Source organism: Pezoporus wallicus, unplaced genomic scaffold, assembly GCF_028554395.1.
Source record: "Pezoporus wallicus isolate ANWC-B61680 ecotype Strahan unplaced genomic scaffold, APGP_CSIRO_Pwel_v1 contig_6484, whole genome shotgun sequence".
Taxonomy (NCBI): Eukaryota; Metazoa; Chordata; class Aves; order Psittaciformes; family Psittacidae; genus Pezoporus; species Pezoporus wallicus.
Genome location: NW_026638903.1, coordinates 2,330,842 through 2,592,123, shown reverse-complemented (window position 1 = coordinate 2,592,123; position 261,282 = coordinate 2,330,842). Strand labels below are relative to the sequence as shown.

Sequence of the window (261,282 nt, the reverse complement as noted above, 5' to 3'; positions counted from 1 at the left end):
CTAAGGCGAACATTACTTGGCTGTACGTACCTTTCCAAAAATGCCTTCAACCCTCTTCTCTCTACTAAAAGATCTCGAGAACCATGTCTTTTGTTTGAACGTTAGATGCTCTGGTAGTGGTGGCATTGGTAGTTTTCAGGTGGGACAAAAAATGAGCTCCCTGCTATGCTGTTTTCCATAAGAGTAGAGGCTGTTGCAGCCTTATTCTAAACATGTGGTTACTCATCCATACAATACCTCTGCTACTTCTTATTAGATGCTAGTTGCGTTCTCCCTTACTCAGAATTTCTGGAGCATTCTTCATTTGCAAAAGCAATCCTCCCTACTTTCTGTCCTGCACTGCTGATAAATAAGTAGATGTTGTTGTTACTGTTATTGTGTTGGTGAAAAATTTGTCCTGCATGCAGAGCAGAGATTATGCTGGAAATGGCCAGTGTCAGGTATACTAATTGATGGAATGGTGAAGTTTGTCCCAGTTGCTTAAATGTCATTATTCATATGTATTAAACTATAGTGTAATGGTGGAGTATTAATCTGGAGAGAGGAAATCCATGTGCAGTTGGTGAGACAGCATCCGAAGCTGGCCTTGTGTTCCTCCTAAAATTTTTAAGTACACTTCAGCTTTTGAAACTAAACCGCTCTGCTGGAGGACTGCCCGGTCTTGCTTTGGCTTGCTTCTTTCTCTGGATCCTGCCACATAAGAGATGTTAGGCACTTTGTGTTTTAGAAACATGGAAAATGTGGCTCATGTAAGCTTATGTGAATAGATTGCTGTACTCCTCAGGCTGATGCTGTCTTTTGCATTCTGTTTTTCATTTGTTTTCCCCTTGTCTAAACCTCACCCCTGTTTGTTTGCGAAGAGGACTCTTTTGCAGAGGTGGTAGGATTTGCTTAGAGTAGAAAGGGAAAGAGACTTGCCATGTAGATGTACCTTTCTGGAGCTTTGCAGCAGGATCTTGTTTCTCTTCTTTCAGATGTTCTCTTTTTCTGTACTTTTGACTGATGTCTGTTAACGCTTAATCACCAGTCAGCAATGCTTGAGCTATCTCATGGTTTGTTGAGGTCCACTGACTGTCACCATGCAACCCACAGCAGCCTTGGTTTTGTATCATCAGCGTGAGAAGAAAGCTGTCTAATGGAAGTACTTCTTAGTGGAGCTTTTGAACAGCCAGCCACAACTCTTATCCCATTCTAGGTAAAGATATGCTCATGAGGTAATAGGTGTGCAGAAAGTTAGTTATTTAGTAAAATACCATATATATTTATATAACCTTCCCTATTTATATATCCCCCTCCCTTTATATGTATTTATGTATCCCTTCAAAATTAGGCACTGTCAGTGATTATCTGTAGTGCAGATACTGAAGTGGACCATTTTAACATGAGGCCCTTGGGCATATGGCAATTTTCACTCCATAGTACAAGGCATGGGTTCCTGACATCCCTACGGCTTACCTGCATAAGTGTGGTTATGCTAAGGTAATGTATGACTTCACTTCTTCACTTCTCCTCTTCTTTCTTTGGGTGTGACTTGCTGCTAGAGATATGGGATATCATCTTGGCATCAGACTGGTTCCAGGGAAAGATCATTGGCATAACAGCTACAGCTTTTGAGACAGGTCATTTTTTTGTTTGGCCTTTACATACTTCAATCATTTTTTGTCTGTAGGGCAGTGGCAAACTTCTCAAGAGTGGTGAAGTGCGCAGCTCCTATGCCATCCTGTGTCCCTACTTGATCTGATGAACTGCATACTTTGTCAAGTCCTGTTTGTAATTTCTCTCTTGATTCAGCCTATTTTCCATCAGAGGGAAGAGAAGGTGAACCAGTTAATGAGCATAGCTCTTGGAGGTAAAAAATATTCAAAAAAATTAGGGCCTTGACATGGTAATTTTATATGCATGTGGATGTTTTGTCAGCCCATGGTCATCCCATAGAGATAGCATTTGCCTGAATGAAAGTTCACTGGTTAGGTAAAGCCAGAGTATGCACACAGTGTATGAAGTGCTTTTGGTTTCTTATGACATGAAATGGCCTTAAAATAAATCCTGGCCCCACAGAAATCAAGACCAAAGCTTCCAGTGACATCTGTGAAGCCAAAGTATTACAAAACTTGATCTTCTAGAAATGGCTAAGTTTAGATGGGCCAGATTTTTTTAAGCTGGTAATAGGCTACTATACAGAAGGATCTGTTTTCCTTCACTTAGCTTGCTGGGAAAATACATTTTCCTTTAGAAATGGTCTTCCCATGGTGACTAGGCCAAGCAGGGATTGTAACCACACACTTGAAAAGGGAGTCTACAGCTCTATGGGGTGAGGCCATAAGGCTCTTCTTCGGGCAGTGTGGGGTCTCATGGAAAAATCCTGAAGCATCCACCTCAAAAAGACTAGGGAAAAACCCAATTTCAGACCTTGGATTCAACTACCCTGCTATTATTTTTCCACAGTTCATATTTCAAGACTGAACTGGGATCCAAATAGAGGAAAATGGTCATTCTTTCCTCATAGAAGAGCTGAAATTGCAGGCTGGCATTTCCCTGACCTCTGAGTTGTCCCCACTACTGTGTTTTGTGGTATCAGCCTGTCTCACCGGCAGCATTAGGTCAAAAGAGACCCAGACACCTCCCTGTCAATGACAAAGGAGTTGCTTTCTTCCCTGACACAATTCCTGCCTGCAGCCAAACTCTGAGATAAAGTTCGCCTAGGAGGATTGCTCAGACGTGTGGGTCATGGGGAGGCCAAAGCATGTAAACTTGGACTGAGTCAGCCTCATGACCTCTATGAGACTGATATTTGAAGATGAAGAGAAGGAAAGACAGGCCATGAGTGTGAGTGTCAATAACACTTGTGTGTGTACACATGTGAGTGAATCTGTGGGTATGAAGCTGAAAGCAGAACTGCTGCTGTGATTGGCAGGCAACAGGAGTAGCTGGACTGGCCCTGAAGGTAGGAGGAAAGGGTAAAGGCAACTTCAGACCTGAAAAGTGCCGTCACATGGATTGGGCTGGGTTGAGCCATGCCATTCCATTGACTTCTGTGCCATGCAGCCACAGCGACTGCAGCCATATTTAAAGCAAGGTTTTCCTCATCCTTCAGGAGCAGAGGGGGACAGAAAAGAACCACATACATTAGCTAGATTCAGAGTTGTGCTATAGCTCTTTTTCCATCAGGGGCATCTCAAATTAGTTTGTCACTGCATTATGACCAGTTCAATACCCACTGCACAGGGCTTGCACGGGATTTGCTTGTGAGTGAGCGGAAATGATTCACTCTGTGGCAGCCAGAGCAGCACCAACAGAATTAGAGGAAAATTTGTGCATAAGAGGAGATGGAACAAAAAACTGGCAGCCTAAATCCAAATAAGTTTATTTCTTAGGAATTACATTAGTAGTGGTTAACAGGATCAAGATGAGTCATATCAACAAAGGGCAGTAATGGGACAGTTTCTGCTACAGATTTCACTGTAGCTGTTGCACAGATCGAGAGATCTTCAGCATTAATTCCTGGGAACAATAACATGGAGGCCTGCCTCTTGATTATAGCAGTATGAAGCAGGTGTGAATCTGTTAAACAATGCAGCTGTCCTGACACTGTGAAATGGAGGATGAAGACTCATAAATCCATCCACCAGGAAAGGAACAGCCCTAAAGACTTCAAAGGTACACTGAAATGACTGGCACTAGAGGCAGTAAGAGTGCATTTTCTTCCTACAGCACTATTCAGCCAACCTTGACCTTTAGGGAGAATTACTGCCCCATATCTGCTTTGACTCCTGTCTGCTCTGCGCCATCAGCCAGCAGGGGGGCTGGTGTGAAGCGCCTGGGATCAGGGTATCTAACAAGGCACCCTCTTTTTCTTCCAGCACGGGCCAAAGGGTACCTGTGGCAGTGTGAATAGCTCTGTAGGGGCAGTCAGCAGCAGGGACTGGTGAAGTCCTTTCTTTGGTAGCCCCAAGGATGGGCAAGGACTCACAAGGATTTGCACTGTTTAGTCTCATCTTTTGTTCCTGTTTCTCTCAGTGCTGTATAACCAGCTGCTGAAGCTGAAGTTATTTCTAACTTCTTGGGCAACATTTTACTTCCACTTTCTAGCTGGTCTCATCAGTACTTTCTTTTCCCATCCTTGCACATGGCAAGACTGGCTCAACAGTACAGACCAGAGCAGAGCTACATGTCCACGGAGCAGCCAGGAGCAATCCCAGAGCAGCAAGCACAGCTGATTTTGCCTACATGTACAACATGTTATGCCCACTTCAAGGAGAGGATTTGGGATGGTTGTAGGATCTTTATGAGATAGATGGCAAAGATGGTATCTTCTCCTCCCTCAAATGTACACAATCCCGGGTTTAGCTTTGCCTAATTTCCTGGGAAACCCAGAGAGTAGTGGAAACCCATTGGCACTGTGATATTGCGTCCCTCCACAACACTGATATGCCCTCATTGACCTAGGTCTCCACTGACTCTGGCCTTCTATCAACAGCTTCAGGGTGACTTGGCTGTAAAGTGTCCCCTTTTATTCTTCTGCCTGTAAGAAGAGTTGGTGATGGGGCTTGAGGACGAACAAAGAAAAGAAATTCCTACTTGGTCTCCATTTTCGATCTCCATTTCCAATATCCATTTCCTCCTGTTACCAGATTAGGAGATATCTATATTTCAGTTATGGTTTTTCGGTTTTGATGAAGAATGTCTGCTAGTATTTTCTGGTTGACTGCATTCATTTTAGAGAGTAGTCTTATAATTTCGTCATTCATTGTGGCCTTCTGTTCCCTCTAGTGGCGGCTGGGCTGGCTCTCTGAAAGCCATAGCTTAATAGAGAGTTTGTTTTAGGTCTGAGCCTACTTTCAAGACTTAATTTATCCTCAGTCTGCATTGTTCACCACAGATATTCACTGAGAGGGCCAGAGGACATTTAATCCAGGCTCTGAAGATTGGGAATAGTACTTCTGCAGGCCTGGACTTCAGATGAGCTGGTGTGCCAAGCACCAGTCAACCAGCAGGTGTCCCAGAAGGCCACTGGTTTCTCATCAGTAGGCAGAAGATCTCTTGTACCTGGACTTGAATCTTCTGAAGGGCAGTGTGGATGCTTTGCCACACGCAGGGTATAGCCAGACTAAAAGCACAACGTACAGAAGGAAAACGTGTGGGTCATGAGACGGGGTGTGCTTGAGCCACGATCTTCACCTCACCACGTGGATATGGTCCTTTCAGGAGCTGAGGAGCCTGCTGTTGCCTTGTTGATTGGAGCTGGCTCTATTAGAACAACCAGGATAGCCTAATCCAGTATAGTCTGAAGGATTAAGAAAGAATCCCTGCAGCACAGCACTAGAAGGGGTGATTTCAGGGATGATGTGAGGAAGATACTGTATTTTGTGTCATGTTTAGCCAACACAGGAATAGTGGATTGAGACAGACAGCTGCTTATCATTCCCCCACGCTGCAAAGAAAATATTATCTTTCTCATATTCCAGAAGCCCTTCATCTTTGAAAGGGACAAGAAGCTCAGTGAGTACCACCAGTTCTCTATTAGTAGTACTGTCAATGGACGGTAGTTTCTCTAGCCCTTGCAATGGAAATGAAACCTCTGCCTAAAAGACAAGCAGTAATAATGTATTAGTCCCTGACAAAAGCACAGGAGTATGTGCTAGCACCATCTAGCCAGCATCCCCATCACTGCATTACCAGCTATCTCTTCCTTTTTTTTTAACATCTTCCAGCATGAACCAAGTACTTATCCTCTATTTTCAGTTACAACTCTTTTTTACTGTCTTGTATCCTTTGTTCTCTGGCACTATTGCCCATCTTCCCCCAGTTCCCAGTGTTTTTCAAGGAGAGGCTGCAAACTTGCAGGCAAAGCCATCAACCCAGTTCCAGTACTTGGGAATGAGGGGGATGAGAGATGTTCTGGGTGATATCCCAAGCCTCAGACCCTCCCTGAAGGGTGAAGCCAGAGTATTCCTGTACTCTGCTTACAGTAAATGCCTGACACATTGTGAAAATGGCTCCAGGGCATGCACTGAAGCAGCCCCTGGAGGATCTCTAGCTTGACATGAGGCACAGTCCATCAGTCCTAAAAGCAGGGAGTTGTCAAGTCACCTTTGCTACCTGCAGTCTCCAGGTGGGATTAGCCCCCGAGGCATGGGTCAGCTGGACCAAGCTGCCAAGATGTCTCATTTCAAGACCATGTGTCCAAAACAGCAGGGGAAGGGCCAGAGGAGCAGCAAGTAGTCAACTGAGGCAAGTAATCACCATAGACTAGTCAGTGCTGTGGAGCCAGCTGTCCTTGCACCCCATGTGAGCCCTACCCCATTTCATGCCATGGAGGCTGTCCTGGCAGCCCACTCTGTCGTGAAGCTTCCATGAGCTCATCTTCTGACCTCCTTTTTTTGGGGTGTGCTCTGCCTGCGTGGTGGCATGGGGGTAGTACAATAGCATGTAAGTGAGGGCGGGATCTCCCTGCAAGCTCTTGGTTCTCATCCCCAGCATGTGAAGGTCACTGGCTCCTGGGTAAATTTCCATCGGATGCAGCACTCTCCCATTGCGACTCAGCATTTCTGACACCCGACTGCAGCTTCTCTTTCTCATTTGATCCTTTTCTTGGTAAGGGGAACTAACAGCCGTTACTAGAGTGATTTGGCCACTCTCCAACAGTGTGTATATTACTCACACATTTCCCTGCTAGCAAAAGGCTTTTCTTTTTTCACTGTCTGGTTGCAGCCTCTTCCTATCTTCATCATGAGATAGCTCAGAAGGTCAATGCTAAAAGAAATCTCAGAGGCTTTTTTTACAACCCAGAGTAAGGGAGGGCCAGGGGGATAGGAAGGGTGAGAGGGAAGGGAGGGTATGCCCAACTGAATTGTTTCTTCACTAGGATTGTCTCTGATACATCTGAAAATATGATCCTGGAAAATGAGATATATATAGAAACTGTGCTTCCCCAGTTGGGTAAATCTCAAGGTCATCTGATGATCACTGCAAAAGGAATGGCTGAATACTGCTGCTGTTGTCCTGGCATCATGAGACTGTAAGACTTTCAATTCAGCACTGAAATCTGCATACAAAATGGGATCTTACTCCCTCTCCTTAACAACCATCTCTCCTGAAACTGCATTAAGGAGATACACAGCCCAGCAGCGAGGCTGCTCAAAATGACTGCATGTTTTTTTTTCTTTGTGAGAACATTAAGCTGTTAACTCTAATTTCCCCGGAGGCACAGGTCTGCAATTCATTTCACATACAGGGCATTTCAGGAGTTTGCCTAAACAAGCTAAGGACCAAGTGCTGGCCTGAAGCCAGTTCTTTCATTTTTGAGCCCTTTTGATCCCTTGAGGAAATTCTGAGTGGAGGTGCTGGATGCCAGAGTCACCACAGAGAAAAGAGGAGCAGAGGACTCATGCTTTCATTACGTCAGTTATATTCCTGCACAGAGACAAGTCCTAACCTCATCATCAGGTCAACACAATCCTTCCATTGCCCTCACAACCTCTAAAGTACTAGCTGTCAAAGAAATCTGTGGTAATGGGAAAAGGTGAAAGCGAGGTCATGACTGCAGCTATTTCACTCTGTCCCAAACAACTGTCCAGGTCTAAAGAGTGAGGAGTCTGCACTGCAGAGTGTGGAGTCAAGGAGCCACTGTCCTGAGGCAGCTTCCCACTTCCGAAAATTTAAACCACTCTCCCCTTCCAAAACATTAAAGGCAAAACAGTTGTAACCTCTAGACAACCTTCCTGAATTGCCTTTCCTGAGCACAGAGCAGCATCTCCCCTAATACGATCTGTTTCTGACATACCTTTTCTACAGTGGGGGTGCTTGCAAGAGCCTTTAGGTTTCGTGTGCAGGGTTAATAGAGAAATTATTCGTACCTTCAAACATCTATTCTGCTGTGAAGCAAAATACCGGATTGCAATAACAGTATTGTAGCCAACTCGATGAAAAGCAAAGCAGTAATAAAAGCCAAAAGCAAGTTAGCCTGTGCCACAGTAGTCCATGGTGAATGTGCAAATAATCATGTGGCAACTGCAAGGAGGAGTGTGCAAAGCATACAGCAAAGGTGAGTGCTCACAAGAGTGTACCACTTGAAGGGTATGTTTTTTCTGTTGCATGACCTTGGGTCATATTAAGCTAATGCAAGCAAATACAAGTGTGCCAAGCTGTACTGGAGCATGTCTTTTGAAGAGGTATGCTCATTCAGGTGAGGCTGTAGAACTGCTGCAATCACCTCCCAGGTCCTCAGCCCTGCAGTATGCTGGGGAAATGTTTTCTTCTGAGTAACAGAAAGCTGGTCTGCTTGCCTCCAAAGGATTACTAGAAGTGTTGCCTGCCCATCAGACTGCATTGCAGGTGGATGTAAACCTAGTATATGCCGTCTTAGTGAGGGGTCATTTCTGATGTAGAAGTAGTGAGTATGTAGTAGCTGACCAAGAAAATGCAGCCCAAGGGGAGTTATGGAAAATCACTGGAAGGCTAGTAATTTTGAACACAACAGCTAACAACCTGATCCTGAGCCAAGATGAATGGCTCATTAAACTCAGGCAATAGGTTTTAGTGGGTCAAGGGGAAATGGATAAGAGAAAATGCTGTGGAAAAGCTTAATTTAATGCTGCAGGTGAAGGTGAACACTGAGTGTGAACATACGGTGCTGCACAAAAAGGTGTACAAATACAAAAGGGAGATACAAGGCAAGACAAGATACAAGTCTAAAGCATTTGCCCTCCAAATTCCCAGATTGAATCTGAGCAGAAAAACTTTTATAAAGGTTTAAAGGTGGATCCTATGGCAAAAGCAGTGGTTTCTTGCCTCTCTGAAGAGTACAGGCTGTAGGGGGTACGAATTCTTAGCCTAGGATAGTCTTTCTTGCTAGGGCTTGTGTGAAATTGAATCCTGTAGAGGTTAGAGGATTCACACAATGAAGGCTGCAGCTAATGCGCGTCATACTCAAGGATAAGAAAGATGATTTTTCATGGGCCAGATTACTTTAGAGACATTGGCACTATTCTATCAAGGTGAATCCCATTATCCAGCCAGGAGTACACATAACAAATATGAGAACATAACTGGGCTATGAAATGTAGAGGCAGCTTACTTGCATGGAAGGAGGTGGTTAAATGAATCAATGGGTGAGAAGCCTGTAAATACACTGTTTGTCTTGTTAAACTTTAAAAATTTAGGGCAGAGATTGTAGGGTTGGCTTTTACTTAGTGAGGCCCAGCTCAAAACGGCAAATGGCTCATGAAGCACTCAAAGTAGTGGTCCTTGTAGGAGCTCTACACTATTGTTTGATAGGCGTTTTAACTTTTCATTTCAATGCTCTCAAAAGGGAAATATGTTGCCCTGATGTGCCAGCTGCCTTGGTGATTAATGCACTGCTGAGGCCCTTGGTGTTTTTAGGTGACTTCACAGAGGTGTCTGGTAAACAAGAAAGACAAAGCTGTAGCTCAGACATTGTGGAAGCCTTTATCTGCTTTTTTTCCCCTCTTACTCATTAACACTTCTTGTTGAAGACAGACTGTAGTGAAATCATTATTATGCTTATGCCCCAACCCATGTAATTGAGGCATGGCCAAAATTCTCTTCTTAGGTCTTGTCCTTTGGGTGTAGCACCAACTCCATATTCAGTCTTTCCTGCTGGATAGAGGAGCAAGAATAAGTCTGTGTGTTTTTAACACTGGGGCAACCATCCCCAACAGTGCTAAAATGCTAAAGGGGCCCCATGGAGACTGTACAGGTTAGGGCCGTGCCAGGTAAGAGGGTCATAATCTGTTCATTCACTTCTTCTAACTCTGTTTTGTGCATTTTAAATTCTACAAAGTCACAAGAGGCTCCTTCTGCTATGTACGTTTTTTAAAGACTTCCAAGCAGAATGACCTCTGTTCCCTTGGTGAGAGGACACCCTTCTGCCTACAATGAAATGAAGCAAATAATAGCATCTGCTAGTCGAGGGGGCATCTTCCAGCAGTGGAAGCTTAAAGATTTTGCCTGGTATTTTTCCTCTTCCTAAAGTGCATGTTAATGATTTTGACCTTTCTAGTAATATGATTCCAAAACCAGTGTTGCAGCAGCTGAGCCCTGAGCTGTCACTATGAAGAGAAAATTGCTATCACTCTGAGATCAAAGCAAAGGGCTGCTTGTTCAAGCCTGTGTGGAGATCCCCTCACATTTGGAAATCCTCCTCTCTCCTCTCTCCGTGTCCTCAGCTCTGGGCCTGTTGTCAAGAAGTTCCAGTCTGGTTGGCCAATGTAAGGATAAATCTGCTGCCAATTCTTAGCATCAGTGTAGTACAAAATGCTCTAGGAGAGCCAAACTGATTGAATATTTTGGGGCGATACCCAAGGAATCTTTGTGCACAGATACCTGGCATAGAGGGGGGTGTTTGTATGAAACCATTTGTCTGTGATGTGCAATAGTTGAAAGGACATTTAGGCTATTTGTTGATAGACCAGAAAGGAGTCCCTGCTTCCCTTAAGCAGAAGTTGACTGTGTGAAAAGTCTCTTTCCAGATCCGTGTTCCTTTTGCTTCTCCTGCAGTGTGAATAATCCCTAACATCTTCATGACTCAGTGGATTTGCGATGGAAATCACGGCAGTATTTTCAGAGTCACAGTCTAATACCTGAGCCCCGACAGGATTCTTGCCCCCACATCCCTGGCATTTTGCATAGTTACATAATGCCTCTTACTCACAGCACCAAAATCGGGAGTGTGTCCGTGTAGTGAGGAACTAGTAAAATTTGGAGTAAAAGCCAAACCTCCTTCTTGTTTACTCTTAAAAACCTTTTCATTCATTTGGAGTTTGCAATATGTTTTTCAGATGTCATTTGCAGATAACTTGCTCTAGTGGTGAGAGCAGTAAAGTCACAGCTTTGTTTTTAACTTCTTGGGTTTGCATTGCAAAATTCAACTCATTGTGTAGACAGCAATTAGTTGCTTTGTGAGGCGAACATGATCATCTGCCTTCAGTTTGGTTGTTCATCTTTTCTGGTCCCCTTCCTCCTGTTTGCTAAATGCTGATTAAGAACAGCTATTGGAAGAGCAGGTGTGGAAAAAAAGAAGTAATCTCATCCATAAAAACCCTTAAGCCCTGGCTGTGTTTCTTGTACCAGCTGAATAGAAAGCTGCTGTGCTCAGAAAGCTGATGATAAAAATCATCTGGGAGGCTCAGTGCAGAGCAGCATCTGTTCTCAGTGCAGTTTCTGCTTGCTCCTTTACAGAAAGTGTCCTTTCTGCTGCACGTGACAGAGGTGGTCCCCCCAGATTAGATGCAGCGTTCACAGCCACATGCAGAGGCCACATAGGCTCATCATGGGGCAGATACACTGGCATACGGTTATGAGGACTAGTCAGGTATTTGAGTGTAATATTCAGAGAGGGCATTTTACCTGGCTAACTGAAAGGTAGGGGTAAACCACTTTGCAGAGAGTTCGGAGATATGAATGCAAATAGGATTTGAAAGTGGTAGGCGTGTATGTTTTCCATGTCTGCACCATCTGCCTTCTCTGGGCCACAATCACCTTTTCTGAGAGGTTGTATCAGCCACTGATGCTGTGTAATAATCATAGTAGCACTGACTGCACTTGTCATGTATTCATACAAGTGTGGTCTCCCATAGTGAAAGCTGCCTCCTTAAGGCTGCAGACTTGAAAGCAGACCCACCTGCAGACTGCCATGCTGGCAGCTGTAGAGGAGGCAGAGAAGCAAGGGCCAGAAAAACAGTCGTGCATTGCAAAGCCACTATCAAGCTCAGTTTCACAGGTGAAGAAACTGAGACAGATGGAAGACAAGTGAATTGCTCAAAGTGGTATGAGTAATATCACTGGCAGTGCTCAGTCTTGAAGCTAAGCCTGGCTTAGGCAAGGTCCTGTGCAACATGCAATAAACTGGGCTGCAACATCCCTGGGCTCTGTGCTCTTTCCCCAGAGAGTCTCACTGCATACGGCAGTGCTGTCTTAGCTCTGATCCAACAGTTCCCCTCGGGGATCTTCCCCTTTCTTTCTCCTGAGGGTGTCTATGGTGAGAAAGTAGCTGATTCGTCACACAATAGGTGCTTTTTATTAAATTAAAATAATCCCTTCTGGGTTTTGGTCCTGTTCAGCTCAGTCTTCCGTTTTTGGGCAGATGATGTATTTGGGTGACTGAATAATTTATAGTTACCACCTGGCAGGAGCAGAAACGCTGACATTTAAAGAGTCAGTAAGGATGAAACAAAGGCTTTGTTGTTTGCTGATGCTCCAAGAATAGGCAGCACTGAGAGCAAGCACACCTTTTATTTCCTCTCTGCTCCTTTGTCCTTTGGTAGGCATTCCAAATCCACTCCAGTTTGCAATTTCCACTTCTTTCTTCCCTTTTTCACTCCCTCCAGTCTGCTGCCTCACTGGACCATGAAGCTCAGGTGCTCCATGCCCTAGTTGCCTGAAGGTTTCAGCTGACCATGGGCCAAAGTTGAAATTATCACCTCTTGAAGTCAGATGTATTGCAGTGTGATGAACTGGGACTCTCTCCAAACTCTTCTCACTGGGAGCCTGGTGTGGACCAATCTGCCTCATTCCTAGACCTCCAAGTTACTCTTTTCTGCCCAACTTTTCTGCCTATTCTTTATATTTGCCTATGTCTAAGCATCTGCTAAGTGCATGTCTCTGACTAAAGAGTGTTCTCAACCATGAGCCCTAGTTCGGACTTTGACCTTCCTCCTAATCCTTCAGGCTGGCCAGGCTCCAAGCTTGAAGAAACTGATCAGGCAAGCAGTCCAATCTGCGGGGAAAGTGAGGGCTATAAAGGAAAAACACAATGGAAATAATCCCAAATGATGGTTTTGGCAGTAGTTTAATTACCCATGATGTGAAGTGTACCCATCCTGGGCCACATCTAATCTGCAGGTTCTTGTCTTTCAGGAAAAATGGTGGGGTGGAGAAGAGCCAAACAGATCAGCTTGCACTGGGGATAGGACTTTATGGCTCATATGGCTCTTTCGTGGCTCGCATGGCTATGTCAGGCTAACCCATGACTCATTGACTTTTCTGGTTATTCAGACTTTGCCTAGCTGTCCACCATCCTAGGAACCAGATAGTTTCCTGAAAACTAATTGTCCCTGCCAATGCTGGTATTTCAACCCAGTATCTTTGGCAATCCTAGGACACTTCTCTTACTCTTTAGTATGCTTGGATCTGGACTAGAGAAACTTCCTATTGCTCTTCGAACAGCTCAGTCTTCTTTACACTGATTAGCTGTTAGGATAAAGTATTTGAATAATCTAGGTGATGTGCTTTGCTTTCAAAAAAAGACAGCGAAAAGCACAAATATACACACAGAAACTACAAAATTATCAAAACCAAAGAGGTTTCTGAAGTTCTTTCTTCAGATTGATAATCTAGTGTAATCAGTATATTGCTCACATCTCCGGAAAAGATATTTGCAAGGAACAGGGAGTTGCAAGGAAAGAATAAATGGCTCCATTCCATAGTAACACTAGTCAGTCAGGCATGTGTTGTGTGTCACTCGGTGGAGGAGTGCCTGCTTCACTGTGCAGCATCTCTGCTGTCACTGACAGTAGTTTCAGTCCTGTATTCCTCACTTGTCTTCCCATTGTGACTCTCCTCTGCATCTTGCATCCTTTAGTAATAGGCTGCTCCTGCTTCTGGGTTAGAGATCAGCTCCCAGAGTACATCCATTTTCTTGACTGTGCCATGCTTTTTGTGTCTTTATGCCTTTTGCAGTCTCCCATGCTGACCATTTTAACACTTCTAATCTCCTTTATTTCTTCCCTCCCCTCTTTCCCCTGCTCTTTTTAGCATTATAATAGTATTTGGCACTTCTTTGAAAAACATTTTAAAGCCATAATAAGAGTTTCTTCAGGTTTTTATAGCTTTAGCTATCTCACCATGCCAGAAGGAAAAGTGAAGTTAAGCACACTTTGCGATCATCCCAGAAAATGTTCATGTCAAAATCAGAAGCATGCCAAAAGTCAAGTTGTCAAGCATGTCAGTTCATGTCAAAACCAGGGTATCTTAGTCTCAGTGCATGGGTCTGGCTCTCTTGCAGGGCATGGACACCACACTCTGCTCCAAGCCACTCACGAGGTGGTAGTTCCTGCCATCACTGATCAGCCAGTGGAATGGGCTGTGCCAGACCCCCGCAATCTGCTCCAGTGCAAAGTCAGCTGGGAAGTCAGGCTGGTGAGCTTTGTACAGTCAGATGAGAGTTGTTTGTACGATCCCATCACCAGCTCAGTTTTGGGGGTAACAGGCAGCTGGCTCTGCAGGAATATTCTCAATCTTTTCCAGATGCTTGAAACATGTGCCTGCAATCCACGGACTAGGCAAGAGGAATGAAAGTGATAAATTGAGCTAGTATTCGCTCCTTCTAGCCTATATCATACTATCATTATCTGATGCTTTGCTTTCAGAGCATGAGCAGGCCTTGTGTCAGCCTCTACTAGGAATGAGTTTGGCTATGTATAAATACAAATGTGCTTTAGTTTGTTGTGGGGAGTGTAACAGAAGGGAATAAACCTCCCATTTATGGAGGGTAATCTATGTGTCTGCTGTATATTGTTCCTCCTTGGACAGAGCTGTAGAAAGGCTGACAGCACACTGAAGGCTTTTAAATATAATAGAAAGCCAACCTAAACTTCCCTCATCTGGTCTGGATAATTTGACTGATTTCACCATTTCTGCCGAACAATGGAAAATTGCCTGAATATTTAAACATGCATTGTTCTTAGGGAAACAAAATGTTCAGCTAGTTTGGTTGCCTTAGCAACATCCACTTCTAAAAATACAAAAGAGACAATCTACAAAATAAGTGAACGTGTAGAACAGACAAGGAGAGAAAATGCTTCTTTCTCCCTGACCCAGAGCAACTGGGTTATGAGCATGAAATTCTTTCATTTAAATCTCAGTGTAGGATTTAGGGTGCATCTTCACACACTTGTTGCGCAAGTTTAATTTTTAACAGTTTAGAACATGACTAATATCAAACCCATGCAAGCTCCTGTGACATCTTTTATACTGGCTCCAAACCAATTATGTTGATGGTATGTTTAGAGTGATGTAAACCCAGAAAGCACAGATTGCACCAGAAGTAAGCAGCAGGTCACAGCAATGGTTGCTGTGTGTTGGAGGGACAAGGGGACTAAAACTGTAAGGACTAATTAGGAATAATCAAAGGCCAACCTGAGATAGACCTTGTGAAGGCAAGAAACAGCAAACGATTCCTTTGTGACGTGATGTGGAAAAGGACTTGTGCCTGTTTGGGGAAAGTAATGAGTGGATCAAGGACAGCATGAATTATACAAGTAACACTTCAGTTTTCAGTAATCCTGACAATGGGGAAACACAGGGCAAGCACTGTGCGTATAGAAAAGGAAATGACTGCGTTTGAGATAAAACAAGAACATAGGCATCTTGATCAGCTCCAGTCACAGGGACCAGAATATCTCAGAATATTGAGATAGCTGGCATATGAAAGGGCAAATCTTCCAGGGCAGATTTTTAATTAACCGATCAAGTTGGTGGTGGCACTGTCTGACTGCAGAATAACAGATGCAGTACTTCTGTCATCTCTAAGAAAAGGAGAAGGGTGTAATCTAAAGAAATGCAGACCCATTCTTTTGACTGCCACAGTGCATGCGTCTTTAGAGCCTATCTGCAGGAGGGAATAATAAAAACATGGAGACAAATGAACAAGAAGGTACAACGCAATGTTAGGTTGTCTAAGGCAGAGGTTGCAGAGTGACTTGATATTTCTCTTTGATAAAACAACTGTTTTGGTTAGGGGAAATGATATAGATCTTATCTGTCCAAACTACAATAAAGTACTTGACACAGTGCCATATGTGAAATTAACAGCTGAAAAAGAAGTTATGAAAAAGTTAGAAGGCAGGTAAAGAGCTGGCTGATGGGGAGACAAAAGTAGGTTATATGAAAAGGAAAGATATCAGGTTGAAAGAATGGCTTTGCTAATGCGTTAGCTCTGATGTGAAGAAATGTATCAGCATCTGTAACAATGCTGTAGTGGCTCAACAGCTGGAAATGCCAGAGAAAGACAAAAGCTTGCACTTAGTAAATTACACTGTCATCACACGGCGATTGTGAGCCCCAACGTGTGGCAAGTGTGAAAAGGCAAATTACACCCTACAATGTATTCAGAGAGAGAAGGAGGAATGATTAGTGGTATGCAGGACTCAGGAGAAATCTCATCTGAAAAATGTAGTGCAATTCTTGTTGCCTGCTTACTAGAAATATGTATTCCACTGGGAACAGGTGAAGAGAAGAGTGAGCAGATGATACCAGGAGCAGGGAGACTCTTAGCCTATGTGGAGAGACTAAGAGTGACTGGCTTTTACAGGCAGCAAAGAGAAGGATGACAGAGGCTGTATTTCCTGTCTACAAACATACCAAAGTGTAAAAATCAGAAGAGGAAGTTATTAAAGCTGGAGGACAATTGCATCCCAAGAACAAGCGGGTATAAACTTACCATAAAGGAATTTAAATGGAATTAAAAATTAAATGAAAGCTTCTAGCCATCAGAGCAATTAGGTCTGGGGACAGTTTACCATGGGAGAGGCAAGGAAGGGAGGCTAGCATGCTGTAAGAGGATTTCACTCAAATGAAAGATGTTTTGTGCTGTGGTTTCTTGTGATAGCACTCAGTGACAGAGAGGCTTCTAGGGCTACATTTGCCAAATCACAAATCAGTTTTTCAGCATCCATATCCAAGAGGTCTCCACTTTACATAAAATGAAGTCTAATGCTTTCAACCACACCAGTACAACTCAGGGTGCAAAACAGTGATTCACTGGAAAGCGCTTGGTAGGGAGAGAATGACTGCAGGGAAAGGAAAATACTATTTCAGCAGAAAGCCCTTGTCCTTCCCCAGTACTGAGGGACAAAAGATCCACATTTGCAAATTTGGGGTTATAGTCCTGTGATGCTTATGCCAAGAGATGAGCCAAAAAACCTTCCTAAAAGTATAGTAGGTGCATACACTGTGTATAGACCCATCATAGAGACAGGCAGAAAAAGCCCTGACTTTCTTCCAGTCTGTTTCTGTTTGCTTTCCCCCATGAACTGTTGTGGAAGCTGTTCAGATGTGAAAGCCTCCTGTTTTCTGCATGTTGTTCAGCTTGTTTTTTAACACTTACAAGGTGGTTGCCATGCTATATTTATGTTTCTCATGACATTTTCTTAAAGTTTCTCTCACAGAAACTTCTTACAGAAGAGGAATTGATGTTCAGGCCACTGGGATGACTTGCCTAAAGTAACTTGGGAAGTCCGTAGTAGAACAGACGGTCTACCAAATCCCTGCTCCCTGCCTAACCATAAAGACAGTGTCTCTGCTACACTTTCTTCCTTTTTGCTTTACATTTTAGTCTGCTTCTGTCTTTCATGTCCACTCTCTTCTTGCCAGCTAAACCTCATGGTTTGGATACCCACCTACAAGCTTCTGGCCTTGATTTCTCACGGTTCTCTGTTTGCTCCATCTACTGTTCTAGTGGTTGTAGATCACCACAGCAACAGCACAGGGCGGTTATGATGAACATCAAATAAATAAGTTGTGACTCCAGCTGAGGCAATATGAATGCACAATTGGGAAATATGCATGTACAAATGTGCTGGCAGCCCAGAAAGCCAACAGTATCCTGGGCTGCATCCAAAGGAGCATGACCAGCAGGTTGAGGGAGGTGATTCTCCCTTTATCTCTGCTCTCATGAACCTGCAGTCCCATGTTCAGCTCTGGCCCCAGTACAAGAGGGATGTGGACCTGTTGGAGCAAGTCCAGAGGAGGGACAGGAAGATGATCAAAGGGCTAGAGCACCTTTCCTACGAAGACAGGCTGAGAGAGTTGGGGTTGTTCAGCCTGGAGAAGAGAAGGATCTGGGGAGACCTTAGAGCAGCTTCCAGTGCCTAAAGGAGGGGTACAAGAAATCTGGAGAGGGACTTTTTACAAGGGCATGTAGTGATGGAACAAGGGGGAATGGCTTTGAACTGACAGAGTGGAGATTTAGATTAGGCATTAGGAAGAAATTCTTTACTGTGAGGGTGGTGAGACAGTGGAACAAGTGGCCCAGAGAAGCTGTGGTTGCCCCATCCCTGAAAGAGTTCAAGGCCAGATTGGATGGGGCTTTGAGCAACCCAGTCTAGTGGAAGGTGAACCTCGTCTAGTGGAAGGTGTTCCTGCCCGTGGCACAGGAGTTGAAACTAGATGATCTTTAAGATCCCTTCCAACCCAATCCGTTTTATGATTGCATGATTCTGATTCTATGAAGAAGAGAGCCCTGGACAGCTTTTTGTTTTATACAGTGGATAGAAGCTAATATGATAGATTTGCCAGATCTTGCTCATCAAGGGTAAACTTCATGCAGTTAATTCCACCTTGTGATCCTCTCAATAGGCAGCTTTCGCTCAGTGTTTTCTCTGCAGCATCTCAGCCTCTGTCTCCTCTGTGCTCTCTTTCCTATGTCAGGCACAGCTGGTGAATGTAATTTGTGGACCATCTGGGGGGACAGGGGTGCCACAGAGCTGGACACAAACCTCCTGTGTTGTCACATGAGTCAGTGGGACACATGGAACTCCCATCAGTATAATGCATGGAAGAGAAAAAAGAGTTGGCAGAGAAGAAAGCAAAGGCAGTGGACAGTGCAGTTGCTATGCAAGACTGTTGAAGTGATCTGAAATGACTATTGTGGGGTGATCTAGAATCATAGAATAGTTACGGTTTGAAAGGACCTTAAGATCATCAAGTTCCAGCCCCCCTGCAATGGACAGGGACACCTCACACTAAACCATCTCACCCAAGGCTCTGTCCAACCTGGACTCGAACACTGCCAGGGATGGAGCATTCACAATTTCCTTGCGCAACCTATTCCAGTGCCTCATCACCCTTACAGTAAAGAATTTCTTTCTTATGTCTAACTTAAACTTCCCCTGTTTAAGTATTAACCCATTACCACTTGTCCTGTCACTGCAGTTCCTAATGAAGAGTCCCTCCCCAGCATCCCTATAGGCCCACTTCAGATACTGGAAGGCTGCTATAAGGTCTCCATGCAGCCTTCTCTTCTCCAGGCTGAACAGACATAACTTTCTCAGCCTGTCTTCATATGGGAGGTGCTCCAGTCCCCTGATCATCCTTGTGGGCCTTCTCTGGACTTGTTCCAACACTTCCATGTCCTTTTTATATTGAGAACACCAGAACTGCACACAATACTCCAGGTGAGGTCTCACAAGAGCAGAGTAGAGGGGCAGGATCACCTCCTTCGACCTGCTGGTCATGCTCCTTTTGATGCAGTCCAGGATACAGTTGGCTTTCTGGGCTGCAAGCGCACACTGAAGCTGGCTCATGTTCATTTTCTCATCAACCAGCACCCCCAAGTCCTTCTCCGCAGGGCTGCTCTGAATCTCTTCTCTGCCCAACCTGTAGCTGTGCCTGGGATTGCTCCGACCCAGCTGTAGGACCTTGCACTTGGCATGGTTAAACTTGATGAGGTTGGCATCAGCCCACCTCACAAGCATGTCAAGGTCCCTCTGGATGGCATTCCTTCCCTCCAGTGTATCAACCGAACCACACAGCTTGGTGTCATCGGCAAACTTGCTGAGGGCGCACTCAATCCCACTGTCCCTGTCAGCGACAAAGACGTTGAACAAGACCGGTCCCAACACCGATCCCTGAAGGACCCCACTCATTACTGGTCTCCAGCTGGACATTGAGCCATTGACCACAACTCTTCATGTGCAGCCGTCCAGCCAGTTCTTTATCCACAGAGTGGTCCATCCATCAAATTGATGTCTCTCCAATTTAGAGACAAGGATGTTGTGTGAGACAGTGTCGAACGCTTTGCATAAATCCAAATAGATGACATCAACTGCTCTACCCCTGTCCATCAGTTCTGTAGCCCCATCATAGAAGGCCACCAAATTGGTCAGGCAGGATTTCCCCTTAGTGAAGCCATGCTGGCTGTCACCAAGCACCTTGTTGTTTTTTATGTGCCTTAGTGTGCCTTCCACGAGAATCTGCTCCAAGATCCTGCTAGGCACAGGGGTGAGACTGACTGGTCTGTAATTCCCTAGGTCATCCATTTTCCCCTTTTTGAAAGGGGGTTGTATTACCCTTTTTCCAGTCATCAAAGGAATAATGCAAGGAAACTCAGATGTGTGTATCCTTCAATAGGCAGAGTGAGCTGCAGCTCATCTCTAGATGTTTTTTAGATTGGAAAAAACACCTAATTATATATCATTCACACTGTACTGTATTTATTCTGTCTGCGGGAACAAAATTTATGTGCAGTGTTGAACAGGTTTTTCAATGCCACTGCAGTCCTTCGGGTGAACAGGCTTGTATGAGCCTGGTGTTTTGAGTAGGGAGATTTTCAGAACTTGTATGTGTTTAAGTTATGATGAGAATGGAGATCTTTCTCATCATACATGTGCCTTTCTAAGCAGAGAATCTCAAAAGTAATTGTGGTGAACATGATATCTGACTATACAGCCAGTTACAGATTCTTGCCTTTCACAATCTTCCTGTTACTGTCCCATTTATATGGATGTAATTTTTGATGCAATTGCAGCAATTGTTTACAAGAAAAATTACTTATGAGTATATGTGATTTGTGTCATAAGTGTCAAGAAATTTTTAATCTTATTGAACCAGATTTTCAGATGAATCAAGTTAACATTTATCTCAGAGAAAATTGTGCAGGCAAGGTGACATAAGCTAATATTTCACCCAGCTAACCCTCACCCTGCAGAAAGTTTAAAATGGATCCAAAGAGAATGTTATTAAAATGAACTTAGGGTTTGTGCTACCTGTGCTGCCCATACATGTCCCTTGGAGACTGCTGTAGGGGCCTGAGATTTAAGTGTGTTCTGCCCTATCTGCTCCTAAATAGCAAGAGGAGCAGGAGACAAAGCTGGGAGTTTCACATGAGTGCTTATGAAATTATCGTCCAAAGACTGTAGGCACTTGATAAGACATTAAAGGTTTTCTATAAAATACTGTAAAAATACATACTGAAAGAAAATACACACCTACATTCCCACTTGCAAGCAACAACAGGAAGGAGAGGGAGAAAGAAAATGCTGTTTAATTTACATAAACAGAAGGAGAAAAAATAAATGCATATACAAAATTTTAGTCTAAATTTTAGTTGACTATAAAGGAAAAGCAGTGATCTGTGTCATTTTGTTTTTTATGTTTCATAAAGACTGGTTTGCTAAACACTGCTACACTGTGCCTTAGCACAATCCTTTTGAGCTTTCTGCCTGCTTTGTACCACAGACTCTCTGACAAATCTGGGGCCGCACATCTGGCCCACTCTCTTCCTTTTCTCTCCATCCCCTCTCCAAGCTAAGGAGCTCATAAACTGTGAAGGACTCAGATCTTGGTATCTCCACTACCAAGCCTCAATATTATCCCCTGGAGAGTTATCACTTTCTTTATTTGCAAGAAAATTAGAGGGGATCCCACTTCATGCATCAGCTGCTCCTTTGCAAACCTTCGTGCAAAGCTTTTAGCTTTGTTCAGGAGCATTCTTCTTTCTCTCCATTAGCCAAAAGGCTAGTGTGGGCTTACCCCTTCTATCTGAGGCATCACATCTTGATAACTACAAGAGATACTAACCCTGTGGTCCAGTGGTTAAAAGCGGTGATCCCATGATCATAGAATCATCATAGAATCAACTAGGTTGGAAAATACCTTTAAGATCATCAAGTCTAACCGTTACCCCAGGACAGCCAAGACCACCACTAAACTGTACCACTCATGTGATCCTCTCTTCTCTGCATGCATATTCCTGTTTGACCTCTTTCATCAGACTGCCTACCTGTCACATCCTCTTCTCCACTGGTGATTTCCAGTTGCCAGTTTCCTGCTACCCTTTCTGTGGCCTCTGGTTAAAGTAGCTGTGAGAGTTCATTGGCTCTGGGGACTGTCATCGCAGGCTTTGATGAGTATGTGGTGATGTGGCTATGCATTACATTACCATACGGGAACACAGCATAAAAAAGAGGAAGGGAACAAGTGGTAAACTAAACTCCAGCAAAGGTTGCATCTGCTGAAAGACGCAGTGGAGGGCAGCTGCAACATCAGTATGTGTTTGTCTGTACAGCTCCTCTGTCATGCTCTCCTATGCTGCTTTCCACCAGGTGGGAGAATCTACAAGGATAAAAGCTAATCTCAGTGGGGAGACCCCATGATTTTGCTCTGTCAATTACAAAACCTACCCAGCTCATCTGTCACAAACTTTGTTGCTTGTAGCTTTGATCGCAATTACTGATCTGTTCCTAAAACTGGGGGCAGATATTAGTAAGACAGTAGTAATGCCATTACTCCTCTTCCCCTGAAGGAAGGAAAAATGGTTATGAAGTTGGAGATCCAACTGGCCAAGGCCAGAAGATGAGTGAGGCTCCCTCTTGAGCAGCTCTGTGGCTGCTTTTGCTCTCCCACTGCTGACCACACTATTTCTTATACAGGCCAGGCTGCTGTTGGCACACTGCTGGCTCATATTCATTCAGCTGTAGACCAACACCCCCAGACCCTGCTTTTCTGATGAGCAGCTTTCCAGCCACTCTTCCCCAAGTCAATAGTTCCTGCTATTGCTTCTGCTGCACAGCCTCTGCCTGGGACCCAGTAAAAGTGTAAAGCAAAACTTCCATTTCAGTAGAAGTTTGGATCATAAAACTTGGTCTTGGTCTTGTGCCTGTCCTCATGCATAAAAAATCTTTGTTTCAAGATATTTAAGAAACAGCTCACAAGACCACAAGGAGGAACAGGGGAAGCTGTGCTTGTTCACCTTTTCTGTCTGAACCCAAGAACTCCCCAGAGTTTCAGAGGTTTTGGAGATAGAGAATATAGCATAACTAGAAGTTTGTACTTTATAGCTAGCAGAATTTTTCCTCATAAACAGGTCTAGATGGCATTGGGGTACATGCAAGTACTGTACATCCACCATGATGAAACTATGAAGAAAAACACTTCCTGCAGGCTTACAAGCACAGCAGATCTTCACAGCCAAAACCAGACTCCAGTGAAGCCTTTTTCTGTCTTGGACTTCAGTAGAGCTGGGATTTTGTCCCCACATCTATTTTCATCAGCACAACTTTTTTATAATCCTCCATGCTGCTCCTTAGCCAGCATGAATCCCAAGCCATCTATCTCACCAGTGCCTTTTTCCCATTTAAATCCCTGGCCACCTTCTGCAAAGAATCTCTCAATATGAGTGATTATTTTAAATATCTGTAAGGCCTTCCATAATCTGTCTGGCTGTGTTATACCAGCTGAAACCAGGTCACTGTGGTTGTTGAAATTCTTCTCCCAAATTGGGTCCCATTTATTTCCTTACCCCTCCATTCCCTGTGTAGTGAGATTCCAGGATTCTGAGGGGAACCCATCTGGGGGCACTAAAACCAGAAGGATTATGCCTGCCAGAAAGCTCTGACTCACATCTGCCTCTCACAAGTGAGTGCCCTCTATCCCTTGATGCCCCAGCTAATACCCCCACTACTGTGCATGCCCATGGAGGTATCCCACAGAATCATCCCACCCAATTGTTTGCATTCTTCCCAGGATATCTGGCTGGATCACAGCACTGCAGTGGGCACAAGAAAAGCTGCCCTGAAGGTTGCCTTTAAAGCCGTGAACTGATGATGTTGTCAGCACATAGTGTTCATTCCCAAGTCATGAAGTTTATTCTGGGACCACTTGTGAGCTTCAAAGGTCCATCCCCTTGCCAGGAAAATTTCTGTGCTGTTGAGCTCTCCTTCAGATTCTCTCCACATGCCACAAAGGAAATGTTCAGAAACCTAATCTGAGGGGGATCGAGCTGTGAATTCTCCTTGTCTCTGTCGACTTCATGAGGCATGAAATCTGAGGGTGCTGTAGGAATCAAGAGCTTTTCTAATGCACACCAGCTGTGTCACGTGCTTCCAGCCAAGAGACAAGCTCTCATGTGTCCCAATTACTTCAGACTCTGGTATTGCTGGTACCCTGCTCACTTAGAAGGATCTTATTGTCTGTAGATAGGACTGCTGCTAGGTAAGCAAATAGAAATGACATGTTCTTCCCTTGGGGTAAGAGTAAGAGATGAAGGATGGTCTTGTGACTGAGGCACTGAGCTGTGACTCAGAAAAGTAAAGATTTCTGTTCTCATCTCTATTGCTCAATTCTTGAGTGACCTTGACAAGTCACAGATACTGTTTCAGTTCCCGTCTTTGATCCGGGGAAGATAATGCTTGCTTTTTCTTTTGTGTAACCTGTGTCAGTTCTCAAATTTTTGTGCCACAGACTGTCCTCAATAGTATGTTTGTGTGTCATCTCGCACATTTAGCCCTTCTGGGTGAGCCTTTAGGTCCTATTATGATATCACTAAATAGGAGCAAGAGTGAAGCCTAGGACATATGTGGGAATGCACTGATCCTGACAACTTCTTGCTGGTCCTATTCTCTTGGTGCATTTTGACTCAGCAAAGGCTGTCACAGTCTCTTGAGCATGAACCCTTTGGTCTGAGCTACAAATAACTACCGCAGCCTCAAATGGATAAACACCAGATGCTAAACATTCACTGTCAGATGCTGCATTGTAAGTGAAAGCAGATAGTTAACCTACTTTGGATGCCTCATCCAGGATGTAAAGATGTTCTCTCAGTTCTGCTGACACAGACTTGAGGAGATAAGCTAAATCAAGCTACATAACCCTCATGACAGAGGACTTACGAGCCATCATTTAGAAGGCCACAGAAATGCCAAATGCCTGAAAGTGTTTGGAAAGGAGGTGATACAGCAAAGCAATGGCTGCTTTGGAAATTGTATGTAAAACACCTATAATTGTAAAGGGTGATGTGTAAAAACTGGAAGCCATTTTCACGAGACAGAAAGCACACAGAAATCAGGTGGCAAACAAAGGAAGAATATGTGCCCATGTGGAAGAGACATCTCCTCAGTTGAACATACCTCTAGGTAGGCTCTTTTCTTGGGCCATATGATCCCAAGTTAAATCAACTATTGAGGATTACTTGATGTCACCAGAAATCAACAGGAGGGTAAAGCCCTGTTATAAATGGTCACTAAACCCCCGTAGTTTAAGGACATGATCCTGTAAGCTCTTGCTACAGAATCCAAATTTCTGTCAACTCTTCTACATCCTAAGCAGAGCAAGAGCTCTAGGTCAGGGTGAATTGTGAGGGGAAAACTGAAGGGAGGACAAAAGAGAAGAAAATTGATGGAAAAGGGAATATGGATGAGGAGGTTTGAGAGAACGGTGAAGGAATGAAATGGGGGAGTTAGTGAGTGTCTGGGAAAGGAAAAGGTTAAAGAAAATTGAAGGGAGGTGAAAGGACAGAATATTTTTAATGGGCATGTGGTGATGCATTTTTTGAACCAGGTGTACCCTGAAGCACAGTCTGAATGATGTGTCTGTGGCCCTTCTGGTAGGCCTTGGAGAGGAATTTCTTTTACTTTCCCCTTACCTTTTGATCTGGATGAGCAGAAGGCTATTACTAAGGCTCAGACCTCTTCTTTAGGATCCCTGAGTATCAGAACAAGCTAAACCCAAACTGTTTTCCCAAACATGCTTATAAAGAGTGACATTTATTCAATGCCTGGAATTCCTTAAGCCCCTGTCTCTGATTTAAATAATCCCTACAAAGCCATATGATTTCAGGTGTATCTTGCTGACAGCAAAGGGAGGTTTAGGGAATGAGACAGTTTTACAGAGATATCCTAGGCCCTGAAGGACAAGATCTTCTTTCATCAGGAAATAGCTTTACAGGCTTTTCCTGTTATTCTTAAAGGCCAGGTTGAGACACAGTACTGGCTCACATCTAGTAGGAAGCTATCTTTGTTTCAGCCTTTTCCCCACACCAGCGGGCCACAGATTTCTCAAGAGCTTGCTACAACAGTTGCCACCAGCTTTCCTTATTTTATTGAATGTTTCTCAGCAGTCAGAGGTTTTGTGTTAGAGTTGTGGGTTTAAACCAGGGTTAGCTCTCTTTATTTAGAGTATGTTTTCCTGATGGTTGCTGAGAAGAGCTTTGAAATGTGAAAATTATAGATATTTAAAAACCAGAAAAAAAAAATTCAAGAATTCCTGATTCTTTTAGTAGAAACTAATAAAAACTATTTTGAAAACAATAGTTTTTACATTAATGTCATCTTTACTAGTTGCCTCATTTGTGCTTTTTAACAGAGTTTTTCAGAGGTTCTGAAAAGGGAATATTAGAAAGTAGCCATTGTAATAAATTTTCTGCAGGATTTTAAGATAGCTGAGGCAAGAAATGTGTGATATAAACTGTCAGGTTATTTTCTTCTCAAAAGTTGTTCCCTATGAAAGAGAGTGGCCAGAACAAGCCTGAAACGTCATAGAAGTAACTCAGTAATGGAAGTGATGCTGAGGGCTTCTTAGCATTAGGCAAGCCACATAGATAAGAACTGAATTATAAAGGTGTCAGAATGGATCACAGTGGGATTGCACATGTGTTCTGCCATTTCCATCAAGCCACTTCCTGCATTTAAACAAGCCTTAAAACATTGTGCTGTGCTGTGACAGTGTGTCGGAAATGGTGCTGCCCAGCCCTGGAAGTCACCTTTGCCTCTGATTCCTGCAGAATCCCCTGGTAACATACAACAACATTGCACGACACAGCCAGGCATTTTCCTTGACCTTCCATACAAGCAGCAGTGTCCAGCCCTGATTCCTTAACTTAATCTTTGACTTTAGTAGCAAAACCAATCAGACCCTAAAATTACTTCCTTGACTCAATTAGCAGCTTCTGTTTATTGTTGCTTTTACAACATAATTTGTTAATAACCTTTAAAAGCCTTCTCTATCAAAGCACCCCACTGGCTAGTAGAGGCTACACCATAGATAGATAATGGAAACGGAATTGCAGAACAACAATCTGGTGTGTGGCTTTGTCCACCATGCCTAATATATCCAGTTTTCAAATCTAGACAGCATATAGGACCTCTTATGGTCTCACCCCACAGAGTGAGTCCCACCAAGCCCCAGGAGTGGCCAGCTAGTGGATCCTCACTTGCCTGCAACCTGTCAGCAACTCTGGGCCAGTTCTGCTGTTGATGCTATAGTGCTTGGCTGTGAGCCCTATAGTAAAGTTCTGCTGGCCAGGGAGGTTGCTCAATAATGAAGGTATGGAGCGGGGGTATTGTGGCACCAGGGCACTCAGTCCAGCAAAGTCTTTCTTATTTTGCTAACAGAATCAGGAAAGGTTAGCTGCCCCTGACGCAAGGGAGTGTTGACTGCTGTGTTACTATTTTCTCTGTATGTAGGTTCCCAAAGGCTCCTCTTCTACTTCCATCTGGTTCTTGATAAAAACACACCAGCCTCTGAATGCAAAGCTGATGAAATCTAGTCCTTTTTCTTTCCCTGTATCATGAAGTGTATGGTAATATAAGCAGTAGAAGGGACTGTCCAGAGCAGCAGGGGTGCAAAAATAATCTGTCCTGTGTGTTTGTTTTCCCTGTGACCCTCTCCGGTTCCACAATGTAGTCAAGACAGCAGTCTTTTTTCACTGCTTGTGTAGAGGTCACTGTAGGTGGTCAGGCACCACATCAAATGCTCCACATCTAACAAGAGTCCAAAGCCTGTAGCTCCTATGCAGTCTGCAAAACTAGAAATTAAACCCACTGGGCAGCAAAAATATAGGTGCTTAGCTAGAACACTAGGTGCACTAGCAAGGAAGAACTGAAAGATTATTGAAATTAAGAGTATTGATCTTCAAAGTCATGTTCATATATCAAAACTATATATATATATATATATATATGCCTGGTGAAATTGTGTGTCCTACAGCACACCGTTACGTGTTCACTTGTGTGCAGGCATACACATAAACACAGCTATTGTGAAGTGGCATGCAGCTGTGCGAAAAAACAGTCTTGCACTGGGGAATTTAATAGCAAATATTGCCTATTAACGTAAGTGTTTAATTACTGTTTGTGGAATTGCGAAATAAAGAAATAAAATAAACGAGTGCTGTGGCCAGTCATGGTGGGAGAAAGTACTAAGATTTTGACTGAGGTACACCATTTCCAATAGTGACCCTCTAGAAAAGGCATCTTTAAAGAGTCGAGTTTTCTTTAAGGTTTCTCATCCAAGTACTGACAGGTGTAACTAAACAAGAATAAACAAGCAAGACCACAGAAAAGTGGAATAAAAAGAGTGGAATAAAAAAAACTTCAAGTCAGTGAGGGGATAATGAAAGAAAACATACTGAGCTCTTTATTTCTAAAAAATTAGTCAGAGAAACCAGCCTCCAGGCAGCAAACACCTCCTAAGCTGAAGATCTCTAGAAAGAAAAAACATGATGCAAAAGTGGTTTGTAACTAATTAAACTGGATTTTATTTTTTTTTCTTTTAGTGTAAGGTTCTCTCATTGCTCCCAGGAAAGCGGAGAGGCTGCTGTCTGCGGTAGCTTGAAGCTGCTGGTGTGACTCAGGTAATTAAGGCGGCCCATATGGATTTCAGACCACCCACCCACCCACCCCAACCTTTAGTCAAGTCAAAACAAAGCATTACATTTTTGAAGAGTTGCAGCTATGGGAAAATATGGGCCTCTAGAAAGGTTGTTATTAGACACTGCCAGGATTGTTTTATGATGAGCATTTCTGTTAATTTGGCAATATAAATAAAACACCAGAGTTGTTTATTATGGTACGTAATGTGAGGTGGAAGCTCTTTGGCAGGTATTCCCCTGAGGACTTGCCTCTCAGACACAGGACATGCAGGAGGCAGGGCATGGTGGCATCTTCTCAGGGTAGTCACTTTTCACACATTTATGTCAGTGAGTCAGATTCTTCTCTCTATGATGTAGTAAACCAGGAATAATTCCATAGAAATCACTGGCATAGAGCCAGCCTGAAGTCATCACTGCATGTGAGGTCAAAACCAGATTCTCCCTATAGAGTAGCAAGGAACATCCTGTTCCCAGACAGCTGAGTTTCTACAGGTGAGCAATAAAACCTGTGGCTTAGGACTGCTGCTCCTGTGCATTACAGATGGTCCAGTGTGAAATTTTCCAACTCGAGTGATCTAAAAGCCTAATTTCCATTTACATGCAAAACCAGGCTCCTAAGCATTTTGTACCTTCCCTACAGTCAGGAACTCTGCAGCTGTTAGATTTCTTGGTATGCAAGCAATGCTTTATCATACCACCAAAGATGGTACTTGTCTCCCCAGATGCGGCTTGTTGGCTGAAGTCAAAGTACCCAGTGGAGGGTCAACCCAGTGCTCTCCTCAGAGCTTGATACAGTGCCCTATGGGACATTGCAGACCATTTCTGAAGGCAGTTGTGACACTCAATAAACTGTGGGACTGTTGTATCAAATTCCCATAGCTCCATCTTTCCAACTGTTCTACTGTTTTAGCCTCTAAATGTCCCTGTAAATCTCCACCGTTTCTCGTGTCCCTCCTCAGGATGATAATGTTCTTGTTTCTGGTGTACAAATGGATCATGCAGCCTGAGGAGACCAGACATGGTTTTCAGGAAAACACCATTGCCCAGTGGTTGCCTCTCAAGAGGAGGAGGGTGAGGAAAAGGCCTGTGAGGTGTTGTGTCATTATATCAGGCAGCACCTATGTTTTTCTGTCTCTGAAGTCCTGAGGTCCTAGTGCATCTTTGTCCTTACACTTCTGCTGGGGCAGGTCATCCTTTTAACTTCTGCCCTTATGGCATTCTTCTTTCCATAGCCAGAAATTTTTGGATAGTATGAGCTCTAAGTTATAGTCTACATTATATTGCTGGGTTGTTTGGTTCTTTTTTTTCAGGTCCTAATCTGGCAAAACTAGGTGGGGAGGTTGTGCATTTCAAGGACATACTGATAAGAGAGACTTCTACCAGTAGTCAAAAGGCGAAGTAATTTTTTGATTCCTAAATCTTTTCTGTAACCTTATGTGGAGATACATGGAGGTGTTTTCCTGTGTTTGAAATTGCTCAGCTTCAAGTTATCCTTGTGGACCTAGCAGTCAGATTGTAGCAATAAAGCATGGAAGATTGCTAAGGTGAGTCCCAGCAGAGAAGTGAAGGAATGTGGCGGTAGCTGTTGCTATGGCTGCTGTGGAGAGAGGTGGCTGTGGCTCACGCATCTCCCCCATGGCTAACGAAGAGCTGGTGGGAGCAGATGCTTCCAAGCTCATCCCAGCTCATTTACTGCCCACCTGCTTTCATCATTTGTCTCAGCTCCTCCTCGAGGCTGTGGAAAGGATTACTCAGCAGACAGAGGTAGCAGAAGTGCCATTGCTAGGGCCAGGGTTAAAGGATGGGAGCATATGGGAGCAGTTCTGAGCCACTGGGACTGAATTCACAGACTGTTCCAAAATGACTGATAGAACTGCAAATTACTGTAATTCTCTCTCTGCTGAGAGGAGATTTTAGCATCCTCTGCAGGCAGTCAGGTCTTTGAAACCTCAAGTGCTCAGCTTCTCACAGCAAAGAAAACACAAGTCCATAAGAGGGTCATGGGAGGACACAGGTTTGGCTCTTTTTCACTAAGAAAAGTTATTAGGAGTGAAGCTTTTTATTTCTGTCATCTAACTTGCACATGAGACACTCAGAGATGGATATTAAGACATAGATAATGACTCAGGAACATCAGGCAGAGCAGAGCAAGCTCTTGAGTGCAAGAGCAGAGCGAGAGAGAGAATAATAGCTGCAGAAAGTACGTTTCAAGGTCAGCTTTGTGGAAGAGAAACAAAAAGCTGTAGACTTTGAAGGCCAGTTGCTTCTGGGTGTCAGTTCTGCCTGCTCTTATGAAGTGGGACTGCAGGGAAGGATCCTGCGTATTGTGATAATACTTCAGGACAGCAAGTTTTGGGAAGCCTTCCAACACTGTGACAAGCCAAATCTCAAGAACTGCGATAGATGAATCTCCAAGTGTTGGAAATTAAGAAGTTTGTCTACACAGAGGAATTGCAGTGGCTGTAAATATCCTGATGGAGTTAAAGCTCTGTGATCTCTCCTCTACTGTGAATGAACATGATATTTGCATAGAGGTGTATGATGCAAACGCAACCATTTCTGTATGCAGGGAAACAAAAAAAAAAAAGGAAAAAGAAAAAAGAAAAAAAAATCCAAACTGCCAACTGAAATAGTTATGGCTGTAGAAAAAAATGTCTTGGAACTACTTAAGCAGAGTATGTGGATCCTGGTTTCTGTTACAGCTGCCAGATCTAAGGGGCTGGAGGAAAATGGCCTGAAAGAAGGATTGTTTCCTATTTTTTCCAGCCCCTCAGCAGCCATGGATGTGGAATGTGTTTTGGCAACTAGATATGTAGTAGCTTTGGTAATTCACATGGGAGTGGGTTTCAGGTTGAAAGTTACACGCATAAACTTAGCAATTTTTGTTCAAGTTCCCTAGCTTGTCATGCAAACATGACATGGCTCTGGATTTTCTCAGAATTTCTGGACTGAAACGTTTGTTTGTGGGGATAGATAGGTGACTTTCTAGAAATATATACCTTTCTGTATGCACGTATCTGGACTTGGGCTTGCGCTCCATTGCAGTGGAGTATCAGCTGATAATGGAGTTTCAGCAGATTCCTACTTTAGCCTGAATTTATTTCATTTGCTTCATCCCAAATATAATTCAGAAAACTTTATTCTAGGCATCAGTGACAGCATGGGACTTCCTCATGCCATCATCTAAGAGAGCAGGGGAGGATATCTCCTACAAATAGAAATCACAGAGTTAGCTACCCTGGAAAAGAATAGTGTGCCCCAGGGACTGAGCAGAGGAGAGGTTAAAAATCAAACGAGTGACCAGCTGAATACTGTTTTATAATGGGGTAGTGGTCTCGAATTAGGTAAGTTAGCTGGCACAGCCTCTGGTATTCTGAGGGGGAAGCTTTGACTGGCTGGCTGCCTGTTTTCTTGTCTGGTTAACAGATGAACAAAGAGTTTCAGTGTTGCTTCACCATGACGTTTCTTCACCTTTCATATAGCCTACAATTATATGAACTCACTAAGTATTCACTAATTCTAATCTCCCTTAAACCAATATTACTTTAGTGATACGCAACCAGTTTACTGTAATGCTACTAAATTTATCCAATTCTCTCCTCTAGCCTGTGTAACTTAAAAGGATGCTATGTATTCTTCTGAGTGCAGAAAGTGATATTTGTGCATTATTCTAGCTTTATATTGAATAACAAAGATCTGTGTAGCTCAGTAACCTCCATTCAGGGAAAGGAATATAGTTTAACTCTCCCACAGAGAATTGCTGTGTTTGCAGCATCTATGCCTCAGTTTCTACCCTGTAATGAGACTAGTCCTGCTGCTGTCAAGGGCTTACAGCTTTCTGAATGACAATAAAGCTATAATTGTTAAGGTTAAGAGCGGCACTCTTGCTTGCACTAATAAAATTGAAGTCCATAAAATAAGCAAGTTGTCCTCTGAAATATTTATGTATTCATCCCTATAAAAGCACCTATCCTCTCTACAAAACTACAGTGAAGAAAAATACACTTAGTACAGCTTAGAATAGCTAACAATGGCTTCCTACTCAATTAATATAAATTTCAGTTTACTTTCCTCTTTAGTTCTCTTTACTGCATATTCCTTCTTTAGAGAGCAAGTCAGCCCTCCTGGAGCATTGAATACAAAACCTCATGATGTGCCATACATAAAACCAGAATCCATTGCAGAAAATGAGTTCCAGTGTCTAAGATCTTGCATTGAAATTGCATATCCAGCGGCCTCTTCTTATTCAATGTTATTTTGATGTTTGATGAATTTAAGAGAGTAGAACAGCAGATGTACATAGATCTAAATCTTAATGCATTTCTTGGGCTACTCTGTGTCACAGTGAATGCTTAATAACTGAATTATGGATGAAAAAGGAAGGAAGAGGCAATAATTTCAGCATTAGTCCAGGATTCAAAACCTGCATTTAGTTTTTAGCTGTTCTGCAGACTTGGTCTCCCCATTCCCTGTCTGTAAAATGCTTTTAAAAGCTGTAGCCTTTCTGTTTGGGAAATCTTAGGAAAGCGGATGCATCCACTTGCATTAGAAAATGTCTAGTACCATACATCTGTGTAAGACAGTAGTGTAAGCATAATGTAAGCAAGGTATTGAACACTGTATTGAACAAACCACTTTTTCCATATACCCTATTAAAAGCCATGGATCTTAGCAATGTTGTAGTGTGGTTGTCCCCTTCCATTGATCCCCAGCATTTTAGCAATTTCTGTAGCCTTCTGTAATCCTTTCAGGTTCCTTCCCAAGCCAGAAGGTGACCCAGGTGTGCCTTCTGTGCCTTGCACACAGATACACAGCATCAGGCTGTAGTCAGAAAGTGTTGTGCAGACCAGTGAGGGGCAGGAAGCTCCCCCCGATATCTCTGATCACTGGTCTGCTGTAGGAAACCCAAAGTGTAGGAGTTATGGATATGTGTCTCACTTTGAGCTTTTAGGAACTTGATGAAATTGCTGAAACCCTCATCTCAAGAAACTTTTATTTAAAATGTAGTTGGAACTGGTGATGCAGTATATTCAGCTACTTGGTTGCTGCTTTGCAGTTGTTTGTTTCTGCCATCATGTACTAATGTAGTTGAAAAGCTAACTACTGAAGTCTTTGAATGCCTTCTGATTTATTTTGTCCTCTGTTTATATCCGGTATATATTTTCATAAGTTGGGCTGTCATTACAATAAAAGTAAGATTTCTGTCCTTTTTCTAGAGACTAAATGTGTAAGAAAATAAAGCCACAAAATATTTATAGTATCACTTGCAGTGTATCTGAGTATACCTAGTGTCTAAAAATACATATTTTAATGAGCGACCTCTTGGGGGTGAGCTGAGAGCTCCATTTTTAGTTACAAGATATTGGAGGAGGTGGAACTCCATGACAGTTTCAGGGCAATAATGTAGCATGAATTTCAGTAACATAGTTCCTAGCCCAGCAGAGGAATGAGGAAGGTTTGTGACTATGCTGTTCAACATGGCAGCATACTTGAACTGTAATTACAATGTGACTGAGACATCTTTAAACTCTCAATGTTCTATATTAAAAATCACAGTGATGGCTAAGAGATTAAAACATGGGGGAGTAAGAGCTGTTGGAGCCTACTGTTATGGGAAAGTAATTATGTACTAAATGCAGATACATTTGATAGAAGGTATTGGTCAATATGATACTACTTGCTCAGAACTGGTCTTTTAGAGAATAATTATAAGTTAATTAACCTATAATCAGTGCTAGAAGTAATTTTTTTCAAATGGTTACATTGGAGAATTCTCCTTTGAGTTCTGCTTTTGTGTTCACATTGGCACAAATGTGAGTGTACTCCTAAAGAGAAAGGCAAAATAACAGTACTGTGTTAAATTATTTGCCAGATGTATAGTCTGTCACATCCTGCTGTCTGACTAGCCCTGTTGGACAGGGTTAATATTGCTGTGGAAAACTGAATTTAAGATTGTCTGATTTCAGATCTCAGTCTTAATCTTTACAAATATTATATTAGGTAAGTGGGAGGAGGGAGGGGGAGCATTTATCTTGCACAATGCTACAAAAGAGTAATTGTAATAGAAAAGCAGTTGTGTCTTATTATATTTAATTTTATTTTTCTGGGACAGTAATTTTAATAACAGTAAATAGTAGAATGTTTCCTTGCTTGTCTCTAGACACATGTATATGTTATTTTGGGGTAGCTAGGGACAGAGTGCATTTGCTACCTGGAGTACCAGCCTGTGTGCATGCTCTGACCCTACAGTAAGCTTCAGCCAGCTTGCTCCCTTTTCACTAAGGGTTGCTGCTGCATAAGAGCATGTAAGTGAGAAAACAGATAATATTAATTTATTCCTGTGCTTGTGCAATAATAGCACTGCACTGACATCAGAAGAGACCTGATCCTGAGAGTAAAGAAGATCAGACTGGGATCCACAGGCTGGAATTTTCAACAGGGCATGGAGAAGTGGGGACTGTAGTCACTAGCTCATGAAACTCCCTTATACCCTTGTGAAAGTACCATGTGCTGTGCTTATCTCTGCATTCCTATTCATTAGCTTTGGGTAGTTTAATAACAGTTGAGTTATTGCTCCATACCATGATCAGTATGATATGCTGTTCATGTGCTATCAGTGTGGGACATCTGGGCCATTTAGGGACACACATAGCTATCGTCAGTAGGTTAGGTTAGATGGAGGTCTTTAGCTAACTCTGCTGAAGCCAGTGCGAGTCTTTCCCATGACTCTGATTTGAAGCTAGATAGAGCCATATTTTGACATGAATTTTATGCATACTTCTTAGAAAGTGTCCCTGCAGGACAGCATTGAAGTGCAACATTGGAGGAGGACTTAGGAGAACCTTGTACAGCTGTGGTCAGTGTTACACTTCAGATTGTTCTCTCAGACATACTAGCTAGCCTGTTCCAACTCCTTTTACAGTTGGGCCCCTCTCTTTTTATCTAAAGGAGGTGGTATTTTTTGTGGTTTATCCTTTCAGGTGCTCTTCCTCCTCAGCAGTTGTCCCATACCCTGAATTGCTACACAACTGCTGCGTTTGTTACACCGTTAGTGACATGACTACATTTGTACGGACAAAAAGCCCAGTAGGTCTGAAATGCTCTCTCTTTTGCAATGGCAAGAGCAGCAGGCAGCAGCAGCAGTTATTTACTAAGAATACCTCTGGAACAGAGAGGAAGACCAAGTATGTCTGTATGTATCCCTTTGTACAGCGACACTTCACCCAAAGGAACTGAGGAAATAAGCCAATTAAGCTTGAAAAATGGCAGTGTTAGTTGAAGAGCCTTCTGTCTGAGTCTGCAAAGGTTCAATCAGGCCTCTGAGTTTGGAAGAGATTAATTTTAAGAAACAGCTTCTTAAAGGATTCATTCCCCTTATTTGTCTGTTGTCAGTCAGAGTTTGCTACCCCAGTGGTAAACATGCACCTCCACATGGGAGTGCCTGTCCCTGTGCTCCCAGCTCTTTTCAACCAGCGAGAACTAACACTGAGGAGTCAGCACATCTTTATCACTGGGAAGTTACACTATCTGTGTGCAGATGTTGCTGCTGTTAACATGAAAATCTGGCTATGTAGTGCTGAGAGCAGGAAATGTTTATAACACTGGGATTCTTTTCCTGGGTCTGCTGTTGAAGCTTCATCATGTGACAGAGTTGGTGAAGGCATCAGAAAAGATATACCAGCAGGACAGGTACAAATAGTACTGTCAAAAGAATTAGTTACTTAGGTGATCAGAAGGAGCTACTCAGACACATTAATTGTGGGTTAGAAAGTGCCCTTGAAGGTAATGATGTCTTCTAACTAGTCATGGAATAGGTGCGGTAGTGGTACAGAGCTTGAACGTATTTCTACCAGTATGTTCAAGCTCCAACCATAATTGGGCTCTGTGTCATGGTATCTGGCCTTGATACAGATTGTAGCAATGTAGCTTTATATGGGTAACTCTCTAACAGGAACCAGATGAGGAGATTAATTTGTTCTGCCCAGACTTCTATTAAATTGTTGAAACTAAAGTAAGTTTTGGCCACTGTATCTCAGATTTTAGTCATGTAAAAATATGGCAGGTCCATTTGTATATATTAGAAGAGCTGGGAAGAGGGATGGGTACGAGATGGTAGTGTATGCAGATAATTGGTTTTAGATAAATCTTCAAAGAGTGAGAAGCTTCACAGGGATACAGTACGTGGATGGGCTGCAGGCTGACCAATTTGTGCAAACATGCATGCGTATTAGTAACAACTGGACAGCTAAAAAGGCTGTGACTACTAATACATCTCATGTGATATTAGTGACTACTAATATTAGTGACTACTAATACATCTCATGTGAGTTAAATGCAGCCGCAGGCTCAAGGTGCTTACTACTGCTGTGTATGGTGCTTCATCACCAGCATGCTTTTGAAATAAGTTCTGTCTAGTATGAATTACAGGACAAGTTTATACCATTTCTTGTATTTTGTCCAAAGATTGGTCTCTCACAGAGAAAGTGCCATGGGCTGAATGATCTCATGTGAACTGATCTGCTACAAAAGACTTTAAAAGATAAAGGGCTGTATAGTCCATTACCATTCTTCTGAATCTTTCATATTATTAAATTCTTCTCATTATAATGCCTCTTTTCAACAGGAAGCTATCAAATGAGTCCCAAGAATGGAGTCATTCTGACCCAGCTCATTCAGATTTACCTATCTCAAGATAAAAAGCATAGCCAGAATACACCAGCTGTACAGAAGAAGATGAATAGTTCAGATGTCTATTTGGAAACACTGTAAGTAGATCTTTTCTCTCCAGTGCTGTAATTTTATCTTGCTGTATCTAATTGCTGGTAGTTGCTGAATCTAATGATGCACTTGCTCTGTTTTCTATCTTAACAATGTCTCTAAACCCCAAAGCAATAAGAAAAATCAAGATTATTTAAAATTGTCCTTAGTGATTCCACTGTTGCACAGAAGGATATTTTTCTTGGAGTTTCATGGATTTCAGTACTTCAAAACTGTCTTGTCTTCTTTTATGGAAAAGACGTTCTAAATCCTCCTGCAAGATGAGAAGCTTCATGAAGTGGTTCAGCAGTCAGCCACCAACATGTGAGACAAAGACTGAACTAGCCAAGTATTCTCTTAAGCACATAACCCTCAGAAGCCATTTCTGACACTTCTGAAAAGTATAATTATGATGTGATGCTTCTGCTTTGATAGTTTACTGATTTACCTGTGGTTTGCATGAGAATTTATGTCTGCAGCACCTGAAAGGACAACTCTTTGCTCTGCACTGTTAAAGCTGATCAATGGCATCATATTCATTGCCAGTGTGCCACCTGGAATACAACTTGGGAGTCTCCTAGCCAGCCATAGACCTCTGATACTTGAGCAAGAGCCATCTCACCATTCAGCTGCAGGTGTCTGTTCCATTTGTAGCTATCCCCATCTTTTAAATTATTCAGTGAGTTTGATCCCTGCACTAGAGGGCAGTCAGAGTCAGCTGCACCAGCTGGTAGATATGTCATACCAGCCCCAGGAAAAGTGGGAAAATCTGTAAGAAAAAGGGGCTGCCAAGTCCCAGAACTTGCCTTTTAATCCTTCAGCCCCTTAGTATTAGCCCTTTGCCAGCACCAGGAATGAGCAGCACGGGCACTGCCATTTCTTATCATGAATGAGCAAGTGAAGTGCTATGGCTGCTGGATCCCTCTCCATAAGGCATTTACGCAAGCTGATCGCTCTTCCTTGGCTATTCGTAATTCCAGTTTTGCATGTATTAGGTATTTTATGGTTCCACCTCATAAACTTTTAATGTAGATAAATCAAAAGCAATATAATTGAATAGGAATGAAATGCTGAAAACAAATTTCTGAATTACATGATTCCAGTGGGACAAGACTTGTACAGCTGTCACTGATTTCAGTAGATATTTAAGTGCCTGGGTTTGTCTGGAAAATCAAGTGTGAAATGTTTACATAGTCCCTTATACCACTATAGAAGCCATTTCTGTCTCCTTCAAAGCTTTGTGCTATTCACAAGTCCAATTGACTTTCCCTACGTCACCCTCATGAAGGGCGACATTCACTTGTCTGGAAGGTCCTGCAACATTTCAAATCCTGTTTGAATTGTAAGTAAGACACTAGGAGTACCCATTCCCTTGTCTGCTTTCTCAGAGTGGCTGAATATACCTGGCTTCAGGCTGTAGTTTGGTATGGACCACTGGGCTGTGGCATGTGGTATGCCAAGGGCAAGGAGATTGGTAGATCCTTTTAGAAAGAGTGTAGGATCCCATGAGAGGGTTCACTCAAGATTTGGAAAGCAAAGCCATCATGTGATTGGGGAAGAGAATGTGAAGTACAAAGCAGAAGAGAAAATGGAGTTTGATGGCAATAGGTTTAGAGCACTGGGGAGTTGATTAATTTAGGAAGAAAGAGTTTTTCTCCCTTATAGTCAGCACTGCACCAACCATGGCATTCTGAATTTGCCTCTTGAGAAGCAGACATTGCCTGATGCTTCAGACAAAATACTAGACTTGGTGGTTGCTAATGTGACCTGGCCTAGCAGATCCTGCTGTGTATTGAAGGGAGAACCCTGGCAATCATCTGCTTGGAAATTCGTGCCCTCATGTTCATCCAGATTTATAGCACCATGAGCATGAGGAAAGCCTGTTGAAACAGGAGCCTCACATAAATACCGTACTGTTGAGTGAATGGAAGCTTTTTGTAAAGAGCCCTTTACTTTGTAGAGCAGCCTCAAATAGATTTTGGGTAAGACCTGTTCTTTTTCCGTTAAAAAGCTGACTAAAGGCAGAGAAACAGACATCTCACTTTACAGCTCTGGTTGAGGGCCCATGCCACTAAACCATCGTGGTGAATCCTCCTCCTCTCATTGCACCTGACATGCACTGTTCAGGGCTGTCCATAGTCCATTAGCTGCCAAGCCTGATTTTCTACCATCTGCACTAGACAACCTTTCCTTTTGGCTGGCTGCTGCTGTTCATGGCTCTGTCAGATTGAATGGCAAACACAGATACAAGCATTAGCAAAAGCAAAGCCTCATGTGGAGTTAACAGTGTGCATCTGGAACCGGTCCAAATTGAGTAAGTCTTCCTTCTTCCTTCACATGCTTAAGCAGGAACCAGGAAGTATCTTCAGGGGATTTTTTTTTTTTCTTAATTCCTGCTTATTCTTTTCATAAAGGGCTGGCAATTTGTAAACATCCCCAGAGCATAAGGAGCGCTCTAAGCTTTTGCATTCTCATGTTTCATGTCTGTTTACACTGTGAATAGGCTAAATAAATGAAGGGCAATAGTAGCATCTCTTTGCTTTATTTTCTGGCTGGTATCAGTCTGGAACAGCTGAACCCAGGAAGGGATTCCCACTGTTGTCTAAGGGATCTGCATAAGTATGTCCAGGGCCAGTCCTACATTTCCTTTTGTTTTGCATGCCCTGAACTCCCACCAGTTTCACTGGGTGCTGACACTTTTTGACAATGGCAGCCTCAGATCCCCCAGCAGGGATCTCCTGTGTTGAAACTAAGGGAGACTTACGTCTCATTTCCCTGTGTTGTGTGTAATACTTTTGCTGCAGCATAAGGACAAAGGGAGCACAAGGTCTTTCCATTCTGATTTCACAGTATTGTGCTATACCTTTGTGCTCTCTTCATTTCTGTATGGGAATGCATGTGATGCAGTACAGGGAGGAAGAGCATTGCTAAAGCCTTGGGGAGTGCTTGTCCTGATGGTTAAGACTTACTAGATCTTGGGCATGAACAAATTAATCCAAAGGAAATCAACCAAATCCTTCTTTAAAACATGAAGGCCTTTTTCTTCTCTTCTTTTCTTCCTTTCTTTCTTCATTTCTTCCTAATTTTCTTTACTTTTGCCTTTCCCCTTTCCCTTTCCCTTCCTCTTCTCCTTTCCTTTCTCTTTCTTTACTCTTCTTTCCTATGAGCACCAAAATTTCTTTTAACCTTCTCTTCCAAATTTTCAGACAACTCTGGCCTCAAATAAGAGCTGATGTATCAAAACCCCATGAGAGAGGTCTATTCTTACTGTATTTCAGGCCTATTTTTGCTAAGAAGAGAGGTGGATGTCCTCTGAATCTCAGAATGGTATCTAGAGTTTTGGATGCTTCCCCTGACCACTGTGGCATTTGTCCGGAACACATACTCTGTTATTTTTAAAGTCCTTGTCTTCTTACAGGGGAAAAAGAGGTCACTACAGAGGTGAACTGCTGTCAGTTTGGAGAGTGGAGGTGTGGGAAATGCCGCGCTGTCTTTCTCTTTTGTGGGGAAAAAAGCAGGAGAGCTTATTATAAAACAAGCACTTGAAAGGCAGTAAGAATAAAGGACAAAAGGACAGAACGTGTTTGCACTGCAGGTCAGCTAGGTGCCAAGTTTTCCCCCATCCAAGGAACATTAACTGTTTCAAGCATTTTTCTTCACAGTGATGTTACTAGACAAGGTACTTGATTTATGAATAAGAAACTGAAAGAGGGAGCAATAAAGGGAACATGTGCTCCACAACACAAAGGTGGGGCTATTCCCAAAGGGAAAACGTTGGCTCATTGTGATGGACCTAGGCCACTTTTAGATGAGCCAGCAGGGTACTTGGTAGTATGACTCCATCAGCCTGATGCTTACTCTGGCACTGACAGTAAGTCCCCAGGTAGCTATGCCTTTTTGTAGCTTTGTTGACCAGTTCATAACTAGCTTGTTCATGTCTGTTCAGGCTGAGGCTGAAGATGTGACTTGCGTTGTGAAAGAAATGGCAGACCAGAGACTGAACAATGCTACCAGATGCTCCACAACTTCTCCGTTTCCTGTGTATCCTCTTTGACAGAGCTCTCAGTCTGTGACCTTGCACCAAAGGTAACATCATTTTAGACTGATTTCTGGGAACACAGCTGCATTGGCCTCTGTCACTGAAAGTGAAACATATCTTTAAAAACAAAAAAAAACCACAAGCAACAAAAGAATCCTACAGTCCTCTAAAACCCTGAATGGTTCTGAATCAAGTCTTCCCCATAAACCTTCTTAAAGGCTTTGCAGGTTAGATCCTGCCTCCTCAATACTTTTTACCATAGGTTTTGGTGGGCCTTATATAGTACGGCTAATTTGGAAGGCAAATACTCTAGTGGTGATGCCCAAGGAGGGAAGTGTATTATATTGCCTTCATGGTGCAGAATAAATGCAGACAAGGGCAGAATGGATGGGGGAGCAAGAAGCACTACTATGTTTCACTGAAGCGAGAAGAGTTGCGGGAGAACCATTTCCATGGCAGCAGATCTGTTGAGTTAGTAGTATTTTTGTAGAACAGTTTATCAAACTAGAATTGCAATTCCCAAAAAAACCCACCCCTTAATAATAATCCCAGGGTTTAAAGTAAGATGTATTTCACCTTGCCTGAAAATGCCTAAGGGAAACCATGTGTCACTTGTACATAATAGTACATAAAATGAGAAAACTTTGCAGAAATTTCTCTCCTCTTGTTTTACAAGTTGATTCAGGCCTGTAAACAGATGCAGTCTTCACTGCATTAGCAGTTTATTCCATTTTTAATCAGCCACATGATGCTACCCAAATATCATTTAACCTACAATCGCCTTTTGTCCAGAGCCCAAATATTTGTATTGCTAGTAAGAGCTCATTAAGGTGGCACTCAGCTATTTTTTATTTTGTCCCCTGAATGCTGCCTAGTAGTTAAAATATATTCAGAGATTTGAAAGGCTGCAGTCAGAGTCCTCTCCGTAGTTATAAAATGGCTATTCTGGGAACTAACTATCCAGTTAGTACAATTACTTATTTCCAGTAACAGCAGGTCCAACCTGGTTCAAAGGTAAGACACCTGGTGATGAGTAATATCATGGTTCCTCTCTGAGGACAACTATGATCACTGTGAAACAAGTACAGTAAAAATCCGTGAAGGTCTGTACTGTACATGGTGTTCCTAGAAATGCTGCTTTTCTTAAATTCTTATCTTTTAGCAGAAATTTAGTAGTTTTTTTTCTTTGCTAATAGATGGTGGCAATGCATAGGGCAAAGCCAGGTGACACTGAATTCTAAAATTACTGACTTAGCAGAGCGGAGGGAAAGCCAGGAAGAACATGTGCCGTGTGTGGTAATCTGGAATTGCACCCATACAAGAATATTCTGGTATCATGGACATTTCAGATCTGAAATATGTGCACAGCCTTTAGATGAAAGGATCCTTAAATGTTTTATTATGCTGATCTATCTAATAATATTGTGCAAACTCCAAGGTACCAGTGTTTGGTAAACATTCACTTACCCAGCTCTGATATGGAACAATTGCAGGAATCAATGTAATTACTGCCTAACAGCATGCAACAAATAAAGCTCAGATTTGTGGTAAGAGGAAAGGAAGCTCTTATTCATGTAACAGGACAAAGTCTTGTAGCTAGTGCCCCTGCCATTTTTTATGTGTGCATACATCTTTCCAAAAGCGCAGAAGAGACTTAATATGCCAGGGTATGTCTTGAGTCTTGCTTGCTTGTTGGGATTGTGCTGGGGTTCTCATGGAGAGGGTGCACAAACACTGACCCAGTGCAGGCAGACCAGAAACAGCTGAGACGTCCTTGAAGGTACACCAAGCTGATGAGTTGGGGAGTGAACTGGGGAAACAGACCTTTAATGGTAGCTGGGTGGTAGCTGGGGAAGGGGCAAAGGGGAGGGTGAAGGAGTCCAGGTGTTTGCAAGATGATTCCTCTTCACTCCAGTTCTGTGTGGTGTTGCACAGGTGGTTCTGCAGGCAGCAGAGGGGAATTCAGCACTTCTATCAGGTTTCTATGAGTTTCAGCTACAGATGTACACTCAAGTTAACTGCTGGGAAGAGACATCAGCAGTATCAAATGCAGCTGGTCCACAAATGTTAGGGCCAGGCTAATCACTATTCACTATCAACACACAAGGTGTTGTAGCAAACAGCTTTACGCTTGTCACAGCAGGTGATTGCAGGAGACTAGGAAGGACAGCAGGCTCACTAAAGGACAGGGCAGCTTGATCTTAAGAAGACAGAGAAATGGCAGGAAACTGGTAGAGGAAAAAAAGGAAACACCCATCCTTGAAATGTCACTGACTCCTCATTCATAAGGCTTAATGTTACTGTCCCGCTTTTATGGCATTCGAATTGTGGAAAGTTCCAATTATGTTCTCCTGTGGTTGGCCAGAATACTACAAATCAGCCTTCTTTTTTCTCTGCCAGTAGGACAGAGAAGAATCACAATTTTTCCTATGGAAAGAAAGGAGTTAAGCTCTTAGAACTAGGGTGATCTTTTTTCTAGGTGTGGTTGGGTTTGGTTTGCTTGCTGTTTCCTCCATACCAAGCTTTCCCAGGTCTGTATTATTTTAGTGAGAACATGTTACTATTTTAATCTCTCATCAGCAAAAACCACTGACCTAATACATCTTCTGAGATAAAATGCATTATTTGAGACAGAAAAATTTGTGTGAATTTAAAAAAATTAGTTGCACACTCACCAGTGAAAGAGAGCCCTTAAGGATCAGGTCTCAGGTTCTGAATGTGGAAATGAGTGCTGATTCAGGTAATCCAGTTTTTGACAAGCTAGTCAGAACCCCATAATGTCACATTGAGGCCCAAGATATATTTAACACAGCTGTTTGCTAAGATCATGCATGTGCCCACCCACTGGTTTGCAGAACTATCCTAAATACAAGGTCAAAACTTGACTGTAGTTTAGCTAAGATTCTGAAAAGAAAGAAATCCATAATGCTTTTCTTCTTGATTTCAGTATATTATGTGTTAATGTAAAACTTTTCCATTGCTGTAGAGAGCACAAAGTGAACTTGGCTAGAAGCATGTGGTGAAGATAAAGACTCTGAATTGTTTTGACCCTACAAATTAAAAATCCCAAGCACACAAATCAACTCTATTAGCAGAAAAATAAATCAGGTCCTTAACGTTCTCACAGCTATATCTGAATCACAGCATTTTAATAACACCACTAAGAATGCTATTGCAAATTATCTAATTACACAAGGAAGAAATTCCCCAACCTAGGCTTTCTACCAAATCTCTCACCATTGCTGGAGGATTGCTCTGAAAAAGGGTGGCTTTACGATGGCAGAACCCTTGTGAAAGTCTGAAGGAGTCTGCTTTCCCTGTGAGCTGCAGGAAACAGTTGGTGGAAAACTAAGTCTGATGGTAAGCGCTGTCAGGCAAATGGCCAATTCCAAGAAGGAATACAGACACCTAAACTCTCACTGATTTCCATGACAGGCTGTGGCTTGAATTTCTTCAGGTGGCTGGTCCTGTATCTTCTTTTTTCTGTTAGGATTAATACACCAAAGTTCAAAAGCTTGCTTATCTTCACAAAGATAACACAACAAACTGTTGTGTTTCCAAGAGCTGTGGGCAAATTGGGCAGCAGTGCAGGAAGGAGAGTCCTGGTGAGGATGGTTAAAAAGCCAGGGACAAACTTAGATTACCCAACATGCATATGGGTTGTGCCGAATGCACAGTCCTTTGGCTGTGCTGCGTCACTGGATGGAGGACAACAACGAATGCTGGAGTATATGCAGTGATGCCTTGTAGCTTGCTGATGGAAGCTCTGCCAGTGCCGCAATAGGTACACCCAAGAATTGAACTATCCCAGGGCAAATGGAGCCAGTGCACTGGTGGCTCCAAGTCTTGTACAAGCATCTTAGGTACCCCAGGTTCCCTAAAGAAAATGAAGGAAATGCAGGTCCCCAAGCAATGAAGGAAAAAAGTACCACAGAGAGTTGTACCCTTTTCTTCTTTGCAGAAGTCCTCAGAGCCACTAAAGCAAGTGAACATCCCTCACAATCCTTGAGGCAAGAAAAGACCTAGGAATGCATCAGGTCTAAGCACAGGTAAAGTGTTCTACAGAATTACAGCATGTATAGCTTTCATTTAGGCACTGACAAGCCAAACTTATGTCAGTATCCAGCATAGATGCTGAGCTCCCCAAGAGCTGTGTGACCTTCAGATGCCATGCCTCTTCAAGGTGGCACCACTGTCCTCTTAAAATTACTGCATCTTATTGCTGGGGACACAAGCAAAATCCTCATACAGCACCTTCCTTCCTGTACTGTTGCATATCTACCCTATATGGAAGGCCTTTCAGACCAACACTCAAGTACACTCAAGAAAAATGTTGCACAAATGAATCTTTCTCTGGGTAGCACAGAGCAAAGCAGATTTGTTCCACCTTTCTTCAGATATCTAGAAGGTTGGTCTTGATGGTGATGCAACCTGAGACCTGCTGTTTCCTGAATCCCCCCTTCTGTGATCCAATACAAAATGACTTTGTTTTGCTTTAATACACAGTCTCCAGGGTTGGGCCAGCAACCAGCCCTCCCAGCTCACAGGAGCACAAGCCACAGTAAAGTCACCAATTTTGCCTCCTGACTTGACACAGACCTTCACTTCACCTGTGGCTCCTGCAAATTTGGCTATAAACCTAGCTAGGCAGGTTGAACGGAAATTTTGCTGAAGTAAGATGAGAAAGTTCAAGCCTTTATTGGCATCTAACTTCCAGAAATGGATGTGCTCTAAAGAGATACGTTCGCTTTCTTTGTGAGAAGGTACAATATTATTTAATTCATTGTATCATGCCAAGATTTCTGTTAGAACAAGAAGCTTGAAGGGAAGTGAATGCATTTTGAGAAAAGGAGACAAAAAATCAGAAAGAACCATCACAGGTGTATAGCTACTGGAAAAAGACAAAAAACTAAACCCTACTCACACATACACCAGATATTATATAATTTTGAACATTTGAAGTGCAGCACTCATCTCTGGGATGACCAATTATCCATCTTTTTTGTGTCTAAGAGAAAAGTGTTACAATTGCAGGCCTCGATCAGTAGCAAATGAGTCATTTTATGACAAAACTGTAGCAAAGAGTCCAAATCTTCTAATTCAGGTACATTTTAATCTCTGGTCCTGTTTAATAATCCAGTTATGGCAACTTGGACGAATAGTCGACTGTGTATATCAAATGACTTCAGAAGTTATTTGTAAACCATCAGCAGAGAGGATGGTAAGTAGGACTAGATCTTGACCTCTCCTGAGTGGTAATTGCACTTACTTAACCCAGGTGAAAAGCATGTTCAGAGAGCTAAAAGGAGTTCAGTAAAACTTCAGTGAAACTGGAGAGTTTAAAGGAAGAAAGAGGAATATATGACAGCTGGTGTTATGACCTAGAAACTCAGTCATTTTTATAACCATTGCACTAAAACCAGAAATATAGCCCTGCCCTGCTCCAGAAAGTATAGCATCCAGTCATACAGTTCATATGGAAAGTACAAGTATTCTCGGAACTTGCGTTAGGCCTTTGTTTTGTTTTGCTATTTAACTACCTTATTTTTCCTAGTCCTTGGTCTTCCGTGTTTGCTAAAGCTACTCAAGAATGCAGTGCCAAGCAGCATCCTATTACTGCTCTGCAGCTTTTATTTTATAAGGTAGCCTTTCAAATGTACTCATCCTAGGGAGCAATAGCTACCTTCACCCACAGTTAAAGTTGCATTATTATTTCTACTGCAAGAGTATTTTTTCTGGTGGTTTTCTTTTGTTTGTTTGGGTTTGTTTTTGTTGGGTTTTTTTGCATCTTTGCTGGTGTCCTTCAGGCAGAAATTTTCCATGCCAGGTGTCCACCTCAGGACTATTTTGCTTAATTTAAAACAAAACAATTTAAATATCACCCATTTTGAGAACAAAATGGTGCAAGATGTGTACATGTGCCCACATTAGAAATCTTACTGTCAATTGGAAAGCTCTGGTACATTCACTCCCTTACCTGGTTTGGAGGTCCGTACAAAGCTGCTCTGCTTTTCAGAAGTGCCTTTGTCATTACTGTGGTATTTCTTGAAATCTCAAAAAAAAACAGTGTAGGACTGAAGCACTCGGTTTGTGCCGGGTTAGGTGGGACCTAGAGATTGGAAACTAAGCTCTGTAACAATGTGCCAGCCTTTCACCTGGAAACCAGCACAGCCTGGAGTGTCACTGCAGCAGCAGCAGGTCCCAGGCCTCAGGCAGAGAGCACAGGCACCTGAGAAGAGAGAGACGGCCACAGGCAGAGGATTTTCCTCTCCAGAACGTAGGTCTGGGTCTGTAACTTTGAAATTCCATGGCAAAATAGGTACCTGGGGCTTCTTATGGTAAGTCTACAGATGTGGGTTTTCCACCATCAGTAGTTTCTCTGTTATCTCAGGTAGGGAAAGGCTGATAAGGAGCTGATGTTCCACCTATGTATGATGAACCTTGTGAGGACTAACATGAAATTTTGATGTTGCCATTGTTTAGTTTTCTTCTAATACTTTGAAAGCACACAATACCATTACCACTGTAGCTATTCAGAAGCCAGGATTGTCCTTGCAACCGTATTCAGTTCCCCTTGGTGTGGAGAGTATAGAGAAACAGTTGAGAAATGATGATGTCAGGGTGACTGACAGGAGAGCTACATCCACCTCTGGACTTTGCTCATTAAACTGTCTCCTCTGGGACTTGTGACTCTTCCTTAAAAAGCTTCAAAGTATTGACATTTTCTTTATGTCACGCTTCTTCCTCTCATCCTCTCTCCCCCTAGCTTATGCTAATGAAAGTACTGCTACACTTTGGATAAAAAGCACACGTGTGTCTAAAAGCAAGTGTTACGGCAAGGTATCAGACCTTTTGTAGTAACAACTAGGTGTCAGAAAGAAAAGGCAAAAGTGTTTGTTTTGAGGTGCATATACTGTTTTATTTCCATTTGCCTCTTCTGACAGAAGCTGTAGGAGCAGGTCTGTGATACTGCCACTAGTGATAGTTGTGATACTTGGAGCAGCTAGAGACAGGTCTGCTCCAAGTACGGTCAATGCAGATCTGCCTGGGGGTAGCAATCAGGCTGCTATGGGCTGCAAAGTGATGATTGCCACAGTGCCTGCTTGGCCAGTACAAAAATTTTGGTTACTGTTGGAGCTGTTGCTATTGCAGAAGGAGCCAGTGTCCTTCCCTGGCAGCTGCTGTAGGCCCCAGTGTGTGAAGTCAGGGTCTCAGCAGATTCTGTCTCCATCCTCCTATTTCTTCATTCCCCCCTCTGCTATGACATCTGCCCCTGCTCTCAAAGCAGCAATGATAACTTTGCCTGTGCTCATCAGTTACTATGTTTTGTAAGGGAAGATAGGGTTACTGCTGAAGAAATGCTAGAATAAGCTTCTTGAAAAATGCTTCACTTTTTAAAAAGTATTTAAGAGTTTTTCCTCTAAATGCAGGACACCAAGTTCTAGGAATAAACTGTATACCTGACTGGGGCTTTGCCACCCATGAGTAATGCAGTCATATTAACTTCAAGCCATCTCACCAGTCTCACACCATCATACATGCTCTTTCTCTCCCCAACACACTTACATTAAAAATTATGAAACATGCAGAGACAAGTGATGTCAAGAAATAACATACAAAAGATGTAAAAGAGGGACAACCCCAGCAGCTTCTTATTTGACTTGTATTATGGACTACATCAGGATTGATCAAGGCAAGATCTTCAGATGCACTCAACTTGCCAAACTTTGCAACAGGTTCATGAAGATGGAATTGTGCATGTTTGAGAAAGCTGTAGTGATGAAGTGTCAGTAACACAGGATCTCTGATACACTGTTGATGTCGCTTAACTCTTAGTACTAATGAGTTTCAAGTGGCTTATCTATCTTAAACCACTCTAGTGGCTTAGACTGGTTTAAGCAGTTTAGCTTATAGTTGTGCCAGTCATGCTACATAGGGTTGAGGGATCCCGATTAAAGCAGCATATGGTCAGGACATGTCAAGACATACAGTTCAGCATTTTGAAAAACTTATAATTTTCAGGCTTTTTTCCTGATTTTTCTTTTAAATAGAGGACAAAAACAGAGGCTTTGCAGCATCGAGGTTCAGGGTAGATATGAATTTCCTAACAGAATGAATGTTCCCAAGTATTAGCTCTGGAACTATGAGTTGATTTAAAAATATGAAATGATATTTCAGTGCTCTTTGGCAACAGTAATTTGGCATGTTACTTATTTTTGATTTTTCGCTGGTGTTTTTGGATTTTTCTGTAGGAGTAGGTAATTGAAGTAGTCCCTGTCTCTTAAGTAGGGCTTGTTGAAGTAGCTGATTGTAGTGCCCATTCCGATATGAAGAAAGGCAGTTGAAAAAAGTTTTAAAGGTTTGCAACAGCTACTTTGTTTTCACGCTGATGTAGTATGAAGTAAGAAGACACCAGTTCCTCTCCTTTCCCCTTGGGGATGGAATTCACTGTTCCCATAAAACAAGCTTGAATCTAAAAGACCCAGTAGACTAGCAGCCTGCCTGGAAGCATTTGTGTAGCAGGCAAAAGTAGGTGACCATCCTTTGCATCAATAAGAGGCTTGGGGCACATACAAGAGAAAGGGCAGCAAAGACCTGGGTTGGACAGGGATCACTAAAGGCCCCAAAGTTGGTGACACTGAGCATAAGCCCTGTGGCTTTGTGTTGGATTTGCTAATTAGCTTTGCTAATCATCATCTGTATAGCATAGCTCTTGCCAGCACCAATTGATTATAATTATATTCTGCATTAGCACTGTTTTGCTTAAAGGCTTTCTGGAGCTGAAGCTACAAAAGGGGTCTGCAGGCCTATGTTTCCTGTCTAGTGTTGAAGGGTCCATTGCTGCGTGATTTGCCTCATCTTCCTATTACAACTCCTCATTCCTGCCGAGAGTTTTTTTGCTCATTGGCAGCGAGATCCTCCAAGGAAGGATTGCTCTGCCATTGATTCAGTTAGAAATGAAAGAATGGACCTTACTGAATTAATACTTGTCTGGAAGATGCTTACCATGCTTGGCACACTGCTAGGAAAACTTTTCTAATAGTAACAGTAATACTGTCTCTCTAGTAAAGACCTTTACAAATACAGAAGAGAAAAAAAGCAAGGGGAGTCATACACTACAGCTGTCCATTCATCCTGGGGCAGTTTCAGGAAAATCCCTCACCAGGAACAACTTTGGGTTAAAACATCCCCTTTGCTAGTGCCACAAGCCCTAACTAGTAAAAACAAAGGGTCTGTTTGCATTTGTGCTGAAGAAGTAATGTTTATGTGTTCCTAATTTTTAGATAATACCACAGAAACACTTAAGAGGATAAGAAAAACAGCTGAATAACAAAGAATAAGACAATGCCAGTTGTGTTCCGTGGCCTTAAATTTAGTTTTTAGAGCATACTGGGCACAGACATTAGTCATAAGCATACATAATGTGGCCTTTGGGCTCTGCCTCACTTCTATCATTTTAGAATGAGACTGGGAACATCAATCAATCATTCAAAGTCCTTCAGCACCATAATCGATTCACCACTTTACATTCTAAGTGCCTTACCAACTGCCTTGTGAGGAACAACTTTGTTATTGTACCTGACGCATGGAAAATTGAGTTACAAGAGTATTTAGTGTTTTATCCAAGGATATGTCAAAAATCTGGGCAAGTCAGGGAGCTGAACCTGTATCTCCCAAATTCCAGCCTTTTGTTAAGGCCACTAGACTTTAACAGAGGATGCCTGCACCCTCTTAACAAGCTTGTCAATTCACCTATTGAAAATCTTCAGAAAGGAGCACACAGAGAAATCTGATCCTTTGTGTTAGATCAGAATTCAGAAAAAAAGGCATTAACTCTTTTAATCTCAAATGTTAATTGTTGCCTTTAGACAGCTACAGTTTATTGCCAAAAGCTCTGGATTGCATATCCAATTTTACCTGCCGTAAAGGTGCAATCAGTGCTGGAACAGAATCAGTAGCAATCTTACTGCATCCAGCAATTTTGTAAGAAGTCACAGAACAGCTTATAAAAAGGACAGGGAGGAGATGATTTGTATATTTATAGCTTTGTTCAAGCTTTTCTAAAGAGCTAGTAAATGGTGAGAGGGACCAAAGGTTCAACCAACCTACCCTGTTCTATTGGTTCCTAATAGTCCCAGCAAGATCCCTAATTACGGGAAGTCGTGCAGGAACCAAAGACACACACACACACACACACACACACACACAAAAAACCCCATATCTGGAATTGCAGAACAAAAACGCAAAGCACACTGGGAATCTAGAGAAAAATATCTGTGCAATTAATGTGAATGAAGAAAATGTAAAGCTCAGAAAAGGTTTTTCTCCTCTATTGTTTGGACAATAGGGATTTAGTAAAGAATTAGTCTCCATCAAAAGATGCAGGGGTAAGACCACTGTCAAAGGGGAAAAACATGTCAGAGCCAGAATCTTCTTTGGTCTGCAATGTCAGCCTGTCTTGATAAAGCTGTGAAGTCAGGTCAGCAATTGCCTAGGCAACAACTAAGACTTAGCTTTCTTTCATAGAGGAGTCTGGAGAAAATGGGAGAATCAAAGTTGGATGTGCAAAGGCAGTGGTCTCCTGAACTACCACTCTTGACAGCAAGAGAAAAGGTGGAGAAAAAAGACAATCTAAGAGGCAGTGCTGGAAAGAAAAAGTAAGGGAAGTCAAAATTAGGTTCAGAGGATAGGGTATCCCAGGAGGCAGTGTGAGGATAGATCTAGTGCTGGAATGAATTCTTGTGAACGTAAATATATAGTAATCATTCTTGGGCTGAAAATGTGGATCCTGGAATAATTCTCCAAGGCAAAGAAAGTGATCTCAGAATCAGAAGAGTTTTCTGATTGAAACTTGGGGTAAAACAAAAGTGAAGAATTGTTCTTAGTTTAACCTCAGATTAGGATTGAGGAGGAGATTCAGAAGACGATTGAAGATTTTTTTTAAAGGGTTATTCCAGTTCAAAGAATTAATGGAGCTTGGAATAACTTGCTAAATATAAATATAGAAGACTTACAGGTCAGGACAGTACTTTTTTGCCCATGTCTGCATCTGAGACTAGATGATCTTTCTCATTAAACTCCACTTCTCATTTGCCAAGACTAGATGACAGAAGCTGAAGTAAATTAGAGCATCTTCCAGAGTGGAATGAGCTGCATTCTGCCTTCGCAGCTCTTGGCCTTGCAGTCATTTTAAGTCTGATGTGAGAAGTGGAAGAGAGCAGCTGTGATTTCCATGAAGTAAATCTGCTTTCTAGCAAAGATACTTATTAATTCTCAAAACATCCCTTGGATTCCTTTACTTTCCTCCCTGCAGACATCAGGAAGGACCTCTCTCTGAGTCTCGTGGTTGAACTTTGAAGGCAGATTTGTCCTTTGTTGTTTGCAGATACAGCCAGCAGGTTAATGAGGAGGTGTGTAGAAGAAAGGACACACTCTAACAGAGACACAAGTGCCAGGGACTAGTCCCACAGAGAGCTGTGAAAGATCTATACCACAAATCATGTCAAGATAAGCAAAAAATAATGTCTACACCCCCCACCCCTCAGTTTAATGTTCTCAGCTGCAGAGAAACAAAGCAAAAGAGAAATCAGGAATAAAATCCAATCAGCAACTTGCTGTCAAATGGCTTCACCTGCTCCTGGGAGCACAGGTTGACACAGCCAGCACCAGCATCCCAGTCTGAAAAAAGCACTGCATCAGAGGAACAAGCATTGCTGATGGAAGTTTGTGTGAGCTAGGTACCTAAGTGAAGCTATAATGGACTATAGCTGTTTTTTTTTCTTGAGGAATTCCACTTCATGGAAGATTACAGAGTGCCTTGATTGACCAGTTTTATTGAATGGAGGAAGACTTTGAAAAAAAATTAATTTCCTTTAGATCTTAGACTGGCCAGCCAGAAAGAGTTAGAGCTTGTGATTTCTAAGACTCAATCCTATGTGCGTAAACCAGGGTAAATATCCTTTCCCCACCATCTCTAGAGTTGTTCTGAGGATACATCCATTAAGTGGTAACAGAGAAAAAGTGTGTTTTCCTGGCACAACATGAGGCTACTTATGTGGCTGGGTATGACATGGCTATAGGACACATGCATTGTTCAGAGCTGGCCCTGGTAAGTTGTCCTAGCACTTCATTATGTCATGGAGACCTACAGTATGATACTTCTGCTGAGAGTACCAGGAGGAAATATGTATGGTACAAATACCAGTTGGACATTCAGTGCAGGATTCAGCTTGTGGGCAGAATACAGAGTGCTGAGATTCATGTGAAACGAGGACCATAAGAATGAGCATGCTTGTTTCTTCAGTGCATGACTGTATGAGATGGTGAGTCCAATTCTACGGCCAGAGCGAGAAGTATGACAGCTACCTGATGCACAGTGCTGAAATGGCACGTACTTATTCTGCCGTGTCAAAAAAAAGAAGGGAAGGGACACTCTGTTCTGGCAGATTGTATATCATGCACAGTCTGCCCGTGCTTCACTGACTTCATGATGAGTCAAGTATGGTCTGTCCTTCCACAGCTGGTAAAGTCCCCTATATGCTAAATGCTATATTGTGAGCTTTGGCTGAAAAGATTTTTAAAATCCGATTGTATGCTTGCATCTAATCCAGATGAAATTTGTAGTGCAGTGACCCCATAGTGTGCAGGCCACATATCAATGGCTGTAGAGCCAATGTTCAAGTTCATCAGTTCCCTGTGTAGGGTGTGGTACAGGTTCCTCAGACAAAACAGTTTGTGATCCTGCAGTTGGAGATTATATCACAGTGCCTCACCTTCAACAGTGAACAAAGGTTCCACAGACAGTTCTAATCCTGGCATTTCCTACCCGTGAGTGTACAATTTTGTGCCCTTACTGATGTTCTTTTTGTGTGTCATATGATCATAAGTCTACACCTGTGTTTTCCATTGAATACTTGAATACTTTTTCTATAACTCTTTAACAGTGTGCTTTTGTGTCTTCCTTTGCAGAACTTCTGCTACTGCTCTGTTTGTAATCTTTAGTGATCAATTCTGCTATGAAACAAAGCAGCCTAAGACATGATTGCTTAAGTATCTACAATAATGAGACTAAATGTTTTGGCATTGAGGAGCTGCTGTAAACAGAGCTTCTTCTGTGACTGGTTTCTACTGGAAGTTATTGAAATCTCGTATCAGTGTTTTCTGTTAAGTTTTAAAACATACTGCTTCCTTTATTACCTGCATCCCAGCAATTCTCTTTGTCACTCAACAAATTAATAACGCAGCTGTGTTAGAAGCCAGTTTTGCATCTGAACTTGAGGGTGACTTTCACCAGAATGCAATTCAGCTACATGCTATGCCAGATGCCGGGGCCAGCCTGGAACAAATACTGAGCTGGTTTGTTACAGGACTCATGGAAGTGAGGTTGCTTTCATGCCTTTGCCGGGAAGGGCTGAGCAGTCATCCTCGCTCCGTCTCTAACCAGAGGCTGCTGGTGGCTGTTGTCCCATTAGGAGCTACAACAGCTGACCTGATTTTCAAATGGGAGCTTGCCCTTGGTAAGATCAAAAACCTTCATGCAGCAAATTGAGTGCACTTTTAAATAAATGCAGCACTTCTCCAGAGCAGTGTCAGGTTTTCCAGTGACATAGCAAAAAGTGAATTTAGCTGCTCTAAGTATGAGGAACAGATATTAGATGTATTCCTATGACAGAAAAGGCAAGGAAGGGATGGGGTATGGATGGGAGAAACAGTGGTGGTGACACTGTGTAGAGATCAGGGGACTGAAGGCAGATCATCCTACTAGTCCTGGTGCTGAAAATACCACCTGCCTGCAGTCTGAACCCAGCTGACCAGAGGTGGAGGCAGTAGCAGACAGTCTGGCTCACCAGCACAGGCAAAACAGGCAGCTGGGTCATAGCTGGTTTGTGTGCTTTGGTTTCCTGCTCTGGGAAGTTAACTGCTTTATTGATTCCTAGGGCCAGCCCTGCACCTGTCTACACATGGCCTCAATTATTTCTCTTTATGTTTGCATTGCATGACTTCTTCCCTCTTGCTGCTCAATCCCTGTCTATTCTGGTGTGTGATCCATTGAGAGAGAAAGACCTTACCAGCGCTCTTTTGTAACAAGGATGCTCTTGTAATTCAAATGGTAGCAGTCTGTGCGGCTGCACTGAACATCTTTCTTTCCATCTCCTGCTGTCTGCCTCTGCAGGGTGGACTACTGCACACATTCCAAGTCTAGCAGTAACATGATGGATTGTCTTACAAGCGAGCATGGCTGAAGCATATGAAAGGACAATAAGCATTCTCCCAAATTGCCAATGAGAGTAAGTATTAGCTTCATTAGTGGGGACTGCTTTCTTTTTTTATGACAAAACATAATTTCAGTGTTGCAGTAGCATCTTTAGTTCTTGTCTGCTAACTGCTGAGGCCATGCTAACCAGGAAACAACCCATATACCTGAATCCAGAAGAGTGAGGTGTTTTCCCATGTGTGGCAGCCAAACCCACTTTCTCCCAGCACAGCACAAGCCTGCTACACAATCTTCATGCTGGAAGTGTTGAGACTTGAGACAGGGGTTGGCAGATTAGGAAGAGATGGAAGCATGGCTAGAAAACTAGTGCTCCAGATAGGCCTGGAATGGAAGCTGCAGCTGTGTTTCAGTGGTGGGAGCAAAGCACGAGAAAAGTGAGAAGCACCTCTTTTGTGCCTAGCAGCAGACCAGCACCAACTCTAATATAGGCAATGTGACAGGGGGGCAGCCACAGTTCTATCTGGAATCTAGGGACCTGCCAGATGTTCACAGCTAGGAGATGAAGCAGTGCTTCCATGGGAATGAAGGAATGTGGGCATCATCCAGAGTGAGATGGTGAACAGAAAGTAATTGGCAGCCAGAAACAGAGACTATCAGCTACTGGGGGAAGTGGTTGATGCTCAGAAATATGCATCCTGGGGACAGTGCTTGTTTATGGAGGGCATTGGCATTGGCGTTGGCTTGGAGATTACCGTGTGCTCTGTGATCCAAAGGTTAGAAGGAAAATCAGGCTTACCAAGTGCAGCGATAAAGTAAGGAAGCCAAACCAGCTCACAGAGTAAAACCCAAGAGATCATTTAAATATATCATAGGCTTGTATAGAATTGCTTACTAGGTTGCTAGGCCTTGCTGTTGAATACAAGTTACAAAGCTTTGAAAAGCAGCATCCTATCCTCTTCCCATTTTCTGATATACAAAGTACGTATGGCAGGCTTGCTTGGCTCTCATAAAAGGCTGGAGGGGAGTTTCTGTTTCTCTGGGTAACAACAGGGAGAAGTTTCCCACAGTGAGCTGTGGGCAGGATGGGTTGGAGCAGTGCCCCTGCTGCTCTCATGCACCCCGCTGTCCAAGCAGCCTCCCACACAGACCGTACCGCATGCTGACATGCAAGGAGCTTGGGTACTGCAAATGATTCCCTCCATCTTCATATGTGTAAGCTTTCATCACAGAAAGCTGAGCATCTATGCAGACATTTTCACCAATTCCATTGTACCAGTTTACTTCCAGATCTGAGACTGTGCACTGCTGTGTGTTCCTAAACTCAAAGACCCCTCCGAAAGCTAAGAGATGGTTATGCAGCCCTTTGCAGTGGTTTAAAACTGATCTTTAAAAAACACTTAAAAATCTATTTTAAAAATCCATTTTAAACTTAACTAGTAAATTTTGTTGGAGTAGCAGAGAAAAAGAGAAGAAGAAAGGAATGGAAGAGGGCAGAGGTGGACTACCTGTGTGTGTACATACATGCTGCCTTTAAAAACAAGGCCTGGCTCAGATATTTGGATGTCGCTCTTTCTTTTATCTTCAGAAACCAGTCTAGAAACTTTTATGAGCTGCCAAGTATTGATAATACACCTGGATGGGACAGCCTCCTTTTGGATTTGTACTAGTTACCTTCTCATTGTGATTTCAAACAAGACTAGCAGGGCAGAAACGTGCCTGGAGTTTAGAAGGGATAAGCAGCTGTCATCATCTCTTAAAATTATGCTCTCTGCCAATAATTTGCTGTAACTTGCTTTATTCCTGTGAACAAGTCATTTAGTTTCCCTGTGCCTGGGATGGTGGCTTGACGTGGCAAGAGTGAGGTGCAGAAGCATGAATGAATGATTAAAAGTGAAGAGCTGCAAGGCTCTTTAAGTTAAGCAGCAGTGTTGTTTCAGTCCAGAGTGGAAAGGGGAAATAAGCTCTTGCCTATCTTCTGGAAGTCTTGGCCTTTGCCTCTTTAAAAGGCAAATGAACAGAAAATATGCATCAAGACTTGACAGCTAATGACAGCCAGGAGATGAAAGGAAGAAAGAAAAGCATTAACAAGTTGAGCAGAAAGATCTTCTAAAAGCATTTTCTGTTACAGAAATCTGTTTATAAAGGAACACAGAGAGGCAGCCCTCTTTCAGTGGGTCTCTTGATTTGGCTGACGGTTCACTGCCCTCATAAGGTTCTTTATCCCCCACTGAAGTACTGGAGAGATTCCCCATCACGCCAACCACTGCACAGCCAAACTGCCACTTTGGGTTACCCAGCATGCTGTATTGCCTGGCTCAACAGAAATCACTAGCTCTAGGACAAAGGAAAGGCTTCAGTCATACAGCAGCCCAGGGGTTGAGGAGTTTAAGCAAACTGTGAAATGGCCAGGGCGCAGATCAGAGACCTACATTTCCCCGTCCCATAGGATACCTAACATTGGAACCAGAAGGTAGTGTTTAGTGAACACAGTTGGCCATGTACTGCACTGTACATTATACTAAGCAGATGGTAACAAGCGAGCAAGAGCTGTATGTTACCGAAACACTGAGATCAGTATGTTGCATTAAATGTTTCATACATGAGACTGAAATACAGTGTCTCTGCTTTGAAAACCCGCTAAAGCCCCGAAAGACAGCTCCAGTGTGGTGGGAGGGGCTGTCATCAAATGACCATTCAGGCTACCAGCAGGTAACAACTCCTCCCCGGTGTCATTGGTGCTGTTTTTTGTGGGATTTGAGATAGGAGATCAGTGAGGATGAAGTCACTTTTATGACTAAAAGTTGTGGGGGAAGAATAAAAAAAAAAAGAGGGAAGAGAAGTGACAATCAGTTGTGGAGGCTGGTCTGAGGGGATCAGAAGGAAGGATGTAGGAACAAGCTTCTATTTGAGAAGAAACTCTGATTTAAAATTAATGGGAGCCTTTGGAAGTGGGGGGACAAAAGAAGGGAGGACCTGTGCAACAGCATAGAGCACTAGCAAAAAAAAAATTGCTGTGCACTGCTAACCTGTTACCACAAATATGGCTGAGTTTCAGGGGCAGAAAAAGTCCTTGTAAAATCCTGTGGGACCCCATGGGATGCACTAGGCCAATGTGAAAATTGTGTAACACTTGTCCTTTAACTGCTGGCTCTGCCCTTGCTCATGGAGTCAGCATACTCTTCTGACTGGACTCCCCATAGGCTTTTTACCAGCCCAGTTCTGCAGAAATTCTGCATCATTTTGTATGGTGGTGGTTTTGCATGGCACAGCTTTAAACATTGCAGGCTGGTTCTCCTTTTTTTCTTTTTCTTTATTGGTTGCTGGCTTTTATTTTGCCGTTTGTTTCCTCCGCTGTATTGTTCATTTATTTGCACTCCCTTTGTGCCTTGTCTCAAGGCTGTGAGCAACATCTCAGTGCAGGGAATTCATTGTGCTACCACGTCACAGTGGAAAGAGCTCCCATTCAGAGACAAGGAAGTATGTTTTTTTAAAGGGGAAACCGTGTTATCCACAGCTTCATGTTTGTACAGCGCAATGTACAAAGACTGCTTCTTTGGTATGGCTTTATCTCCTACTGTTTATGACAAAGTATGAATTGAGGAAGAAAGAAATTATGATAAAGGAGCAAGTTTGAGCCTGTTGAAGAGGAGAGAGAGCAAGGAGGGCAAATGTTCAAAGCCACAGGCCATGGTGGGACCCCATGGGGCACAGCTGTGGTTTGGTGCAAGACATCTAACCTGTCTCATGGGAGCAGAGAGCAGGGTCTACACCTCTATGTGAGGTGTCACATTTCTGCTCCTGAGCTGCTGCAGTTTACAGACAAATGCATTTGGTTGGACTTGATGATCTTAAGGGTCTTTTCCAACTTAAATGATTCTGTGATTACCTTGAGCTCATCTCAGTTTAAACTTGCAGTCAGATGTTCAGCTGTGAAATGCAGCAGCTGAGAAGCAGGTACATACTTCTGAATGGTGGGAGCAGACAATGAAGTGGTCTTAAGACTTCCTGCCAGAAAACCCTGCAAAATCAGTCCCTGAACATAAGTTAGTGCCTAGGGATCCCATGTGAGTGCAAGACAGTGGTGCCATCAGAGGAGCAAGCTGCCATGTCAGCAATGAGAAAATTAACTCCAGTGAATGTAAAAACCCCCAAGGGCTAAATGAAAGAAAAAGCTCACTGCTGTTAGAGTTAAAAATATGAACAGGGATGCTTGGGAGGCAAAAAAGAAGACTGCTTTGTTAACTCCACTGCAGTATATTGCAAACATAGTAGCTTCTTGAGCCCTGACTGCGAGGCGAGTTATACAAATCCCATTGGTACTCACTGTAGTAGCTAGCATGGAGTCTTGCTTAGCAGGGCTTCTTGGAGAAATAAATGATGGTTGAAAAGGCAGTGGAGACAACTGGTGCCTGTGGGCAAGAATGGAGAAGGAAACTGAAGGAAAGGTCCTGAAACTAGGCAGAGCCATAGCATAAAAAGCTCAATAAGCAGGATTCTGTGCTGCCTTCTGTAAGTACTTCTGCTTATACCAGTGTGCAGTCGCTGGCTTGGGTAGCACTCATCAAAAAGCATATGCTGCAAGACAGGAAGTCAGGGTGGTCTGAGAGGATGCTCTGTAGGGAAAGGAGAACTTGCAGAGTTGCTTGATATGAGTAAAATTTCATGAAAATGCAGCTTCCTATATATACTCCATATAAAAGTACTTAGCAGTAACTGGCAGGCACTGTGACTTGGTATTGGTTCTTGGCAAGACTGGGGCCCTGGAACTGTTCTTGGATAAATTCACTTCCTGACATTCACACCTGAACACTTACATTCGGCTTTCAAGCACTGGTGCTGAAATCATAAAATGATAGAATCATTTAGGTTGGAAAAGGCCTTTAAGATTATTGAGTCCAACCATTAACGCATAACACATTGAAAGAAGTTGCATGCAAATACCTATTCCTTGTACTTGAATGAGCTTGTCATATTTATTCTTCAGATGGTGGGTATTTCTTAGCATATTATGAGATTCATAGCCTCCATTTCAGAGATCAGAGTGACTTCTAATAAGCAATTAAGTCCATGGCAAGTCAATCACTCCATAATTAGCTCAAATCTGTGTTCCCATTACCTGCAACATCCTTTACCTGCCATTGAGCAGCCAGCTGTAGAAGGTGTGAAAATCCTTGTGACCTTGGAAATACATCCAAAAAATTGAAGCAATCCCCTCTGGCCAGATACTGGCAGACTACAGAGGAGGCTTAGTGGGAGTTGTCTGCTCTTGGAGGAAATGCTGCTGAGGAAATCTTCAGCTGTGGTGTTTAGTAAAGCTTAGTTCTTTTTGTTAGACAAGAGAAACTATGACAGGTGATGTAACTGGTAGGAAAGTAAGGATAAACATCCACATTGAGGCACTTTTTGTCTGGATGTGTATCAATTTTGAAATAGCTCTGGCTTTAAAAGCAAGACCAGATGTTTCTTAAATCCATATAGTGATGTAAAGACTTAGTAGGATTTTAAGCTGCTCTCAGGCTCTGCAGAGAAGATAGGTACCTTACTCCAACAAAATCCTTAGATATGGCATAAACCAGCTTGCAGCTTGCATTTAGTTCTCTTGCTGCTATGCCTTTAAGTACCAGTTGCTTTGAATGGATCCTATCTAGTGTCTCTTTAATATGCCCCCATGCAGGGATAAACTTGGAAGCTAGTTATTCATCCCAGTAGTATTCTCTTGCTTTTTTACCATCTGATGGTATTTTAGTGCATATGTTTTTCGTCAGATGCAAAAGACTACTAAATGTGCATTGCCACAGAGAAAACAGTTGTCCTGTGTTCCAGTTAACAGGTATCTCCTGGAGTGTGAGCAAAGCTAAGGACAGGCAGGTTTTAGAAGGAAGCTCTTTCTCAATACTTCTCCCCACACACTCTTACTGGCAGAAATTGCCACCAACAAACAAAGATGTTAACAGTGTATAGTCTGGACAGCCCATCAAACCCTTCAGGAGGTCTATTCAGAGCATGGGTACCTATAATCAGCTCATTTTAACTGACTGGAACAACTGTGTGCTGATAGCAGCGTTATCCTAATGAGAGAAAAGCTGTTCCCCTGCAGAGCTCCCTGTCTTCCTAAGTCCTCCTTTGCATCCAGCTATCTGCCCTGCTGGAAGCTGTGTACTTCACTGTGGTTTGCACGCTTCTGTCTCTGAGGCAACGCAGACTAGTTGTGCCAGAGCAGAGTGCCATGATGAAAAGGGGCAGAGCTCCTTTTCCAGCTGGAGACCTGTTACAAGTGGGGTTCCCTAGGGCCCAATGCTATTTAATATCTTCATAAATTATATGGATGATGGAATCAAGTATATCCTAGTGAAGTTTGCCAATGATATCGAACTGGTGGGGAAGTGGACACTTCAGAAGAGAGAGCCACCCTGCAGAAGACCTGGATGGGCTAACAAGAAACTTATGAACCTCAACAAAAACAAATGTAAAGTCTTGCACCTGGGAAAACAAAATCCAGGAGTGCAGCATAGGCCAGAATGTACCCAGATGGGGGGCAGCTCTGCGGAAAGAGACCTGGGGGTCCTGGTGGACAAGCAGCTCAATATGAGCGAACGGTGTGCAGCTGTGGCAAAGAAAGCCAACAGGATGCTGGGTTGCATCAACAAGGGCATCACCAGCAGAGATAAAGAAGCCGTTATTCTGTTCTACTCAACTCTTGCCAGGCTATACCTGAAGTACTGTGTTCAGTCTTGATCCCTGCTACACAAAAAGGATGTGGACAGGCTGGAGAGGGTCAAGAGAAGGGCCACAAAGATGATCAAAGGAGTGGCAAACCTGCTATATGAGGAAAGGCTGAGAGAGAACTGAGTTTATTCACTGTGGAGAAGAGAAGGCTCAGGGGAGACCTTATCACCATGTTCCAATATTTAAAGGGTGGCTAGAAAGAAGATGGAGACTCCCTTTTCACAAGGAGTCATATGGAAAAGACAAGGGTTTATTGAGGACAAGTTACTCCTGGGGAGATTCCGAGTGGACACAAGAGGAAAATTTTTCACAGTGAGAACAATCGGCCATTAGCATAATCTGTCCAGGGAAGTGGTGTATTCCCTATCACTGGACCCTTTAAAGATTTGGATGGACAGGATGCTGGGATATCTTTTCTAGACTGTGCTTTTGCCAAGAAAGGCCGGACCAGATGAATCCTGAGATTCCTTCCAGTGTGGTATTCTATGATTCTTGATGATGGCACTGGCTTGAGATGACCCAAAGGCAAGCTTACTGTTCATATGAGATGTCTCATCCAGGCATGGAATAAGGAATAGATGCTGCATACTCCATGCACCTCTAGCTATTTCACAAATACCACTCTTCATAGACAGGTGCTAACTAGGCACTGCAACTGTTACAACTTGGTAGAGTTCCTCAGCAGTTTCCCAAAATTTGATGCCCGAGGGAGCATATCCTGTCTTGTTACACCAGACAAATGGTTTTCAACTTTCTTCCAATTTGTCAGCCACTAAAAATTCCAGCAGAGGTGTGGGCTCCTGTGGGAAGAGTAGGTTTGCTTTTCTTGGTCTTTATCCATGGACTCCTTAAAAATAATTGGCAGAGCCCTGGGATCTCACATACTGTGGGTTGAAAATCACAGCACCACAGTACTAGATCGGTAAACAGATCCACTGGGGAAATGAACAGATCTATCCCTGGCTGCAAGTAGTACAGAAGTAGGGTGTGACATTAGCCCTGCTTAATTGGTTTGTTGTTAGGCCATTTGTTCTTGTGCAGAAAACAGTGGTTGGCAGTCCGGACACTGAGTAGCAAACAGGACCTACAGTTGTGCAACATGCTCTGCAAAGCAGAAGGTGAGTTTGATCCTTATGGAGAGATGAGATGGTACTTAGCACAATATTTTGGAGCCACAGAAGCAATAGATAGAAAACTGGCTTCTGAAAAGGGCGAGTAATGAAGCATGGTTGTTAGGTGGGAGAAGTTCTGAAAAAGACCTTTCCTGAGATAATGTGTTACTACAGAGAGACATTTTTCTGTGACATTAACAAAAGCAGGTTTCCTAGAGTGCTGACAGTAGTAATAGTGCTGAAGATTTCATGTTTTCATGTCCCAGTACCACCAGAACAGATTCCCTCTTCAGTGTGTAAAAGACCTGTTTCTCCTGTAATTACAGGTGGCAGTAGTAGCGTAGTACTTCATTGAGAGGTTCAGTACGTCTCCAGTTAAAACTGCATGAGCTGGCTGTGGTTCAGCCTATTCTTTAAAAATGCCATCAACCTTTTAACTTTGCCAACAGGCTTCAGAAGAGCATCACATTCAGCTAATAAAATACTGGCACTAAATTTTCCATTCCCCTTCCACATTGCTGTCTGAATGCAATCTGCTGGTAGGACATTGCTGCCATGTCTTACACCTCCCCAGTAAGAACCTGGGCTGATAAAGCTATCTGTAAGAAGTCACTGAAAGTTTTTGAAGAGTTTTGTGAAGAAGGGAATATCTGGGAGAAGAAGAAAGTCTCATCTTCTTACTAAACATGCCTTTAGCCTGCTGGGTAGAAACATAAGGACCATCTGAATACTGCTTTTCTAAGCTGGAATAGGTAAATGAGGGCTGATCTCCTGCTTTTTGGATATGCCTCAGAATGCTGAACAGGTTTCTGCAAAGCTGCTGCTAATTCTTCGTATCTCAAAATGCCAGAATGTTTTAAGTGGCTCTTGCCATTGTCCTAAACAGCCAGTTCTTGCAGCTGCATGTTTGGAGAGCAGTGTTTTTAGTGATGAGTTTTAACTGTGGACTAAACAAGGGTTTCTTCCAGAAGGGGAGACAACATAGGAAGATCTTACACCACTTCCATGGCTGGACATGAAAGCTTCCAAACCTCTTCAGAAAGGACTTTCTGAAAGAGAAGACACAAGAAGGAGAGGACTATGTTCATTTATCTCTCCAATGAATCAGTCCTAATTTGGTGGATGAAGAGGACAGCATGCTTGAGATATAGTCTGTGTGAGGTCCAGAAGTAGGGGATACAGGAGCATCACTACTTTTGTAGGTACAATGAGTATTTTGAGCATGTCCACATTCTGGCTGTCCTGCACTAGAATGAATCTAGAGTCTTTCCACTGCAGACAAAGACAGAACATCCTGCAGTTTATGGCTGAATCTTCATGTTTGGTGGCAATCAGGGATGACTCCAGATAATCACCCATTTGCACTTCGACGCAGTTTTTATTCTACATCTGACCTCACGTCCTCTCCACATATCTACTAAGCATTGCAGAAGTCACATTGAGTCCTAGGACTTGTAAACGGAGAGTACTTGTCTAATAATCTTATAACTCTTGGAAGACTTCTCAGTAGCAGGATGTGTTGTTCATATCTGATACTACATTTAGTATGTCTGGCCCCCACCTCTCTTTTATCACATATATGGCATTAGAGAGATGCCTCACTTCTCAGAGCCACTTCTCTGTTGTCATTTTGGAGTAGGTCCCTGTTTATTGGTTCAGAGACCAAATACAGTGACACTTGGCATTTACAAAACCATGTATCCTATGCAGAGCATTGTCCAGATATGAAGCAGCTGATCCACATGCCATCTGTATGAATTAGGTCACCCTAGCTGTGTTTTGTCTTCATAGTACAGATAAGGGAAATGACTTACTCTTCTGGAAAGTGAGCTGGAAGTCAGTACAAGGATTTCAGTCCCAGAAGGACTTGTACTGCTTTACCAGCCCTAAGTGGGGATAATAAAAACAAGTGGGGGGAAAAAGTCATACAGTGCAAGGTGCATACTGTGCCCCAGCGAAAGGATGTTGCGTATGAGCCAGGGCACTGCCTCTAAATAGAAGCCTGTATTATCGTGGTAACACTGGGAGATCCCAGCATGAGGCAATCCTTATTTTACTGATCTACAAGTAATAAATGCATAGGAATAGACCATTCTTGCCCCACAGGTATTACAGTACATGAGCGGAAGCAGGAACAGGATTCAGCCCATGGAGAACTGAGAGGAGGTATGACTTTTCCCAAGTTGTATTAAAACTCGTGACAGAGCCAAGTCTAAAACCCCTTCCCCCTTTTGGTGCTTAACCATCCCCTCTCCAAATGTCCCTCTGTGGCTATGCCTGCAAAGCTGTCATTCTGAAGAGCATTAGGATCTGTCTCTGAAGTGACTTCAGTGCAGTTTCTTTCTTCCTCACCCTTGCACCCCTTCTCATTAGCTTGAAAATTCCTATTTATAAACCTGCCCAAGCTTGTTTGTTCAGAGAGGAGGAGCCGAAACACTCAGCACACAGACTAGGAGACTCAGCAGAGATGCAGACAGAACTGCTTCTCACTGAAAGGGTAATAACCAGATGGAACAAGTCAGCAGGAAGAGTGCCTGAAATGTCACAGAAATTAGATCAAGCAACAGCTAGAGCTTTGTGTCTGCAGGCAGAAGGGGGAAGAATCACAGTATCTCAGGAAAAAGTAAGAAAGGAGGAGTGAGTGGAAGCAAAATATTTAAGTGGATAAGCACATTGGACTAAACAGCCTAATGGTATCCCCGGACCATCACACTCCATTATTCATTTTTGACACTCTCTCCCAGCCTCTCTCGCAGTGATGAACAAGAATCATGAAGCTGGCTTGCTGTAGTGTCTCAGGCTACTAACTGCGGAGTGACTTGCCACCTCGTTAAAAGATCACTTCCCTCCTTGAATCTCACTGAGATGCTGTTTGTAAGCATGCTAGTTAAACTGAGGCTTGCCAGCAATTTCTGCAGCACCTGGTGATTTTGTGCTGGCAAGCTAGGGAACAGGCTGATGACTTGAACCCCTGTGAGGGGAGAAGTGAGTACCTAAATAGCTGTCCTACATTGTACGGCACTGTGTGCTGTACAGCCTGACTTCCCTTTTCTCCTGACTATATCTTATGGTAATGATCCAGACATGACCCCGCTATCTCTGCTTTTCTGGAGAACCACAGGACAATTATGAAAGACCAGACAAGCTCATCTGCTAGGAAGAAAGAAAAAAAGCCAGTTCCTAAGTTTTATGCAAAGAATAAACAAAACTGCAGTAAACCATAAGGAGTTACATTCACGGGGAGAAACAGAATCACATTGTTCAGAAAATCAGAGGAGAACAAAGAGGTTCAATGAGAATCCAAGACCAAAGCCATTTCTACTAAGGGGCCTGCATCCGCGTGATGAACATAACCTCATATCTTCCCCTTCCGCATTACCAAATGATTTCATGGAGCTCTTCATGCGGGCCTGCAGGCACCTCCCTGAGCTGTTTCTCTTCCCCAGGCTTCTAAGCCAGTGAAGGGCAAAGGACCTGCTGTCCTGAGTGCTCTGCTCTTCTCTAGTTAAGACTCACTAATACCAGATTAACTCTCCTTGATATGTGTGCTCTTAGGTGCTTTGTCATCTGATACATTATTACATTACTTCAGAAAAACTCTCAATGCGCACGGTCTTACCAGGCTGAAGTCCCAATGTATTAAGCAACTATTTACAGGTCTAATAAAGGACAGTCATTCCCACAAAATGCTCACAAGGTTTCAAAGATGAGACACAACCAGTGAATGAAACAGGTAGACTGAGGGGATGAGGCCAAGAGTTAGGGTAATGTGATGTGCACAATTGTAGCTTTTTCACTCTCATGATTTGGATGATGTGTGCTGAACATACCAGAAAACTGAGAAACTCTCCTGATAACACCAGAAAAATTCTAAAAAAGAAAGTTACTGAATTTGCCTATATGTAATTGCTGGCTTTGTTGGAGAAAATCTGATCCAGTTTGTGGTGTCATCTGACATATCTTAGGTATTTAAGAAACTCTCTGCTAACATCAGAGAAAAACTACCGGCCTATATAGAGCACGTCTCTGTGTCAGACACAGACTGAAGTGGGCTTGGAGGTGAGCAATGAAAACTGCCACAGGTCTAGGAAACCTGGCCAAAGTGGAATGATTGAAGGGATTGGGTTTGCTGAGTTTAGGAGAAAGAACACTGAGGGGCAACATGGAGAACTGTCTTCCAATGGGGCTATAAAAAGAACAGGGGTTAACTGATCTCTGCTTCCATGGCAGGAGGGGTATGAAACAAATAGTGGCCAGCTTTGTTTGCATAACAAAGTGTCAGAAGTAGATTTATTCTGAAAATACATCTACTGAATAAATATTTTCATTTATTCTGAAAATAGGAAAAGAGAAGCAGTGAAGCAGCCTTGAAGTCTATGAAGTCCCTGTTTATGGAGTCCTTTAAGAACACAGCTTTGTTAGCCAGTGATGGTCTAGGCATGTTGTAAGGAAGGGACCACTGAGGTCCTTCCAGCCCAGCATTTCTATGATTTTTAATAGGTCTGCAGATCTGACAGAAAGGATACAGGCCTGATCTCATTATATAAATAAAGATAAATGGAAATCTCCATTGGGTTCCCAATGACCAACCCTGGGAAGGGAAACAGGAGGTTTGGGGAACACAAATGCCATGGGAACCTTTGAAGTTTTATAGGTGTAATTTGACCCTGTACTTTCAGGAACATCTGTGAAGAGGGGCCTGGGTTGAGTGGGCTAAAGAGGGAAAAAAATCCTACTCCTTGAGCTGGGTTTTGTGAAGCGACGAACTGAATGAGATGGGCTTGTCTGGTGTTGAAACAGGCAGCTTCAGGGCTGGCAGCAGGATCCAGTCTACCTCTCAGTGACTACATTCACAAATGTACAAATAACAAAACTTACAATAACAAAATGTTATTGATGTAAATACCCTGACATAGCTAAAGTGGTTCACTATGTCAGAATACGAGAGAAATGTGTGATATTAAGTTGCTTACATTTCTAGTCCAAAGCCAGGGTCGAAAGCTGGAGAGCACACAGAGAAAATAGATGTATTTTAAATGAAATTATCAGTACCCTATGGTATAAACACTACATTTGAGATTGCTGAGTATTTTTAAGTAGCATCCACTGCACTTCAGTTGAAACATTAAATTTACTCAAGTATAAATTCTCTTAGATAACAAAACTACATAAGAGTTGCCACAGTATACATGAAAATCTAGTATGTTTGCTTTGAGACAGCTTCACTAAGTTTTTTCTTTGTCCCAAATCACTTGGTGATTTTTCATACTTATGTGTTCTCAATAGTTTTGGGTTTGCTGGTTTGTTGTTTTTTTTTTTTTAGTAAAAGGTTTTCCATCTCAAATATAGAGGTTCCTAAGCAGTGACAGGCCATGACCAATGGTCCAGCCTTAACCTCTCAAGCATATGCATAAGACATGAAACACGGTAGACTTAACTCTGGACAGCAAGAACTGTGGCTCCAGTCCAACAAACTATTTGTCCTGGCCATAGTCTGATTCAGCTGAACTGCTTGCATCCTCCAATCTAAGCACCAAGAAGGAGAGCACTTAAATCAAGATCTGTTGGGGTAAAGAGAGGCAGTGCAGTTCTGATCATAGGAACGAATTGCACCTCCTTGTCTTAGGAGGAGATACTCTGATGTATGCAAGGGTAAGTGAAACTGGATCTGGATCCGTAAGATGCTTTCTTGCTTTAGGCTCCAGCCTTCAGCATGCTCTTTCACTTGGGGTAACATCAGTTAATTGAGATGATAGATACTTATCACAGGTTTATGACAGAAAGAGGTTGCTTGGGTTCTGTAAAAATTATTTATCTTTGTGTTAACAGAGCCTAATTAACATATCTCCTCCAAAGAGATTAAGATTGGAGTATCTGAAAGTCCTGTCTAAAGTCCTCAGTGGTGAAAGGACCACGCTTTGTCATGTTCCCATTGTTAATGGCTTGAAAGGATGGACTGTTTAGCCAGGTTGGTGTGAATTGATAAGCCTCAGTACAGCTCACAATAGACTGTGGTTGGTCTCACAGCTGTTCCACATGAACACCCTTGCTGAGTGAGAGTCTCATTCTGAAAAACCCTCAGGCTGGGAGACTTAAAACTGAGGCAGCGTGCTAAGGCTGCTAGCCGGCCAAGGATTACAACTCCAATTCCAGACTCCTGCATCCTGTGTTGTAATGTGATTAGATAGATGATATTTTTCTAGGAGTCCCCTAGATACAGCAGGTGGATGTGACTTCTGAGCTGTAAAGACATCATGAGAAATGTACTTCATAAGCTCCTTCATGGGATGTTCTTAGCACAGGTATAACTATTGTAAAGATAAACTATGTTGCTACTTCTTTTCAGATTACACTTATTGTAATTGTTGCTCCCTGCTACTTGGTCTCTCTCCTGTTTTTTCTGTCCCTTCCTTCCCTAGCTAACTCAGATCTGAAAACAGCACTTTGTGGCCTAGCAGTGCATAAAAATAGTTGTACTGCATCTGCATTTAAACTGGGTACATCAGCATAGCAGCATGCTGCAGGGATCTGTGGAGGAGCCTTGGCACAGCTCAGCCCTGTCAGGAGTATCTCTGTCCCATACTCCACAGTATAGTGCAGAGAAGCCCAAACCTGATGTGAAATCCACAGACCAAACTGTTTCAGAGTTCAGATCCAGCCTAGGGTCTGGATGTTTGCCACCACTTGTCTGCCTATCACACCTTTGTTCAGCATAGCCCAGAAATTAATTATGCAGAAGACTATTTGAATAACATGGCCTCTGCTTGCTCTCAAGTTTCTCAGATGAGCAGTAGTTTGCTGTAACACATTGCAGCACCAGTAATACATCTAGGACTATTTTTCATCCTTTTCTTGCTTCAGAGTAGCAGGTCTTGGATCACTGAAAAAGATTAATGAAAATGCAGAACAACATCAAGTACAGAGCTACCGCCTTAGAAAAATGGAGACCCCCTGTTTTCTGCCTCCCCCATGCAAGCTGCATAGCCTGGATCTGAAAGCTGGTTAGGCCAGCCTTGCTGGCGGTCAGCTCTTCGCAGTTCATCAATCTGAAAAGTTCTAATTTGGTGCAGAGCTATAAGGCCATGCACAGATGGTTACTCAGAACCCAACCAACACAAGGTGTTAACAACTGAGAAGGAAAACCACTGGTCTTTCACATACACTTGCAATTCTCCACTATTTGCTCTCCTCCCTGTTCTCTCCTCCTTCCATAGCCTCTTGGTGTGTAAAATAATCGTCCTTACATTGCGTAACTTATGGTGTGGATGCATCTGTGGAATTTGGTGCTTGGCTGTTGGATTTTCTTCTTTTTTTTTAACGAGACGTAGTGATTAGAATCAAAGCAGTGATCATAGCTTTAAAACTTTTGTAAGTATGTGCTTGTGTCCAGATTTTCTTTGTGTTTGTTCAGTATCTGATTCAGAACACTTATCATGACTTCAGAGAATGAGTGGCTATAGAGAAGCATGGGGTTGAAGTTTGGATTTTAAAAGCCTAGTCAGATGACTTAAGGGCAGCAAATTTGTATTGTAGGGTAAGGCACTTTATTTCTTAGGATATTGACAACTGGAAAATGGCTGCCAGAAGAAATACGATCTCACAAATATTGATAAGGAGGCACGGTGTCTTTTCATTTAATTGGTGAATCAAAGCTAGCCCAAGGCTAGTGAGAACTATTTGCATTGAACTTGCTGGGAACTGTGAAAGAAAGGCTCAAATACCAGTGCCTGGGTTCCTAAACACCAGGTCACCAGCAAAGGATCAGGAATCGGTGTCCGCCTTTCCTTTACTTATATGAGATGAGGAGGGGTCTCAGGAAGAGGAATGAGGAAACTGTAGCTTAAGTGAATCTGTTTCTGTACATCTAATTTATCTGCTTATGTGGAGATGAAATAAAGTGTCCCACTGCGGAAAGTAGGCTAGGTCACATGAGGAGGGAAGCCTATCCTTCTGTATGTATTTGATATGTTCAGTTCTGGGGGGCTGTATTAAAACCACACACCCCAGGAAGGAGAATTTTAAAAGAGCTCTTTTTCCCATTAGGCTAAAAATAGTATATCTCATGTTTCATTTTGGTGATGCCTTTCCTTGTCATGTCTGGCTCTGCCTGCAGTTGTACTTATTCCAGACAAGGAGTGCCTTTCTCTGGTTTAAGGTAAGTAAGTCACTTCTGTACTAGGTTATAGGTCCTATTCAGTGTTATCTTGACGGATCTCTTCAGTACTGTTCACCTTTTTAATGACCATCTTGTCTCTTCAGGTCTCCTCTCTTAGGGCTGACAGTTTTCTTTCTCTGCGCCTGCACAGTCCTTGGAAGAGCCTCTTATCATGACAAAAAGAAACGATATTTTTGGCCATTTCCCAGCATGCATTCCTGGGCACATGCAGCAGGTATGCCCTTGGGAGCTGTCAACTCAGAGCCCGCATTTCAAAATGTGTTCTGGGACACATTGTTCATTCTTGAGAAACCATCAACAGGTATTTCTCAGACACCTATACCTCGTTTATCAGTTCAATGTCATTTGACATTTTCTTTCATCCTTTCACCAGAAAGAAAAAAGGAGTGCACACAAAAGGGTCAATGTTTTTGAAAGGTCAGTAATTCCAGATGAAATGCAAACCTAAGGCTTTTAAAAAAAATAATCTTGGTTGAGCAATAAAGCACTTAGAGTTTGACTTTGTTATGCAAGAGAGAAACTTTCCAGCTGGCTGGCAGTGGTTCCAAAGGGTGTCTGTGTGGTTATTGATTAATTAAGTCTATTGTTACTCATGTCTTTCATTAATCCAAGTGTTTTCTCTTCACTTGTGTCCCTGCACAACCTTGTTTTAAAGACGTGGAGTCTGTCAGAGACAACTGCTTTGAATATCAGGTTGCTTATTTGAAATGCTAACTCTTCCTGTCTCAGAAATTTCTAGGTGTGGCATTTTAGACCTCAGAAAAATAAGAAAGCTGCTTGAAGTTGAAGGTGTCTCCAGCCTCCTGTTCAGACCTGGAACTCTGTCCATGCATAACAGAGAGGAAGCTGCAAAAGGCTAGATCAGAGAGCTGGCTCTGCTGCTTTCTGCTCAGTTCCAGTGCCAAAACACAAATCTTGTAGGGGATTCCCTGCTGAAGTGAGGGGCAGCTGCCTCTAGTGGGTTGACACTTGCTGTTTGGGATTATAGATCTCTGGTGGAGTTGTGTGGATGGAAAAACAGTATCAGGAAGCCAGCGGTACAGTTGTTCTTCTCTGTATGCTCACCTCAGCCTTAATATTTTCATTAGCCTTCCAAATAGCCTTATACCCATGCAGTCCTCTGCTCATGGTTTTGGTTATTACCAAACCCCCTCAAAAGCATTGCTGCCCCAGCTATAGGAGGCTATGTCTAAAACCCCAGAGAAGAACCCAGCATTTGCCAAGCCACCCAGTCCCTGGCATCTGTTTGCTGTACTGAGGGTGCTTTGTTCTCTGGTCACTGGCCCAGTGCCGCTGACTCATGTCACAAAGGAAGCTGAACTCTTGCCAGCTGGGAACTGCTTCTGGTCACTATCTCCAGTCATCAGTTCTTGATTGGAGCCTGTTAATCAGGCTTCTGACCTGCCAGCCTTGCAGGTCCCAGGCATTTGCTTTCCCTTTCAAGCCCTTGAGATAGCAGAATCTGTTCTACCAGGATGAATGCATTTAGGAAGTGCCAAATCTGAACTAAGCACCGTTGGGTACCAGGAATTTTTAGCTTCAGGACTTCAATCCTGAGTGGAAACACTTGCCAGAAACTAGGATGGACTGAGTTCAAGACCAAGAGTAGAGCAGACCTCTTTGATAAATCTTCCCCACAACACTGATGCTCATTAGGAGATTCCTTATCGCAACAGCCACAAGTCATTCTTGCTTCCTTCCTGCTGTACACCACTGTTATTTCCAGTGAAATGCAGGGGTCATTTCAAGGGTAAAACTGCAGCCATCAGTCAGGTCAAGAGAGCACCATCTCCACCTTTCTGAAGCAGGGAAAGGGAGGAGATGCTTTCAGTTCGTGACTACTTGGCTGCTTTATAGTTTTGTTTGGTAGAACATTAAAGAGATATGGAAATTTCAGAGGGCTATTTTAGGAAATCCTTCGCAAGTTCCTTTAGAAGAAGGGCTTTACCTTAGGAATTCAACTAATTACAATTAGTCACTTGATCCTGAAAGCAGAAGGAAATTGTATCATGCATATTTCATACAGGATTTACTTAAGTATTCTGTTTTCTGGCTCTTTAGCACCTGCTGCTAGTCCTTTTGCCTGTAATTTCAGCTGGCAATACTGAACCTTTTGTACCAGACGAGTGGGCTTCCTCTTCTAAAACACTTAACAACAATAGTGTTTGCTGGTAAGCTCAGTTCTTGTAAAAATCAGATGCAAACGGAATATGCATAGGTTTGTCTTCCAGTCCAGTCAGATACACAGAAAACATTCATGCCTGGGGATGTCCTTTCCCCATCAGCTATATTGGTGGGCACCCCAGATTACCCTGCTGGTAACAGTAGATTGCCCTGGTTAGAGTCCTGCTAATAAACACTACAGTAAACCTTCATGCAACATTGTGCAAGGAAGGCCCTCTAATTCCCTAAAGCATTCAAATATTGACTTTTTAACCATTTCCTAGCCACAGCAATGTGTTGGCCATTGTGAGAATCCCTCCAGGGGAGCTGAGGCTGTGGATGGGGGCTCGCACAGCAGATGGGGGGAGCAGCTGCTGACTTGTTTAGCTTGTGTGCCTCGCAGTATAAATGTGTCGAGTGCTGAGGAAAGTAGCAGTCAATTTGATGTAAACAAAATAATATATTTCAGCATAATTGCAGTAATTATTCAGGGACACTGCTTTTAACGAACCAGCTGTTACCTTTTTCTGATTCAATTAAATAGTTATAACCTTCTAAGGCTTGCTATTACTCTTTCTTCCTTTCTTGCTTAAATCCTTTTCCTGTTGTCTGTTTTATCAATCAGTGATTATGCCTGAGGATTTTGCAGTGTCTCTCTTAGTCAGATTAGAAATGTTTGTGGTGTCTTGCTTTCTAAAGCCTTGTGCATACAGGGTAAGTTCCCTGGAGAAGTTCCTCAGCCACCTCAGAAGTGCCCTTGTGCAGCCTGTGCTGTTTGTGGAAGGACTGATTCTGGAAATCAGTTTATCCTGATCTGAATAAGCCTGTCAGTAGAAGCAACTGATGCTTTGCTACTCATAACGCAGTATCTAACATGTAAGAACGAAAGCTCAGCATTTCCCAGAATGGAGTGGTGCTTAACCTGCTTTTGCAGTTGTGTTAGCGCAGAGTAAGGTGCTAAGACCAAAGCAGATTTAAGCAAAACCATTTAACTTTGTACTATATCAGCTGAAGAATTTGACTATTACCATCTTCTAAAGAGCCACCAGAAGCAGTGGCATGGGTATTAATGTTCACAAACTGCACTGCCTGGTAGCCAGGGGGTAGCAGGAGTGTCCCTTCCAGCCTTGTGTCCCTTCAGATAATTTTCCCTTGCTTTCTCTTTCAATGTTTTCCTCATTGCACTCTTCAAATATACCTTTGTTGGTATTTCAGGTCACCTTAGTGAAGCTGGAATAAAAACTACTTCCAAAGGAGCAACAGCGATAGTCAGCTCAGCAGCACGACTCCTGTGTACTCAACTACACTGGCTTCCCTCGAACACAAGTGCCTGGCTCCACCTGACCCATGGCCCAAGCAACCCTGTCTTTGTATTGGCTTAAATTTGCTGCAAATAGGCCACCCTATCCAAGAAGGACCATAAGAAAAGAATCCTAAACATTTTAATTCACAGGCATTTCTGAACTGGCAATACTCTTGGACAGTGCACAGTAGAGCTTATAAATAGCACTTCGAGTGTCCGTGATGTCACAAACCACAAGATCATCTGACCTGTGATTTATTACATGAGATCATGGCTTGTAACCTGCATCTTATTTACAGTCACTACACCCACTATTATTCCTGAGCCATCCCAGTGTTGAGCAGATACATAAATGCTGCCTGGAACTGAAACAGTAAACAGCCAATTAAAAGTTTAACCTCTCCCTTTCCAATCTCTTCCTGTATTATTAACTGAGGATACTGTTGCTTAAATTAAGGTTGTGTCAGATAATGACAAATAGGTGTTCATTCATTTACCTGTATATCACATTTGCACAAACAATACTCATAGATTTTGTCAGCATTTATTATTCAAAAATAGTTTCTCATTGAAACTGCATTTATTTGAAGACATGTTCTTTCCTTCAGTGCAAGATTGTTGTTTTACAAGATTTCCTAGAATAAAATAGTGAAAGTCCATTTCTAGCATTTAATGAAAGAATAATTTTAGTTCTCTTTATAGTTCTTGACACTGCACACATATGCCCATAAATTGGTTTACCTTAACAGCAGTTTGCAAAACCAGAGTTGGACAATGTAACTAGAAAGCAAAAAGCTTGGAATTCAGATTAGTTAAACTAAGTAACGTTCAAATTTTATGTCACAGGTTACTGTAGAGCACTCATAAATGTATCATTGTGATTTAGTCCCTCTTTTAAAAAAATACCTCATGTAAGTATAAGGCTATAGGATAAGAAAAGTAGTTAGTAGTACTAATGTCCTGTAAAATATCTCAGTCTATGCCCTGCAGTTTCATTGTCTGTGATCTTAAAAGCATAGCCTACGCTCTGAGATCAGAAGCTCCTTTTATATTCTCATGGGACAAAGTACCCTAAAGCAGCTAGTTGAACAAGATCAAACACTGCACATCAGTGTGATCTGCAAGAGGGACACAAAGGAAACTCTTCTGTAGCCGGCTGGTTCTTTCTAAACACTCATTTCTATTAATTAAAATATCTGCAACGTTAGCAGCCCTCACTGGAGTTGGGACAGAGTGCAGATAAGATGGTTCAAGGTGCATGAGAAATCTGGTTTAGTGCAGTCTTTTCTGTACAGGTTTTATGTTTTATATCTAGCCTTGCTTTGTAAACAGTGAGTTGGCTAGGAAAGGTGTAGCGGTGGCCGTGAAAGAGAAATCTACTGCACAGCATGTCAGCAATATTACTTCTAGCTGGGCTTACACACATCTGTGGGTGGCCTCAAAGCTGTTCTTTATTTGTATTTTTACCGGACTTGCTTTTGAATATGAGTGTTTTCAGACTTTTGCTGAGGTAGGCAGAGGGTTTAGTGGAGACTCTGGGAGCACTGTATGGTTGCTGTCTCTGAAAAGAAGAGCCAAGGTGACTTCAATGTCAAGAAAAATGCTAATCTTTGTTCAAAGGAAAAATATTTGTGTGTACTGCTACTAACCTCAGGTATTCAGCCATCAAGGAAGATGCCTTCAAATTTAGAAATCAATGGATTATTAAAGAATAAACAGGGGGGGGGGGGGGGGGAATCCTCTTTTATGACCTCTGGTTATGAGTGCATTGGTGTACAGAGAAGTTCTGTTTTCAGGCTTTTCTATGCAGTTGTGACAGTTCAAATCCTATTTCCCTTTGACCAAAGAACCAATGCAACCCTTTGATACCAGGAACTGCAGCTTTAAGCAAAACATTGCAAAACTTTCTCTATGAAAGTATGCAGATTTTTTGTAATGTTTATCATTCAGTTCCTGGTACACTGCCACATGCACAGGGTAATGCTGGAGGCTGACTGGGTGCCTTCAGCAATTCCGAGTGTGTCTTTTCCTGTGTCTTACCACCTCCCTGGACATGTAGTAGCAGCCACTGTCAGAGCCAGAGCAATGGCGACATAAGCCTTTGCCCTGCTCTGCTGGGACCCTTCTTATGTCTTATGTTGTAAGAGTTAATCAACACACAGATTCATTTTTCATGCTCTCTAATTAGATCCCAGAGGGAAAATGCCACAAGCCTCAACTACGTCCTTAATCTCCTGAACAATAGAAACTGTATTAAAACCACCTAACTGTCTTCCTGGGAGGGGTGGATGCTACTCAGTGACCCAGAGCTGGGTTTCTGGTGTGAGGCTTGCACAGGCTGGCCAGGGGCAGTGAGTGTGGCGGCCTGAAACTGTGGGGGCACCTTCTGCTTAGCTGGGCTGGGCTGGGCTTCTGACAGGCAAGTATCTGTGGCCCCAAAACTGGCAGGGCGCTTTGCAGTGGTATGGAGAGGCGTCGGGGAAGGGGGACCTTGGCAAGGCGGGCAGGCAGCTTGCTCACCTCTGCAAGAAGTGGCTTCCTTCCAGGTCAGGAGTGCTTTGGCAGAGGGACGGGGTGGACGAATGCCCCGTGCTTGCCCAACTCAGCTTCTGGAGAGGTGCCTTGCCTCTGCAGGTCTGTCAACTCCCCAGCACTAAAAATACTTCTCTGAAACGTGCCCTTCTCTTCATGCAGCTGTGCAGAGAGCCTCAGATGGGCTGGCAGAAAGCAGTCTCCTGGGGTTTTCTGTGCACTTCAGGAAGGGCACAATCAGTTGTCTGGGACCATTATCAAAAGAATTGGGACAGAGCTGCACACCCAGCCTCTCCTCTCTTCCTCCTTCCTCTGACTCAACAAGGGGTGTAAGCTGTACACAGCAACCTTTATTTTGTCCTTTCAATTGAAAAGATCTTAATGAGCACAGACTGTTATAAACAGCTGTTCCTGCCTCATACTAGAGCTCATCTCCACCATAGTAGCTCTGCTGAAAAAAAGGAAAGTGATTTCCTGGTGTGGGTTCAGTCCTGTGTGAGCTTTTGCTCTACTTTCTTCTGTGGGACTCTTGTTCCTTGCCCAGAATGGGCAGCCTGCCTTTATCTACCTCCCATCTGCCCTGGGATGTCCTATGTTACTGCAATCAATGACATGACGTAGCCTTATCTTGTATTAGAAAATTATAGAGCTATTAGAAATGTGGAAAGTACTTTTTCTCTCCCTCTTCTCCCACCAGTCAACCGCAATCAGTACAAGCATTAATGTAAATGCAGTAGAGGCAAAAGCAGCCTTTTTACTGGTGTGGCTTATGATTACTCTCTGAGAAAATAAGGTACTAATGCAAAACTGCAGTTTGCTAGTGGCAGTGCCCCTGTGACTGTAGCTTGTTTGGTGAAGACAAAGAATGAGATTTGAAACTGTGCAACTGGTGAGGCAGGAAAGTATTTTATTAAAAGCTGCAGCACGCTGAGGAGCAAAGATACTAAGTTATAGGCACCTAAGAAAAGCATTCAATGATCTTTTCAGGACATCCACATGCACATAGGGCCTTTCTAATGGGAGCTTCACAAAGATTCATGTGTGTGGCCTCTCATCACATCTTGCCTCTGCTGGGATACCATCAGGCCTTTCTTTCAGAAAGGAACTGACTGCAGTAAGTGGCTGACTCAGTTTCAGCCTGGTGGCCTCCTAAAACTCTCAGATGTGCTAGATGTAAGGAGCTCTTCATCATGCAGGTATCTCCAAAGAATCAAATTGAGGCCAGCATATCCTGGCATGCAGAGTACTAATCAATCCTGGCATGCAGAGTACTAATCAGTCCTCTGAGGCTGAGTCACCACCCATTCTCACCAGACCAGGTTTTGAATCAGGTCAGAGGATCAGTTGTTTATTATCAAAATCCTTAAGCTCTCTATCTCCCTTGCCAGTAAAGCTATTTAGCTTTCTGCTGCTGTTTCAAACTGTTACTCGTCCGAAGTGGCCTGTGCTTGACTTAATGCTGCTCTCTGGAGAGAAGCAAACACAGTGTCACCCTTGGTCAGGGCTGGGTGCCCTGTGTCCATGACCTTTACCATGCTAACCTGCCCTCATCTTGACTGACACCATTAACTGCCTCTTAGGGCAAGTTTGTCGCCAGCTCGGGGAGGTTAAGACAGACAGCTCATGCTTCTGATAGTTAGGGACTAGTAATAGCCAATTTGGGTACCAGAATGAGAGAAGGAGAGGCTAGTAATACCCCTGCTTCAGTGCCCCATTAGAGTGAAGGAATCCTCAAAATGTGGGTTAGTTTCAGCTGAACCCATTTCCTCACTGGCCTAGGCTCTTCCTCATCTTCTGTTTCAGCTCTGCACCACAACCCATGTGAGGAGAGCGTGATGCTATTTATTCTTGTTTCCTCCCTCTCCGGGGTCCTATCAGAAACACCAGTCTGAGTCAGACTAAGAGGCTGTGGCTGAAACAAGAGAGAAAACTCGGAAATGTACAGATTTCAGCCTAATGCAGCTACCCCAGCTCTGTGAAGGAAAACTGGGCCTCAGAGAATGTGTGAGATACTCAGCAAAATAGCAGCTAAATAAAGACTATGTGAATTAGAAACTGCCTAGCAAGCAGCACAGAAGGAGTGGCTGGCTTGTCATGGGTAACGAACAGACTCAGAAGAGTGTTATAGCATGGGTGTTACGTGACCTTCTACCCTCTTGCAGTATCTGCTATTTTTGGACATTTGCTGAGAAGAATCCCTCCAAGATCACTCTTTTGTTCTATTGGGTGGTGATACCTGCATTTTCCAGCACAAACAGAACTGTGCTACAGTGAGAAGTTTCCAGCAGGGATACTTTTTCACACGCATTTGGATGAGAAGTCATTAAAAAACCTACTCTCTGCATTTGGCAGGTAGGGGCAGGGTACCACAAACCAGTAACTCATGACAAAATATTCTAGTCACAGACATGTAAATCTAGCTTCTTGCAATGTGTTCCTGTTGTACATTAAACAGCACAGATCTGGAAGTATCTGGAAATACCTTCCATATCCAGATCTCCCCAGCAAGAACCATGTCTTAGGCAGATCGCATTTTTATTGCCTTCACTACCTTGCTCAGATATCCCAGTGCTTAAACTGAGCTGCAGGAGTAATTGGACTTCAGTATAATGGAGCCATTCGCTTCTGCCCAAGTGAACTGGTGCTTAATGGCCTGTACACTTATATGACCTCTGGTTGCAATCTGATCAGATATCACAAACTAAATGGAGTCTTGCTGATTATTATGGGAGGAGAATGGAGAGTCTTAGGAGGAAGGGTCAGGATCTGGGGTATTGCCCAAAGTAGGGACAACTGGTCAGTAGGTGGCAATCTTATATCTGAAGCGGGAAAGGCCCCACAGCGCTAGAAAAACTCATGGTACCCCACTACCTACCATGTCTTCAGTGAAATGTGTAACTGTAGGTCTGAACACTTTGTGTGCTGGTTCTAAACACATAGATTTATTTTTTCTTAAGTTCCAGATGTTACAGTTTAGTTTCCAGTCCCTCAATTCTTCTGTGCTCTATAGTTGCACATCTGATAGGTTATATATAGCCTTCTCCTTTCCCACACAGCAGTATGGAGCGAGACATGTAGCATTACTGTTTGCAGCTAGTAAGCTGCAATGGAATGGAACGGATGCACCATGCAAGAGTAAGTCATGGATTATCATTAACCAAATCTGCCATTCAGATGTATGAGAGGAGAGCACCTCGGTCCTTACAGAGATGAATGACTTACAGACTTTGCTGGCCTGGATTGTCCGTGAAAGTCAGCCAACTGCAGCAGTTTGATCAACAACCTCCTTTAATTTAACACTGCAGCTTAGGCATCTTTGCTCATACAGTGCTGACTTGAGAAATGCTTTCATTTGGGGCGTTTTATTACATGCAGAAAAAAGTGCTTCAAACCACTTCCAGAGCATTTGACCTCATTTTCAGCCTGTCAAGTGGGAGAGAGGCTGTGAAGCATAAGGAGAGTGGTTGGGATCAGGCAGGGAGTATGCCATATTTATGACACGTTATCCTAACAACAGCAGCCTTCTCTAACCCCAGATTTCCTGTGTTAAGATCTTGAGGAATTTTCAGGTATGGCCTGTTACTTGAAAGGCGCTTTATGAACTTGTGGAGAGGGAGGAGGCGAGAAAAAACCCTCATGATGCTGCTTTAAAAGTGAATTTAGCAGTGCTGAGAATAACCTGTTCACAGCCACAGAGCCTAAAGCTTTGTTTTACCCACAGGGCATGGGAAAGAGGCAGGGCTGGAGCAAACACTCCTGTCCTGCATTTGCTCTAGGTGTACTGGGACCTTCCATCCACGACAGTGCAGATGAAGTCCTGCAGGAAAGGGGCAGGTGTTAGTTCTAGCCAGTTCTTTCTTGTGGAGCCTTCTGGGATGTCTGTCAGTGTCCTGGGTTCAGCAGTAGCAGTCATTTTTCTCCTCCTTAGTAGCTGGTGCAGTGCTGTGTTTTCAACTTCAGTCTGAGAACAAAGCTGATAACATACCGATGTTTTAGTTGCTGCTCAGTAGTGCTTACCCTGCTCAAGAACTTTTCAGTCTCATGCTCTGCCAGTGGGGAGGAGCACAAGAAGCCAGGAGGAAGCAGAGACAGGACGCCTGACCCAAACTAGCCAAAGGGGTATTCCATACCACTGCACATCATGCCCAGTATGTAAACTGGGGGGAGTTACTCAGAAGGCCCAGATCGCTGCTGGGGTCGGGCTGGGTATCAGTCATCTGGTGGTGAGCGGTTGTATTCTCTCCCCATGTTATTTCCCTTATCATTATTATTATTGGTGGCAGCAGTAGTGATTTGTGTTATACCTTAGTTACTGGACTGTTCTTATCTCAACCCGTGGGAGTTACATTCTTTTGATTCTCCTCCCCATCCCTCCGGGAGCAGGGACAGAGGGAAAGAAGAGGGGGAGTGAGTGAGTGGCTGCATGGTTTTGAGTTACTAGCTGGGCTTAAACCACAACAGTCCCATATAATGGCCAAACTTCATGCAAGCCTCAGAATAAAGCCCTCAGTACCTTGCAGAAACAGTGCTTACCCTGATTTCAGGAACACAAGGTGAGGAGGTGACTTGGGCATGGTTATGTGACAGGTTTGTGGCTAGGCAAGCAGTTATGCCAAAATCTCCCCACATCCTGGCTCTTTCTCTTGCGTTAGAGCAGTTACAGTTGCCTGTTCAGATCTCAGCCAGACAGCTAATTTGGGCCCATTGCAAGTGAGGTGTGAACCACTGAGTCCTAAACCTCATTTTTTTCAGCCTGCCAGCAGCCACTGACTGGAATTCGACTGCTAAGCACTACTAGTCTGTGCTTGATTTAAGCTGGCAGTATTCTTGCTGAAGTCAAGGTCAATGGGAGTAGCACGGGGAGGTGAAGAGGCTATGACAGCACACAGGAGCCACCCAGGCACTCACAGGGGGTTTCGTTTCTCACCCCTTCTGTTGATTGGTTTTCACAATGCACATCCACAGATTTAGGTTAATAACCCCAAAAGTGTTGCAACAAGTTTCGGCTTGCAGAACTATTTGCAATGTTTGTATGGTCTGCCTCAGGAGCAGCTAGGGCTGTCCCAAGTACACCACCAGCAATGCAGACTGCAACAGCTGGATGGAGCTCCCAGGTAGTGAGCTGGGCTTTACCTCCTGTCCCACTGTACAGTGAAACTGAGACCTCCCTACTGGGGTGTGCGCTCCTCACCTGAATGCCTAGGGCCTTTGCCCATTGAGCTTTGGACACTGCAGCAGTACAAATCAGTGGTGCATGGGAAGAAAACAGTAAGCACCAGAGCTGCGTTGGCTTGGGTGGCTGCTCACACCCTGCCCAACAAAGCAGTGATCTACATTCAGAATCCAACCTGAACCCCAGCCTGCTGGGGTTTCCAGCAGGCAAATACTCAGTGAGCTGCAGGCCATGGCAAACACATTGTCAAAGCAGTGTTGCCAAATGTTTGTGTCATTTGTACCAGAGGACAATTTTCTCTTTCTGAACATAATGAAAATGGAGGGGAGGAGGGGATAGGCATGGTTGTGACTTTAATACGCCAATTATGAATGGGAATGTGTGCCTGGCATAAAGCCAGTTTGATCAGTAATGCTTATGTTGCTTTTATGCTTGTAAAAACTTCCCAAGTGGATCACCAGCTAGAAAAGGTTAGAGGCCTTTGCTTCAAGAGAAGGGCTTTGACCTGGTGGTGTGAAATTCCTGTGGTTTTAATATTTTGCCTTCATATCAGACATCTGCTCTGCATCTACCCAGGAGCTCTCACCCAAGCAAAAGTCTCTCATGAAAGTCAAGCTCTCATCACACCTAAGCACAAGTAGAGGATATAATATTTTCTTTCATAAGGATGAGGAGGAAAAGCTGTGACAAACACAACAACTGATAGGAAAAAAATCACTCATTGTAAACCAGATCTCTTCCAGCCTGAGGAGCGGGTGCGTGGCTCACCATGGAGTGGGGTAGTGCTGGGATGTACAAGGGAGTTGAACCACACACCGGGCCTGGTCCTTCTCACTTCTGGTAAAACACTAGTTGTTTCTCTCTGAAAGACATTTGCTTTCTACCCACCGACTGTATCAGTCCTCAGAAAAGCTTGCTTTGGAAAAAAATGCCTGGTCATTAGCCTGGTAAGTCAGGCTTCAAGTCTCCTCTCCCAACTTTGTTTCCAGACAGAAACACATTTGTGGCAGCGCCCCAGAGTCCACCACTGAAATCTCTGCTTTGCCTTCCCTGGAGCCTGGAAAAAAAGTAGAGCATTAGAATAGGGAAATGAGATGATGGTGCAGGGAGGTATCAAAAAAATGGCTAGAGAAAAGGAGATCAATGTGTGATCCCTTCCTACAGGAGAGCTATGTGAAGGAAGGAAGGCACAGGGCTTTTGTCCATGTTGGAGAAGTTTTAAAGGGAGCTATCTGTGAGTCAGGGGAACTTCTACTGGACAGGTCTCCAAGGCTGAAAGATGTCAAAATGCTGTTAGGAGCAGGGAGACAAAGCTATTCATCTTGAAAAATGGGAGGCATGGGGATACTTATGGCCGTATGGAGGGAGGGCTTCACATTTATTTCTTTAGGCGGCCCTTGCTTAACTATGCTGTGTACCAGTACTTACAGCATAGCCTTGCTTATGCTACAGCTTCAACCTGCAATGTTGGCAAGCAACTGCAATGGCTGGTCCCAAACCACGGGGACTGAGGTGCCACGTGGCTTTCTTTTTTGGATAGCACCCAAGACAGAGCTGTAGCAACTCCATAGGTCCCATCCCCACCCCGTCTGGGGCCAGGAGGCCTCCCTGTGTCCCAGCCAGCTCAGCATGGGGGCTGGGAGGACAGGGGTGCTGGTGTAACTGGTTTGGTCAGCATACCATACCAGACCAGAGCAAGTGCCAGACAGCACTGCTCCAGCCCTGGGGCTGCTCCTCCAGCACCTCCTCAGGGCACAGCAGCAGCAGCAGCAGGGTACCAGCACCCTGCACCTTCTTGGGCACAACGTCGGGGCCATTAAGGCAAGGGAGAAGGTTTTTACTGATGAAGGGCCCTGTGCAGGCGCACGGGCGGTGGAAAGCCAGTGGGGCATCAGAGAGCGCAGGAAAGAATATGTACTGGTGCTGAGTCCAGCTGCGGGTCAGCCTGGGTGACCGGCCGGGCAGCAGCACAGCTATAGCACATGAGGTGCCTCCGCAGGGCCGGGTGGGAGGACGGAGGTGCTTTACGTCAGCCTCCAGCCGCGTGCACATGGGGTCAGAGCACGGCACGGCCCCGGCACGGTCACAGGTTTGCAGGGGAGCGGTGTCCTTGCAGGAAAACGACACTCACTTTTGCTGTCCCAAGTTGCCCTTAAGGCTAGTGGAAAAAGCCGAGCGGGAAGTCCTGTTCTGCAGCATTTTCTCCTTGAACTCCAGAAAGAAAGTTGATGTTGTAAATGCAGCAACACATTTCGCCACTGGCGCATTTCTGTGTGGCTGACAGGGATTTTGCCTAAATGTCACGCAGGAGGCCACAGATACGTGGTCCTAGCCTTTTCCTGCTTTTCCTGCCCCTCCTGCTCAGAGGACTGGCATGAAATGATGAAAAGGGCATCAGGCAAGGACAGCTAGCCCCTGTCTTCTACCAGCTGAGGTATCAACAGGAGATTCTAGAGGTCGTAAGTCAAGGAAGCCTCCTTGAAACAAGCAGCAAAATCCTGGTGATGACCAAATCCTAAGCCTTGAGCTGAGACTTGGTCTTCACCATTATCAGGCTGGAAGGACAAAGTCAGACTGGAAGATTTCCTTTTGTTTTCTTAATTCCTTTTGTCTCAAGGCCCAGACGCTGTGGAGAAGAGTGTGAAACTTCCCTTGGGGCCTCTCTTCTTTGGGCTTTTTTCCATGGCTGCCTGTATTCAAGGAGCAAGCAAACTTCTCACCCCTCTCACTACGGATTGTATTTTTTTAACCCCTGTTTTGTGCAATGCATTCCAGTGAGAGACGTGTCCTGTAAGCGCATTGTCTTAGATCATCCTGTCCTCCACAAGCCAGGACTTGTGGAAAGGAAATCTATTTGGGCCAGGAATGTGTTAACCGTTGCTGCCGGCTGTCCCATCAGGGGCTGTGTGCTGTGCTGGGGATTTTCCACCGGCTCTGCCTGTTCCAGCTTTTCAGCTGGGTGCATTTTCCCACAAAGACTGGCCTCAGAAGGGCCATCTTCATTGTTTAGTCACTCAGGTAAAGAAAATGGTTAGAGCATGGTTCTCAAACAGTCTCGTTCCTACCAGGCACTTGGCTTTGTCTTGCATTATAACTGAGACTAAATCTTTTTTAAAAACTATGTGTCAGCACTGAATTATTTATAGTCATGTCAAGCATTCCTGAGTATACGGGTAAAACCCAGGGTAAAGTATCCTGGTAGGCCACTGATGACAAAGACATGTTTTGCCAGTCAGAGAGCTGATAAAGATGTGATGTAGACAAAGATGTTTTTGCCAGTCAGAGAGGGGAGGTTTATTGTAACAAAGTCAAACCATATGTTGTATTTTATGATTATCTTAATAATCACATATATAATAAGTTGGGGCTTTTTGTCAGCAGCAGATTGCAGCAGGAGATTAAAGCCTAGAATTAGTTTGTGAATGTGACTGGAGAAGGTTGCAGTCTGTTCCCAGGCCATGTTTGTTCTCTTCACCAAAGAAAGTGTTACTTAAATAGAAGGCTGGAAACACTGTGCTGCAGCTGAACTCTGACCCTTTAGAAATGCCTGAGAAACTGCAATTAAAAACTCCAGAAATTTTATACAATTTCTCCCAAATAAAAGTGGGGGGAGGAGAGGTAACTGTATTGGGACATCAGTTACGAATACAGATCTTGCATTGTAGCTGCTCATTTTCTTGCCCTTTTTTAAAGACTACCACAGGCCTTATCCATGTGCATATAAAGTGTGCAACAGTGCATGGTTATTCTGCTTGTCCTTTATTAATATTATATTTAAAAATCTCCCAGCATTTGGAGTGCTCATCTTCGTATTCAAAAATTGCTTGGCCTTAGTGGCTGCTCTCTTCTATTCTCAAAATAAGTAAGACCTCCACATCTCTAAATTTTTAATCTCATTTTTGTCTATGTTCTGATGGGTATTGACCAGCCCACTCTCACTGCCCTCCACTAGAGGAACTGTCATTGATAGTTCATGCCTTTGGTTAGAGAAGGTCCTTTGAGCCTCTCACCATGGCCATTCAGAAATTCTTACTCCCTGCTTTGTTGTTGAGTTCTCAGTGCATTGCTCACATAAATGGATTGGACACTTGTCAAAGGAGTGGTTAAATTTCAGCCAGGCCTGAGAGGATTCAAGTGAAGTCTCCAAGGACAAGGAATAACACAGCCTTTCAGCCATTTTGGTCTTCTCAGTCTCATCATAGCTATATGTGCTTTCTTGGTCACCCCCTTTTGAAAAAGTCAGTCTGCTGAAAAACCTTCAGTTTGCTCTAAGTTTAGGCAAAACTGATCATGATTCCTGGACTGTAGAAATGCACGCATTTCTTTCCACCTTTCAGTTAAGAAAGAGCAAATCTGTCTGTAATAGTGTAATATTTTACATGTCTGATTAATAGACAGCTAGAGCAGTGAGGGAAAGCTATTTAACCTGGGTCTTCAGCTAGATTCCAACAACCCTGTATTTCCTTGGAGATAAATTTATGCATTGCTGACAAGTCACTGCTGGGGAGTCCAGGCACTGTGCTTTGAGGGATGCGCAGCTGCTTTGCTGCCCTGTAGAGTTTGCAGATTGGATTGTGATTTCTTGATGGGTTTAGTTCATGGGTATAAATGTATTTTCTGGTAATGCTTTGACAGAGGTAGAAACTTCCCAATTATAAAGGAACCATTGGCATCCTCACGTTCCTGAGGGCTGCGGACAGACCGCTGAATGGCAAAGTTAAATAAAGGCTGGAAAAATCAGAGTTACTGTTGCTGGCTCTTCAGCAGAGCTGTGTGGCTTCTCACACTGACCTGAATGCTTTCCCCTGGGTTTGTTTTTCCCTTTCTAAAGGATAATGGTGATATCGATAATTGCATATAGATAGTTTTGCATTGAAAACTTTTGTCATCTGTGTGGGCTATACTGTTAGGGAGTATATGGAAGAACACACATCAAACCCATATCAGTGCTGGCCCTAACATAATTTCAATTATGCTTGCAAAAAGGAAAAAAAAAATATATAGCTTAGTCTATTTAGGTAGCTGAGAAAATAACTCCTTCAGTGGTATGAATGGCATCTCTGTTACTGAAATATTTTTGTCATAGCTCCAGCAATGTATATATACATGTGCTGGAAAACTCCTGTTAGTGTAGACACACCCTAGGGGAACTGGGTGTCCAGGCTGCTGAGAAGGTCACCTAGGTACCTAACATTTAAGTCACATTTCAAATCACTACCTAAAACCTATTTTTAACTTCTGAAATGATGGTTTAACACATTTCTCCATGTTCCCCTTCTCCCCTGTGAGGTTTTCATGAACAATGTGGTATCATCTTCCCTCAATCCCAAATCCAGCCCACCTGTTGGTCACCCTGCCTTCAGTGCTGCACCTCAGACATACCCCAGACAGCAAAGCCAGGGGAGGAAGCCTGGGCTGGGCTGAGGAGAAAGTGGAAGCGTAGTACTAGGCTTGTCTACAACAGGCAGCAATGTTTTTAACTGGCAAATAGAGGGACATTTCCCTTTAGCGAATAGACCAGCCCCTGTGATGTAAATAAAGTGGAAGATTTGCAGTGTTATACCAGTGGGTGTAGATTTCACTTGTTTTAAGATGCACAAATCCTAAGCCTATTTTTCTCTTTCTCCTTGCCTCTGGAGCTAATGTGTTTAACTCTCAAAGAAGAGACAGCTGGTTGTTAGCTTCAGCTTCTCTTGATGTTCATTTTCTTTCTAAGTGAGCTTGCATATTATCCGAGCTTAATTAGATCTTTCTGCAGATAAAATCCTTGGAAGGGGTCCACTCCCCTCCCTCCATTCTGTTAGGTTCTTGCTCGATTTCTTTCACATGTCCCTTACCCAGTGACTATATCTGAATGTTATGTGGTGTTAATTAAGGATCTCAATTGCATATTCCTCTTTGGAAAGCTTGCCAGTGTGTACAGGCAACTGTGATTGATTGACAGTACATGAAGAACAATGGAGAAGCCTTAACAAGTCTTGGCAAAGCGATACAGTGGTGAGCATGCAGAGGGGAAGAGCTTCACACAAAGACTTCAGGAAAATCTGTGCTTGTTGACTTTTCTTTCTTTAATCAACAGGAGGAAACAGTTCAGCCCTGCTGCAACTGGTGATAAAGTAGCTTGCCCAAAGCCCACCACTAGATGAAGTAACCACATGGCCTGAGGTAGAACAAGCTGTTCTGGAACATACAGTTGTATGGCTATTCAGGGAAGTCTTAAGAAACTGTAGTTCTTCCCAGCAGTGGCGTGGTGCTGGGACATTTTGGTATTGGGCTCTGCAGCTGTGCCAGGACAAGGTGTTTGTGATGCTTGTACAGAGTCCTGACTAGCTGACCCACAGTTACACAGGTCAGCCATCTATTCTGCTGCCATTCTAAGGCAAAGTTTGGGCAGAGGGGAAGTGACAAAGCCTGGATGTACCTCAGCACATGCAGGAGGTCCTCCATAAGCAAAGCGATCTTCAGTTGCAGCCACCTGCCTTAGACTTCAGGGGAAAAGCTCTGTCTGTCCAGTTCTGTCTCAGTTCTGTCCAGCAGGCATCATCCATGGGGCTCACCTGTCTTACATGCTGTGGTGGTCTCTAGTACCAACAAATCGGAGCATCTCACAGCTTCTCTCACATCTTTGTGTTCTCCTCATGTTCCTAAGGGGTTAAAAACAGCTGCAAGCCCTGCTTTACAGAAGAGAAGCTGAAGCACAGAGATGTCACCTCCTCAGTTTTCCTAAGCAACGATGAAAAATCATATGGTAGAACCAGGAATTAAACCTGGTTTCCCATTGGCGGTCCTTGGGGAGTTGCCACAGTGATTTCCTATGCACAGGGACAGGACTAATGCCTGGTAGCACATACTAAGAGGGTGTAGTGGTTCAGGCAAGACTCTGGGGAATCACAGTGGTCTGGGATCTGTTACATTTGGGAACGATAGCATTAGAAACTCTTTTGTCTCCATCTGTTATGACTGGAGTGGCATTTACGCAGGCAGATCTTTATGCCAAAGGGTCATGTTACAGCACAATTCTCTGCTTAACCATGTTACTTCATGTTTCTGCCTCACCTGTGTACGCAAGTCCAATCCATGTTAGAGCTCCAGGAGCTTGCTAAAACAGAGTTTGACCTTATGCATACCAGCAGTAATTACCACTACTGCAGCAGGATTCCAAGGCACTTCGGTTTTCCGTGTGGAGAGGACTACCTACACCAATGAAGGAGGCTGCCAAAATGAGGTGTGCACTGTAAACTTTAGTGGGAGATGATGTGCAGACCTATAAAAGTTTGCAATATCCTTTTAGCCAACTGCATAATTGTTATTTTTCACTTATTTTATCACCTCCTCCCTGTCCTGCACTTATCTCCTGAGTTGAGAAGCAAAACAGATCAGGTGTTTGGGCACCAGCAAAGCACTCTGGAGACCTGGAATCAGTACCTTTGCCTGCCGCAGTCCTTTGTGTCTGAGCTGGATGAACCCTTTAGGGCATTTCTGAACCAGGTGAACTAAGTGCTTGAGAAGTTCTACCTTCTTGTAAGTAAGAGCTGGATAAATTAATCCAGGGAGAACATGGCCTGACTATCTCCCTACCAGTTCAGACCTTGTCTCTCTCTTGAAGTGGTTGTCTGGGCTGCAGGGTGGCTCAGCTGCTTATGAAGCAGTTGGTGAACCACTGCGGTTGACAACCCTCGTCATTAAGGTGAATGAGCACATACACAGAAAGTTTTAAATGATAAATAGTCATATTGAATCACTCTAAACATGGCTAGTCTACTATCCACTCTTCATTGGTGGTCAGGAGCAGATGCTTAAACCATATGAGAAAGGCAAGCATGTAGTGGTAATTCTGTGATGTATTTGCCAGGCTGTGGGTTCCTGAAAGCTTCCTAAAATCTTGCTATTTAATAGTGCTTAATAGATCTGTCCACAGCTTTGTCAAATCATTTTTCAAAATCTATCTTTGGCATTCGCAGCACTGTTGGCAGCAAGCTCCAGAATTTAATTAAGCATCTGATGAAGCATTTCCTTTTGTTAGCTTTTTTCATTAGATTTGGTGAATCTGCCACCTTGTAACTTCATTTTATCCTGTTTCTTCTGCATAATCTGCCATGTTACCAAGCCACATGGAAGTCTTTCCTTAGGCTACTGTCTGAGTATAGTTGCATGCCTGCACAACTGTTGTGACTATGTGTATGTGTCAGGGGGAGTTTGGTTTTCACTTAACCAAGTCCATACCAATATAACTTCCAATTTTAAATTTAATTACAATAGCCTGAATAGGCCTGCTATTGATTTAACTCTTCTCTCATCTGGGAAGTGAAAGCTTAGACAATGTAAAGAACTGATTTCTGAGTGTGACCACACTCACTCAGTGTGCAGGTGTAGTCAAAAGAGCCTGTCTTTCATCCACAGCTTTATTACAAATGCTTTTCCAGCCCTAGTGAGTTTTACCAGGTGGCTGTCTCTGCTGTGGAGATAGATAGTGTGTTGTCAAAGCTGTGCTCCATACCAGCCTGTAACCCACAGGCACAAAACAGGGTTTTGCTGCAAGCGTGATGCCAGCAAGGCAGCTCACCCCTTTTCTGTCCAGACCAGTATGTCCACAGAGGTCTTCAGTGATGCAGCCTTTGGGAATAAACCAGCTTGACAGGATGCAAAGCTGTCCCTCAAGTCATTTGAGAGAAAGAACACGAATACCCTCATGATGTCCCTTCCTATACTAAGAAGTCTCCCCACTCAGTAAGTGTACTAATGACACAGTATTCACTGAAGGCCTATGCATATGATTTGCATAAAAACCTATGTCTCCAAGACTGTATCTGACAGTGTGATAAAAGACTTGATTTTTCAGGAACCCTTGAGTTTCTATTAAAAACAGTGAGAGAGATTGTGAGTTCACTCACTGGAAATTCAACTCATTTACTCAGAAGTCTAAATATGGATTTGGACTTTCATTTTATTGTATATTTCCCTTTACCTTGGGCTGTTGTAAAGCAAACTTGATAAGCTAACAACTGGCATAAAATTTTCAACTACTTTCTAAATGTTACAGCAGCAGAGAACAAAGCAGAATTACCAAGAGGTCTAAGGCATAGATTAGAAACATCATTAAGAAATGGTAAGAATTGCAAATAAGTTTTAGTGTCTTTGTTTTATTACTTCCCTGTCTCAGTCAGGTCTGCAAACACAATGATTCACGTTTAACTGAACAACAGCTTCATTGTGAAACCTGCCATTCTTAGCTCCAGTATTGAAAATATCTTCAAAAACACCACCCCCACTTTCTAACATTGTTCAGACAAAGAATTACAGCTCATCTGCCATAGCATATACACTACAAATAGCATCATCTTCCTTAAGTCTCGTTTTCTCCATCATATGTGGTGTGACAAACAGCAGTCTGAGAAGCTGCGTGCTGTGTGTACCTCTGTGTAAGGTCTGCCTTGCTGACAGCCTGCAACAAGCCCTCTCCTTCCCCCACCACCCTCCCACTCTTCACGCTCCTTAGTCACGACCAACCTCCTTTGGGCCAGTGTTCCATAGCTGCAGACTAGGGCAAGGCAGGCGATGCTGAGTGGAGATGTGCAAGAGTGACCTCCACTTCCAAGTTCCTAAAGCCTTGTCCATGGTCTGGGTTGTGCACAAGAAAACATGCCTTCCACTTCCCTGAAAACAGCACAGGATGTTCTGCTTCCTTTGCCCATGGGCTATGTATGCTGCAACATTTGCTACATATGATCAATCATATGTATTTGACTGTTCTCATTCAAATAAAAAGGATTAGCTGGCTCAGAGCATTTGGCCTACATTTCACCATTTTGGACATGAAGATGAGCTGGATAGGAGAGTGAAAAAGAACCCAGAGCTTGTGAAAGCCCTGGTGTTGACACAGTTATGTCAAAAATTTTGTCTGGGCAACTTACTTCCTTTTGAGGGATGTGCTCCTTTGGTGCTCTCCTTCCACTGCTGTACTGCCAAGCCCTACCTCAAGTAGATCATGCAGTGCATGGATGATAGGGTGTGCGGTCCAGCTTGACTGTGACTCAGGCTGTATAGTGCCAGCAGCCGCTCAATCTAGGTAGTAGTCTGATGACCTTGGTGCAACTCCTAGGAGTGGTATGCACCTATTGCAAAGTCTAGGCTTGTGAAGAACACGTGAGAGGCTTCTGATCTGCCTGTAATTGAGGACACTGCAGCCTTGTGCTCAAGAGTGCATTCACTTCAGCTTATTTCAGTGTTCACTGACAACACACAGGGCACGGTGCAGTGGAAAATGCAGTGGTTTGGAGGAGAATGGATGAACCTTTAGGACAGATGAAAGATGCAAGCATATATGCAAGATGCCCCATGCTATGTAATACATGCCTTTATCTTCCTTAGACCATGTGAGATTTCACAGGTCTAGTGTCACCATAATGTTAACTCTAAATTGACTTAACCAAAGCTAAAATTGACAGCTCAGTACAGATAAGCCCTTCATTTTTAAATTGGTTATTTACATTAGGTCAGCCTGTGTGAGTCACAGCATCTGACCTGAACAGCCCATTGCACTACCTTACAAAAGTAAGGATTTGCCTTTTTTAAACTCCTTGTGCAGTCAAGACTGGTAGAAGGAGGCTTGAAATTTGTCTGGAATGGTGGCGCCTTCCTTCCTGCTCTCAGTTATAACCTTTAGTCATTTAAGTTTCAGCCAAAATTGCTGAAAGCCCTTTCCTCCCAATCTGTGCACTAAAGATTATGAAATACTAATGAGAAAAGCTAAAACTCATTTGCTCAGAAAGAATAATTCCAACTCTCTCCTGTGCAAATGCGAAAATTAGACAAACATAGCACATTTGTCATAGACTCAGATGAATATACTATGTTTTATTCAGCTTCCTGTAAGGGTACTGTAATAAAGTCTCTGACAGGTTAATGATGACCCCAACATTGTTTCTTCAGGGCTTATCAGAGCGCTGTAGTTTTCCAGGTAGAAGACTGGCAGCATGAGGAAGCCTTGTCTGGAGCCAAGGGATCCTGGCAATAGAGAAGGTGGGATGGGTGGGTATCCATGAATGTTGCAAGAGAAGATCATATCCACAGATCTCTACCTAGTGACTGTACCCAGCTCTGCTTTGGCCAGATGGGTCTGTGAATCAGGGTGCCAAACATATTTAACTGTCATTTGACTTATGGGTGTTACCCCTAGTTCTCTAATAAACGCCTGTCCAGTGTGACCAAGGTCAAGTCACTTTTCCCATTTCTCAGTTTCTGCCTCAGGAAAAGGAAACAAATAGTGCTTCTTGTCTTTAGTATCATGTTAACATCCAGCACTGGAACATTTCTTATATATATATGTTCTGAACATTACTGATGATCTCAGAAGGCTGAGACAGTGCAGAGTAGTAAGTCTAGTTTAATAACACTAAAATATTTGTGAGTGAATTACCTATCCTGTAGAGGCTGTTCTCCATTTTTCTCTCTTGATCACTTTATGCTTTATTTATACTTTAGTCTCTTTGGACTGCCCAACTGCATGCTGCCATTTGGGTAAGGGAAGAGAAAAAGCTAAATTCGTGGCCTTTGAAGCTCCCACCAGTTATCGTTTTGGCTACTGTAGAGTGCCTGAGGCTGCAAACACCTGTAAAGCTCACAGGTTTTGGTGTTCCTGTTCCAGCTGCTTTGCTGACATTGTGAGGTGGACAAATGGAGCCACTGTATGTCCTCAAAAAACTAGATATAGCAGTGACTATAAGAGACAGGTATTTGAGCTGAGGAGAAATCTGCGTTCATGCTGGTGCAATAATTCCAGACCCCTGGAAAGGAATAGGGTTTTGTACTCTTTTTTTTTCCTGTTTAAGCTGCTATAGACCAGAGCTGCATCCCCGAGAAAGCAATGACTATGGATTTGCACAGAAACAGTCTGTCAGAGGGGAAAAGATTATAAGAAAGTAGTTTACTAAAATGAAAATTGGTTTCAATGGAAAACATGCATCCATCAGAATGCCTGGAACAATCTAACTGCAGCAAATACCTGACTTCGTGCTTCAGTCAATGATAAGCTATCAGGCTGACTGAGGAAGTAATGGAATGAAATTATACTGTCCCTGTTAAGCCGGAAGGGCAGAATGAATGATCCCCAGACTTTGCAGTCTCAAAGGGCTGTGTCATTTTCATGAATTTTCTATGCAGTGTTGCTTGGAGCCAGAGGAGACACCTGCTAGCTCGCTGTTCATGTCTGGCCTCTGCTGTTCGGGTCTCTTGCAAAGCCTCGTGTGGTAGGGGTAGAAAAATGGTGCAGTAAGGCTACATCTGCAGAAAACATTTCCAGCAGTGATAGAAAGGCAGTGGAGAGAAAAGCTGCTTCTCTGAATACTGTACTCCGTGTATGTCTGGGCTCCCCTACTTCTGCTCCTGGCACTCACATGATCCTAAACAAGTCCCTCTTCTCTCTCTTGTATGGCTTCTTTACAAAGGAAAACTGAGGAAAAAGTCATCTAAGTGAACTAAAAGCATAAATTTCAAATAGATGAATCAACTGCATTAAAGTGGACACCTTTAGTAAGAATTAGGGTGAGCTAAATAAAGTGTTCTACAATTTGCTTTGGAAGTATACTGCAGAAATAAATAAATCTTTACGTTAAAATGCCCATGTGGGGCTTTAATGTGATTTAATTAAGTTTTTAGAAGTTTGGTTAGCTTGCAGAGTTCATTCAGATCGGGTTTCCAGAGCATCTCTGTGAAGGCGAACCCATACTTTCTCCCACCGATAAAATGGGGACCTTTCTGTCTTAGACAAGTGGTGCAACTGGACTTAGTCTACCTAGAAAGCACTTTGCCCTGTGGGAGGCATGAGGGCCAGACGTGCACAGTTCTCTCTTGGGTGCAGCAGACACAGGCTGTGGGTAGCTGCATGTTGCTCTGTGTGAGGCTCCCAGCTGCAGCCTGCTCCCAGGTGCCTGCCAGCTAGCAAGGACAGTGCCATCATCTGCGCAAAGTGCACACCTGAGGCAGCAAAGCACTGCTTCTACTCTTCCTTGTGCCAGCAGCTTCCCATGGATCACACATACCCACCAGCTAGAAATGGGGCCATCACAGTGTATATGCGTTTACTCTTTAATGTGCTCTGAAGCTGAGAGAGGGGAGGGGGGTTCTCAGGCCTGTTGTGAGCACGTGATGTGGGTGACTTTCATCTGCCATTTCATTATGGGAACTCAACTGCAGCAGATTCCTGGAAACCTGATCCCTGAGATAAATGTGGGAGAACTGAAACAGCAGTATCTGTCCAGTGCTCCAGACTTTCAGTTCAGAGGCAGGTCAGAGCCTCCCTGACCTGGAACAAGGCTGTCAGTATAAAGATAGCTGCTCTCAATGACAAGCACCCAGTGGGCCTAGGAGGAGGCAAAAGTTACATTAAACAGCCATGCTGCTTTCAGAGTCACATGAGACCTACTGACATGCATTTTCTAAGAGACTGATGATATTTAAAGCTCTTCAAGTAAACTATTTGCTTTACATTTATAGCAGGATATTCATCCTGCTGCTTGTCACTGGAATGAAGTACACTGATCACCATACCAATGACCAAACATTTGCCATCTCAAAATTACTCTCCTGGAAAATAAAATATATATATCTTCATCATTAAATTCTGCCTCATCAGTAGTGCTGAGACAGATTCTCTTACAAAGGTATCAGGTTTAAGAGAGCACCCATCTTACTAACCACACAAGCCTTTTTCCAGATGGCATTTTGCATACAATATAGACAGGTGTTTTGCTAACCAATCCATTATTCAATTAATTAGACTTATACATTAAGTATGTGCCTAGCAGAGTGTGTCTTTCCATGTGGCAAGCCTCTTATAGTGTAGAAGGAAGGACAGTGAGTCAGTGCTGACCAGAGGTGACATGCAGGCCACCTCAGTAGGTCATCTCAACTGAAAAATGATAGGCAATTCCCATGTGTTAGGAGGCTGCATCCGAAGAAGGAGGCCAAAGATTCAGAGCTCTTTGTATACCCTTATGTTACAGGCTAGTATGCTGTTTGGTGGTGTTGACATGTGGGTGACTGCTCAGATACCACCATGACAGTAAGACGAACATGCAGCTCTCTCATCAGATAAACCACTGTGTCTCCACTGAAGTCTTATGGTCCACTTGTTACTTCACTCCCCATGGGAAGGCTGATCTGTGGGACCCCTGAGGCTGGTGGTGACTTACATAGCAAGACTGGAGACTGCTTTAAACCATCTTGCTGAACCACGATGAAATGCCTCAGTGCAGTCAGCCCAGTGCAGACAGTAGCTGTTCACGTGTGTGGCTGAGACCTGCCCTCACCTCTGCACAGTTGCTGGCCTCTAAAGCTCACTCAGGTGAACTTGCAGAGGCTGTAGTCATGCTGCTAAGCTGGAGGGTGAGGTGCAACATGCCGGATACAAACTGCCTCTCCAAAGTGAGATACAGATTAGGTTTGGGACTACGCCCGGTTTATTTAGCTGTCAGTGTACTCCCTGGCTTGGGAGATCACAAGGTGGCAGGCTGCTGGCACCTGGGAGGTCACATTGGTCACTCTGTACTTGACCTGTTCTTAGGCTCTTTTTCTAAACGCTTGTTACTGGCCACAGCTGGAGAAAACATATTGGATGAAAAGGACCTTTGGCATGATCCAGGTGTAGCCTACAATTGTTCCTACAATTGACAAAACTAGCTAGTAATGAAACAGGTTAGTTGAGCCTGTTTTGGTATTCAGTGCTTTGAACATCAGGTGACAGTAGCTAATCTTCGATTACCAGCAGTGACTGCTTTTGTCAAAAGGAAATATGGGTGGGGAGGAAAGGGTATTTCTGTTCAGTTCACAATCTCGGTTGCCTGGGGAATACTTTTAACACGCAGAAGAACAGATCTGCATGTTGGTATTCTGGGGATGTTTCCCATGAGAAAAGAAGTGTAACTCAAAACTCTAGCTGACTTGGGGGTCTTGTCACGATTATATCCTCCAAGGGTTTGTGTTTATTAAGCTGATAAATAGGGTTTAGATAACAGAAAAAAAAAGGCATTGCCTTATATAAATGACAGCAGCATCACCACATGCGCTGTCTTCCTCTACCTGTCCCGCTGTTAGACAAGACGTAATGATTTCCTCATGGTGTTCACTTCCTTTTGCCTGTAACTCGTGTTGTCTTATTCAGCCAGAATTGAGAAACACCTGGTGTATGTGTGGGCACCAGTGACACGAGTGCCCAGCTCCCATCATGCCTTTGCAGAACGGATGTGCTTTGATACAGGTCTGGTACAAATGTCCATGTCAAATGTACCCTGGCTATCTGAGCAGAAAGGCTGAACTGTGGAAAGGCAAAGCAGATTTTCCAATGTACACAAGCATCTAAAAACACAAACTGAGGCCCATCCAGCTTTTCACATCAGCCATACGAGTCAGGACCTTAACTTCTCCTTGTTGTAATGAGAAAGACTTCAGTGCATTTTAAACTCCTGTTAGATGTGTGTCTGGCCTACATGTGAATGCCTCTCAGGCTGTGTGATGTGCTGTGGTCCACAGGGCTGGTTAAAAGAGAAAAGGGAATTTCAGCCTCCAGCGTGGTTACCACAGCACCAAGTTTATGTCAGGAGAATGAAGGCTGACAGTTCCCATCACAGCTGCATGATGTCTTTCATCACCGCAACTGGATGTCGAAGACTTGGAGAGAGATTCTCCAGCGAAAACATGGTTGTTTTCACATGCATTGTGTTACTGTGTTGCGGGGGAGGGTGCTGTGCTGGTCACCGCAGGATGTTGCAGAGGAACCAGACAACCCAAACCAAAGCAGAGACCACCAAGAAGTCCACAGTGGACGGCAGGCTTCCTGGCTTGCAGAGTCATCTACCTTCAGTTGGTAAAAACCATTACTGTGGACAATGCTGGAGTAATCTTAAAAATTATCACAGACATCTGTGAGTGGTTTTTAGGGAAAGGACTTCCCATGAGGACAAGGAGAAACGCCTCTGGCAGGCACTGTAAATCATGTAGCATCCCACTGTGGCCCTGGCTGAACAACTGAAAGATGTTTAGGAACAAGTCGAACCCTAAGTTACCATTCCCATTGCCAGCTCCTGTGTGGTGCTGCTTAGATAAGTCTTGCTCCAGATGGCTAAAGATAGAAACGTTTTTCCACTCTGATTTTGTTTTCCTTTTTAAACCCTATTAGAGCTGGATCCAAAATAGTTTTGGAATTTATTTAGTTCACGTTCTTTGACTTGGTTTCACACTGGATGTCCCAGACTGACTGGCCCTGGAGACAGAAGAGCTCTAACTGGGGCAAGCCGAGCAGGCTCGTGCCCAAGTACAACCTGCCATCAGAAATGCCTTACAAACCATGGTTAGGAGTGAGTGGAGAGTGAAGCCTTGTGATCTTGCTGCCAAGACAGAAAACCATTTTAATGGTGCATAGTGCTGCTATACCCAATAGAAACTGAATGGGGACCATTTTTTTTTTGACCAACAGGGTTGAAGCCAAAGCAGTCCCCCAGGCTTGCAGCTGCAGGGTGCATCAGGAGGTCATGTAGCTGCCTGAGCTTGGTGACTGCTACTCCCGCATGGGCTCCAGGTGCCCGTTGTCACAAAACGTGCTGCTTCTTGCCACTTCACAGCTAGTTTCTGGGTAATGCTGCTTCCCTGTGTGGTGGTCATTTCCAGATGTGCCAAGGAAAACAGGGTGGATTTCATGCAAGAAAGTATTTTCTTATTATTTTCAGCAAGGAGATGAGAATAATCTTTCCTGCATCAGCCAAAAAGAGAAATTTTGGCAATATGACTTGACTTCTGCTGCTTTCCCAAGTTGCCTCTGCTTCCATTAAAACTGGTGGCTGTGCTCAGCCAGAGGAACTCTATACTGTCCAGAAGTACATATCCCAGTTATCAAACACCAGGAACACAGCATGTTGTCTCCGTTGCACATGCCCCTTTCCTGTTTCTATCTGCCAGCCAGTCCACCCCAGAAGTCCCTTGTCCTGCACTTAGTCTCCAGTTCAACATGAAGTGAATCTTTTCCCGCTGAGCGTATAGGCCTTCTTCCAGGATTGGTAAAATCTCCTATCAGTTGGTCGTTGTTGAAGGGAAAATTGGCTCAGCTCACGTAGGTTAAACCAAATCAGGATTGAAATGGTTTATTGATTTATTAAGGACATGTAATTAACTGACAATCAGTGAACTATACATTCAGGATCTGTGTCAGCAGTTCAACCACATTAGATATTTAGAAAACACTAATAAATTCCTGCAAGCTTCTAAACACCCTTCTGTAACTAATACCCAGAAGTTCTCTTCCTACACATGCAGGCACTTACCCCTCTCTCATTGGCAGGGGGATCACTTATGAAATGTGGGTCCCCACGCTTAAGCCCAGCTTCCACTCAGATCATGGCTGGGCCAGCTCTAGGGGTGCTTGTGCTATTCCCTTCAGTCAGCTAATGCACCCACTGGTGGGAAGGCATCCAGGCAGGTCTCCCCCCAGCCTCCAAAGCGTGGGTCCCTACATGCTGCTCCCCACAAGGTCAGGCCATGTGCTGGGTGTTGGCTGCTGACAGTGTCCTATTGATGGGAAAGCTGCTGCATCTGGTCTCAGCAGAGGTTGTAATGTGCCAGACTGGGTTTGGACTGCTGCTTCATTGCCAGTCTGAGGCTTCTCCCTGCTTCATTACAATTTTTTGTGCTTCTTTTATACAGCTTTTCAGACCAATTGATTCTTAGTTTCATAATTGTCTTTGCCATTCCTTGGTTACCGTTTAATCCAGCTGATGGCTGCCGTCCTCTTTAGCATGACCAGCTGAGGACTGATGGTCGTTCCCCTCTTCAGCAAGATCAGTTTTGGGCAAATGCCCTCTCAGACACTTGGGGTTTTCCACCTACACATGCTGTTTACACTTACTTACCTATCTTAACAACTGTTGTTTTCCACATCATTTTGCCAAGAGTGAGCTGTGCAGGCACCCCCACATGTTATACATACAGCTGTGTAGATATTACACAACTATCAAACAGATACTAAGGAAAAGAACACTGGCCCCGTGGCTGGATTTAGGGGTAGGTTATTTCAATATATATTTAGTTTCTCAGTGCCTACCAGTTCACTTTTTTTTTTAACTTGGTTACCTCATCTTGCGTAGCTATATGCAATTATTCTGTCATTGTGCTGAGGGGACTAGCCACATGTATCTATAAGCTTAATCCCTGGTGCCCCACATCTGGTGGCGGGTGGGTGACACAGGACAAGAAGGAGAAGGAGAAGGAGGAAGGCTTGAAAGCTATTTTTGTTATACTATGTCCTGGAGACTACACACCCTGCTTAAGCCAGTGTAATGTGCAGCGGTCCTGAGTGGGCTCCGTTTCTCCTGAACTTCCAAGGCAGAACATCGGAGGACAGCGCAGAGGCATTGCACTGCAGGACCAGGGAGCTGGCATGGGGACCAAAGGCTGGCACCCGCCTTTCTGGGACAGTTCTCAAGGGTCACTCCTCTCCCCTTTGCGGTGCCTTGCAGCTCCCAGAGGAGTGTACAATGCCCATGTGCTACCCAGCCTCTCACTTACAGTCTGCAGGGCCACAGCAACTCCCGTTGCCCGTTTTGTTCCTCGCCCTCCCTCACCTGTTGTGTGTAGGGCAGGCTTGGTGCCAAGGAGCTGCCCTTTCCCAGCTCCCAGCATGCCAGCCTGAGGAGGCCCAGCCTCAGTTATTTGCAGTGGCAGCCCACGAATAGTAACTACTTGAGGCCATTTTGCACACTTCTGTCATCTTGTAATTACCACTTGGTCCCTCAGTCTGTGAGTCCCTGCCCACTGGCATGCCTCTCTCCTTCCTCTGCTGCCTATCACAGCATCATCCACAGCCACTTTCAGATATGTTTCTAGATCACACGATACCCAAAGTTCCTGCCTGTGACTGTCAGCTGCTGAGTCTCATTTCCCCCCACAAATGGAATTAATGTGCAAAACGGTCACCAAGCTGTACAAATCCTCCCTTTGCTCTGTTCTGTATCAGGCACTTCTCTTTCACTGCTTACACCAAAAGTAGCTGTCCGCCATCCTGCACCATAGTGAGACACCTCTCCTTGCCCTAGATGCTTTCTCCCAGTCCTTCAAGGCAGGAGAAAAAAAGGAAGCAGGGATCTCATTGGTAACTATACCCAAACCCACCGCAGAAAATCAGAATGCTCTTCACATGCCAGCTCCTCAGGGCAGCAAGACAAACCCTTAGCAACCTCCATCCTGCAGGTTGTTCCTACCTAGGTGCTGGTGTGCAGCTTTCCCCGGCCCTGTACTTCCTCCTGCAGCTGATCTCCTGGGCATGGATTGCTTTGCACATTTTGTTCTTGGCAATTTCAAATGTTGCCTCAGGGCCTTATCGCCTTAAAAAATCAGAGCTTATAGTGGTGGCCTTAGAGGCAGCCTCATTGATATCTAGGCAGCCAAACAAACAGCATATTTGAATAAAATTTGGTACCTTGTTAGTGATGCCGATTCATTGACAGCAAGTGCGTATCCTGAGCATTCATGGGACTGAGGCTTTGGCTGTCTAAAAGGGGTTCCTGGAATGGTGCACAAAGCCCCTTTTGCTCATTCCAAATCTCGCACCCTCCATCCTCTGCAGTCACAGGGATTCGGTATCACTGGCTGCTGCCAAACAACAGGACCTCTCTGTGTATGTACACAGAAATACAGACGCTTGCAGGAAGAGGAGAGAGTTTCCCGGTGGTCCTTGAACAAACGCCGATGAAGCCAGGAGCTCCTGCAGCTCAGCTTCCACCAGCACCACTAGAGCTTGTAGCAACCATGAGAACATACTCGGAGGAAGGTACTGTTTCTGGGTGGTCATTTACTCTGTAATCGTGATACAATTATTCTGATATCTATAGCTGCCTTCTCCAAACTCGTTCTCTATGGTTTTATGAAACAATGCGGTGGGAGAGTGTGCTCCCATTCAAATCTTCCCTGATTTGAATATTGCCATGAACCTGCCGCCATATCCCATGCCTGCTTTATTTTGGATGACCCCATTGCTCAGGCAGAAGGCAAGGAGGGGAGGGCTGCACCACTGCTGCTGTTGCATGTGCCCTGAACCAACTTGTGTGGTGCTTTCCTCTGCAGACTAGGTGGGCTGAGTCCTGGCCCATGGATAATGCCAGAGACAGCATCCAAGGGGCAGGCCAGCTGATGTGTGGACTTCATGCTTGGGTGACAGCACCGCAACACCTACACACAATTTTCAAACTGCTGCCCTTTGTAGGGTAGCATACATGGGCTGTGAATCACATCCAGGGCAGTAGGAGAAGATCTGGTTCAGTTCCTCAGTGGCCAGCACAGACTTGGTGGCCCAGAAGCCAAGAGAAGCTGCCTAGCTGGCGACTGCAGCAACTGTGCTGAGGTCTGGGAGTTAAAAATGGCTGTTTTTTCCTCCAGCGGTGCCTGTGTGTTTATTGGCTTGATTGTAATCACAGCCGCCTTAACTTGTAACTGATACCGCCCTCCCTGCAGCACAGATGATGTTCGCTTGGGTATCAGATACTGCTGTCTGTGTTTGCATTTGTTATCACCCACCATCAGCAGGTCTCTTTTAAAAGACCAGCTCTGACCAGACACCAAGGAGAAACTAGAGATGCCATTTACCCTCTTCCCTCTAGCCCATCTTTCCCCGTCATATAAATGCCATGGAGAGCTGATTCTCCTGACTTAGGAGGAAAATCCATGTGGCAGACCTGGATCCCGTTGATCAGGAATAATATATTGCAGAGTGTTCAGCAAACCGGGCACTCCCAATTAAACACACACAGCCTTCTAGGCACATGACTTCTCTGTACTTCCTGTGTGACACCTGTCCTCTCCCTAACCCACAGCCCTGCAAGGCTTTGAGAAAGAAACCTGGTTGCATGCCTCAAGCTCAGGAGGCCATGCCCAGCAGCTGCCACCAGCAGTGGTGTGACATGGAGGGTATCTGGCCTGTGTGGCACCAGCAGGCCAAGGCCAATGGCCTAAGGAGCAGGTCTGCCAGCCGGCTGCCTTGGGGGCTGGTTCTGGGCTGTAGCCATGGATCACTTGGAGAAAGGTGCCATGTTATGACTTATCCCCTGGCTGGGAGCTTAATGGCTTAGGGAGGGTAGGAGGTAATAGCGGCCAGACTGCTTTTCTAAAGGTCATGGCATGGTGACATTGGTTGGTTGGGTGGTCCATGACTTCAGGCTTAGGTCATTCTTGCAGGTAACATCCAGAACATGCATCTGCTGGGTGGTACCAAGGGAAAGCTCACCTTATATGCATTCATCCCGATTCCATGACCAAAATAAAAAAGGATAGACTTGAGAGAGCCTGACAGTAATTTAAGGGCATACTGAATTTCCTATTTGGTTTCAATATTGTTACATGAGTAAATCCAAGTATGCTTGGGTTTATTCATGTAACTTTAACTGTCCCATAATGGGGGTCAAGGCACGTTAGCTATCGAGCAGATTAATGATGGTGCATTAAACACCCTTTTTCTCTTTTTTCCTGTTTTCCTGCAAGGTACAAGCGTAAGATTGGTGAGACTTGGGCAGAAGAAGTTCCCGGGTTGAGATGCAAGGCCCCTCGCGTTCTGACCCCCCTCACCTCCTTGTCAGGATATAAGGTAACCCCGTATACACCCCACAGCCCCGGGAGAGTGGTGCTGGGCTCTGGAGCGCTGTGCAGCTGCGGCTTCATTGCCCGCGAGGTTGCAAGGCAGACAAGGGAGCCGCAGGTCTCTTGCACAGGCGGGAGGGCGAGGCGGCTCCGGAGGCCTCACCTGGGCAGCCCCGGCGAGGGCCCGCCGGAGCTGGAAGCAGGGGCAGACGGGTGGGTATCCCCCCGGGTCTGTGCCTCTCTGCCTCTCCCCGCGGGGACTTCGGCTGCGCTGCAGCTGGGCTCCGGCCTCCCAGCAGAGGTGTCCCCGCGGGGAAACGGCAAACCCCACCGGGCCCGGCTGGCTGTTGTGCGCCGCTGGGGCTGCGCTGCCGGCAGGCGGGTATCACGGCCCGGGGGGGGGGGGGCAGGGGTTGTGCACCGCCCTGAAGGTCACCGTGCAAGGGCGGCTGCAGCCTCTTGCTTGTGCCGCCCCCCGCCCCATCGCTGCTGCAGCTCCCCGCGGTAGGTATGCGGGCGGCCAGTTTCTGCCACCACGGCGGCGGCCGCGCCCCGGGGAGCCCCTGCCCGCCCGCCCGCCCATCTCTCCCTGCAGGTGCTGCCGGCGCTGGGAAGGAGCGCTGTTTGCACTAAGTATGCCGCAGCCGCCTTACACGTGAACCACGCAGAGCGTGGCGGGGCCGGTGCGGGTCAGCGGCAGCAGCGGGAGGCGGAGGGGGGAACGCAATGCTCCGCTCCCGGGCGACTGTGCTCGGCGGCGGGGCTGTTAACGGGGCGATGCGGCCCCGGTCCCGCAGGGAACCGGAGCGGGAGCCGGGGGGGGCGTCTGACAGTGCCGGGCGGGGCCTCGCCGCGCCGCGCGCGCACCCGGGCGCACAGGTGTGCTGGCGCGTGCGGAACCACCTTGCACGCGCGCACATGCGCACGCGGACGTGCATGCGGTTGCGGACGGGCAGCGGGGGCGCGCTCCCGCCGTGTCCCGTCCCGGGGCAGCGGCACAGAGACCGGGGACGCGGCGGGACCGACACGCGCGGGCCCGCGCCGCCGGCTGCCCGGTGCCGCAGCTCCGCCGCTCCCGCGGCCGGCGCGCCCCCCGCCGGGCCCCGGCCGGCCGCTCGGCCCCGCCCCCGAGGCCCTCTGGTGGCGCCCATTGGCGGAGGCGGCGGCGGGGCGGAGGCGGCGGTGTATATGAAGGGGCGCGGCGGTGGGGGAGTGCGGTTTTCTGTACCGTGTGTGTTTCGGTCGGTGCCCTCCGCCGCTCCCGCCGCTTTCCCCCACGACACCGCCGGGTCAGCGCCGCCGGCTGCCCCGCAGCGCGGGCGGGCGCGCACGGACCTCCCCGGTGCCACGGGGCAGGGTGTCCGGCCGGGGCCTGCCCGCGCCTCCCGCCGAGGGCTAGACTTCTCCCCGCCGCTCGCCCGCCCGCCCGCTCGCCATGGCCCGCGGGAAGGCCAAGGACGGCGACGGGAACTGGAAGAAATTCATCTGGAACTCGGAGAAGAAGGAGCTGCTGGGCCGCACCGGGGGCAGCTGGTGTGAGTGCCGGGACGGGGGCGGCGGGGCCGGGCCAGGGAGCGGCGGCGATGCGGCGGGCGCTGCAGCACGGCCCGCGGCGCCCCGCCTCCGCCGGCTGCGGCGGGGCTGCGGCCCCCGGGGAGGGGGCCGGGGCAGGCGCGTACCCGCGGGGTGAGGGCGGGCGGTCCGTCCTTGTCCGTCCTCTCCTGGTGTCCTGTGGGGGCCGGGGTCGCTGCCCGCGGAGGTGCGGCTGCAGGTGGGGCTGGGGGTGAGGCACGGTAGGTCCTCGGCCCCGGGATGGAGCCTGGGGCGGCCCGACCTTGGCGAGGGCGCCTCGTCCTTGGGTCTCCTTACCCGGCGGCTGGCCCGGACCTGGAGCATCGCCGTCGGGGAAGCCTGCCTTAGGCTTCAGGGTGGCTTTTTTTCCATTTTCTCTGGAGAAAGGAAACTGAGCTAATGTTACCTCTTCCAAGGAGAACAATTGGCTTTTAACGTCCCTGCAAGAAGGAAATGGCCATATGTGCATTTGTGATTAAATGTTCATGATGTATTTATTAGGTGCTGTAAAAATAGCACTTGCATCAAGATGCTTGTAACATTTTCTCTACGCAAATATCCAGACTTGTAGTTGCTGCCAAGCTCAGCCAGCGTGTTGAACCACCCTTGAGATGTTGAATCCGGCTGCTGTTGTAACAGATCGGCTGGAGGTGCCACATCCGGAGCTCTAGCTCTGGCGGGTGGACTAGAGCAGGCTTCTGCTGTATTTTTACGTGAGCAGAATTGGGCTGTGGGTGCGCATGGATAGGTACTTCTCCTCCTGAGGCACCAGGCAGCTGCGCAGTGCTTCAAACAGAGAGGCTGAACGAGGTCTTGCCAGAGTGCCCGTACCTATCCACCTAGGACCGATTTCCATCTGCAGGCTGATGATCATATTCCTCTGTTATAAGACTACCTGTTGCGGGAAGCTTCTTGTTCAACCCTGGGGTGTTGGGTTGCCAGACCCACTGTGCATTTTCTGAGACCTTGGAGTGGTTTTGACCTTTAAGTTGTCTTTGGCGTTAAGAGCATCCTGGCTGGGAACCTGATTAAATAAACCATCTCCCAGCATTTGGCTTTTGATGTTACAAAACTCACAGGCGTTACGCTGCAGACAACAGCATTAGTGTTTGGTTTGTTACAACAGCACCTCCTATGACCGTGCTCTGGAAAAAATTTCCACACGTCCCTGACGTCACGGCCATTTGCTTTACGCTGCCTGGATACCAAAGAGTGCTTTTAACTCCTGGAGCACCACATTACGGCACCCGTTTCTGCCCTCCAGCCCTGGCTACCTCCTGTGCGCATGAGGAAGACAGATGAGAGGATGGAGCTCCTTTCTGACAGCATCGCTCAGCCTCCCTGTCACTGACTATCCCTCTTCCTGCTCACCTCTGTCTTTCATAGACGTAAAAAGAAAACCAGAACCTCCTGCTTTTATCAGGAGGCTTCTCCAATTATGGAGTTTTTTCATGATGGGACTAGGGAGCAAGGAGGAATACTTCCATCTGCTGCTTCGTCCTTGTCCTTTGTGGTTTGTCACTAGAAGTCCTTCAGATAAGCTGCCTTATTTTTTTTTTTTGTTTGTGATTAGATGAGGACAGTCTGAGATCAAGTGGGCTCTCTTTCAAGTTCTTCTTGGCCTTTGCTTGCTCCCGCAGCCTGATTAGCATATAGTTGCTTGGCATGGGCTGGCTTACCCTTCTGTAGACAGCCTGGTGATGCCTAGTACAGCATGTTACCGTGCAGTTAATCAGCTGAGATAATCCTTGTAAACTGGTAACTGATACCCAGTGTGAGCTATGCTGTGTCTCCAGGCTCTTCTCCACTCCGTCTGTCCCAGTCGTCATTTCCCCCCCCCCCCCAAAGTTTATTCTAGACATCTCCCTTTAGACTGAAACTAAATTCAACCTTTCATTATTATGTAATTGACTTTTTAATTGATATGAGCAGTGCTGGAGTGCCTTTGCTGACACAAGGCTGCTAAATGTGCAGTACTGTGACATGGCTGAGTACTTTTCCTACATTTGAGATGGAGCACTGGAACTAATTTGGGCCTGAATTCTGTTCCCATTGTCTTTAATGGAAGTGAGGAGAGATCAGACTTTACAATCGCTTGTAAACCTGAATGGAACATTAACTGTAGACTTTCCTGGAAACAGATCTGAGGCCCAGAGCTTTGTGGAATCTGTGTCCTTCAGAGCACACCCTTAGTACAGCTTCTTGCTGCTGGGCACTTTCTTCACTGCAAGTCTGTCACCTGTAAAAGCATGTGATGGTAGTGCAGGGTCAGCCAAGGGGTCCTTTAAAATATGGAAGAGCATGGTTTAATACTCATGTACATACATCCCAATTCATCCATTTTAAATTTTTTTTAGGGGCTTATGCTTCCAGCCCCCCAAGCAACTGGGATGATTACTTTGCATCAGGGTGTAATCTTGCTGTTAAATACATGCCTCTGCAGCAGGGCTTGCATCTGAATTCGGTGCACTGGGCTCTTCCTTGTAAGTGGCAAAGGTTGGAAATTTTGTCCTGGAATGTGACTGCCTTGAGGGCTTGTTTTGATTCCTCTTTCTGTTTTTCTCTTGCAGTTAAGATCCTCCTCTTCTATGTCATCTTCTATGGTTGCCTGGCAGGTATATTCATTGGGACCATCCAAGTGATGTTACTCACTGTCAGTGAATTTGAGCCCAAATACCAGGATCGAGTGGCACCTCCAGGTAACTAAATAGGAGGCCCGTGTTTGACTCGGTGCAAGCTGTTCTGGGGAGGTGGGTTGGTTATTCGCCTCAAGAAGGAGGATGAAATAAGCATGTCGTTGCTGCAACACATATTTGTAGGGGGTGGGTATGTTCGCAGCCTTCTGGGGCTTGAAGGCAATCCTGCGAGTATTAAAGGTTGCATCACATAAAATATGTCTCCTGCCCGAGAGGAGCTCGGACCTGGGTAGTTCTTCTTCCCTTCCCCTAAACTGAAGCAATGGAGTGAGGCTTAAGAGGCTTCACTTGGTAATGAACTGTATGAAAAAGCTGGATTCAGTTTTTCTTCATAGCCACTGTGTTCCCACGGGTAAGTGAAGGAATAACATAAAATGATAGCTTTGTCTGTGAAACTGGGTGCACAAGGAGAAAGGGGACACTACCGATTCTGGGTGAGCTTGAATTGTATTAGCCAACGCTGACTTACACTATGCTCTTGAGGAGGTGGTGGCATTTACTAATGGGCATTTCAATTTAATGTGCCTTGGGAGGCTAAAGGTGGGTCTTGTAGCTGCTGATACACGATCTACCCTTAACTAGACAAAGTAAATCTCTGCTCAGGATTGAAATGATCACTTGAGTGCCGTCTGTGGCCAGCCTGCCTTGGGCAGGAGCAAAGGGAGTACCCAGCCCTTGCAGCAGGTTCCCCCCTCTGCTGCGCCATCTGATTGCCAACGCCGCCCGCGGCAGCTCAGAGCGCGGTGGGGGAGCTGCACAACTGCCGCTTTCCCACATTGCGGATGACCTTGAGGCTGCTTGGCACTGGCGATGGTAACGATCTGTCTCCAGTTGCTCTGTAAAACAGTTCAAAAGCTTTTAATAACGGTGGTATTTAAGTGACAATTGTGAGGCTGATGATGGCTTGTAGCTACAGGAGTTGGCTCTGGTGTTGCACAGTGTTTTACCAGCCCCACTGTCTGCAGTGCTATGCTGCAGTTATTGCCTGCTCTAACAGCACAGGGAATGTTACCATCACCAAATGGTGTTATGTCTCAGCAAAGAATAATCTTTTTCAGATAATTGCTCTTCCACTAGCACTTTTCAGAGACAGAATAGAAAATGGAACTGCAGTGTCGGTGTGTGGCACTTCCTAATCTACCAGCACTCTTAAGCACTGGAGGTGGCTGCTGCTGTCTCTGCAACAGGCTCTGACATTTGCAGGAAAGACTAAACTGTTGCTGATTACTGCCCAGAGCCATTAGCTGCATCTGAAAACCCACCATGGCTAATGGGGGAATAGTTATTTTTTGAATAATGTGTTTTTCCCTGGCTGGAGCGCAGTGGTCTCACCAGATGTGAAATGAGTGAAGAAGCCCATGGATCTTGGGTCACATCCAGACAGACCTCCTGTTTAGCCTGATGTCACATAATTACTCATTCTAGGTAAACAGTTTGCCTTCTGTTTAATAGCAGTTTGGGATCCAATTTCAAAGCAAGTCTGTAGTAGAATTTCTGTGTGAGATTTCAGCCTGCAGAGGATTTTTATTTGCCTCTCAATTGCAGACTGCACCAGGTTTTCTGGGGCTTACCCTTTTATTTCTAAGCAAAAAAGGAACTGAATCTCAATGCTCTTGAAGTGTGTACTGTGGAAATCGAAATGGAGGAAGAATGAAAAGGTCATCAGGGCTTTCAGGACATATTCTGAAATCAAGGGGAATGGAAATCCACCTCCTTGAATATATGACAGTGGGCAGCCAATAAATAAGGGTTTGAACCAAGCCCCGATGAAGCACGCACACACAACTTCAAGGAAACAGTTACCTGTTAGTAGCACACAGTGCTTTGCAGGGCATCATGTGAGAGTGCTTTCTGCAAATGTGGACAAGCAGCTGGTGAGGTGTGGTGGAGGCTGGCTCTTTACATCAAGTCCATTTCTTGTCCTGTAGCAGCCATTAGACCGTGAATCGGTGTAGGGTTTCCAAGAGGGGGAATGCTGTAGTGAGCTGCTGTGCTTCAGAGGTCAGCAATTCCATACTCCTCTGCTGTGTAGGGCTCTTTCCTGCGCTACCAGCACAGCTGCTCTTCTGACAGCAAACACACGTGGGCATGTTCACCCCTGCTCTTGGTGAGCATCGAACTGTTTGTGTGGTCTGGGACCCCTGCAGACCATGAGTTACATACAATACGGTGTTGTGCAGTTCTTACTCCTGATTCTTGTGGGAAGACTTGCAAGCCATGTACATTGGCAGCTTGATAGAGACCTGGGTTTTCTAGGAAGCTAGAAAACCTGATCTTATTCTTGTTACAGTGCTCTGTCCTCGGGCAAGTCACTGTTGTCAGTGCAAAATGGCTGGGAAAGGGAAAGCTATGCTTCTCTTCAGGATTTGCAGGGGAAAATGCTGAAGGGTCTGCCATTATATCATTTTTGTTCTGAAATGCAACAGCTTTCATAACAACAACCTACAGGATGTTTTATTGAGTTATTGACATGGATGTAACATTGAAAGCCAGAAAGGGCTATTTTTATAGCCAAGTGTCATTAATATGCTAATTGGTTTCTGCACTGAACACAGCAGGAATGTGATCCAGGGCTTCAGGCCACGCTGAGGTTTGTACCTTTCCATGATAGTATTTTTTTTTCCTCCTCTTTTGTCTTGGGGCGGGGGAAGAAACTGTGCAGCTCACCTTGTCCAGCCTTGCCATTGCGACAGCCCCAGCTCCACTTGTGCTGCAGGCTCTGACTCTGCTTTAAGCACAGAGGAGCTACCCTGCTAACAGGGAAGGATGAGGATATGGCCACTTAAACACAGCGCACTGAGTGTTTGAAAAATACTCCATTCTCCTCCTCCCCTTTCCCACCCCAGTATAAATTGGGCTGTGTATCCTGCCATCTTGTGGTGTGCATCCCGTGAAACACAGCATCCCATCGCGACGGCTGGTGAGGGGCCAGAGTGCCTGCTGCTGCCTAAGGCTCTTCTGGAATGTCAGCTGGAAGGAATAATCCCTGTTCAGGCTGGGGGATTTCAGGTGTCCCAGCTTCAAGTGCTGCCTGGCTGTGATGTGCCTGGGCAGTGAGTGTGTGTCATGGCAAAGGCTGCTCCGCCATATATTCCCCGCTTGGCTCGTTTAGCTTGGAGAGCAGCAGGGAGGTGGCAGCAAGGGCCTGTTTTGGGGATGAGGTGTAGAGTGACTGGAAGCTTGTAAGGGCATTGCTTGATATGGAGACTTACAGTCTATCATCATTTGGGGGGGTGTAAATAGGAGCAGAGTAGTGATCACTCCGTTTTTGTGTGTCATCCCAGGAGTGTTCAGACTCGCTCTGAAACAAGATTACACTGTCCTTGGAAATATGCATTGCATGATGAAGCAAGAGTGGTTTCTATGGACTTCCACAGCCATTACTAATATCAAGCCCGACTTCCCATTTCTAGTTTCTTCCTCTTTACCCTTGGGACACCATTTTTCCTGAAGCATACAGTGATAAAGGCTATCTGGAAAACTTGGTTTTAAATGAACTTGAATAAATGCAGTTTTAATCTGCAGTGATGTTTTGGAAGTGGAATTGTGGCTGGAAAAACAATCGATGACTTTACCAAAAGGCAAAAAATAAAGACATGTACCTTTGTACACTTACGGAGCTGGAAAGCCAACAGAAGGTGGTGTCTGTTACCGAGTCAATACATCACTCATCATTTATGTGGACAGTGTCAGTCAAGTGCAGACAGGAATTGTAGCTCCCAGCAATGACTCTTAAGAGCCAGTTGCAGAAAATTTCTAAAGCCTTTAATCATCATTTTAGCAATCAGTTACTTGATTCTTCCACATGTGAGGAACAGCATCACCACACATGACACCATGGTGCATCTCTGTGGTAACAGCATGAGACACAGAACTGTGGCAAACAGGTTATAGTCTGAAGCTGGGGAGAGGGTTGGGTTGTTTGACTCCTGGCTACGAAAGCACTTGGGACCTTATTTCTTTTTTCCCATGTGATTTCCTTATGAATGGCTTCTTCATGTACAAGAAGCCCCGAAGAGGCTTTATTCATGTCTGTAACTTACTGGAGCCACACACTCCCTTGGGTGGCTAGCAACCCATGGTAGGTAGCACTGGAGTGCTAGTTTCAGTTCCCTAATGGGGATGAGAGGTTTCAGAGGAGCTCTGCAGGGGTCACCTCCTCCTGTTGCACCAAATCAACACGCTTCTTTTTAAACAGGATTGCCTAAGAAGGATTCGGTGATAGTGCTGCTCTGACAACAGCACTTGAGCTTTTACTTTGGATGCGGGATGTACAGATGGAAAGCAAAGAAGGAAATGATAGATCTGTGTTGAGGGCTTTGAGCCTGGTCAGTTGCAGATACGTGAGAATGGAGGTTGTCGTGGAAGCCAGTAATACATTTTTAATCAGGATAAAACTATTTTTCATAGCAAGTCTCTCATCTCCACGAAAATTACTTCCTTGCTTCATAAGTGGGAAGATTGATCTCCACTTTTCTCTGTTCCTGAACAAAGAAAGTGCCTGCTGTACCAAAGCCCGGTGCAGTCTGGCTCAGCCAAGTACCTGCAAATGCCCACAGTTAGGCTGAAAGCAATCTATGGCTGCAGGCCAAGGCTGCCTGGCAGGAATGGCTGTTCTCTTGTGCTGGCCACTGGAACAGCTGCACGGAGGTGCTGCTTGCACGGGGTACTGCCTGGGCTTTGGTGCTGTTCTGCAAAGATCTGCAAGACAAGGAAGCTTTGGGATGGGAGTCACTTCTCCTAGCCAAGTCACTCATCTCATGGTTGGAGGGTTGGCTTTGGGCTGTATATATCGGGGCCAGGCTGTCCTAACCAGAGAATGGGGATATTCTGCGAGGTGGCTTTTATACACCACAGGGTGCCTGTTGCTGACCTTTCCGTTTCCTTTGCCACCTCTGCATGGGTACTTCTATGCATTACCTTGGATAAGACAAAAATCGGGTGGAGAGTTCCTTCGTCATAGAGGTCCTGAGCAAAGCTTGACAAGCCTGCTTGATTCCTGTATGCGCACACTTGAATGACCCATCTGTAACTTGAACTCAGAGAAAGGCAGACCCAGGAGGGGAACCAAGGCCTGGCCTGCCTTTGCTGCAATTCCAGATAGCCGCTTCAGGTGACCCTGAGCCCGCTGCTTCTTAGCTGAGTGGTAATGTGAGGAGGGTTTGGCAGGATGAGTTTGAAGTCCCTTATTAAAATGGAACGCAGCTTATTTTAGATATATTTATTGATAACAATTTGTGAAGCAAGAAATCAGGTGATTGTTCAAAATTGGGCTGAAAGCCTCTGCCTTTGGAGGGTAGGATGTAATTCTGCTAGTGGAGTAGTAAGTTGCTTCTAAACTAGTAACACTCAGCCTGGTCAGTTTGTACCAGAGGGAGTCTTGAGCAGTTAAAGCTGCTTCCTGGAATAAAACTTGAAACCCCTGAGCTGGTCGCTGGATGTCTCGCAATCTTTGGCGACCAGGAGCTGCGTTAAGGGGAACAAAGCTAATCTTTGTCCTAGGTTACAAATTCCAACCTGGTGGGTGGTGGTGGGGGGGGGAGTGGTGAGCTGGCTTGAGGAGGGACTAAGCAGAAGCACTTAAGTGGCTTTGGAAAAATTGCTGGAGTCACAAGCTCTTGTGGCTTCGAGCCAGCCAGCTAAGCTGCCTGAGTTTTGCACCAGGGAAACTTGTTTGCAACAGGCCCGCTCCGAAAGCTGTCAGAGCAAATGCTGCTCCCCTGCTCCTTTTTCTTGTTCTTGTTAAAATGAGGATGACAGACTGAACAGGAGTTACGACCTCAATCGTTACAGTGGCCGCCCCAAAAGCAGCATGAACTGCAGTTCCCATTACTTAAGTCTGAAGTGTTAGTCATGCATTGATGCATTCAATTAAAATGTGACCTGGACATTGTGAGGAGCAACTATTTCCAACTCCCATAATGAAGAGCAAAGGGGTTAGTACTTTGCATCATCTGTAGGCATTACTTGTACCTAGTCCCTTCTCCGTGTGTTCTTTTTCTATTCATCCTCCTAAATTCCAAAGCGGGGCTAGTTGTACAGCTCAGAATCTAGGAAGGTCTTTAAAATCTCTTCCCTAAGGTGGTATTTCCTACTCACCTACTTGGTGATGAGCTTCTGATTAGAGAGCTCAGAAGGCTCTTCCTGCAATGAGAAATACCTGCTTATGGAGTGAAAAGACCAGAGAATGTGATCAGGCTGATAACTGAGTGACAAAACGTCTCCTGCCCTGCATCCTACAAGGGTGATGTGGATTACAACCAGCAGAGTGTGACTATACCTGGCTTGGGGAACCTCTCTCATCTTTTATTGCAAGGGTTCACAAATGGACAGCTCTGCTGTATCTCAACACACAGCATGTTTTGCAGACTTTCGAGGCAGCCTACTGGGGATACCTGCATAAGAGTAGGCAGCTGTGGGACTTTATTTCATGCCATTAGTCTCACAGCTTCTCTTCTGCCCTTGAGGAGGAGGCAGAAGTTGGTAGAGGACCTGTGGCTGACTTGGCTTACAGCTTCTCCTTTCAATATTTGTCTGCTTAGCAATGCAAACATCATGACAAATACTCTGGGCTGTTGTCGGAAAGAGGAGACAAGAGCCCATCACAGCCTCCCCTCTAGGGAGCTTAAGCTGTTTTGTGCAAGTTCTGAGGTTTGAAAAATAGATACTAAAATGATTCCCATTCTTGGTATGTGCTGCATTGCCCGGAGGCTGTGCAGCTCTGAAGTGTACTTAATGTTTGCTTCTTGATTTTGCTTTTCTTAGGACTGACTCAAGTCCCCCAGGTACAAAAGACAGAAATCTCCTTTACTGCCTCTGATCCCAAAAGCTTTGAGGTGTACATGAAGAACATTGAGAAGTTCTTAAATGACTACAAGGCTGATCAACAGACTGAAAACATTATATTTGAGGAGTGTGGGGGTAAGTCTCGATTGCGTCCTGCAGCTGAGGGCTCTGACCACTGCCGCTGCGTCAGGTCCATCAGAAGCTGAGGGTGAGCAGTGGTGTTGGTCTCTGTCTTAGGCTGCTCCTTTTATTTTTTATGTTATTTATATAAATATTATAATTTGTGTTCATATAAATATTTATATAGTGGCGTATTGGTAAACTGTCAGGCTCTGGTTTCAGTCATACGGGTGCTCATGAAATCAGTTTGGTCAGAGCAGATTTGGCCAGGGATGTATCTAGAAGCTTATGGTGGAGGTTGTTGTTGGGAATTCCCAGATTTCACTTGGAGAAAGTTCCAGCTGACTGTCAGAAGCACATGGCACTGACCTTATCCTATCTGAAAGCCCTGGGGGTTTTACTGATGACTAAAGATAGTGTTGATCCTCTTGATGTAATGCAGCAAAACATCTGGGAGGTACTGACTTTTAAGAGGTTATATGTAATACTGTAAATGGGACTATCACTTTGTAATACGTGCATGTAAAATCTGAGGGCAACCCACTTGTCCTCTGGAAGAATCCTCAGTTAAAAACCAAAAGCGCTGCAGACTTTGGGACCACGGTGGGGAAGGCTGGGCTCAGGTCTGGGGTGTCATCTGTTTGGATGAGGGGGAAATCCAAACTACACAGTGAAGCATAAGTGTTGCTGTTCCTGACACACAGAAGATCATGGTTGTCTTTTCATCCTCCCGCCATGACAGACATTCCTGCTGATTACAAAGAGAGAGGACTATATAATGATGCCCAGGGCCAGAAGAAGGTCTGCAAATTCAAACGTGAATGGCTGGAAAACTGTTCTGGAATAAATGATCCCACCTTTGGGTACGCTTATGGCAAACCATGCATCCTCATCAAGCTCAACAGAATTATCGGCTTCAAACCTAAGGCAAGTATCTCTTCCCGTTCTAGCAGCAGCTACTGAGGAGGAGGAGGAATTGGCTGCAGATTTGCTGTTCCTGCTTTTGTGTCTCAGGAGAGAGATCAGTATTAAAGCCCTTCTGCAGAGGCGAAGCTGTGAGATAAATTGAGCAACTGGCTTTAAAAATACTCTTCACTAAAAAGCAATGAGAACTGCACCCCACAAGTTGGTAGCAGGTAGCAATGATTGCAAACTCCTGCTTATTTGTCTGCTAACTTCAGAGCCTGCCAAGTGAATTGCTGTAATGGAGGATTTTCTTCAAATGAGAAAACCCATTTTAAAGTTCTGTGTGTTTCTATGGGATCATCCAACTCTATCTGTAGTAAGATCAGTACACTGTGTCACGCTCCAGCCTACTCCGTTCTTTCCTCAGGCAGTATGGAGCTGCTAAAGCCACTTAATGAAATGAAGTAGTGCTAATATTAACTATCAGCCTGAAACACAGGCTATAAAGTGTAAATGACATCTGTGTCAGGCACAGCTCTTACTGCAAGGAAGGTGAGGACATCTTTAGTTATTTAACACAGTTTCTCAGATGCTGTAGGATGTCTGTCACCCACTCGCTCCATGCTGCACCTGAAGGCATGGTTGCAGTGATGCTGAAGAGTGTCAGTCTGGACAAGAGCTGCTTTTATTTCTAGGTTTTTTTCAGTTGAATAAGATGGTGTGCAAAACCTGCCCCTCCATCTTCTGGATGCTAAGCAGTGCAAACGGTGTGCTAAGGGCCTTCACCACTGTCCGTCAGTGCAGCTGAGGACAAGAACTGATGCTGTCTAATGAATTGTTAGGAACATTTTTCTTTGAAGGGAACCTGTCTGCTAAAAGAAATGAGGTGAATTGTGGCTCATCTGATCCAGGGTGGAAACAGTGGGCACATTTTAGCAGGAACTGGTATGTGGTGGCTGTGGGATGACATAAGATGTGCAGGTTTGGTGACTGGGGAGGAGATTGGCTTGGTGTGTTCCCCTTTTCTTTGCCACAGAGCTCTGAAGAGCTCCAGGCTGCATTGAACAGAAGGGCCTAGTCAAGGGACGATTTTACATGTTTCCTTGAGCAGTGACAAGTGTATCCAAGGCCGTATTTTTTTTCCTTATTCCACACTCCGGCAGAGACCCTGTGGCTCTTGTTTTGGGCAGGGTGCATGTAAAGCAGTATCGAGGCTTGCAAAGTTGTGAGGCAAAGCTGCTGCATGTGTTTAGAGACCAGTTACAAATGCTGGAATTGGTGCTTCTACCTTTCCCCGACATGCTCAGACCCTTTGTTGTTCCCTGCGGTCGTGTCGAAGTTCAGCAACGTCAGGGTGTGACTGCTGCTCTTTGTTCTGTCCTGTGGCTTTCCAGTCCTCGCTCATGCACCTGGCAGGCAGCTGGCAAATCCTTCCTGCCACTGCCTGGCTTTGCACGGGTGACACCACGAAATTAAAACTACTCTGATGTGCTTGCCTTGGTACCCACAGCAGTAAGGCTATAAAGAACAGACAACAGCTCTGCTTGGGTTAGGTTCCCCTGCTTCTAGCTGTGTCACCGCTGCTCTTCTGTCACCACCGAGAGCTGCTGTCTGCTGTATAACATCTCTTTGCTTTGGGTTTCTTCTAGGCTCCAGCAAATGAGAGCCTCCCTTCAGATGTTATGGCAAAATATCACCCTTATCTCATCCCTGTCCACTGCACTGCCAAGGTAAGTTGAAATACACTAGAGCAGAGCTGGGAAGCTGCAGGGGAAGGCTGAGTCTTTGTCTGAGTGTAGCTGGTCCCTCTGCCTTCCTGCAGGCAGTGGGGGTGGTTCTTACTTAGGATATCTCCCCCTTTGGGACAGGAGCTTCTGAAAACTCCACTGATGATGTCACATAGCACAGTGCTGCCCTCACAGGGAGGGGTAGGAGCAGGGCCCGGTATTAGAAGGTATCCTCAAAAGTAGACATTTCTGCTTCCAAGCACAGATGGCTGAAAGAAGGACTGTTTTACTTAGCACTGGTGAAGCAGCAAACTGTTTTTTAGCCAGAGCTAGTGCACTGGTGTGACAGGAAGCTGTGGTGGTTTCTGAATGCGTAAAGGGGTTGAGGTTTCAAATAAAGAGAAGTCATTTTCTTGGCTGATGTGTGCTGGAAGGTGTTTCATGTGCAGCTACTGGTTAGACAGTGCTATGTGTCCTCCCTGTCCCTGGAATGCCCTCATGCTGTTGAGGTGAGGGTCAGGAATGGCCAAAGAGAACAACTGATGCTGTGAGGAAAAATGGCTGCAAAAGGTAGAGTTTGGGTGAATACCGATGTTTTTTATTCCTTTTCCCGCCTCTAGCGAGAGGAGGATGCAGACAAAATAGGCACAGTGGAGTACTATGGGATGGGTGGCTACCCTGGCTTTGGCCTGCAGTACTACCCCTACTACGGGAAGCTCCTGCAGCCACGGTACCTGCAGCCGCTGGTGGCAGTGCAGTTCACCAACCTGACCTACGACATGGAGGTGCGTGTGGAATGCAAGGCCTACGGGCAGAATATCCAGTACAGCGACAAAGACCGCTTCCAGGGACGCTTTGATATTAAATTTGACATAAAAAGCAGCTGATTGTAAGCACAACTCTGTCCTCCCCCTCCCCCCTTCCTCCTAGCCATTTTAAAAGGTTAAAAAAAAAAGAACAAAAAAAGAACAAAAAAGAAAACCTACTAGTCTTGAACAAACTGTCATACGTATGGGACCTACACGTAATCTATATGCTTTACACTAGCTTTCTGCATTTACTAGGTTAGAATGTAAACAAAGTGTAGCAATAGCGACAAATATTTATTCTACTGTAAATGACAAAAGAAGACAAAATTGAGCCTTGGGACATGCCCATTTTTACTGTAAATTATGATTCCATAACTGACTTGTAGTAAGCAGTGTTTCTGGCCCCTAAGTATTGCTGCCTTGTGTATTTTATTTAGTGTACAGTACTATAGGTGCATACTCTGGTCATTTTTCAAGCCATGTATTGTATCTGTTTTCTATTTCTCGTGAGCAAAGACTTTTGCTGTCCAAGGTGTAAATACTCAGTGGGACTAGAACTGGCATGATACTTCTCATCATTTTGTTCCTTTTCCAAGAAAGGCCCACCTGTAAGACTCTGTTTAACAGCACTCCATAAGGCTTCTGACTCTTCTGTGGTGGTAGGGTGTTTTATTTGGAGGGGTGGCAGGGGAAACTGACTGAAGTGACACTAAAGAGACGGTTGGATACTGTACTGTGCTCGGTAGTGAGTGCTGTCTCTCCACCTCTTCCCTCATGCTCCAGTACGTCATGTGAGAGACCGGGTCAGGCTATCGCTCTCCTCAGTGACAGGCGTAACTCTTTGCTTTGTATATTTTCTTTTTCTTCTTTTATTCTTTTCCTGCTGGAGGCATCGCACACTGTGGTGCTAATGTCTTTATTGAATGTTTTAACCATTTTCATGGTGGAAGAATTTTATATTTATGCAGTTGTACAATTTTATTTTTTCTGCAAGAAAGTGTAATGTATGAAATAAACCAAAGTCACATGTTTGAAAATAAATCTTTATTTTAAACTTTATAAAAGCAATGCAGTACCCCATAGAATGGTGTTAAATGTTGTCTAAAGTGCAAAACTCTATGTTCTAACATGTAATAATAGCCAGGAGTACAGTGCTCTTGTTGATCTTGTATTTCAGTCAGGTTGAAACATTGGACAAATAAATAAATGAACACACCATTATGTCTGCATGTCTTGTGAGTGGGTTGGGACAGAGGCTGTCAGTTGTCCAGAATCTTGAAGAAGTACTGCACCTATTACAAACAGAAAACAGGCCTTGATCATTCCCAGGACACCTTGGCTGACGGTGGCTAAAACATGCACTGGGGTTGCCTGGCAGTGCTGCTCCTCCTGCCTGTGAGCAGTGGTGTTTGTTACACCCAGCTCCAGTGCAGCGTGCTTTGGTGTTACCTGCCTCCCCCTGAGCTACATGAGAGGCTCCTGAGGCCCACCTGCCTCTGGACACATCAGTCATGAACCCAGAAAGTCTTCAGTGTATCCACCATTACTGCAAGTCCTCCATGGCTAGAGGCTCAGGCCATACATGCAGTAGTAGCTGCAGCTGAAGTGGTTTATCCTTAGTGTGGATGAAAGCATCCCCCAGCAGCACACGCTGCAGGTCCAGAGGGAGGCTGCACGCTTGGTGTCACAAGCAGAAGAAATGGGAGTTTCATGGCAGTGACTTGCTCTGTGCTTCTGCTGGGCCAGCAGCATGGTGCTGAGGCCAGGCCCTGCCTGACAGGGCTGCTCAGCCTGACGGGATGTGCCAGCTGCCTTCCTGTGAGAGTCAAGATCACTTTAGGCTATGTGACACGGGCTACGAGGGGGAACTGCTCTGTGGTAAGGTGACTTAACATAAGTATTCTAGAGCAAGCTGCTTGATAAAGCCTGCCTCATCGAAACGCGTGATACTGGAAAAACAGCTGCTAAACTTCTTCACATTTGCTAGAAGGAAAAGCTCAATCACAGTACGCTGTGGCAGCCAGTGCACACATTTGGCTGTTTGACATGGCTCCCTAGGAGCAGAAATTTCCCTTTCTACTGTTCCATTTGCTGCTGCATGTTTGCAGTGAGGCAAGGAATTAACAAAGACACGTGATTAAAGTGCTAAAATACTCCTTGAAGGAAGCTCTGCCTGCACGAGGGTTGCAGGAACACTGAGCTGCCAGCAGTTGCTGGGTGCCCTACTGACACTACCCTGGGGGGGGGGAGGCGGGGGTGGCAGGGGCATGGCTCAAGGTTCAATAGGATCGACTGCCCCTGCTATTTGCGTCTTGGGTGCAGGGCTTGTGACAGTTTAAAAACAAAACCAAAAATCCCCACCACCACTAAAACCTGCCCCCGAACTGCTTCACTTATAAAAGGCCCAAGTCACAGGTAATTTATCTCAATTTACTATATGAGAACAAAGTCCGAGTATGAACTAGTAATAAAGATAACAGCTTAGTGCAGGGGTTGGGACAGCCACTGTAGAAAACTTAATGGTGCCCATGCTGGCTCCATGGAGCCACGTCTAAAGAGGTCCCCATACTGTACTCTTGGCAACCGCATCTGACACAAAGCAAAACCAAACCTTTACCTGCCCCAACACTTTCTAGCACCAAAGCAGTGAAAGCTGGGGGGCCTGCACTGACCGCTAATTAACTCCTCAGCAGTAATGGCAATAGCTACCGTGGCCCTGCACCCTGCAGCCATCAACTGCCAAGACCCCACTATTCACAGGCCTCATGACCACGCTGTAACAAATGGGCTGTGCCCCACCAACCCCCCAAAAAGAAGCCAACACAACCCCCATAGCCTGACACATCCCCTCTCCCATTAGAAATGCAGCTGTAATGTGTCAGACCAAGGGACTGCATTAAAAGGCTCCAGGAGAGTTAAAAAAAACCAGCAACCAACCAAACCACCAAATGCTGCTACCGCAGCCTTGCTCTGCTTCATGGCTGGTCACTGGCTGGGGGCAAGCAGGGGAAATGGTCAAGCTGTCACATCTCATCAACCCAATGTAAAAGTTGCACTGCTTTCCATTTTATTTTTATTTTTTTTACTGTTTTAAATCTGTGCTGTACTGCCCATGGAAAACCTGCTCTCCTCAGGCAGGCACCGCTCTCCTTACTGCCTGGTAGGACATTATGTTATAAACTGCCAGTGCGAACATGTTGTTCTTTCTGCCAGATTGGCTCAACGTAGTTAAATATAATTGTAGCCATTAAGGAGAATTTTATCTCCCTTCTTGTTGATACAGGACAGCTACATTTCAAGGTCAGAGACACACAAAAATGCTAACCAAAAGTGCAGAGACAGACACGCACAGACACATTTAAGGCCCAGGCCCTTTAAGGCTGTGTCCGCATGAACGCCTGCACTAACAAGCAACCTGTTTTACAGCTCTGAGCGCTGGCACTTGCAGGCTTCTGTTCACAGCCTTGCTCCCAGCCTGGCTGAGAGCAGCCGGCACGGGGCAGGCATGACCCTCAGCGTGTGTGGTAACCTGCGCCACGGTCACAGCACAGGCTGTCCTTTGCGGGTCCTAACCCTGGGTCCAGCCTCAGCCTGGGGTGCCCACACAACTGCTGCCACCACAGGCCCCACGTCCCTGCCATGGGGCACTTTCAACGGAGCCGTGCCTACTTCCACTGCTTCCTCTTGGCTACCTTGGCAAAAGCAAGGGTTCAGGAATGGTCCACCCCTGCGGCACACACTGATGCATGCGAATGCTGTCCTCACCCAACTCCCGCTCCCTGGCTGTTAGCAAGAAAAGGCATTACACTGTTTCAGTCCTTAAAATCCCCTGATTTTATGCAGCTGATTATCCCAGGCCAGGCTGAACAACCTCAGCCTGCTCACAACCTATGGGAAACCCCTTTCTCCTCAATTAGCTTTTATTGGATTGTTGAAGGTCCACGCAGACAGTACTGGCAAGGCTTGGACATCAGAACAAACATGCTACGTATTGTATAACATGCAAAACTAGGTGCCGGTATGTTCTCTCTGTGTATAATTATCTTTATGTGGGTCAGCTGCCACCCAGCTCCCAGTAAAACCAGTTAAGAACTGGCATGTATGTGGTACACAAGAAAGATCTCTCTAACAACCTCACCCTTGGGAGTATGGCATTGCTGGACAAGAAATATCAAAAATAAGGGCCATCTGTTAGTCTGCTCACACGACAATACTTACGATGCTTTGCAAGGATTTCAGCACTACCAACAGTTTTGGGGTGCCACTATTTTATGAAGCCCCAGATGGAGACACCTTGAAGAATCGCATTCTAAAAGCACCAGGTCCTTTTCCAAGGGGATCCAGGACCTGGAGGTACTTGCACCAACCAAGCATCCAGATGGGGGTTAGGTATTCCAAAGCCCTCTGTATTTTAGGAAGTCCAATTACTCACTTTCCCAGGCTCCGAGTACACTATAAACCACCAAAAAGTAAGCTGTGCTTGTACAAAACATCTCAACAAGACCCATGGCAAGGTCAGCTTCTCAGAGCCAAGTACACCTCTGATCTCTTTACAGGACCCAAAAGTGGCAGAGACAAACCCACACAGGAACTGATCTGAAAGGAACCAAACACATTTCACAGGCGCCACCCAAATGTCCTTCAAATGATGCCAACATTCAGGTGTGCTCACTCCTTTCCAAGGATGAAACAGGATTAAATTTAACATCAGTATGTTACAGATCCCAGGAACCATCTACCTGCTTTATAGCATGCAGCTATGCCTGCTCTAGCGCCTGGTCAGGAACAAACAACAATAATGTTCAGGAAGTAATAACGGGTGAATAACTATAACCTCCTGGCTCTGGCCAGAACTGCTTCACAGGAGAAGCTGAGAGCTGCTCTAGCTCCGTGAAGTTTCACTTCAGTGACACAAGTTCCGTGCAAAACTCACGTTACTGAACTGGTTGCTCCCTCCGTGTGCTTCCATGCATTACCACTAAGTTTCAGTGGTTAATACAGCAGGCAACAGCAAAATCCAGTTTAACGGCCTGGCTGAGCACAAACTATTGTCATCTGAACAATGTGGGCCCTAAGAGCATGGAGAGGCCAGGCAAAATGGGAAGCAAATCAAGTGAGGAGCCAGTCTTCCATAGGAGAGCAAAAAGATCTTGGTAATAACACAGGACCCAGCGCAGGCACAAAGTGAAGATTTCAAGTATAAGAATTACAGACGCCTACAATTTAATTCTCCTTCTGCCCAGAGAAGCAGTGCTGAAGAGAGGTGCCAGCTGAGCAGCTCTGGAGTCAGAACTTTTGTCTACAGAAGAACAGACCCAGATATGCGCTGAATGGTATCAGCCTGAATAGTCCTACAGGCACAACTACAGCTTGCCTCAAAGAAAACCCTGTCACTGAAAGGGACCTCAACATTCATGGTCCACTTCCCCTGTTCCCCTGCGCTGTTAGTTTTCAACAAGAAGCCCTGTTAGAATCATTCACAGCAGAAGCAAAGGGGCTGATGGGAAGACATACTGGTAGGAAATGCTGAGATCACAGATTCAGTTCTCATCAACCACCAGAATGATGACAGCAATTTCAGTCCTTCCTCACCTCTGCTGAACCAAAATTGGCAGCTGGGAGTTAGAAGGCTTTTTCACCCCTGTATTAATTTAGAGCCTGACAGTCATCTCAGTGCCTTTCATGCACCTGGACACGTCCTCACCAGTACACTCTCCCCAAAACTACCACAAAACTGTAGCTCCTTGGTTGAGCACAGGTATCTAGGCATATGATCCAGAGAGTCTTTGCTGACCTCCAGTTTCAGCATCACTGCGCTCTCCTTGAACACTTAAGCCTTATAATTTTTTACATGTTATCTCAGTTTGAGGTCTCTAGTAGGAGCCAAAAATCTCTCCTTGCCCATTAATCTTGGTTTGTACATCATCATAAACCTGCCAACTCTGTTAGCAAGTGCACTTGCTAAAACCTAAAATGTATTTCAGCTACAGTTCACACTCAACTAAATCATGACTAAATCACTGGGTTAACACACTGAAACCCCATGGATTCATACCATCCTTCCAGCCACAAGCAGTCCACAGACATAAAAAATGGTTGTCAAAGAAGAGGGTCTACTTACTCACTGTTTTATTCTGAAAAGAATTATTTTCCCACATTAATCTGAGGAGGGTTTAGTCTTGGGAAGTTTGTTCAGAAAACAAAAAAGGAAAGTCAGTCACCCCTGCCTCTCCCTCAAGCGTCACGCACTGCAAGAAATGAAGCCGGTCAGGCTGCCCAAGGCAGAACAATGTGTACACATGCACTTCAACTGTCCAAGGTAATTTCTTAAGTACAAGTAGGACAACCCCCCAACACACACCAAAAAATAAAACTTTGCAATGGAAGGTTTTATTAAAGAAACACAACAGGCTAACACGTCCTGCTTTTACGCCATGTGCTGTTAACGCAGTCACCTCAAACACTGCATATGGTTAAGATCAACCCTGAAAATACAGTGAAAGAGGACAAGGGAAGCGCCTTGAAAATTTTACCATAAAAAGATTAGAGAAATCTCAATTTCAAACAGGATGTAAACGAGAGGACAAGACAGTAATTTGTTACAACACAATCAAAACACCAAGAAAGTGAGTTTTGTGCTATTTACTTCGTTACATCACAAGAAAATTAAGTGAACTTGAAAACTCACTGAAAATAACAAAGTGTTGTTTTTACATCATACATAACTACTGTGCTGACTCAGACTACTGATTTATGAAGTACAGATACTTGGAGATTTAAAAAGAAGGTACATGTTCACTGAATCTCCCCATTCCATGGCATAAGCCAACTGCTCAGTAGCTGGGGCTGAACACATTAGCCCAGGATGCTCCCACCTAGAAACTCTACTCCTCCTTTAGCAATGCCTTTGGTCATCATCAGAAGAGATCACTGGCCTGGCAGAGCTACTGGAATGAAATAAAATGAAAGGTCCTGGCTCCTATCACACATGAAAAACTACAAAACTACAACATGACAGTGAGTACTGCTTTCCCAATGATCCCTCTGAGTCAGCAGGATCACTGCCTCTGCACATTATGCTCATGTTGAGGGACACTTGTCTGTCTCAAAATCAGGAGCTCCTGTGGAGCTCTTGTAGGATGCCCCTGAACCAGTCAGATGATAGGTACAGACAAGACACTATGGAAGTCAATGTAAGCTGCAAGCATGTCCTGAACACTGGATAAAAACACTGAAAAGGGCCCCTGCTGAAGAAAAGCCTGGTCTGAATGTGTTCATACAAGCCACAGGCATCGTGGAGGCTCCTCACCAATGCTGCGCTAAGGCTCTCCAGCCTGCTCAGAGTGCACTGACAGTCATGGTCCTCACAGGCTACCAGATTATGGCCAATAGAGGTTGGCTATAAGTGGTTGTAGAAAGAGACAAGAACGTGTTTCCACCCACATCACAGATTCATGCAACCATGGAAGCAACAAGCAAATATAGGAAGTAGAAGGCAGCCAGCATCTAAAGCTCTTCCTGAGCAATACATATGTTCAGCAGGGTACTATTCGGCCAGGATACCCAACAGGCTGTACCTGGCAGCAGGGTAAAAGTTGTGACAGCTAAGACAGTAACAAAGTATCCTGAAAAAAACCCCAACCAACTAAGCAAAAGCATCACCTGGCCCACCACTAGTGGCCTTGCAGGCATCATCACAAGCCCCTGTGTAGACTGTAGCTCCCTGTGCTGTCAGGAAATATCCCACCAAACCAGCAGCATAAATTCCCCCAGCACAGTGCTCAAACTTCCTTCTAAGCAACATCACTCAACCTAGAAAGCTCCATCCCCCCGTGGAATGGGTCAGTGTTAAGGGGCCAAGAGTTCAAGTCTGAGCAGCCCTCTGCAATTTCCACACTCCTGCTGTGTACTAAACTATGTATTATCATGGCAGGACTAGACTCTTGACACCTGAGTGACTAAGTTTCTCTTCAATACCTGGACTGAGTAAGGCAGCTACTAGAGAAAGCCCACAGTCCCTGGTTTGTGGCTGGATAGCCCCAGCATACAGTCTCTGCCCAACAGCACAGCAGTAACTACCACTGATGACAGCATGGAAGGAAACTTGCACACTTAGCAACTCTGGCCACTTAAGGGAATTGCCTTTTGCTCAGACTTGCCTATATATCTTGGTATATCTCAGATATACTTGTAGACATATCATTCCTGCCTATACGCCAATGCACTTAGGGTTAAAGACAAAGAGGAAGGATCCAGCTCTTCCTGAAACCAGAAGATGCTTGACTTCAAGGAGCCCTAGACTACAGCCAACACCCCTTCAGGTGACCCTTGCTATCTTGCTCTGCGTTTGCTGCTAGCACAAGATCATCACAGCCAGTGTCTAAGCCCTCGGTATTACCACAATGGAAAAGCAATACTGGTATGACCCTACACTTGGAATAATTACTACTTATGAAATAAGAGGCTTCTAGAGCTTGAAAAACTCTTAAGATATCCCATGGTGTTGATGTCCTATGAGTGAAAGGAAATCTTGTTCACAGTCTTCTATCCATATTAACACATTCGACTTTGTTTTTTTCCTTCTATGTTCCATACACATTTCAACACATGTATGCGGATAGCAGACTTAAATTCTCCTCTTAATTACTGCTGGTTTACAGTAGTCAGTCAAGGAGGTTGCACTGATGAGGGAAGGGGTAAACCTGACACAGGAAATACTGACATAGCTAATCATTTGCCTATTCCACCTCTGAGAGAGAGGTGGGAGCTGTAACTGATTGAGGTCAATAACAGGAATCCACAAAAAAACGCATGTGCATGCCACAGCAATGTGTGCTACACAACAACCACGCTTCCCTTATCCCCAGTAATGGTGTGGGACCCCTTGCTCAAGAAACAAAAGGAGATTCTGAGCATGACTGTGCAGCTGCAGTGCCCCCTCCCCTTACTGCTTCTGCTGTATAAGCTATTCCCTTGGGATTCTTTTCTCTTCTTTGCTTCAGTCTACCCACCATGCAGCTCAGTTGCAGCTAAGTTGTTGCTATTCTTAAGCTGGAAGAAGGGGGGTAATGGAAAGAGGGTCTGGGCTTTTTGGTTCAAAATGAGATCATGCTGAGGGAAAGAAAGAAGGCAGTAGCCTCAACTCAAACTGGGCCTCAGATGAGTTATCAAGAAGTGTCACGCCTTCCCTCTGCCTTGACCTCCCCTCCACAAAATTACTGTGTTCAGCGCAGCACAAACACATGCCAAAAGCCAAGCCCTGTTTATCACATAGGTTACCTTCAGGATCAGGTGAAACTAAAAGAGCTTTGGAAGCTGCTTGGTTCACACTTGTTAACTTCTCTCTGGCACTTGTAAAGCTCAGACTTGGCAGATCAAGGGGCAATTGGACCTCAGATCTTACCCAGAAGTGGAAGCACAAGAGCTGAACTATTTCACAACTCTGTTTAAACAAATTTCTAGTTTAGTTTGCCTGTCTGGCCAACAGGTATAATAATTATGCAACTTGTGTTCAAAATTAGGCTGTGAGTGACCTAATAATACCATGATTTATTTTTTTAAAAAAGTCACCACCTTTTTTGTTCAAAATCCATCCCTCTATTACTGCTATCTTTAATCTTCTCTTCAGATAGGCCTAGGCAAACATATTACTTACTTCTCTGTACAAGTGTATATACAGCATCAGGCAACATTGTGAGACAGTGCTGGCTAACATCCTTTGATATGCAAAACCACAACCAAATAGGATGAAATTTTCCTACACTCCAGATTCTTTCCAACCTGTTCCCACAGCTGTTGGATAAAAAGTCTCAGAAAGTTAAAATGGAGAAGCACTCAAATCATAATAACCATTATCTGACAGATCTCTCTAGAAATCATTTTGTACCAGAAGGAACTGAAATTTCTAACTGACAGCTAAAGATAGCTCCTGCTTTGATGAAAACTTGCAGAAAAACCCCGCCAAAAATCAACCTCATCCAAACCCTCCAATTTTTTATTTCTTTTCACTGGAGATGATTAAAAGCATCTTATCCAGGATTATGCAGCTCAGTATGGGCCCCTAATAAAAGACTTCATGGCAAAATTGCTGTATGACTGAGTGAAACAGTGGCTTCTTTATTAATATTTTAAAGACTCCTGAGGGAAATGCTGTACAGCTGAAATGCCCTCAGTGAAAGGTTCATTGCCATGCTATGCACTTCTGCTGTGTAATGTTTTACAAGCTGCACTATCCTGTGAATGAGGAGAGTTAGTTCTCAGCTGGTAGAGGCAGCTTGCATAATACCAGACAAGTTAATCGGTAACAAGCAATGCAGGAGACCTTTGTTCCGAGTGTGACATACACAAATTCCACACTAAGCACATTGACGCTTCTAAGAGTTACTCATTGACATGCTCTATTAAACTGCTTGTACTATATGTTGATGCACAAAAAAGATTAACAGAGCTGCATCCTTCTGATGCCTTCGACCCTAAACTGCTGCAGTATAACCTCAATCCGAGGCTCAGCTCACTTCTGGTAAGAAAGCATGGGTGGATGATAGGAAGCTCCTTGCAGCATGCCCATGTGTCAAGACAATGCAGGCAGACAAGGAAGCAGCAAACAGAAAAACTCAAGTTGTCAGCCAGTGGGGAGCTTCTGTAACAGGATTCTCTCCTTACGGAAACGGTTATGGGAAGTATTTGTCGTGTGCCCTTGCTGCGAGGTGAGTGCTCCCCTGTCCACTCTGAACAGCTTGCTAAACCACCACCCTCTCCCCAGCCTTCCCAAATAAAGGCAAAGGGAAAGGAGTCATAACACATGCTTCTCCTGGCACTAATTGGAATGCCAGACCAAGGACAGCTGGCTTCTAGCAGGTGGAAGAAACGCTGCACCAAAAGCTGGGGACCAGCACAGCCCTTAACACTCATCAGAGAGTTTAATTAATACCAAGTCTGAGGAAAAGGATGCTGGTTTTCCTTGTCCAGCACCTGCCCAGACAAAAACATCCTCTGAACTAGCCCACCCTGTCACAGCTTATCGTACAACAGCACCTCCCATCTCCCCAAGGCTGGATCCAGCCAGCTGAACTTTCAGTGTCAGAACTGGTGCAAGTCTCCCTCTGTCAGACTGCCACAGCTGATCTGTACAGGTAGATGATGCTACTTGTTTGTTTAAATGCCTCAGAAGCAGTAAGCCAGTCTCACCACTGGTGCAAGGCTGAGCAAGGGGAAGAGCTTCCAGTAGCACATTGTACAGTCTGCCAGTCCCCAGCCTTACTTTTAAACACTAGTGAACATTTGAAATTCAAAGGAGTGATAGGGAAAAAACCATCCATCATGACAGCTCTCTCAGAAGAGAAAACCCACTCTTTGATAACAGCAAAATCATCTCCCTTAAATAGGTTATTTTCATGTCTATGGATGCTACAAATAGCTCTGAGACAAGGGAGAAGGCCAGCAAATGATACTCGAGGAGGACCTTGCTACTGCCTGGCTGGAAAGCTGCCCGTGACACTGAAAACTGACACATCTCCCTCCACACAGTCCCAATGCCCAAGGCAGAGCCTGACGGCACCCAGCAGCCATGCACAGGCACACCCGGCACACACGCTGCACCCTGAGGAGTCAGTGGAAAGAGCGCCCATGGGGATGCAAGGCTGGGAAGGCAGCTGGCACATCCCGCAGTCCTGTGAAAACTGGCTTTAAGAGCCCACCCCCCTCTGCAGTTCCACACATAGCCTACCAGACACGCAAAAGCATGTGTAAGGACATTCCTGAAGCATTTCATAGAATAGTTAGGGTTCGAAAGGACTTTAAGATCATCTAATTCCAATCCCCCCACCACATTACTGTCAGCTAGAAGAATTAGTCACTTAATAACTGCATCTTCCTTGGCATGAGGGAGAAGGTTATTTCACCCAGAACTCAAATTTTACGCATCTCACAGCAAATCTTTTTCATGCATATCTTGCTGAGGGCAGCATCTTCTCCCTCAATATGTAAAAACACACACATATACATGTATGGTTATTAAGCATTTTTTAATTATGCAAATAAACCCCATAAGACTGACTGGTTGTCCAAACACCAAGGCACAGGAAGATAGAGCTAGCATGGGTGCCTCAGACACAGCAGGCTGCACCTCAACAGCCTGTCAGGCTATCCCAGATGTGTGCAGTCTGTCATCCCGGAATGTTTTACTACAGTACAAATGCCCTTACAGAACTGCTAGCAAAAAAAGTACACCTTGAACTGCCCAGTATGAGCCACAATTTACAGGCAGAGCATGCCAAACCTCAGTTATATTGGTTTTGTTATAACTGCATGGCTAGGCTACCAGCTTTTTAATGGGTGCAAATAATGTGAATTCCTACATAATCTGAAAGGTACTCAGCCACTTGAGACCCAGGGAGCTGAGGTGCGTGTACAGCACCACCTCCTGTGGAAAATTTTACTCACTGTACTTTCAGTGACGTGAACAAGTGGTGAAGGCAAATTTAAGGAAGCACATAGAATCATAGAATAGTTAGGGTTGGAAAGGACCTTAAGATCATCTAGTTCCAACCCCCTGCCGTGAGCAGGGACACCTCACACTAAACCATATCACCCAAGGCCTCGTCCAACCTAGTCTTGAACACTGCCAGGGATGGAGCATTCACAACTTCCTTGGGCAACCTATTCCAGTGCCTCACCACCCTAACAGGAAAGAATTTCCTCCTTATATCCAATTTAAACTTCCCCTGTTTAAGTTTTAACCCATTACCCCTTGTCCTATCACTATAGTCTCTAATGAAGAGTCCCTCCCCAGCATCCCTATAGGCCCCCTTCAGATACTGGAAGGCTGCTATGAGGTCTCCACGCAGCCTTCTCTTCTCCAGGCTGAACAGACACAACTTTCTCAGCCTGTCTTCATACAGGAGGTGCTCCAGTCCCCTGATCATCCTCATGGCCCTTCTCTGGACTTGTTCCAACAGTTCCATGTCCTTTTTATGTTGAGGACACCAGAACTGCACACAATACTCCAGGTGAGGTCTCACGAGATAAACCATGAAGTCTGGTTGCCACAGCACCTTGCATCAAATATTTCCATTAAAACTACTCCAGAAATGACTAATGTCAAGGAAACTTGTTTTGTCTAAAGAATGATGATTCATAAGATACAATGGTTTGCAAGCTCCTGTTTCAACAAGGTATTTATCAGAAATGTTTCTCAGATCAAAGACAGTGAGTTGAGAAACAGAGTCATCTTTCACCATGTGTACATGAAAGACACAAATGTAAAAGTATCTCTAGTCTATTAAATAGAGCACTCACTTGGCATATATAAAACATGCAGGTTCCAGTCTTTGCTCTACCTGACTCAGAAGGAATGTAAATGCAGGTGAGCAGCGTAACTGTTTGCTCCAAATAGTACCTGCTTTATATAAAATAGAAAAAAAACCCTGATGAGAGGTACAGCAGTACCTGCTTTGGATGTTGGAAACAAATGCAAACCTGTGCTCTGAATGAATGTCCTACACAGCATCAGTTGATCAGAAAAAAATAAGAAACTGTTGGCTTAGCTTTCACTCATGAAACACCATCATCTCATAAACAGTCCGTCACTATCAGACCCCCTTCTTTACTTCCTCCTTTCTTTCCTCTCCTCATTAAAATGAGAAACTGATGACAAGGCTGAGGAAACGGACTGTCCTGAGCTATTCATGCCTATCTATTGTCACTTGTGAAAATACATTTTGTACTGAATTGAAGACATGCAAGTCTATGAAGTTAATAAATAAATGCCTTACCCAGTAAGTCACAGAGCTCATCCAAGAGGCTTCAGGGCAATATTCACCCTCCTCTTGCATCACAAAATTGGCAATAAAAGCAGCAGTTAAAGCTTTACAACTGAAAATACACTGATTTTCCCATTGCAGTTTACACTCAACTGCATCTCCCTCCATTGAGCCAAAGTGAGTTATTAATCATGGTGTGCTCCAATCACTGCCTAAAATTTAAGTAGTTTGTAGAACACGGACAGGAGTTAAGGGTCAAACTGGTGGGAGCAAATGCCAGTGTTTGCTTTTGGGGTTTGTTTGTTTGTTTGTTTGTTTGAGGGTTCTTTAAGACCAGAAGTGAACTTTCCTTTTTCCAGATGCATGGAAAAGAGGTCTAATAAACAAATATGGAAAAACTGCTGTACTACATTAATTAAACAGAGTGTTCTAAAGCTAGGTGCACAAACTCATCCTTATCTAGTTAATTAGTCCTTGTCCCTGAGACAGCATTGTTCTCTGTCCTTTCCCCGAGTACTCCTTGGTCATGATTTTGGGGAGAAAGGTCACTACCTTGCCCTTCCTAGTGACTGTCAGCTGAGTATGAGCCACCAAAGTCACCTAGGGTTTGGTTATTAACTTCAGCAAGCATCTGATGTAGCCCTCAGTTACCTGTCTCATCTCCTCTATGAAGTCTCCATTTGCTGACAATCAGACAGCAGTTGCCATTACAAACACTTTTCAAATTTCAGTTTGATCATTAACTATGGGTCATTAAAACTGCAGAGAAGGGTGGAGAAAACATAAGCACTACCTGCCACTAAGGACACCTAACTGAGCCCTCAGGAAAGCACTGGTGTGTTCTCTTCTACAAAGGAGCACACCTTTATTGTGGTTCCAGTAATACTGTGCATTTAAGGCCCATGATAGGATAGATCAATCAGATATCTTCCCATCTCTGTTTGATTCTGGAAGTTCAAAAGTCACAATTAACACACAGACCAACCTACTCTGCTTTTTTCCACAAAACGGCAACAGTTCCTCCATCTTGCCTCCAAGGTTCTTTGGGCACTGCTGACCCTGCCTGCAGATGTGCTCACAGAACATGCAGCCACAACAGAGTCAGGACTGTGACAGAGACCTCTAAGAAGCTGCTTTAGCATTAACAACATAAGTGCTCCACATGCCAGCCAACAGACACAGCTAAGGCTTTCTTTGTAGGAACCCACTGGGCTCAATTCAAGCTCAGAAATACTGGGACTTCCACTCTGCAGCACTTAGACCTGTACAGAGAGGCTGCATTGGAAATGGGATGGATTTCCATCTCTGGAAAAGGATGGTTCAGCTATCAAACATGGTCAAGGTTGTACAGAAGTTTTGAATCAAAGACGGTAAACAACTTTATTCACGGTGTAACACAGTGGCTCTGCCTGCTTTTGGGCTGTAACAGTTCCCTGAGGCCCACCTCTCTGGTTTTCCAAGAGTTTCAGAAATCTTACAGCATCCTCTCTCCAAGAAAGCTTACTGGGTTTCAGAAGAGTAACTAACTGAGCTATGTTCTATTCTGGAAAAAAAAACCAACCCAAAACCAAAACACCACTACCACCAAACAACTCAAAGCCAACCAAGCATGCAAAAAACAAACCAAAACAAAAAAATCCCCACAAAATGCCAAAACCAACCAGCCCACCCCTCAAAAAACCCCACCAACATATATGTAGCAGGAAGTAGGGGGTGGGGGAAAGTGCGAGAAATCTTGTAATAATTTGTAAGAATGATTCTGCAACTTGCTTTCTAAAATCTGTTGCATTTAGTATTTTATTTTGGAGAAGATAAATATAAATCAGAACATATTCATACAGAATTTCAGAGCCAAACACTTTAATGCCAAAATTTGCAAAGTGGCTTAACCAAGCTCAGATAAAATCAGCACGAGAGATAGAAATGAAACCCTGGAGTTCCTAGCTCTTGTGCCTGAATTCAGATTGCCAGACTTGCCTTTCATCGGCAAAACACAAGTGCAAGAATTTGCATATAGGCTGGGTTTTGGAGCTATACTGGGTAGTAACTGCAGCAGAGTATTAACACTGTACAAAAACCAGTGCCACCTGAAGACAGCAAAGAGACTGCTAGGGATGAATCAATTTTCTTTGGGGCTTTAAAAAGGATCCTTCACCTTTACAGTATAAATCTACTAGAGTCAGATTTCTCTCTGAAATTTACTCCAGACTCCTCCTCTACTAAGCAGTTGTCCTACAACAATACTGTAAAGCTTTTATAGCAACTGCAGCATTACCATCTCAGCAACATCTCCTACCAGAACATGGACATAATGAACACACCTAACTCCATATGGAAACAAGAAAGTTCCCCTGTGCTACCACAGGCAAGGTCATTCTCCTCAATGACAAGTGCCCTGCCTATCTCTGAATTCACTTGAATTCCTCCAAGGCTGAGAATAATTGCTCTTTTGAAGTCAGTATATTAGAATATTGTTATCCACTGAAGAATGAAAACATTCACTACCATTTACTGAACAGCATACTTCTTAAAAATGTCTGCCTTAGTTTCCTTGTATGGTTATCTTGGATGTCACACAGTCACTCTGCTCTAGCCCAGCACATACAGTGCTGTTACAGTTACTGGGGCTGAGGTAGGGGAAACATCTGGTAACTGCTTGTCGGCAAATGAGACCTCTGTAACTGGGTTTGAGTTCTCTTACAGAAAAGCTTAACAAGGAAAAAGTCCTTCCCAAGAGTGATCTCCGTGTATAATGTATCATTTCTTTTCCATCAGCTGTGACAGACCCCTGCACTAAGGCAAATCCAGAGGTTCTTGCTTTTTGATTTTGTATTTTTGATTCTGCTTACCTACATTTTCAGGCAACTACATTTCTTACAGAACACAAATCTAAAGATACTCCAAGAATTAAAGTGCTAGAAGTAAAAAAGTTTCTATAGTTTACATTATAATGCTTATCTGCCAAACAATCAGAATGAAACATTCACTTCTTTATTTACTCATTAACGAACGTTAGCCAATGTCCTTTACAACTTCTGGAATGTTATAAAAGAAACTACAGATAAAGGGCCACATTCTGTGTACACTTATGCCAGGGGAAAAAAAGTATTTTACACACACACCACCACCCACCCCCAAAAAATACAATCAACAAATGACTGCTAAAATGACCAGCCTGCAATGGAAACTCCAAAATGTGTAGCCGAAGTAATACTAGATCAAGAACTTAGCTTATGATTCAGCTGTGGGATTTAAAGGACAAACATATGTAGTGGAGACCTTAAGAAAAAACTCCAGTCTCAATTTTTATTTTGGAGAAGCAATTCAAATGCTTTGTTCCACCCACCTCAATTATAGTAGCTGTGAACTCAAATTGAACAACAAAACCAATTTAAAACCCCAGCAATATGGACTTACACCTGCTTTGCATCAGCATAAGAGACAGATTGTGGACACGTGCAAGAAAGAATTCTGCTAAAGTTCTAAAATGCTTTTATTTTTTCCCCTGTAGGATTTGCCTTTTTTTTTCTGCTGCCACTAAAAAGCCATGACAGAGGGAGCTTAGGCATGTTGTGACAAATACTTGCTTGTTTATTTGAATCTAGTCCCTTTGGGCATAAACTAAAAGTTATCATCTATCTTCTAACGGCAGCTTGGAAGCGATTTAAAAAGCTGCAACTTTGTTGATACTGGCTGCCATTCTCAGCGTTGGATTTCAGTAATTTATTCCTTAAACCAGATGCAATTTCCTGGGAAACAGCACTTTAACCCACAGATGGGATTTTATTTCATGAAGGGAGATGGCAGTGCAGTTAGCTCTTCCTCTCCCCTCAAAGAAAACACCATTTTGGCAGTGTAAAAGTATCCAAGCCGGGAAAATTCTTGCTGCTCCATCATTCTGCTATCAGCAGTCTGACAACAAAGCACTCACAAATACATGTAGACAGTAAAACAGAAGCTATGCATGTCCTGGAAAAACATCTGCATTGATGCAGAGATCCATCCAAGATACATTTACACACTGCATCAACACCCTTGTACAGACCTTAGTCTTGAGGCACGGAATTGAGTGAGCTCCTTCTGGTTTTCACAGTATTTCTGTCTTTCTAAACTCCCTTAATTTAACATTTTCCCATTTTATTGGACTTTAAAGAAAGACTACAAAACCAAAATCAGATAATAATTAGTAAGTTAATATAAACCACGGGAAGTATCAACTGATGTGCATAATTATGAGTGTCTACAAATAAACCTGGACCCTATCTGGAGAATTTGAATTCCTGCGTCTATAATGTTCCAAGTCCCACACAAGCTCACTGTAGAGACAATCCAGATCATGGTGGTTATCCAAGAAAGGGCTAAGAAGTTAGGAGCTGATATGCAGTCTCAAGGACACATTTGGCCAAGAGAAGACTCTTGACTTCCATCTCATTAAATACTTCCTTATACTATATTCACTCAAGGAAACTTGCATGAGTGAATTTTACAGTATCATAATTAATTGAGTTAAATACCCTTAATAAATTCTTTGCTTTTGTTTCTCAGCTGGTCTCCAATACAGCTACTCCACATATAAAACACGTCCACAGCTTAAAAAAGTGTCAAGTATAGCTTTTCACTTTAAAATTTTCAATGACAGAAAACCACATGTTTTTCTAGCAGGTCTTACCTCCAAAAGTCCATCTTCAGGTAGGTCTGTGCAGTGTACAGCATTCTGAACCTTGTTCTTCCCAAACAGAGCACGCAGAGTTCCAGGTCGGAGATGACGAGCTATTTCCTATTGAACACAACAAAACCAGAAGACTGTTTTGAACCACACTCTTCCTTTATATTGTGAATGCAATGGAGTCTTATAAAGTAAAACATTACCGTGCTATCAAAATATGTGTAGTACACTATAAAAGAAAACGAAGAGAGAAATTCCAGCTTGCATTACACACATACACAGCTGTTGAAAAATCATGACCAAGACTGTGAAAACTAACTGCTTGAAACTGGCTAATCAAGCCACCGCGGTTGACATGCAGGACCCTTCATATTACAGATACAACTTCCTGTTACTTGTATTAATACAATTAGCTCATGTTAACACCTTTCCAGCTCTCAACAGAATGTCTGCCCTTGGGGAGCAGACACAAGTACACCACCTCCCCAGCACTGAACTATTTGCTTCAGAACCTGATATTTGTGAAGCCCAGCTGCTGAATAGACTCTTGGTCTTCTCCTCTGCAGTGATTTTCTGAGACTGTGACTAGCACCAACATCTGATCCCTCCTGAGGATCAGTCCAGACTCTCTCTACCTTTTTCTCTGTTCTTTGAAGTTGACATTTCAATACTCTTCTTCATCAACAAATATGTCCTTGACCTTTCTGTGTTTCTCTTACTGCAGCAGATACCACTCATAAGATTCTTCCCCTACCTCTCTGTGATGGCATACCTCCTATTTTATGCCACAGAGGACTGCCTTCATTGGCTCTCCTGTCCACCATGCTCTTTCTTTTAAGGCAAAATGCAGTTCTGCTGTAATTCTCCGCACATGTATTGTTGTCTTTTAACCCCTTTTCTGTGCCAACTGTGCTATACCTCGTGGGCCTCTCTTCCCAACACCCTGAAACATTTCTCCAAGCCTACCTCATACACAGTGTGCTTCCTATTAACATTCAGTGGTGATGGCATTAACCCAATTTTCCCTCCTTAAAACCATTAGGACATTCTTCAGTGAGTGCCTCCTGAGCACTGCTGCCTCTGAGGGGTCAGGCTCACAACAAGCTCATGCTACAGCTACTGAATTGAAAAAAAAAGAAGCATTTTTCCTTGCTAACAGAACCTACATCAGCCCCTTTCTGAAGGGGCACTGGGGACATCAGGGTGTAATCACTTTGGAAGTGGCCAGCTGGGTTTCACTGTGCCACTCCCAGATGTTTGTTTTGATGTCACAGCTGGAGGTTACCGTCCTCACAGCTGAGTCACCAGCCTGGATCATCCAAGCATTTCTTAACTGCCAGTGTCAGATGGGTTCAAAGTGACTTCAGTATTGGCTCTTGGCTCAGCTGGAAAGCTTTGCACAGGTACAGGTGAGAACCACTTGCATGATGCCCACTCTCTTCTGCGATGGCAGTGAATGTTTGAAGCTAGTCCCAAAAGCATTATCTGACAACACCCTTTGCCCACTTTCCAGCTTCACCCACTTGTCATGTCTCGTAACTAAACTAAGACAATTGGATTTTCAAGGCAAGATCTTATTTTAGCCCAGCAAGTCCTAGATATTTTCCTGTAATAACAATTAACAGTTATGGTGATTTGTTACCTAGTAACCTAGATCTGTTACCTGTGGTGATCTGCTACCCACCAGGAAGACAATTAAACCGCTTTCATGCTTGAAGTATGTCTAAACCAAAACATGCTGTGAGCAGAAGTTTCAGTTCCCCATTGTTACTGCGGGTATGTCACAGGTTGTACAGGATCTTTAGATATGGATGTCAAGCATATTTGAATAAGATACACTCAATATCAAACAGGACAGTTCAAGAGTTTGACTTTCAAAAAAAAAAATCCTCAAGGAGAAAAAAACCCTCCTCTACACGGTCCTTATAAAGGCTTGTGATAAGAAAGTCTGCTGGAGAAACAGAAGTCACATGCCAGTTAACTATGGCTATGTGACACTTTAATCAAGTCTTCCTTGAAACAACTCTTGATTCCTGTAACAACTAGGTGTTGGGAAGCCGGCAATAGCACTCGGCTTCCAATTACTTTAAAGAAAGTTTGGGCATATTAGAAAAAATTATTGCGACTATAAACTCTTTGGGAACAATTTAGCAAGAAACAGCTCAGATCTAAAAAGCTTAACCTTGGTATTTCATACTCTGTTTATTTCCCATCCATCACACTCTTTTGTTCAAACTGTTCCATCCTTCAACAAGGCCAAAAATTCTGCTTCTTATGAAACTTTCCCAAATGCAGCTATGGCCTCGTGACCTGTAATTTTTCCTAAGCTCTCATTTCTGCTTCATGACTTCTTAACAGAAGACCTCATGCTTTTTCTCTGAGACTCACTCTACCCCACTAACACTGGCAAAAACTCCTACTGTTGCAGTTCCTTCAATTTTTCAACACGGGTTGCTACACATTCTCTTGCCTTCCTGAAACTCATCAGACATCTTGTACAAAAAGGGACTCATTCTGTTCTGCCTAGGATTGCATTAGATCAGAAGTACACAAAGGTAGGTTGTCCAGCTCTCCACACTGTTAGCACCTGCTTAGTAAGAATCTAAAGAAATCTTTCTTGTCCTTAGTTAACAAACTGGACAAGAGGTAAAGCAGTCTCTGCTTATATTCACACAGCCAAACAAAGGACAATAATTGCCAATTCCAAAGTTTTTCTATTCCATTGCTTTCTTACTAGGCTAATGAGGAACCCTCAGGGAACAAGGCCTCTGTAAATGATGGAGATACAAAGAGTTGTATGGATCAGCCACAACTGTCCTTGGGTATGTACAGGGTTTCATCTGCAACAACATGGAAATGCAAAACCTCTTTTTCCTAAGCTTTCCACTATGTTTATTTTCTGGAGTATGTGCTTTTTGCATCAGTTTTCAAAAACTTTTTTGAAAGGAGAGTGGGATGATGCAAGAGTTAAGAGCAGCTACAGCTCTATCAGATGCATGAGAGGAGGGTAACGTCTGCACTGGAACTTCACGTGCAGGTATAAATGGAGGTGCCACAAACTTGAACCTCACAAAGAATACACTGTCTGCAGTAAAACAAACCAGTGTTGCTGTACCAAAAGGCTTCATATCCACTTTCGTCTTTTTCAGCAGGCTATTTGATCACACCCTACAGGCTGGGCTTTGATCTTCACCTAGCCCTTTGAAGATCCTTGCCCTACACAAGTTACAGATATATTTCATGTATCTATCACTCTATAGCTGTGCACAGTGCAATACTGCCTGTATGAAGTACTTAGCACAGTCTAAAATCTTTCTATTTCTATATGAGTGAAGGGAAACAAATGTCACCCATGCCAGTAATATGTCAAAAAGAGACTCAAATATCATAAACATACTCATAAGCAAAGCTCATTAACTGCTTTTCCTTCAAATGTCTGTCTTTTCCTAGGCTGGATGGGAAGTTATACAGTAACATGTATTCCAGCCAAAATTTCAGATTTAAAGAAAATGTAAAGAAAATGTATCTGCCATGAATATTTAATTAGGTATCTAAAAAGGCCAAAAGGCCTCACTGCCTTTAAACATTTCAGCGTGCTTTGTTGTTTAAATGGCATTTAAGGAAAAGCCAAAGAGGCGACCACTGACTGTGCAGCAACCATTCCCTCCCTCATCACTGGGAAACAGCACAAACTCTGAATGCACCAAAGTTACACAAAGGAACTTTTACAGCCTAAAATTCTGTTCTATTTGAACATGAACTAGAACAAGGGAACCTTGAAAATTCCTTACTATTCCTCTTGAGTGAATTAGAATAAAAATATGAGTTTGTGATCAAACTGTCTGCTACCCATGGTGTGCTCCCAAGGCAGGTTCACTCTTTCACATTTACTTTCAGGCCAGTATCATTCATGGGCTGCAATAAACTGCACAGCCCTCTCAAAGCCCCCAGTAAAACACCTTGTTTTCCTTCTCCATCCAAGCCCTGTGTGTCTACTCCTTGGTCATCTTAATATTCTTCATTCATCACTCTTTCTGAAGGCTCTATGTTGACTTGATCTCCCCACCTCTGCTTTCCCCACCCTGCACTCATGAAGCTTTCTGTTCTGCATTTCTCCATGCTCCACTGCTGTCATGAAAGAGATGATTCCTCTTTTCCCTTGAGGGTGCCAACTGATCCAGAAAGCAGTAGCCAGCCTCAGCCAAACAAGCAAGTGCCTTTCTCCTTTTAAAGACCAGCTACACCCTTGTCAAGAGAACAGAACACACATTAACTGTGAACAAACAAAACAATGTAAATTCCACCACTCACTGTGGAATTTGTCTATCTGAACGTTAGCCATCAGAAAGCTGACTGCCTCAACCAAGTCCAAGTGAGGCACATGAGCTTCCTCTGTAGCACATGGAGGCTGATAAGCCTTTTCAGCTAAAAAAAAAAAGGCTCCTGCAATACAACAGCTATGTAAGGTAGGTAGGATGAGTGCCTCTCTCTTCTACTCCCATCATCACAGCTCTTCAGCTGGCTTTTACTTTCAGGGGATTTTAGCACCATTCATATCACACACTGCTGGTTGTAGCAGGGAGATGTACAAAATACTCATTCCTACATAAGCCATCAGTAAGAGGTAAAATGTTAAAAGCAACACATTCTCTGTCATGCAGAGTACCATACTAGATAAGCATCTCCTGTAATGCTAATTCAAACTAAGAAACACCTTCACATTATTGTTACTGTAGGAACAACCTCAGTTGACCAGTCTGATATATCCTTCACAGATGTTCCCATCTAAAGACAAAGGCTTAACTGTCAAAACAAAATCTGTGGTCACAGATGATATTGTGCACGATACCACAAGGGCTGACTTGCCTCACCTTGACTGACATGTTTTCTTTGCAGTTCATACTCCTTCCAAACCCTAGCCAACCAATTCTGATGTGTGCCCTTCCCTACCAGTTACTTCAGCTCTGACTTGGTTATGTTCCCCAGTTTCATGCAATAAGGCACCTTGCACTCAGCATCAGCTGCTGCACAACACAATTTTCTACTCCTGTGTCAATTCAAGGTCCATTTCATCATCCCTAAATATGGTGTTAAGCCTTCTGTCTATCTCAGAGAAAAATCTACATAAGGTGCTGCTGTTACCGCTGTTAACTCTTGGTCAATGTTAAAGAGAATGCAATAGGTTTCCTTTTGCAAACCAGTGCAGAATAGAAGTCTGTTGTCGACAGTGACACATTTTCTCTTTTCTTTGTGTTCCACATGAGCTGCACCAACATCCTGTACAAATATGGAGTCATGGAGTCAGTATCAACAGCCTTACGCACACTTCCAAGGGAGTCAGTGCTATCAGAAAGTCTTTCATACTTCCCACATATCACAAAAAAATAATCAAACTAAAACAACCTCCTCCAAACATACACACACACTAAACACCCCTCATCTTTTAATCTTTATCACAAAACAAACTGATACACAGGTTCTCAAGAATCTAGAAAGATTGCATTGAAAGTCTCTGTAATATTTAGCTTAATCTTCTGTCCCCTGAGCCCTGTGCATTTGACCTAGACATTCAGGTTGTCTTCTCCTGACTGATGGCAAAATATTTATGCCTCCAATCATTTAATGGCTGTCCTGACAAGTTTCTCATATCTTTATCTGAGTCAAGTCTGTGGGCATATAGTTACGTACTTGAAACAGTGTGGCTGTAAAGGTTTGTTCAGCAAATTAACTTAACCTGATCCAGGCAACAGCAGCCAAACCTTTAATTGTAAGGCTCTGAACAGTGCAGCCCAGGATCACCTAATCAAAAAGTTCTGCAACAGTAGCAGCAAGGAACCAAACCACAGTTTATTTTGTTACAAAAGCCTACTCTGGTCTGAGTTAAAAAAGAAAAAAAAAGGAAGAAAACAAAAATCCATCTTCTTTTCTGTTTATTTTAAAGCCAGCCTACCTCTGAACTACTGCTCTGAAGGCCTGTGGCTCTTGGAAGTTTTGGTAAGGGACCTAAAATTATCTTCCGTACTCCAACGCCGGCAGTTTCCCGGAAGCTAGCAGGTCTGTAGAAGTTGTTACACTCTCCTTCTCACACTCTGCCCCTGAGGCACTTTGGTTCTCTCTGCTTCACTCCCACACTTTCCCTACCACTCCTCCTCTCTGGCAGCCCGAAGGTGCTGCACCAACTCTCTGCAGATTCTCTGCTGTGGGCAGCAAACGTGGCACATTTGCCAGCCTGAGATAGCATTTTCACTGGTCTTGGTGCTTCTGGTTTATACTTACGCAATTCTAATGAAAACTACCCTGCTCTGAAACTTATTTACCATCGTATTTGTGTGCCTATCTGCCGTTGCCAATGGGCTGAATTTAGATAAGAGCAAGCAGCCACACTTCTGAGTGAAGTGTAAACTAGATTTGATGGTGAAGCCTTGAGGATAACTTACATACCAAATGCGAGTTGGTTGCAAAATAGGAATGAAGATAAAACAGCTAGCTATCCTGTTGTATTATCTGGATGCAGTAAGGGATATTTACATTACTTGACAAGTTGGAAAAGGGAAGCATTTAACAACTGAAAAGCAACTAATTCCATAAGAAAGCACAGTGTAATTAAACTTTATTAATAGCTGCTTTACTTTAAGCTTTAAAGGTACAATACTGGTCCTATTGATGCTTTTCCAGCACCTTCAAGGCATTTAGAATTTCATCCATTTACTAATTCACCTGTGAAACAAGGATAAAAAAATACTAGCCTGCAAGGGGTATTTTGGGATTTCATTAATAGATGTTAGCAAAATATCTGGAGAGCATTCAATGAAAGTCACTATGAAGTTGCAAGACATTATTCTTAGTCCGCAAATACCTTGGCTGAGTTTTTCCTGGTAAGAACAATTAGAAATTATCTTTTCCTCTGAAATTTTTGAGATCAAATTTTACATTTGCTTAAGCAGTCCAGAAACCTGAGTGAGGCACTTTGCAAAGCAGAAAAAAACTGCTTTAAAATTCTAGAGACGCCCCTAGTTAAACCAACTTTGGACCATCCACTTCAACAGAAGACACGGACTGAAAAAAAAACCTCACAAGTCTGCTGCAAACCCCAGAAATCCTTCTCACTTGGGGCTCAGCATGGGAGAGCATACTCTGTGCCCTCAAGCCTCCCCAATCTAACAGCCAGCTTGTGCTGCCATCTCTTCCCACACAGTTGTGAGTAGCCCTGCTGGATGGAACAAATCACTCATAATCTGTGTTACAACTGTTTCTTAAAAGCCCCTGCTGTGTTCAGGACTAGCTGTACTAGTCAGTGATCCTATGCACGGTTCCTGGTCTGTAAAACTTAAATGAAGAGACATAAAGAACAGAAAATAGGAGCAGAATGGACCCCATTTTTTTTCAGAGTGAGAAACCAAGGCAGGGAGACAGTACTTTCTCAGGGGCACAAAAAAACACAGGTCACAACAATCACAAGCGCGACATCTTACTATTAGCTCAGATGTCTTGAACTCAAGACCAGTTCCTTCACTATTCTCTCTCCCTGTTTTAATGCTGCTTTAATTCCTGTGTAGCAAGCACCCTGATGATAAACCACAGTCTGCAAAATTCAGGCCATGCCAGGGTGACCCATGGGAACTTGAGAGCTGCCATGGAAACCTGAAGAACAACTGCTGCTCACCCATCTTCCACCACAACTTTGTTCTAGTCCTTTGATCTGGGAAGTCAAGGGATGCAGACAAAGGGAAAACATCTTGGGAGTAGTCCCATGTGCACATTGGATGTGGTCTATCATGCTGTAAGTGAAAGAAGCTACTAAAAATTCTGCTCAGGTGGCCCTGCAGTAGAACAGAGAATGTCGCCTAAACCAAACAGACCAGCAAGCAGCACCCCAAGTTATTCAGCAGGTTTTCAGCATTTGAATTAACCATTTTATATCCAGTTTTTTAAATGTCTTTGTTTAGTTAACAGTGTCCACAGACAATGAGACCAGTGGTACAAAATGAAAACTATTACCGCAGCTGTTCTCATGGCTTTCAGCAATTGCAGAGAGGAGGATTTAAAATAAGAACAACAATAATAATAATAGCAGCCACCATCATCAGAAATGCAAAACCACACTACTGACTGTTACAGAAGGGAAGGCTTAGGCCACAGTATCTGTTTTCACTCACTTTGAAGCCTTTAATAAGTAGCTCAAGCAGAAAATAAGTGCAGATACGCTCTCTCCACAGCATGTATTTCTTGTATTACTACAATGACATTCAAAGCACCTAGGCAATTTCAGTCCACACACCCCCTGTTGCAATGTACGGTATAAGGATATCAGCTATACTACCTAGAAAGCCAACTGATCCTTCTTAGGGGAAACCCACTCAAGAAACTGATAGATCTCTTTCCAGCAGTGATCAGATCCACTCAGATCAATCTCTTTCGTGTACCAATTTATCATCAAGAGTACATAATAAACACTTTGAGCTGCAGCTCCTTTTCTGTTTGGTTATTATTAGCTCTGCCACCAAGTTATTAACCAAGCAGAGCCTGAATAAGCAGTCCTCTAGGATAAGAAAAAAAGACACGCACATCCAGGAATTGATTATTCATAAGCTGTTGACTGAAAGACATGAAACTTTTTGGGACAGCTGCAGCCAACTTCATGATTCTCAAGATCACAAAATCATCATGGTTATATGGAAAAGTGCTCTACTGTCCTTTTTCTACATGCCTATAACTTCTTATAGTGCACATTTTCAACAAGCACCTTTGTGTGCTGACTCTTGCTAACTCCCCTCTACAGTGCTCTAGAAAAAGCCCTTGCAGCCTGTTCTACCAAATTCTACCTTGGTTTATTACTTTCTTATTATTTATTCATATTATTTCATAACTTGAAGTATATGTAACACTACTACAAAACTACTATGTTCCAAAAGAAGTCAAGAAGAATACAAGTAAAGGCCAAGGCTCAAACACACAAGATCACTGTGACCAGGATGCCAAGTAACTGGAGGAGAAAACAACATTTAGTGCAGTAACAGTTACCATTTTCTTTCCCAGACAGTGACCTCAGCACTTCCCGTATCTTCCTGGAAACACCTCTCCCTTTTTCCAAGGAAGGACTGAGGCTACAGAGAATTATTTTTTTTTGCCTCAATGCTTCCTTTCAGGGATTAATTTTTCTAGATTCAAAAACACTGCTGTCCAATGTGAACGAGTGATTTGCTGTCTGCTGTAACCAAACAGAACATAGGGGAAGCAAAGAAAACAATCACGTAAACTGAAATTAACCCAGAAGCATCATGTTCTTGAAAAGGCTCTTACCTATGTTCTCAAAAAGGATCCTCCCTAGTGCCTTTATGGACTGTATTAATTAATTAAATCTCAGAAACCACAGCAGCTACTGCAAAAAACAGAACCGTCCAAAGGAGGAAGGAGCTCGGGAAAAAAAAATAAATCAAAATCACCAAGGATGGCAGACCTCCTATGACTGTAGGAGGAGACTACAGCCTAGGGCCAGGCCTGTGTTTTCACAAAGGGGAAGAAAACTTTTACTTTTAAGAAGTATTAACCCCCCCCCCCCCCCCCCCCCCGGCAGGGTAAATTGCATTTTAATCCAGTGTAGGTGGGAGAAACAAGCACTAGACAGAACCCTGCGGATTACCTTTGATCAGCCTACCACTGTAAAATTACATTGTGAGCTTGTCCATACCAGACTGGTATCACACAATCAGCTGGTATGTTAGAAAAATACCTCTTTTTCTACAGTATTGAGAAAAAAAACTTTTCTCTTAATCTATTTAAGATATGTAAACAGAGTTACAATAAAGATAAGGTATTTTGAAACATACTGAATGCATGAAAGTATGATCCATCTGTATGAGATACTAAATCTGTAACACCACTCTCTAAAACATAGCAGCTATTCAAAATTTGGAGAACATAACAAGGAAGACACAATACAAACAGGATATGGAAGCATTCATTTTGCAAAGCAAGACCTGCAAATGGACAGTTACAACCAAAACCCCACACAGTCCAAAAAAACCACCCCCCCTCAAGGCTGAATAGACAAATTCATGCAACTCACAGCTTCTATAAGAATCTTGTGGTCACAGATGCTTAAAATACCACTTTTTAATAACACCCACCTACTACTTTGGGATGCACTCGGTCTGAGTGCAAAGGGAGCCTTTATGAACCCTAAACAAGTCTTCCAGGCTTCTTTCACACCTACTAGACACAATTAGACTTTGTGATTTCAGATTAGGCTAAATGTCTTCATGTGTCTGCAGAACTGAACGGTGCAAAGTGCTTGACCAAGAAATCAAGTTTTCTTAAAAAGTAAATATTTTAAGTACAGCTTAAACCCTTACAAAAAAGGCTAGCCCTGTGGTGCTTTGCAAGGAAAGGCCTAAAAACCTAGCTCCAGGATACCCTGGCATGTTACCCATTCTAGGGAGTAGCAAGGAGGTCTCTATGGCAGCACAGCAAGTCAAGGAAAATCAGTAACCAGTGCTGTTAATCTCCTGTAGCACATCCCTGCTTTCTTTCAGTCTCTCCCTCCACGCACATTCAGGGCTCAGAGAGCTGGGGCTGTTCAGCCTCAAGAATAGAAGACTCTGGGGAGATTTTATAGTGGTCATTCAGGGCCACTTAAAAGGGAGCTATAAGAAAGATGGGGTAAGACTTTTTAGCAGGGCCTGTTGCGATAGAACGAGGGTAACTAAAAGAGGGGAGATTCAGGCCGGACATGAGGAAAAAATTCTGGTGGTGAAATACTGGAACAGGCTGCCAAGAGAAGTGGCGGGTGCACCACCCCTGAAGACATTCAAGGCCAGGCTGGATGTGGTTCTGGGCAACCTGATCTAGTTGGAGATGTCCCTGCTCATTGTAGGGGGGTTGGACTAGATGACCTTTGAAGGTCCTTTCCAACCCAAGGTACGCTATGATTCTATGATTCTCCCCTTGCTAAAACAGGGAAAGTTATTCCAGCCTGGAACCATGTACAAGGAGCCCAAAACCAGTTCAAAGTCACAGACAGCCCAACATTAGGGAAAGACAGGAACGCAGATGGGAATCCTGAGGCTTCTGAAGTTGATGATACTTTCCGGAAGGGCATACAGAATCTTCGACAAAATGCTGATAACTTTCTGAAAATGCCCAGAAATTGCAGTTAAGAAGGTGCCAGGTCATCAGAGGATACTAAAATGTCAGTGACAGGTAGCAGAAGGAACTACAAGAAAAACCTTCATAGACTAGAAGGGCTTTGGTAGCCAGCTGAGGAAAAAAAAAACCGACTAAGCAACTGCAAACAAGATGCATATGTGCTTCAGTTTCAGTCCTCTCCCAGAGGTTCCCAGTCCCTTCTCTGCAGAGGTTGAAAGCAGCAGACTCCTCCAGCATCATACCTCTGTGGTGGTAGTGGGCTTGATAGCAGACAATGCAGTATCTTTTATTATCTACTTTACCAAATGACATCTCATCAAGGATTTATTTAGGCAGAAAAAGTAGCACTGTTGGCATGTTCAAGCCAGGTAGCTCTGGAGCCTCAGACAAGGAGTGGCAGATACAAATGGTTTTTTTCAAACTGTAACCTTGCCAACATGCTTCAACCACATTGGATTTTAAGCAGAGTTTGGTCTTGAGGGCTTTGTCAGCATTTAGTCTCCTGATGGAGACTGCCAGTCATTACCAGTAACAGCAATTTTCAACACACATGCAGCTGCCTATCAAGAACCAAAGTAAATGTACAAATTCCAGCTCCACATGACACTGAACTGCCATTATATGACAGCAACCTTCCGGCAATTAACAAGCCACATTTAAAGCAAAACACTTGCAAGCAAAAGGCTCCTCCACCACTACTACTCTGATTTTTGTTCTAATCTCTGCACAAAGACATAGTTCAGTGAGGCTGAAGTCTCTATCAAAGGACTTCCCGTCACCTCCAAAGGGTGGCTTTGAGAAGATAGTATGCAAGAAGAAGAGCTCAAAGCAGGTCACCTCAAAATTATAACCAGATCACGCATGCAAGCATGCCACAACAAAAGCACATACACACACGATTAAAGCAAATGGGGCAGCAGAGGGAGGGTATCGGGGGCTGGCAGACCACTGCAATCCCCATTCAGAAGCAAAAGAACCACATCATGAGAACTTACTATGAATACTGAGTTCATGCCTGTAAAAATTTATTATTGGATTCTTGACTTTCAGGTGCCCCTGGGGCAAGGCATAGCTTTGGCAGGAAGAATAAATATGACACTTATGTATCAGTCTTGTTTCTGGTGCAGCCAGTGCAGACTCCATCCATTTCATACCGGGAAAAGCAACTCACTGCCACAGGTGTGGTGCTTGGCATACACATAAACACAGGCTTATCTCTGACAACACACTATAACTGGGCTTTATGAACCAGCAGTGTCAGGTCTGCAAAAGGGGGCTGCACTAGAGGGAACAATCTCCCTCCACTTACACCTATTCAGTCAAAAATTACCATATCCCTCAACTAAGAGGCCTTAGCACAGTCCAGAACACATTTTCATTAGACCTGCAGAGGCTGATGTGGAAATTAAAAACTGAAAGGACAGAGTCAGATGACTGACCCTAAATAACATTTAAGCAATTCAATCATGTCTCCCACTGCAGGCTTAGACAGCAGGATATCGTAACTGGTATTGATCAATACGTTTGCTACTCTAGCTGATAATGCTCTGGCACTGAATGAAAGTTTTTATTATCATTACATGACTCAGGCTATCTAAGCAACTAATCAGTTATATAAAAATCTTCTTCATCAAAGAATTAGATTAATAAATCTTATTTCTCTTGAAACACATTATGTACTTCACTGTCAACACTCTTAGCAAAGCTCAGTAGGCTACAGGAAGAACTCATACTGAAACAGCTATGAAGGTATCTCCAGAAAATGAATACTTGGGAGCTCAAAAATAGTGTTAATATTTCTTTGTATCTTCCTCTGAACTACTTTTTATGTGATGTAATATGAAAATGTTGTGCTGCTAATGTAGTTCTAGGAATGAACAGGAACATTTTTCGTCTCACATGTAGATATTTTTCAGTGCTAATGTCGTTCTAGGAATGAACAGGAACATTTTTCATCTCACATGTAGATATTTTTCAGTGCTAAAGATTCACAAGAGGTCCATACAAACAAAAATCTTACAGCAACAAAGCTCTTCGGCTTATACTGTTTCCCTATTTAACTGATGAGATAACTGAGGCAGAAACGTATTGAACTTTTTGTCCAAGGTCACACAGTGAGGTCAGGAATGGAGCTAAAGCAGACCCCAGCTCTTCCAGCTTTGTTTTAAACCAACTAATCTCCCTTTTAGCTCTTTGGCACTGATGAAAAAGCACAAGGGACTAATACATACCTTAAAATTGCAAATCCCCAATGTAAAAAGAATGCAGGTTAGGATATAAAGCAAGTATATGAAAATCGCTTTTCAGCCTACTGGATGCAGAAATATTGCGGCATGTTCCATAGCTTTGATAATATCTCACAGCAAAAGGTACTTGAGTCATATTTAGTGTATGGCCACTATAAGTTATGCAATCACCCAGGAACAGGTACCTGATGTAGACTCCCGGAATCACATGTTCTAACCAACTTTTCCCTTGTGCATGAAGAAAGTTCAAAATAAAGGTAAAATAATTTAAAAAGAAAAAAAAAAAAGCAGAAATGTATCTGATTTCTACAGCATTTTCCAACTGTCTTACAAATACCAAGTAACCACCTCAATAATCCCATGACAAAATGTTACCAGCAGCTATTTCAACATAGAAGCTACATGAAGAAGATATGAAAACGAAGCCGTAGCTTTAGAACTCAGTAATAACAAAAGGCCTACAAGTGCTCTATCAGGCAAAAATACACAAACACCAACTAAATGAAACATCACTGCCAGCAAGCTCAAGCAGTGACAGGATTCCATGGCCACCATCCCTTTGTTCTGATGTCTTCAATTACAACCTTTGCTTCCCCATCCATGTGAAACATCAAATCAATACAGAATAGGTTGTTGGGTTTTTTCCTTACTGCTCTTAAACAGAACAGCTTTCTTGATAAAGCACACTGTGCTGCTTTTACCCCTACCTCTCCCCAGTCACTTCAATTTCTTTACAATGAAGAAGAAACATAGCTTGTCTTCTGTTGAACTTTTATTCAAGTGGCAGCTCTTATTTCTAAGTGATAGTGTGTATCAAAAGTTCAAAAGATTAGTGTTCTGTAGTAATCTGTTTTAATTAACTTTTTAACTCCTCTTTCTAACTTTCTAGAGCTACCTCTTTGCCATAGGTGTAATTTTTTTCTTTCTCGATGTAAGAACTGCATCAGTAGAAACAGAGTGAAATAGCACCCAGCACAAAAAATGTAATTTAACAATCTGCATAATAAGATTTGATAAGTCTATCTTGAAAAAGGGCTTAAATGATTCAGACACACCATGGAAAATCAGTGGAACTCAAAGCCGTTTCAGAAATCCCACTCCTATTTGAAATTTAAATATCTAAATAAAAGTGCTCAGCCGCTCATAAAATCTCAGTGTTTCAAACCTCCTAGTTTTAAGTACATAGCAAAGGCTGTGGGTGCTTCCACTCCTTGAAAGCTGCAGTCTTGTGTGGACTTCAGCCATCCTTTCCAGACAGCACTTATTAATGTTGTAAAGAAACACTATTTTCAAAATGGGCATCGGAATGGCCGCTGGCCTTTTATAGGGTTGCTGCAACAATTGACTGATTGATGGCTTGGCTTTGCAAATGAAGATTTGGGAAGGGCTTTACCCATGCTTACTACAAGCGCAATTATGACTAAAAGGGCAATGTGGGATAGGCAAATCCTGTTGGAAAAAAGGCTGCTTGCTCATTCAGGATGTTTCCGAACAAGACTTTTATCTCCTGGGTCAATCTTGAACGACCAATGTCCTGAACCGCCTGCATGCAGGGTTGGGTCTGTGGCTTCCAGTGCATGAGCAGGATTACTATTGCAATGACACAACATCAGTAGGGTAAAACATCTAGGCACGATTCTGACTTAGAGGCATTCAGTCATAAGCCCGCAGATGGTAGCCTCGCACCACTGGCTCCTCAGCCAAGCGCAACAATAAGTAAAGAGTAAATACCTGCTTATTATAGCAGATGTGGAGAAAGTCTTCCATTTTTAAGTCCTACACATTAGCCACAGAGGCATTCCAGGACAGAGAGAACGAGGTACAGAGGGATGTCAAGAGCAAGTCACACAAGTAGTCTGGGACCTGGCTGTGAGGAACAGCTAAGCTAGAGGCTGCAATCGGAAGACAAGAAAAACAAGCATCACTGCTGACCTGAAAGATTACAGAAAGTCCTCAGCCGAGACCACCAATGACACAAAACAATCCAGTTGCACTCCGGAAGCTTAAGCCAAGCACAGTTAAAAATTCTGACAGGACAGCAAGACTGCAGTAAGCCGGCTGGCCACTCACTAGAAAAGTGCCAGCATACAACAAGAATGCATGCAGCAGCAAGACCTGCAGAAAAGCATTTCTCCTAGTGTATATACTACCCACAGGGACAAATGTTACACAAGCCTGCAATCCATGACACTGAGCCCTTCAACCAGGTCACAGTAATTGTGAGGGTGAGCATGTCCAGCACAGCTCCTAACAGACAAGTATCTTTATCCCACTGCCAACTTTCCAGATTTGACAGGCCATTCATATGCTGCTACAAAAAGGGTCAAAACAGGTTTTTGGTAGTAGTCTTCTCTACAACCACATGAGAAATTTTAATGAAGTATTTATAAGCTGGTTTATAATGAAAGATATTTTTGGCAGAGAGTTATACTGACTTGCAGTGCTAACAAATTATTACCTCGTAAGCACAAAGTTCCATTTCATTTTTAGCATTGTCTACTTGGTACAAATTGCTAGGTTATTAAAGTATAATCCTCAAAATGGAACAACTCTAATTCTTCATCTTTAAACATCAGGGACTTGGACAAACCCAAACCTATTTCCAAATGACATCTTGCTCTGATTTGGGAAAATCTGAATCACCTCTTTCTGGATGCCTTTTACTGAAGTGTACCCCAACTGTCTCCCTGTAAAACCAAGAACAGACTGAAAGGGCTGTTAACATTCATATCCAGTTTAGATATCTGACTTGCCACAAAGTAATTATTCCATTTGCTATGTATCTAAGATGTAATTAACAGCACATGTGATTGGGAGAGATTCACTATGTAAGTTGAATTCTAACGCCTTTGCTCACTTCAAACAGTACCTTGCTTTGAGAGTAATCACAGTGATTTCAATGGCACTACTTGTCAGACAGAGTATTCTTTAATAGCCATAGTGACCCAAGCAGGTACATTTTGTAGGGAACTTGGTCTTCACCTATGTTTATAAACAGGTTGCACACACATCAGGATCTAGCATATATAAACAAATGAAATCCAGATCTCTCAGTGATAATGCACTATTTGCACAACTTTTATCACCAGAATATCAAGTCCATCATATCTTCATAGTCTGCATATAGCCTTGCTAGATAATGAAACTGCTCCTATGGTTCCTGCTACTCCTATTTGAGACAGATATTCTAACCACAAAGTTCACTTGCGAGCTTCTCTGATGATTCTGGATGGGAATGACAAAAAGACCACTGAGATATCCTAGTCCCTTCTTCCTCAAGGTCAACTTAACAAACGCTATCCAAAGAGAAAAATTTCAAAGATCACCCTTCAGAGCAGTTGCACATATGCTCTATGTGCCCGCAGAATCAATTTATCCACAATCCTTCTATTTCAATAGAAAACAGTAGACAGAGCTACATAACACAGCTGCCTTTCAAATGTACCATTAGTACAGCTGCTATAAAGTCAGTGCCTAGAACTTACAGCCACCTGCTTCCACCAGAAGCAGACAGGTACTCATTTTCACTTCACAAATCACAGTTAACATTTAAACCGGAAAGACAAATGGCATAGCTAGGTCACTAGAAAGAGAGGAAGAGATCTGGCAGGCAGGAATTTAGTTATCTCCTTTGCTCCTTTCCTGCGCTACCCAAAGAAGCCATCATTTTATACACCCCTCAGCTCTTCAGCTCAACAGTTCCTTCAGTCACACATGTTTTATGGCTATGACAGACCTTTTCATATGATATAGTACAGCAAAAAAGGGAAATTCCCCTTGCATAGGTACACTGCCTATAATAACTGAAAGCAGCTGTGATGTTTAAAAGCATATTTTGATTTTAACCTATCAGGAATCAAACAGGCAGAAACATGAAAAGGGTATAATAGACCTGAATAAAAAAAAATGCACCTTTGAAAGCTTTAAAGGTCAGAAACCTTAAACATGGAATTTGGAGCAAAACTGAAACCACCACACTGGGTACATTACCACTAATATCCTGCAGGTAAAACTAAGTCAGATAAACAGGTTATGCTCTGCTTACAAGATGCTAATCCAGCAGAGAAACATTTGAATGTCACCAAACAGAAGGGGGGAAAAAAGGTTTGGATAATGCCTTTAGCTTGAGCTTTCTGTAATGGAAACTCTGGATCTGAGGAAAAATATATCCTGAACAACTTGTTCTCCCCTCAAATATTAATCTGGGTGGATTCTTTCCATGGAAACTGGTAAACCCACTCAGTCTGCAACTAAAACTTCAATTCATAATCAAGAAAACATACAAACCCTGACCTCATTGTCTCCATCTTGATATTTTACCTCATGGATACTGTGTGGTATAATAGTCTTCTCTGTTTAACAAAAAACTGCAAATTTTTAGAGACAGCATTTATTGCCTGTCTCCAAATCACATGCAGTGTCACACACATCCAATTAGTCACCTCAAGAAATGAAAAATAAAAGCTAGAAGCATTACCATAGCAAACAGGTAAAAGAACTTTTACATCCTTTTTGTTCGCTTCCTTCTGAAAAACCATTCTTCTTCTGAAGAACCAGTTCTCCTTTTATAGTTTCATCCTAGCAGAATGCCATAGACTGTGGACATTTGATTTACATTTGCATGCACAAGCAGTAACTATTTGTTCCAGGGCTCTCAAGCCTTGTGCTAGAATATATGAATCTTCAACAGAGATTTTTGCCTAGATAGCTTTCCTTTCACATAAATATCATCACAGTATTTGATCATCTCTTTTAGTAACATTAGAAAAGTTGCTAGAGGATTTGCAAATTGGTCCACTAGGACTAGCATTTGACCTCCATACCAAGATAATGTTCATGTTTCCAATGAATTCATCAGGTATGTGGCAACCATACCCCACCTTGATATTTTAATTCACATCCACAGCATATCAACTTTTTAAGCACTCCTTACCACTCAAGGAAGTACTTACAGGGTCAGAAGGACCACAAAACTCTCTGAAGACTTTTGGAGGCTCAGGCTGTATAATCTCCATTGCTATGCAAGGGCCTGAACACAATTCTGTAACCATCTCCTGAAAGAGAAAAAAGAAACAAATCTGAGCTTCTCTGGGCATTAGCAAGGGTTGTATTCCTCCCCAGAATTAGACCCAAGCTTACAGGACAGGAACAAGTGAGAAATATTGGTGCATTAGGGAAAGCAAAGACATTAAACAAATACATCATGAACACAGAATACAACAAATACAACAGAAGAAATGTTTTCCGTTTTGCTACTTGGTTTAGGAGGTGGAAATTGAGGTAAATTGGATATTCACCTTCAACAGGATACGGAATAGCATCCCCAGTACTTCAAATTCTTTTGTGGGTATATCCTTATTGATCTGGGCCTGGATTTCACAGCAGTATCCCATAACTTGTCAAACTAGACTAAATCAATAGAATACACTTTACTGGGCACAAGCCTGAAAAATCACACTGTGTTCAGCCAGTTCCACAGGCAGCAATGTACTTTGCAGTGTTCCCTACAGGAAGCACAGTACACAGCCTAAATTTGTTTCCAAATATGCATTCTTTCGATGGCTTTTAGTCATTAAAATGTCTTTCGGGCTTTTGGTTTTCACTGTCTTTTCCTCATGCATTACTACAGAAGCTTGAAACACACAAAGCCAACAGAAGCTGTGCCTGTGGCACAAGCTGTTAGGGAAAGGGTACTTAATCTGGCAACATTCTTGAGGTGTACTGTTACCAGAGTCTCAGTTACATCAAAATCATCTGCTTCCCTGTAACCTCCTGAAGAGTAAAGAGACATAGTCAGTTCTAAGCAGATGCTGAAGATGGGTCTTAGTTTTCATAACCTTAAATTAACTCTGGGCGTTAGTGCAATTTGGAGTCTGTTAATAAGAGGTATAGGTTTCACAAGCAGAAAGAATCTATTTTGATGTTCTAGTCTGACTTCTTTTTCTAAATCATGTCCTTATAATAGTACACTTGTCTAGAAATCTGGCCAGGCAAGTTTTAAACAAATCAGGACAATTAACAGAATCAAAACCAATGAGGAAAGAGGAAAGGAGAAAACATTGTCAGGAAATAAAGGAGGACAGGAAAGGATAAGCAAGGTACTGCAATCACACCCACCAGCCATGGGCATGTCAAGGATGAGTAATAGCAAAGAACAAGAGCATACAGAGTGGGTAAAAAAGCAGTAGGAAAAGAAGGATTAAGTCCTCTGCCATTTATGAACTGCGATGGAAACTAAACACACAAAGACTCCAAGTTGATCATCATTGTTCCAAAAAGCTGCTGTCTTCAGAATGGATTCCATGCTGAAAGCATGGGCTTAGTCTCCCCACTTAAAGTAAGGAGAACAGTATATTAGCCAAGTGCCTCTATCATTAACCTGATCCTACAAAATGTAAGGTAGAAGCATTCCTGAGAAGGCATGGAAGGAGTGCAGACTAGTTTCATGGTCTATAATAGGAATAAATATTTTATGACAAAACTGTCTTATCACCAGCAGATTCTTTTTAACAAAGGTCAGTGGGCAATATATTTCATTCTATTAAGAAACAATAAATTGCCACAAACTCACTACTCTGTACAGCTTCATTGAATTCTGTCATCTAAATAACTATTAACAGGAAAGTGGAGAAAAACCATGCTTTTAACTTTAATTGAATCAACTGAATTCCTCCCTGCAAAATGTAGGTTGTTTTTTTTCTCTTGTTTCTCCCTTTTCTATTGTTTCTGTATCAGCACTGACATCCCACCTGCAACTGCAAACAACATGAGCCAAGTTACTCCTGACTCCTTCATTACAACAGAAAGCTGATGAGTCAAGAGCAGCTGCCATCAACTACGGCTCAGAGACAAGCAGTACGATGTGAGGAAAGCTTGAACTACCTTATGCAGTCTCACTGAGTCCAGAGTTGAATTTAAAGAGCAGACACTGTTTCTTCGGTAAGACTCCCAGTTACAGCTAAATCAAGTTTTCTTTAGCAAATAGTTTATCCACCAAATAACGTGGTTTGTGGTCAATCAGAACAGTTCCTGGAGCTGGATCAAGCTCGAACACTTTTGATTAACAACTTAGATTCTGAGCTGACCCAAAAGAATGTTCCTCCTTTTTTCTCCATTTTCTATTCTGGCTACAGTGGGAAATAGAATGCAAAACAGCATAAAACCTAATCAATAGTATGCAAAATTTCATGCAGGAGATACCAACACAGCTAACATTTTGGGCAGTTGTTGAGCTTTCTCTTTTCACAGAGAAATGCTTTATATAAAACACAAAGCCTTTATCTGATTGACTTCACCAGAAGAAAGGAGAGTATAGTTTTTGAAAAGGATTTCTGGATGCCAAGTACCTTCTGCACCAAGTTATTTTCAAATGATAAATAAAATTCAGATCAAAACAGATGGTTCTGAGTCACAGATATAAGAGGTCATATTCTTTATTCAATATCCTATTTCGCAACATATTTCTTCCTATTTGGCCTGCACTGACAGTATCTATCTCTGTTTCCATATGTGCCTTCTCTGGATTCTGTTGCCATCATCATTAGCTTTCCCACGTTTTCCTGTTTCACAGATATCCTGAATGCACGGAGATATTAATTTCATTTCAACTGAGTGCATCCAGCTCATATGGCTTGCAGGACAGAGCCCTAGATTCTCACTTTTCTTCAAATTCCATCTGCAACGTATCTGCTTTATTGACTTACCCTGTTTAAATGTCACCTTACCTTCTGAGTAACTCTCTAATTAAATTATATAACTAAAATTTGCAACTTATTAGGGGGTCAGAGGCTGTACAAGAGTTGCAGAAGATGATACAGCATTTCCGATTTGGTTCAAAGCAGAGAATTTTGCAGTACCAGAATTCCTCAGGCCCTGAAATACTGGTCAGGTATCACCATATTTGAGTTCTGCCACATACCCATAAGTCTGTCTGTCAAATCTTCCTTTGATCCTTGCCAAAACCAGTATTATCAGAGGAGACTTTAAGAGTATTCCCCAATCTGAGAGTGAACTAACAATTTAAAGACAATTCCACAGACCCTGTTGAAGTTAGACTAAACATTTATACAGAGGGAGGGGAGAGGGAACAAAAATGTCATGATCAGAGTAATATTAGCAACTAAAGCAATATTAGTAACTGTGTAGAAAACGTTTAAAAACTTAACCATTTAAAAATTAAGGATAACCTGCATAGTACATGACAGCAGTAAAGGTAAACTTATTACTATTTCTAAAATGAACCAAAATTCTCTGATAGACAGTTATATAGAAATGCAAGCTTGTCATCGTGTATTTGTTTTGTTCTGCCTGCAGTCAGGAAGTTCTATGTGACAGTACAACAAGACATAATAATATATAGAGTCTTAGACATACATTTGTATTACAGCATATCTTAAACTTCTCAAATTTTCTGAAGATCTACAGAATTCAGATCAATAAACTTAATAGCTAAAAAATGCCATCAGGAAAGCATTCAAATATAGTAGCCCCATTGTAAACAAAATAATAAATCTATATTCTGGTCAAAGCCACAACTGTAATATCAAGTCAAATGAAGGTACAGAAGTGACACACTCTCATAGCTCTACTACAATAAAATAACTTATCCAAGGGGGGAAGGACTTCATTCTGTTGCATTTTACAAATTCCTTGGCGGAAGAATTTTCACAAGAGATCTCCTTTCTTACAACACAGATAGCACAATTTTCAAGATGAGTTAGTTTATTTGAGAACAAATTAGAACCAGTCAATACCAGGTCCATAAAATACATCCTCTCCCCAGCCCAAAAAAGGACCATTTCCTTATTTTTTCTTATTTTAAACACATTCTTCTCAACCTTATGCTTACCATGTATTCAGAGACGACACCTTTGTAAACCTCGTAAAATTCTTCCACATTTGCACGTTCCATATTGAACTAAGAAAACAAAAATGTTAGCCAGTCTGCCTTAAACAATAACAAAACACAGACACATACCCCTTCTTAACCAGCAAACATTCAGAATACACTTTTAAGTTTTAATATGCAAAAGGAATGGGTTTACAGCTACAATATGAAGTTTGTCAACAACATAGCAAATGACACCACAGACAACACAGCAGACAGTATCTTCTTCCACCTTAAATATAAGTAGACAATGTAGTGTTGGCTGATGCCACTAAGACATGCAAGAGGATCTGTTTGTTGCATAGTAAAGGAAAGGGTCTATTCTTCATCTGTGGTGGGGATTTGGGTCACAGGGGGATTTCAGATCCCGAGACTTCCACAAAAATCAAAATACAGGACTACTCTTGGGAACAATCTCTGTGCCAACTTCCTTTAACTGTTGAGTGTGTTTGGGGTGTCAAAAATCTTTTAAGTATCTTTTAAAACCTTCCCCAAAATCACAATAAATATATATTACGAAAAATTAAGGGAGAATATTAACTATCTTTTATTTAATCTTGGATTAATTTTGTAAAATCTTGTAAAGATATCTCAAATTGCTTCTGAATAGACAAAAATAATTACCCCACTTCTAATTATAGGAAAACTAAGATACACAGGGCTAAAGTATCTTGCCTCAAGGTCACCCAGCAACAGGAAACAGAGCAGCTGATCAATTCAATAATAAAACACTAATATCACAAGGACAATGCTGATCCCAAGACATTGCTACACAGTCTGCACAAAAGTTTTATATTGCAGGAAGACACCTATGTGTTGCTGTGAAGCATGTACAGCACTTCTCCAACTTCTGTTTATCAGAAAAACATACACAAAAGAAAACCCACCATCTGCAGAGCTGAGATCTGAAATCCTTCATTGATGATGGCTTTTATAATCTTTCCAGCTAGCCCTGAAGAAACATAGATAAGACAGTATCCCATTTTAAAAAGCGTAATTTACAACTAGAAGGCATTTATGTCAACATATTACTTTCAAAAGCGTGCCATGATGTGAGAGGAAGCAGAGAGCAGAGCTAAGTTCATATACTCTATATCCTGTATAGGGATATATGTTGATGGTTCAACAACTAAATTCCATGCAGCTGAAAAGAATCTCTACCTAAAAAAAGTTAATAAGTGAAGCCTTTGCTTTTCTCAGTCCAACTGCAAAACACCCAGTTACTGCAAGATCAAGATTTCTATTTTTAATGAAGTTCCACTGGCGACACTGATGCTTATACAGTAAACAATTCAGGACACAGGCTGCCTATTTTGCCTTGATTTTTTTTTTTTAATACAAAGTTCAGCAGAGCAGGGGTCTTACTTTAATCTAGAAACAATGTAGGATGCTAATAAAAGTTGTCAATAAACCAGCACAAAAATTAATGTGCTCTGTGGGGAAAAAAAAAATCAGTGCAAAATAAGCTAGTGTTTCTAAGGTTATAGCTCTCAAATATGCTATTACTGACTGCACTGCTTGCTCTACTCTCTCCAGAATGCATCTTCAAAGACTGAATGACATTGTAAGAAAAACCGCACTAAACTTCTGAGAACAAGAACCATTGATTTTCCACTGAATGTGTATTTTAGATTTGCCTGTGCTTACAAGGTTAGTCCAGTTTGAAGACTGTCAGCCAAGCACAGTACACTGTGTGAGTGAATTTCATAGAATCACCATATTTATAGAATGTAAATGCCTGTCCTCTAGTACAGTTTGTAAGAAACTACAAATTCCTGGACATTTATTTAGAACAGAATGTGATAGGTTTATGGAGTGACAGAAATTATAGGGTATTAAAGAATACCCTGTAACGAATGACAACAGCACGCTTTGACTCCTGGTCATTAAATCCTTTTATTAACTAGTCTTTAAACAGCAGGATATTTTAGCACTGCATAAATTTAGTAAATGAGAATATAACCAAAGTTAGCATCTAGGTTCTAGCATGCTCAAGACCTTGAATTGTACAGTATGCTAACATCTGTCATAGAATCATAGACTAGTTGGGGTTGGAATGGACCTTAAGATCATCTAGTTCCAACCTCCCTGCCATGGGCAGGGACACCTCACCCTAAACCATATCACCCAAGGCTCTGTCCAACCTGGTCTTGAACACTGCCAGGGACGGAGCATTCACAACTTCCCTAGGCAACCCATTCCAGTGCCTCACCACCCTCACAGGAAAGACCTTTCTCCTTATGTCCAATCTAAACTTCCCCTGTTTAAGTTTTAACCCATTACCCCTTGTCCTATCACTCCAGTCCCTAATGAAGAGTCCTTCTCTAGCATCCTTATAGGCCCACTTCAGATACTGGAAGGCTGCTATGAGGTCTCCACGCAGCCTTCTCTTCTCCAGGCTGAACAGACACAACTTTCTCAGCCTGTCTTCATACGGGAGGTGCTCCAGTCCCCTGATCATCCTCGTGGCCCTCCTCTGGACTTGTTCCAACAGTTCCATGTCCTTTTTATGTTGAGGACACCAGAACTGTACCCAATTATCCAAGTGAGGTCTCACGAGAGCAGAGTAGAGGGGCAGGATCACCTCCTTCGACCTGCTGGTCACACTCCTTTTGATGACAGCCCAGAATGTCGTAGGATTGGTGAGTTTCCTATGACATTAAAAGATCAGTGGAAGCTCTGAGTAAATGAGACAGATAGCTGGAGGGCTTTCAAAAATTGTATTTACTAATGAAAACAAAAAAACCTATCCCTGAAGTATCCCCCACTGTATTTTCACATTAAGATTTACGTAGAAAAATCTCCCCATATAAACCAGTGCATACGTCTTCCAAAATCTTCAAACTACTAAAGGAAAAACAGTTATTTTGATACATACCATGGCCATGCAGCTCTTGCTGCATGGCAGGGGCAGTTCCTGTCCCATTATGCTGTTACAACACGGCCCACTAGCCCTGATAAGTTTCCTTATAACACTTCTGTGAAACTGGTGAATAAAATTCCACATTTTTTCAAGGTGAAAAAAAAAATCCTGGCAGCAAGAAAACAAAGGGGCTTGGACAAGTTTGCCCAGAAAATAGAAGACCACATCCGAAAGAGAAATCAGACCTCTAATTTCTTTTTGTCCTCACTACTGGAACTGCTGAGCAGCTCAAATGCTTACACACAGATCTGCTCACAGACTGAGGCAGTGAGCCTACAGTCTTGACTTCAGAGATGAATGGCCAGTTTATAAGAAGATTAAGTCACTGGCTGGGGATCATTCAGGAAATAAATAAATGAATAAATCTCTGTGACAGAGCATAAACATTTCCTTATTCTTGATCTTCAGAGCAAATAATCCAGCCAACAGCCACTGCTTCACCAGAAACCAACAAAGATGAAGAAAGGGCACTGGCAGACAAACAGCGATTGCTGCTTGCAGGGACAAGGCTATGAGAAAGGTATGAAAAAGCTGCTCTGCCCAAACTCCATTTTACACTTCAACAGGTAAGAACAGGACACTCTAATAGCTTTCACAGCCAGCAAACATCTAACTAAAACAAATCAGGTATTGGGCCCTAGATTCTATGGATCTGCTTTTTACAGAACTCTTGTCCTCAGCAGTTTTACCAGCCATTAGCAAAATCAGTGCTTGAGAGAAATGAAGGGGGACTCAAATATTCAGCTTTCTGCACCATGTCTCTACTGAAGTCATTAAGAGTTTTCTTCTCTGCAGAGAGAAGACAGGCTCCTTTCATGATAGAAAACGAAGTAGGATGCATAAAATTTTGCATAAAGGTCTTTAATGCAAGGTTCCTTTAATAATTAGTTGTGATAAACCTATCAAGATTTTCCTCAACATTGTATTCCTGAGTTCATTCTCATTCATCAGAGCAACACAATACCTTGTTGCTCCAGGGAGATTGCCCACAACTGCAACACCCAGAAAGCTTAAGCAAAGGAACTATTGTCAGCACTGTACACAGACAGATGCCTTGCCAAAAAACTTCCAAGTACTGTGAGGAAGAGGCATGTCATCTCATTTATGTTTGCAAAGCAGGATATTAAGCCAGCTTTCCAAATGTGGAAACTGAAGCACAAGAGGGTAAGCAAGTTGCCAGGCAGTACAGATCTACAAAGCCAGTGACTTGGCCTCCCTTGTCCCAGTTTAGGCAATACACATATCACTTCTCCTAAGGACACTTTCCTTTCAAATTCTACCTGAACCAAAATAGAAATAGAAGGCACAGAGGCAATCCCCAAGCAACAGAACAGTAGAAGCTCAAGGCTCAGCTTGGGATCTGCTTCAAGCTTTCAGCCAGTTGCATGACTGAATTAGGACGTGTCCTTTCCTCTGTAGGCAGATAAGGCTGAGGAAAAGAAGAACTAATTAGATAGACTGCTATTTCAACAGCTTTAAACAATTTGTTTGCCACTTTAAAATCCAAATCTGTGGTAAAGCACCAACTTTTTAAGGACCCTTCAAACAGGGCCAGCACATGCTTAAAATGTGATTACTGTAAGAATCCAAATCAAAGCTAGAGATTAACTCCAGTTATGATGAATTTTCAGTCACAAAGCACAAAAGAATCACAAGCATTACTAAATACAACTGGGGGAATTTAATACTAATCCTAACAAATATGAGAGTGAGAGAGAGAGAGAGAAAGAGCGCGAGGGCACAAGCTTTATGTCTCCTAGGCAGCATTATTATGTTACTACGCACCTAATGCAGGACGGATAATTTTCCAACACATTTTTATCAGCTAAAATGATAAGGCACCAAGACCTCCTCAGTTACACTGAACGTCTAGTTTGTTGCTTTACAACACACAGTATTTGAAAATTGTCCTTCACTAAGAAGCAGAAAGCAGCAGGGAAGACATCACACCGATAATGTTACAACTGTTTGCAGAATTATGGATTGGAAGGAAATCAAACAGCTCATGAAAGTCACTTTTAACCTAACAGCACTTTAATTAATGGAGGTAACAGTTATGTTGCCAGGACCCGCCAGTCCCAGCGCACTACAACCCACCAGCTCTACAACTAAGGATGTTACATTCTATTCCCTTTGTTCTTGGCCTATTTCCCAATTTAACCATTCCACTGTTAAAAGCATATTAAGCAAGACACAAAACTGCCTTCAAAGTCAAGAACTAGCTCTCTCATCTTAACCTTTATATATCATTTTTTGAATACCTTTCCAATGAATAAAATTAATTCCTCTGGAACAACAACCAGTTTTTTTGACAGGAATATACAGACTGCCATGACTGATCAGATCAATGAACCACCTAACTCAGTAACATATTTCTAGAAGTAACCAGCAACAGATGCATAAAGTAGCACTAACTATAAATAGCAATTTCATTTCATGTCTATTTTTGACATTTTAAAATTAAATTTTGCAGATACTGAAATCACCTGCCTCCTTACTTCCAAGTGTTACAGTCCTGTCCCAGAACTCCAGAGAATCATGATCAGGTATGATTTCAAGCAAAATCCTTTTTGAATTCCAGAAGAGCAAAGAGTGGGATTGAGAGAGGGGCCCTTCTGCAATATATTTCTGCTGAAGTTTTCACTAATCTTTGCTTCAGAAAACATTGCAAAACACTGTGCAGTAAGAAGCTGACAGATGTTGTTCTTAAATAGTGCACTTCTTCCTACCAGTTGGTCAACCTATCCCCTGAAGAACAGGGTTTCTCTATCTCTTCTCTTTTGCTTTTTCTACTTAGTAATAAAACAACTCCAGGCATTCTTACTATGCAACATAAACACACCTTTTCTACACTGGCCAAAAGTATGGCCATAGTTATAATCTGCAGCTACTGATCTTCCAGTCTCACTGCCTACTGTATGAAAAACGTATCCAGTCATTTTTGTATTTGTACTCTGGAGCAGCAAGTGAGTCACAGAGGGTCTCCTTAGTGATGCACACTGGGCCAACAGAGAGGAGAAGGGGAGCTTAAAAGCTACCCATGCTAACCACAAGCAAGAAATAAAGCCAAGTGGATAAAGACAGAAGGTAAAGACAAACATGTGAAGAAATTATGAGGGAATATTGTTCATAGTGATAGAATCCAAGATTTTCCATCATTCCTCACTTCTCTCTAGGCATTGTATTAAAGAAACTCAAGAAATTTAAAGGGCAGCTTTACAGATATTTATGGAGAACTCTGTTCATGGAGCGCTCTATACTGCAGCACTGATGTAAATCTTTACTAACAGTACTCATCTGAAAATACTAAAAGGGCAAAGATAAAAGACACCACCACAGCTTTCCTGGAAAACGTAAGTTAGCATTTTGCTCGCACAAGAAAAATTATGCATACAGACAGTAAATCTTAGGGGATGAGCATTTGATGTGACTCAGAATGGGAGCCAACAGAAAGATTCAAAGGGGGTGAAAGGTTCAAAAGCTTAATCCTAGCTGCAACTTTCTGAACAAGGCAAGACCACACTTGTGAATGTCAAATGGGGCATTAAGACTCAGAATGATGAAAATCTGTAGGAAAAAAAAAAGGTATTTGTGGAATTCTTGCATGGGAACAGATGGGAACAGTCACTTAAAATTCATATACAAAAACTCATGCAGAAATTCAAGTCAAAGATCAGAGCCAGGCTACAGAAAATATACACCAATTTGGTCATACAGTATGTGCTATCTAAGAAGGGAACGTGAAGAAAGAAAGACTAAGAAGGAAAGATTAATACCTCTGCAACAGTTATGCTGAACTCAAACTGATGGTTGCATATTTACCAAAAAAATCCCCAAAACCCCCAAATCAAAAACTCAGGGTTTTGTCTTTCCTCGTTCTTGTATTAAGAAGAAATACCAAGTTGGTTTTTATTTTAATTTCTTTATTTTGAGATATTAGTTATTTTGTATTCCTTCAACAAATCCACTCTGAATATTTTTTTCTCCACTTCAGAAGATTATGGTCAATCACTAAGGAAGTGTTTCTACAGCTATAAAATTTTCATTTATTCTTGCTTATTTCTTGAGTGTCAACAAAACTAAATGTGAAACTTTAGTTGAGGCTGTACCACTGGATTAGATGATGGCATTCAGTACTATAATTCAAACCATTCATATGCTTACTAATTTTATTTATTTTTTTTTTTGTTATCCCTACTGAATAGTGAGCATCGGACTTTTCATGAATGGTTACAGTTACAGAGAGGATGTGGTTAAAATTATGCCTTTGCATAATTAGCATGCATTAGCCCATAATTAGTGTGCATTAGCTCATAATTATAAACAAGATTTTTAATCTACTATTGCACTGTCAATTAACTTTGGAGGTTAAAACCCTCATGAAATCCCCTATCACCTGCTCCAGCCTTTACTAATTTTATATTCCATTTCCTGTGGAAGGTTTGCCAACTCACTGCCCTAAATCAATAGTAAATATACTGTAAGATCTATCATTTATTTTCAACTTGGCAAAAGACTATCACATATTACTACATCTGTGTGTTGGCTCTTTTCAGCCCAAATAGCTTGCCTTTCTCCTTACATTCTGATCTGAAAAGGGCAGTAAGAGAAGAGACTTCAAGATATTTATCTTTTGCTCCAAGGTACAGTGAAGTGAAGACTATACATGGCTGCATTATTTAAATTTTCCTAAAACACTCAAAAACTTCTGGTAACAAAGGTTCCATTACATCCACAGATACTCAGGACAGACTATACTTTCAAGATTTCCTTAGATCTTCTTTCATCAAAATTAGTAAATATGCATGTATTTTCCAAATTTACATACAGAAATCTGTGTAACACTGTCTTCTCCATCACAGGTTAAATAAATTAAACCTTTAAAGTTTTCATCACGTTTTCATCAGCTAAATCTATTATTCTTTTTGCTCTCAGTTGATTATGTTATTTTTTAAACAGTGCCCAGACACTGGACATAGTACACAAGTTGGGTTCTCACCAGCACTGAACAGAACTAGTTACTGATAAAAACCCCACTAAACAGAGCGTGTCCAACATTGTGAACAGTGACTGTACTTACGATATATCACTACTCCAACCATTTCTGTACAGATACCCTTCCAGTTCTTCTCTATTTTATATTTGTGCATTATTTCCAGCCCTCCATAGTAGTGCTGTGCAGTTTTTTATACTCAGTTTCATCTTCTTCACTTTGCTTCATTTCTGCAGTTCATTAGGAATGTTCTCAGTTTTAATCACATTCTCCAAAACTGTAGTAGGCACTTGCTACCGTTTGCAAACACTGCACTGTTCTTCCTCGTCTGTTATTACTGACAATATTGACAAGAACTGGCCCAAAGATGGGTGCCAAGCCTTCACTTGCAAAGCCCTTTTAATTTGACATGCTCATGGACTGGAGTCCAGACTTCAGAAAAACATTTAAAACTATGCAGATGCCTATGCTGCACCGATCTAAACATAAGAATTACTTCAATAAAGGAAATCTTTGGTTTTCTAACTGCAAGGGACTTTGATGAAGGCACTGATGTTCAAGAGAATTAGACTATCTGGCTCTGTTTCACTTTCCTTTATGGAAAGTACACTTGGAGAGTTCAGAGATCAGCAAAGTGTAGTTTCTTTCAGAAAAGAGATGCTGGTAAATGTCCATCATGTCACTAAATGGTTTAAATACAGTTATAGATTCTCGGTTCATCAGTTTTCCTGGTATGAGAGAAGCTTCATTAGCATGAAATTCCTCAGATCTGTCTGGGAATTAACTTTTAGAATGAAATCCCAAAATGCAGCAATAAACACTCATTCCTAATGCCCTTTTGTTGTTTTTTTGTGTTTTTTTTTCTTTAATGTTAACACCATCATCCCTGCACAGAGACTATTTTCAACAACATGAGCACCACTAATATAAATCTGCTGAAACTTCTTGGGAAATAATCTCTTTCCAGTAGTAGGAAGACACTGGATCTTCAGCAAGGATTGGCTGTGCATTTGATCTTTTTTTTTTTTTTTCTTTTCTAAATTATACTTCCTCCTCTTCCTTCTAATGAATTTCCAGATTCAGTTCATCTCCCCCTATATCTTAAGCAGTTGAGATGTAAAATACATTTTCCAAATGTCAGAAGAAATAAATGTCACTTCCCCACTAGCCACTGAAATCCAAAGTCAGTCTAAGTCGGGAAGACAATGCCAAGCCAACTCAAACTTAAATCAAGAAACAACACAGGCTTGGTTTCAAAAACAAACACTCCAAGCAAAGAATTTCCATCATTTTACAACTACAGCACAGAATTAAAAACACTGATGGAAGGGGATGGACTACTGTTCTCATGGAAGCTAATGTTTTTTCTAGAAAACGCTGGTAAAGTGTTAAAGTAGGTTGCTTTTATTTTAACCACTTTTTCCTAGCTTCTCTAAAAAGAAATCCCCGGTTCCACCAGACACCACCAAACACTTCAACATGCTATATATAATATATTCAAGGAAAACATAAGAAATGAAGTGCATTTAATTTTGCATAAATATGTCTTCTGTCTGGGTATATCCATTAAAAAAAAAACAAAAAAAAAAAACAAAAAATCCCACACCAAAAAAGCCTGTATATGAAAGCATTGTGCTTTACTAGGTAAGTTTCACATGACTGCAGTTCTAAGACAGCCACACTGCTTGCGGGAATATCCAGAGGTCAGATCTTGCACGATCCACTGTACTTCATTGAAGTATCTACAAGGATTGCCTTCATCCCACCTTTTTTTCATTTCCATGTTCTATCTTCAAATAGTTATCTATTTTAGACTTCTACTCGTCTTCTACAAGGCCATCACAGATGAACCCTGCACTCAACCTTGTAGACAAGAAAGGTTCTGCCTACACCGAGAAGTCCAGAGCATCTGCACTTCACCTTTCTATTATGCATACTTATCACAAACAGAAGATATAATTTCATATTACTTATGAGAAAATTGCATCCCCCTTTTTTTAAGTCATGCATGAGAAAACAGCTTTCTGAAAACTCTGTTCTACTTCTAAGTGTCCTGAAAATAAAAATCATGAGTTACTCAAACCTATGTCTAAAAACACAGGGGGTGGGAAGAAACAATTTCCAGAGTCGTTTACAATTTTTATAAATCTTATCTAATGAATACATCTGGATAAAAAAATATAGATAGATACCTAGTCATGAAAATAATGACAATTTCCACCTCTTCTATCCCATCTTCTTTTTCCTTCCAGCTTATTTAATTTCCTAACCACACACATTTAACTAAGCATAATACAGAGGTGAACTGAGCATTTTCTCAGTGGTGTGGAAGTGTTCTTCTCTCTTTCAAAGAGCAAGAAGTATATTGCATGTCAGAAACAGTTCTTCAGCTGTTTGCAGCCAGACACAGAATCTACCACAAAGCTGGATTCCCACTCTCTAAAATACTTCTTTCCCCACCCTCTCTTATAAAGTGACTTCACTTGAGATGCTTCATAAGTAAACCTCTGTCTGTACCTGCTTGAGACTGAGCTACTGTCCTTGGTATCTTTTTTGTCCAAGTTAGGTTTGTCTTTGGAGCAAGGAATTACTCTCTCAATTTTTTTTCTAAAGCAAATAAGGAAATATGATTCTTATGGTTACTTCTCATGCAGCATTTTGTGAATAAATATAAAGACTTATGACTTTCTAAAGATGTCCACTATGTTAAGATAGGAGAGCTCTGTGACATTATCTACTCAGAACAGGTCTAAAACCATATTTCCACAGAATCCCTTTTCCACTTAGAAAGAGCCCACTCCTGCTCTGTTTTCTATGAAACTTAAATTCTAATTGAAGAATACTATGAAAGACAGCACAGTAATTATTTATTTTTTTTAATTACATAAGAGGAACAAGGGTATAATTTACCAAAAAGGTTAGAACAAAATCTCAAGCTTAACACACAGAAGAATAAACCTGTCTGTGTTGCCAGACACCTAAGAGCTCTGAAGACCATAGAGGCTTCCTTATCAACAGGCAGACATTTTTATTGGCATCAGGTCCAATGAATTCCTGACTAGCATTTTTGCTTCCAAGTTTATGGCACAGTTCTATCCTCAAATTTCTCTTGCAAAACCCTGACACTAGGAGAACCCATGTTTCAGCTTGGGAGTGCAGAAATGGAGAACAGGATTTCACCTTTGGAACTCTGTGCTGTAACCTTTTTACAAAATGCAAAATATAATACACTTCTGACCTCAGCATTTATACTCCTATCGTAACTGTTTTCATAAATTTTTCCTGCACATTTTTCAAAGGAATTAAGTAAAGGCCACATCAAAGAAACTTTAAACCAGGCATGAAATACCAAATTCTAATTCCTACAGCAAACATGACTAAACTGTTAAATGTAAATACATTAAAGTTAATTCTGCCCCATGATCTACAAGGTGCTATTTCTGCCAACAAAACAGTTGAGTCATAACTGTCCTCAGGGCATTAAATTGAAGTTCATCCATTTTGGTGCATTTACAATTTTGGCTTCTGAGCACCTTTGCTAATACCTCCAGATCTAACAATATGAGGGCAATTACAAAAAAGAAAAAAAGAATGTCTAAGTTTTCACAACAGTGGTCTTGTATCTGAATTATTAGAAGCTTCAAGCACAAGAAGCAAGGATTACAGATCACAGATCCACACTAAAACTTTCAAATTATTACACAATTAAGCCATATAACCCTAGAGCTATGCTTACTAGTTACCATACTCCTTGACTGAAAACTAGTCTCAGGAGAAGAGAAGAAGTAGGCTGAAAAACACTGAAAAGTGTGGCAGGTTCTAGAAGGGTCAAACCACATTGTGGCTCCCCATAGCACCCCTGGTCAGTACAATTCTGCGTGGAGTTCCTTTTGCATTCTTCCAGCTCCCAGTAAAGAGGAATTGGACTGCTCGTGCAAACCTTCTTCAGAATTAAAATACAACCACCTCACTGCTGCCAACTTCTCAGTCAGTCACAGAAGTGCTTCATCTCAACTGGGAGGAGCTGCTGGAGAATGAGCTAAAGATGTCTAATCTGGAGTGTCAGGCTACAAAGCCTTCAAAGGCCTTCCCAGCTGTTTTCCCACCTCTGATCCTCCACAGAAAACATTATGCTAACATCAGACTGACAAAATAGCTATTGCCTTACTTTTTTAAGAGGCATTTATAAATACACATCGTGAAGGACCAGAGACACCACCCCTTCAGCATTACCAGCACCTTTGACAGCTGAATTGAAACCTCACGTAACTCCCCCGACACTCTTTATCAGGCTCCAGGGTGCCTCTGCAGCCTGGCAGACACTTTCAGTACCCTAGAGCGCTACACTAGTCCCTGCTGCAGGTGGTCAGTCTGCACATCTACAGCAGCCTAGTGACAGATGTTCCTGTATGCCTGTCAGGAGTGGGTCAGCAAGGCCAGAGATAAAACCAGCAGTGATTTTCCACTGCTTTGTCACTGAATAGGAACCCTATAAACCCTCCATGGTCATCAAAGTCAGTTTCTAAGAAAGCACTCTCCGTGAGAATTAACCGGCGTAAACTAGAGATTAGATCCAGCCTCTTGACAGCAAGGTAAACTTTCTGAAAAGCCTCCTAGCTTATGGCTATGGTTAAAGCAACCATCTTCCAGGACAGAAAAATAGAAGATTTTTCCTTCTAAGAATCAGTTATGCAATGGACTCTGACGGAAAAAGAAACACTGGGGAAAAAAAAAGACCAGAAAGGAAAATTCAGATTATGAATTTGGTCAAATGCTTCTGCAGAAATAAAGACTAAAGCTCTTTACAAGTGTACATAAGTGTACACAAGTGAAACTTCACATAATTGTAAATGTGTAATAAGAAGATTATATTCATGGTAATTAGTTAATCAAGTTCAAAGCCTCAGCAGTACACTGGAAATGGCAAAGAGGTTTATTTTTAGATACTCGATATTGAAAATTTATGGAGTACAAATCAAATCTGCAATGCATAATAGGCTCTGCTGCTTTGACCCACATAAATTCTACTCCACGCCTTTGCCAAACCACCTTTTCACACTGATGGCCACACAGGATTTCCTTTCCTCTGCAGATGCTGTTTCCACATACAGTCTCCCCACCAGAAACAGGGTGGACAACCACAGCTAGAAGCACTGTTGCTGGGGGTAAGCAAGTTGCTTATTTTTAAGACCATGTACACAGCCTCCTACATGCAACTCTGCCAAAAGGTCAACTCACTAGTTGCTATAGCACCTACTTCAACTGAGATAAAGGAGATGTTGCTGATATAATCAGAATGTCTGGAGTATCACTGGTTGCTAACAGCCCTTAAAATGGAGACAAGATGAGCAAGCCCCGCACCACCCTCACCACCACCCCAGATTGTTCGGTCCCCCCAGTTTCAGCATACCAGTCCCGGACTCCAAAGTAACCTGCACAGGGATGGAGGAATGGTGGCATTTCCATAGAGACAACCTGCCATTGCCAAAAAGCATGTTCAAAACTTTAAAAGCTTTACAATCTTCAGCAAGCAAAGGCCATGTTCCTTCAATTTTAAAACAGGCAATTCAATCATAGGAGTAATTTCAGAATTAAGACTTCAAAACAACTGTTGCAAAGCTAGTGCACAGCTCCCGGTTGTGCATGGTTCTTTCAACTGTGATGATGCAAAGCACTTTATAAGAAGACCAAGCATACAAAAGAGATGCCACCCAGTGAAATTTTTGTCGTTACAAAAATAGGCTGAAGTAGAACATGAGAAAGATTAAGGAAAACAGAAGAGGACAGGCAAAGAAAGCCAAATCCTCTCCCTTGTGACACTCCTGGCCCACTGGGCTGATGTTGGAGAGTTCCTGCAGCCTTTGTGGCAGATTCACCTCCTGTCAAACTGCAGACTCGTCCTTTTCCTAAGCCCAGCTCCCTGTCAGAAGCCACACTTCTAGAAAGTTTTACAAGACCTCAGACTCATAACCTCTTTAAGAGTTGCAGTACCTCTGGCTTTTGAAGCATTCAAAGTAACATTGGAGAAGACAGACAGGAACAAGAGAGCTTACTGAGGTAAAAGCATAACCAGTCTCTGAATGCCATCAATCTTGATATTAATTTAAAACTACGCAATGGTTTTGGCTGGGGTAGAGTTAATTTTCTTCATAGTATCTAGTATGGGGCTGTGTTTTCATTTTGTGCTGAAAACAGTGTTGATTATTCAGGAATGTTTTAGTTACTGCTGAGCAGTACTTAACACAGAGCCAAGGCTTTTTCTGCCTCTCACCCTACCAACAAGTGGCTGGTGGCGCACAAGGAGCTGGGAGGGGACACAGACAGGACAGGTGAACCCAACTGACCACAGGGGTATTCCAGACCGTATGGCATCATGCTCAGCATGTAAAGCTGGGGGAAGAAGAAAGAATATGGGGATGTTCAGAGTGATGGTGTTTGTCTTCCCAAGTCACCATTACATATGATGCAGCTCTGCTTTTCTGGAAATGGCTCAACACCAACCTGCCATGAGACGTGGTGAATTAATTCCTTGTTTTGCTCATACATGCAGCTTTTGTTTTACCTATTAAAATGCCTCTATCTCAAACCACAAGTTTTCTCACTTTTACCCTTCTGAATCCCTCCCCCATCCCATTGGTGGGGAAGTGAGTGAGCAGCTGTGTGATGCCTAGTTGCCAGCAGGGGTTAAACCACAGCAAATTGATAAAACGCTTTGCTAATTTAGAATATTCAGGTTTTACTTTTCCATTCTGTTGAAAGTAGTAATCAAAGCTGTATGGATGGAGGAAGCTCTCACAAGGTAAAAGCTGTATGGATGGAGAACACTCATACAAGGTAAAAGCTGTATGGATGAAGAATGCTCATACAAGGTAAAAGCTGTATGGATGGAGAATGCTCATACAAGGTACACTTCACCTTTCAAATTTTAATTGCTGTTTGGCAGCTTGGGTCTGCCTTTCCAGCCCTCTGGTGTGAGGAGAAGGACTATATAGTGAGGACTATATAGTGGTTATTGATCTCAACTTTAGTCCAGTTTTTCTAGCACTCACATTGCAAAGTTGGGTGTACAGTGGTTTTCTGTACCCACACCTCTTTCTCTCTCACCAATCCCCCCTCCTCCAGACACTCACACTCCCAGAGAGGCATGCAAATGGAACCAGAGACTGTCCTTTGGTGATTCAGGAAAATTCTGAGAAGTTCAAGAAAACAGAAAGAAAGTAACAGACAGGCCACTATGAAAACTACATAAATAAATTAAGATTCAAAGTGGGAAGAGACAACCTAAGCTCAATAAGATACGCGTCTGAGGCCTGATACCCAATAGAAATTATATCTTAACAAAGCAGAGCCCAAGACATCCACTTTGTTATTTTCACAGTCAAATTAAGGACTGTAACAATTTTTCCAAGAAAAGGTTTGTCCTCTGCAAACACAGGTGAAATCTTAGTCCTAGCTGCTGCCCATATTTTTGTAAAAGAAACATCACTCCCTCTTTGCTGCATGAAAGATTTACCAGTAGCAGATAATCATGCAAGGCCTCAAACAGATAACAGACATATTATCAGCAGTGAGCATGAGACTCTTTCTCATGAAAGCATGTTTTTTTCAGCAAGCTTTCCAGACATCCCACTTGAGGTGTGAAAGGCCTGGAAACTGCTATGGCCACTTCTGCTGTTTCCATGTTAGCTATCAGCAGAGAAGTGATTAAAATGTTGCAGTGTGCTCTGTATCTTACTAAGAAAAATCTCAGTGTTCTCACATGGCAACATTTATTCTACACTCAAAAATGTTCCTGCAGTACCAAAGCCAAAATATTTTACTGTACTCACTGCTCCTACACATACATGCTCCTGCACCTGAGTACAGGACACAAAGTGTGATTGTTTTTGTACGGTAAAAGCTGGGCACTAAACATTTCTGATACTCCTATGGTGAGCTCACAGAGCATTTGCCAGCACATAAAGCATCGTGGAGGCCAACAAATGCTTTAGGTCTCTGACTCAGTTTTACAGAATAAACAAGCCTTTTCTACTTTTCCATTCTCACTACTTTCAGCAGAATGAGATTCATACCAGTAAAAATCTCCCTTTGTAAGTCGTTTCAATGTAATGTATTACTGCCTGAGTGGAAGGCCCTGCAATATGGCCAGGTGTTCTGCTTTCAGACTGCCTTGAGGATGCTAACCTCCAGCAGAGGAGTGTGTTGGGTAGAAAGGAGCACGGACATGGTAAGCTGTCACATTAAGGTTCACCAAATCTCATGTATACTTTTATCCCCCTTTTGTATCACCTCACCCTTCTTATTCTAAAATTAACAAGTATCCACATGGAAAGCATGTGACCCACTCTTCATGGAACTGAATTGCAGAAATATTAAAGGTATATATCCACATGCTTTTGTATGTACTATGAAATATACCATGTGCTTTTGCAGTCTCATTCTCCCAAAAAAAGGTGCAGGAATTATCATGGATACAATGAAGCACAGATTGCTTTCCCCTCCTCTATTTTCATTGCTTACCTTCACTAACTGCATGAGGCTTAATAATGCAACAAGTACAGTTTGTGAATTTTGCACTGTTGACTGGTCCACGACCTCCACTGGAGGGAAAGAACAATTCCAGCTCCTGAAAAGAATTGCAATTGAATACATTTTAGAGTGATCTAGCTGCATACATCAGCCTTTATCATAAGTAACAATATCTGAAGTATCCACAGTTACAGAAGATAAACCACAATTACAGGGTTTTTTTGTGCTACAAATACTTTTTCCCTATAATATTCTCTCAAACATATCTTTCCCTCTCTGGCACCACAGCTACAATCATAAAAACATGATTAGAATTCTTCTTGCAATGTCGTTCTTTCCCCTCCTGTAACACCACCCATTTCCATTCAGAACATCCAAAGCACTGCTGCCACAGCCACAATCATTTGGGAAAGGTGTTCCCAGTTTTCTAAATTCTCTCTCTCCTTCCCCAGTATCTTTCCCAAATCTACTCCCACATATGTATATTTTATCTTCCGTCTTTTCACATCATCTTTTCCATTATAAGAGCAAGTATGCAAGTACCACACATTGTTCAGTATGTTTTCTTTCCATATACAAAGCTGACCTCTATCCCATTTATTTATTTCTTTCATTTTGTCTTAAACACTAGAATTATTGACTCTTGCCTTAGTGACAGTATCTTTCTTTATTTTATTTTTTTTAATCTTACTGAATTTGAGCTGATGAACTCAATTGCTCTGATTTTGGGATGAACCTCCTTGCCTCCAATCACTTCCTTTCTCCCCACCATTACTATTCAGATATCATACAGCTTGGGTCTTAGACCATACTGGGGTGAGCTTGACAGCCAGGTTTCTTTCCTCAGTGATATTTTTTCACTGTTTACTGCCAGCTTCACAGGTTTTCCATACCATTTATTCACATATGTTACACAATCTGCCATTAGTTAAATGCTCAGAATGCAGATTCCATTTCACACCTATTGGTCAAATTCAGTAAGAGTTGATTGATAAATTTCTATTTAAGGGAAATAATAATATCCTGGAAATACTATTACCAAATCTATTTGATTTTTTTTTCCTGTGTAACACTAGCAGTGTTAAAGGCCATTTCCTGAAATAGTCTCATTTCATCTACTAGCTCAGATCACACGGAATAGACTTAGATATCTGCCAGTCTTTAGCTCATGACACTCTGAAAATTCCTGTAATCCTTACTTGGAAAGAATTATGTAATTCAAACGAATTCATCTTTCAATAGAAGGGAAAAAAAAATTTTTCTCCTAGCAAATAATCCACATTTTAATTGGGCACATCTGAGACAAAAGGGTTCATTTCCTACATTCTTCTGCTGATAAAATGCTGCATGTTTCAAAGACTTTGTCCCACTCTGTTAACTAATGTTTATTTTAAAAGAAGGACCCAGGAAAAGGCAGCAAAATATTTACAATATTTAAAGCTTTGTTTTATCCATTAAAAGGATAATCAAAGGAAAATACCTGAACAATGATGAAGCACTAAGATGATGAAATGACAAACTATAAGGAAGTGGAGCCTTAAAAAGAAAATTCTTTTCCTTTCCCTTTACTCTTTATGTAAAAAAACTCCAAAATTTGGCCTGCTGAGAGTCACCAGATTAGAATATATCAAAGGCACGTTTTCACATGTCATTTAGCCACAAAAAGAACAATGCAGGCTTCCACAATTCACAACACATTCATTAGGTGTGGCTGATACCATTTTTCCTTCAGAAGAGTTTGTTTAGGTCCCTGTATCTTATATTTCTTCCAGCAAAGCTCTGTCAAGGTGCAGCCAACTAGTTTCCATGGCAACTGCTATGCATCCATAGAATACTGGGCCCACTAAATTAAAATAGGCACAAGGGGCACAATTTTTGTTGATCTATTGAAGGCTGGTATCAGTAACACCACAAAGATGCACACACCTGCAAAAGTTTGGCAAAATAATCCCACAGTCATAAATTGCTGCACGTGAAGGGGGCCTTCAAACAGCATTTAAAAAATGACGAAATGCAAAACCAACAAACTTAAGCCAAAGCACTTATGCTTCTAATCAAAATTTTATGCTAACAGACACATTGTCAGTTCAAAAGCTGGCAGAGCTGTCACAACAGCACACAGGAATAACGAAAAACTTTCACCCTTATATATGAAGACATCTAGTTATTTAACCAAAACTACAAAGACTTTTCTGACTATAATTTTCCTTCAACAGAAAGGATCAATTTCATCCAAACTTCTTCTGACTCTGTACCATCTTCATCAAGTCTGCCAGCAAAAATGGTATTTCAGGTGCAGCATATGATTTCTTGTCAAAACCAGAGGCACATGGAGAGGATCCAGCAGCCCAAGCACGGCACAGATACACGAGATGAGTGCTTGACCAGCAGAAAATACCCCATGTTTTGCTATGGCACATAGAAGTTAACCAATTCTTCCCTCACCACCGGGATATAATCTCTGTGTATACTTTCTAGTATATAGTAACTGGCAGCTTATTAGGTATTCCACGGCAGATTTCTTTCCAGTTATGCTACTGCCGCTGCTCCAATTTTAACAGAAGAAAGACTGGGATCAAGGAAACAACAACTGACATCTTCTCACCACTGGTCTAGAGCTAAGATACCACAGCGCAATATCAATCAGTCATGAGGCAAACTTCATTCTTGCCAACGTTTACCAGCATATCTACCCCAAAACCAGCATATCTACCCCACAACAGAGCACACAGATAGTCACCTCAATTCTGTAGAAATGCTCATAGTATCTACCGCCCTGTCCCAGGGCTTTTTCTTACCACTAAGGAAACACACACTTGAAAACAAAGCAAAATAGAACTGATCTCCTCAAAGCCAAGCCCACTGTACTACCTTTCAAAACACAAAGCACTATGAAGTGGCCTGTTTTCATAATTATTCATTCTGAGTAATAACAGCAGAGGTCTACTGAAGACTATGGAGGAGAACAGGTAACTGCAACACACAGGATGGCACAAACAATTTTGTTTAATCCCTTTGTTTTTGTGATCAACATTGGTAGGCTATAGGTAGATAATACAGGCTATGCAATTAGCTCAATGTCTGTGATGTACAGAAGACATTAAAAATTACCAGGCATGCTCTCCCGATCAAAGTGCCCAAGGTTCCCCTTTGTGAAAGAGATAAACAAGATTTTTCTTTTCAGTTTATTTTTCCACTCTAAAAAGGATCCATGAAGAATATCTAAACTAGTTCTAAACTCAAGTGGGGAAAAAAAAAAGAGGAATTCCTGACCCAGCTGTTAACCAGATAAAGTAAAAGTAAACGTCAGTCAACAGTCAAAAACTTACTTGAGCAGCTGAAGCAACTGAATCTGGGCCATGAGCTGCATTTCTTAGGCCAGTATGTCCAAAGTTCCCTCTAATGCTCTCTGGTGTATCAGTCTGTGCCGCTGCAGAGTTTGCTGGCCCCAGTAATGTTTTCCATTTACAAACTGCATCATCACCTAAGATTTCCATAGCAACAATGGGACCACTCGTTATGAACTGGAGAAGCTCACTGTAAAATGGAAACAGTACATGGTGATCTATGCTACGAAATAAAACCAACAAGAACATATGATCCAGTGGAGACGCTCAGAACTCAACTCGGCAAGGCCCTGAGCAACTTGATCTAACTTCAAAGTTGGCTCTGCTTTGAGACAGGAAATTGGACTATGTGATGGGAAGATGCTCCCTTCTTATTATGGTTGTAGAAAAAGAATCAGATAATACAAACTCACTCAAGCTACTGTATGCCATGTTCGATTTCAAAAGAATTTTTAAAAGATTGGTACTAGAAAGAGCCCCTGCTAACCATTTGCTTGGCAGGAGCAATTCCTAAGCATGTCTCTTCTGCACAGCAGGACAGAAGGATTCTTACACGACCTGTGTGCTCCCCACTCGCACAACTTCAACACTGCTGCGAGGATGGAGTGCTCACTGCCTCAGGGATCTCTCCCATAGATTTTGCCCAGCCAAAATCCAAAGGGGGAGAGAAGGGAGAAGCAAGATTTGGAAAGTTTGTGGGGAAGAGGGGTCTTAACTGCAGTTATCACATCCTGACATACGCAGAAGTCAAGTGACTTTAATGGGCTGAATCTGAGTAAGGAGAAGAGATTGTCAGGAGCAGCCAGTCTTCTGTCCTGACTATCTGACAAAGAAAACAGTCACACAAAATTGGAAACCCAAACACCCTATTAAAAAGCCCCACTGTAACTATAATTCCGTATCTTTACAAAACTTGCATAACAACAAGACTGCCTTTTCACTGTGTCTGGACAGAACCAACAAAGAAGAAAGTTGGCTCAATGCTTTTTGTACTACTTTCTCATAAAAAGAGCTTCGCACAATTGTAATTGTGGATGTGTATGCTTCTTCATCTTCTTCCTAATGATCATTTATGCAATGATCCATGGGGAAGAAGAAAAGAGAAATCTATTATTTTTTTGCTAGAGGAATGATATTAGAACTATGAGAAGTTACATAAAAATAAAGAAACTACACAGGGATAAGCTGTTGGGACTCAGGTTCTATTGATCAGAGACTGCTTGTTTAGAATATGGTTAAATGGCTTACACATACACACACCCAAGAAAAAAGCAACTTCTATAACACTGCTTACGGTTCAGACTGATCCCAAATATAAAATAATTTTTAAAAATTAAATTCTTTAATACGACATTATTTTCCAAACAAGTAGAATTCACTAGACTAACATTGACTAGTGAACTTGCAAACCAAATCTGAATTTAAAGACAAGTAATACAACGCTAAATATAATTGAGTCAGAGTTTTTACATTTCACTGCCTTGAAGATTCTTGCCCTGTTTGATCTGTAATGCTTTATAACTATTTGTTTCTAATTTAGAGAAAAATCCTACACAGAAGACGTAGCCAACGGGACTGTAGCATGGGAGACCAGCACATCACAGGACAAAGGCTACAGTTTCTCAGATAATTACCATTAGCATAGATAGACATCTGTGAAATAACACTACAGGTAAAGTTCCTGCTTATTTACCAACATATTCAAGCAGGCTTATTCAGCAAAGAAAAGGCAATCCTAAATCCTCCTCTGATCTCCAGCATGGTCAGATGTAGCCTGGGACCATGTCTTTGTGAAGAGCTTGAGTTTGGACCCACAATAATCAGTTGCTGTTGCAGGAGAGCAGCTGGCAGATACTAATACTCAGAAACTTCATGACAGTACTGAAACCAGGTCTTTTGACCAACTGAGTGCAAACCCAGGTTCCAGCATGGCTGAAAAACACAAGGCAGAGCTGTACCCTTTTCCTAGAAGAGGCAGACTGCCAAATCCAGAGGGAGGAAAGGAAAGTTGTTTGTTGGTACCTTTAGGCAAAGCAGAAATGACACAACCTCTGGTATCAGTCTGGTCAGTTACGACAAGACTAGGTTTTTCATGTTAGGTGGAGCAGTCTAACACCATGGAAGTTCGACGTTTCGTCCAAGGGTAGCAGTACTCTAAACAACTACCCCGTGCACTATCCTTTCAGTTACTTACAATTTGGGGTACTTGCTATCAAATCAATTCTCACAGCTAAGTGTTCCCCCTAATTATCATTATCTGCAAGCTCCACCCTGATCCTGAAGATGCTCCTTCCCTTGGCTTTGAAGTTTTGCCTTGGTAGAAGCATTTTCACTTCTAAGAGACCAAAGACATTGCCCTGATACTATCAGGCTGTAAAGAGTGTGAGTTAAAACCCTGAATAGCTGAAGTAAGGATCTGTTCCTGGAGGAAGACAAACAGGGTGCATGCTCTGCAAAGGGCTCCACTCGACTAAGACAAGTTCTGATTTTCCCGTGGTCCTGCAGTACCAAATACGATAAATGAAGCTTGTGCATTCATTAAACAAGCTTACTGCATGTCAAGCTGAAATTGATATACCTACTTATAAAAAGGTTTTGATTGATGGTCTACGTAGAAATCAGCTGCTTCTTTTCTGAAAGAGTAAAAAGACATATACAGATATATACACACGCACACACATATACCTATATATGTATATATATATAAACCTCCCTGAAAACCACAAACTATCATTCATCAACATGTTTCCACAGGTAATGTCTTCCCAAGCTGGACAGCTTCTGGAATGTTCATGCTCAATAACAGAAATTACATTTAATTTTCTATCATATTTTGTGTCACTACAGGTATAGCTTGTAGCTGCCACCTCCTTATGCTCCTGCTCTGGGAAGGAAGTAATTACTGAAGCCCATAGCATGGACTTTCAAGGTCACTGATAGTCCCCACATTCTCAGTTTGAGAAATAAATGCAGTGGAGTCACCTTGCCAAACCATTCACTGACGTCGTTTTCATCTTTCATCTCAGTTTGAGTGTGTACGTTGGATACTGAAGTTTGGTTTTTAAAGCATAAAAAAAGAATTTAGCTGCTTCACTGGAACTTATTTCCTTATCAAGGCTAGTGTTTGATTATTCTGGTGCATAACAAAATATTGCATAAGCTGGTTTCTATTCAAAATCCTCTAATGTTACAAGTCACATCAGCAGCACAATGCTCTTCAGATTAAAACTTGTTTTCTCCCACACTTTTCCACTTGAAAACTCAATTTGGTCTTGCACTTTCCCTCAGGGAACACAGCAGTTACTACACAGAGCTTTCTCCCAAAGCAGTGGGGTTTCTGTAATGAGGGGGCTCCTTACACTGCCAGGCAAATAAAGGCCACCAGGCATAAGTCTGTACCACAGCTGTTACTTAACCTTTACTCAGGTACTGGAAGCAAAAAGATACCTTTTCAGACAGGGTAGTGGCCCTCTCCAAGTTCTGCATTGCCACAGCCACGCTGCTAGCAGAACTGGGCTCAGCTACCCAACTACACAAGTTTCAGGGACCACGACACACACTCAAGATCCATCCACAGGTGGGCACACCATTTCACCCCACCACCCCTGCAGCTAGCCAGCCTACTCTCTTCCCTGCTTCTTCTCCAGCTGCCTCTCATACTTAACCCTTGTTTACGGCACTGCTTTTTCTGCATGGTAACCGCTAGAAAAATCTGTGGACTTTTTCAAGTCTAAAGATGCTATTTCGCAGCTTCAAAATTCCAGGTCAGAAGCGCAGGCTTGCTCTTGACTTCCTAAACCTGGTGTGTACCACTTTCTGAATCTGGACTTTGTGGAAAACAACAAGCTCTTCAGGACAATTGACAGGTGAAAGGAAGCAAAACTACTCACTCCTATTCTGGATATAAAGTTCACAATTAAAGCAGAGCTGCAGGAAGAGTAAAAGACTCCCGCTTGGAAAACTGTTCTCACCTGCAGAAACAATCTTGTGATTTTTTTTTTTGTCTCCCTGATTTTGCTGACTTTGAGCAGCTGTCTTGGCTGAAAGAAGTTACCTGAAGGTTTTTTAGATAACAGATTCCAGGTATGAACAAAGGCACAGTTCTGTCAGCTGCTATGGAACTTTTCACATCTCTCTCCCATTTGCAGTCCAGACTTAAGCCAAATATTGCCAGAGGAAATAAATAACCTTAAGAAAAACTTAAGGAGAATTTAATTTTCCTAACCTTGACAAATATTTGAACAGTCACCGTTTTCTCCAGCTTTTTTATCAAAATGACCACCTGATCACTGGAAATGAATAATTCCTGGTTTGTTGCTTTTAGTTCAGTGTATGAGCCATTCAAAATTCAAAAGATTTTCACTGGCCATACAGCTAATATGCTTTCCTTTCATTTCATAACTAAGGCAGAAACATGATTTAAAAATTATGCTAGTCACAGAAACTCCTGCAATCTCAAGCTTCAAACCTATACTCTGCAAATAGCCTGAAGTTTTTGCTTACAATTCACTATTTCATCAGAAAACCCGCTTCTGAAACTAATCCACCAAATGATTTTGCATAGCAAATATGAGAAAGCTATGCAAACTGATTATGTATCATCATTTCTGAATGTGAAGAAATATTTGAGGGATCTATTTCTGAAACAAATTGAGCTCTACTACTCAGTTAAGAATTCCTATTGCAATAAATATAAAATTGCAGTTGTGCTGTATAACTTAGGTCCTTTTAAATTTTATCTCTCTTGTAAGTTCTCTGCTTTTAAAGAACAGAAAACAGCATTCATCTGGGAATAGTAGACTGAACTGATGTATGATTACATGAAGAGACTAGAAAGCTGATGTATCAAAGTAGGTGCCTGCCCTCACTTTCATATCCTGGCTACAATTTTTGACAGAACGCACAAATCTACTTAACAGTAGGCATGAATCTACTTAACAGTGATTGAAAAACAAATGTAAGTAATAACCCATTTAAAGAAAGCAGTAGATGATGACACTGGTTTGAACAAGCATGCCCGCAGAGACCTAAAGGTTGAAGATTTTGGCAAAGCCATTGCTCTATCATTTTAAAATGGCACAGTGCCAAGAAACAGAGTACACAGTAAGCAGAGAAACCACAAATATTCAAGACTTTATTATTTTTTAAAGTATAACCCAATCTTGTGCTTTTTAATAATTGCTTTCAATTATATAAGAGAAGCAGAAATTTTTATATACTAATAAGGCAATAGAAGTTCAAATCTCAAAGTTGTCTCTTCAGTGAGTCAACTCTAAAGCACATGGCCTGGCTCGACAGTTCTTCAAGTTCTCAGACAGACACTGAAATACAGAACCACCCAACACAACACTGCAGGATCAAATCTCTCAGACTGCAAAGGCAGCAAGCCAAAAACGCTGGCTTGAAAGACATTATCAATTGCAAATCAGCATTAGAAACCTGATTGACCTCAATGACTGGAGTTCTTTCAGGGAGGATCTGGGACCAGTATCATCCAGCACCGCAGCAGATGAATGCAGAGACAAGAGGTGGAAGTCACAGTTGTTTTATCAGCACTTCTGAAAGCCAAAAAGGTTTTGAGGTAGGAGAAAATTGTTCCTGACCTCACACAAACCATAAGAAGACATGACCATGGTATTATGTAGAACAGATAGGTTTTCTTTTCATAGACAAGTGGTATACGAACACGTTTGGCAAACCAGCAATGAAGAAATGATGCAGTAACTTTAGGGAAGTTGACTAGGGTAAATTAAATGTTTTCTTTCTTCCCCAGCATGCCTTTTTTTAAAACTCATGGCTCAATTTGATAAGGGAAGAACAGTGAAGGTTAAGGGGGATTAGGAAGATGCAAAATCTGTCTACCCCTGCAGAGCCATCAGAAGATCACTTTCTTTGCCTTAGACTTCCAGTGATAAAAAAAATACCAAACAAGTAAGTGTGGGTCTGAGAACACAAGTTAACGGATAAACTGAGAGCAAACAAATCAATGGCATTTTAAAGTCAACCCAAGTAAAATCAGCAGTATGGTTAGTATCAGGAAGCTATGAGGTAAGAACATACAGACATGTCAGTAAACACTGCTGTATTGCTAAAACTATGGTAGTCACCTTGGATCCATACAGAGACATTATACATTTAATGACACTAGGCTCATTTGCACAGAACTTTTTATCTCTTAGCTTAATTCTCTACATGCTTTCAGAAACCTACATGATTATGAAACCAATGAGTCCCCCCTCTGTTATCCACTGGAATGGATTTGATGTGCAGAACAACAGAGGATAGCTTCAAAGTATATTCTTATCTGCAAAAAACCACATTTAGATACAACAGAGCTAACCTTAAAAAAATCCTTACCTTGAAAGCACCATCATTTTGGCTTTAGTTATTGTAAATCCTTCATTAATAATGATATCAATTAATTCTCCAATCTTGGGCACTGCATCAGGTTTAATCAAAGCCAGCGTTCTGGGAGGAAAAAAAAAAAACAAAAGTAGAGCGACACAGCCAACGTTACTTTCCTTAGAGCATTTGGTGTGCACGTTGAGTTTGCATTCAGACAAAAAAAACATCACATCAAAGGCAGAAATTCTGCCACAGTCAAACATCCAGTCCCAGCGTCTCATCAATTTCCACACTGTCCTTGAATGCCTGCACAAGACATTATTCTGATAAGAAGGAGCTTTGCACATTACAATTTCCTCAGCTTTCTAACCCAACTCAGCCCACAGAGTTCCAGCAGTCTTTATTTACTGACTTCTCCCTTCCCTCTCAGAGCATACAATCTGACCACTTCTTCTTTAGCTAGTGTATATCCCTGCAGCTCCTCAGCCATGGCTCTGGGTTAGACACAACTGTTTCGTTAATGTCTCCCTATACTTGCTCAGTTCCCTTTTCCCCTAATTTTAATCATTATCTACATAAAAATGAAGCTGTTAAATTTCCGTATTTAAAAATACTACTTAAACCTGCATCTCTTTAAAAAAAACATAATACAATAAAAAAAAAAAATCACAGTGAAATGATCGTTTTATTACTCCTTTTAAAATATTTGGAGGCCTCAGTCAAAAGAAGGTCTTATTGTTCTTCATACATTACAAACACCTAATGGTATATAATTTGAATGCCAAATAGCTGACGCTGTTAATAGACACAATAAAAGACTGGCAGAGGAGGTATTACGTCTCTTATACTGACTGACAGCTATATTCTAAGGGAGACAAATCAAAAAATTTCTACACTCTCCCCCACATCTTTGTTTCCAAGTACATCCTGTCTTCTTGGTAATTATCTTTTTATACTATACATCCCCAAGGCCAGGACTGTTTTATTAGCGCACTCTGAACAGCACCAAGTACACCATCAGCATTAAGCGTATTATTAATCAAAAATAACAAGCACAAAAAGAAGGTCTGTTAAATGGCATCTTCTATTTGCATTCATATTATGGTGAGTCAGCTTCAAATGTGCTCAGCTTACAAATCAACAGATTTAGTTCAATCCTGTATCTCAGAAACTCTACGTCTCCAAGAATCCTAAATAGTTTTGTCCATCTTTAACACTGTTACAAATAATGAAGGCTGTCCAAGATGGAATTTCTCACTGCAGTATTTCCCTAGATGAAAGGCAAAATAATTGCAAATTTCTCATTTCATATACCAGCATAGAAATGGAAAGCTGCCTTTAGGTTAGCAGTAATATATTCTAGCCAGTGCATTTATGCTTAGGTTGTAGGAAATAGACAAACTTCCACAACATTTACCTTGAACAGTGACCCCAGATTGACAGATACTTTGGGAACAGATAAATCTAAAATATGGGAGGTGTTAGGACCAGGGAATGTAATAAGAAAGATTTGAACATATGCAACATTTCATGTGAAACTAAGGGGGAGACATAGATGACCTTCAGAGCTCAGAAACAGATTTCCTCAAGCACCAGGAAACTTACATACATGGACCAGCTTGGGCCCAGATCCATTGGGAAATACGACGTCAAAAGACTGACGGACTAAGGATAAACTGCATGACAGTAGTCAACCAAGCCTATGCCTCAGTCCATCGCAGCGCAAACTAAAGTCAGTTTAGCTCCATGTTCAGATCAGGAAAGTCTGACCTCTGGCCAACATTCAACACAGTTTGCCAGCATACTTCATGCAGCCTATGGCCCATAGCCTGTTCATCTCTTTCCCAAGGATTTCACAGCTCCACTTCACTTTGTGGTATTTATCATACAACAGGGTGTGCCACACGCATGAAGGCGCAGGAGCAGCTGTGAACTTGACTGATGACACCTGTTCACATGATGCATGACCTGCATCCTGGCATAAGAGGTTCTCAACTCTGTTGTTTACCATGAAGGAGTAAATGATTGAAGGTCTCTACTGCCATTCACATTTCCTTGAGGAATACTTTTCTGAATCTGCGTTATTACACAGGCTATTTGAGACAGACTGCTAATGCTAGAAATAAATTGTCCCTTACTTTTCTATTCCAAGCTTTCTAGTAAAATTAATTCCTACCAATATGTAATAAAATATTGCATTATGAAGCAATTTACTTACAAGTCATTAAGGCAAACTGCAATGAGCAACTCCTGTGACACCTTTTTTCTAACACTGATATATAAACTTTAACATTTCAGTGTGAGCTTCTCAGAGGTATGCAAGGTAAAAAAAGGTATAATTCAGCATGCTAAAGACTGTATCTGAGATTGGATTTTGATTCATGTGCCCTATTTTTAGTTCTAATGAGGAATACGTTTCTTGTGGTTTAATATGATGCAGTCTGCAAAGTACAGTTTGAAATAATTTTACGTCTAGGAACAAAGGACAAAGAATGAGAATTAAGCTCATTTACTTAGATTTTCAGAGGAACTGTATGACTGTACCGCAATGAATACTGAAACAACAGAAGATCAAAGGAACAATGCACAAAACATGCTGCGGCTATGCTTTTGAGATCTACTTATTCCTAATAATAGGACTATTGCATATACAGTAGCTTATGTCTTGTAGGGGAAGAAACGCTGATTATGTCAATGACAAGAAGCCTAAGAATAACATATCCCAATCAAAAAAGAATTCAAATATTTTTGGTTGATACATAAGTTTTCTAACATCATTTTTAAAACCAGTGATATTAACTGACTCCAGTCTACTTAGACAGGACACACTAGTCAGACAAATGTTTACCTCAACTTACACCCACCCAGGATCACAAAGAAATACTACAGAAACAGAAATTCCTGTCCCACACCAGTGATTCCTTGTGTGATACGCTGTAAATAAGCACAGGCTTACTTAACCACCATTTTAGCTACTGTTTGTGAGAGTTTCCTTATGATACACAGGGAGGGAAGCAAGGAAGGCAAATGATCAAATATGGCTGTATTTAAAAATTGGAACCAAAGGTCCCTAATTCAAGCCATTCAAGATTTTTTATATATACTCCTCAGTTTCCCTCAAAGCCTTTGCTGAGCCTGCCTGCATAGAAATTCAGCAACTAAAGAAAGTATTTCCAAACCCAGACTAAACTGCTGATAGTCCTGTACAACACAAAGGCAAGAAAAAGGCAGGAAAACATTCTGCCTTGTACAACATCCTTAAAATTATTAATAGAACTCCAACTACAGATAATTTTAGGAATTATCAAGTATTGCAGAAATTTTACTATATCTGTTTAACTAATAATTGCTGTAAAACCTGCTGGGAACAGGTCAAAAGGGCAAATACCTCATATGCAACTCTTTTGCCCAAGGACTCTTTTAATATGACCCTGTTTACCCAGTGAAAGCTTCTGTGAAGAAACTGGATTTTGAGAATCCCTTGCCTGCTTAAGACACCTTTCACTATGTTCCTTTGGGCTATTCTGAATATGTAACACCACTTGCATATCTATGTTATCTTTCGGCTGACATTCCCAAAATGTTTTCCAAACAGCTGACATGTCATAAATTCTCTCCCTTCCTTTTGTAAAGCAGTACAAAAACCCACTCCCTCCCAGGACCACTTCACTGACAACTATAGTGTTGCTGTATAGACAGCAACTTCCCTTACAAGAAGAAGAAAATGTCACTTTATCACAAGCTGCCTTTTCTTGGTATAACTGCATCAGCACCAGGGCTTATGCTAGTTTAGGCAGAGCAGGAAATACACAACTATAAAAAGTGACATTGATATAAAAACCATAGATAAGACAGGCTTCACTGAGGAAGAGAGAGAGTAGCCACATTTACAGAAGACACCCTCTGGAGTTCTCCTCCTCCTTTATGACTCTTCCACCATGCCCAACCCCAGCTTGGAGAAAAAGTACCAGGAGAACTCTTTCTGGAAAGATATTATGGCAGTCATTTCCATGGTAATGTTTTTTGCCAGGTTAAGCAAATATGTGTGTTAAAACTTGCAACTCTTCCTATGTTTCTGGTTATGTACAATTCTCCAGAAAGAGTTCAAAATAAGGCCAGTTAGTGGGAGGGAGCAAGAAAGCAGGCGAGCAGGGCTCACTGGAATGTGATACCTAAGAAAACACTCTGTGCTCTTTTTAAAAAAAAAGCTAGAGCAAATTATGGTAATTTATTAATTTGCAAATTCAGCTATTACTTGCATTGCACTCAAACCACATTTAAATTCCTTGTAAATCACACACATGGGGTTTAGGAGATGCTGAAAAATTTCTCAGAAAAAATTCTCCATAGTGGGGAAAAAGCAACGGAGAATGGGAATGGGCCTCTCTTCTGTTACCACTGTTTTCACTTACTACTACTAATACAGAGTAGAACGGACTGATAAGGCACTAGGCTTCTGCACAGATTCCAGACAGACAGGTGCTAGCTCTGCAAGATACAGCCCTTTCAAGGCCAGCAATCAGGACTACCAAATTCTACCCCAAAAGAATCTCCAAATCACAAGAATTCTACTGTTGCCTGCCCCGGGAAGTAAAAAGGCAGAGGACCCCCTGTTTTCCTCCTCCCCTCTTCTCTCCCAAAAGACCTTGAGGAGGCAGCAGCTGACACCATGGAGAAGCTGACCTTGAAGATCTTTCAGCTAACAATGGTAGTCATGGGTTTGCCCACAAGCCCAGGCCAGTCCACTTCACTCCAGCTATCAGTATGCCAGATCATTTCAAACTGCATGTAAACTTGTAGCTGTCTCCTTCTCTCCCATAGTACAGAATACTTGTCTCATTTCCATCAAAGAACAACTACTTTGAAAGCCAAACTACAAAGGACCATTTAAAAAAACATGCATTCTTACTTCTCTTTACGGCTCCCCAGTTTGCGGGCTGTATATTGATCCCCATAGTCCACTAAGTTTAGATGACGGGAAAAAACAGTGATTTTGTTGCCCACAAATAAATCCTCAAGGTGTAGGCTCTCATACTTGGTGCGCTTCAGGAAGGTGCGATGATTCTTCACATCATACTGCAGAGAAAAGAACATTAAAATCTACCATATCAAGAGATCAAAGCTATGGGCAAACTCAACATAATTTTTAGTCTACCTTCAAAAATTTCCACAGTACTGTGGAATTGAATCTGATCACTAAACTGATTTAATTCCTGACCCTTTGGACTTAGAGGTGCACCAGGAAAGCTTAGAGGACTAAACCACAATCACAAATTTATTGCATTTAAATACTCTCAGGATGACAGCTATCTTTGCATTTTTCATTTCATCATTTGTTTGTGCTAATTCAAGCTGTGATAAATGGTTCAGGTGCCTAGTGGATACCTCTGCCCAGTCTCACTGAGAGTTCCCCCTACCAGATCTCTGCTGTTTCACAGACCAATGGCTCACACCGGGATCGATGAAGATTTGCACTGTGGCAGGTCTCCAGGGAATCATTCCAATGATGACATGCTTTATTTGACTGCACAAGACTCAGAATTAGGGACGGATGGGTGACTGCAACATTAGGTTGAGACATTCTCACTGCCTAAAGCTGCAAGCTCAAAAGCCTGTCAAGACAATTCAGCTATATATCATCATTCCAAGCAAGATCCAAGATATTAATGTGTAGTTTTCTGGGTGGGCTGCCAAAGCACAAAAGGCAACCTGCTGAACAGTTTCTTCACTGTATGTGGGTATTACAGATGCCTTCTGTATCCTAAGGAAGCAGAATCTTATCAAAGGAAGAGTTTCGTCCTCCTCAGGCCAGACTTACCCTTCTTTGTCTTGAATTACATACACGTACTGTGCTCCACTGTAATGGTATACAGACTAGAATAGCATTAAAAGGAAGAATATGATTCCCACAAATTTTGGAGGGAAAAAAAAAATTAAGAGTAAAATTACATACTCGTTACATACAAACAGACTGTGTCCCTCCTGCCCATGTACTTGTTGAAGTAAACCATGCAAAACAAAAGAGTTCTCTACTAAGAATCTGTCCTTTCTAAAAATTTCTGCTCTCTTTTTAGGAAATCTCCTGCAGAAATAAAACCTGTCCAGGCTGTAAAAATTCCCCGTGAGAGTTATTAACAACGGAAACTTCAGAAAATGGGGCATCTCTTTGTCATGAGATCCTGTTTGATCATAAGAGCTGCTTGCTGTCATGTGCAAAAACCTATATTGCCCTCATTCAGCTGCAAAGCAAGCTAGAAACTTGCTTCATTATTCCCACTGTCCTTTTTCTTCACAGGAACCAAGACATGAAGGACTAAGAAAGAAAAGGAAAGCTGAGGACTTCACACAACACAAGCTTTAAATAGCTCTGCTCCACCCTCAGCTGAGGTGTGTGATAAAGGAGAGCTATTATCCAGGAGATGGGGAAGGGGATGAAACATCTTTCTCATAAGCAGGGAAAAGCTGGCTCATATCCATTACCTCCCTTATCCTCAGATACGTTAGAGGTAAGAGTGGGCTGTCATCTCCTCAGCAAGATACCAAAAGATACAGAAGAATTAGGCAGTAACAGAGAATCGCTAAATTCTGCAGAAATTAAAAAAAAAAAAAAAGTCCAGAAAGAATTCTTAATATAATATCTGTCCACAAATTCATGGCAAAAGTGATTTTGAGACATTCTTTCTATAGAGGTATTACATGCATTTTTGCTTTTCTAACTCACATCCTGATCACATGCAGTCCATATACACTCATACCACATACTACTCATACGCACACACTATACTACCGTAACCTAAGAGCACACTAGCAAAATGCAAAAGTCTGCTAAGCCATAGGTATTTGATGCTGAATGCATTAAGAAGCTTAAGAACACCTTGAAAGCTCTTGGGTTTGAGACGTCTAGGTGAAATGAACAACAATTTTGCCAGCCTACACATGGTCGTGTAGGAAGATGATTATGGCTCCTGACTGATTAACTAAACTGTCTCTGGGAAATAAAAACTAAAAATCCTCACCTTTTGACAACTGTGCACACACAGATATCATACAAAGAACTAACTTAAAAGGGACAACATCATGACAGTTTCTTTAAAGAGACTATCAGTAAAAAATGCAAAGAGCATCACCTCCACACATGCGGGTACCATGGTTTCAGTGAGTAGTAGTTTGGGTAAGAACAGGCAGATTCCACTAGGTTTCTTATTTCTGCATTTGAGATTTATAGCAGGAAAACTAAAAATTTTATTGTAAAATTACTAAGTATGAATATCCAAGTCTAGGCTATTCTGAGGCCCCTAGATCTTCATTAGAAATTGGAAAAGATAGTCCAAACCATTCATTCCTAAAAGGAAGCACAAAGCATTGGTTGGCTTACTAGGATTATCTTTACATTACCTCTTACATTTAAATATATATATAAATGTAATATATGTATATTTTTATACATGCCTATTGCTGCAAAATGCTTGTTTTAACATGGTATCAATAAACAGTGGGGATTAGTTGTACGAACCACAAGTTAGAAAGATCTCTGCAAGCACCACTGATGGAAAAATTTAGATCCCACTGTCTGAAACATGCTTCCTTTCATTCAAAACAAATTAAGAGCAATTTATCAATTCTCTACTCTGAAAATACTTTTATAGTTTACTCTTCAGAGAATTCTGGAATTTCTGCTGAAGCTTATGCCCCTATTTGGAATCAGCTTCAAATTAAGTTTCTCAAGCAGCAGGTCAGTGTTGCTGAGCTTCAATTCTGAAACCCAAGCAGAGATTGAATAAGAAAAGATTTGTGAAGATGAATTTCTCCAAGTGAAAGCAAGCTTTAAGAAAAAAAATTATAAACACGGAAGCTATTCCACATGCTTCACATGCTGTGAACTTGTATTTTTGCTTTTCTTTTAGTTTTAGAAACAGAGCAAGATACTTGATAAATTACATTTTTTTACCATTTTTTCCTTAAGTTACATTTTCCTTACATTTTCCATCAATAGGTATAGGCAGTAGCTTCCCACTTTGTAAACTGCTTAATTGGATATAATCATTATGATAATAGATACTTTTCTTCTTTTATTCTCACCATTTCAACTGATCCGTCTTTTGGATAATACAGAAGTTCATAACGCCGAAAGAGTGAAGCATTTGGGTCATACCATTCAGCAGTGAAAGCAAACCTGTCATCTTGACTCTGGAAATAGAAAAGGGGAGAAAAAGGCTGTTACAGAAAGCATACATGTTTTATATGTAAAAACACACCAACAGAAAACTTCCTTGCATTTGTCATCAGAAAAGTAAAAAAAGGGGAAAAAAAAACCCACTTGAAATGCATTTGCACACTCTGCGTATCATTTTCTGCTTACCACATCTGGTGACATATTTTCACTTTCAGCTATCATGTTTTAAGTATGATGGAACAGCATGGCAGTTTGCCCGGCAATCTCAAAACTTACCCTGATTTTATCAGACACGAAAGATGGACCGTTGTAGGAGTTGTTGTTAGACTTCTTCACTTTGTGAAGTATTTGATTTACTTTAATTTCTTAGAAATAATGTGTTTGCTCACAAATGAAATACAGAATCTTAAGATATTTTCTATTCATTCTACAATAAAACACCTTCCTCTTCCTGAGCAATTATATCTGAACAGCTGTTAATGATGAGATAAATATATTAAAGTTAAGGACAACATTAGTTTGATTGACTACTTCACATACAGCATAAATAGCCCAATCTCATTTACAACTCAGTTTCTGCCCCTAAGGAGTGTGACAAGAAAGGTAGACCGCAGTAATCCTAAAACTGTAGCTACATGCATAGCTCATCCTTCAGAGGACAACTGTTTGCAGCAATGTAAGCACAAAGGCGATGTAATGCATGTGGACCTGCAGTTCTAACACCTCTTAGTGGCATATGTTTGTTAGCTATCAATACCGCAACATCAGTTATTTTACAGCTGCTAGATGGAATTCTAAATTTTTATTTTCTACACCTCCCCTAAATCTCATTCTAGTCCTGAGGGTAAGCACAGTCCTGCCACAGGCTTCCACTTCTTAGACGTATCTGTGCTCTTTTATATATCTTAAATATTTAGACACAACTTGGAGTTCAAGTTAAAGCAATGTAGGTCTTTTTAGTACTCCAGATTTTAGAGAACAGCAGCATTTCAGCTGTTTCAAAGACTGCTCAATAAGCAACAGGACAGAAAGAATTTCCACAGGCTTCCATGAGTATTCTGGAACATCAGCAGGAAAAGAATAATCATTTTCCTAGTGAGTACAAGCCTACAGAGATACAGACATTAAAAACAAAACAAAAACAAAAAAAAACAAACCAAAACAAACAAAACAAAACGGCGAGAGTGATCTTGTCAGTGCATTTTTTCTTTCAGCAACTTCAGCTTAAAACTGACTTATGACTAAGTGCTTTTGCAGGTTGAAGTCCTAACACAAACAGCAGCTGGAAAGGATGAGACAATGAAGAACAATTTCCTGCTCAGTTAATAGCATCATGGCAAGTGCCCCACCCTCTTGTCAGCCTTTATGGTACCCTTACACTGCAAAACAAAGATATGATTATATCAGAGAAAGACCTATGCAATGGGGGCAGCACACTGCTCTGTGAAGATGCAGCTTTCACTTCTACCTGTAGAATTCTGTGCAGCACCGAAAGCCTTATTTACATGAGCTACTGTAACTTTTGTGTTATCTCTACTCTACACACTGCAGCCTTTGACAACACTTAAAAAATCACGTTTTATGTGCAGTATCCAGCACAAAACCTCCCTAGGGCTTACCCTGGTTCCTGGCCCTGACTCAAGCTAGACATGCTTGTGTCTTCATTGCTGCTGCTGCTGCTGTCCTGGAGATACATCAACCAGAACAAATTCTTTCTTATGTCAAAATTCATACCTTAATTTTTCTATATTGACAATAAGCAATAATAATGGCTGACAGACAACAATAAATTACTGATTTCAACCTTGATCTTAAATACACACACACTGCTGGAAGACATCTGATTGATTAATTTGACCATCATCTTGTCAAGAATGGATGCTACAAAAAACCAGTTCTCTACCAAACAGGCTGTCTAAAAAGAAAAATGGCCCTGTTTCTGGAGTACTGTTTAAGAAGCTAACTAGTGACTGATCCATGAAATAAATAAAGATGCACCATTCTTAATCAGGGCCTCCTCACAACATGAAGACATCTATAATTGCATTACGTCATGCTACTTATTTCATATTATAGCATCACTTTAAAATATATTTTCTAGGTAGCAGTTGCCAGAGCAACTACTAATTTTCATTTAAGCAAACCTTCCAAAGCCTCTAAATGCTTACTTGTCTTGGAGAAGTAATGTGTTTCTGTGAATAAGCAAAGAAAACACCATTAGATTTTCGATTAGTCACCAGTATCAGTAAATGGCATCTTCATGTTTACAGTGAGAAACTACATTGTGTGGTGCAGTTTCTCACCAGAAACTACATGTCTGGTGAGGAATTGGTCTGCTTTTTTTCATTTAAAGCAACCTTGGTTCGAAGATTCATTTGAAATTCATTTTATAAGATCATAATGAATGTCTGAGCTATTAATATTTTTATTCAGCAAGCTCTGCTGGCCAGGGCTTCTTACCCAGCTGAATGGCAAAAACGAACATTCTGTATTATCTTCTTTTAGCATTGTAAGCAAATGCAAAGTAACTTAGACTTGAAAAACACTGCAGACCTAACCCCTCAACGCCCAGTAATGTCATCAGCAAACAGGAAAATTTGAATCGGCTCTTATTCTGTATCTGGAAAATGTGGAGAGCTAACAGTTTTCTGAAACAACCAAAACAAGGTCTGTAAAGCTTCTCCTGGGCCATAACTAGAATTTCTCCTGCTTTATACACATAAAATTATCACAATATATATCTCTAAATGTAAAAAATATTATCAGAAGAAAACTTAAGTGCTTACGGGAAACACTGTAAAAATAATTTGGAACAGACTTTGAACAGGTAGATGGTTTCAGAGGCACACGCAGCAAAGTGAAGAAATTCCACATTAAAAGCAAACTGAAGACCCTTCCAGACAAGTATACTGTGAAACACAGTACTGTGAAACACAGGACTGCAATTTTGCTATTGCAGATAGTCATTAAAAGACAATCCTGAAGATAATCATGACATGGAGTAATGTGAACATGGTCTGGTGAGCCCTTGCCAGGCATCACTGTAAAACTGCCACTCCAAGTCAACAACCAATTTAAAATCCTGAGTTTAAAAAACTGAGTACATACTAAGCTCATAATACATCTTTTAAAATAAGAACAAAGACTTCTAATAACTTATTTAGAACAGGAGTAGGATTTTTGAAGGAAAAAAAACAAACACAAAAACCTGTCCCCTTCCCATTACATACTGTAAAGACTGCAATAAAAATCTAAGTCTTCACAGCCCTGAAATCATCTTTTCTGAACTCTTACTTTCAATCGATTTACTGCTCAATCAACAGAACTGCTATGGCAAACAACCTTCTTGCACAACCTTTCACTAGTGTGCCCTGGACTGCAACATGGGAAGGAGTCTCAAAGATGAGATAGTAATATGGGAGACATGCAAAGTTTCATCCTTGTTCATCCTCCTAACAAAGGAAACTCAAAGAGAAAATATTGTCCAGAGCAGAGTGATTAGAGAGCACTGATGGTGGTATCGTGTTTAATGCACCTCACAGCTCGAGACCAGTACTGAGTCCTGAAGTGGGAAGATTTCACAGCCCTTGACCAGGGAGCCCTAGCACCTCACTCCCCCAGGAAATGGCTGAAACACATTAGTCACTAGTGAAGTCACATCACTGTGAACAGCTTGAGTAATAATAAATCGACTCTATAAATACATTATAAGTCAAAAAATTCTTGCTTTAAAACAGTATTTTCCATTCATTTCTGTACCATGCCCTCATTAAAATCACACATAGCCTCCGCTCTCACGACTAAGCAATTAACCAAGCAATAACTAATGGGGGAGACACAATTTTTCATAACTTTTCACATCAGGGGAAAAACTACCAGCATTAAAAATCCCAGCAGTGACTGTGCGCTTTATAGTTACATACTGATAGTTTTAGAGGAGCTGTCTTGAGCTCAATTTTTACAGCCCCCTTCCATGGTAAATTCTAAAGCCACTGAAATCAGTGATGTCAAGAGTTCACCCCTGTGAATACAGAAAGAATAATCTTTTTCTTCCTTCCTCTTTTAACAAACTGTACAGAAAAACATTTGGATGCATGTGTAGGTTTTGCTAGCTTACACTTTTTTGTTTATATTGGTATGTGTGAATATGCAGTAGGATGGCTTTGCGCACACGAGAAACATCTACTGAAGTACAGATGAATTAAAAAACAAAATAAATCTGGAACTTAGTTCTGAAAGTGATGGGGGAAGCAGTCATTCTCAGCTAGTATGGGAATAAGTTCTAGAAGCTAAACCCAAGCACTTATGAAAGAACTGTGCTCACAAAAAACTCTGCTGCAGAAGGAAATGTTTTCTCTGGAACATGGAGGACATCTTTGGCCAGAGCCTTGAGTGATATGGTTTAGTGTGAGGTGTCCCTGCCCATGGCAGGGGGGGTGGAACTTGTTGATCTTAAGGTCTTTCCCAACCCTAACTATTCTATGATTCTATAGCTGCCAAGGAAGCTCATAACCAGGTAGCAGAATGCTTAGCACGCTGGACAGGAAACGCTCTCTTGTCCTGTAAACCTTTTAGACTACCACAGGGCTTCTGTTCTGCAGTAAAACAAAAGCAAAGCTTTCAAAGGTTTTCATGAGAAGCAACTGTAGTAGAACGGCAGTTCAGGGAGTAAGCAACTTGCATGGGAAGGTGGACAAACAATTTTATCCCTCTCATCTGAAACGTGAAGAACATATCTCTGGATTTCGTTTTCCTAGCTTCAAGATGCCTCCTGACTGCCATTCTATTTGTCTCTTCTGGGGTGTGTACTTTTGTCCTCTTCCTCTAGTTCTGACTAGAAATTTCATCCTAGAGTTTCTCTTACAATGGAGGTCACAGGGAATCAGGAACCACATAACCATTACTGGTTACATGCACACTCAGCCTTACCACAGCCTAAGGAATAGTGAGATGATTCCCCTCACTATTATATGGGCAACATATTTTTACTAAGATCCTGCCTTTCACATGAGTTTCTTTTTTTTTCCATTATAAAGGTAATTCTGTCCCATCTATAAGCTTAAAGTTAGTATTTTTCTGCAAGTTTGTCACTTTATGCTTTTGAGCTGTAATCTCTGTGATCTGTAATTGACTGGAGCAAATACATGTACCTAAACTAGTTATCAGCCTGCAGCTTATCATAATCCCTTTAACTTAATACTCAAGACAACTTCACATAAAACAGCATCAAAGTATTTCTTAAAATTAGAAAACCTCCAAGGTATCTAGAAAATGCATCTTTACATGCTATTAGCAATCTGGTCTCTATAAGGCTTATACACGTTATCAGGAACTTCAACATGCATGACACATCGACACAGGCTCACGGCCTGTTGCCCACATATTTGCAAGCTTAGGAATCATGAAGAGTATTTCTACATTGTAAGTAGGCAGCTTCGTGTCTGCTGCTCCTTCGATCTTTTCAGTGACTCAATGACTTTGAAATCAGACCAGAGAGAAAAAGAATCAAGTGAGCTGAATCAACTCCCAACAAAGCAATAAAAAGACTGCAGGAACCTCAGTAAAAGCTGAATCATAGCCAAAAGGATCCATCTTGATATCTGTACTCTGTATTTTGTAAAACTGCTATCAAAGGGAAAACCTGCAGTCAAGCACTGATCTAAGAATTAAGCTGCTTCTATGAAAATAACTGGGAACAGGATGGACCAGCAGACAGGAACATATTACACAAAAAAACCCAAACTTTCTGGAAAAAGCCTGTTGAAACTTTCTAAAATTCTGGCAATAGTTTCAAGAAAAACATTTCTTTTACAACCTGTTCCCCCAAACCAGACTGGTGGCACTCTCAAAAATATTTTGGAAGAGCAAGAATGTTTTTATGAAAATTAGAATGGTATCAAAAGACAAGGATATAAATTATTTTAAAACCTTTCTGGTGAAGATATCAAGAAGCTGACTGACCCCAACATCAGGTAGTCTGCTTATGCATTAACATTTACTTACCTTATGCTTCTAGGGAAAAAAAAGATTAAAAAAAAAAAAAATCACAATTGTATGTGAGTTTGCCAGCCACTCTCTTTGGCAAAAAAAAGATAGCATTTGTTGAAATGGCCGATTAACAGGTATCTTTCTCCTTGTCTTACCTCTTTGTAGGTTTTACAAAAAAATTACTATTGTTGTACATTTTGGCATTCCTTAGCCACATGTTGGCCTCATGCTCTTCAGACCACAAGCTGAAGTGGGGAACCTGACCAGCCTTCATCAAGAATATTATTCTCAGAATTGGGTCCAGAAGTTACTGTTGTAGACATAGATAAACCTCTAACAGAAGGTATTTAAGTCCTGCTACGAATTATTTGAAACAGTCCCTCAAAATTCATTAAGTCACCAATCCCTCATCTGGCAGACCATTCATCACTGCAGAGTTTACTCTGCTTTCTGGTTCTGCAGAGGACTCCAGCACAAATGAGAAGAAAGTCACTGATAAACTCCTTGGCTGAGGAGCAGGTCATGAATTTCAACCAGATCTAGCTCCACCTTCCTCAAAGACACAGTCTTATACTCCCCCAGCAGGCCAAAGATAAAAGCACTGTCACAATACCACCTGCTTTCTTAAGAGCCCCAGAAATACTTCGCATTTTGATTGCTCTAAATGGTTCGCTTATTAGCTGTCCTGTTCTCCCATTCTAACATCCTCCTAGCTTTGCTTTATTTTCAGCTGAATGCTTTCAGGTGCATCTATCCAGGGAACTGCAGGCCTGGAAGGATGCCCAGCTTTCCAAGTAGCACTGAGTGCTTATGAATTCAGAACACCACACAAAAAAAAAATGGAACTTCAATTAGGCTCAAAGATGGTCTCAGCTAGTGGATTAGGAGTGCTCCTCTTTCATGTAAGGACATCTTAAATCTGAGAGGCCCCTGCAAATAAATCTATAAAGCTGAAGAAAAAAATAAAATAAACATTTAAAACATTGGAATCTCTAAAAAAAGTTACATAAAAAGTCAAGACATCAAACGGGACATATCTTAAGCATGAACTTAAACAGGGGATATTTAGGTTAGATATAAAGAAAAAAATCTTTACTGCGAGGTTGGTAAGGCACTGGAAGAGGTTGCCCAGAGAAGCTGTGGCTGCTCCATTCCTGGCAGTGTTCAAGACCAGGTTGGATGGAGCTTTGAGCAACCTGGTCTAGTGGAACGTGTCCCTGCCCATGGCAGGGGTTTGGAACTGGGTGATCTTTAAGGTCCCTTCCAACCCAAGCCATGCTATGGTTCAACATGAATCTTTTCATGGACTTCTGTGCAATCTCAGGCAAGTCAACTTCAATTTTTGTGCATCCTTTTCTCCAGCTGTAACAAAATCCTTACTCTGGGAGGGCTTGCCACTCTGGGCATCAGTAAATAAAAAGGATTCTTGTATTATAAAAGCTGTAAAGCAATTCTAGCTTATACAAATTAGGCAGCTTAACTTCCTTTTATACAATCTATGCCTGGACTGCTGCAGAGAGATGCATTTCGGAGGGCAAAGGAATGGTTAGCTAGATGTATGCTGTCTCCATCACAATGCAAACCACTTGCTTCTTCATCAGATGTCTGTATCTTCGTCAGGCTGAACAAGCAGAACAGTATGTTTAACTACAACAGGCAACAATCTTAAACAAATAAACTCCCAAACCACTATTTTCAGCTTTCCTCAGGACTACTTGTCATTACTAAATAACAAGTACTTCTGCAAACATGACAAATAACGAGGCCTGGTTCTCTATACTTATGTTTCTTGGCTGTTTTGAATTCAGCCTCTCTTCAGTTCAGGCATTTAATAAGGGCTCATACCCACCTGGACTCTCTGATGCTTAAGTAGGGCTGAGCTCACACTGAAGTCTTTCTGTAAAGATTCTTTAGGGGATTTTCCCCACCTCTCCCCAATCTTGTAAAACCTGGAGGAACATCATTATCCCTCTGCTAAATCTGACTGAATCTGCCATTAAATTTCAAACTTCCCAGGGGAAAAAATTAGTGGTCAGATACACACCAACAGACTGTGATCACAAACTTTGGTTTTCTGTGGCAAATAGGCTGAAAGCAGCTGCATGAAAAAAAAAAAAAAATCTATTTACACACTACAAGTAATTCTCCATCATCAATAATTCTTTTTTTCTTTTTTTAAATAAATCCGTTTGTGAAAGAAAAGGGAAAGGCAAAAAAAGTGCAGCCACTAAATGTTAACAATTTTGCAAGGCAGAAATAAGAAACTTCAGACATACTGGTGGTATTTCACAAATGACAATGAGTGCCAGAAAAGTGCTCTTTTTTTTCAACATTGTAATGTACCTTAAATACCCACATGAATCCCCAGCAGTGCATGCCTATTAAGCTGTGTTATTCAACCCATCTTCTACCTTCACAGTTCCTCTAATACAGGATATTTTCCAGGCAAAACTTAAATCTACAATACTGTGTAGATAGAGCACTCAATTAGCTCTGTCTCTTAAAACTCATTTTCCTCCTCCTCTTCTATTCATGTTTCTGACACATGAGCTGGTATAATTTTTAGAACTCCAATTCTGTAGCCCCCTCACTGCTGTTGGACCTCCCACCGCTTTCTTGACAGGCTTTTCTTTGGTCAAAAAGTAAAATCAGAAGATCACTTTTCCAATGGAGAAACATCTGGCAACTGCAATTTCCTTTGCAGTGTCTTGACTGCTGACGATTCTCAATCCAAACCTCACATTCAGAAATTCACTCATGAATTACTTTGTAAGCTTATCTCTTTTTATCCTCCCCTTGTAGAAAACAAATTGTACATATCGAAAATTTCACACAAATTCAAGGTAACTTTTTTCAAATTAATTAAACATTGCTTAAAATTATTAAAACTCTTAATAATCTTTGGAAATCTATTAAATGAGTCAATGAAACACTTGACTGCATTCACATTCACCTTCCTGCAAACAGGTGCTACATCCTTTACATTCACAGTTTTCTGACTCCAAATTATTCCGGGTACCCAGGCTTCTCAGGTGCCTTTTGTACTGTTATGCCTATTGCTGGCTGACCATCTGTTGCCAAGTAACACAGGGATACTTCTGCCTCTGTAGCACTAACCAAGTGAATCTCGCTCTTTGACTGAGATCTCAGTTCAGTAAATCACCCCCATATATGCTCAAGGGTTGTGATGAACACAGCTCTAAAAGGCTGAAGGCCCCAAGTTTTCTTACTAGATTTAGGAATCTGCAATCCCACCTCCCATCCATGAAATTATCTTGCTGTTCTGACAATTTACTAAGCAAGAACTGTTCTTTTACTATTAGATTATGTAAATTCTGTAAGCTTCCTATGAAGTGTGTAGGCATGATTAGTGTAACCTATTCTTTTTTCCCCAGTCTCTCATAAAAGAGAATCAAGAATTCAAATCTTCAACCATTAAGTCTAATCCTCTGCAATTATATATTATAGTTAAGTATTTAGTTACGGGATTCATGTTATTCCTCTAATTACGGAATATAATTTCTCTAAAGCTCACAAAGGATGCTGTACTGCTGTTGACTGCTCTGACGACAGGTTTAGCTTTAGAAGGCCAGGTACACCTTGTCTTCAGGGGAATGTGTCCCCATTTAATGCCTGTTTATAAAGCTGCAGATCATAAATTACATTACTGTACTCTTAATTACATGATCACATGCAATTCCTCTAAGAGCAGTCAGTGCTTATCTGCCTCCACTAACTCAAGAAGAGTCTGACAATGATACCAGCAAAAAGCAGAGATGCTCTCTGACTCATAACAGTATTTATAACACATCATCTCACCTAATTACATCTGAGCACGAAGTTTAGGTGCTTTGCACCAGTCCACAGTAGGAGAAACTAACACTACCATGGTCAGCTGCTGAATGCTGGGTCTCTAACTTTGAATATGAGGTTAGTGTCTGTATGTGATCCAAATACATTGAGCTACCTGGGCACATCCCATTACAAGATCCAATCTATCCTGTATTTACAAGAAAAAACATTTTTGAAAGGCTCAAAACTTGGCCTCAAATTAGAACTGATGGCAATACTCGAAGGTAGTCTTCTTTCATAGAGACCATTCCTCTGACAAACATTCAGCTTTCAATTTCCAATCTTTTCAGAACTAAAGTTCTTCAGAGGAACACTGAACTTACTTTTTTTATTATTAGGATCCTGAGATGTTTTCAATTTTTCTTCCTTCCCCTCCCCTCCCATTCTTATTCAAGTCTTCCATTATACTTTCAACCTCCAGTAGAAACTGTCTGGAAAATTTCAAGCCGAATGGTTAAAATTTCAGAAAGTTATGAGCAGTTGGAAGTAGAGGTTTGATAAGGGAACACCTGCAAATCCTGAACCAAAGCTATCAACAGCACTTCAAACTAGCATAATGCCTACAGCATCTTCAGATTATCTCAACTCATAATAATCTTCTGAAAAGCATTTTTTACAAGAATCAGTTGGTTGCCTTGGAACCACAGCTAAGGGGGAAGGGTCCTTTAGCCAGCTGATACCACGAGCATTAGCACCCAGGAGGTTGTGCGAATGCTCTAAAGACCACACATCCTGCATCTACCTTGAACAGTCAGAACTTACAACAGTCAAGTAACAATTTACAATCCCGTGAAATAGACAAACAACTCTGCTGACACATTTCTTATTCACTGCTGTGGGCACTTAACACAAGCATTTTGTCTGCACTGCTGTTTAACTAGATGTTGACATTAAAATACTATTTTTTCTCAGATTGCCTCAAATATTAATTCTGAAGTAGTTGGACTAAATCCAGATTTCAGCCAGTACAGATGTCGTGGTCATACATCCTTCATTCTGAAGTCAGGCTAATGACAAGCTACATGTGAACAGAAGTTCCCGTGACAAAAGCTGTGATTCTTAAAAACATAATTAAGGTCGTTAAAATTACTGAAGAATTCCATGCAAATACAGAGGGTAAAACAAGCTCTCTGGAACACACCTCCGGAGAGAGCCACTTCTTTGCAAATACAGGAGCACCCTCTGGTGCTCAAACACAGGTTGAGCACCTTATTTAAACCTCAAGAATTAATTCACAAAATGATCTGTAAAAAGCCGTCTGATGGTGTCTCTTCCTCGTGCACCATGCCTCACAATTAATAACCTTATAAAAGGATTTAGAAACTACTAAATTATAAAGCACAGATCACCACAGTCTGTGTGATAAAGTCCTTTCACACAGGAAAACTGCTGACACACAAGCACGGGGCCTACAATATCTGGCCTCCAAAAATGCTAAAGCCACATGTTTTAAATGAGTATCAGAGCTGAGCACTCCAGGACAACTTGCAAGGGCCACCTCACAGAGGTCTTCTGATACTGAGAACATACGTCTTTATTAGGCATTAGTGTGAGAAACAAAGAATTTCTACCTTTTGTATGTGCTTATGTGATTAGGGAATATCCTGATACAAGGTCTCCAGGGAGACCTTATCACAGCATTCCAGTACTTAAAGGGGGGACTAAAAGGAAACTGGAAGTTTTTACAAGGGCATGTACAGTCAAGGGGAATGGCTTTAAACTGAAAGAGGGGAGACTTAGATTAAAAATAAGGAAGAGATTCTTCCCTGTGAGAGTGGTGAAGCACTGGCACAGGCTGCCCAGAGAAGCTGTGGCTGCCTGACAGTGCTCAAGGCCAGGCTGGATTGATGCTTTGAGCAACCTGGTCTAGAGGAAGGTGTCCCTGCCTGTGGCAGGGGAGTTGCAACTAGATCACCTTTAAGGTCTCTTCCAACCAAAAGCATTCTGTTTCTATGATATTCTTGTTATACATGCAAAAAATTGCTAAGCTGTCATTCTTATTACTAAGCTGCAGCAGTGTGTCCCAGAGCCCGGCTATACAGATTTTATTCCCTTTATCAAACCTTACACTGCTTTTTCTCTTTTTCTTTCTATTTTGTTGGCTGGCAGAGAACTACCATGTTCCACCCACAAAACACAACTGAGTGACCTTGGTGTGCTGCTTACGCATCAGTGCCTCTTGTTTCCATCTGTCTAAGGAGACAAGTAAACACAACATAGTTTGGGAGGATTAGGCCAAGCACAGCGCTTACTTCCAGGAAACAGTACTTGTGGTGATTATTCCTGGTAGCAACAATTCGTGGAAACAGCCCTCTTCGGATTCACAAAAACAGGTTTTCCCTACTATCACAGTTTCTCACCAGCCAGTTAATGATTGGCAGGGTATACTAGCTGGATATACTAGATCACCACAATGTTTTAGAAACTGGCACTAAAATGCTCAACTGAGCAGTCAAAAATGCTTTTCAGAGGCACACTATTGTGTTTGAATGCTATTGAACAGAAAAGATAAAACATTCAGGTTTTTGTGTTTAGCCACTGGCCACCAGGGTCTTACAAGACACGATATAAGGCTGGGAACACAGCCTGCTCAGCTCAGAGAATGCTGAGGCTGACCTTGCTATTTTCGACAACTACCCAAGTGAAGGACACCAAAGACAGGCCTAGACCCTTCTTGAAGGCGCACAGTGATAGCAAAAAGGACAAAAGTTGAAACATGGGACATTCCAGTTACGCATTAGGAAAAAAATAGCTCAAGGGTGGTCAAACGCTGGCACAGGCTGCCCAGAGGTGGGTGCAACCTCCATCTTCAGAGATGTTCAGAACTTGCCTGTACATGGCCTGGAGAAGCCTTGTCTGGTTAGACCTGTTTTAAGCAGGTTGGAGGTCCCTTCCAACCTAAATAATCTATCTACGATTCTTATTATAGCTTGGCAGCTCCTTGACCAAAGGTAATTACCATCCTTCCAAGCTTCCCCAGAGCCTACACAGATCTGCTGTGTGCATATATTAACAATGATTTAGATGTGCTTTCAAAATTTAAGACCTCTGGCAGAACATTCTTTAGTATAAATTTTATCCCTATCAAATCTGTCTGGAACAACTCCCTGAATACCACCAGCTATGTCATCAAATTCTATTCTTTTTTAGTTTCAGCTGAAAGTTTGTAACTTTTCTTTATTCCCAGTGATGGTTCACTGAGTAATTCCTGAGTCTCTTCAGTTTCTGACAATGTAAAAAAGAAATCCAACATACAATGAGAACAGAGGTGTCAAAGTTTTTAAGAACTGCACCTATAACCCAAAGGATCCAGAGAGACCTGGGTTTATCTGGGTGATAAACGGAGATGAGTACAGAATTTATCATTAGGTAATCCTAGATAATTTTGACTATTATAATGTAAACTCTTTGAGCCACTCCATCAGAAGAGCCATCAAAGCATCTAAAATTACTTTTAGAGGTGGCAATTTCTGCAAACCAAAGCCATGATTTGGCTAGAGTAGGAGGTAATTTATCCCATGGATTCCGAACCTGTCAACTTTAAACTTGTAAGGTGGTATTTTATATAGCGCATAAAGATGGCAGCATCATACCCATTTGGCTGACAGAAGGCAAAGACTGCAATTTTATTGGCTACATTTTCTGCAATATACACAGCCTATCTGCTCAAGAAGTAAATTAACAGTATTTGGAAACACTAGTTCAAGAAGAAACCACATCATATTTTTGATGCTCATACAAAGACTCACCATGCAATAAGCATTTAAAGGCTACCTGATAGCATTTTGTTTATTCTTAACTCACGTTGCATACCATACTTTGTCTTTCCCTGTCATGAAATGTTGCAAATGACAGTTAGCCATTAAGGAAGGAAACCTGTCTTTGCAGCTGTTTTTGTCATGCAATCTTACACCTGAAAAGGTCAGGCCATGATGCAGCTGAAAAAAGTCAATTTAATCACCAGCTGGCACTCTAGTGAACTTGAGTCTTGTTTTAAGACCAAAGAAGCAAATCTTAAGCATTAGGAAATTGTCTTTTGAGGAGATTTTGAATCTTTTCCTGGAAGAGCTAAAAATGGTTTGTGTTTTTGATTTGGCTGTTAGTGTTGGTAGTGTTTTGTTGTTTGGGGTTTTTCTTTTTTTTAATGGCAATTAATTTGCAACAAAAAGTATATAATTTGAAAATTGTTAAAAGTTATTTCATAAACATGCACTTTTTTAGGAAAGTCTATTAGCAGGAAGGAGTTTTGTCTCTATGATCAGCTCTGAATGACAGCTCTTCACCAAAGTTATCCCATTTTACCAGTTAATCCAGTATGGGTAATATTACTGGTTCCCAAATTAAACTCCTGTAAACCAAGGTGTGTTGCACAGCTGCCCCATGAGCTACACTGCTTTTATAAAGTCTTCAGCTGAAAATGTGATTGCACCATGATATGCTGGACCATGAGGAACCTAGGACTCAACTTTTGTCGAGTTCTAGAAACAGCTGATTCACATCCTATTTTCTGACTTCCATTTTCCAAATCATGAAATATGTCTTTCCACTGATGAATCAAAGTGTTTTAAGAAATTACTCATTTTTATTCCCTGTCTAAATTGAGAATTTCCATGTTTATGTTCTCTAAGCTGGGGGTTTTACCAATGAACTGATGGTAATAACAACAAACACGTAACATACAATTTGTAAAATTTTCTGTTGGAGTGAGCTGAACTGCTAATCTCCAGATATATTCAAGACCGTGGTCAAAATTACAAGACTGCAAGCTCTGGCAACCTACCCCAGGAAACTTCATATCTATTTTCCCAACTTTGCAAAAAGAACTAAGGTAGTTGGACACTAAAATTCCACTGACCATGTGCTTCTACATCCAGAAAATCAAAGCCAGATGGCATCATATTAGACAAATCACCTGGCTTTTATGTGCCTCGATTTCTTTATGGTCAAGACAGAAATGTTTGTCTATGCTGTTGTTCAGAAAGTCTTTGTACTGTATGCTACAGTTGCCAAGTGTGCAGGGGTAAGAATAGTTGTTTTAAAGAGTGGAGAGAAAGGAAATAATCCAACTGCACCTGTGTACAGCCTATCCAATTGCAATAATGCTCTGTATCTGTGTGACACATTGCTTGCATACAGAGGCCATTATTTTCTGTCAAATGCTCTATTTCTGTATCTGTATGAAATGTGACATTTCGAAGCATGAGAGTGCACCAAAGCCATTAATAAAAAGACACTAACATTAACTTCAATATATCCCTGCATTTGATTATATGAAAGGCATCATTAAAGAATAATGAATTCCAGCAGCCAAGAGAGACTGCACATCTTAGACGAGACAAGCAAGTTTCCTTTTGGGAATTTACTGCTCATCAGCCACAGCAGCAATGAAGACACCAGAATGCCTTGGAGCTGATTTGAAATACTGTCTGTGATCTGATGACAGTGAAAACTGTTTTCAATGATTAGCAGACCTTTAAGCCAAACTGCTGTCACAAAAAGACAAATAACTGCAGGATATTTCAGGTAATTTCTCCCCTTAGCTTCCACCACAGTTATGTGCCCAGTTTTACAGGATACACAACTGCTTCCAGTGTACTGTTTCCGTATGACTGAAGTACAGTGTCTAACACAAATACACTCCAGACTAATTCCACTAAAAAGTTATTGCATTTTTCTTTCTGTGGCTATGATATGACTTGTAACAGTTTTTTCTGAGTAGAAATATTCATTTATAATTATGCAATTTATACTACTGTCTGGAAGCAACACAGTAGTAATGGTTCACTACTTTCAGAACATAATTAGGTTCCTGAGGCTAAAATCCAGCTTGTAGATCAATACCTGAATCCACTGGAAGGAGTCCTTTGATGAGTCAATTGAGTCAATTGTTTGATTCACTGATCCTGAGAAAAAGATGTTTTCAAGATGTTTGAGATGGATCAGGCGTGTAAAGTCATAGCGTCTAACAGTCACATAACTTATCCCTTTCCCAGGATGCCATGTCCATACCTAACCGGGCAGCATGCATTCCCAAAACACTTATTTTCCCATTGTCTTTCAGCTACCAAATTATTTACTGTATTTTAGGAAACTGGCGGTAGGAAGAGCACATAAGTGGGAAAACGGGTGGCTTTGTAAGCAGAAAAGCAAGAAGCAGGGCTGTAACACTTGAAAGACCAGGGTAAACTAGAAAAATCATCATGCAATGGAATTATGACAACAGATCATGCAGTTTCTGTCACTGAAAGCTTTTCAAAACAAATTCAACAAATTCACCATTAAACATTTTGTAAGACTTAACACTGCTTTAATCAGTTAACTTGGTGCCACCTCAGAAATAAAGGGAGGTTAGAAATACATCACAGTCATAGTGATAATCAACTACAACAAAGCAAACATTCCACCTAAGTGACATCTGTGCAAAGTCAAAAAGCAGGACTTCTGATGACATGAATAAATTCAACATGGAACTGAAAATTACAATTCTGCCTGGATTAAACCAGACTTGCAAACGTTATATTTGAAAACAAACACTAGCATTCCTTCTTTAGTGGCAGATGCTGATCCTGAGTTTGTGTTCTGAAAGCAAAGTGGAAACAAAGCTGCTACACAGACTGGAGGAGAGGGGCAAACCTGAGCTATTGAGGCAGGTATTTAAAGCTGAACACAGCAGCTGCATCAGCCAGGCTCTCATATGTATCTTGCATATGTGTTCAAGTACAAAATTCGATTCAAAATCGCTGGGTTTTAATCAGCTTTGCTACACTGATTTTTGCTATCACCTTCAGCAAAGGGGACTCAGCCAGTTATCAATGCAAACTGATTTTTCATTAGTGCCCCTGCCTCAACATGCCTGCATTACTAAAAAGAAGATCCAGGCAAGGACAAAGACTGCTGCACCTGGAATGTATTCTACTCTTAAAATTCACCAGCTGCCTTCCCACTGGGTCACAGAACTATAGAACAGTTTGGGTTGGAAGAAACCTTAAAGTTCATCCAGTCCCAACCCCCTGCCATGGGCAGGGACACCTTTCACTAGAGCAGGTTGCATAAAGCCCTGTCCAATCTGGCCTTGAACACTGCCAGGGATGGGGCAGCCACAGCTTCTCTGGGCAACCTGTGCCAGTGCCTCACCACCCTCACAGTGAAGAATTTCTCCCTTATATCTAATCCAAATCTTCCCTCTGGTAGGTTAAAGCCATTCCCCCTTGTCCTGTCACTACATGCCCTTGTAAGAAGTCCCTGTCCAGATTTCTCATAGCCCCCCTTTAGGCACTGGAAGCTGCCCTAAGGTCTTCCCAGAGTCTTCTCTTCTCCAGGCTGAACTCTTTCAGCCTGTCGTCACAGGAGAGGTGCTCCAGCCCCTGGATCATCTCCGTGGCCTCCTCTGGACTCACTCCAACAGGTCTACATCCCTCTTGTGGTTGGGAGCTCCAGAGCTGGACGTAATACTGCAGCTGGGGTCTCACAAAAGCAGAGGGGCAGGATCACCTCCCTCGACCTCATGCTGATGCAGCCCAGTTTCCCGAACTAGCCGGTTCCTATCTGAGGGCAGTTCGGACATGCAAACATCTTCCTGGTTGGGTCCCAACGAGACCTAACGGCAGGTTAGCACTACCTACTGACTGCGCCTCACAAGAGCCCTCAGAAAGGAGCGAGAGAACGGGCCAGGACATACCTTAAGCCACCCCGCTCACACCGACGAGCGCAGCCTCTGAGGAGAGCCCTGGGCCCGCCCTGCCGCCGTTATTCCCAGCTGCACTCGGCACCACCTGCCCTGGGGCTGAGCTTCGCCCCGCCGCCCGCCTCTACAGCTGCCTAGAAGAAAGAGGCCGGCATGACGGCGAGAAGCTGCTGCCACTGACCCTCACCCTCCGCGGCCCTGGTCCCGCTCGTCCCGTCCCGACCCAGCCCCGCAGCGGCGCTCACCATGGCGATGGCGGCAGCTGCAGGCAGAGCCCGCCTCACCCCGCTGCGGCGAGCGCGACGCGACGTGACGTGACGTGACGAACCCTTGGCAACCCAAGCCCCGCCGCCGTGCGCGGCCCAGCGATTGGCAGAGGGGACTGACGTCACCTGGGGGCTCTCGGCTCGCCGCGCCGCAGGAACCGGAAGTCGCAGGAGGTGGCGGCTGTCGTTGTGTGCTCCGGTAGCGTCCTCGGGGCTCGGGCCCGGCTTGCTGGGGCGGCCGGGGTTGCATCCGGCCTGGTGGCGGTAGGGCCGGAGCTCGAAAGCGGCCGGGGCTGGGCCCGAGCCGGAGGAGCGCTGGGTGCGTGTTGGCCGGTCCTGCCGTGGACGGAGAAGCGTCTTTTAAAGAGCGGTGGGTAATGTCCAGCTGTCGCTTACCGGCAGGCTGAGGGGGTTCGGTTGAACCTGGGGTGAGGGGGACACTCATCGCCCGTGGCAGCCGGGGCTGGGTTGTGGTGTTTTTCTGAGGCCGTGGTGTGTCATGGCTCAGTCTTGTTAATGCGGGATTTCCTTGCGTTGCCTGTCGTGGCGGTTCTGTAGGGCAGGATGTTAGCTGAGAAGTGCGGCAGTTAACGATTCAATCGGTGAAGGAGCCTTGCCTATAGGAATGGAATAAAAGGGGAATTTTGCCGAGGCTTAAGCTGAAGTTTGTACGTGTAGCAGGACAGTAAGAACAGTATTATAGCATGAGCATTAAAGGAGCAGGATAGCCAGCAGGTGGTCTCAGATGAAGCAGACAGGACCAAATGCTTATAGAATCATAGAATAGTTAGGGTTGGAAAGGACCTTAAGACCATATAGTTCCAACGCCCCTGCCATGGGCAGGGACACCTCACACTAAACCGTATCACCCAAGGCCTCGTCCAGCCTGGCTTTGAACACTGCCAGGGATGGAGCATTCACAACCTCTCTGGGCAACCCATTCCAGTGCCTCACCACCCTAACAGGAAAGAATTTCCTCCTCATATCCAATCTAAACTTCCCCTGTTTAAGCTTTAACCCATTACCCCTTGTCCTATTACTACAGTCTCTAATGAAGAGTCCCTCCCCAGCATCCCTATAGGACCCCTTCAGATACTGGAAGGCTGCTATGAGGTCTCCACGCAGCCTCCTCTTCTCCAGGCTGAACAACCCCAACTTTCTCAGCCTGTCTTCATACAGGAGGTGCTCCAGTCCCCTGATCATCTTCATGGCCCTTCTCTGGACTTGTTCCAACAGTTCCATGTCCTTTTTATGTTGAGGACACCAGAACTGCACACAATACTCCAGGTGAGGTCTCACAAGAGCAGAGTAGAGGGGCAGGATCACCTCCTTCGACCTGCTGGTCACGTGCCTTTTGATGCAGCCCAGGATACAGTTGGCTTTCTGGGCTGTGACCACACTGCTGGCTCGTGTTCATTTTCTCATCAACCGGCACCCCAAGTCCTTCTCCCCAGGGCTGCTCTGAATCTCTTCTCTGCCCTACCTGTAGATGTGCCTCAGATTGCTCTGACCCAGGTGTAGGACCTTGCACTTGTCATGGTTAAACTTCATAAGGTTGGCATCAGTCCACCTCACAAGCATGTCAGGGTCCCTCTGGATGGCATTCCTTCCCTCCAGCATATCAACCGAACCACACAGCTTGGTGTCATCGGCAAACTTGCTGAGGGTGCACTCAATCCCACTGTCCATGTCAGCGACGATGTTAAACAAGACCGGTCCAACACCGACCCCTGAGGGACACGACTCGTTACTGGTCTTCAGCTGGACATTGAGCCATTGACCACAACTCTTTGTGTGCGGCCATCCAGCCAGTTCTTTATCCACAGAGTGGTCCATCCATCAAATTGATGTCTCTCCAATTTAGAGACAAGAATGTTGTGTGGGACAGTATCAAATGCTTTACACAAGTCCAGGTAGATGACATCAGCTGCTCTACCCTGTCCATCAGTTCTGTAGCCCCATCACAGAAGGCCACCAAATTGGTCAGGCAGGATTTCTCCTTAGTGAAGTCATGCTGGCTGTCACCAAGCACCTTGTTTTTTATGTGCCTTAGCATGCCTTCCAGGAGAATCTGCTCCGGTTGTTCATGGTGCAAGTGTGTTTCCTCATTAGCCCCCTGCAGGACGGCAAAGCGGTTCTGGGTGGGGACATCAAATTTAGGAGGAAGCCCCTTGCTTTTGATTGTCCTTTTCCTCCTTTTTTTTTTGTTGTTTTTTTTTTTTTGTCACTAATTCCCAGCTTCCCAGGTTAACGGCCTCCTTCTTTCCTTCATGAGCTAGAGGTGAAGCTCGAGGCCCCTGCACAGTTTGGGCCTGGAGCAACCATTCCTGCTTCCTCTCAGCTTCCCTGACATCTCGCAGTCTATTGACAGCATCCCGCAGCTCAGCCCCTGCTGCAGGAGGACCTCCACCAGGGAGCACCGAGTGCAGCCCTGCCCATTGTGCACCCTCCCCTCACCAGACCGGTGCAGGCACTCTCTGCACCCCGAGCTCTGCACTGCAGCCTCCCCTCTCATCGGCTCTGTCTGGGTGCCTACGCTGCCACCACCGGGGCAGCCAGAGCAGAGCTCCCAGCCCGGTCCCTGCTCACACGCCGAGCGCTCACCACCCCGCTCGCCGGCCCGCGGGAACTGCCTCGACCCTCTCTGCTCGCCGCGCTCCCTGGGGCAGGTTTTTAACCACAGAGGGCTGGTGCCGCCCCTCCTGGCTCCGCCCCGTGTGAGTCCCTGCCCGCGTCACTGAGCTGCCGGCTCCTGGGCAGGTCCTGTCGAGGACTTGAGGCTCCCTCGGTGGCTCTCGCCGCTCTGGGTTGAGGCTCCTGGACGCTGATCTCCCCCCGCTCCGGTGTTGAAGGCGTCCTCTCTCGAGCTACTCACCTCAGCAATCAGGCCTTATTGAGTATTCTTGCCTTTTTCTGAGCTTTCATCCTCCTTGTTCTCTTCAAATGAGATCCTCAATCAAAACTGAACAAACAGTAGTGATGAGTGGTATTAAATGAGCAAAAACATAACGCAGCTGTAGAAGCAACAGATAACAAGATCATGGAATCACAGAATGGTTTGGGTTGGAAGGAACCTTAAAGCTCATCCAGTTCCAACTTCCTGCCGTGGGCAGGGGCACCTTCCACTAGACCAGGTTGCTCAAAGCCCCATCCACCCTGACTTTGAACACTGTCAGGGATGGGGCAGCCACAGCTTCTCTGGGCAACCTGTGCCAGTGACTCACCACCCTCATAGTGAAGATGTTCCCATATCTATCGTTTGAAAAAGCTTAAGGTGTTTCTTTTGTCTTCTGCTCCTCACAAAGATAAACCTGGCTTCCACAAAACAGATCATGAATCCAGAGAGCTGGAAGTAGTGTACACCACTGTCATTATCTTTGCAGGGCAGAGCTGTAGCAGTGAAAGTCAAAAAAAGTTCTAGTTAAGCCTTTTCAGTTAGTGCAATAACAAAAGAAAGCAAGGGCTTTGGGAGAGCTCCCTTGAATAACAGGGAAAACTGAAAGAAGAAGAAGAAAAAGAAAAGGGGGATATATCAATCTCAAATTAATGTAGTTAGCGAGAGACCCTGAGAAAGGAGGATGAGTGACCTGGAGAATTGAGAGTGGATGGGCATGTGGATGAAGGAAGCAGTGGTGGATAAGGGAGAAAATGGCCAGGATGGCAGTTTGTGCCAAACTGTGGGTAAAGTTTTACTGTTAGGTTAAATTAAGCATGTGCAGCCACTCAGGGCACTGACTTCTGCTTTGTTTGGGAATTGGCTCTACCAAAACAGTTGTATTAGCAAGCGGGTCTAAAGCACTTGTGCAGCTGAGGAAGAAATTCCTCACCTCTTGGTCTGCTTTAAGTACAGTGTGGGATTTCCCTTTCTCATGGTTCTGTGATGATCTTTGGTTATCTGCGCAGTCATGTAGTTGTGCTCTGGAAGTGTTACAGAGCTTTAAAGGGTAAGATGATGGAGCCCAGAGAGATTTGAGGAATAGAAGCTGAACTGGATGAGGAGCAGAAGATAGGAGTTGAAGTTCAGCTTTTAGTGAAAAAATCCCACCAAAACCAAAATGAAACAAGTGCCAGAAGTCTCACAGTCCTTTGAGAATTGGTGTGGGTTTTTGTGGGTCTGGTTTGGGTTCTTTTCCTTTGTTTTGGTGTGATCTTTTTAACTATGCAACTGAATTGGAGTTCAGAGGTTGTACAAAAAATTAGAGATTAACTGTCAGTGTTGCCTTGCTGAAGATTTTCTTTTTTTCCCCCCACTCCTCATTTCCTCCTCAGACTTAAGAAGAGCTGACTACTAAAGAGAAAATGGCATCTCTAGAAAAAGGTAGGTTGTTCGCATGATATCTAAGCAGACTGGATTAAAAGTACTTTAATGTGAATTCTTAAGACCAGAGTTAGACTGTATGCCAGGCTCCATTCATTTAAACTTAGTCGGTTTATGTGGCTATTAGGAAGTAGTTATGTGATTATGTTATTGCAGTTAAAATCTGTCTTGCCTGGATGTAACAGTGAATTTAATGTAGTTTTCTAATCCAGCTTTGTATTGAAAAACAAGTTTATCACTGGTCTGTTATCTGTAAGTACACTTCTCTGTCAGTCCTCTAGTATTCAGAACCTTTTGGTATTGATGTAACCAAGTTGAAAGTTGGGCAGTATGATGTGAAACTACTGCATTTTTGAAATTCATTATTTGGATAGAAGACGCAGGCTCACATTACTGCCTGCAGTATGAGGAAAAAATCAGCATGTGTAGCTAAGAGTGTGCTCCAGAACTTTCTCGCTTTCTCCCATTATAAGGAAATTGTGCAGCAATACTTCAGTCAGCTGAAAATTTGGTGAACTTAAATAAAATGAATTGCAGTAAATGTTATCATGCATGTTGGGGAATTCAGAACAGAATGAAGCATTGCTGGAAATACTGGGGTCTGTTGATTAGAAAGGAAGCAGAACTGGCTTGTTGGCTATTCTTAAACCCTCAATTGGACAACTAAAACACATGGTACCTTAACAGTCTGCTAGATTTATTAAGGTGTTAGTAGCTATGTAGCTAATGGCTGCTCTTCATTTCTTACTTTTAGAATGAGACTGCTCTGATTCTGTCAGTTCTGAAAAACTGATTTTTCTTTCAGCCTATGAGTGATATTGTCAAGAATTTCCTCTGTACTATCTCTCATGTTTGCATTTCATCTTGTATGGCAGCAAGAAATTGCAATCGGTACAATTCAGATCAATGTTTGTGTTGTCCTATTAGTATTAATGAGCAATACACACCTGAGTTAGGATCTGTCTGATTTGTGCTTCATAATTGCTGCTGCAAAGGAGTCTTTGACACATAGTGTGCAATTAAAGTCTCTAACTTTGAAGTACAGAAATTAAGTGAAGAGTTTCAGTGAGACTAAGAAAGTGAAACTTTGCCTCTGCTATTTCTAAATTTCAGTTGATGATACCTCGTCACCCATCCGAGGACCTGGAGATGGCATGGAAACTGAGCAGGCAGCTGGATCGGTGGAAGTAATCACTGGAGCCAACATTATGAACCACCACAGCCACCACAGTCCACATAAAAAGACAGTCTCTTCTCTGAGTCCTGGAGTTCTGCAGCTGGGGAAAGTGCCTGTTGATAAATCAGTGGAGATTGAAGCTATTCGTATATTAGTCCCCAAAGCAGCTATCACCCATGTTGTTCCAGCTAAAAATGCTAAGGCGGCTAAATCGGAGGGACATAAAGGAGACACGTTCTATCAGTCAGATGGAGCTGCAGATCCCAAGAAAGAGCAGCAAGAGCTGAAAAATGCAATTGAAAAGCTAAAGAATTCAGAAAAGCGGTTGTTACAGGATAAAGAAGGGCTCTCTAATCAGCTGCGTATACAAACAGAGGTAAGAAATGAAAGGTGTTTTCTCTTACACAGCTGAGCTGCTTTGGTTTATATAAACAGTTTGTGAATGTGACCAAAGAGCTCCTATGACACTAGACTTGAGAGAAATGGTTTCCCCCTTGAACTATAAGCTAAGATACAGAGTAGAAGTACATCTAAGTAATCCAGTGCTGCTTCTCTGACAACCAATGAAAAGAAAGTCTTGAAGGTGTGAGAAATGCGTTAGAGGGCTGCAGGGAAATGGATCTTCCACAATGAAAGATTTTGCTTCTGAATTCAACTGCTAAGTGAAAAAATGTGATGCCATAGGAGGAGTGACTATAATTTTCTAAACAATATCCATTTGTTGATGTCTTGTCTAATCCTTTGTTATCTGATTGATTCAGGACTTGACTACTACTGAAACTTTTTGTTTCTTGTAGCAGGCTTTCATTCCTCTCTGGCCACTGTTAGTATTTAAATAAGAGTGTGCTAAACATGCATTAGTCTCAGATGTTTATGCTCACTAGAGTGGATTCTGAGCCTTAATATACCCTGCACTGGATACATTCTATTCAGGAAAGGGAAAAGCAGTTTGCAGTAACTTGCATTGCATTCTGGAAGTAGGAGGTGTTTCATTATATATTGATAATTACAAGGCAGTCTGGTCTAATTCTAGGTGAATCGGGAGCTGAAGAAATTACTTGTTGCTTCTGTTGGGGATGATCTGCAGTACCACTTTGAACGGATGGCTCGTGAGAAAAATCAGCTAATCCTAGAAAATGAAGTCCTGGGCCGGAATATGTCTCAGTTGTCTGAACAACTAGAGCGCATGTCTATCCAATGTGATGTGTGGAGAAGCAAATTCCTAGCAAGCAGGTATTCCTTCTTACAGAGCTGTTCTAATGCATTCTCCTTCAGTCTTGTATTGTGTATGCCCATTGCAATGTCTGGTAATGTGCTTACATATGTAGACAACGGCCACAACAGCTGTACTGACACCTACTATGCAATTTGAGTTTACAGAAAAGGTATAAAGAAAGTAAGCTCCTTGAAAAACAGAACTTCTCAGATTTACAAAGGTAGTACAGTGGATCCTATACCTCCTAAAAACTACAGTTCTTCACATATCAGGAGAAGTTCTTAATTCTGATAGACTATGTGTAGTTTAGGGTTTAATTTTTTTTTTCCAGGACAGCTGTCTTGACTTGTCTTAAAGGTAGTTATCTTGATTTTCATCCCCACCCTTGTTGTGGTTTAGACCCAGCTGGTAACTCAGTACCATGCAGCCACTCGCTCTCACTCCCCCTTTCCCTATGGGATGGGATGGTGAAGAGAATCAAAAGAACGTAAACCCCATGGGTTAAGTACAATATAATACTAATAATAATAATAAGGTAAATAACAAGGGGAGAGGATATAAAACTAAGAAGGGAAAGGAGAAAAAAACCCCACCAAAATGGTAAACACAGGTGATGCACAATACAATTGCTTACCACCCTCTGACTGGTACCCAGCTTGACCTGAGCAGCGATCAGTCTCTTCCCAACCCCCCCCCCCCCCCCCCCGAGTTTATATACTGGGCATGATGTGCTGTGGCATGGAATACCTTCAGCTAGTTTGGGTCAGGTGTCCTATCTCTGCTTCTTGTGGCCCTCCTCACTGGCAGAGCATGAGACTGAAAAGTCCTTTACTGGGGTAAGCATTACTTAGGAACAACTAAAAACATGAGTGTGTTATCAGCAGGATAGGGCATCTCTTTGTTAAAACACTGGTTGTGATACTGCTAAGAGCCCTGCTGTTGCTTCTCTAACCATAAAAACTAGTCTGAATGTAAAAATTTCATTTGATAAAGGATTAGACTTTTAACTTGCCTGGTATAGTTGTCTTACCAGATCTGTAAATAGTGTTCTAGGATTTTTAATCTACTGTACTCAGCAATAAGTGACTAAATTTTAATCATGATGCTTAATGCATATGACAAAAGACCTTACTGCTTGAAGGAAATGGTAATACAATACAGTCTCTTCCCTTTAATTTGCTGGTCATAAGAAGTTTCAGCATATTAAGTGAATGGTAAGGACTTGTGATTGTCCTTGCTAGGCAAGAGTTACTATCCTAACTTGTTTCTTTAGCATTAATAGGAGTTCTGAGATCAGGAATGTAAATTCCCTGGTGATGTACTTGGAGTAACACCCTTCAATATCGTCACATTATGGTTTGTTGAGATCTCAGATTTCTAACTGGCTGTGGTTTAAATGTCATTGTTTTTTGCATTTGCAGTATACGTAGGCATTTGAGATGCTTCTTGAGGGGTCAGTGCTGAGCTTCATGGCATAGCAAAATGTGTCAACAGTTGTCTCATTTGTAGCTCTTAAATGCTTATATCTGGCACATGTAATGTCTAGTTATTGCCCCTGAGAAAGGCAAAGAGGTGAATGAATGCAGTCTTTAGCCATAGGTGTCATCTTCAGAGAGGAGTATGGAAATATGAGATTACAGCATACTTGTGAGAACTGTGTTAGTAAAACAAAATGTATTTACATTTTTACATGTAAATGTTCTGTTATCCAAGGTATTTTGAAATGTCTGTTGCTAGGTTTGTATTAAGTGACATACAATTGTTTAAACTCAGCAAATCAAAATATAATCTTGAACTTGTGTTGACTGTGGTTGAACATATATTATTCTTAATATGTGTCCTTTATAATTAGGTTGATATGGGCTCTGGGTGGGAGAGTAAGAACAGCAGCTTAATCCTTAACTTGAGCTGACAAATTGCAGTCTGTAGTAGAATAAAGGTGAATTTCAAACTGCTCACTTACACTACTGATTGGGGATTTGTTTTGCAGGGTTATGGCTGATGAGCTAACCAATACCAGAGCAATACTTCAGCGTCAAACCAGGGATGCACAAAGTGCAATCCAGGACTTGCTGAATGAACGCGATCAGTTCCGTCAAGAGATGATTGATACGCAGAAGTATGATTTTTCTAATCCACACTGCCTCTGTGCAAACTTAATTTCTGTCTGTTCATTGTAGACCAGAGAAGAATCAAATAATTTTCCTGTTCCAGTGATAGTCAACAAAAATTAATTATGCTGATAGAGAGTAATGTCACTTTTCAGCACCACAGCTGAAAGAGCCAAAGTAGTATTAATTTTTCCTTCGTTGCCTGCATGTGTGAGGTGTTACTCTAGAGCTGACATCCCTTATATCCTCAGGATTTCTGTAGTTAATCACTGAACTATCTTGCCTTCAAGTTTTCTCTGTCTCATTCTAAAACATACAGACTCTTCTACCCATGTGGACTTCTTTTGTGCTTATTCTGACAGTTGTCAGGTTTTACCTGTATTAAAATACCTTGATGGTGAGGCCTTGCCTTGGAGGATAACATGATTTTTAAACACTTTTTTTTTTTTCTTTTTCCATGTTTCAGTTAACATTTAGCTTGTGCAGTAAGTCCTGGGAAGGGATGATTCCAGTGAAGTTGCTGGTAATACAGGGTACAAAACCCACTAATAGTGCTGTCTTCTTTTCTGCACAGGCTGCTGGAGGAACTGATGGTTTCTCTTCAGTGGGGGAGACAACAGACATACTATCCTAGTGCCCAATGTTACACTACGACAGAGCTAGCGGCTGTGAATTGTAAGCTAGCCAAAGCTGTAAGCTCACGTCTTCTTGGAAATGTTGGCACTAACAGTCCAAAGAAGACTTCAACATCTGTGGAGTTCTGCAGTACCCCTGCTGAGAAAATGGCTGAAATGGTAAGAACTCTTCATACATCTCAGTCTGTCAACACAGAGTCTTCTTTCCAGAAAGAAATATCTTGCCTTGTGTTAAATACTTCATATCTTATCTTTTTAAAAAACTATATGCAGGGGAAACTTACTGAATAGAGATGTTGCCTCCCCCCCCCCCCAAAAAAAAAAAGATACACCCCAAAACCAACCAACCAAACCTGGAACAATAAGCAGAACAACATACATAATATAATGATACATACTGTTTCCTTCTCTGTTCCTAGCACTAAAAATGATTGGGTCAGAATTAGATTAGAGTCAGTGTGTCAGGAGGAAGCCAATCAAAAATACTTATCTGAGTCTAAAAACTTAGCGGGAGAAGAAACTCAGGTAGGAATAACTCATAACACTTCAGCAATAGTTTGTTGCCCTACAAATCAGTTCTGTTAAGAGTGGATGGAAACACAGAAAGAAGCTATGTGATTATCTTTCAAGACAAGGTTTCACCACAGGAAACTTGATGCTTAAATAGAAAACTAGACTAAGAGTTTAGTCTGGAAGCAATTGAGTAATGGTTGAGCAGCAGGAGGCTCACAGTGCCTACTGATCTGTGTTGCTCTTGCCTAGTTTTGCTCAACTCTGCTAAAAGAAATTAGATTTTTTTAATTCTCTTTAAAATTATAGCTTGGATTTCTGATGAATATTACTAATTTATAAACACTACCTAATGTCTTTATATTGAGGGTCTGGAAAGATGGATATTCAGTTTTCAACTTGGAAAGAAATGAAAAATTGCTTTTGGGAAATCTTTCCTAGCTGGTAAAGAAGGATAAAACCCATGAAACTTAATAGATATATTGTCAGTCTCAATTTTTCCATCCTTAGGTGCTACGGGTACTGGATCCAGCTGCACGTGCCGAAACATCGACAGAAGTTTCTTTTTCTGAGACTTCTCCAGCCTCCTTCCTTTCCACAAAGAAGAATATTGGAAGGTTTCACCCATACACAAGATATGAAGATGTAACTTTCAATTGTTGCAATCACTGTCAAGGAGAGCTGATAGTCCTTTAAAAACATAGGCAATGCAACCGCACATGCACTCTTCTGAAGAATTACACTAGTTGATGTTCAGCAGACTTTCCTTTTTCCTATTTCTTTCCATAATGGGTGGGTTTAACATTGGAAATGATGCAGTTTCTTACTACTTGAAGCTAGGTACTGACAGTATTTCCTTAGCCTCTGGGATACTGCCACTACTTTTCAGTCTGGAAAGCTACTTCTTTTCTTCTACAAAGGCAAGACCAAAAATGTTACACTGGTCTGATTTGTAGAGCATAGAGATGCCCTTGACCATTTAAGGTTTACAGTCTTATTAGCAAATCTCAATGAATTTCTGTTTAGAGGGAGACAAAAGCCTAACTGTACCAAAGTAAATGAAGTGCTGATAGATTATGCTAAGGGAAGGGGGGAAGGTGCAATGGAAAATTGTCAGCTCCATGCATTTTTTTTTTTAATCTTAGCCAAGGTGATGAACTGTCACCAAGTCTATGTTCAGCCTTTTCAGAAATCAAAAGGAAAACGTGCAATGAATTTTCATAGCTCTAAGCTCTGAAAGTAAGAGCATATGCAGTGTTGCAGCCCTGGCAAGAAGGGAAAGAACTTGAATGAACTCTAGCTGTAATATATAAACAGTAACTGTTTTTAAATGAATTCTGGAAACCTGTTTGGGATGAGGTTATTCTTGTGTTTCCATAAGGCTAAAATAATGGTTTTCCATCTATCTCAGCTTCTAGAATGAAGCTGTTGAGTAGCTGATCCTCAGCAAAGACAGACTAATATACTTCCTTTAGTACACAGTGTTGAAACCTGACCTAATATTAGAACTCAGTTCTTGCCCAATGTCTTCATGGGCTTTCTGGGGAGTTGAAGATAAGCACGAAGTTTGCACAAGCACTGGTAAAAAAAAGTATTTTTTTTTTACATACATGATTTTATAATCTTGATGTAGGTTTGAAGAGAAGTTTCAGCAGATGATCTGCTAAATCTAAAGAAACCTCTTTAAGCTGCAGATGTAAAGAAGAAAGATGCAAGTATGCATTTTAATTTCTTAGTTTCATTCCCAAATCTATCTCCTGTAGCCATCTAGTTTAGGGAAAGGGTTTTGAAATGGTAGCTTTCACCCAGTTTTTCTTTGAATCTCATACTGTTATCAGAATCTGTAAGTTAAGTTCTTGCTGTTGCTGGCCATGCTTTGATTTGCATGAAGAAAACTACAATAAACTTTCTTTGCTTTAAAGTTGCAATCTTGGATTTAATATAACTGTATTTCTGACCTTGTTTTCCCTGCAGCATAAAAAGAACTACATGACGTTTAACTATAAAACCCTTAATTCTACTGGTCTGAGGTAGTGAACCAAGAAACACTTCTTTTGTAGCTTCTTACAATTAGGGAGATACCGTGAACCTTTGCAGACTTCACCTCTGCATTTGCCAGACACAAGAAGCACTTTTTGTCCTTGGTGTCAGGGGAAGGTACAGGAAGGCATCTGTTGCTTGCCTTTCTCAGTAGCATGTCAAATTTCCATTTCACAACCATGTCCTTTACCTATGCTAGCAAAAGCTGCACCACAGTGCCATCAGTACTCTTTCAATATGCCTGCAACTATCTCCAGAATGCGAAGAGAAAAATACTCATGGCAAATTTGCTTTGCCATCTACTACACTACTTCCTGTTACAAAACTTCCAGAAAACACTTTAAATGTGCAAAAGTGGAAGAACAATGACAGATCATGAAATAGGTTGGACAGTTGCTCCTCATCTTCCATTAACTTCATGATTGACCTCAGCACTCTCTGAGAAGAGTTCACAATTGATCTGGGTAAGGTGGTATAATTTATTATAATTAATTTAGCAAACATGGACACATATACAAATGATCCAGCTACCTTGAAGGTAGCTGGTAAAGGTCATAATTCACACAATCACTTAATGGGATAGAAAATTACTAACTATGACTCAGAAATAAGTTTCAAAGACTGTTGCACAGTCACACATGTGTTAGCCTTCAATGGCCACTTTCCCTAAAATAAATGAAATAGTCCTCCGGTCTGGCCAGAATTAACTGGTCAACAGCTCAATAGAAAGTGGTACAAGAAGCAGCATTTTCCAACAACGTAACACCTTGTACAGTCTTCATCACAAGCAGCAGCAAACAGCAATATTAATCCAGCAAAAAGTCAACATTTTACATAATAGCCTGCATCCAGGAATTCATGGTGGAGTTGAGTATAAAGTGCCTTTTAATGACAGGAATGTGTATTTGCCACCCTCGTATGTAGATCTCATACTCGTTAAGACTTGAGCAAACCAATAAAATCCCTGAGTTAGTTATATATAAAAGCAGGCTTTTTCAACAAAATTACAAATAAATAGGTAGAAAAATTGTTGTTAGTGAAGGTAATTTTTAAACTTGTTTGAAGCTTTAAACACACCACAAAAAGTAGCTGTAAAGAGCAAAAACTCAAGCCATAAAAATTAAAAGACTGCCACCAAGAACTCTGTTCTTACATCAAACTTTCAACTGTAATGACTTGTGAAGCGAAAGGATTTTGGCTCTGAATTAATACAGTGGATGTTCTGCAGCTGTTTTGCTCTTCTGGCTTCTAGTCTAAGCTGCCTCACTCTCTCTTTAGCAGCTAGTTCTTCTGCTCGTTTTTCTTCTCTTTTTCTTTTTAGCCATCTGGGGAAAGAGAAGGAGGTCTAGAAATACTGACAGTTGCAATTCAAAGTTTTATGTCATCCATTTGAAGGAGACTTGCCCCCACTTAACTAGAGTCACCTTGCCCTCGAGGATAAACACAGGTGTCATGGCTGAGCCAGTCTAAAAGTACTATTTCTCCATCCCATTCTCCAGCTTCTGCCACCCACCTTTGCCTCCCCCTTGTTGTTGAGCTAATTCAACTCACAAACTTGAGGGAGTTAAAAAACACTCTATTGGATTATCTTTCTGCTTGTTTAAAGAGCTGAATCAACCTGAGCCTGACAGGCAGGGGAGAAGTATCTCCCTTTTTCAGGAGAAGTAATTCACTATTTCAGCTCAGGGTCTGACAAGTAATTTCACAACACTGAACAAACAACAAGAAATTGATGCATTTTTGCTGGGGTTTAAGTTTATGAGGGCATATCCATAAAAAAAGCCCCAAACCAAAACAATGAGGACTTCAGCAGTAAAGATGTACGATAAAATAACTATGCTTTTAGCCTGATAGACTACAAAACTTACAAATACTATTCCCTAGGAATGACCCTACTCACTCTTTAAAGGCTCTGTTGCATTCCTCTGTTCTCGGAAAAAAGGCAATTCCCTCAGCTTGGCGCCTCAACATTTCTAACTGTTTTTCCTTCATGTGCTCTTGGTGCTTTTTTTTAAGCCATAACTTGAAGGCTTCTTCTGGATTCCTGTCCTTCTCCTATTTAAAAAAAAAAAAAAAGAAAAAGACATATACACACAAGGCTTATCATTAAATGACTTATAATCACATTATAACAATTTTTTGAACTCTGCTGGTATCTCCCATCCACAAAACATACTTTAGAACCAAACTAAATCATACGCTAATCTGGCATGGAATATTCACATGAACAACCATTCAAAGCTGTTTGTTTTAAAAAAATACTGAATTTAGCTTTTCAAGCCCATTGCTGCAAGGCAGAGGAAAATTAGAAGACAGCATCTTCAGGCTTTGGTCAGGTCATGTGCATTAACTGCTTGCCAAAAGGTAAGGAATGCACTTCAAAGGGTTTTCTGGCTGGTTGTTCACTGCAGGGTTCAATCAAGTCATTCTCCCAATAAAAAGGAGCATCCGTCTCCTGTGATTTTATAGCTATGGAATTCATATATGCAGCTTCTATGATGCAAGCCACTCTGCCAAGCAGAACAATCCTAAACATGCAAGTCAATCTAGCTCATCACCGAAATCAATGTAATAAAAACGCTTCCTATCACTGTGTATTTGCATATGCTTAGCGAAGAACAGATTCTAAGGCTTAGAATCTAATTTTCCTATTTAACAAGAGCACTACAGCTCCCAGTTCTATTTTAGGGAGATCTTACCCTGCTGTTCAAGTCTTCTAGCTCCTTTGCACGACGAATCCGCTTTTCTTCTTGCACTTGTTCTTTCTTCTTCTGTAACCAAGCTTTAAAAACCATCTCATTATCTCTTCTCTTCTGTTCTTCTTGTTCCCTTTTCTTTTCTTCTTCCTTAAATGGAATGAAGAGTTAATAAACTTAGTTTTTAAGAGAATCAATCTTCAAAGGCCTTCATAGACAATAAATAAGCCATCTGAATTATATGAGAGACACAAAAGTACTGATGAAACTGGAATAAGCAAAGATTACATCATAATTGATACTACTTCTAGGAAGAAAAGAGTTTGACCACTTCTGTGGTTCATGTTACATTCAGATACTGTCTAACCCTTTCTGTCATTACCTCTATTTCCATGATACATCTCAACTCACAGACATCTCTTAATAGCACTGGGTAAAGACTTTTAAAATTAAGCCTGTCCAATAGCTCTGATTGGCTTAAAATCAGTTTCAACTGATGCATTTTGAAAATGAATGCAGTTTCCAGTCTTGACAGGTGGGTACACTAAACCCTAAAGGATATTTAACTACCTATGGACTACAGACTACTACCTTACAAATATGGGGCTTTTTCTGGACATGACATTGTAATGTATTTACTTACAGAGTATTAATAGCTTAACACTTTTTTCAAGTTTACAAAATGAACTGATTTTTACAAAACTGAGAAAAGGTTTTTTTTATTATTATTATTATAATAAAATTATTAATAATTAAATTATTATCATATTTTAGCCAATTACAAGTATCTACAAGGAGGAGAAAGGTTTTCAGACTGCACTTCAGAAAGCTGGTTAGGACATTTTACTAGAGTGTAACTCTCTTTCTTTGATAAAAAAGCTACAATCCCCACTCATTTCAATACTCATAGAAACCTGTTCTTCTTGCAAATAGATGATATTCCTCCCATCTACTTTCACACTAGCCTTCAAACTTGTAATTTGAAATTTACTGAAATGAAAGAAACTCCACCAAAATGAAGCAGATGGATTTCATTAATGTCAAGAAATGTTTCATGCCCGTGAAATCCATCACTGAATGGAAGAACTCCATTCAAAAATGAAGAAATAACGTAATACATTCTTACCTTTTCATAAGTCAGCCAGCAGAGGAAGAGATTTAGCACATACTGTTAGGAAAATAACCTTCCCTATCTCTATGACACTACCTTTTACTTTAAATATGCAGAGTATGGTGTCAAGAGATCCAGTCTTGTGGTACAAAGCAAACCCATCAGTAACTCTTCTCATTTCATACCCCTTGTTACTGAGCTAAGCCTCAGCCTCAAATAAACCAGGCTAGGCTCATTTCCACAGATGACAGAAAGCAACCTTTGAAGCTACTGAGCCAGATTACTTAGAACATCATGGCACAGAAAAATGGAAGCTGCTTCATGCTCTTTTTTACAGAGCAACATACATAGCAAGCTACTCTTAAGTAATTGTATCATCATAATGCAAAGTGAAGAAAAATATCTAAGATTTTAAAACACTTGGTAAAGATTTATGAGGTTCCTGTTACAGCTGTCAAAGGCTGGCTCTATTACATATGTTTTTCTGAATAAGGCACTGAGAAAGATCTAAAAAGGTGGAGGTTTTTTCCCAGCAATACATAAGATACTGACTTGATTTTCTAACTTGTTTTTTTTAAAATTATTGCCCTTTATAGATACAAGAAGAATAATCTCACTACTGGCAATACTGTCTTCTTTTTGTCGTCTCTGTAGTGCCCAGGTAAAAGCAAATAAGAAGGAAAAGTAGTATTAATTAACAGAGAAAGGGGAAAAAAACCTACTTTGCCACAAACTCATTGAGAAAACTTACTACAACGCTCACCTATGCAAAACCTTTACAGGAAGGAAAGTATCCAGTTATATTATTAGTCAATGTGACTTCACCTGCATGCATCTTATTGCAGGCATAAGGCATACCACTTTTGAAGTCAGCTCTATCTCCCATACATGTTAAACACACTGCTCTTTGTTTGTAGTTCTCAGGGTCATTCTCTTGTGAAGATCTCATTTTATGACTGAACACTCTCCCATATGATAATTGCCTATTACATACTTCATGAGCACCCAAATGTGCACCTGCATTACTTTGGTTAATGTTAACTTCCTGCACTGCAGTGTAATCCGTGGAGATGTGATACCATGGGATATGTCACAGTAAACAGTGGGCATGAAATGGAACCTAGGTAGAAAGAGAGTCAATAAGCAAAAGCAGTAAGTACAATACAGCAGAAGGCCTATTTATGGAGGATGTAGTAAATAAATAATTAATTTCTCTTGTGAGCAAGACATGATCCTATGCCACTCTGTGGGGTTTTTCTTTTCACCTAAGGAAAAGACTTTTGATAGATTCCTTACAAACTCCAGAGAATAATAACAGCAACAATAATAACAGTAATAATCTTGTTAGTATTACTCTTGTTGCCTCTTTTACAATGGAAAAATGGAGGAAATGCCCTGAATATGTGGTTTCTGTGAAGCATGGGAACAGGATAGTCACTGTGATCTATTTATTGCCTCTGTATTTTTACCTCTTTCTTCAGTTTTTCCTTCCTTTGTTCTAACTGTTTCCGCAATTCTTTTTGTCTGGGAGAAAGACAGTAAGTGGAGCTTCTCACAGGCATGCTGGCAGACTGCACCCTCTGTGGAGTCTTCTGTTTTCCCAGACCTCTTGAAGCACTGATGGCAGAATTTGGACGATGCTTCGGGTTAGATGGAGGCTTTGGGAAAAACACACAGTCATCTCCACCAGGAGAAAAAGTATGTGCTCCTGGTCCTTCTGGAGGTACTTTCTTCATTTGAGAAGCAGCACCAGGAGGACTACAGGGTGAAGATTTTGGAGACATGTGTTGAGTTTCAATATCAGTAAAAGAAACACTTATTGGGGGCAAAATGCCCTGGCTTTCAATATCATGTAAACTTAAGAGTTCAAACTTCCCATCTTTTTCCACTAAGATTTCACCATCCTTCTTTTCATTGTTCTTGTCAGCATGTGGAGAAAGTGATGTGCTTTCCTGTCCCATTTCATTAGATATACACAACTGAGACAGCCTATTTGAAACATCATCTCCTTTTGCAAAGTCAGTTTTACAAATTTCAACATCTTCTAGAGCAGGAACTTCAAGATCCACCAACTTATCCTTAAATTTTAATTTCCGTTCTCTGTTCTGATCCACAGGACCCTGATTCTCCAGCAATTTGTTGGCTTGTTCAATCTTTTCCAAGATGTAACGCTTTAGTTCTTCATCCTCTTCCTCATCCAGTTCCTGCTGGTTTTCCAGCTTGGATTCCTGGATAGAGCTTTCACTATCAGTATCAGATACATGATCCCCCTGTTTAACATCAGATCTGGATTCCAAACTTTCTTCATTGGAGGGTCTCACTTTCACATTTACATCTGCTTCTGAAAGCTGATCTGGATTTTCTTCCATTTCCTCATTGTCTTCCTCAAAGCTATCCTCACCTTCAACAATTCGTGCTTCAGGATTCTAAAAACAAAAATTAAACAACTATTCTCCCAACAAAGAACAGTACCAGAGAAAGAGAAAAGAAATAGTGAGAGAGAAGAGCACTACTAATGACCCTAACTCTAAAACAGGCTGTCAAATAGTGCATGTCATAACTAATAGCTTTTTTGACATTAACAACCTTCTTGCAGTCCCTCCATGCACAAAATTTAACTAAGCATGGCTTGCACAGTGATCAGTGACACCACAAAAACAGAATGTGTGTTGCACAAACACGAAAAGGAATCCAAAAGTACTTCTGAAATAAGCATATTCTTTTCAAGGAATACTGAATTTTCTGGTTTAAAGCAATTATAACCAAACTAACCAGTTCACTGAACTGGTTTTCACTATAACCCAAATAACTTTCTCTGTCAAAATCCAGTGAATGTACCTACACATTTCAAGCCATATTCAATTTTATGCTTATGATTTCAAATATTACTCAACTTTGTATCCTAAATAACTAGCATATAATTTAGCATTTAACAACTACCTCTCTTTCATCAAGGTTTTCTTCTTCTTCTTCATCTTCTTCATTAATTAGCCATTCAAGGTCTTTTTCAAAATCATCCTCATATTCTACGCCTCCTGTTAAATCACCCATATTCGTTGGATCTCCTTGGTCTTCATTTTCACTCATTTTGGTGATGTGTTAGAGTAACACTATAAAAAAGAGAGCAGGAAAGAGTTGTTTTAAAACTCTGGTGACACGCAAATATAGGACATCAATATCTCTTATGGCACTCACATCAAACTTGTGAGCAGTATCAATACAACCATGCTGGACCATGCCACAGAACCCCAGGACTACAGATCACTAATGGTTTATAAACATGAATGGTTTTGGCCTTTCCAGGTCCAACTACTACGTGAAGATTTGAGTCAAAGCAAACCAAGGTGACTTAACTCGATGTCTTGCAGTACGTCTCTGAGAGGTAAAACGAGAACTCATGATCTCTTGACTGTCGGTCTTATGCTTGGACAAAGAGACTGCTATTTTATGTTTGGTAAAACATAAAAAGTACAAACGTAGTTAAGATTACTAAGAGCTTTCATTGCTCCCAGGTACGTTTTACATTGTTGTTTTATATTTGCCTGGCCCATTTTCCTTTAAAGAAGTCTCAACTTGTTTAAAGTCACAATGCAAAAATGTGAAATGCACAAGTCCTAGAAGATCCATGCTATGCCTTACTGTAGATCAAATCACCAAAAAGCTTCTCATAATGACATATTAAAATGAGAAGACATTCATTGATTTTACTCTTGCCAGAAACTTCTACTAGAGTGGCTGAATGTTTACAAGGAGCTATCTTTCAAACCTATTAGCTCCACTAGTATTAGGGGTAAAGAAAAGTTACACAGACACCAATTGAGAATACTGGGAAAAGGATTCAGTTCTGGTTTGAATTTATGAGGAAGACAACAATGGAAAATTCTCATTTACCAGTTAATCAGGCTGGATATAGTCACAACCATGACAAAACTGGAGACAAGCCACTATAAGGATTGAATTTTTTAAACAATCTTTGGACTGTATAGCACATAGGTGTCAACAGCTCCTGAAGGACTGCTTCAGTGCTGGTACTCAGGACTCCAGGCTGACTGCCTGAAACCCCTGGGCTCAGGGATTCACTCAACAGAAAGCATATGTCTCCATCTAATACACAAAAGGGTTAAAAGCTGATGTAGAGACACACATCAGCTGAGATGATTCTGCCCTTTTTACAGCTTTAGCCACTCATCATTCCTTTCCTAATTTGTTTATTAATGTTTACAAAAACAACACAAAACAAGGAAACATTGATTATTCAAAATTTCCTATTCTCTTTGTATTCTCTGCTGTAGGCTGGAAGGTGTCACTTCTAAGTGTCTCTAGTAGGACAAATCTGTGTCACATACCACGTACTAGAAGATCATGTTATATGCATTAACATATTGCAACACAATACAAGATGTTTGAGTTATCTCTGACCCTGGATTGAAACAGCAAGACAGCTACATGTGTTAACAACCTGCCCTTCCAGACAAGACCTGGACTTCCCAACCTGCCTCAGATTTTGTAATACATTTTGTAAAAATCCTTCCATCCAGATGATGCTGCTTAAATTCCTTCAAGCTGTTAAGTTCTGATGAGCATCTCCTAAATTCTCATTTATTCTCAGGAACACCAGCTCTGCTTCTTAAAACTTTCATGCTTGTCAAGACTGCTGCTCTTTTGGACCTCAAACTTTAGCCAAGATTTGCTTAAAAGAGAAAAAAAATGGCAATCAAGCTGGGCACTTCTGTTGCAAACTTCATTTAGAAACTTTACAAAACTCTTCTCTTTTTGATCCATATTTTGTCCAAGAAAATCTGGAAAATTTTGCTCCTAATTCCCTTCTTTTTAGTCACCACTTGCCACGACCGTTATTCAATTAATCACGCTACATTTCTCCAAGTTTAAATTTTGTTCAAACAGGTCATGATTTTTGCCGGGAAATGCCCCTTCCTTCACCTGGGCTTGGGTGGACATGTACCTGGGGTCTTAATGGAGATTACCCTGCTCTAGTACATATTCAGCACAAAAGAACCATTTCTCTTTAACTTCATCATGATGGTCAACAGGCACAAAAGCTAGAAAGCTGAATTGTGCCATTAACAAAACATGTTCATTCAGTGACAATGCAAATACTGAAAATTGTTCAATATATTTAGGATATGTATAATAAAGGGGAACAGCATAAAAATCAGCTTCTTTTATTGTAACATAAAGTAGTCACAGCTGAAGAGAATTTCAAGTTAATGACCTTGTTTCAGAAAATCCTGAATCAGGTCCTATTCTATTTAGATTCCAATGAAGTAAGGATTAAAGGGCTTCAGCTTTAAGAGGGACCAAAAGCGTGCAGAAAATCTCAAGTCTTCGTTTTCACTGTTTCAATTCTAACTGGGTGTGTGACTGTTCTGCAAAGCTCAGTAACACCTCTACGTGGGTATATTCAGCCACAGGCTAGGCGCAGTTACAAGGGGACACAGTGATGGTGCTTTGTTATTTTGCCCCTTTGTACCAAAATACACGTTTATACAGACTCATAAACGCGAACCAAACTCCGTTTTGGTGGGGAAGGCCCAAAAGCACCCGGCTCCGCGTATCACTGGGAGCGCCTTCTACTGCGACTGACAACCTTCGGCAGCGACTCACCGTGATGACCACCGACACAAGCAAGCAGGCGAAGCAGCCCTTCGCCGGGTTGTAACGCATGAGGGCCGGCCGTGTGCACCTCCCACGGCGGGGCCGCCATTAGCCTCCCCGGCATTACCTGCTCCCCCGACACTGCGGCCTGTCCGTGTCCCGCCGCTGTCCCCACCCCGGCCCGGGGGCGAGCCACCTCCACCGCCCGCTGAAGGCCCGGCCCGCCCCGTCGGTGCGCCCGGCGGCGTCGCTATGGCAGCAGCTCAGCCCAGCTCACCTCCTCGCAGCAACGGGCACCGCCGATGGTGGCCCCCGAGGACCAAACCCGCCCGCACCTTTGCCCTGCCGCCGGAGGAAGAGCCGACCCGGCGCCGAGCAAGAACGCCCTCGCGAGGCGGCACCGCCGCCCCGTTACCGTGGAGACGGGACCCCGCGCCGCGCCGCGCCCCGCTTTGTGTGTGTAAGTGTATGTGCATGCGTAGATGTGCGTATCTGTATGCACGTGTGTGTGTGTATGTGTACGTGTACGTGTACGTGTACGTGTATGTGTATGCGTGCGTCCCTCCCACCATCTCCGTGTCCGAGCACCTGGGAGCAGCCCGGGTGCCGGCAGTTTCTGTGTTGTATTATTCATGCTCCGGCTGGTGAGCAGCGATCTGATCAAACCAAAAACTGGTTTTTGTTTTTTTTTATCAGTGTCAAACTTTGAGCTTTTGTTAATACAGTACCGCAAGTACAAAGAGACACCACTCTGCATTCATCGAGCATTGCTCCTGGAGCTCTAAATGTGAAAAGAAGAAAGAAAAACAAACAACAAAAAACCAACCCCAAAATCCCACACCAGGAAAAGCACCCCGAATTAATTACCTTCTGGAAAAAAGCCACCAAAACCCATCGGAGGCCTCAGGCTCCTCAGCAGAGCTGCAGGGGAAGGTGGCATATCGCAGCCACCACTGTGGAGGAGCCTGTGGTTAGCAGGCCCCACAACAAGCTTTGTTACTCGCCCTGGAGCCCACGCAGGGCTCGCCATGTGGCAGAGGCCCTTCTGCAAAACACTGGCTGTGGTAGCACCAGCCCCCAGCTGCCATTGCTGCAGCTGGTCAGGGCTGTGCAGGGGGCAGGACTGTGCTGCCCGGCCCCATAGAAGGGATAGTGGTATTTGAACAGCTGGTTAAACACGCTGATCTCTTCTGAGAAGGCTCCCGATAAACATGGTTGTTGGTGTTGTCACCAGTTACCAGAGAGCCACTGGCTCGACCCCCCTAGGTGTAGTTCAAGGGGAAGCAGGTACCCTTGCTTGTTAGAAAAAAATAAGCCATTTCCAACTCTCAGCTCACCCAAACCCCCACCCTTAGCACCAGCACAAGACCAAGGTATAAACCTCCCAGTGTACAAGGGGCCCCTCAGCCTAGTGAGGGCAGCTCCTTGCAAGGGGAAGCAGCCCCGCTGCCGGCAGCTATATGGGGTGACCAAGGCTCGTGCGGTGTTGTGCAGTGCTCTCTAGCACTGTGTTTTGGGCCATGACCCTCCTCACACCTCAGGCCCACCATGGGTTACCCCCCAGGGTGGAGGGAGGTGGCTCTCTGGCAACACTAACATGGCAGCCCTCACCCGGACCCTCATACAGCTGCAGCCCCCAGTTTGAATACACCGCGCCCCAGCAAAGTGAGGGATGACGGTCTGCAAGTGCACCAGAAGGCCACGCAGCTCAGAGGGCAACACAGCCCCTGCACTGAAGGGTTAATGCTAATGAAAGAAAATCTGGGGACAAAACAGGCATGAAGAAATTTAGCCAGGGCTTTGACAACTGAGTAGTTGTCAGAGTAGTGCAGGTAAAGTTACCCTTTCATTCAAAGTCACGCAGGGTAGAAAATCTAAACCCCTTCAGGGCAGGGTTCAGGAGGTCTCTGAAGACATCTGTCATCATAAGCCACATGACACGAAGGAGATTGGACTCCATGACCCTCTAGTTTCTGCTAATCCTACACCATACAGTGAGAAACGGTTTCTAACATTGTTTTCAGTGTGCTGAAAGGAATAGATACAGATACCAGGAAGGGCTTCTGATACCTACCTGAGCTAACACTCAGGTACCTGCTTGGCAACGGTTCCTGCTGTACCTGGAAAAACTTCAACCACTGACCTTACCCAGGGTCATGCAGTTATCCCGCTTTTGAAGACAATATGCCGGACTTCTGATATTCTACATTTCACAGATGGGTGGCTTTGGTAAGTTCACAGCAGACTAAAAGAGAACTGGGCACAATACCAAAGCTTTTTGCTCTGCTTTTATTGTAAGACTGTCCTTCATCTTACTAGCCAGTGCTACCCCTTTCATTCACAAGAGATGCTTTATTCAATTGATTACGAATCAGGATTAGATCCCACTGTTGGAAGATCAATGATATTTTAAGGTCAGCCTAAATTCATGCATGCATTCATTAACCCATATGTCATTAAATTTAGATTTTCCGATGTTCCCATCTGTGAGTGAGCTACAGAACATGGTAACGAAAAAACGCAGTGGAAACAACAGCTAGGCAATGCAGGTCTCCAAGGACAGGCCAAGCAACACAGGGCTCCAAGGACAGGTCCCAGCATGTTGCTTGCTCTTTTCAGTGTCACTAATGCATTAGACACTGTGTTCAAGGAACACTGATTCATGCACAGCGAGTACATTTGACAGAGAAAGGCTGCATAACACGAGAGCAATGTTAAACAAGCACCCTTTTGTGTGTTGTATAAGAAACAGTTGACTCTGAAGAGTCGCTGAGAATAAGGTCCAGAGCTCCCAGTCTCCTTCTCCTGCCGTAACCAAAGTCCCTCTTTCCTTCCCAGTTACTTGGCTACGATCACACCAATAAAGAAGATAACGAAATCACTTGTGCAGACCCCTTCCTTTACCCTGAGAGCACTGCTGGCTGTTTCACACACGCATGCAGCCACAGCACAGTTCAGTGTAACCCTGCCATGCTTTGGTGGGCTGTCACAACCAGTGCTATTCCAGAAGGACAGCAGTGAGTATTGCTCCTGAAACAGCAGCCCCTGTTAACTCTATTCCTCACCTTTTGGACAGAACAAACCCAGCACCTGGCCTGCCCCCCAACAATGATTCTAAAGCCCAAGAACTGTACCACATCTTAACAGCCTCATAGCAAGCCTGGTGCAGGACACGCAAGATTCAGTGGTAACACTCACCTCCAGCAGCCCGCAGCATCAACTGCAACAAAGAAACAGTCATAGCATCCCAGGCAGACACCCCAGACCTGTGGGTAGTCTTTACCTCATCTCCATCAAGCCTCTTGACAGCAGCTGGGTGTCCCTTTTCAGATCTCTTCAGTTGTACACGGTGCGGGAGGATGCAATGGGAGGAGCAAGGAAGATTGCTTGTTCACGTGGACCTGCTGTGTTTGCAGGCAAGAGCAGCCTCAGGATTCTTGTCACAGCACCTTTCACCAGCACCAGACATGACTCTGCCTTGAAGGGTAATGCTATGCCTGTATGAACTACTGGTTACCTTCCTGTTGTACGCAAGCAGAGAGTTTCATTCTCCACGCTCTCAAAGAAGCTCATCTCTGCACAGTTGTCAACTGTGCAGTTGTCAACTCCTGCATTCGCCCAGGGAAGGCAGATGAATGAAATTCAAAGTAAGCCTGACATGCTGACAGTCCTATCCCTCCTGCCTCAGTAGTAAGGCACTCAAGGAAACACACGTAAGAAAGGTGCCCCTTCCTGCCCAGACTACCCATTTTCTCTTGGTTTTGGTGTTGTGCAGAGGGCTTGTTGTACTACCACCCACACCAAACTACATCAAACTGGCAGCAGAAATTCAGAGACCGCTTTGCCATCCAACCCAGCCTGTACATGCCATCTCTTCTAGAAGCACAAGACAGGGAGTGCTTTCCAAGGCAGTGCAGGCGTGCCAGGATCAAGAGTTTACAATATTTCTTCCTTAAAGCCTCAATTTTGTAATTGGGTCAACATAAATAGAAAGGTCCTCCTGCACAGCAAACCTACACCTGCTTTCGCTTACAGTCAGTCTGCATCAGTGAGCGATCTTCACCCTCACTGGACCAGTCTGCACTAGAACTATGGAGTATTTCTGAACTGCTCAGCAACTAAGGATCCTTAATGAAGGACACTTGCACAGAGTTCTGCAAACCTACACAAGCCAGCCTGCAACTATCAGCTTCTTGAAAACTTGCTTCTTTTTGCATGTTTTCGCCTGTATTATTTTTAACTCTTTGTAACAACAGTGCTCAGACCAACCTGCAGCAGCAGCACTGTGGATTAGCAAGGTATCAAAACACAAAACAAACACTGGCTACACAGGGTACGTCAGGATAATTTTATTTAATAAAAATAGTTAAACAATTAGAAACCAACAATGCCAACATGTTTACAGTATTTTGCAGGCATCAGTAACTGTGTAAAGCTCCAGTCAGGCTCTGTAGTCACCTCATCACCACAGCAACAGCACAGGAACCTGAACAATGTGCAGGTGTGGCTTCCATACATTAATAGGCCTGAAGACATACGCAGCACAACATGCCTCTCTATTGAAGTTGCCAGTTTCATTACTTTGGTAGAAAAATCACTGTTATTGCTGTAGTTCATTAGTTAATTTTTGAGTTGCCTTTAAAGAGTTTTGTTCTCTGTATGAAAAACTTGATTAAAATTGAGCTGCTTCTTTTGGTCACTTGACACGAGTGCTGCATACCCATTCCTCATGCCTTGCTGCAACTGCCATCAGGCCACGGAACTCACAGGACAGGATATGCACATACTGTCCCTTCCCAGGACAGCTCATCAGCTAGAATTTAAAATTTTATTTTAAAAACAAAAAATGGTAAAGAAAGGAATATATACATGGGTGGCTTCAAGTTTCAATTTCAGGATAAGGCAGTTATGCTTACAGGTGTAAATGCCAGTACAGCCAAACCCTTCTTTAGAGGGTTGCTTTAGGAGGCAGGCTGCAAACAGGGGGAAGCTCTGGGGAGTGGGTTCCCCTAAGCAGCAGGCCTGAAAGGGCTCCCCCAGACCCCAAGCAGTACATTCTAACCATATTAATCATGCACCTTGCATGGTAAAGGCTGAGGCTCACAGAAGTGTTAAGAAAGGCTGTACCTGTCCCAGCCAGGGGTGAAACACTTTCCCAACCCCAATGCTGTGAAGTCTCCATGGCATTTAAAGCAATCGATGAACCAAAGCTGCTTCTTTGGGCTCTGACTGAAAAAAGGTCTAAGCAGCACACAGAGAGAAGGTATGGAGAGAAGCACACTGCACTGCATCTTCTCCTTTGCCAGTTATCCTTTACACGCAAACTTGCCATGTCCTGAACAGCAACAGGGACATTCCACAGGCCATTTCTACACTATACTAGAGGTATCTGTTGCTGTGCTGGTCATGGTGCCTGAGTATCCAGGTGCCCAAGCCCAGTACAACTCTGTGCAACTCGTTCCCAGTGATAAAGGAATTTGGAAAAAATAAATTAGTTTTAAAAACCAGGTATGAGGCAATTTCCAAATTGCTTAGACAAAATAAAGGAACTGCCCACTCCAAACATGCATAGTCCTGCTTAGGTGGAAAAAAAGAGGTAGAACTAGTGGACAGTGACGCACAAGAAGCACAAAGGCATTTTAAAATAAGGCATAAACCCCAGAAATTAGCATTTTTCAAAGCCCCAGGCAGTCATCCAGGTAACTATCATAACTGAAGGTGTGTATTTAGTCACCAGAGTTACAATTTTCCAGTGTCATAAAGAAGAGCTTAAAACCCAGCAAGTCACCTTCCCTCTCAGTGCCACATCCCATTTGAACAGCTCAGCCTCCAGGGTAGTGAGGCAGTGACTCTTGTAATCACTGTGGTTCTAAAGGCCAGAGGCAAAAATGTCAAGGGAGCCTTGGATTATTTTTTTGCCTGCTTAAACTCCCCTTAAGCTTCCCCTCCAGCTTTACAGTCCCTGGGGCAGAGGCACAAGCAGCGTTCCTGATAGCCAATTCACCAATGTCACATATTACCCTGGGACTGTTAAGTTTTTGAGGAAGCACCATGATCAGCTCTGGCAGCTAGGGTGACAGACAGGAACAGTATAACTAACTCAAGGAAGAATATGCATATGCAAAAACATAAGTGTACTAGTCCTCAAAACAGAGCACCCAGCATCATGGGACAGCCACAGCAAGAGCTACGCTGCAGAGTACAGGCCCAATGCCAGCTCATGCTCCAGGGCTGGGGCTCTCCACAGAGAGGTCTGTTAGTGTGCCCCCACTTCTACCCCACAGCAGCACCTCAGTGACAGAGAGCAGCAGCTGACTAGACAATCATGAAGCTGCTTTTTCAATGGCAGCTTCCAGATGCACAGCCTTAGATTAAAATCTCCCAAGGCTTTCACTCTTTGAGAGAACTTACTGTTCTTTGCTGCACATCCCATAGATGCAACAGAAGAACAAAAGGCATTTTAGAAAGAAGATATTTGTTCTTACTTACGTAAGAGCTAATACATTTACCTTCTAAAATGTGGTACTAATATAGTATAAATATAGATGAAATACCATTCAGATGACTGCCTTGGAAGAAAAGGCAAAGATTAAAAACCAGACCTATATCTTCATATGTAGCCACCAAGAGTCTTCACCTGGTGCTCTGCTGGCTTTCAGCAGATCTGCTATGCATCTGCTCTTGTCTTCTGTAAGCTCTTATAATACTGTATATGCCACTGCCCAAGAACACCAGGGAGATGGCCGCAAAGTAAGAGGCATAAATCATGAACTGCAGAGAAGGGGAAAGAAAATAAAAAAGCAGTTAAACCAAGCAGTTATCAGGTTTGTTACATGAGCTCCCTTCCTCTTCTAAAATACCAGGAATCTGTAAATATTTCTGACCCCAAAAAAGGTAGTCAAGAAGTTTTGCAGTTTAGTTTACCTCCCTCCCTCCCACCAGTAAAGCTAAAAGAGTCCATCATACCTGGGTGAAGATGTCCAGCCCAAGCCCACGGGCATCTACAACAATCAAAGTGAGCAGAGTCTGAAGTGCTAAGGCAATGAAAGTGTTGACTCCAAATACCAGGGCATACCGCTCCACGCTGAGATTCGTAGCAATCTGGAACCTGAAAAGAAAGGGATGACTGGAAACGTAAGGACAGGGAAAAAGCAGGGAAATACAAGAATGGGAGGATCATCTCTGTACAAGAGGACTATGCAACCTGAAACGTTACACAAACTGGTCCAGTATTTTCCACAGCTAAATTACCTTGCATTGACAGTGTACTTTTCTAAGTAGGATCATAACACTAGCACAGAAGCTAAAAGAGACCCACAGACACAGGAAAAAGCTTAAAAAAACACCCCAAAAACCCCAAAAACTAATCCCTTTGGGAGTCTGCGGGTTTCCATACTACAATGGACAGCCGTCTTGTCCATTGTAGCTAAAGGGTCTGGCTAGCAGAGAAGAAAAACGTGCTCTGATCCCAGAGAGCTGGTGGCAGTCTCAAAGCACTAGCCTACTGCAGTATAGTCCATAGCCCCCTACTTCCTTATAACCAGCACTCGTTTTGCAGTAACCAGTTTCAGCATCAATCTTCGTATTGTGCTTGGGCTGTCTTCTGGCAATTATACATGTGTAGTTCAACAACTGTGTTTTCCTCCCCAGAGTGACATTGAAGTTTTCCTCCTCACCAGTTAGAGAAAGTTGACACTTCAGCACAGGCAAAGCACTGTTCTCTTCTCATTGTTAAGATTTCACTCCAGCCATGTTTATGAAAAACATTCCCCTGTCAAGCAGCACCATCTCACATTTAGCAGTAGCAACTTTAGTATCATAAGACTTTAAAGCTTGAGCAGACTGCCAGCCAAATGTATCTCCACGCCTCAGTTTCCGACCTGAATCACAACAGATTTCCCTTTCCAAATTCCTGGTAGGTGAGACTCTTAATTACACAGAAAATATGCCAGCTTTCAAGCCAACTGTAACCTTGAGAGCAATCTGCATTAAAAAGATACTCACGTTGCTGTCGTGATTAGCAGCATGTAGATAATTCTGAAGACAACATAGGATGCATAGCACACCCAGATGTTACGAACAGTGTCCATGATATACACAGCAGCAGCAATAAGAAAGGAGAACAGGGCAAGTGCCACTTCACCCCACATTGCCCAAGACATTTTTATGTGACCCACAACAAAAACTGCAACAGCTCCTGTGAGGGGAAGGAAAACACAGCTGTTAGTAACTGCAACTAGAGCAGTTTGGAGACAATGTATTAGTGCTACCCTGAAAGTCTGTCCAAGAACCTAAGACTCAATTTGGAGTTTTAGGAAGCCAGCATTCTTTATTGCAGCGCAGGGCGCATATGCAAATAGTTTCGCAAAGGGGAGGACACCTGTTACTTGCTAGCAGCAGCTCTGTATTTAGCATACTCATGTGCATTTATAGCTTTTCCAGGAAATGATTTACATATTAATGAGATCGCCAGGAACTAACTATAATATTTGCATCCTAATTAAGCATGCGCTTTCTTGCTGAGTTGAGGTCTCTGGTGGTCGCAGTCTTCCTCGCTGCATTTACCGAACGACCTCAGTGCCTGTGCATGCTTGCAAGCTCCTAGTGCTGAGTTAGCAGTTTGTATGTCCTTGCTTCTGTTCTGTTCCCAGTCTCACTCCAAATTAGGCACTACTCTGCTATCTTGAAGGCTGACATCCTTGGTCTTATTTACTGTCTCCTTAGTTGTTATCGGTCCTGAGATGTTCCTTCCTCTGTCAGCTGAACATTCCTTTCTTGCTACATGTTAGCAAGTTAGAACAGTTTGCTGTATTCTACTATGTTAGTTTAAAGACACACACACTATTGTTAGTTTAAACCTACAATTTAGGCCTACATTGCCCCCCTTTGAGACTTAGGGATATACATATATCCTGTAAGTCTCATTCTACACCCATTACCCATATTTGATTCTAATACACCATTGTGACCAGCAACTACAAAACTGAATCATGATACATGCAAGGGTACAGACACAAACTATTACTATAACGATCACAAACAAGTTTTTTCCCTGCAAAGACATATCATTAGGAACAAAAGGCAGTTGGTAAGGCCACCCATACATCAGTTCATATGGACTTACATGATTCCTTCCTGGCTGTATTCATATCCTTAACAAAGCAATTGGTAGGGCTTGTAACCAAGTTAAAGAAGTTTCTTGACATATTTTACTTAATTGTAACTTGAGTGTCTGATTCATACGTTCCACTTTCCCATTAGCCTGAGGTCTATATAGGGTATGCAGATTCCACTTGATTCCCAAACACTCTCTCACCTTCCTAACTACTGCAACAAACTGCAGACCTCCGTCTGAGGACAAGCCTGCTGGTACATGACATCAGGGTATTATTTGATTCAATCACAAGCCATATTGGTGCAACAAGGGAAAGCCTGCAGCCAACCAGAAAACATATCTATTAGCACCAATATATATATAGGTGTACACATATATATATGTGTGTATACCTGGGGTGTAGGTACATATATATATGTATATATACACACACACCTGAGCCTGTTATGCTGTGGCAATTCTGTAAAGACAACTTACCAATAGTGTCCTGGACGACTGCCTTTGTTGTTTCAGGTGGGGGTCTCTTAGCATGGTAAACAAGGTTCACACTTCTTTATAACATTTAAAAACTTGGGCCTCCATGGCCTTTTCATCAGGAATATGTATCTGAATTTTCTTTCTTTAAACCTAATTTACTCAGTATATCTCTATCCAATAACAGCACAGGGCACTCAAGCATGTAAAGAAATTAATGGGTCAATATCTGATTGCCAGTTTTAAAATTTAAAGGTTGAAAGAAAGGCCAGGTTCCTGTCCACCCTGTGGCACCAATGACTGAAGCTGTTTGTTTGCTTCATTACCCTTTATAAGTATTTATAACAGAATAAGTAGCTTCTGTTTCTACAAGAAATTTTATCTTATTCCCTAACCTAACTGTAGCCAGGGGCTCTGTTGGGGAGGGTTTCGAGCCCAGATCAATAGTAGTATATTAACGCATTGCCTCTTTTAATCTTTCCACGAATCCAGAGGGTGATTAATTTGTATCTTGCTTTACTTCATATAGCTTAGACCAGTTCACTGCCTTGGTGACCGCATTCTGAATATTGAATAAAATCTAACTCTGATATTGTTTCAAAGCTTGCCTATCCTGGTCCCTATTAGGGTCCCAGTCAGGATCAGCAGTGGGTATATGAAGATTTACTATACCTGCCAGTGTGCCTGCCGTTATTGGTTGCTCTAATGCAGTCCAAGCCATGTGAATAATCATATTCCTGTCAACACCCTCAAAAACATGATGCATAATTACCCATGACTTCTTTCCAAATACTCAAATCTCAATGGTAAAGGGAGTCTTTATTGTGATCAGACCATCACTGCCCACAGCTTGTCTTAAAGGTGCAATCAGAGTTTCCCCTTGTTTTCCCCTAGTTTGCCATGCTATAGGACTAAATCCTTCAGGCCCCTCTAACATCTCTTGTGCCTGTGCTTGTGCTTCATTCTCAATGTCAGCACCTTCAGCCCCATTATTCACAACACCCCTTCTCTGAGGGGGCTACCATCAAATCCAAATCCTCCTCTGCATTCCTCAAAAGTTTAGTGCATAACTGTCTCATGCTGCGCAAAGAGCAACAGCGTTTAAGTGAATTTTGCTGTCTTTCTTCAAGGACAATACTAACAGGTCCTGGAGTGCAAGATTAAAACTATAATCCTTTTGCCATTCCAGATGATTTCTCAAAATGAATAGCATTTCCACACAAGCTACTTCATTGCACTTTCCTTCTTGTTTCAAAAGTAACATCAGTTGTAACAAAGTATTAGAATTAATTGTGCTGTTCACAGGCCACTTTTCCCCAAAATCCAGTTTACACAATGGCCACCACTCCAAATTGAGTCTGAGAAAGTTATCTGACTTTTACAGTAACATTAGGAGCTGTGCAGCCCTAATAGCTAAACACCTTAGTGGCTCTCCTTCCTAACCTCTCCCTTACCTGGAATCCTGCTGTAAACTCCCATTCAGTTTTACAGGCACAGGAAAGGAAAAAACAAAACAAAACAAAAAACAGAGGTCAATGCCGACAGCCTCTGAAGTCTCCTCTCTGGCTTCCAAAGCACAACAGCCCCAGGACTCAGACCACTGCCACTCAGTCCTTTGTGCCTGAATGTAGCTGCATTGTCAATTGGGAAACTATTCTTATCTCAACCTGCAGGTTTTACATTCTTTTGATTTTCCTCCCCATGCCACGCTGGGGAGGGAAGGGGGCTGAGTGAATGACTGCATGGTGCTGAGTTATCGGCTGGGTCTAAACTACAACAGGGAGAGAAGATGGATCACAAGATGGAAAGTGTGTGATGTTTCAGTCAGTGTGCGAACGAATGAGCAGACAAGGTGTGATTCATGCACTATTACAGCTGTACCTACTGAGAAGCCCAAATACACACTACAAGAAAATTCCCATTTGAAGTAGGCCTTGTTCTGCAAACAAGCCAAAGAGCAATCAAGAGTGTAACAACGTTGCTGTACACAGCAAACTAGACAAACATCACACTGACAAAGGAAGATTTACAGAAGATATCTGAAAAACAGGACTGTATTCAGCATTTGACCACTGTACAGAAGTGCTACAGTGCAGCATCTAAGCTCTTTGTAGCCCATAGCTAGCCTGCTATCTTAGAAATCCTCCAAGCACACAAAGACTCCTTATAGACCATCAGCATGTACAAGCCTGCAACCCTGTCACATCCATCTTGCAGACTGGTGAAGAAGGTAGCTATGCCAAGGGAAAGTAATTTATTTCCCACCACTAAACTCTTCATTCCAGTATCTGCTGTAACACTACCCAATTAACATTCTGCTCTTTAAAAGTCTGGCTCCCCAAGCAGCAAAACCCTAAGATGCAAAAAGAAGCTGAGTCTAGAGCCTTCTTTCTACTATCTCAGCAATTCTGAAATTTGGGAACAGGTATATTCCCATCTGGGGATCTCATGGCAACTCATGAAGTTGCACTCCCCCTGCGTTTCAAGGTTATATTACCTAACACCTAATTATGACAAGATGGACCAACTATGTCCTGCAATTAGACACCTACACCATGAAAATGGCAAATCAGATCTGAAATACACCAGGAAAAGCATTTCTAGTAAAGGGAGAAGAGTGAACAGTATGTCCTTCTATGAGTCTGAGGCCTCACTGAATAAATCTGAGCGCGGCTCTGGTCATCCACCTTAAAAAACAAGAACTCAACTCAAACCTGGTTTGGTGCAAAGAGGGGCTAGTAAGATGACAAAGTGTAAGAAGAGCTTAACTTTACCAAAGAACAACTAGAAAACTTGGCTGCTTTGGACCAGAGCAAAGATTTTTGCGCTAAAATACAATCTTGGCATGACATGAGAGAAAAATAAACTGCTCATTAATAAATTCTAACTGGAAATCAAAAGTTAGAGCATTTGAACTCGTGCCTCTGAAGTCTGGTCACTGAATGCTTGTCTTTAACAGGTCCATCCCGTTACACATTTCAGGCTTTTAGTTGTGATTATTACTTCATTAAACTTCACTTTTTTGAAGCAATGTGTCAACCAGAAGGATTTTTTTGGTTCTGTCTTTTGAGCAGTTCAGGGACAGAGGCTAACCTGCTTTCAAAAATAGGATTCTATATTATAATTTATAGTATTATTTATAATAATAATATATTATAATAATTTATATTTATATAAATTATTTTTACATATTTATAATAATGATACTAGAGGACAAAAATCAAAATGGGAAAGCAAAATCTTCAGTTTTACATGAGTTTAGTTTACATGAGTTTAGCAGCTTTTTGAACAATAGGTCCATTTTTCACAGGCTTTTAAAAAAAAACCAAAAACATAATATCAAAGATGTTTGTAATAAGATTTGAAGAATACTACATTTATTTATTTATCTCCCAGTCTGACATTTGGCTACACTATGGGGCATCTTTCTCTTGACACTGATTCTTGTCTTTCCTGGGGCCACGGCAGGATGGTAGAGGAAGGCAAATCAAACAAGAAATAAGAGTGACAGCATCATGCTACAGTGGAGGATCAGTGTACGGCTGCATGCTACTAAACTGCAGGTTTAGCACACGAAAACCAATTTAATAGCCAAAGCCTTCAGAATCAAGTTGCCAAGAGTTTCAAACCCACTAACAATGGGTGGCAGAGCAGCTCTTAGAACTGTAGAACAGCCAGCCCCCAAGAGGGGGCTTAGCATGCCCAAGAATGCCTTCCTTCTTTGTATGCTTTGTTCTCTTTGCTCCCAAGTAGGTGACATCCACAGCAGGTGGTGGAATGATGACTCCATCAAAGAAAAGGAACATACTGCAGCAACACTTAGAAAGCCTCTATAAAGGTATTGTCCTAACTCTGGTAATGGAATTGTATTAAACAACTTAATAAACAAATGTTTGTGTGGACTGACCTACCTTGTCCCTTTCAAGTCAAGCAACTTCTTTCATCTTAATACCTTTTCTGCTTAACAGTGCTGAAATGACTAAATGTGGCTCACTGCATGCTGTGTGTACAGGAAACCTTCACATCTTTCCTATGCTGGCAGAGGAAAAAAAGGAATAAGCCCATCAGACCCTTGCTTTGACTGAGTGGTTAAAACAAGCACAACCCCACTGCCACTGTAATAGCCAAGGATATACAGTGAGCCAAGTGCCTGGAGCCTTTTGCCAAATATTTCAGAATGAAGGCTGACTTGGGAGGCTCCTTTAAACATCTATGTACTGGATTACAAGAATTAGAGCTGCATACAGCAACTAACTCAACACTGAGCACCATACCCGTGCAAGTCAGAGAAGACTCACCCCAAATGCCAGGGTTGCCTCTCCTACATACTTGGGGAAACACAAGACACTTCCAAACCATGCTCTCCTGACCTTGATTGACACAAGGCATTTCTCACAGCAGAGGAGGAGTTACATCAGAAGCTTACCTAGCAGCGTTGAGGCTGCCTCCACGGCACCGTTGTAGATCTCTGTGCTATGAGAAGGCAGCACCATCTCCCACAGGCCCTGAGCATAGTTGATGACCTGGAAGTAGCCACAGGTGGATAGTGCCCACCACACGGACCAGCAAAGCATGGTCTGAGAGGAGTAGCACTGCAGAAAGTCCTCCCAAAGATCTTTGAGCACCTTTATAATGTCTACTTTCTGCTCCTGCACAGACTGGAGAAGGAAAAGGAAAGAAATGTTAGTCTTTATTTATAAATACTTGACACTGCTCCACAAAATTGCCCCATTCAAGTGGTCTGATCACTAGTGACTGACAGTACTGCTCTTGGACACAAACCTCTACAGAGTAATGAATAAAATGCTTTTCCATCCCATGGTCTCAGCAGCCATCCCCTTTTACATCGGGAGGAAGGGTTCAGTCCCAAGCACCACTCTATCTCCAGCCTTCTCAAGCACAGAGCAGTAACTACTAGATACACATGTATCTAGTACCACATGAGCAGCTGAAGGGTACCAGATGGAAGAGATACAGAACAGGACATGATATCCAGTTCAACAAGACAGGATCAGAAGCCAGTCATTCAAATCATAAAGGCAAAATAACAACACTCACACTTTTAAGTCCTGATCCAAATTCAACCAAATTTGGTAACACTGAGAACATGAAAGCTACTAGATGAGTGTATTTCCCCAGAAATAAGTATATTTTCTTTAGTACTAGCATTCAGGCATTATAAATATTCAAAGAAGCAATCTCATTTTGTCACACTCTACCTCCGTTGATGTTCACCAAGACTTTGAGAAGGTGAGAGATGTTCCTGGGGGTTTGAAGAGAAACAGAAGCCACTTCCATGAGACATCGCTATTGCAAATGGAGCTCCTGCATACACAAGTGCTCTGACGAATGGCATGAGAGAAAAAAAAAGCTTTCCCCTCCCAGTCTTTCTAGAAAGAGCATAGAAGGGGACAGGCCCACAAACCGGTTTGAAAAAAGTTTGAAAATAGATGAGTTCTAGCAACAGGGGATGACAACAGATGAAAACTGCTTTTTACATACAGGCTGTTACAGTCGTGTTCCTAACTGCTTTGTGCAGACAGCAGCAGAAGAAACAAACGAGCATGTATTCACTTTCTAGACAGAGCTGCTGATTACATTTGCTGCATACACATGCTAACCAAGTCTTTGCAGGCAGGCAAAACCCTTCTTGTGTAAGAGCAGTGGTTAATTCATGTGAGACTGTGCAGAGTCTCCAGGGCCCGCCCAGCATCTGTCACTTGAATTCCATGCAGGGAAACATACAGCCCTGTCACAGGACCGAGCTATTGCACACTGTGCTGTTGCACATCCAGTTTCTGGACAGCAGCAGCAACACCGGGCTCTCGGCACTACAGCCCCTCTCTGGGGAATCATGTGTGTGCCTAGAAAAGACTATTCTCCTTGAGCAATAAAACTGATTTTAAGTTTTCTACTAAAACTCCCAAAGACCATAGCCTTACTCTGTCCTGAACTCCCTTTTTTCCACCCATCAAAGCATCACTGACTTTCAAGCATCTTTAATAAAGACCACACAGTCCCACTGGTGCTTTGCCAATGGCAAAATGCTTGCTCTGCATGTGGATGCCATTCCTCCAAAGCCCAATAGAACAATGTGGGAAGAGGTCAGCTTGTGGCAATGTGACTTTAGCAATGGAACTCCCAAATGGAAAATTTCACATGGAGCTCAAGTTTAGGCACAGGAAAACCAGGGAAGGCAACTGTCACATACACTGCAAAACCTGATTTGGCACAGTCAGCCCAAGCCATGTGCCTGGTAAGCCAGGAAGGCCCATCGCTCCCCCAGCAGTGGTTGGAGTGGTTGCAGTGGTGGTTCAATTATTCATGCAGCCATTCATTTATGGTGGTGAATTATGGTTACTGTTACCTCAGTAAGAAGGACTATCATCACACACCGGTGTTTCTCAGCTTTTAGCACCTGGTATAACTCAACTTGAGAGTTATGCAAGTGTACTTGCTCCTGTTTTAAAGTTTTCCCCATTAGTGTGCTCTCACAGGATAAGAATAAGATAAACAAAAGGGATGGATAAGTTACATTAATATACCTTACTCATTATCAGCACAGAGTTTTCTTAACAAATACCCTTCATAATACAAGTATAAACATGGTTAAAAATATTTTTGCTCACACAAGATTGTGCTGATGGGGCAGGATTAAGTCCCTGGAATGTTAATACCTTTAATTCCGAGCTGTAGCTGGAAGAAGCTGAAAGCAGCCCCCCAGATGCTGCTTCCCCTGACCTAGCTAACTGGGGTTACCAAGTGCAGTACCCATTAGCTGATTAAACCAACAGCCACACTTAGCTCCTGGCTTGTTCTCAGAACAAGCACAACCTCCTCCTGACTGGGGAGCAAGGCTGACCTCTCCCCAGGGCCCTGAATCCCCCCTGCAGTGACAGGATTTCCATACATACCCATTACCTGGAACAGCATGGCAGGGAGGCAGAGACCTGCCCAGCAAGCAATTACCACATGCACTGGGCCTCAAAACTGGAGGCTGCTCTCCTGTCATGCTATGGGATCCAACACGTCCTGCTACCAAACAAGGACGCCTGCATGCTTGTTTCCATACAAGTGACTTTGTTAGAGGTTACACAGCCCACAAAAGCCACAAGTTGGGGCACTACCTCCGCGCTCTAGCAGGCTGCATTAAGCTGTTATCATGCAGAGCTGTCTCCTAAACTTTATCCATATTCTGTATGTAGCTAATCAGTGGCAGCCTCTATGTGTTCTCAAGGACTACTGCAGTTTCCTTCCCAACCAAGTTTACTTCCAGGATCCTAAGACAAAACCTAATTACTACACAGGTTATTGCACAACAGTTAAAGTAACAAGTGTTTTCCGAAGGGGAGTGCAGGAAGAATTGCCTCTTTTCTGCAAGTCACAGAAGCACACAGAGAATTTGGACATTGACACTGTTTTTAGTGCCCCAGATACGTCCCTTGCTTTGTACTGTTGAGTAGCAATTTGGTGCCCAGAGAATTTCAATCACAGCTTTAAAATAGAACAAACTTTAGAAAAACTAAGGAGCAGCCTACCATGCTCAATCAGCAAAAGGAAACCAGGAATAAATCTTCCTGTGCTATAAATAATGACATGGGATAAGCAAAGGGATACTTTCTGCTGTTGGATATTACATCTCTACTGCTGGGTACATATATGCACATATGCATGCATATATATACACATGGATGTCCGCATGCATGACTACCGCAACGGTACTGTATCTTCTGCTTATGTAAACGCAGGGCACAACTTGCCTGTTTCTCGGCCGAATGACCTTCCCCGTTTAAGGGAACTTTAGTCTCATCCTCCCAGCCGGGTGCCCTCTGCACACGGGGATGATCTTGGACAGCCGATCCATTTTTACAGTCCATGACCTTCATTTCCCAACTGAGCTGCTGACTTGAGACATGGTGAAAGAAAAGGCTTTTCTGCGGCATTGGCAGAAACCACGCTGTGCCAAAGGCAATGGATATGCTGGTTAAGGAGATAACGTTCAAGCTGAAGAGGGGCCATCCTGCCACTGACACAAGGACTTGCCCGGACACAGAGCCCACCGTGTAGCCTACTAGGGTGGCACTCCGGCAGTAGCTGGTGACCTTCTGGTACAGGTCGATATCGACGATGCTGTAGATGTAGGAGTAATAGGCGATGTCGGTGGCAGTCCCCATCCCGTAGAAGAACTCAAGTAACTGGATGGCCCTCAGCCCCTGCGCGTACAGCAGCATGAACCAGGTGACGATGAGGCTCAGGCCCTGCAGCAGGACCACAGGCTTGTACCGCAAGTAGTCCGTGGCCAGGAACACCGGGAACAGCAGCGCCAGGTAGGAGTAAGTCCACACAGGGTAAATCTTGTTGAACACCTGGTGGGGGGAAAAGACGGCGGTCACCCCCTGCACCCACATCCTGCGCGGGAAGACGCAAACACGGACACCCGGGCAGGGGTACCCGAAGCCGCAGTACCTGGGTCTCGGAGAGGTTTTTGCGCGGCCCCAGCAGGTACGGGGTGAGGAAAGGCTCGGAGGGCCGCACGCTGCAGAAGAAGCCGTAGGCGCACAGCAGCCCCGTGGGCAGCGCCCAGCAGCACCCACCGCCGCCGCTGCTGGTGCTGCCGGCCCGAGCAGAGCGCCGAGCCGGCCGGCCCCCACGCGGCCCCGCCATGCCGGACAGGGGCAGGGGCAGGGGCAGGGGCAGGGGCAGGGGGGCTGTGTAAGCGGGCAGGGGCTCTCCACGATGGGGTCCGGGTGGCGTGTGAGTCACCTGGCATGTTCAGAACTGGCGCCGGAGAGCTAGGGTGGCACCCTGCTGTGCGCGCGGGGAAGGAACACGCGCAGCGTGTCACAGCTGCAGTCGCGGCCGAGGTCCCCACGGCAGCGCACACCTCCACCTTCCAGTTCCTCACGTCGCCCTTCCCCCGGGACAGGTACAGTCCTTTCCAGAAAGCCAGCTCACAAAGAGCTCCTTTGCCTGCTGAGCTGTGCCTGTTCGTCCGTTCCAGATCCAAATTCCTTGTGCTGCTGACCTCTGCTGCTTGCTTCCCTTCGGCGAGATAAGAGCTGGTTTAATACAATCTGTCCCTTGTTGCCCAGCCAGAAGAAATCTTAGATAAGAAGGGAAAATTTTATTTTACATTAAAAGTATTACATTAAAAGTAATCTAACACATTATTATTACATTAAAAGTAATCTAATGCTTTGCCAACCCTTCTCTAAACTATTTGCTGTTCTGCTACTCGATCTATCCCACACTTTCTTTCCACCTGCTCCACCACGTTCCAGCCACTGCAAGAGCTTCCTTCTGGGCTTTCTTCTCTTTTCCTACAGCTTGTTCTCCAAACGGGCTGATGCCACAGAAGGTTCACACCAGGGGTCAGGCCTTCCACTTGCATGAACAGTGGCAGATCCTGCTGCCAAGCTGGGGTCAATGCTCAAGGAAACAAGAGTGTCCAGAAGGCATCTGGCTAATACACACTTGGGAGAGCAAGAGCAGGCTCCTCTCAGCCCCAGAACAGATTCCTTCAACTGCAGAATTTTATTACAGTCTCTGTCATCACAGCTTAATAAACAAAGCTACAAAGGGGATTAGGGCCATAGAATTACTCAGCTGTCTGTAGAACACAGCTAAACATTTTGGTCCTGTATCATCTGACATCAGTGGTCTGCTGCTTTCTGGCTATGTTCTGCGTCTAGCAAAATTGTCTTTCAGTTTTTCTCAGGACATTGCTCCTCAGCATCTCCATGTTCTTTTTTGTTTGCAGTTTTATTAGAAATAATAATAAACCCCAACAATTGCCTTTTCACCACACTTTAGCTTCGAGCAAAACTCTAAATAGAAGAGTCAGCTCCTGTTAACACTTTGTTATCCACCGCAGCCATTTACAAGGAATTGATGATCTCTTAAAATAGCAGGGTTAGAGTGAAATGAGCCAAAACGATGATGATAAACAAGTTGCCATGGTGTCGTGGTTTAAACCAAACCAGACAACTCAGTCACTTACTTCCCCTCCCTTCTTGCCCTCCCCCTACTCCTGGAGGGGACGAGGGGGAGGGCAAGAAGGGAGGGGAAGTGAGTGAACGAGTTGTCTGGTTTGGTTTAGCCCATGTCCTTCCGGGTGGGACTTGTTTCTTGGCCAGTGGTATCGTATTCTCTGTCCCTTCTTGCCCTCCCCCTCGTTTGACCCCAGACAGCCAGGACGGTGAAGAGCAGCCGGACGGCCAGGTACAAGTCCACGGCCACATCCGTCCCGCCCTGCTGCTGGAGGACTGTTACAAGAGAAGGAGCCTGACAAGGTTCTGCAACTTGTCGTCCAGGCATTCTAGAAGTCATCATGGACTGGCCAGAGGGCAAAGATTTCGGAATGCACCGTCATCATATGCAAACCCAGTCAGACAGCTTGTTCACTCACTTCCCCCCCTTCTTGCCCTCCGCCTATTTATACTTCAACCATCATCCTCCATACCAAAGAGGCTTTAACCGCTTGGCTTGTTTAATTGCAGCACGTTTCACACTCATTGTAAATGGTTAGATCATCTCTACGATGGCTGATTCCCTCAGAGACTGGATGCCTTTGTCTATAGTAGTTCACTTGGCCGAACAACTCATAACATCGTCCTTGTATCCCCGACTCCAAAAGCCGAGGGGTCGACCTCAAGTCTCCCCTGGAGCTTTCTGCCAGAGGCTCCAGGTAGGACCGTTCTCCCCAGCTGCAGTGTACAGTACATTTTTTACATCTGGCCCGGTCCAGACAGGTCCAAGGGCTACTGTAGCATGGTGATTCCCATCACGATCAGCAAACAAGTCTCAACAGCATTAAAAGGCCTCGGAGTTTATGAACCATTTCATCCACTGTTAGTGGTACTATGTCCTTGGTGAAGGCACGTCATGTAGATGCCCATGTACCCAAGAGTCGGGCCACTGAGGAACACCAGAACAACCAACAAGTGGATAAAGCGGCTAAGATTGAAGTGGCTCAGATCCCACAGTTTCATTATATCATATCTTACTTCCATCCCGTATTTGCCGCCGCCTTCTCCTGCTGCTCAGCAGCCGCCTCCTTCCGCTCCTCGACCTCCCCGACCTCCTCCACCGGCAGCCGTCCCCTCACGGCCTCCAGTCCTGCTCCCGCCGCCGCTTGGTCCCCGGGGCCGCTCTCCCGGGCCGCTTCAGCAGCCGCCGGCTCCGGGGCCGCTCCCCCGCGGCTCCCCTCGCCTCCGTCTCTGTGAAGTGAACAGAATCACACCGTGCCCTTTCACTTAGCTCTTAGCAGTCCCTCTGTTCTGCTGGCATGTGGCTCAGAAGCAGGCAGTAAAAGTCCATGGCCTACTAGCATGAGGTACAGTGCATTGTTTTACCAATCTGGGTCATCAGTTCACACCCAGCAGAGCTGGGAGGAGGGAGTCCCCATGGCGTGCCCTGCCTAGGAGCAGCAGTTCCCGCAACTTTCAGGATCTGATGCGTACCCTAACCTTACCTGCTCCTTTTCTCTCTGAACAAGCATACATCTTGTTCAGTGGAAAAAAGGAGTAATAGAAAGTTTGAAACAAAGATAGAGGAATAGGTAAAAATTCCTACCCTTCAACTGCATTTTTTTTTTTTAATTCCAAACCCAAAATAACCAGCTATTACAATTTATGTTAGCAGTAAAAAATGACTGCTTTCATTCCAAAACTATGTGTTTGTTCATATCTAGCACCCCAGACAGGCGATGTGAAGAGTGTTTTGAAAATCACAACCTTCCACACAGGATGGAGCTACTTTACAGAGAAAATAATTCTCTTACCAGAAAGATTTGAGCAGTGTGAGTGGTTGCTGGTACTCTGAACACTTCTACATAAATAATATTACATGGAAATAATTATCAAATCTTTCAAGACCGTAACAGTCAGTGCAAGCCCACCACAGAGGTACCCCTTGCTGTACACGTGATCTGAACTGATTGATGCTGCAGCATGGATGCACTGTGTGGTGGCTGCTCTTTACAGACACAACTCAGGCTTCTACATCTTCTGAACATTTCCAATGAATAACATTTTACACAACAGCATAGCTTATGCAGTAGTATTGGGCAAAACCCTTCTCTGCTGGGTTACTCCACCACTCAGGACCGCCTTCAGAGTTTATGAGTTTCCTCAAACAACCTCTATCAGAAGCCTCACCTTTGTACCACTCAGGGCTGTTGTACACTATAAGGCTTTCTAACTGCAGAGGGGACATGCCGGCTGTGTTTTCCTGCTCCTCTGTTGCACAAAGGACTTCTGAAATCTGCTTGTATTTGCCCAGAACTCTTCAGATTTTCAGCTCAATCTCAGAAACTGGTGCTGGCACTTTGCAAAAAAAGGATCATGCCAAGCCCTTCAGCAGGGCACTGTTGCTGCCTTCCTTCGTACTAATGACTAAGAATCCCTTTTGTCCAAATCTAGGGTGGAATCACCCCTATAGAAGACGCTTGATTCATTATGAGATCCAAGCAACTCATCTAAATGAACACATCAGTCTTGGAGTCAACATTTTAAGATCACATCTTATCCATACCATAAGTTCTAATAGGTTTTGCCCAACAGTGCACCAGAGGGGAGTATTGTTAACCAGTTCTGGCCTGCAGTTTATTGTGGAGGAATTTATAAAGTATATGTGTGTGGGGTGAAATGTATCGAAACTGTCAGAGATCATGGGAAGGAGCAACTGCAGCTGGCAATTAAGAGTGACCTGTCCCTGACTAGTACTTGGAAGATGTTGGAACTGGCAAGGAGCAAGGACGTCGGAACTGGAAAGAGGATGTCGATAGGAAAATCAGATAGACCTTTCACCTGATGTAACCGCAAGGCAAACACAGATGTGCTTGGCTAATTGCTTGGAAGCATATAGATATCGTGTAATCTTTGTAATAAAGGATCCAGCTTGCACTCTACCTCTGGGTCCGTGCCTCCATCCTCACATATATGTGCAAGAAAAGTTCTCTTAAATCATGCCAAGTTGTTTGGAGAAAGCTTCTGTAGATTAAAAACTTTCTACACACTCAGGAAGCTGTTCTTCAGGGAGCTCTCAGTATGTGAGAGCACTGTGATGGTACCAGTACTTCAGAAACTCTCCAGAAGAAAGGATTAGACCAGATTTCTCTTTTGCTAAGCACAGGAGGAACAAAGACACATAAATGTGAGAAAAGGCAGCAACTGATTAATTTGTTTTTATGATTTTGGCCATTCTAATTCATTTTGGGAAGTAGACTATTAACTAGTATAGATGTTGGAATGAAACAGGAGTAGCAAGAACAAGAAGAGCCAAAATATTTCTGAAATTAAGCATGACTAGATTACAACAAAGCCTACAGATTGTAGCCATCTGTAAGAACAGAAGATTGGATACAGCCTTTAAGGTCTGTGTCTTCTTGTTCCCCTGTGGCTGATCCTTTAGTAATTTAGAGACTCTGAACAGAAGACTTACAAATCTTATATAGCCATGAAGGGTTGATTTAAAAGCTCCAGCATTGATTCCTTTGTTCAGATAGTATGCCTTTATTTCCATTTCTTCCTGTTCTCCAAGTGTTTGTTAGTTCCAGACTTTGTCCAGACAGATGTTACATGTTGAGTAAATACGAGCCTGAATTCAAGTGGATAGCCCTGTCCTGCAAGCACTGAGCATGCAATTTCCTGGCATCAAAACCAGTGGATCAAGGAGTGTTTTCCCATATCAGGACCTCAAACAGTAATCACTGTTTTAAAAAAAGCCTTAAGGACAACAGAATTGACTCAGCTTCTTGATTCCTTCTTCTTAATTCCTTTAAAATTCCTTTCCTTCTTCAAAAAATAAAGATGTACAAGTTCTGCTAGGATATTCTTTGAATGCCACAACTTGGCTTTTGGAGCCATTCCAGCTTTTTGAGAGCAAGAAAACTCTCAGGGGTAAGTTGTAATTTTATATTTTAGAGAGGTGAAGGGAGGGTCAGCAGTCCTTGTCATAAATACATTGCTATAATCTGATCAAGTGTCCTTGTCCGTAAGAAAAGGTCCCTTGATAAAAGAATGCAACAGCTGTTCTCTGTAGCATGGACAGAACATATTTTCTGCTTCTGTCTTACTATGCACAATCTGGAAGTCCAAGATACTTTGGTACTCTAGTTCAACACAAGTTCATCTTTTTAATTTTGCTCAAACTTCATTATTTTTATCTGTAGTTCGTGCCTTGAACTGCTACGTGGCACTGCCTTCATCACCTCTACTTCCATACGTGCTAGATCTTGCGTTCAACAAGACTGGTAAACCAAGTATGTCCTGAAAGCTGTGCATGGGGGAAGAAAGCACCATTGCAGTTTACTGGAACACAGCTAACAGAGGAGCCAGAGTAAAATCCAGGCTAAGACCTGCATAGACCTTAGGACAAAGAGCAGCCATCTCTCCAAAGTATGGGAATCTGTAGGAGACAGGTTGCTGTTGAAGGCCTCTGGCAGAGAACTTCCCTCATGCCCTGCACACCATGGCAGGCTCTGCATCTGGCACAATGCAGGCGGAAGCACACAGCTGCTGGAAATAAGGTATTTGTGGAATCACTTGCCACAGGGTATCAGACTAACTCTTGGTCTAAGATGGATCACGTTGTACAGCACTATGCATTTCCATTAGGAACATAACGTTTTCAAAAGATTTTGCAGTCAGCTACATGGGAAGAAATGGAAAAGTCGCTTAAGTCTGCGACAGATAGGGACTCTGTTGGACGAATTTTCATGGGAAGTGCATAACAGTACAATAGTGGCGTTACAAAGAAAAGCAAGCAGTGGATCAAGTAGACTTAGAAGAAACATATCCCTTATTTTTATTAAATGAGAAGCACATAGGTTGTTCTGAATGGCTTGGGATTGTGTAACAGATGTGCCCATGATCCCTGAGAATGTTCCCATGATCCCTGAGAATGTTCCCATGGCCTGTTAAGGAGAGCGCTGTACAAACATTCAAGAAGGTGAAGTCGCTACCTGGAGAAGATTATTGTACTTATGCATGATGCACATACTGGGTGTAACAAACAAATGGAGAACGGGGCACAGTAATGATAGGAAAGTGCAGGTGGATAAACTGGTTATGATGTACAGCTAGCACGAATAAACATAACAAAGCAAAACACAGGAGTGAGAGTAAGAGGAGGAATATTTAACACTGATTAAGTGGAACGATTTACTTATATAAAACATCAATTGGTCACCCCAGGACAACATTGCATCTCATTTCTATGGCTCTAAATAGTAACCTGTTAATAACCGGTTTTCCCTAGCACATGTAGGGGTATGGGCACAGCTTTCACCTTCCTCCCTCAAGTATATGCCCCAAAAAAACTTTTCTCATCATAAAAGGCACCTCTTGAGCACTTAATTGAGTATTTATGAAGTTGCAAGCTCTCTTTTTGCCCCTTAGCAGTCCTAAAATTCTGATCAATCTGCAAGTGTTGACGGCCATTTCAGGGGTGCTGGGTGGGTGGCTCAAAAGGTTGGGCATTTGTCAGATTTCCACTTAATGCTTTAGAGTTCTCCTGGCACTTCACATGGGTATACTTTTGCCATGCATGCTCGCTGATGTGCCTAATACGCAAAGTACTCCAGGTTCACCTTTGCATTTATGTTGATGCACAGCTTAGGCTTCTGATAGAGTGAACACAGAAACATGATCTCCATTCACTTTAAGCCATGGGTAATACGCTGCTTTATGTCTCCATTATCCTTTGCTGTGCCTGTGGTGTGGAGAGTATCACCCAGTTTGCAATTTCTGAAAACCTTAGTGAAGGTGAGTTGGCTCAGCTTCCAGCTACAGGCATTATGGTTGGAACTACCAGCAGAAAACCTGGCAAAAACAGAGGTTAGTTTTACGCTTTAAGTAAGAGTGATGCTTACTGATTCATATAGGCCTGCCTGAATCACCTTTAGACTTTACAGGGCAGCGTGTACAAACCTGTCTGAATACTGGACTAACATTTCAGGGTCTGAAGACACTACTGTGGTGCTGCTGTCAGTAACTAGAGCTGCTCAACTGTCTTTACGTGTACTTCCACATCCTTTCCAATCCAAGTGCAGACACAACCAGTTTCACAGCTTCTGCATGAAGGAGTACAGCCACCACCTCTGGAAAGCAAAGGAAACAGTGGCACCTCTTGAGTAAAGCATGAAGACTTCATGTGCAGGCAGCCATATGCTAATTGTCATCTGCAGCTGGTCAGCTTTGGGCACCCTGAAGCCTCCAGAAGCTGGAATGAGCATTAGGGGGCAGCAACTCCTTTACAACACTGTTCGAAGCTAAAACCAGTTAACTTTGGACCTCCGGATCAAAAAGCCAGTGTGAAGGCATCCACCCAAATTTGTGAGTGAAGAAACTACTGGCCAGACAGGAACACTCTGAACTTTGGCACCACGTCTCTTCCTCAGTCCAAAAGAGCTTGTGTTTGCTAACCTTCATGCTGTTACATGCTCTTCACTTTGAAAAAAACTGCCGGAATTCTTGTTGCGCTCTCATACACAGGATTTCATCCCACAGTGTGTAAAAGGATGTGCAGGACTGACTGTTTTAACTACAAATTTCCACAAGCCTTGGTAGATTCAATCTAAGCTGGCTGCTTCACAAGTTGATAGAAGTTCTTTGTTTTCTAGTCACCTGCAGGCTCATTAAACATGTGTGGCAGATCCAGCAGAGATATGTTTTCACATCTTCCTTGCTGTAAACATGGACCAAGAATTCCTCCTCCTCCTTCCCCAGTTGCATTTGGAAATATGTTGTGTGTTGTGTGCCTGTTCTGGTTGGGATAGAGTTAATTTCTTCACAGGAGCCTGTATAGTGCCGTGCTTTGGATTTGTGACTAAAACTGTTGATAACACACCAGTGTTTTAGCTATTGCTGAGAAGTGTTTGCACAGCATCAAGGTCTGGTCTTTTTCTCATCCTGCCCTGCCAGTGAGCAGGCTGGGGGTGCACAAGAGGCTGGGAGAGGACACAGCCAGGACAGCTGACCCCAGGAATATCCCAGACCACATGAGATCATGCTCAGTGAAAAAGGCTGAGGGAAAGGAGGAAGAAGGACAGATGTTCAAAGTTACGTTGTTTGTCTTCCAAAATCAGGTGTGCCTAGGACCTGCTTACCAGGAAGCGGCTGAACATCTGCCTGCTGGTGGAAAGTGGTGAATAAACTCCTTATTCTGCTTTGCTCCTGTCCTGGGTTCAGCAGTAGCAGTCATTTTTCTCCTTCTTCTTAGTAGCTTGTGCAGCGCTGCAGTTTTGACTTCCAGCCTGGGAACAGCACTGATAACACCGATGATTTTAGTTGCTGCTCAGTAATGTTTACTCTGACCAAGGACTTTCTGAGTCTCTTGCTCTGCCAGGGAGGAGGGGAAGCTGGGAGGAAGCAGAGACAGGACACCTGACCCAAACTAGCCAAAGGGGTATTCCATACCACAGCATGTCATGCCCACTGTATAAACTGGGGGCAGTTATCCAGAAGGGTTAGATCACTGCTCGGTCAGGCTGGGTATCAGTCGGCGGGTGGTGAGTGGTTGTATTCTCTCCCCTTGTTATGTTATTTCCCTTATCATTATTATTATTGGTGGCAGCAGTAGTGATTTGTGTTATACCTTAGTTACTGGACTGGTCTTATCTCAACCCATGGGAGTTACATTCTTTCGATTCTCCTCCCCATCCCTCTGGGAGTGAGGGGGAAGAAGGGGGGGAGTGAGAGAGCAGCTGCGTGGCTGACTGAGTTTAAACCATGACAGCTGCACGTACTGAACTGCCTTTCTATCAACCCCAAGTTTTCTTTGCTTTTGCCCTTCCAGTTCTCTCCCCTGAGCTGCCAGCACTCAGGCACTTGGTCCCTCAGGAGCAAGCAAGTGCCTGAGTGGAGCCTTTGTTGCCAGCTGTGTCAAACCACCACAGTCCTTTATGGTATTCAACATGGGGCAAGAGGATGTCGAGATACTAACATGTGATGACAATGCGCTATGTAGAATTTATAGCTGTTGTTAAGAGGCAGGGTCCTATGCTTGCTTGCCTTTCTGGCTATTGGAGTTTGGTGCTCGTTAGTGGCTGCTTTGGACTTTTGCTGTTTGTTGTAGCACATACTATCTTACTCCACTGTGCCAGGGAACATTTTGTTAATAGCAATGGCCACATGCCTGGGCTGGCACAGGGCCCAGGCACTGCTGCTGCTCCTGTGCTGCTATACTGGAACACCAGTGTTACAGGCTTAATTTTCATTCTAGCAACCCACAGAGTGCTGTGTTTTGGATTTATGACTAAACCAGTGTTGACAATACATGAGTGTTTTAGCTGTTACTGAACAGGGTTTGCACAGGGTCAAGGCCATTTTCCCTCTGTGCCCTGCCAGTGATTAGGCTGGGGCTGGACAAGAGGATGACGAAGGGAGACAACTGGGACAGCTAACCACAGCCCTATCCATCATAGCAAGAAGTAGGAGAATCTCCAATTTGTAAAATCAATGCAGATGTATTGAGTCATGCTCCTGCAATCAATTTTGCATTTGTCTAATTTCACATAGAATCCTACATAAATAAAGAACTCATTACTTAGAGCCTTTAAGATCACGGCCTTCTTAAACATAGATGGTTTAT

The 261,282-nt window shown here is 42.9% G+C and overlaps 5 protein-coding genes across 5 annotated transcripts; 2 read left to right on the top strand and 3 right to left on the bottom strand.

Annotated features, from left to right (window-relative positions):
- The first annotated feature begins 105,524 nt into the window (after positions 1–105,524).
- ATP1B1 (ATPase Na+/K+ transporting subunit beta 1) lies at positions 105,525–120,083 on the top strand. The gene is made up of 6 exons (XM_057413128.1): positions 105,525–105,784; positions 108,392–108,520; positions 115,283–115,438; positions 116,166–116,350; positions 117,979–118,059; positions 118,677–120,083. Exons 1-6 carry the CDS (start codon positions 105,685–105,687, stop codon positions 118,941–118,943), a joined length of 918 nt encoding a protein of 305 aa, XP_057269111.1. The 5' UTR covers positions 105,525–105,684; the 3' UTR covers positions 118,944–120,083.
- On the bottom strand, positions 119,895–211,655 carry NME7 (NME/NM23 family member 7). Its single transcript, XM_057413107.1, has 12 exons — positions 211,649–211,655; positions 193,786–193,893; positions 190,616–190,782; positions 185,719–185,829; positions 181,944–181,994; positions 179,344–179,551; positions 176,006–176,111; positions 160,457–160,521; positions 159,531–159,599; positions 155,635–155,736; positions 137,295–137,402; positions 119,895–120,157 (listed from the first exon to the last, which is right to left on the bottom strand). Exons 1-12 carry the CDS (start codon positions 211,649–211,651, stop codon positions 120,125–120,127), a joined length of 1,131 nt encoding a protein of 376 aa, XP_057269090.1. The 5' UTR covers positions 211,652–211,655; the 3' UTR covers positions 119,895–120,124.
- Positions 211,656–211,944: 289 nt separating this feature from the next.
- BLZF1 (basic leucine zipper nuclear factor 1) lies at positions 211,945–223,564 on the top strand. Its single transcript, XM_057413106.1, has 7 exons — positions 211,945–212,039; positions 215,939–215,987; positions 217,101–217,540; positions 218,198–218,397; positions 220,371–220,499; positions 221,066–221,285; positions 222,147–223,564. Exons 2-7 carry the CDS (start codon positions 215,969–215,971, stop codon positions 222,330–222,332), a joined length of 1,194 nt encoding a protein of 397 aa, XP_057269089.1. The 5' UTR covers positions 211,945–212,039; positions 215,939–215,968; the 3' UTR covers positions 222,333–223,564.
- A 1,256-nt stretch (positions 223,565–224,820) lies between these two features.
- Positions 224,821–230,585, bottom strand: CCDC181 (coiled-coil domain containing 181). The gene is made up of 5 exons (XM_057413126.1): positions 230,424–230,585; positions 228,953–229,909; positions 226,376–226,522; positions 225,577–225,731; positions 224,821–225,001 (listed from the first exon to the last, which is right to left on the bottom strand). The coding sequence occupies exons 1-5, from the start codon at positions 230,568–230,570 to the stop codon at positions 224,839–224,841; spliced, it is 1,569 nt and encodes a 522-aa protein (XP_057269109.1). The 5' UTR covers positions 230,571–230,585; the 3' UTR covers positions 224,821–224,838.
- Positions 230,586–239,079: 8,494 nt separating this feature from the next.
- Positions 239,080–251,352, bottom strand: SLC19A2 (solute carrier family 19 member 2). The gene is made up of 6 exons (XM_057413127.1): positions 251,155–251,352; positions 250,449–251,054; positions 247,115–247,346; positions 241,104–241,296; positions 240,066–240,207; positions 239,080–239,870 (listed from the first exon to the last, which is right to left on the bottom strand). The coding sequence occupies exons 1-6, from the start codon at positions 251,350–251,352 to the stop codon at positions 239,733–239,735; spliced, it is 1,509 nt and encodes a 502-aa protein (XP_057269110.1). The 3' UTR covers positions 239,080–239,732.
- Positions 251,353–261,282: the final 9,930 nt, after the last annotated feature.

Bases quoted from the DNA above. Each gene is read 5' to 3' on its own strand.
- BLZF1 (XM_057413106.1), top strand. The intron at 218,398-220,370 runs GTATTCCTTCTT...TTTGTTTTGCAG, and splicing joins AGCAAATTCCTAGCAAGCAG to GGTTATGGCTGATGAGCTAA. The intron at 221,286-222,146 runs GTAAGAACTCTT...TTCCATCCTTAG, and splicing joins CTGAGAAAATGGCTGAAATG to GTGCTACGGGTACTGGATCC.
- ATP1B1 (XM_057413128.1), top strand. From the start codon at position 105,685: ATGGCCCGCGGGAAGGCCAAGGACGGCGACGGGAACTGGAAGAAATTC. The intron at 108,521-115,282 runs GTAACTAAATAG...TGCTTTTCTTAG, and splicing joins GGATCGAGTGGCACCTCCAG to GACTGACTCAAGTCCCCCAG. The intron at 115,439-116,165 runs GTAAGTCTCGAT...CCGCCATGACAG, and splicing joins TATATTTGAGGAGTGTGGGG to ACATTCCTGCTGATTACAAA.
- NME7 (XM_057413107.1), bottom strand. The intron at 181,995-185,718 runs GTAAGGATTTTT...TTACTCTTTCAG, and splicing joins AAAATGATGGTGCTTTCAAG to AAAAGAAGCAGCTGATTTCT. The intron at 137,403-155,634 runs GTAAGTACTTCC...TGTGTTCAATAG, and splicing joins TTTGTGGTCCTTCTGACCCT to GAAATAGCTCGTCATCTCCG.
- CCDC181 (XM_057413126.1), bottom strand. From the start codon at position 230,570: ATGAGTGAAAATGAAGACCAAGGAGATCCAACGAATATGGGTGATTTA. The intron at 229,910-230,423 runs GTAGTTGTTAAA...TTTTGTTTTTAG, and splicing joins AAAACCTTGATGAAAGAGAG to AATCCTGAAGCACGAATTGT. The intron at 225,732-226,375 runs GTAAGATCTCCC...TTTTTTAAATAG, and splicing joins TAGAAGACTTGAACAGCAGG to GAGAAGGACAGGAATCCAGA.
- SLC19A2 (XM_057413127.1), bottom strand. From the start codon at position 251,352: ATGGCGGGGCCGCGTGGGGGCCGGCCGGCTCGGCGCTCTGCTCGGGCC. The intron at 247,347-250,448 runs GCAAGTTGTGCC...TTCCTTCTCCAG, and splicing joins GTCATTCGGCCGAGAAACAG to TCTGTGCAGGAGCAGAAAGT. The intron at 240,208-241,103 runs GTGAGTATCTTT...CTTTCTTTTCAG, and splicing joins CTGCTAATCACGACAGCAAC to GTTCCAGATTGCTACGAATC.